Source organism: Apodemus sylvaticus, chromosome X, assembly GCF_947179515.1.
Source record: "Apodemus sylvaticus chromosome X, mApoSyl1.1, whole genome shotgun sequence".
NCBI lineage: Eukaryota > Metazoa > Chordata > Mammalia > Rodentia > Muridae > Apodemus > Apodemus sylvaticus.
Genome location: NC_067495.1, coordinates 116,508,017 through 116,796,374, shown reverse-complemented (window position 1 = coordinate 116,796,374; position 288,358 = coordinate 116,508,017). Strand labels below are relative to the sequence as shown.

The window sequence follows — 288,358 nt, the reverse complement described above, 5'->3', positions numbered from 1 at the left end:
ATCCATTTCAGTCAGCTGCTGGGTGGAGCCTCTCAGAGGACAGTTATGCTCGGCTCCTGTCTGCAAGCATAACAGAGTATCATTAATACTGCCAGGGACTGGTGCTTGCCCATGGGATGGGTCTCAAGTTGGTTCAGTCACTGGTTAGCCATTCCCACAGTCTCTGCTCAGTCTCTGCCCCCTGCACATCTTGTAGGCAGGGCACATTTTGGGTCAAAGGCTTTGTGGGTGGGTGACTGTCTTAATCCCTGCACTAGGAGTCCTGCCAAGCTTCAGAAAGTGTCCACTTCAGGATCTCTAGCCTCCCTACCCACTGCTAGGAGTTTCCCACAGTGTCCAAGCCAGGTATTTATAAAACAAATAAATGTTGATAAATGTTGTCTCATGCCAGGCGGTAGTGGCACACCTTTATTTTAGTTCCAGGACTCCGGAGGCAGATGCAGGCTAATCTCTTGGAAGTTCTAGGCCAGCCTGTTCTCCAGAGTGAGTTCCAGGACAGAGAAGCTACACAGAGAAATCCTGTCTCCCTGTCTCGAAAAAACAAACAAACAGATGTCTCTTGGAGGAGGAGAACAATGAAATTTTAGTTTGCTGCCCAGAATAGTGTCTCAGGGATCTTGTGGTAGAGAAGCTGGAAGCAGCTATGACTACAGTACAGGGATCTGCCACTACATTCAGCTAATTCTGCCTACCTGACACAGAAATATGCTGGTTTCCTGTCCCCCCCCTCCCCCCGCACCCTACACACAAAAATACAGGACTACGAGAAAGACCAAAGTTTCAGGATCTGGCCAACTTCAGATAAAGGTCATCCTTTGTAGCAGCAAAGTTTTAGTTCTTAGGTTAGTGCTGAATATACATGAGGGAAGTTTGCTTGCCAGATCCCACCTTTTTTAAAAGATTTATTTATTTATTTTATGTATATGAATACACCATTGCTATCTTCAGACACTCTAGAAGAGGGCATCGGTTCCCTTTACAGATGGTTGTGAGTCACCATGTGGTTGCTGGGATTTGAACTCAGGACCTGTCTTCTTTGGGCACTGCAAACTCCACTGGATACTCCCATCCCCTTCAGACGGACACACCAACACAATGCTTTATTCTTCTCTTCCTTTCTTCATTCCCTCCCTCCTTCCTTCTATAGAAAACATCTTGTTGGGGATCTCAATCTGATGCCTGACTCAGCTTTCCCAAGACAGGGACTTCAGGAACACACTGCCACACCTGGTTAATAGTTCATTTTATTGCTCAAATTTATGGCAAGTACTGACTGGTCACTACTATAGATGGCATAGTACTTCATTCTGTGGATGTATCCCATCTTGCTTGTCCATTCAACTGTTAATGGGTATTTGACCCTTTTTCAAAGTGAAGAAAATGAACAAAATCATGTTGGATATTTTCCTTTCCCTTTCTTGTTGAATACCAATGTTGGGAGAGAATTCTTTTATTAGAAAAGGAAAGAAAGGTGGTGAAAACAAATCTCATACATTTGGTTATAATTCATTGAAATTAGTATCTTGTGGGTTTCTTGAGTATCTGTAAATCCTCATGCCTCTGAAAGTGTACGTCAGTTTTAAAAAGCTTTTACTTATGTTGCTTGTTTGGTTGATACAGGGTTCCACTATCTAGCACTAATTTGCCTGAAACTTGCTATTTAGACCACACTTTGAATTTGTAGTGATCCTCCTCTTACAAGTTCCCCAGTGCTGCGATTACAGGCTCGATCTAAGTCACACAGCATAAAACCTTGTGGGAATTTTTATATGAGTACACTGCTGTTGTTGGTACAGTGATCTCTCTTTTTTAAGATTTATTTATTATATGTGAGTACACTGTAGCTGTCTTCAGACACACCAGAAGAGGGCATCGGATCCCATTACAGATGGTTGTGAGCCACCATGTGGTTGCGGGGATTTGAACTCAGGACCTTCAGAAGAGCAATCAGTGCTCTTAACCACTGAGCCATCTCTCCAGCCCAGGGTGTCTTTTATCTGAAAAAGAAAATCATTAAACATTTAAGATTAGGGGATCCACTCTGGGAGGCAGAGGCAGAGGCAGATGGATTTCTGAGTTCAAGAAGTGTGGTCTACAGAGTGAGTTCCAGGACAGCCAGGGCTATACAGAGAAACTATGTCTCGAAAAAAAACAAATCAAAAAAAAAAATTAGGGAATTATATATACTTTAAATCTTTATGGAATTTTTTAATTTGAAAAAAATCACTAAACTTTTAAGATTAAATGATTACATATACTTAAACTCTTTTTTGAGATAAAATCTTTATAAAACATCTGGATGATTCCCACATTTCTAATCCTAAACGGGTAGCTGCTTTGCATGCTGGGAGTTGTAGTCCAGGAACGAGTAATTTCTATACAAGATGGCGGAGTTGCTAATGACGCGCTAAGGGGCGGGTCCCGAGGGAATCTAGGCCGCTAGGGGATTGGGCAGCACCGGGACAGGCAGGCGAAAGGTCAGATGTTAAAACCTTAACCCCGAGTGAAACCGGTGCCTTGAACTCTCGCGAGATCTCGGGGAGCCCAATGGAACGCAGGGCTCTGCTTATCACTAGGGCTATTTGTTGGGGGCGGAGCTTCTGAGGGCTCAACCGGAGTCGTAGGTGCCCGGCGTAACCGCTTAGCAGCTGTGCCACCGCGCTAAAGAGCGTAACCGTGGCCATGAAGGAAGAAAAAGATCATAGGCCTAAAGAGAAACGAGTGACCCTGTTAACGCCTCAGGGCGCCACAGGCGGCTGTATTGCAGTTACTGCTGAAGGCGCCAAAGGGGACGATAGGCAAGATCGCAACAGGGACAAGAAAGAAGCTTTGAGCAAGGTGCTTATCGGGTGGTGGCACAAGAGGGCGGGACGTGTACACGGACTGGGGAGCATGGCTGGGAATGGGGCTGCTCTCTTCTCTTCCTCTCCCGGGTAGCTCTTCTGTTTCTAACTGAATGGAAATCGTTTCGCTCTGTCTCACGCACTGGTGGGAATGGGATTAGCAGGTTCTGCTAAAGCCCCCGAAGTTGGGGGTGAGGGAAAAGGAGGGTTCCTAGATGAGAAGGGTTTGGGTTAGAGCTGCGACTGTGGGGTGCTTATGGGAGAGGGGAGCAGCAGTAAAGATAGGGGAACTTTCCTTGGCTTGAATTGCTAAATAGACCTTGCGACACCGGGGTTAGGGGTGGGAGTATTTGTGCTGTAAGTGTTAATGGAGGCGAGTTGGGGGAGCACGTTAAAGGGGATTGATGACCTGAAGGAGCAGACAGATGGAGGGCGATGGGTAAATGTTGTACGTGTTAAGCAGAATGGGGAAAGGAGTTCATTTCGCGCATGTTAAACGTGAGAGATACAATTTCCTGACACCCACAAAAGATCTGGATTCGTCTACCTTTTTACCAATAGATCCGTTCAAGATGGCTTATAAACTCCATTTAAGAACAGAACCTGGGATTTTCCTTGCCTCACACAGGTGTCATTTCCAGAAGTTTGTATAAACCCGTGTTATCCATACCTTTGAACAATTCGTAGCATTAGGCTGCAGAAGGATATTTTCGGTGTTTTTGTTAAAAGTGCTTCTGTATTTTAAAGCCAATCATCAGAAGCCACGATTCTGGTGTGCCTGCAAGTTGGTTGCTATGTACTGAGTTTCCTTTCCTCCCTTCGTGTCCTAAGGTGGTAATTCGAAGATTACCTCCCACTTTGACCAAGGAACAGCTTCAGGAACATCTTCAACCTATGCCTGAGCATGATTATTTTGAGTTTTTTTCTAACGATACCAGGTAAAAACAAATAAAATTAAATTAAACGGGGGTGGGGGTGGGGTGGGGGATGGGTGGGTGGGGGGTGGGATGGATGGTGGAAAACAGCCTTCCTTTCTTTTTACCTTTTGCTCTTTGAGCGAGTGTCTTTAATGTATTTATGTTTGCAATGCAGCCACACATCTGCAACCATAGTCACGAAATTGTTTTCCCCTTTATAGTCTCTATCCTCATATGTATGCCAGAGCATATATCAACTTTAAAAACCAAGAAGACATTCTTTTATTCAGGGACCGCTTTGACGGCTATGTATTCCTTGACAATAAAGGTGAGTATAAGATTTAGGAAGAGTTTGTCATGGTTATATTTAAGAGAATTTGTGCAGCCACTTGAGATGCATGCCTGTAATCAGAGTGCTGGCGGCAGAGGCAGGAGGGAAGATGACTGCAAGTTTGAGGCCCATCTGGGCTACATGGAGAGAGAGAGAGGTGGGGGAGAGAGGGAGAGAGGAAGGAAGAGAGAGCGGGTTGAGGAAGGGGAGGGGACAGCGGTATACAGTGTTCTCCGTACCTATGCAGGTTCAACTTAAAGTCCTTTAAGATAAAATGTGCAGCACCAAAAGAATTTTTACAACCCTGAGATAGTTTTATTAACCTATTATATCTTTACTTTGATCCAGTGAATACAGTTGTCACTGATTTGTCCTGATGCGATACTTTAAACTTGTTTTAAATGTTGACATTCGGTTTCAAAGATGCTAATTAATATCCTTTCTGTTGCTAGTTAGTTCTCAGTTCCAATGCTGTTTACGTTTTCTCACAAAGTTGCATATAACTAAAGTATCAAATTCGATCTCCCAGTGTGGTGATTGACATGTGAGACCTTGGGTTCAATCCCTAGCATCAGCCAAAAACAGGAACACACACAAATTCTTGGGATCCAAAGATACACAGTTTGTAACAGTGACAGATTTCTGACTGACCTCCTGACTCACTTTTTATTTGCTGTCTGGTGTTTGCAATGTTTAGCTAGAATGCATCCAAGTTGCCATTTGCCATCCTTCATTTGGTTTTATAATCATGGACAAGTGATGTGGGGTTTCCTGTCTGTTTTTATTTCCTCAGTTACTTCAAGTTTGCAAATATTAAATCCTTGTTATGGAATATGCCGATACAAGTCAAAGGCTTGACAACTGTGTTTGTCCAACTTGTGTGCACTTAGGATCAATAAGCGTCTCTCACTTATTGCTAAAGCCCCTCTTTGCTATGTTGTCACTCATGCCTAACACCCTTGTCTAATTATCAAATTTCCCAAACTGGCTATTTTTTCCTGACAAGTATTTTTATTCTAGTAGATAACAATGATTTCTCATTTAGCCCCAGGGATCCAAGATGTATAATATTTTCATTTCTTTATCCCTTATATCTAAGTGATAAGCTAAGTGATAAGTCTATTGACTTTTTTTGTTGTTGTTGCTGTTTTCGAGACAGGGTTTCTCTGTGTAGTCCTGGCTGTCCTGGAATTCACTCTGCAGACCAGGCTGGCTTCGAACTCAGAAATCCATCTGCCTCTGCCTCTGCCTCTGCCTCTGCCTCTGCCTCTGCCTCCTGAGTGCTGGGATTTAAGGCATGCACCACCACTGCCCGGCGGCTTATTATTTTTTTAATCAATTTTATTAAATGTATTTGTCTATTTTGTGTGTCTTTAGGCTATGGAACACATGGTCTCCCTTCCACCATGAGGGTCTTGGGAATTGAACTCAGATCATCAACTTTGGTGGCAAGTGCCCTTACACACTGAGCCGTCTCACCAGCCTGCTGTGGATTTTTTTTTTTTTTACAGTTTCATTTATTGTGCTTGTTTTTGAAAAGTATTTGATGTGTATGGGTGTTGCCTGTATGTATGTCTTGCACCACATTCATGCCTAGTGCCCACAGAGGCCAGACAAGAGCATCAGATAACTTGGACTGCAGAGTTACAGATGGTTGTAAGCTGCCATGTGGGTGGGTGCTGGGAATTGAACCCAGATCTAAGAGGAGGAGGTACTCTTAATCATTGAGCCATCACTCCAGCACCTAAAAGGTAGTTTTTTCCTAAGGCTTGTAGGGTTTTGTTTTTGTTTTTGTTTTTTGTTTTTTTTGAGACTCATCTATACTTTACATTGTGTCCTTATCAGCCAATATGCAGACATCCCGTGCCTTTTGCGGGAGTTTCTGCTTTTCTATTTCTGTATACTTCAGTTTAACTGCCATAAAATCCGTGCATTTGTATGTGTGTACATGTGCATGCACACACTTGCACACACCCACTATACTGAGGATTAGACATGGGGACTCTCATTGGCCATGTCTCTACCAGTGAGCTATATCTCAAACTTGAAATTTTGAAAAGACGGTTTCAATTGATAGTTATGAACCGAACATTCCAAGCTCACCCTGGTAGTCATAGGCCTCCATTGCCTTGTGCCTCGGTTCTGGTTTTCTTTGTTCGTTTCCCCAATCTGTCTCCCACTGTTTCACAGTCCTTTCTTCTGGGTTTATCTATTCTACTCCTCAAATATGTAGTAGTTTCTCATCTGATTCTGCATTCATTAGGATTTTCATAACCTTGTTTCTTTCGTGATTTGGGTTTGTAGCCTAGGCCAGTTTTGAATTTCTCATCATCTTGCCTTCATCTCCTGAGGCTTGCAAGTGTATGCCACCCAACCCTACTCCACTTCTTACTTTATTCTAGTTAATGTCCACATGCAACTGAAGACAAGAAGGTATTTTGTACCTCATATGACATTGTTTGGTGGGAATGATAGATTATATCTTTTTTTAGCAGTCAGTTTTTCATTGAAATATGATTCGTACATCATAGAATTGAGCATCTGTAAGTGCAGACTTGATGGGGTTAGTATATTCACAAACTTTTACAACCATCACTACTAATTCTGGAGCATTTCATCATCCCCAGAGAAACCTGTATCTGTTAGCAATTTTCTCCTCCTCCCACTTCAGCCCTGGCTGCCACACTGATCTACTTTATGTCTATGGATTTCCATACTCTGGGCATTTCATATCAACAGAATCATATAATATATGCAATCTGTAGTCCTTTTGGGGTTTTGTTTTCCTTTGTTTTGACTTTTTGAGACAATTTCTCTGTGTAGTCCAGGCTGGCCCTGAACTTGTCTCACTCTTCCTGTCTCTGTTTTCTGAGTGCTGTGCAATGTGATAATTTGATTATGCATATTCTGTGAAATGATTGATATAGTGACGTTAATTACATCTATCAAACTCACATTGGTGCCTCATTCACAATAAAAGCTTTATGAAGATGTAATTTACACATTATAAAACCCACTTTTTTTTTTTTAAGATAGGGTTTCTTCTGTCATCCTGGTGGTCCTGGATTTCGCTCTGCCTGCTTCTGCCTCCTGAGTGCTGGGACCAAAAAAGGAATTCTCAACCACTGTGCAGGAAAATCTATCCCTTTAAAGCATACAGTTCATTGTTTTTTTCATATAGTCACATGAAATATGATTATGGTTAATTTTCATATATTTCACATGAAATATGGTTATGCTTATATAACCATCACCACAATCTAGTTTTAGACTGGATTGTCATCCCAATGAAGAATCTTCTTCATTAGTACTGAGATGACCGGCATGTGCCCCTACACAGAGCTTCTGTCTCTAGATTTACTTCTACTTGGGAATTATATGCTTGTAACCCCAGAGTTTGGAAGGTATGGACAGGAGGATCAGGAGTGTCAGACAGTTTAGCTACCTAGCAAGTTTGAGGCTGGCTGTGACTAGTTACATGAAGTGTCCTACTTCCCAATATAGTTTTTCTTAAAGTTTGCTTATTTAAGAGATCTCTAATGTTTGCTAGATTATTCAGGATTTTTGAGACAAAAGCTTGCTAGGTAGCCCAGGCTGGCCTTGAACTCATGGCCCTCTTGCTTTCACCTTAGCAGTGCCAGCATTATCAACAAGAAGCCACTATTCTAAGTTCTAATATATAAATTAAATTGGCCAGGTGATGGTGGCGCACACCTGTAATCCCAGCACTTGGGAGGCAGAGGCAGGCAGACTTCTGAGTTTGAGGCCAGCCTGGTCTACAGAGTGAGTTCCAGGACAGCCAGGGCTATACAGAGAAACCCTGTCTCGAACAACCAAAAAAAAAAAAAAATTAAATTGAAGAATGTCTTTTTGCATATCAAATATGACACTTTAGAAGTTGAATTTCAGGGAACATTGACTTCTCTGCTGTATCTTTTATTTATCTGTTGCTGCTGTTGATTGAGATAGGATCTTTGTGTGCTTGCTTGAAATTCTTGGGCTTAAGCAATGTTCCTGCCTCAGTTTTCCAGGTAGTTGAGACTGTAGGTACACACTTGCCCCTCCCCCAAGTCTGCTGTCATGTGTTTGATTATGCTATCAGTGTTAATGCTATAATTATATTAGTCTAGTAAGGGTGTTGGCCTTTGGGAGACTATTGAAATAACTGTAGGTCTACAAAACAGTACATTGATTTACTTATACATCTCTTTTGACATCTTAATTGTTAAAGGCAAGAATGACTTTTTTTTTTCTTAAACAGGTCAGGAATATCATGCTATAGTAGAATTTGCACCATTTCAAAAAGCTGCAAAAAAGAAGATTAAGAAAAGAGATTCAAAAGTTGGGACTATCGAGGATGGTATAGTACTGCTGTTGGCTTGTAGCTATTTACTTTAGTTTTTAGTTCTTTTGCATGGTGCTCTTGTGAGTTAGACTCCAGTATGTTAAATTAGAAAACGTACAAATAAAGTTAGTGAGAAATGTTATGACTATGGAAGCTGTGCTGAATTGTTAGGAGTGGGTGTGGGTTTTCTACTGTTTCTGTTCTCTTTGTCTAGTGGTATTTCATTCCTCCACCACTGAGCAGTAAATCGTTTTGAGTCTGCTGATTAGAAAATGGTAAGAAAGGGCTACAGAGATGGCACAGTGGGTAAGAACACTGGCTGCTCTTCCTAAGGTCCTGAGTTCAAATCCCAGCAACCACATGGTGGCTCACAACCATCTGTAATGGGATCTGATGCCCTCTACTGGCATGTAGGTGTACATGCAGACAGCACTTCTACATTTAAAAAAATACATAAATAAATTGTTTTGAAACGAAAAATCAGTTTTTAAAGACTAACAAGTGCTCTTTGCAGCCTCCTACGGTTGCTATGATTTGATTTTCAGTTTTCTAAAACAGTTTGACCTGTGGCAGAAAACTCTGTACAATTTTTTTTGAGATTTGTTTTTATTTTATGTATATGAGTAATTTGCCTGCATGTATGGCTGGATACCACTTGTGTGCCTAGTGACAGGAGAGACCAGAAGAGGGCATTAGGTCCCCTAGAACTAGAATTATAGACAATCAGGAGCCACTGTGTAGGTGCTAAGTAGTAAACCCAGGTCCAAAAGCAGTCAGTACTCTTTAACTAATGAGCCATTTCTCTGTCCCCCAAAAGCTTAAAAGATGTGATATATATAGTGGGGTGGGGAGGCATAGAGTTCAGAGGGCAGCATGTAGGTCTTGGTTATTGCCTTACACAGTTTGGGTCCTGGGGATGGAACCCAGGCTGTCAGTCAGGTTTGGCAGTAAATGTCCGTGCCATCTAAGCTATCTTGAAACATTCCCCCACCCCAAGAAAAATACCTTATCTCCAAGGAACTTCATGTAAAGCAACTAAAATTGCCAGTCTGATGTCCTAGGCTTTGAATGTGTAGTTAACAATACATGCAATTCTTAGGCTAAACAGAAATATTAGAAGGGAAAATTGAAATAATTTTCATCTAAAACAGGCAAAACTAATTCCAGATTTTGTGATTTTTGTTAACATTGTATTGAATCACTGTTGTATGACTCCTGTCTTAGACAAGGATTTAGCACTAGTATTTTTAAATATTATTTCTTATGTGTGTGGGTGTTTGCCTGCCTGTATATCTATGTACCACATGCATGGGTAGTGCCCTAGAAGGGGGTACTTAGTCCCTTAGAATTGAAGAGACAGAATATTGTGCGGCACCATTGAGTTCTGGGACGTGAACCTGGGTCCTCTGAGAGTTCAGCTACTGTTCTTACCCGCTCAGCCATCTGTCCAGCCAATATTTTTATGTCAGATTGAACTTTTAGAAACACCTTGTTGAATTTCTGTCATTTGTTACTATATCAGGTACTTTATAAAACAATGAGGACTCAATAGCACAGTTCTTTTTTGATGATATTAAGATTTTCAATGTGGAAGACCAAACAAAATAATAACTCAGGTGTATTTATTTCCCTTTCTTAGGACAGAGGTATCTAGGAATGAACTCCAGGAATCACCATACTCTCCAAAGAGAAACTTGTCCTCCAGTTTCTCTTTTTTGGAACACCTATGTTGACTTTTCCTACAGTGGGTTATGCCCGTGCACATATTGCTTACACACTGTTAATTAAGACTCTATAATTCCCATTTCTCCTACAAGTGTGGCTCTTGATTCATAGAAGCCTTAGTTTTTATCTCCTGAGACTCTGGGGGCTCAAGACTAACACCTCGCCCATGCCAAGGACGTGCCCTCTCTCCCCTGAGCGGCCAGCCCAGGCCTGGGGCCGCGCTCCACCTCTTGTCAGTGTGCTCAATTTTTAATCTTTAATCCATATAGTAGGAAAAAATGCCATACTTGTAAGATACATATCTATCCTAGCTAACATTTCCTTTTTATTGTTTAAAGTCTCTATTTTCTGGTTCCTTAAATGATTATTCAGATCCAGAATACAGAAAATTTTTGGAGAGTTATGCCACAGACAATGAGAAAATGACATCTACTCCAGAGACATTGCTGGAGGAAATTGAAGCCAAAAATCGAGAATTACTAGGTAAGTAGGAAAAGGATTTTGCCAATGACTTTTTAGTCTTGTCTCCTCTGGCATGATTTGACAGCTGTGTGATCTTGAAATCATTCCCTTCCCTGAGACTGCTTCTACTTGAATGCATACAGTAAACACCTGCCTCACAGGATGGGGACACTGCATCCATGAGACAAGATTCTTTTTTTTTTCTTTTTTTTTTTTTTTTGGTTCATATTTTTTGGTTTTTTGAGACAGGGTTTCTCTGTGTAGCCCTGACTGTTCTGGAACTCACTCTGTAGACCAGGCTAGCCTCGAACTCAGAAATCCGCCTGCCTCTGCCTCCCAAGTACTGGGATTAAAGGCGTGCGCCACCACTGTCCTGGCATGAGACAAGATTCTAATGGCTTCCTTAGTGTTATACAGCTGTGGTAATAAGTATGCCCAGTTAAAAGCTAGTTACAGAATTCCTAGCCAATGCTAAGTCTTTGAAGAACAATTGGTGTCTCCTAGCAGTAAGTTTATATTCCTAAAACTTGACCTGGTAATCTTACAGCTGAAGTTCACTACTATAAAATTGAAAATCTGAGAAATTTCAGCTCAGATGTTTGTTCTAAGCAATCAATTCTTTTTTTGTTTTGTTTTTTTGTTTTTGTTTTTGTTTTTTTTTTCCTGAGACAAGGTTTCTCTGTGTAGCCCTGGCTGTCCTGGAACTCACTCTGTAGACCAGGCTGGCCTCGAACTCAGAAAGCCACCTGCCTCTGCCTTTGCTTCTGCCTCTGCCTCTGCCTCTGCCTCTGCCTCTGCCTCTGCCTCTGCCTCCCAGAGTGCTGGGATTACAGGCATGTGCCACCACCACCCGGCTCTAAGCAATCAATTCTAACTACTGACAGAGAGTTTGACCCAGGATTTCCACCCCTAGGAATTTATCCCATAAATTTGTTCCATAATTCTAGCTATTCAGGAGGACAGAAAGTTAAGGCCTGCCTGGGCTATAGTTTGCTCATGGCCAGTTGGGCAATTTAGTGAGTACAAAACCAAACCAAACTAAAAGATTGTAATGGTAGCATATCCTTGTAATTCCAGCACTTGGGGGATAGAAAGATCAGAGGTTAAGACCATCTTCAGTTACATAGACCAGAGCAGCCTGAGCTATATTAGACCCTGTTTCTAAAGAAATAAATAAAAAGTTTTTAAAAAGTTGTGTTTAGCCAGGCGGTGGTGGCTCATGCTTGTAATCCCAGCACTTGGGAGGCAGAGGCAGGCAGATTTCTGAGTTCGAGGCCAGCCTGGTCTACAGAGTGAGTTCCAGGACAGCCAGGGCTACACAGAGAAACCCCGTCTTGAAAAAAAAAAAAGTGTTCAAAAAGATGCCATCAAGGTTAATATCATTGTTCAGCATGTTGAAAAATGAACTTAAATACATTTCTTTTTTAAAACTCATTTTTATTTTGTTTGTTTGTTTATTGTTTTGAGATAGGTTTTATTGGTGTAGCCTTGGCTATCCTAAAACTCAGTATGTAGACCAGGCTGGCCTCGAACTCACAGAGAGATGTGCCTGCCTCTCCCTAGGTGCCACCATGTCTGACCCATTTTTACTGTTTGAATGATGTTTAGTGTGCAGGAGGAAGGTGTATGCCCGTGAGTGCTGATGCTGCCTGTGGAGAACAGAGACTTCAGAGTGTTTAGAGCTCGAGTTACTGTGAACTGTGAGGCTGTGAGCTATGTAATGTAGATACTGAGAATTGAACTCAGGCCCTCTGCTCTTAACCACTGAGCTCTTAGCCTCCTTAAATAAATTTCTAAAACTTGATTTCTATTAATGAATATTCAGAATAAGCTCATTTCTGATTGCTTCCTTAGAATAAATTCCCAGAATTAGAATTAGAGCATCAGAATGATTGGATGTTTGGAGCACAAACCCATCCCCTCAGGTTCTACCCAGTTGAGCTTACTTCTGTCTTACCAATAAGAAAAGACTCATAAAAACTTTCAGTATTTCACTGAGAACTAATTCTCTATTTTTCTCTTTTTTCCTTTTCCCTTCCTCTTCCTTCTTTTTTGAGAGGGTCTCATGTATCTTAGGCTGGGCACAGACTATATAGTCATATAGCCAAGGATGGCCTCAACTCCTGAGCTTCTTGTCTCCACAGGCATGTGCTAACATACCCAGTTTTATCCACATTTAAAAAAAATATATTTTAAGCCTGCATTTTGAAGTAGAATACTATAAAACTTGTTTGAGTTAATACAATTGTCGATTTTGTAAAGGATTTCCCCGTCCTGAGTGGGTAAGGGAGGGGTGATGAAAAGCAGGCTTCTTTCCAGGTTTGATTACTAACCTGCTGATGCTTTACAGCTAAGAGGACAACCCCACTTCTGTGCTTCCTGAAGAACAAGCAGGTAAGTGTTCATTTTGGTAGTTGTCTTGGCTCTTTCTTGGTTCACTGTGAATAAACATTCGAGAGCTTTGGAATCCTACAGGAAAAAGAGCTTCCCAAGATAGCCCTTAAAGCTTCTTTGGCCTTCTTATTCATGGTGGTCGTGGGCCTAGGGGTTTACCCTGCAGAGCTGGAGAGAGCTTTGCTGTCCCACAGACATTTTGTAGTACCCTGACAGCCTCAGGGGATGTACAAGGGAAATGTAGGAGCAGATTCTGGTCTTGATTCTTGAGGGAATGTATAGTAAGGACTTTGTAGAAAGAAGGAGAGAAATCAGATAGGTTAGCAGGTACCTGAAATGCCTTTGGGGTTAGCTGGGGTTTGGGTATGTTTGTAATCGGAAGGGTGTTGTTGTGGTTATTTCTAGAGAATGAGAGAAGAAAAAAGAGAAGAAAGGAGGAGACGGGAAATAGAGCGGAAAAGACTAAGAGAAGAAGAGAGAAGAAAATGGAAAGAAGAAGAGAAACGAAAAAGGAAAGATATAGAAAAACTGAAGAAGATAGAAAGAATTCCGGAAAGGGAGAAAGTAAGGGAAGAACCAAAGATTAAGGTATGAAAACAGCAGAGGCCGGCGCATGGCTCTAAAACTGCATGTGCCTGTTTATGCATGGGCCTGGTGGTGTGGCAAGTTTTGTTTGGATTTTGCACTTTGCGGGGGTGGGGGTGGGGAAGGGCGGAAATTGATTTCCTGTCATGCTAATAGCATTAAGTTTTAAGCTTAAGATGACTTAGGAAGATTTAGTACTTTACCCAACGCTAGCTATCATCCTTCATTGCAGACCTGTTTTGCCTAAATCACTAGTACTGTTTGGTGTGTGGGTCACTAGTGTCTCAGTTCTGGTAAATGAGGACTTTGGTGTGGCTTGCATGAACTTGGGGGTTTGTTCAGCTTTTCTTTCATGAATGATACATGAAGTTGCCTCATCTGTTTGTTTTCCACTGTCTTCAGGTACACAGGTTTCTGTTACAAGCTGTGAATCAGAAAAATGTAAGGATCAAGTACATGATACAGAGCACCTAGTATCATGTCATACACTCAGGTCTTAGCTAATAAGAACTTTTGGTGGTGGTGGTGGTAGTGTTACATGGTAAAGGCCCTACCGATTGACTCGGGGCTTTGTAAAAGCTCAGCTTTCTGACATCTCTCTTTAAAATGAAACTCAAAACCAGGCAGAGTGACTCATCACAGCACAAGGGCTTTGGAGCCAGCCAGGCCTCCAGTTCCAGAACCTATCTGAATACAATCAGATCGAATAAAATAGAGGGAGCCTCGATGTTCTGCTGGTACCCAGAAGCCCCAGCAATATAGATTCAGAGGAAAGTCAGGATGTGTAGCACCTTCTCGTCTTTTTTTAGGCCTCTCCTAATTGACCGCCATGGGAGAAGCGTATGGACAGATAGCTTGCCTTAAGCGCTTTCCTCTCTCTCACGTGATTCATGAGTGACTTTCTTGCATCTAGAAATCTATGAGCAGCAGATGCTTATTGCTACATTGCATATAGGAAGAGGAAATCTTGTAGACAAAGCTCAGCCTTGCTGCTTCCTTTCCAAGGCCTGGCTTAGGCAGTGAACATCCCAGAGAAGTACTTGGCAGCTAGATCTTCAGAAAGTCTGAAAGCATCTCACAGATATAATGGCATGGTCGCCTTCTTCTACTTTCTGGAAGCAACAGTTTAAGAGGCTGGGGTCTCCTGAGTCTCTTTTGGGCTCATCATTGCTGATACAGGGTAACCTTCCACCTCAGTTCCTTCGAGTCTCTGTCCGCCATGCCACAAGTGATTTGACTTGCTAGTCCTCGTGATGAACACGACAGAAAGTGGAGTCAGCCATACTAGCGAGCTTCTCTAATGCTCTTATTAGAGTGATGAACATCTTGGCATCTAATACAGGTAGATGGTCATTAGAGAAATAACAACACTTCAGCCGGGCGGTGGTGGCACATGCCTGTAATCCCAGCACTCTGGGAGGCAGAGGCAGGCGGATTTCTGAGTTGGAGGCCAGCCTGGTCTACAGAGTGAGTTCCAGGACAGCCAGGGCTACACAGAGAAACCCTGTCTCAGGAAAAGAAAGAAAGAAAGAAAGAAAGAAAGAAAGAAAGAAAGAAAAGAACACTTTAAATGAAACCTGCACATCTGCCCTCATTTTGCCTTGGGACCTTCATTGTGTCAATTTTGGATTCCCATTTGTAGTTGCTGTGTGTGCTGAAGTAGTCCCTGCTTAAGTGTGATGCCTTTGCATTAAGTTTTCAGCTTTTGCTTTGTGACTTGCATGATGCCTTCTCCCTGAGATGAACCTCTTATGATGCATTTACTATGATATTTTGTTTTGCCTAAGAAACTCTTGCCTATTCAACACCTAGCAGGGGTAACCATGATACCTCTTTGTAGCAATGATGTCAGAAAGGGTGTCATATATGGCACCGAATAGAGATGAAACTTAACATTCTATTATTGTATAAGGCTTTTGGATTTTAAAAACCCAGTGCCAAGTAATTGTTGCTATTTATCTCTAATGATAATGTGATTATACCATCATAAATATGTTATTCTCAGGCTTAAGGCAGAATCATTCCTGCAGTGGATCTCTCCTTTGGTAATTCAGGTATTTGGCATTCCAAGAATATACACATAAGAAAAACAAAGTAACAAAAAATACAGAGTCACTTAAAAGTTTAACCTGTAGCCAGGTATAATAGTACACACTTTTTACTAGCACTAGGGAGATAGATGTAGACAGATTGTAATTTCCTGGCTAGCCTGGGCTACATATTAAGAACCTGTCTCAAAGCCCCTTCAAGGTTAACTTAAAACCAAAGGAGTCTTGATACCATTGCCACAGGATGATGAAAGTACTTCCTGTGTAGGGAATGACACTATCACATTAGTAGCTTCCTTTTAATCACTACTGTGCTCACTGAAAGTTTGAGACTAATGGCAGAGATAAGGGGTCTTCTGTAATCTAAATTTAAAATGTTTAGTATTTGGGTTTTTTGTTGTTGTTGTTGTTGTTGTTGTTTTTTGATAGAATCAGAAGGCAGTGCCCCATGTACCAGAATGAAAAATAAACATTTTTTCTTTAAAAGCTGCTCAGGAAACCAGAAAAAGGAGATGAAAAAGAACTTGATAAAAGAGACAAAACCAAGAGACTGGACAAAGAAAATCTGACTGAAGAAAGAGCCAGTGGGCACAGTTACGCTCTGACCAGGCGTTCTGATGTCGAGCTGAAGGATGAAAAGCCGAAGAGGTCAGTCGGCAGTGAGAGCTGCCTCTTAGCCCTCTTTCGTCAGTAGCTACTAATGCAGACGCCATGTCCCGGGCTTGGATGGAATTAAGTTATTTGCTGGTTTTCTTGGCATATACAACCTGTCATAACACTCAGGAGGCTGACATAGGAAGATGGCTAGCTTCAAGGTCAGCCTAGACTACGGTAGTAAGACCTTGTCAAAAAAATGAACTGCTTGCTGGGCGGTGGTGGCGGACGCCCATAATCCCAGCACTCTGGGAGGCAGAGGCAGGTGGATTTCTGAGTTCGAGGCCAGCCTGGTCTACAGAGTGAGTTCCAGGACAGCCAGGGGTACACACAGAGACCCTGTCTCGAAAAATCAAAAAACAAAACAAAACAAAAAAATCCCCCTGCTCTATATGGCATGGAGGGAGGAGGAGCAAAGGTTCAAATATTCCAGTGTCTCCAGCTAGGTGAATGACCTTTGGCTTTTCCTTTTTAAAGATTTATTTCTATTATTTCAAATTTGTGTGTGTGTGTGTCTGTCTGTGTGTGTGTGCCCTTGTACACATGACTGCATGTGCCCACGGAGGCCAACAGTGTCAGATCCTCCTGTACCTGGGTCAGGTGGTAGAGAACCATCTAATATGGGTGCTGAGATCCAAATCAGGGTTTCTGCAAAAGCAATAGGCTCTTGTGAGCCTGCTCTCCAGCCCTGACTTCTGTTTTTCTTATTTTCTAAAGCAATTTCTACTTTTTCCTCAGCTGTAAAAGTGCACCCTCAATAAGATGACCAACTTAGAACCACAGTGTTTCTGCATTTGCAGTCGTAAGATGCTTGAAGGTTTGGTCTCACCTTCTCTGTTCTGTTCTAGTCTGTCTTGTCTTGGTTTTCAGACAGCCTCTCCAGCGTGTAGTGCTAGGACTTGAGCCCTGGGCACTTTATGCATCATTAGCAAAGCACTGGATGAGCCGCACTGCGTCTCCAGCACTCTTCTCTCTTTTTCACCCAGGCCTGATGACGAGGGTGTCAGTGTCAGAGATTACAGAGAGAGGGACCGGGACTATGAAAGAGATCAGGAGCGCATGATGCGAGAAAGAGAGAGGCTGAAGCGCCAAGAGGAAGAGCGCCGGAGGCTGCAGCAGAAGGAGCGCTATGAGAAAGAGAAGGCTTTTAAGCGGAAGGAAGAAGAAATGAAGAGAGAGAAAGAGGCACTTCGAGATAAAGGAAAGAAGAGTGAGAATACAGAATCAATATGCTCGTTAGAAAAAATTGAAAAAAAAGAGGAAGTGGTTAAGAGAGACCGCATAAGGAACAAGGTGCTGCTGGTTTTTTTTATTAAACTTGGTTGTTTTTATGAGGATTTTTTTCCCTGTTCTTACAAGTATAAATTTAAAGGAATGTGTCCTCTCCCCACCCCACACTAGGTATTGAATCATTGCAAGTTTTCTGCCAGTGAACTTCAGCCCCAGCCCCTATTGTGGAATTTTCATTTTCTTTTTTTTTTCTAATTGATTTGTTTATTTTTTGCATGTGTGCACATGAGTGCACACAAGTGCACACATGTCCAGTGCATGAGTGATGGTCAGAGGACAGTTTGTGGGAGCCATTCTCTCCTTGCACCAGGTGGGTTCTAGGGATTGAACCCAGGTTGTCAAGCTTGGCAGCAAGTCCTCTTCCCCAATGAACCATCTCATCCGCCCAATGGTAATTTCTTTCTTTGTTTCTTTCTTTTCTTTTTTGTTTTTCTTTTTTTGTTCTCCCTCACCCTCTCTCTCGCTTTGATTTTTCAAGACAGGGTTTCTCTGTGTAGCCCTGGCTGTCCTGGAACTCATTTTGTACACTAGGCTGGCCTTGAACTCACAGAGATCTGCCTGCCTCTGCCTCCTGAGTGCTGAGATTAAAGGCATGCCCAACCATGCCCAGCTTCAAAGGTAATTTCTTAATATCCTAATTATTCATAGTCAGAGTTTCCCAGTTGCACCGTTAATGTCTTTTTAAATAAGGACTATGAACAATGTTCATAGAGTGTAGTTGAATTTTGTTTTGATCTAAGCAATCTCCTTTTCTCCCCTGTCATTTAATTGTTTGTTGTAGAAACCAGTTTGTCCTAGGAATCGTCTGAGATTGTAGATTGGCAAATTATAACTTTTTGATCTCATTGAACATATATATTCTGTTTCTTTTACAGTTAGTAATTAAGTGCTGGTACTGTGATAGACAACAGCATAAATGGAACCATATGTTCAAAACAGAGCATTGAAAATTTATAATTAAACAATTTTAAAATGAAAATAATAGTCAAATCTAGGCTAAAAATCAGCAAAATTTTTTTTCCTGGAAAAAAAAGCAGCTGCTAAATTATTTAGTCTGTATGTATGAGCCATACAGCCTCTGTCACAACAGCTAAACTCTGTAAGAAAATAGACATGGGTGGTATATAAAAATGAGCTTCAGATAGAGAGTGTTTCTGAGTACTTAAAAGTGCTTGCCTAGCTTGCATGAGGCCCTAAGTTCAAAAATTAAAATTAACAAAAATAAGCTGGGCATGGTGGTCCACAGCTTTTATTTCTCCTAGCACTTGGGAGGCAGATGTAGAAGGGTCTCTGTTCAAGGACAACCTGGTCTATTTAGTTGAATCCAAGGACAGCCAGGGCTATGTAGAGAGACCCTGTACCAATAACAACAAAAACACTTGGGGCTGGAGAGATGGCTTGGCACTTAAGGGGTGAATATTATTTTTTCAGAGTACTGGAGTTCAATTGCTAGTACCCATGTCAGGCAGCTCACAAACATATATAACTCCAGCCACTGTGGGCAACTACATGTCCTTAGAGATCTACACATGCACACTTCCATCCCCACACACAGTTAAAAATAATAATAAGGATACATAAAATCTTTTTTCAAAAGGCTAGTCACGGTGCACCCCCCTGTAATCCCAGAACAGAGGAGGCAAAAGCAGGTGGGTTTCTGTAAGGCAGACAAATCTTTTATTTTTTCCGCTTTGCTAGGGATCAAACCCAAGACCTAGTTAGGAAAGAATTCGACCACTGAGCTAAATCCTCAGCCAAGCTTAAACATATTTTTGTGTAGTTTTGGATCTTTACAGTGAATTTATTGCATGGGACATGGTGGCTTGTGTCTGAAGGAGGATTTCAAGTCAAAGGTCAGCCTGGGCTACCTTAGACCCTGTTCTTCCTTTCCCACCAAGTTTACTGGTAGAGAATCACAGGGATGTATGTAGTTGTAGTCTCTCCAGTGATTCCCCCACCCCAGGGCCAGTAGTCTAACCCCTGGCTTTGAATGTATTAGACACTTTGTTACTGAGCTACAGCTTGGCCCTTGGTTCTTGTTTCTAAAGTTTAAAAAAATTAGAGGTAATTAATTTTTATTTAGCTAATACCTACATAATTAGGTTATCTTGAGATAGTTTTAAAATTAGGCAAATACATTATATGCATGTACAAAGTTCTCAAAGAACTAATAAAATATTATTTTAAAAATTAGGCAGTAGGGGCTGGAGAGATGGCTCAGTGGTTAAGAGCACTGACTGCTTTTCCAAAGGTCCTGAGTTCACTTCCCAGCAACTACATGGTGGCTCACAAACATCCGTACACCCTCTTCTGGAGTGTCTGAAGACAGCTACAGTGTACTTACATATAATAAATAAATAAATCTTTAAAAAAAATTAGGCAGTAGACTTCTCAAAACATCACCCAAGCCATGTGAAGTCATTCTTACGTGACTACAGGTTGGGTATAGTGTTGAACACCTTTAATCCCAGCATTCAAGAGGCAGAGACAGATGGGTCTCTGTGAACTGGAGGCCAGCCTGGTCTATATAGGAAGTTCCAGGACTACTAGACTACATCGAGAGATCCCGTCTCAAATAAAAAAGTGGCAGCAGCTAGAGCTGGTGATGACAGCTTGTAACCCCAGGAAGGTGAGGTAAGGAGATATTAAGGTCAAGGACACCTGGGCAACTTAGTGGTCCTTGTCTTGGGATAAAAGGGGCTGAGAATATTGCTCAGTAGAGTACTAATCTACCATGCACTAAGCTCTTGTTCAATCCCTCCTGCCAAAAAAGTTTGCTTTTTTTTTTTTTTTTTTTTTTTTTTGGAGAAGGAGGAAAGGAAAAGGGAAATTATTCTGTAGCACATAGCCAGGGCTTTGGTCTGATAGGATTTGGTCTATTCAGGATATATGAATGCGTGATTTAGGGCTGCAGAAGCGCCCCTCATGTTAAAACAGAATAACACTGTTATAACATGAATGTTTTGTTTGTTTCAGGATCGCCCAGCAATGCAGCTCTACCAACCAGGGGCGCGAAGCCGAAGTCGACTCTGTCCCGCCGATGACAGCATCAAGCCTGGAGATTCCCCTGTGGACAAAAAGCAGGAAAGTGGTATTAGCCATAGAAAAGAAGGAGGAGAAGAGTGAGAAGTCCAAATGGCCATAGGTGTCCTGACTGTCCAGGCAGCCAAAGAGCACGTATTATGCTATCCAGAAGTGCCTTCAGGGCAAAGGAACAGAGCACAAGAAAAGGGGTCGCTGTGCTGGTGGGATGTACTACAGAGGAGTGTGTCTAAGCAGAATAAGATTGCAGGCTCAGAATCGAAGGACAATTTCATTGTTTTCTGCAGTTTCCACAAGTTAATTTTAATGTCTCAGAAAAAGATGGTAGCAAGGACATTGCAAGTGAAAAATGTCAAATAAGGGTTTAACTTTGTCTGACAGCTAAAAAGAGCAGATTCGAGAATCAACAGGTGTTCTTAATCCTGGCTTGGAGCTGAGTGGGACGGAAGCACACCAAGTCTTGCTGGGATCTGACTACTTTGCATTGGTGTTGACTGTTGACTCTGTAGTGTAGAAGCAAAGAGCATGTAACTAGCGCGAGTAGAGCAGAGCATAGAGCAAACTGTGGCTGATGGAAAAGATTTCAATAGTCACGTTCCATCTATATCCTGTGTCTGAACTTTTCATAATTACAGCTTGTTTTACTTCTGTGAATGTAGCATCCAAAAATACTTGTAAACATCTCGTTTTTTGCCTTTAGCATTTTTTCCTATTTCTAGGTAAAATGTAGTCCTTGGTTAGTTACTGACGATCTAGTCTCTGTTTCATCTTAGGTCTGATGATTTGAGTGCATACCTCTCCAGGAAGGAAACGACACCAATATCTGTTCCTGTTATGGCAGCTTTCAGTCTTAGCTTGTTTTGTAATGCTGTCAATAAATTTCCATTTCATTCAAGTATGAAGGTGCATTTATTTATTCAAGTACTGACTTATATGTGGTGCTGGGGATGGAACCAAGGGCCTCAAGCATGCTACGTGTGTTTTCTACCACCTCTCTAGCCCCACGCCAAGGGTGATTGTCAACTTTATTAAATAGCTGTTGGTTCTAGGAAATTAAACATTTCATTGTGATTTAAGTTCTTGGGACTTTTGAAAGGGGATAAATGATATTAATTTTTGCCTTTAGTAGGTAAGGAGAAGCTTTGACCAAGTAGAGGGTCAGATCATGGTTCCCTATTCTTTTACTGTAAGAACCAAAATGAAGATGGGTGCAGTACTTTACACCTGCAGTGCCAGCACTCAGAGGGTCACAGGCCAAGGTGGGAATATTGATCTATTGATCTGAGTTCGAAGTCATCCTAGGCTATATAGTAGACTCTAGGCTAGCCTGAACTACAATGTGAGACTCTGTCCCAAACAACAAAATGTCTGCCCAGCACTCTTGAGCTTGGCTTCCTTCCTGCCAGCCCCACCTGATGGGCATCAGCTGCCCATCACTAATAGCTTAGCTTATAGCTTTGTATTTCTTCAGCTTTATTAAGAAATAGTTTTATTCTTTGGCCATGTCATACATGGATGCAATGTACCTTTTAAAATTCCTTTCATTCATTTCCTGTGTCTGCGCATTTGTCTGCATGTGTTTATGTACACCACATGGGTGCCTAGCGCTAGCAGGAGTCCCAGCTTGTGAAACTGGAATCACAGACAGTTGTGAACTGCTATGTAGGTGCTGGGAACTGACATGGGATCTCTGCAGGAGCAGCAAGTGCTCTGAACCACTAATGTCTCTCCCCCCCCCCCCCACCCGTGCAATGCCAGTATAGCTTGCTCCCATCCACTGTCCTCAGCTTTTAGAAGCCAGGTCCTCAAAGTAGGTAGAAGAGCCAGTGGGGGGAAAAAAAAACGATTGAAAGAGACTCATCTGAAACGGAGAAAGTGCCTCCAAGGAAGGGAGAGGCTCAGTGCGCCCCTGCTTGAGAGAGGTTAAGGGACACAGAGGGATGGAACTGGCCCTGGATTTGGCAGGGTTTAGGCAGACGGAAGCTGTGTTGTAGTGTAGAGTGAACAGCACATGTAGACATGGGGCAAACAGAAGACATTTGAACTCAAGAAATATCTAGAAACTCATCTGATTTTAGATGGCTGTTGAGCCACTGCTAAAAAGAATTAAGTAGGGACAGAAATAGAGCTAGAGCCTAGTGTGAATGTATTCTAACATTCCTACACACACACACACACACACACACACACACACACACACACACACACGGAATAGCCATAGAGTGGAAGTAAAACCTACTATTCTGGTGCTACTTAATCTAAACGAATGTTTCAAGAAGTAATGGCCCTGGGTCAGGTGACACAAACCTAGAATCACAGCACCTGGCAGAAAGAAACGAGGATCAAGAGTTCAAGGCTACTCTTGGCTACAGACTAAGTTTGAGGCCAGCCTGGGCTATAATGAGACTCTACATCAACACTTAAACAGTAGTAGTGGACTAGGCTGTGGATAAGCCTGGACGGCAGAGCAAGAAGCCTTGGAGTCACACTGCAGTATTTCCAGTGGGTCAGCATTGGAAAGAAAGGGGCATGGCCAGTGGGGTTGGATGCTAGAGAACATGCAACTATAATGCTTGAAGAGACTCACAGGCATGGTGACTTCGAGACCATTAATGACCTGGGATTGCGGGAAGTCATTAGGTTGACAATAGATTCAGTTAACATTTATAACTTTAAAGAAGTCTGGCCTTGAAATGAAACAGATAAGTGGTCTTGGAAAATGACCATTTCTTTCTTTCTTTCTTTCTTTCTTTCTTTCTTTCTTCTCTCTCTCTCTCTCTCTCTCTCTCTCTCTCTCTCTCTCTCTCTCTCTCTCTCTCTCTCTTTTGTTTTTTTGCATTTGGTTTTCTTGAGACAGGGTTTCTCTGTATAGCCCTGGCTGTCCTGGAACTCACTCTGTAGACCAGGCTGGCCTCGAACTCAGAAATCTGCCTCCCTCTGCCTCCCAGAGTGCTGGAATTACAGGTTTGCGCCACCACTGCCCGGCAAAAATAACCATTTCTAAGAAGTAATGAAGTATATTTAGGGGCTGGAGAGATGGCTCAGCAGTTAAGAGCACCCACCGACTGTTCTTTCAGAAGTCCTGAGTTCAATTCCCAACAACTACATGGAGGCTCACAACCATCTGGATTAGAATCTGATGCCCTCTTCTGGGGTGTCTGAAGACAGCTACAGTGTACTCACATACATAAAATAAATAAATCTTTTTTTAAAGAAGTATATTTAGAAGACATTCAAGAGAATGGATACCTGAGGGAATAAGTGTTGGCTTCTTGCAAAGGTGGCTAAAATACAAGTTGAGTTAGAGGTCAAGGGCTCTGGCCTTAGGGAAAAGGCTACTCTGGAACCATCAGTAATGAGCTAGCACTGTCTGCCTCCCTTCTGGCCTGTTAGCAGCTGAGTAAATGGGGCAGTTTTCCTGTCAGCACCTTCCTCTGGTCCTGTCCTGCTCGGGCACTTCCTCACCCCTTCAGATTTCTTCTATTCCTTCATTCGATTAGCAAGTGTCTACTATTCGCTGTGTGTGTTTGTCAGTCCCTAGGGACAAGGATGAAAAAGAAGACAATTCCTTGTCCTTGAATAACTCAGGATACATCGGTGACCACCAGAACTACCAGTGGGATTAATCTGAACTCTGTGCAATGTGAGAAGGGTGGTGGGTAGAGAAAATGGTTTGGGAGTCTCCGCCTGTGAGCTGCCTAATGGTGCTGAGGAAAATCCCTAAACTCCATCTATGGATGGAGACTACACGAGGACCCTCCCTCCTGCTAAGCGGTTGTTCAGTCTGTTGGGAACTGTTACCTTTTTCACAAAAGCTACCTTTTCTTTCTTTTACTTTCTTTTATCTTTGCTTTCTTGTAACTTTGTAAAGAGCTTTTGATTGTTGTTATCTTGTATCTGTGTGTGGCTCTGGAGGCTAGAGAGACATGCTCAGTCCTCTGGAGCAGGTGTTACAAGTGGCTATGAGCCACTCACTGTGGATGTCGGGAGTGGAACTTGGGGACCAGTTTAAGCCAGGCAGGCATCTTTAACCCCAGCACTCAGGAGGCAGAAGCAGGCAGATCTCTGTGAGTTCAAGGCCAACCCCTATTCTAAGACATCCAGAAGGTTGTAGAGAGACCCTGTCTTAACCACCCCCCAACCTTCTCCCAAATAGTAGAACCAATTTAGAAGCTCTGAGCCATTTCTCTAGACCTAATTTTATTTTTATTATATTTATTTAATGGAGCTGTGTGTGCATGATATAGTGTGTGGAGGTTTTAGGGATTGGTTTTCCAGTGTCAGGTTTAGTCAATGAGTCATCTCGCCCATCCCCCTTGTAAACCTCATTTTCCTTGCTCTTCTGTATTCTGTATCACCTTTATATATATATATATATATATATATATATATATATATATATATAGAGAGAGAGAGAGAGAGAGAGAGAGAGAGAGAGAGATCTTCTCTCTATGTAGCCCTGGCTGTCCTGGAACTCACTGTGTAGACCAGGCTGGCCTCACTCACATAGATCTGCCGCCTGAGTACTAAGAGTAAAGGCGTGTGTACCATGTTCCACCTCTGCTGCTATAAATCATAACTTCATGTTGTTTATAATAAACCTATAGGAGTCAAGCATGGTGGAATATTGTCTATAATGCTTGATACTCAAGAGACTGATGCAGAAGGATAACTAAGTTTTAGGCCAACTTGGGCTATATAGTGAGTTTGAAAGAAATCTTAAGAAAAAGATTTTTTTTTTAAGATTTATTTATTTTATATATGTGAGTACACTCACTGCCGCTGTTGCTGTTTTCACACACCAGAAGAGGGCATCAGAACTCATTACAGATGGTGGTGAGCCACCATGTGGTTGCTGGGATTTGATCTCAGGACGTCGTTCTCAGGTTGCTGGGAAGAGCAGTCAGTGCTCATTGCAGCTGAGCCATCTCTCTAGCTCCCCCTCCCTTTTAATTAAGTATTTTTAGGTACTTTTGCTTATGTATCCGTGTGTGTTTACATGGGGATGTGTACCTGCAAATCATCAGTGTAGGTGCTCCTGGAAGCCAGAGCTGGAGGGTTGTAAGCTGCCTGATCCGGGTGCTGTGAAGGGAACTTGGGTTCCCTACAAAAGTGCAGTTAGCCATTAAACAATGTCTGCAGCAGCTCCGCCTTCCTCCCTTCCAGCCGGCCTGAGAGTGCCTTTCCAGCCCTAAGGCCCGCCCCTCTCAAAGACGGGGCGGAAGTTGCAGCTCTCGGAAGTGACTGAGGCTTTTTCCCCGCCCTCCTCAGTGTTGGTCACGCCTACTTGTGTCCCGGGGTTTGCTAAGGGCTTTTACTTGGTTTCTTCTCAAAGGCCGCCCACCATGGACACAAAGACTGTACCCCGCAGGACTCGGATGATCACCTGAAGGAACATACATGGAAGCGGAGGCCTCGGAAACTCGTTTCCCATAAACCGGTGAGGGTTCCCACGGCGCCATGGGAAGGCAGGGGTGGAGCTAGGGCAGACATGGCGAGTCAGCCCCCTAAGCTCCGCCTCTAGCAGCGTCTTCTAATCGCGTTCTTCCGGCCTGGCCTTTCTCTTCGCCTTTCCTCCGCCATCGTGCGCGCTACCCCTGGTTCGGCTTCTCGCCATGGTAAGACTATCGGCCACCATCTGGTCCTGGGCGGCTCTCCTGAGGCCGGAGACCGCTGTGCCTTTGTGGTGGACGTGCGCAGCATGGAGGGCTGGGTGCATTTTTCAGGGTTTTAGTGCTTTGGGAGCTAGGTCACCACATATCAGACCCCAAGCGCGACATGAAATTATCAAGTCCTTTTACCCTTGCAGGATCAGGCATCACTCCTTGGAACTGTCTGCTAACAGCGCATCAGTCATTGCTTACTGACAGATTATGCTTATTGGCGTCTATGTACAAAGCGGGATTAGTATCTGAATTTGTTAAAACCTACAACTGGTCGGGGGGGGGGGGACGAGTGCACTTTGCTCTCGTTGTCTCTATCTTTTTATGTAGTGATGTTTGCCTAATGAGTGTCAAGGGCTTCATAGTCGTAAGTTACCCAGCAATGTCACTTAAAGGTAGATATGACTTTTAAAAAGTACAGTAAAAAACGGATCGTCCAAGATTTGACCTAAAGCCATCCTCGTTTCAGTAAGTCAGTTTCTTCTACTCTAGCTATTCCGTGTTTGATCACCTGGAGCACAGCAGACAGCCAATTTGTAGGTCAAACAGGACATGGACTTAAAAACCTGGCATTGTAATTATCTGAGACATGTTTAAGCCATGAACGCTCTTCCAGAGAAATGATGGGGTTAAAAGGACTTCGTGATTCGAGGTTGGGGAGCTTTTCCTGGGTGTATGTTCTCTGGGCCTGATGTTGGTGGGAATTTGTGACTGAATCAAAAGAATAGGTTCTGGTGTCACTAAACTGGTTGCATCCTCTTCGTAGTCTTCTCACAAGACTTTCAGAATCAAGCGATTCCTGGCCAAGAAACAAAAGCAAAACCGTCCTATTCCTCAATGGATCAGGATGAAAACTGGTAACAAAATCAGGTAAGGCTTCCATTGTCCTGCTTGGAAATCGTTAACGTTTTACATGACTTTGGGTATGTGGATACACAGTTGCAAAGTCTGATACATCCAAGTCAACCTCTGCTTATTGTGCCGTGGAGTCCGTTTCGTTTTTCTTTTTGTGTGAATGGGTGCAGGTAGTTGGGGACAGTTTGAGGAGTTGCTAATCTCCACTCACGAAGTGGGTCCTGAGGATTCGGGTCATGGGGCTTCTTGGTAGTGGCATTAGCTTGCTTAGCCCCTAAAATCCCCCCACAAACCTTTTGTGAATGTTTCATAGGGTTCTATGTGGTCTCAGGTAGGCTCCGAGGCAGACCTTTCTCACTTCCTAATTTCCCTAGGAAGGCTTAAGGAGATTTGCCTGGCAAGCAGGAGATTGTTCTGCTTCAGAACTTTGTGAGGATTGATAGGGATTGAACCCAGGGTCTCCCCCACACAAGGGAAATGCCTTCCTGAGTTTTTTCTGTTGTGTGGGGTCAGAGGACAGTTGGTGGGATTTGTTTTTCCCAAAGTGCTGGGATTAAAGATAAGCACTGCCTGGTTTTGGGATTAATAAAAATCTGGGTGTGGATCTGCTCCTGCAGGGTAGTGGTGGCGCACGCCTTTAATCCCAGCACTAGGGAGGCAGAGGCAGGCGGATTTCTGAGTTCCAGGACAGCCAGGGCTACACAGGGAAACCCTTTCTCAAAAAAACAAAAGTAATGATGAGGAGGAGGCTCCTTGTTCTTAATTTAGTCACTTAAAACTTGATAAGCAATAACCCACTCTGGCCTTACATTCAAGTTAATTGCTACCTCCTGTCTCCTGGTATGGTAGATGGTATGTGCTGCCCATTTAATTAATTTATTTATATACACACATTTATTTAGAAACTTTAATTGCAGTCAGAACTAGACTTTCAAACTTGGGTCTTGCCCCCATACAATGCTAAGTAAGGAGCGCTTTGAAGTAGTAGGCAACGGACTTTTATATATGCTTGGTTGCATAGTCTTGCATTTTGAAACAGTCTTGTTCAGCCCAGGCTGGTTAATCTGCTCCTACCTCCCAATTGCTGAGATACCGGTGTGTGTGTGTGCCAACATTTTAAGTTCACTTTACATAGGACTATATCTAACAAGAGTGGGGACTGGTTAATATCTGGATTATGGGGGATTATATCCTGTAACCCATAAAATTGCCTGTTTTCTGGCTTGTTGATGGGGGCTAGGGTTTGAGTCAGGGCCTCCTGCCTAACTAAGCAAGTGCTGTGTCACCACCCAACTTACTCTTCCAACTTTGAAAACTGAATGTAAAAGCAGGTAGCAATTACAGTGCTTCATTTGTGGGAGTACTGCCATTATCCTGCTGAAAGAAAAGCCATGTTGATTGTTTCTGGTTTTTACCTTTCTTGGTAAAAATCATGACACTTTAACATGGACAGTTCAGGGACTAGCTCTGTGATCTGGAGTTGCTTTCTCCTACCTTAATGTGAATTCTAGTTTGTTCCCACTTGTAATTCCCAGCCATGGTGTGTGTGTTGTTTTAAGCTAAGTTGTCCCAGCTCGGACATCCCTGAAATGGACGACTAAACCCAGGGCCCTGCACATGTGTGTAACATTTATTTATTTTGGAGATAGTCTTGCTGTGTAGTCTGGCTGCCTGGAACTGAAGACCCAGCCTGCAAATGATCTTGCAAGTCCTTTAAATATCCTGTTCCTCTGAAAGACTGAGTCTGCTATAGGAGCAGGGTTATTGTGACCAACTCACCTTGTAACTGGTGACTTCTCTTTGTACAGGTACAACTCTAAGAGAAGACACTGGAGGAGAACGAAGCTGGGTCTGTAAGGATTCACGCAATGGCAAGACTGAGGGTTGATACTGAATTGTGGCCATCGATCAATCCTACCAGATGGAGTTCAACATTTTTAACCTGGAGATTTGCTTGTGTCTTAAATTAGGGTGTTTGTCCAGTAATAAAACTTAGAACCTTCCAAACTGCTGTTCTGGTTTATTAAGTACTTAATTTCCCCTTCCCCTATAAGACCTAATAAGGCTTCTTCTGTGGGGTAAAGTATTGTCTAGGAGCTAGAGATTACTCAGAAATTAAGAGTGCTTAGTGTTCTTACAGAAGTCCTGGTTTGGGATCCTAATGCTCATAAGCTTACAACAGTTTGTTTTTGTTTTAAACCTGTAAACACCCCAAGGGATCCAAGGCCTCTGGTTTCTCAAGTTATATACACACAGGCACAAATAATTTTAAGATAAGCATTTATAGCCAGGTATGTGATGGCACATACCTTTTATCCCAGCATTCCAGGGGCAGGGACATATAGATCTGTGAGTTTAAGGCTAGCCTGATTTCTAGGACAGCCAGGGCTGCATAAAATTTAAAGAGGAAGATGGGACAGCATCTGAACCTGAGAGGTTAAATGACAGGGCCAAATGACAAAGGTTTAGCAGCTTTCTCTAGGGACCTTGAATGGATGACAGAAATGAAAGGTGTGGCATGAGATCCTTTGGCCTGGAGAAGGCCACCGCAGAAGGGTGGTTGAGAGTTACCTGGAATTGAAGTCAGCTGGAAGCTTCTGGGGGAAGAGGCACACGCATGCTCTTAAATGGTTTATAAAATAGTAACTGGCCTGGAACTGTAGGCCAGGGTAGCCTGGAGCTCATAAAGACCTGCCTCTGCTTTCTGAGGCTGGAAGTGTGTGTCACTTCACCCAACCTGCTGTAGGGCGTGGGCAGAATAAAAAATTTGGGGGTTTAGTTCTCTACCCCCAGCATTATGGAACATGTTGAATAAGGTACAGCCACCAAGGATAGTAGGGAGAAGGCTGATCCAAGCCAACTCAAAAAGATGAGAAGATACTGCCGCCTTCCCATTCCAGGGTTCTAACAAGAGTTAATTGCCTTACAAAGGAAGCAGGAGAAAAATCCTTGGGTGTTTGTAGTCAGGACAGAGTTGCATTCCAGCTCTATCTCTGAAACAGTTGTTGCAATTTGCTGTAAGGGAATAAATTAAAATCCCCTGGGTGTGATGCTTCACACCGGCAACCCTAACTCAGAGGCTTGAGGTAAAACTGCCAGCAGCTCAAGGCCAGCCTAGACTAAAAAGTGAGGTCCATTTCAGAGTAAGATATGCTCAGTTGGTAGCTAGCCCTGCATAATGCCAGGACCTGTGGTGCAGTACCTGCGCTTGGGAGGCCAGAGGAGGATAACCAGAAGTACAAGGCCAGCCTGGGCTACATCATAAACAAGACTTTTACAAGTCTATATGAAGGACCCATTCTTTTAAAAAATTTAAATGGTTCTTTCATATGTCTGTGCATGCGTGTGTACTATGTGCAATGGCCAGGCGCACTCAGCATCAGAGCCCCTGGAACTGGTGAGAGTGGGTGTGAGCTGCCTGGTGTGGGTCCTGGGGGACTGAATCCAGATCTCTGTAAACGTACCAAGGGCCGTTACCACTCAGTCACTCCAGCCCCTCTATTTTTAATTAGGTATATGCATGTGTCTGAGTGGATATGTGAATATGCCCGAGGGAAGCAGAAGACACTATTGGATCCTCCATTGCTGGAGTTAAAGGTGTTTGTGGGCTACTGGCCACTGCTGGGAGCTGAACTAGTCCTCTGCAGGTACAGAATGCATGCAGTCTAACTGCTGAGCGGTCTTCTCGCCAGTCCCTGCGCAAGGCCAATGCTAACAGACAATTCTCGCACTTTACAGACGAGAATGAACCCTTATTCTTGTTCATGGCAGTTGTTTTATTGAGACAGTTTCATGTCTCCAGGGTGGCATAGAACTCATTGTATAGCTAAAAGCGGCCTTGAACTCCGTCCTGCCTTCAGCTTCCAAGTGCTGGGCCACAGGTGTGTGGCACCATGCCCAGTTTCTAACCACCCACTTTTAAAGTAACTGGATCATGCTAGGTAGCTGTTAGCAGGGTTTAAAATAAGAACCCTGTTGAATAGGGAGTACATTTTGTAAACTCTTGGAGATACTGGGTGGAGTTTTACTTCTTTATACTCTTTTTTTTTTCTGTTTTTTTTTTTTTTTTTTTTGGATTTGGTTTTTTTTTTTCGAGACATGGTTTCTCTGTATATCCCTGGCTGTCCTGGAACTCACTCTGTAGACCAGGCTGGCCTCGAACTCAGAAATCTACCTGCCTCTGCCTCCCAGAGTGCTGGGATTACAGGCGTGCGCCACCACCGCTCGGCATTTATACTTTGATGACATTCTCTTCAAGATTAGTTCTCTAAGAAACATCAACCCCCTAGCTACACAAAGCGTTAGTGAGTGAGCAGAGAGCCAGCCCCAAATGTGGTCTGCAAGGGCACCCCAGTCAATCCAGACTGTGCTGGCTCTGTGTTTGGATAAAGGGAGATAAAGGGATTAACCAAGAAAACTATTCTAACAAAGGCTGCAGTCCCGGCTGTTAGCTCTGGAGGGGTAATCCTTTCCCTGGGGATATTTGACATTGTCTGGAGACAGTTGTGGTTGGAAGGGGGGGGGTGCCTTTAACTGCAGGGGGGGTGCCTTTAACTGCAGATACCTTTTTTTGTTTGTTTGTATTTTGTTTTGTTTTTGTTTTTTGGATTTGGTTTTTTTGAGACAGGGTTTCTCTGTATAGCTCTGGCTGTCCTGGAACTCACTCTGTAGACCAGGCTGGGCTCGAACTCAGAAATCCGCCTGCCTCTGCCTCCCAAGTGCTGGGATTAAAGGCGTGTGCCACCAACGCCCGGCTAAGCAGATGGCTTTTAAACACGCTACGTCTTACCTGGGTTGGTCCTCAACAGTTATCCTGCCCCAAACGAATCCCATCCATGTCTGGGCTGAGAAAGCCTGGTCCCATAGCACTACCTGCCAACCGCCCGCCAGGCACGACTCTCAGCACCCTGCTTCTTTGATAGTACTCTGGGCTAGCTCACTCCTTGAAATGACTCAAAGCAAGCAGGACATGCCTCCAATGCCCTGTTTGCGAAGTTGGCTTCAACTGCATGGGTCTGCCCCTCACATTATCCGATGCTGTCCCCTCAAGTGGAAGTGCTCTTCCTCTTCACTTCTGACTCCAGACTGTTCGAGTGGCAGCTTACTTTATATACCCACAGAGAGTCTGTCCCTGAAGTTCCCGTCTCCCTCCCAGTCCAGTTTGGCTTACCTCTTCAACCAGCCCCTGGCTTTACATCACAGTTGTATTTGTAACCTTCCATGTGTGTTTGTTTCATTTTCACCAGATTATGAACTCAGCAGGGTAGACACACTGGGATGGCCTGCATACTGCTGTTTGTTCTCATATAGCGGCAACTAGTAGAAGCTGTGAGTTAGCCTCCCCGGTAACACAACGCAAGACCACCGTGCATGGTTGGAGTCTTTATGAGTAGTGTAGCTATGAACATTATTGGACATATCTTTTGCTCGACAAGTATACATATTTCATTATATGTGACCCCATATATTTCCTCATTTTTATATTTCCTAGGCTAAATAGATATGATATTGTGTTTTGTCACAAGGGAACAAATTAAATTTTGATGAGCAGTCATTTTTACTTTTAAAATATGGGTTTGTGTGTGTGTGTGTGTGTGTGTGTGGTATATGACAGGGTGCTGGTGCCCACAGAGGCCAGAAGAGAGTGTCAGATCCCATCTGACTGAGAGAGATGCTGAGAAACAAACTTGGGTCCCCTGGAGAAGCCACAAACATTCTTTTTATTTTTATTTAGTTTTTGAGGCAGGATCTCTACATAGCCATGGCTATCTCAGGAACAAACAAACAAACAAACAAAAAACAGGATTGAAATGGAAACTTCTAGTTTCTTTGGAAAGTTAGTTATGTCAAATGATGTTTTGCTTGGACACATAGGTGAAAAGATGTTTTGCTATGGAAACACGTGAAAAGATGTTTTGCTATGGAAACACGTGAAAAGATGCGTGATGTTTAGAAGGAATATAAATATGACCGCACAGACAGTGGGAGTTTGAGCATTGGTTTGCCTTGCTCCGCCTCACTGGTCTTCACTGAGAACTGAGGACATGCACGTATTGGCTCACCTTACATTGTGTTGTTGAACTTCACTTGTGATTTCATAGAGAGAAACTCGCCAAAGAACTTCTTGTGAGGTTCCCGCGGCTTCTTGCTGACTCTGATGACCAGGCCAGTTGTCGAGCCTCGCGGTTTGTTCTCGATGAAACTGCCCTTGCTGATTAGTGTGTGGTGTCTGCCGAGCAGGCTGGACTGAGAACTACAAAGATTGAAGTCGCCCCCAAAGAACTATTTCTAAAGAGATCTATTTCCCCCGTACCCCAGGACTCTTTCTTTTTGAGCCCTTATTAAAGTATGCTGACAAAAATATATACCAACACAGTATATTGAAGGTAACTTTCAGAGATAGAAGGCAGTCACTTATAAGACATGCAATGCACTCCTTTAGTTACAGCACTCAGGAGGCAGAGGTAGGCAGATCTCTGAGTTTAAGGAGAGTAAATTTCAGGCCAGCCAAGGCTGTACATAGAGAGACCTTATGTTGTAACTTCTTAAACCTTTACTCATTTGATAAAGATAAAATGATTAAAGATAAAGATGGAATAAGAGGGATGGGTGAGATATTGTAGATGTCTTTGAGGCATGGCGTGGCTATTGTACTCGTTAGTTTCTGATTTTAGACAAGGTCTCTCTATAGGGTCCTGTTGTCCTAGAGCTTGATATATAGACTAGGTTGACCTTGAACTCACAAAGATTCTCCAGGCTTTGCCCCCTGAAGTGCTAGAATTAAAGACTTGGATGACTACGCCCTGCTCATTTGTACATGGAAGTAGCTGTGATAGCTTCCTAAGATAAGACCAGCACAAGTTTGGGCTTATCAACATTCCATCACAGAATGGGAGGAGCTTATGAGGGCCAGCCACTCCCTGAAGATCGATTCATAGTTAAAGTTTGCTAGAAGGAGAGTTTTTCTTCTGTGATCCTGTAAGGAACACTAATTAAACTCATTGGGTCATCAATCTAAAAAAAAAGTAGCCGGGCGGGCAGTGGTGGCACACACCTGTAATCCCAGCACTCTGGGAGGGAAAGGCAGGCGGATTTCTGAGTTCGAGGCCAGCCTGGTCTACAGCTAGGGCTACACAGAGAAACCTTATCTGGGGGGGGGGGGGAACAAATCAAAATAAAAAGTAACGAAAAGACGTGTAGAAGAGGAAAGCATGAGCTAGAAAGGAATGAGAGGGTAATGAGGGTATGATAAAAAATACATTATATACACATATAAAAATGTCACAACGAGGGCTGGGTGGTGGTGGCGCACGCCTTTAATCCCAGCGCTTGGGAGGCAGAGGCAGGTGGATTTCTGAGTTCGAGGCCAGCCTGATCTACAGAGTGAGTTCCAGGACAGTCAGGGCTACACAGAGACACCCTGTTTCGCAAAACTAAACAAAACAAAACGAAAAGAAAATGCCAGAACAATATCCATCACTATGTATAATTAATACGTACTGCTAAAATGGTGTCGAAGAGATGGCTTATGGTTTGGAGGACAGGACGTACTGCTCTTTCAGAGGACCTAAGTTCAGTTCCCGGGCCCCACTTCAGTTGGCTCATGACTATCTGTAACTCCAGGGCTAGTGGATCTTCCATTACCTTCTAGCTTCAGCGGGTGCCCATGCCTGTGTGATGGCTGTAAACTCAAGCAGACACGCGCATGCGCAAAAGTAAAAATAAAATAAACCTTTCAGGAAAAAGTTGTTTTAGGGGAAAAAAAGGGAAAGATTCAGCTAGGCTTCCAGAAGAAGCCTAACCAGGTCTTCAAAGCCACTGAAAAAAATCAAGCAGGACGCCCCCTCTCTCTCTAGGCTTGATTCTTTCTGCATGGAGGATGCACTTCCTCCACTTTCCCCAAGACAAAACCAAACATGAAATCCTTTCTAGCTCTGGGTCATGTGAGAAGCAGAAATGGACTGAAACCACTAAGTCCCAAAAGCCAGATTTTGAGAGGAAAAAACTCCATTGGCCCAAGTTGGGTTTCATCTCAAGTTGGGTGAAGGAGCAGGCCTGTATGTATGATCTTGCCTCTAAATAGGCTGGCTGGCTTGGGCTCAGCAGGCCTGGGCAAGGGCCTCTGTTCCAAGACACTTGTGTGCTGGCCATGCATCTTCCCTCTCTGGTCCTTTGTCACTGGCTGTTTGCTTTAGTTCTCTTTCTGCTTCCTTCCTTCCTTTCTTTTTTATTTTTATTTTGTTGTTTTTTTTTCGAGACAGGGTTTCTCTGTGTAGCCCAGGCTGTCCTGGAACTCACTCTGTAGACCAGGCTGGCCTCAAACTGAGAAATCCGCCTGCCTCTGCCTCCCAAGTGCTGGGATTACAGGCGTATGCCACCACCGCCCGGCCTCTTTCTGCTTTCTACAGTCATTTATGTTGACATTTACTTTAAGTCTGGGTATTTCAGAGACCCTGAGGATACTGACATATGGGGAAAATGCTGTATAGAATAAAAATGGAATCAATTCTAATACAAGTTCGTTTATAGATTATGAGATTTAAAGAAAACATGCCCTCTAAGAATTTATATTACATTTATTTATTTCATGGTGTATGTGTCTCTGTCTCAGTCTGTCTCTGTCTCTGTCTCTGTCTCTCTGTCTCTCTCTCTGTCTCTGTCTCTCTCTCTCTCTCTCTCTCTCTCTCTCTCTCTCTGTGTGTGTGTGTGTGTGTGTGTGTGTGTGTATGTATGTAATATGTGATATGCCAGGACGCACATATGGAGGAGAGGAAACCTGCAGGAATGTGTTCTCTAGCATACGGACTCCAGTGATGGAAACATTGCCGGGCTTGGCAGCAAGTGCCTAAAGCTCTCGTGCCATCTTTGATTTGGACTAGTGAGGAGTCAAAACTGACCCTGACATGGAGACACATGCCTGCAATTTCAGCACTTGGGAGGTAGAGGCTGGAGGAAGAGGGTGAAGAGTTCAAGGCCAGCCCTAGCTGCATTAAAAAAAAATCCATAAAAACAGAAAACCAAAAATGAAAAAGGGTGAACACTGGAATTAAATGTTACCTCTCTTCAGAGGCTCAGAATGAGTCTCAAGTTGTCATCTGAGCTGCTGCCTCAAGAGGGAGCCTTTGTAACGCTTTTCTGCAATGGCCTGATCTCTGTTTCTCTTGAGTTCTCCGAGTCTAAATAGCACAGTGTGTGTGTGTTTGTGTGTGTGTGTGTGTGTGTGTGTGTGTGTGTGAAAGAGAGAGAGATATACATGCAGAAAAGTACCTGTATCTATATAAATATATAAATAAATCTTTAAAATATTGAATACAATTTTAAAAAATAAAGGAGAGAACAATTAAGAAAGACACAGGACACAGCCTCTGGCCTCCCCACTCTAAGGCACACACACACATGTGAACTTCATATGTACACATCCACCCTACACATACACAGACAAAAAGAATAAAGCAGTCTTAGGATCATAGAGGAATATGGATGTAGGGTAGATGGGCATTCCATCTGCCTCTTCTTCCTCCTCCTCTTCCTTCTTTTGATGCTGGGGATGGAATCCAGAACCACTGTGTGTACAAGCACTCTAACTGAGCCCCTCTTCCTACTGTCTGTATCTCCTGCTTTCAGGTGTCACCGTAAGTGAAGCCAACCTCTCTGGCTCCGATCTTCCCCCCTCTTTCTCTCTCATCCTTTTTTCTCTGCCTCCTTCACTCTCCAAACCGTGTGTGTGTGTGTGTGTGTGTGTGTGTGTGTGTGTGTGTGTGCGCCTGGCCTTGAACACCTAGTCTTCCTGCCTTCACCTCCAAGTGCTAGGATTTCAAGTAGCCACTATTCCTAGCTAAAACCGAGTTCTTTTGATCAGTTTTACAATAAGTAAAACACATTGAGAGTGGGAGTGTAGCTCTGCTGGTAAAGTGCTTGCCTAGCATGCATGCGGTGGTGGGATCCATTTTCAGCGCTACAGAAACTGGGCATGGTGATATACATCTCTAATGCCAACACTTACTTACTTTCTTTCTTTCTTTCTTTCTTTCTTTCTTTCCTCCTTCCTTCCTTCCTTCCTTCCTTTCTTTCTTTTTTTCTTTTTTGGTTTTCTGAGACAGGGTTTCTCTGTGTAGCCCTCATTGTCTTGGAACTCACTCTATAGACCAGGCTGGCCTCGAACTCAGAAATCTACCTGCCTATGCCTCCCAAATGCTGGGATTACAGGCGTGTGCTATCACTAGGCCAACACTTTCGAGGCAAACACAGAGGGATCAGGAATTCAAGGCTACCCTTGGCTAGGTAGGAAGTTCAAAGCTAATTTGAATTACATGAGACCTTAACCACAAAACAATGCATACATACATACATGTATGTATACACACACACACACACACACACACACACACACGCACATTGGAGTGGTGGTTGTAGTGGTACACACCTTTAATCTCAGGATTTGAGAGACAGAGACAGGCAGATCTCTGTGATTTTGAGGCTAGCCTGGTCTACACAGTGAGTTCCAGGCTAGCCAGAGACATACAGTGAGACTGTCTAATATGTGTGTGTGTTTAATAGAAATAGATCTATTAAAACTGGGCATGGCTGTGTCCACAGGACACAGCCTTAGGAGATGGAAGCGGAAGGATCAGGAGATGGAAGCGGAAGGATCAGGAGTTCAAAGCCAAACTCAGATACATATTGAGACCAGCCTGGGCCACAGGAGCTCCTGACTCAAAATAATAAACCAATGGCTGGTCAATCGATAAATGTTAGTGATTGGTCTTTAGAAGTTCCTACAAGGTGGTAAACAATCATTTTCTGATTGAACTTGGGGCTGGCTCCACAGAGGGAATTGATGGCAAATAGTGTAAAAAGCCCATAGATGCTCAAGCCATTGGCTTTAGCAAGGAACCTAACTCCTATTGCATTGCTAAATGGGCATTGTATCAAATACATAAACATTTATGTATCTATCCATATCCAATGCTGCTGTCATCCTCGGTCAGATAATACAGAGACTCAACTGATCAAAGTAACCGAGTGCTCCATCCTAAATATATTAAGGTTCTGGGAATGTTGTGGGGAAAGGCAAGAAAGACCATCAGAGAGTGCTGTGAAATGCTGCCTTCTGACCATGGCATAACTGTCACACCCATGAACTCACAGCAGCAATAGGCCTCTGCACAAAATCTATACCCGAGGGGGCCCGTCATGGGTGGGGGTTGTAGGATCCCACCCGTCCCTGAGGCATTTGGGCAGTTAACAGCTGCTGCATAAGTAGGAGTCAGAGTCCTCTAGTGGTGGAGCTACTGATAAATTACCCTGCTTGAGTAAATAATCCACTCGTGCTATGCCAGCAAGAAAGTGTAATGAAATGCAGTGACACACACACACACACACACACACACACAGTAGTTGTGAAAGTAAGAGGGAAATTCTGGGGAAGACTAGATTCAGTGGGAGAGGGGAGGGCATGGAGGAGATAGTTGTATAAAATTTTAAATAAACAAATGACTCTTTTTTTGTTGTTTGTTCTTTCACAAAACAGGGTTTCTCTGTGTAGCCCTGGCTGTCCTGGAACTCACTCTGTAGACCAGGCTGGCCTCGAACTCACAGAAATCCACCTGCCTCTGCTTCCCAAGTGCTGGGATTAAAAGGCGTGCAGCACCACTGCCCAGCAACAAATGCATCCATCTTTAAAAAGACTTCCCACATTGTTCGTTTTCTTCTTTCTTTTTCCATTTCTTCCCTTGCTGTGAATGGGCTTTCCTGGAAAGAAGCTGTGATTGGTTAGAGGTGGTGTGGAGAGGTTGGAGTGTTGCCGGTCCAGACCCTAATTATATTCTATCTTGGGCCAGCTTTAGCCGCCTAAATAGACTTTCCTTTCCCACCTCTGGATCAGACCTAACAGAGAAAGAAAGACCTTTTGGGATGTAGGAACACAGCAGGTTTCCCGCATCCCCAAAGCTCACAGTGCCATCAAATAGCATCAGAGGCTTGTAGCAGAGGGTGTGTTCCAGCACCCTAACCACTGCAGTTTGTTCCATAATAAACTATTATTTTCATTCCTTCTTCTTTTGACAATATTCTTTTTTTTTTTGGATTTATTTTTTTGAGACAGAGTTTCTCTGTGTAGCCCTGGCTGTCCTGGAGCTCACTCTGTAGATCAGGCTGGCCTCAAACTCAGAAATCCACCTGCCTCTGCCTCCCAGAGTGCTGGGATTACAGGTATGTGCCACCACCACCCGGCTCGACAATATTCTTTTCCTTCATTTTCTCCCTTCCTTTAATGTTTTCGAGTTTTGTTTGTTTCTCTGTTTTGTTTTGTTTTGTTTTGTTGGGAATAGTTTCATTATGTACCCTGGCTGGCCTTGAACTCACAAAGATCTGTCTGCCTCTGCTTCCCGAGTGCTGGAATTAAAGGCATGCACCACCATACTTAGCCTTAATACTTTCTTAGGGAATTCTACTGTTTTTATGTGTTTTTGTGTGTGTGATGCATGTGAATGCAGGAGCATGTGATGTATGTGTGCACGAAGGAGCATGTTGTGTGTCTTACTTGATCACTGTATGTCGTATTCCCCTAAGACAGTCTCTCGCTGAAGGCTGAAGCTAGGCTGATGGCCAGTACCCCAGCTACCCTCCTGTCCCTGTCTTTGCCTTTCTCAGTGCCAGAGTCACAGTTACATCTATGAATACCCATGCTTCTCCTTTTTACTTGGGTGTTGGGAATCTGAACTCAGGTCTTCTTGATTGACTATCAAGAGCTCTTACTAATAGGTTATCTCTGCAGCTCTGGTAACACTGCAGCTTCTCCTTATATCTCTATTTAATACTTTTGTGTAATACATCATATTTCCATTTCATTGAAAAGAATGTATATTGTGCCCCACTAAGTTAATTCTGCAGCTTGAAAAGCATAGACATGCATGTGTTAGCATCTATGCCTATAAGTCTACCATCAGGGCAATGGTGGCGGGGGGATCAGGAATTCAAGGGGATCGGAAATTCAAGGCCATTCTTGACTGTACACTTAATTCAAGGACACTCTGAGCTCCATGAGCCCTTGTCTCAGAAACCAAACCAAACCAAACCCAAAACCAAAAGCAAAATAGGAAGAAAAAAAAAAAGGAAAACACAGATCTGCTTAAGGAGATTAGTTCATAAATATTTATGGTATTTTAAGTACCATGATAGAGAATACAGGGGCCAAGGGGACGGTCTGGAATGGATATACTATCATCATCATCACCATCACCATCACCATCACCATCACCATCACCACCACCACCACCACCACCATCACCATCAACCAAACAGGTCTCTCTTTACAGCACAGACCGGATAAAATTCAATATGTAGTCCAGGCTGGCCTGGAACTCAGCAATTTGCCTTCCTCTATGCTGGGATTACAGATCTGAGTCAGCTAAACTTCACATATTTTAAATTTTATAGTGTGGGGGCGATAGCTTGGCAGACTCTGAAACAGTTTATGTCCCTAGTATGTAGCTACAGAGTTTAACTTTCAGAGTGACATTCGTGCATGTTTGCAATATTTATATATCTGTATAGTTCAAATTTAATTTAGAACTCTCAGACTGGAAATGCTTTATACAAACAAACCCTTTGTGTGTGGAGAGAGAGCAGTTTGCTTGTAGCTTGAAGGCTGCTAGAGACAGGGTCTGCTGCTGCTGCTATCTATCTACTACTGCCTTGTGCTGCTCAAGGAAGAAAATATGCTGTTTATCTACCTCTGTGCAACAAACTGTTGCACAGCTCAAACCACAACAGCTCAGAATGAAGTTTTTTGTTTTGTTTTGTTTTTTGGTTTTTGGGGTTTTGTTTTTTCGAGACAGGGTTTCTCTGTATAGCCCTGGCTGTCCTGGAACTCACTCTGTACACCAGGCTGGCCTTGAACTCAGAAATCCACCTTCCTCTGCCTCCCAGAGTGCTGGGATTACAGGCATATGCCACCACCGCCTGGCTGAAGATTTTTTTTTGGGGGGGGGAGTCAGTGTGTGTGTGTGTGCGCGCACACACACAAAGAACTCAGGTTGACCTTGACTGTGTGCTTTTTTGGTTTGGGACAGTGAGGCTACCCAGCCTGCAGGATTCACTTCCACATATACAGTGGGCTGGATTTTTCTAGCCTTTTGTTTGTTTGCTTGCTTGCTTGTTTCTTTACAAGGCCTCTGATCCTCCTAGATTTCTCTCTGTGGCTTCGGTTTCCTGTCCCCTTGTGACCCTTGTGACTTTGCTGTTCAGGTGGCAACTGACTTGATTAAGTGTCCCAATAGGCAGGGACCAAAAGTAACCTGTTTTGGGAGACTTGGGCCTTGAGTCTAGAACTAGTGTCCTGGCTAGTCTTATGACAACTTAACATGTTTTCTGAAAGGAGCAAAGGAGCAAACCTTAATTGAGAAAATGTCACCATAAGACCTGGCTGTAAGGAATGATAGGGGAAGGCCCAGCCCATTGTGGGCGGTGCCATCCCTGGGCTGGTGGTCCTGAGTTGAGTAAGAAAGCAAGTCGTGGAGAACAAGCCAGTAACCAACACGTCCCCATGGCCTGTGCCTCAGCTCCTGCATCCCATTTCCTGCCATGTTGGAGTTCCTGGCCTGACTTCCTTCAATGATAAACAGCAATATGGAAGTGTAAGCCTAATGAACCCTTTCCTCCCCAACTTGCCTTTTGATTATGGTGTTTTGTTGCAGCAATAGAGACCCCAAGTAAGACAACTTGTCACTGTTTTATGGGCCTGGGAACCACAGAACACACAAGGCCCTGGGTTGAACTTGATTTAGAGCACTAGGAAATTATTTTTTGACAGGAAGAAACTATGAGGCAGGGTCCAGCCTTGGACTCAGTATATAGACAAGGATGACCATAAGCGTGTGATTCTCCAGCCCCACCTCCCAAGTTCTGGAATTACAGGTATGCACCACATCATAAAATAAACTGGGGATGCAGTTTGGGACATAGACCATTTGCTTAGCATGCACACAGCCCTGAGTTCCACCCCCAGCATCACAGACGCTGGCTCTGGTGGCACACATCTGTAACCCCAACACTCTGGAAGTGGAGGCACAAGGATCAGAAGTTCAAGGCTATTCTCAGATACATCATGAATTTGAGGCTAACCTGGGATATCTGAGATTCTGCCTCAAAAAAAAAAAAAAAGTAAAACCAGAAAATCACCAAAGAAGGAAGGAAGAGACACAAGGAGAGGGGGAGAGAGAAAAGAAAGGACATTGAAAAGAAAAATTGAGACCGAGTCTAGCTTAGCCTGCCACAAACAATCTGCCAACAACCTTGGGACTTTCAAGTTCTTCATTTGGTATGTTTTTTTTGAAAGGGTCTCACTATATGCTCTCAGTGGCCTCTAACCTGTAGTCCTCCTACCTTTGCCTCCAATGCCCTTGGATTACAGTTCCACACCACTGTGCCTGGCTAGTTTTCTTCTGTTCGAAGTGAGAAAATTGTCATTGATGCCTAAGCTCTAAGAATCATGAACCTGGAGACCACCTTTGTGACTCTGAGTACACACTTAATATTGTGTTTCTTAGAAACAGGCATGGTATAATCTCAGCACTCTGGAGGCTAAAACAGGTGAATCCTAAACATGGGACTGGTCTGGGTTACAGGCTGAAGGACAGGAGGGGACGAAAGGAGAGGAAAGAGAAAGCATCCTTCTATGGGATTTTTCAGAGGACTCAGACATGAGAAAAGAAGGCCAATAACTCACCACAAAACAGCTATGTAATTGAACTAGACAGCCGGTGGATCTAGAGTTAAAATCACCCACCCCCTGCTCCTATTTTCTCTTTCCAAACCTACCACAGATGACAAAGCTCATCTGGACTAGCACAGACAGACCATATTTTCATAGGCTCCTCATCTGGAAGATCAGAGGAGGTTGAAGACAGAACACAGTCTACCTCCTGTTGGGGCAGAGGAAACAGGCCGTGAGAAGGACCAGATAAAGGAAGGTTAGGAGACTTTGGGGAACCGAAAGTCACTCAGGGAATCAGGACTGCAGAAAAGGGATGACTTGGGGGGACGCTAGAGGAAGTAATAAAGAGGGGTGAGAGTCTGGGGAAATATCCAGGGCTAGGAAACGGGAGACTTCAGGTCTGGGGGAGCTTAGATTCTATCTATAGCCAAGAACAATATTTAAGGGTATGAAATCCTGCAGTGGCCTATAGTTCTTGGCTTTCAGAAATCCTTGAGGGGAGAGAGGTTAGCTAGATAGTGGTACCTTACTACCCCAATTTGACTGTGACCTGGTATCACGTTGTATACCTGTGTCACAGCCTGACACTCTGAACAGCCAGGTGAGGAGCTGTATGTATCATCCCAGCACTCAGGAGACTGCTGCTAGCCTGGGATACATAGGAAGATTCTATCTTAAAAGGAGATAATAATACACCCTACAAATAGGCACAATTATTGTGTGTGCGTGTCTCTTAAATTTTGGGGGTTTGGGGGGAGACAGCCAGATGGCTCAGCAGGCAGAGTGCTGTGCATGGCTGATGACCTGGAATCCACAGAAAGGTACAAGGAAAGAACTGGTTCCAGGAAGTTGTCCCCTGACCCCACACTCAAGTCATAGCACACGTGGCACTCGTAACACACGGAGCACACATAGCACACATCATCACATATCATGTACACATACACATAGGCACAGACACTAATACTAATACTAATACTAATACTCATTTAAGCATTTTTTCATTTGTTTGCTTGGGGTGGGGCCGGGTGGAGAGTACGTGCGGCATGCCCCTGAATGTCCCAGGAGAATTTGCAGACGCTGCTTCTCTTCCTCCACGGTGGGTCCTGAAGATGAAACTCAGCTTCTCTCTGCCCCCCTTCTCTCTTTCTCCTTTCTCACACAACTCTGCATTTATTTATCTATTTATGTCATAATAGTATATTTTGACCTTATTCTTTCCCCTCCCTCAACTCCTTCTAGATCGTACCCACTCAACATTCAATCAAAAACAAAAAAATGAAAATCAAAACAAAGGCCCAATAGACAAACAAAAAACAAAACAAAAAGCACACTTGAACACACACACACACACACACACACACACACACACACACACACACACACACACCATTGAGTTTGTTTTGTGTTGGGCAACTACACCTGAGCCTGAATGTAGGGGCCTGCCCAGGAGTGTTGGATGGATAGACCCAGTGGCTCTCAGTGGGAGAAAACTGATTTCCTCTCCCAGCAGGTATCCATTGCAAATAGCTCCTTGGTTGGGGATGAGAACTTTCTGTCTACTTCCCCTCCTCTCAGTGCTGGGATTTTGTCTGATTTGAACCTGTACGGGTCTTGTGTTTGGGGTCACAGTCTCTGTGAATTCATATGTGTATCAGCCCTGGGGAAAGGGAGGAGGAGGGAGGGAGAGAGGAATGAGGGAGAGGGAGGAGGGAGGGAGAGGAATGAGGGAGAGAGAGAGGAGGGAGGGAAGAAGGAGAGAGAGAGAGAGAGAGAGAGAGAGAGAGAGAGAGAGAGAGAGAGAGAGAGAGAGAAAGAGAAATGTGTTTTTGAGTGAAGGCCCTGAGACTTAGAATAATCTTCCTTAATCTTCCCACATCTACCTCCTGAGTGCTGTGATTACAGGTATTAGCAACCATGATTGACTAAAAGCAAAACAATTGAAACAATAAATAAATGTAGGAGAGGGAGACAAAGAGGAAACTGTGAACCATGGAGGTCACTGTGTGACCCACTGAGAACGTCATGACTGGGGCTGAGGCCGGCAGGCGTGGAGTAGTGAGTCACCAGAGACTGTGGTTCAGACGCTACTGGTGACGGTTTTGGGGCAGAGGTAGTGGAGATGGCTGAGATGGACAGACTTGTGACTGACTGCAGGGGAGGAGGAGAGGAAGGTGACAAAGACGAAGTTCACGTATCTGGTTTTCACAACAGAGTAAAGGTTTGTGTCACGTCCTAAGGTAAAGAATTATAGTGTTGAAAGAACAGGCCAGAAGATCAGTTTTTGTTACCAAGTTTGTAACCAAGTTAGATATGGTTGCAAGACACGCAAGAGACAGACTGAGACAGACAGGCTGTGGACTTGGGGAAGGGGATTATTTTAACCTAGAACTCATTTGCATATTAGCTTGAGAAGGAGAAGCTGGAAGACACGGGAGTCAGTGGTCTGAGGTCCAATGGGATGGAGGGCATGAGTCAGACGCTGGACAAAGGGCTCCATGCACCGAGGAGGAAAGCTAGAAGTCCGCCTAGCTGGTTAAAACCCGGTTCTCTCCCTGTCTGCTTCAGTCTCGGTGTCCTCGACTGAAGAATAGTGAAATTAGGAGGGTCTGCCTCATAAATTGTTCTGCTGATTAGAGGCAAGAATGCACAAACAATACTCATGTTTTCCCAGGGAGGTGGATATATGTTTTACCAGGCATGTTCTTTTTCTTTTTCTTTCTTTCTTTTTTTTTTTTTTTAGCATTGATTAAAAGTCAGGACATTTATTACCAGCAGAAGTTCAACTAATGGCTGCTCTTAAACCAGTGAGATTTATATGTTGTTGTTGTTGATGTTGTTGGTTGTTGTTTTGGTTTGGTTTTTGGTTTTTTGAGACAAGTTGTCACTGCCCTTGTCTGCCCTTGTCATGTGGCCCTTGCTGTTCTGGAGCTCCAGACCAGGCTGGCCTTGAACTAGAACCACCCACCGCTGCCTCCTAAATGTTGGGATTAGAGGGATGCACCACCAATGGCCAGTTCCAAGATTTGTATCCTAATTAAAGTCAAAATAAAATCATCAGAATAGCTCCTATTTCTGAAGGTTTTTTTTTTTTTTTTTTTTTTTTTTTTTTTTTTTTTTTTTTTTTTTTTTGTCCGAGACAGGGTTTCTCTGTGTAGCCCTGGCTGTCCTGGAACTCACTCTGTAGACCAGGCTGGCCTCGAACTCAGAAATCCGCCTGCCTCTGCCTCCCAAGTGCTGGGATTACAGGCGTGCGCCACCACCGCCCGGCTTTATTTCTGCAGTTCAATACTGAACTTTGTATAACATTTTTGAGCTTTAGTTTTTAAGTGGATGCTATTTTAAAAATCTTTTTATTTGTATTATTTTGAATTATGTATAGGTGTGTGTGTGTGTGCACGCGTGTGCACGTGCGCATTTAAGTAGATGTGTGTGAGTTCAGGTACTCTTAGAGGCCAGAATAATTGGAGCTCCTTTAGCTGAAGCTACAGACCATTGTGAGCCACCAATAATAGTGTGTGTGCTAAGCCCTAAAGTCAGGTCCATAGGAAGAGCCACAAGCACTCTTAAATCACAGACACATCGCTTCAGTCTCTATTTTTAGAACAGATTTACTTTAAAAAAGTGAGAAGATCCCACAGGAAAAGTCGTGGTTTATTCCAATTTCCTGGTGTGTGTGTGTGTGTGTATTTGGTTTTTCAAGACAGGGTTTCTCTGTGTAACAGTCTTGGCTGTCCTGGAACTCACTTTGCAGACCAAGTTGGCCTCAAACTCACAGAGATCTGCCTGCCTCTGTCTCCTGAGTGCTTGGATAAAATGTGTATGTTACCACTGCCCAGCTCCTGGATTTTTTTTAAAAATGAGGTTTTACAATGTACCTCCAGCTGGACTAGAACTCACCATGTCGTTCAGGGTGGCCTCAAACTTGTGTCAGTCCTCCTGTGTCATCCTTTTAGATGCTGGAATCACAGATGGGGGCCACTCTATACTCTAGTTTTGCATAAAGACTTTTTCACTTTGGCATTTCAGGATCCATGGGTCATGATGGATTCAGCCATCACATTGCCTTACGGTCCTCTCATGTGTGAGAGTCTCCCACTCCCCTTGTCTTTGCTGACCTGGAAAATTACTTAGGTCAAACATCTGTACAATGTACCTCCATTGGAATTCCTTAGCTATTTTCCGCACAATTAGAACAGGCTTGCGAGTCTAGGTAAGGAAGGTCACAGAGGTAGAGGACATTTTTCTTGAATCCAGGCTAGGGAACATACCATCAACATGACAAATCACTGTCTGTGTTGACCTAGATCACCTGGCTGAGGTGGGCTGTCAAGTTTCTCCAGTGTAGAGTTCCTTCTCCTTTCCGCTTGGACTCTGGAAAACGAATCTGTTAGATGTAGTCTTCATTTAAGGAGTAGGGAAGGGTGTGGCGGTGAATGCCTATAATCCTAGTGCTAGAAAGGCTGAGGCAGGAGGATGGACAGCTTGAAGCCAGCCAGAGCTCTGAGTGAGCCTCTGTTAAGAGAGAGAAATACATACATACATACATATATATATACACACACACACACATACATACATACAGACACACTCACAGAGAGAGACAGAGAGAGTGAGAGAGTGGGGGAGAGGGAGAATGAGACAGTAAGACAGGAAGGCAGAGAGACAGAAAGAGGAGCAGGGAGCTACAATCTTGAACAAGTATGTATACAGTATTTACTGTTTTCCTGCACAAAAAGTTTCTCTCTTCTTTCCCACACATTTAAGTATTCATTAATGTCCTCTACAACTTAGAAGGGGAAACAGGGAGACCAGAAGTCCAAGAATAGCTTCAGCCTGGACTTCAGGAGATGTCACCTCCCAGAAACCAAACAAACACAATAGTAATTTCTTCATAACAGAATTTTCATGCATCGTGGAATAATCAATTATGGATTTTTTTTAAAAGAAAAGGTTTCTCTATGTATCCATGGCTATCCCAGAACACATGCTGCAGACTAGGCAGGCCGTGAACTCAGATATCCACATGCACTACTGAATGCCGGAATTAAAGGCATGCACCACCACTACCCAGCAATTGAATATGCTTTTTAAATTGGAAAATCGTTGCAGAAGCTATGACCTGATGTCAGGTACGATCCCTGAAATGAAATCTGTGTGTGTTTGTGTGTGTGTGTCTGTGTTTGTGTCTGTGTCAGTCTCTGTGTTTGTGATACTGAAAATCGGTCAGACCTTGTGACCTGAACAAATTGAAATATGTACACTGACCTTGAGTGTTGGAGTGTATCATGTTCACATTTATGTTCCAGATGAAGCCTTCTTCATGGCCCCGACTGGCCTAGAATTGATCATGCTCTAGCCTCAGCCTCTGAATAAGCTACAGGACCGATCATACTTCACATTATTTTTAAAATACTTATTTTCTTTTCTCTAATATGTACGAATTTTGTCTGTATGTATGTGTGTGAACTATGTTCCTGCCCTGGTCCCTCAGAGGTCATGAGAGGACACTGGATTACAGAAATTGCCATTTCAGAAGGGTGTAAGTGGCCCTGTGGTGCTAGCCACTGAACTTGGGTCCCCTATAAGAGCAGGAATGCTCTTCAGCACGGAGCCAGCTAGCTCTCCAGCCCTACTTTCCTGTATTTATGCAGCCAGAGTTCAAGCAGAGAAGCACAAGTCAGAGGTGAGGAATAGGAAGAGGTTGACTTCCAGCCACTGGCTTCAGCACTGCCAAGCCTTCCCAAGGCTTTTGGTAAGCAGCAGGACTGGTCCTCAAGACAGGCAGACTGAGCCCCCAGCCCTCGCCAGGTGTGTGCTGGACTTGGCCAGGGCTGCCTTCTGCAGACCAAAATCCTTGCACCAGAGACACCTCCATCCTACTCTTAAAGCTGCCCCACTGATTAAATCAGTCCATGAGGTCACCTCAGAGACTCTTCCTTGTACAGAGTGAGGTCACCATAGAACAGCCCTCAGTGAAGCAGGAGTAGGTGAGTGTTGAACACTGGGCCCTAGGACCCAGGCACATCCACATTCCAAAAGGACAGTTGTGTTGACTTTTAGGCATGTTCTAAACTCAGGGCTCCTTATTGGGTATCTAGGGTTCATTAATGTGTGGTTTATAGATGGCTTGAGGGTCCTGTTGTAAAGCCAAGTTTGTACTTTTTGAATGATCTTGTGTGTTCCCTTATTCTGCAGCACAAATTCAAAACTTTGAACACTGCATCTCAGCCTACCATGTCTCTTGAGCAAGGAGGACATGAAATGTGTGAATAGATCTATACATTAATAACAAGCAAACAAACTCTTTCTTGTGTGTGGTGGTGGAGTCCAGAGCCGGCTGAATGGCAGTCAAGAGCACCAGGACAGACCCACATCTCCAGGCATGGGCTGCTAGCTCTTTAGGATGCAAGATGAATTACTCTGTCTTTCTGACAGGTCATACAGAGCACACTAATCCATTTGCCCCGCCTCAAATCCCCCTTTGATTATCCTCAGCAGACTGACTTGAGCAATGGGAAATAGTCCTTCAGAGGTCTAGAAAACTCTTTGTGTCAAGGACCCTCACTCCTCTTGCCCTACCGTTCCCCTCTCTGCACATGGCCCTCTTCTCCTCTCCTCTCTGAAGGGCCCCTCTCTGCTGTCAGCCGGACCCTTCCACCCACTGCCTGCCACCAGCTAGGTCAGCAGAGGTGCAGGAGGTGAGGATGCAGAGCGCTGGGGAGACAGCTCCCTCACCAAGTCTCTGCCTCTCTTGAACAAAGTATCAAATAGGGACTGGATTGACTGGGACGCATTCCGGGATGGATACTTTCTGTGCCGGATGCTGGGAGGACAAGGGCAGACGTGGCTTGCTACTTTTCTTTCAGTAATGAACTCTGATTGCCCTGGGCTCCTTCCTTAGCTGCTGTCCAGGCTCGATGCTCTGATTTAAAGTTAGGGCTTTCTCCCATTGCTCTGTGTTTCTTTTGTAGTTATAGTACTTTTAAAATTTTGTTTTATTTTTCAAAGCTCTCATTCATTTTAAATTACTTTAGTTTTTGTGTTTATTGTCTTTTTCTGCAAGTATGTCTGTGGACACAATGCATGAAGTACCTGAGGAGGTCACCACACAGAACTGCACACTGGAAGTGCAGTTCCACCTGGCTGTTAGCAGTCATGTGTGTTCTGAGACTCATATTTGCTTCCTCTGGAAGAGGAATCAGTGCTCTTAACTGTTGACCCATCTCTACATCCCAAGTTAATTTTATCCTTAGTGGTTGTCTCAGTGTGAGTATGTGCAGCAGAGTGCAGATGTCCTGGAGGTCACAGTCACAGGGTCACTTAGATGCTATGCGACTACAGGCTGCTGTGTTGTGGCTCATCTGACATAAGTCCTGGCAACTGAACTTGGGTCTTCTGGAACAGAAGAAAGTGCTCCTAACTACTGAGCAATTTCTCCAAGGTCTATGATTTTATATTTAGGATTTTTATTTTGTTGTTTTTTTGAGACAGGGTTTCTCTGTGTAGCCCTCACCGTCCTGGAACTCACTCTGTATACCTGGCTGGCCTGGAACTCAGAAATCTGCCTACCTCTCCCTCCCAAGTGCTGGGATGAAAGGCATTTGCCACTACCACCTAGCTTTATGTTTAAAATATTGGTGTTGTTTTCAGTTTTAATGGTGGAGGTGGTGTGTGAGTGTGTTTGTGTGTGTGTGTGTTTGTTTGTGTGTATGTGTGTGTTTATGTGTGTGTGTGTGTGTGTTTGTATGTACACACATGCACATGAGTGCATATACCCATATATCTAAGTTCCTGGAGATAGAGTCACAGGTGGTTGTGGACTGTTCAGTATGGAAGCTGCGAACTGAACTTGGGTCCTTGGTAAAAGCCCTAAGTAGTCTTGGCCATTGAAGCATCCTCCCACAGCAAACATTTCCAAAGTGTGTACGCTCCATCCTTAAGGGCTAGGATTATAAGGGCTGGAATTACAGGCATCAACCACAATGCTGTGTCTAGCAGTGCTGGCATGGAATGAACTCAGGGTTTTCTACAGGGCAGAGAAACCTAAAACTGGGCTATGTTTCCAAATTTCTCCTTGTACTTCTGATTTCCATTTCCCCAGTGGGCTAGTAAGAATGAGCACCTATTTTAAAAAAAAAGATTTATTTATTATTATATGTAAGTAGACTGTAGCTGTCTTCAGACACCTCAGAAGAGGGCATCAGATCTTGTTACAGATGGTTGTAAGCCACCATGTGGTTGCTGGGAATTGACCTCAGGACTTTTGAAAGAGCAGTCAGTGCCCTTAACCGCTGAGCCATCTCTCCAGCCCGAATGAGCACCTTTTTTTTGGCTCTTAGTCATATGTTTCTCCTCCTTGTAGCAAGTGTATAGTAAAGGTGAGGCTGTGAGGGCTCCTGTCTTTAATGGAAGTACTCAGGAGGTGGGTCAGTGAGTTGAGGCTAGCCTTGTGTAGAGAGTTCCAGGACACTCAGGGCTACACAATGAATCTGTGACTCAATCTCACACACACATACACACACACACAGAAAAACAAATGTATACAAACACACACACAGGCTCAAGCACACAGGTATGCACAGAGGCATACAAATAAATAAACATAAACAAGAAAAAGAGATATGTAGTATGTTCTTAAGTTCAAATTCATGTTGTTTATTTTGTTTTTAAATTATTTGGGCTTATATATAATTAGTAGCAGATCTATCCTACTTTTAGAAATGGTGTCTCCTTATGTAGCCTGGGTGCCTGAAAGCTAACATTCCAACTCTCTTCATCTCCTGAGTGTGGGGAAAACAGGCTGTCCTCCTGAGGCTTGCCCAGATATATAATTGATTGTATATACCTTTACAAATGCTGTTCATTATTCCGTGGGTGTTTTTTACCCCATGAGATCCTGTTTGTGTTTTGTATTTGTGTGTGAGTGTGTGTGTGTGTGTTTCTGTGTGTGTATGTGTGTGAGAGAGAGTTTCTCATATTCAAAGACAGAGGCTTGTGACCAGAGCAAATTCAAATGAGATCACTGACCTGCAGTGATGGAAGGTATTACCTTTACATGTGTGTTTCAGAGGCACCCGTGTGTGGCCCAGGCTAGCCTGGAATTGAGCATACTCTAGCCTCAGCCTCTGGCTAGGCTACAGGACCCAGCATACTTCACATTATTTTTACAATACTTATTTTCTTTTCTCTAATATGTACAAATTTTGTCTGCATGTATGTGTGTGAACTATGTTCCTGCCCTGGTCCCTCAGAGGTCATGAGAGGACACTGGATTACAGAAATTGCCATTTCAGAAGGGTGTAAGTGGCCCTGTGGTGCTAGCCACTGAACTTGGGTCCCCTGTAAGAGTAGTAATGCTCTTCAGCACGGAGCCAGCTAGCTCTCCAGCCCTACTTTCCTGTATTTATGCAGCCAGAGTTCAAGCAGAGAAGCACAAGTCAGAGGTGAGGAATAGGAAGAGGTTGACTTCCAGCCACTGGCTTCAGCACTGCCAAGCCTTCCCAAGGCTTTTGGTAAGCAGCAGGACTGGTCCTCAAGACAGGCAGACTGAGCCCCCAGCCCTCCCCAGGTGTGTGCTGGACTTGGCCAGGGCTGCCTTCTGCAGACCAAAATCCTTGCACCAGAGACACCTCCATCCTACTCTTAAAGCTGCCCCACTGATTAAATCAGTCCCTGAGGTCGCCTCAGAGACACTTCCTTGTACAGAGTGAGGTCACCATAGAATAGCCCTCAGTGAAGCAGGAGTAGATGAGTGTTGAACACTGGGCCCTAGAACCCAGGCACATCCACATTCCAAAAGGACAGTTGTGTTGTCTTCTAGGCATGTTCTAAACTCAAGGCTCCGTATTGGGTATCTAGGGTTCATTAATGGGTGGTTTATAGATGGCTTGAGGGTCCTGTTGTAAAGCCAAGTTTGTACTTTTTGAATGATCTTGTGTGTTCCCCTATTGTGCAGCACAAATTCAAAAATTTGAACACTGCATCTCAGCCTACCATGTCTCTTGAGCAGGAGGACATGAAATGTGTGAATAGATCTATACATTAATAACAAGCAAACAAACTCTTTCTTGTGTGTGGTGGTGGAGCCCAGAGCCGGCTGAATGGCAGTCAAGAGCACCAGGACAGACCCACATCTCCAGGCATGGGCTGCTAGCTCTTTAGGATGCAAGATGAATTACTCTGTCTTTCTGACAGGTCATACAGAGCACACTAATCCATTTGCCCCGCCTCAAATCCCCCTTTGATTATCCTCAGCAGACTGACTTGAGCAATGGGAAATAGTCCTTCAGAGGTCTAGAAAACTCTTTGTGTCAAGGACCCTCACTCCTCTTGCGCTACCGTTCCCCTCTCTGCACATGGCCCTCCTCTCCTCTCCTCTCTGAAGGGCCCCTCTCTGCTGTCAGCCGGACCCTTCCACCCACTGCCTGCCACCAGCTAGGTCAGCAGAGGTGCAGGAGGTGAGGAGGCAGAAGCTGGGGAGACAGCTCCCTCACCAAGTCTCTGCCTCTCTTGAACAAAGTATCAAATAGGGACTGGATTGACTGGGATGCACTCCGGGATGGATACTTTCTGTGCCGGATGCTGGGAGGACAAGGGCAGACGTGACTTGCTACTTTTCTTTCAGTAATGAACTCTGAATGCCCTGGGCTCCTTCCTTAGCTGCTGTCCAGGCTCCATGCTCTGATTTAAAGTTAGGGCTTTCTCCCATTGCTCTGTGTTTCTTTTGTAGTTATAGTACTTTTAAAATTTTGTTTTATTTTTCAAAGCTCCCATTCATTTTAAATTACTTTAGTTTTTGTGCTTATTGTCTTTTTCTGCAAGTATGTCTGTGGACACAATGCATGAAGTACCTGAGGAGGTCACAACACAGAAGTGAATCCCCTTCAACTGCAGTTCCACCTGGCTGTTAGCAGTCATGTGGGTTCTGAGACACATATTGGGTTCCCGTGGATGAAGAGTCAGTGCTCTTAACTGTTGACCCATCTCTACATCCCAAGTTAATTTTACCCTTAGTGGTTGTCTCAGTGTGAGTATGTGCAGCAGAGTGCAGATGTCCTGGAGGTCAGAGTCACAGGGTCACTTAGATGCTATGCGACTACAGGCTGCTGTGTTGTGGCTCATCTGACATAAGTCCTGGCAACTGAACTTGGGTCTTCTGGAACAGAAGAAAGTGCTCCTAACTACTGAGCAATTTCTCCAAGGTCTATGATTTTATATTTAGGATTTTTATTTTGTTGTTTTTTTGAGACAGGGTTTCTCTGTGTAGCCCTCACCGTCCTGGAACTCACTCTGTATACCTGGCTGGCCTGGAACTCAGAAATCTGCCTACCTCTCCCTCCCAAGTGCTGGGATGAAAGGCATTTGCCACTACCACCTAGCTTTATGTTTAAAATATTGGTGTTGTTTTCAGTTTTAATGGTGGAGGTGGTGTGTGAGTGTGTTTGTGTGTGTGTGTGTTTGTTTGTGTGTATGTGTGTGTTTATGTGTGTGTGTGTGTGTGTGTTTGTATGTACACACATGCACATGAGTGCATATACCCATATATCTAAGTTCCTGGAGATAGAGTCACAGGTGGTTGTGGACTGTTCAGTATGGAAGCTGCGAACTGAACTTGGGTCCTTGGTAAAAGCCCTAAGTAGTCTTGGCCATTGAAGCATCGTCCCACAGCAAACATTTCCAAAGTGTGTACGCTCCATCCTTAAGGGCTAGGATTATAAGGGCTGGAATTACAGGCATCAACCACAATGCTGTGTCTAGCAGTGCTGGCATGGAATGAACTCAGGGTTTTCTACAGGGCAGAAAAACCTAAAACTGGGCTATGTTTCCAAATTTCTCCTTGTACTTCTGATTTTCATTTCCCCAGTGGGCTAGTAAGAATGAGCACCTATTTTAAAAAAAAGATTTATTTATTATTATATGTAAGTAGACTGTAGCTGTCTTCAGACACCTCAGAAGAGGGCATCAGATCTTGTTACAGATGGTTGTAAGCCACCATGTGGTTGCTGGGAATTGACCTCAGGACTTTTGAAAGAGCAGTCAGTGCCCTTAACCGCTGAGCCATCTCTCCAGCCCGAATGAGCACCTTTTTTTTGGCTCTTAGTCATATGTTTCTCCTCCTTGTAGCAAGTGTATAGTAAAGGTGAGGCTGTGAGGGCTCCTGTCTTTAATCGAAGTACTCAGGAGGTGGGTCAGTGAGTTGAGGCTAGCCTTGTGTAGAGAGTTCCAGGACACTCAGGGCTACACAATGAATCTGTGACTCAATCTCACACACACATACACACACACACACACACAGAAAAACAAATGTATACAAACACACACACAGGCTCAAGCACACAGGTATGCACAGAGGCATACAAATAAATAAACATAAACAAGAAAAAGAGATATGTAGTATATTCTTAAGTTCAAATTCATGTTGTTTATTTTGTTTTTAAATTATTTGGGCTTATATATAATTAGTAGCAGATCTATCCTACTTTTAGAAATGGTGTCTCCTTATGTAGCCTGGGTGCCTGAAAGCTAACATTCCAACTCTCTTCATCTCCTGAGTGTGGGGAAAACAGGCTGTCCTCCTGAGGCTTGCCCAGATATATAATTGATTGTATATACCTTTACAAATGCTGTTCATTATTCCGTGGGTGTTTTTTACCCCATGAGATCGTGTTTGTGTTTTGTATTTGTGTGTGAGTGTGTGTGTGTGTGTGTTTCTGTGTGTGTATGTGTGTGAGAGAGAGTTTCTCATATTCAAAGACAGAGGCTTGTGACCAGAGCAAATTCAAATGAGATCACTGACCTGCAGTGATGGAGGGTATTACCTTTACATGTGTGTTTCAGAGGCACCCGTGTGTGGCCCAGGCTAGCCTGGAATTGAGCATACTCTAGCCTCAGCCTCTGGCTAGGCTACAGGACCCAGCATACTTCACATTATTTTTACAATACTTATTTTCTTTTCTCTAATATGTACGAATTTTGTCTGTATGTATGTGTGTGAACTATGTTCCTGCCCTGGTCCCTCAGAGGTCATGAGAGGACACTGGATTACAGAAATTGCCATTTCAGAAGGGTGTAAGTGGCCCTGTGGTGCTAGCCACTGAACTTGGGTCCCCTGTAAAAGTAGTAATGCTCTTCAGCACGGAGCCAGCTAGCTCTCCAGCCCTACTTTCCTGTATTTATGCAGCCAGAGTTCAAGCAGAGAAGCACAAGTCAGAGGTGAGGAATAGGAAGAGGTTGACTTCCAGCCACTGGCTTCAGCACTGCCAAGCCTTCCCAAGGCTTTTGGTAAGGAGCAGGACTGGTCCTCAAGACAGGCAGACTGAGCCCCCAGCCCTCCCCAGCTGTGTGCTGGACTTGGCCAGGGCTGCCTTCTGCAGACCAAAATCCTTGCACCAGAGACACCTCCATCCTACTCTTAAAGCTGCCCCACTGATTAAATCAGTCCCTGAGGTCGCCTCAGAGACACTTCCTTGTACAGAGTGAGGTCACCATAGAATAGCCCTCAGTGAAGCAGGAGTAGATGAGTGTTGAACACTGGGCCCTAGAACCCAGGCACATCCACATTCCAAAAGGACAGTTGTGTTGTCTTCTAGGCATGTTCTAAACTCAAGGCTCCTTATTGGGTATCTAGGGTTCATTAATGTGTGGTTTATAGATGGCTTGAGGGTCCTGTTGTAAAGCCAAGTTTGTACTTTTTGAATGATCTTCTGTGTTCCCTTATTCTGCAGCACAAATTCAAAAATTTGAACACTGCATCTAAGCCTACCATGTCTCTTGAGCAAGGAGGACATAAAATGTGTGAATAGATCTATACATTAATAACAAGCAAACAAACTCTTTCTTGTGTGTGGTGGTGGAGCCCAGAGCCGGCTGAATGGCAGTCAAGAGCACCAGGACAGACCCACATCTCCAGGCATGGGCTGCTAGCTCTTTAGGATGCAAGATGAATTACTCTGTCTTTCTGACAGGTCATACAGAGCACACTAATCCATTTGCCCCGCCTCAAATCCCCCTTTGATTATCCTCAGCAGACTGACTTGAGCAATGGGAAATAGTCCTTCAGAGGTCTAGAAAACTCTTTGTGTCAAGACCCTCACTCCTCTTGCCCTACCGTTCCCCTCTCTGCACATGGCCCTCCTCTCCTCTCCTCTCTGAAGGGCCCCTCTCTGCTGTCAGCCGGACCCTTCCACCCACTGCCTGCCACCAGCTAGGTCAGCAGAGGTGCAGGAGGTGAGGATGCAGAGCGCTGGGGAGACAGCTCCCTCACCAAGTCTCTGCCTCTCTTGAACAAAGTATCAAATATTGACTGGATTGACTGGGACGCACTCCGGGATGGATACTTTCTGTGCCGGATGCTGGGAGGACAAGGGCAGAGGTGGCTTGCTACTTTTCTTTCAGTAATGAACTCTGATTGCCCTGGGCTCCTTCCTTAGCTGCTGTCCAGGCTCCATGCTCTGATTTAAAGTTAGGGCTTTCTCCCATTGCTCTGTGTTTCTTTTGTAGTTATAGTACTTTTAAAATTTTGTTTTATTTTTCAAAGCTCCCATTCATTTTAAATTACTTTAGTTTTTGTGCTTATTGTCTTTTTCTGCAAGTATGTCTGTGGACACAATGCATGAAGTACCTGAGGAGGTCACAACACAGAAGTGAATCCCCTTCAACTGCAGTTCCACCTGGCTGTTAGCAGTCATGTGGGTTCTGAGACACATATTGGGTTCCCGTGGATGAAGAGTCAGTGCTCTTAACTGTTGACCCATCTCTACATCCCAAGTTAATTTTACCCTTAGTGGTTGTCTCAGTGTGAGTATGTGCAGCAGAGTGCAGATGTCCTGGAGGTCAGAGTCACAGGGTCACTTAGATGCTATGCGACTACAGGCTGCTGTGTTGTGGCTCATCTGACATAAGTCCTGGCAACTGAACTTGGGTCTTCTGGAACAGAAGAAAGTGCTCCTAACTACTGAGCAATTTCTCCAAGGTCTATGATTTTATATTTAGGATTTTTATTTTGTTGTTTTTTTGAGACAGGGTTTCTCTGTGTAGCCCTCACCGTCCTGGAACTCACTCTGTATACCTGGCTGGCCTGGAACTCAGAAATCTGCCTACCTCTCCCTCCCAAGTGCTGGGATGAAAGGCATTTGCCACTACCACCTAGCTTTATGTTTAAAATATTGGTGTTGTTTTCAGTTTTAATGGTGGAGGTGGTGTGTGAGTGTGTTTGTGTGTGTGTGTGTGTATGTGTGTGTGTTTGTGTGTGTGTGTTTATGTGTGTGTCTGTGTTTGTATGTCCACACATGCACATGAGTGCACATACCCATATATTTAAGTCCCTGGAGATGGAGTCACAGGTGGTTGTGGACTGTTCAGTATGGAAGCTGAGAACTGAACTTGGGTCCTTGGTAAAAGCCCTAAGTAGTCTTGGCCATTGAAGCATCGTCCCACAGCAAACATTTCCAAAGTGTGTACTCTCCATCCTTAAGGGCTAGGATTGTGAGGGCTGAATTACAGGCATCAACCACAATGCTGTGTCTAGCAGTGCTGGCATGGAATGAACTCAGGGTTTTCTACAGGGCAGAAAAACCTAAAACTGGGCTATGTTTCCAAATTTCTCCTTGTACTTCTGATTTCCATTTCCCCAGTGGACTAGTAAGAATGAGCACCTATTTTAAAAAAAGATTTATTTATTATTATATGTAAGTAGACTGTAGCTGTCTTCAGACACCTCAGAAGAGGGCATCAGATCTTGTTACAGATGGTTGTAAGCCACCATGTGGTTGCTGGGAATTGACCTCAGGACTTTTGAAAGAGCAGTCAGTGCCCTTAACCGCTGAGCCATCTCTCCAGCCCGAATGAGCACCTTTTTTTTGGCTCTTAGTCATATGTTTCTCCTCCTTGTAGCAAGTGTATAGTAAAGGTGAGGCTGTGAGGGCTCCTGTCTTTAATCGAAGTACTCAGGAGGTGGGTCAATGAGTTGAGGCTAGCCTTGTGTAGAGAGTTCCAGGACACTCAGGGCTACACAATGAATCTGTGACTCAATCTCACACACACATACACACACACACACACACACACACACACAGAAAAACAAATGTATATACACACACACACACGCTCAAGCACACAGGTATGCACAGAGGCATACAAATAAATAAACATAAACAAGAAAAAAGAGATATGTAGTATGTTCTTAATTTCAAATTCATGTTGTTTATTTTGTTCTTAAATTATTTGGGCTTATATATAATTAGTAGCAGATCTATCCTACTTTTAGAAATGGTGTCTCCTTATGTAGCCTGGGTGCCTGAAAGCTAACATTCCAACTCTCTTCATCTCCTGAGTGTGGGGAAAACAGACTGTCCTCCTGAAGCTTGCCCAGATATATAATTGATTGTATATACCTTTACAAATGCTGTTCATTATTCCGTGGGTGTTTTTTACCCCATGAGATCGTGTTTGTGTTTTGTATTTGTGTGTGAGTGTGTGTGTGTGTGTTTCTGTGTGTGTATGTGTGTGAGAGAGAGTTACTCATATTCAAAGACTGAGACTTGTGACCAGAACAAGTTAAAATGAGATCACTGACCTGCAGTGATGGAGGGTATCACCTTTACATGTGTGTTTCAGAGGCACCCGTGTGTGGCCCAGGCTAGCCTGGAATTGAGCATACTCTAGCCTCAGCCTCTGGCTAGGCTACAGGACCCAGCATACTTCACATTATTTTTACAATACTTATTTTCTTTTCTCTAATATGTACGAATTTTGTCTGTATGTATGTGTGTGAACTATGTTCCTGCCCTGGTCCCTCAGAGGTCATGAGAGGACACTGGATTACAGAAATTGCCATTTCAGAAGGGTGTAAGTGGCCCTGTGGTGCTAGCCACTGAACTTGGGTCCCCTGTAAGAGTAGTAATGCTCTTCAGCACGGAGCCAGCTAGCTCTCCAGCCCTACTTTCCTGTATTTATGCAGCCAGAGTTCAAGCAGAGAAGCACAAGTCAGAGGTGAGGAATAGGAAGAGGTTGACTTCCAGCCACTGGCTTCAGCACTGCCAAGCCTTCCCAAGGCTTTTGGTAAGCAGCAGGACTGGTCCTCAAGACAGGCAGACTGAGCCCCCAGCCCTCCCCAGCTGTGTGCTGGACTTGGCCAGGGCTGCCTTCTGCAGACCAAAATCCTTGCACCAGAGACACCTCCATCCTACTCTTAAAGCTGCCCCACTGATTAAATCAGTCCCTGAGGTCGCCTCAGAGACACTTCCTTGTACAGAGTGAGGTCACCATAGAACAGCCCTCAGTGAAGCAGGAGTAGATGAGTGTTGAACACTGGGCCCTAGAACCCAGGCACGTTCACATTCCAAAAGGACAGTTGTGTTGTCTTCTAGGCATGTTCTAAACTCAAGGCTCCTTATTGGGTATCTAGGGTTCATTAATGTGTGGTTTATAGATGGCTTGAGGGTCCTGTTGTAAAGCCAAGTTTGTACTTTTTGAATGATCTTGTGTGTTCCCTTATTCTGCAGCACAAATTCAAAAATTTGAACACTGCATCTAAGCTTACCATGTCTCTTGAGCAGGAGGACATGAAATGTGTGAATAGATCTATACATTAATAACAAGCAAACAAACTCTTTCTTGTGTGTGGTGGTGGAGTCCAGAGCCGGCTGAATGGCAGTCAAGAGCACCAGGACAGACCCACATCTCCAGGCATGGGCTGCTAGCTCTTTAGGATGCAAGATGAATTACTCTGTCTTTCTGACAGGTCATACAGAGCACACTAATCCATTTGCCCCGCCTCAAATCCCCCTTTGATTATCCTCAGCAGACTGACTTGAGCAATGGGAAATAGTCCTTCAGAGGTCTAGAAAACTCTTTGTGTCAAGACCCTCACTCCTCTTGCCCTACCGTTCCCCTCTCTGCACATGGCCCTCCTCTCCTCTCCTCTCTGAAGGGCCCCTCTCTGCTGTCAGCCGGACCCTTCCACCCACTGCCTGCCACCAGCTAGGTCAGCAGAGGTGCAGGAGGTGAGGATGCAGAAGCTGGGGAGACAGCTCCCTCACCAAGTCTCTGCCTCTCTTGAACAAAGTATCAAATATGAACTGGATTGACTGGGATGCACTCCGGGATGGATACTTTCTGTGCCGGATGCTGGGAGGACAAGGGCAGAGGTGGCTTGCTACTTTTCTTTCAGTAATGAACTCTGATTGCCCTGGGCTCCTTCCTTAGCTGCTGTCCAGGCTCCATGCTCTGATTTAAAGTAAGGGCTTTCTCCCATTGCTCTGTGTTTCTTTTGTACTTACAGCACTTTTAAAATTTTGTTTTATTTTTCAAAGCTCTCATTCATTTTAAATTACTTTAGTTTTTGTGTTTATTGTCTTTTTCTGCAAGTATGTCTGTGAACACAATGCATGAAGTACCTGAGGAGGTCACAACACAGAAGTGAATCCCCTTCAACTGCAGTTCCACCTGGTTGTTAGCAGTCATGTGGTTTCTGAGACTCATATTTGATTCCTGTGGATGAAGAGTCAGTGCTCTTAACTTTTGACCCATGTCTACATCCCAAATTAATTTTACCCTTAGTGGTTGTCTCAGTGTGAGTATGTGCAGCAGAGTGCAGATATCCTGGAGGTCAGAGTCACAGGGTCACTTAGATGCTATGGGACTACAGGCTGCCGTGTTGTGGCTCATCTGACATAAGTCCTGGCAACTGAACTTGGGTCTTCTGGAACAGAAGCAAGTGCTCCTAACTACTGAGCAATTTCTCCAAGGACTATGATTTTATTTTTAGCATTTTTTTTATTTTGTTGTTTTTTTTGAGACAGGGTTTCTCTGTGTAGCCCTCACCGTCCTGGAACTCACTCTGTATACCTGGCTGGCCTGGAACTCAGAAATCTGCCTACCTCTCCCTCCCAAGTGCTGGGATGAAAGGTATTTGCCACTACCACCTAGCTTTATGTTTAAAATATTGGTGTTGTTTTCAATTTTAATGGTGGAGGTGGTGTGTGAGTGTGTTTGTGTGTGTGTGTGTGTGTGTCTGTGTTTGTATGTATACACATGCACATGAGTGCACATACCCATATATCTAAGTCCCTGGAGATGGAGTCACAGGTGGTTGTGGACTGTTCAGTATGGAAGCTGAGAACTGAACTTGGGTCCTTGGTAAAAGCCCTAAGTAGTCTTGGCCATTGAAGCATCGTCCCACAGCAAACATTTCCAAAGTGTGTACGCTCCATCCTTAAGGGCTAGGATTGTGAGGGCTGGAATTACAGGCATCAACCACAATGCTGTGTCTAGCAGTGCTGGCATGGAATGAACTCAGGGTTTTCTACAGGGCAGAGAAACCTAAAACTGGGCTATGTTTCCAAATTTCTCCTTGTACTTCTGATTTCCATTTCCCCAGTGGGCTAGTAAGAATGAGCACCTATTTTAAAAAAAAAAGATTTATTTATTATTATATGTAAGTAGACTGTAGCTGTCTTCAGACACCTCAGAAGAGGGCACCAGATCTTGTTACGGATGGTTGTAAGCCACCATGTGGTTGCTGGGAATTGACCTTAGGACTTTTGAAAGAGCAGTCAGTGCCCTTAACCGCTGAGCCATCTCTCCAGCCCGAATGAGCACCTTTTTTTTGGCTCTTAGTCATATGTTTCTCTTCCTTGTAGCAAGTGTATAGTAAAGGCCAGGCTGTGAGGGCTCCTGTTTTTAATCGAAGTACTCAGGAGGTGGGTCAGTGAGTTGAGGCTAGCCTTGTGTAGAGAGTTCCAGGACAGTCAGGGCTACACAATGAATCTGTGATTCAATCTCACACACACATACACACACACTCACACACACACACACACACACATACACACACATGGGCTCAAGCACACAGGCATGCACAGAGGCATACAAATAAATAAACATAAACAAGAAAAAGAGATATGTAATATATTCTTAAGTTCAAATTCATGTTGTTTATTTTGTTTTTAAATTATTTGGGCTTATATATGATTAGTATCAGATCTATCTTACTTTTAGAAATGGTGTCTCCTTATGTAGCCTCGGTGCCTGAAAACTGACATTCCAACTCTCTTCATCTCTTGAGTGTGGGGAAAACAGGCTGTCTTCCCGAGGCTTGCCCAGATATATAATTGATTGTATATACCTTTACAAATGCTGTTCATTATTCCGTGGGTGTTTTTTACCCCATGAGATCGTGTTTGTGTTTTGTATTTGTGTGTGAGTGTGTGTGTTTCTGTGTGTGTATGTGTGTGAGAGAGAGTTACTCATATTCAAAGACTGACACTTGTGACCAGAGCAAATTCAAATGAGATCACTGGCCTGCAGTGATGGAGGGTATCACCTTTACATGTGTGTTTCAGAGGCACCCGTGTGTGGCCCAGGCTAGCCTGGAATTGATCATGCTCTAGCCTCAGCCTCTGGCTAGGCTACAGGACCCAGCATACTTCACATTATTTTTACAATACTTATTTTCTTTTCTCTAATATGCACGAATTTTGTCTGTATGTATGTGTGTGAACTATGTTCATCCCTGGTCCCTCAGAGGTCATGAGAGGACACTGGATTACAGAAATTGCCATTTCAGAAGGGTGTAAGTGGCCCTGTGGTGCTAGCCACTGAACGTGGGTCCCCTGTAAGAGCAGGAATGCTCTTCAGCACGGAGCCAGCTAGCTCTCCAGCCCTACTTTCCTGTATTTATCTAGCCAGAGTTCAAGCAGAGAAACACAAGTCAGAGGTGAGGAATAGGAAGAGGTTGACTTCCAGCCACTGGCTTCAGCACTGCCAAGCCTTCCCAAGGCTTTTGGTAAGCAGCAGGACTGGTCCTCAAGACAGGCAGACTGAGCCCCCAGCCCTCCCCAGGTGTGTGCTGGACTTGGCCAGGGCTGCCTTCTGCAGTCCAAAATCCTTTCACCAGAGACACCTCCATCCTACTCTTAAAGCTGCCCCACTGATTAAATCAGTCCCTGAGGTCGCCTCAGAGACTCTTCCTTGTACAGAGTGAGGTCACCATAGAACAGCCCTCAGTGAAGCAGGAGTAGATGAGTGTTGAACACTGGGCCCTAGAACCCAGGCACATCCACATTCCAAAAGGACAGTTGTGTTGTCTTCTAGGCATGTTCTAAACTCAGGGCTCCATATTGGGTATCTAGGGTTCATTAATGTGTGGTTTATAGATGGCTTGAGGGTCCTGTTGTAAAGCCAAGTTTGTACTTTTTGAATGATCTTCTGTGTTCCCTTATTCTGCAGCACAAATTCAAAAATTTGAACACTGCATCTAAGCCTACCATGTCTCTTGAGCAGGAGGACATAAAATGTGTGAATAGATCTATACATTAATAACAAGCAAACAAACTCTTTCTTGTGTGTGGTGGTGGAGTCCAGAGCTGGCTGAATGGCAGTCAAGAGCACCAGGACAGACCCACATCTCCAGGCATGGCCTGCTAGCTCTTTAGGATGCAAGATGAATTACTCTGTCTTTCTGACAGGTCATACAGAGCACACTAATCCATTTGCCCCGCCTCAAATCCCCCTTTGATTATCCTCAGCAGACTGACTTGAGCAATGGGAAATAGTCCTTCAGAGGTCTAGAAAACTCTTTGTGTCAAGACCCTCACTCCTCTTGCCCTACCGTTCCCCTCTCTGCACATGGCCCTCCTCTCCTCTCCTCTCTGAAGGGCCCCTCTGTGCTGTCAGCCGGACCCTTCCACCCACTGCCTGCCACCAGCTAGGTCAGCAGAGGTGCAAGAGGTGAGGATGCAGAAGCTGGGGAGACAGCTCCCTCACCAAGTCTCTGCCTCTCTTGAACAAAGTATCAAATATTGACTGGATTGACTGGGACGCACTCCGGGATGGATACTTTCTGTGCCGGATGCTGGGAGGACAAGGGCAGAGGTGGCTTGCTACTTTTCTTTCAGTAATGAACTCTGATTGCCCTGGGCTCCTTCCTTAGCTGCTGCCCAGGCTCCATGCTCTGATTTAAAGTTAGGGCTTTCTCCGATTGCTCTGTGTTTCTTTTGTAGTTATAGTACTTTTAAAATTTTGTTTTATTTTTCAAAGCTCTCATTCATTTTAAATTACTTTAGTTTTTGTGTTTATTGTCTTTTTCTGCAAGTATGTCTGTGAACGCAATGCATGAAGTACCTGAGAAGATCACAACACAGAAGTGAATCCCCTTCAAATGCAGTTCCACCTGGTTGTTAGCAGTCATGTGGGTTCTGAGACTCATATTGGGTTCCTGTGGATGAAGAGTCAGTGCTCTTAACTGTTGACCCATCTCTACATCCCAAATTAATTTTATCCTTAGTGGTTGTCTCAGTGTGAGTATGTGCAGCAGAGTGCACATGTCCTGGAGGTCAGAGTCATAGGGTCACTTAGATAGATCAGTTAGATGATTTATTTTAAAATTATTTAAAATTATTTATTTTGTTTTCAGTTGTAATGCTGTCTGTATTTCTTTCTGCTTTTGAGTATTGTATCTCTCTGTGTCTCCTCTCTGTCTCTGTCTCTGTCTCTGTGTCTCTGTCTCTGTCTCTATCTCTTTCTGCACTGGAGTCCACATTCCAACAAAGCCCAAGTTCCTGGACCTGGATTCACCAGTGCTTTTGTTCTATTCAGTATGGAAGCTGTGAACTGAACGTGGGTCCTTGGTAAAACCTGTCAGTGGTCTTAGTCACAGAGACATTTTCCCACAGCAAACATTTACTAATTGTGTCGTCTCCATCTTTAAGCACTGGGATTATAGGTTTGCACCACTATGCCAGATCTATGCAGTGCTGGTATGGAATGAACTCAGGGTTTTCTACAGGGCACGAAAACTTTCTAGAACTGGACTATGTTGCCAAATCTCTCCTTGTAGTTGTGATTTCCATTTCCCCATGTGCTAGTGACTATGAGCACCTTTTTCTTGGTTCTCAGTAACATGTTTCTCTCCCTTGTAGGAATGTGTAGTAAAGGCCAGGCTGTGAGGGCTCCTGCCTTTATTCTTAGTACTCAGGAAGTAGGTCAATGAGTGTGAGGCTAGCCTTGTGTACAGAGTTCCAGGGCAGTCGGGGCTACACGGAGAAACCATGTCTCAAACAACACACACACACACACACACACACACACTCATATATATATATATATATATATGAATTGTATAGCAAAGTCCTTTATTCATTTCAAAATCATGTCATTTGTAATTTTGTTGTTGAACTAGAGGGGATTATATCTGATATACATTATATCTGCCCCACCTTTTAGTTTGTGATTGGGTGTCTCATTATTTAGACCAGGGTGTTTGGAAGTTGAGATCCCATTGTCTTAGTATCCTGCATGTTAGGTCTACACACTGTCTACCCAAGGCTTGGCCCCCATCTATAACTTATTAAATATGTGTTTACAAATTCCTCACATTACCCCCATCAGACTGTGTTTGTGTGTGTGTGTGTGTGTGTGTGTGTGTGTGTGTGTGATTGTGTGCTTGCATGTATGGAGCCAAAGGTACATGTTGTGTATCTTCTGCTATTGTTCTCCATTTGCCTGTTTGTTTGCTTTATTTGGAAGTGAGATTAATACATGAATCTGCTGCTTACTGATTCTAGGTTGGCAGGCCAGCATACTGTAGAAATCCCCCTGCCTCTGTTTCCCCAGGGGCTTCAGAGGTGTCGTTGGAATGCTGCCCTTTTATATGTGTGCCGAAGATCCAAGTGCAGGCTTTCTTTGCTACTGGACAAGCAGTGCACTGATCTGGCATCTTTCCAGGGCTCCCTTTCTTCTTTGAGACAGGCTGTCTTCCAGTGCACAGGGGGCCTCCTGCTGTGGCCCGAGATAAAGAATGTCATTACTCGTGCCTGATTTTCTTCATTTTCGTGCCTGATTTTCTTCATTTTCTATTGTTTTCAAAGATCTTCAACTCCCGTGAGCTGGTGAGGGGGCTCAGCGAGCACAATGCTTGCTGCCAAGCTTGATGACTGGAGGTTGATCCTCAGGAGCTAGTGGACAGAGAAAACCAACTTCTAAATGTTCTTTGATCCCCACAAAATACGCAGCATAGCATGCATGCATGCCCCAACACTGAATAAATAAATGTCATTTTACTTTCTATCTATCTATCTATCTATCCATCCATTTATATATTTATGTATTTATGTATTTATTTATGTATTTATGTATTTATTTATTTATTTATTTATTTGAGACAGGGTTTTCTCCGTATAGCCCTAGCTGTTCTGGAACTCACTCTGCAGATCAGGCTGGCGTCAATCTCAGAGACTCACCTCCTTCTACCCGCTGTGTGCTGAGTGTGAACTACCAAACCCAGCTCTACATAAGTAGATGTAATAGTTTATAAACATTTTAAATTTTGCTGAACTTCATTTTATTTCTTTTTTTCTTTGCTAACGTGCTTTTATGTGAGACTTAAGATTTCCATTGGCGATCGGTGACTGCTTTTGGTTTTTAGATTTTTGTTTTAATTTTTTAAATTATCTGAGTGTATCTCTGAGTATGGGTAATATGTACACAAGCGTGGATGCTCTCAGAGGCCAGAAGGTGTTAGATACCCTGGAGCCTAATATATTTGTGATTGTGAGCTAGCTGTCCACTGCAGGTTCTGGGAACTGGTCTCAGATATTCTGCAAGAGCAGGCCAAGCTCTTAACTGCTGATCCCTCTCTCCAAATGAATAATTATTTATTGAGTACTTCCACGTGCCAGAATCTGGAGAGTCCGTGTCTAATACAACAGACTTGGTCCCTTTTGGCAACTGAGTCTAGCCAAAGCAGCAGGGATGATTGTGGTAACTGCATAAATAACTTCCCCACCCTGATGAAGACTGTAAGAAGAGACCCTGGGGCTAGGGCTATATGTCAGTTATGTCAGTTGATTAAGTCTTTGCCTGCCATGCAGGAGGCCATGGTTGACATCCTGACTCCAGCATGGTATTAAGCCAGGGGCGGTGGTTCATGCCTCTAAGCCTAGGGTGGGTAAGAGAATCAGGAGTTCAAACTCAAACAGAAAGTGAGTTTGGGGTGAGCCAGTCTGGTGTGTGTGTGTGTGTGTGTGTGCGTGTGTGTTTATATATATATGTGTGTGTGTCTGTGTGTGTGTATACACACACATATAAAGGGAGGCAGCAGCATGTATATATGTATACATGTATACACATGTATGTATATACATAAAGGGAGGTGGCGGCACCTGTCACTGCTGCTGCCCAGGATTTTGTGAAGGAATAGAACATAGAATGTGTGAAGCCCTGGTTGTCCTGGAATTTGCTCTGTAGACCAGGCTGGCTTCAAACTCACAGAGATCCACCTGCCTCTGCCTCATGTGTCCTGGGATTAAAGGTGTAAGGCACCACCACTTGGCACGAGAGAAGCTTTTTATAGTATTTTTTAAAAGAGCAAACAAGAGGGCATCATTATAGCATTTTGAACAGCATGCTTTCGTAGATAGATTCTCCTTCCTCCTCCATGGTAACCTCCCCCTAGTCTCTTTTTCCCATTTTCAGGCATCCTTTTGCCTACCTGTCATACTTCCTTGTCCACTATTGTTGCTTCTTTTGGCAACCTTAAGAGCTAGAAGCCAGAATGTGTAAGGAAACAGGAGGAGGACTGGGAAGGGCTGGTGAGGAGGCTGAATGAGCAAGCGAGGCCAGTGTTTCCCAGCCTGGTGTACATATTAAGTTCCAGGACAGCCTGTTTCAAACAGGAGACCCTGTTTCAAACAAACAAACAAACAAACAAACAAACAAAACCCAAAAAAACAAAAAACGCAGCCCCACAAAAGGAGCATGATTCTTGAAGAAGTATGTGGCTGGAACAGAGAGGTGTGTTGGGCCCAAGTAGGGAAGGAATGAGAGGACCTGGGGGAGAATTCAGGTGAAGAGGCACTTTTTCTGGGCTTTATCCTAGTAAATAGAAACAGCCATAGAACACTGTGTGAGACCAGAGAGAAGTCCAAGGAAGAGGAAACTGCCAAAGACAAAAATTAAGACAAAGCGTTGCATTTGGCAGTTGGGAGGCATAATGTGTGTGTCACTTCAAAATTCATATGTCAAAACCTAACCCAACAAATCTCCAATATACTGTAATAACACAAGGGTGCTGGCATTAGGTGGTAGGTAGGTAGGTCTCTTAGCGGAGACAATCAAGTTATGAGGGGGTCAGTGTCCATGAATAGGATTAATATCCCGCAAAAACAAGCTTCAGCCAGAAACTGACCCCTCTGTCTTCACATGTGAAATCGCACAGAAGGCATCGTAAATGAGGAGTGGCGGCCCTCAACAGACACCAAAGCAGGCCTGTAGCCTGGCCTTCGACTGCTCAGCATCTGGGAGTGTGAGCCAGACATTTCAGGTTTTTGTTTGTTTTATTTTATTTGTTATTATTTTTGATTGATGGACTTTTTGATTTTCTGAGATATGGTTTCTCTATAGAGCCTTGGCTGGCCTGGAACTCCATATAGAAACCAGACTGACCTTGGATTTGTAGCTAGCCTCCTATGTCTGTCTCCTGAGTGCTGAGATTACAGGCATGAGCCACCATGCTTAGCCTTGCTGTGTGTGTGTGGGGGGGGGGGGGGCAGATCTCATAGTCCAGGCTGATCTGATCCTCCTGCCTCTGACTCCCAAGTGCTGGGGTTACTGACATGTACCACCATGGGCAATTTATGTGGCACTGGGGATGGAACCTAGGGCTTTTTACACACTAGGCAAACATTCTACCAACTTTGCTATGCCTGTCCCCCATGCCACCCACCCCCCTTTATTGTTCAGTTAGGAGGAAAGACAGTGAGACTGGAAGCATTGGACATGGTGTGTTAGCTGAAGTAAAGGCGTTTGCATAGATAAATAGGGTTAAGAAATGAAACGCATGTATAGCTTTCTTCTCTTCAGCGGATTTTAGACTCAGACTCCCACTTATGGCTTCACTGGAAACAATATTTGACCTATCTAATATTTGTCAGACATTTAATAAAAGCTCCTTTTGCAAGACTTGAACCTATGTCCTTGTGCATACTAACCAAGAACTCTACCACCCGAGTTATTTACCTAGTGTGTTTTAAAAGCTGGACACGGTAGCTCCCATCTATAATCCAGGGACTCGGAAGGCTGGATACAATTCCTTGAATTAGAAGCCACGGTTGGCTGACAAAGTGAGTTCCAAGTCATTTTGTGCTAAGAGAGGGAGAGAGAGACTCTGCCTCAAAACAAAACAAGATCCGAATAAATTTTAAAAAGAGAGAGAGAGATGTGGTGTGTGTATCTGTAATTATAACACTTGTGGGTGGAGGCAGGAAGATCAGTTTAAGGCTAGCCTTGGCTATACAAGACCTTCTTTCAAAATAAACAACTCCCCGAGGACTGTCACAGCACTAAAGGTGACTCAAGAGTGGGACATGTGCTTCATGCAAGAGACCCCAGCACCAGACAAAAATAATAATAATAAATACATAAAGTCAAGGTCCATAGGTTATGGAGACCAGCAGAGCCACCAATGTCCCCTTTGAGGAGCAGATATTTCTCTGGTACAGATATTCTCTTGTTACATGACCAGTAATAAACATGAAGCCTGTTTCTGTTCTATCTGCCTTTTGCAGCGTGGGCTTGTGCAGGATAGTCCAGCATTGAAGGCATACTGCAGTCAAGGACGGCCTTGAACCTGTACCCACCCTACCCCCACTTGTCCACTGCTAGGATTGCAGGCATGTACGACTACATAGGTCTGCAGCAGGAATCAACCCAGAGCCTCATGCGTGCTGAGTACTCTCCCAACTGAGTTATATTTTCAACCCTAAGGTGAACCCATTTTAAAACTGAGACAATGTGTTTCAGCCACAAGATTCCTCGTGAGCTATCCTGGCCTATCATAAGATGTCACCACATGTCCCGCTGAGCCCTTTTCACTGGCTTCCTATAGCATGTTTTCTACTCCCCGGGTGTTTCTAGTGTGCTCCGGATTGTTGGCAGAGGCTTTGGGATCTCAACAGCTCTCTCGGAGAATGTATTGGTCCTGTTTTACCGATGAGGAAACTGCACCTCAGAGAGGTGGGCATTCTCTCTGCTCAAAGTCACTGAGAGTTAGGATTTGAACTCAGTGTAGGCTGGGCCCTTTCTCCTCCATCAGTGGGACTGAGTTTTCCTCCACATGTCTGTCCATCTAGGAAAATGGGGAGGGGTAGGAAGTGGAAAACCTCTGAGGAGGTCCAGGTTGCCAGTTCTGTGTATGGGGTTTCTCTGTGTAGCCCTGGCTGTCCTGGAACTCACACTGTAGACCAGGATGGCCTCAAACTCAGAAATCCATCTGCCTCTGCCTCTGCCAAGTGCTGGGATTACAGGCGTGCACCACTACTACCTGGCTCGTGTAAGGGGCTTCTAAGTAAGCCTCATTGGAGTGGGAGTGCAAGAATAGAGAACAGCAGTTCTCAACCTGTGGGTCGCCACCTCTTTTAGAGTCAAAAAGACCCTTTCACCGGGGTTGCGTATCAGATATCCTGCATATCAGATATTAACATTACCATTCATAACAGTAGCAAAGCTACAGTATACAGTAGCAATGAAAATAAATTTATGGTTGGGGGGGTCACCACCTTAAAAAGGTTGACAGCCACTGGTGTAGAGAGGGAAAGAGAAGACTCAAGGCACTGCCTCGCGGGAGCCTTCCTGACCCCGAAGCATGACTTTCCTTGAAGCATTGCTCTGGGGACACTTGGCTTGAGAGTCCTTTGCTCTCTCCTTTCTCCCCAGCACGGCCATCCAACCTCCCGGTGACCCCAGAGTGATTTCCTTAAATCTTATCCGCTTAGAGACCTTCGCATGACTCCCTAGTATCTCTTGGCTAAATTCATCAATATGCCTCTTTTAGCACAGCCTGGGAGGCCCGTTATGATCTGGAGTCCCATCTGCTTTTCCAGCCTTATCGTTAACCACTCCCCAGCTCCCATCCTGCCAAACTGACTGGCAGTTCCTGGCACTTGCTATATCCACTGGCCAACTCCCACTCATCACCCCCACACACACCCACACCAGCCTCCCAAGCCTTCCCACCTTCCTCCTCAGAAAGCCCTTGCTACTCTCATCCCTGTCCCTGCGGTCCTCCTCCGCCCCTTGCTTCGTCTGCACCCATTTCACAACTCTCTCTCAAGTACCTGACCCATTCTTGGTTTTAAAGGTCTGCCTTGTCCAGCACTTGAGTTTAATTTTGTATTCTAACTCTGTTTCTCAGAGAATTTACTCTTACTCTTGGTGTGAGCATACCAGTGGTGCTTCCACGAGCATACCAGAAATGCCAATGGCTTGATGCTAGGCACAGAGCATTTTCAGCATGGGACTGCGTCTTTTGCAGCCAATCCTCAATTTTACATGGAGGAGACAGGCTAGGCCATGTCACAGTGATGAGAAAAATTCTGTGGGAAAGAATAGCTAACTATAGGATCAGCCATGGGAAGCCACTCTGAAATCTCCCAGCTGCCTTCAGTGTCTTTTTGGAAAGAGCAGCGTATTTGTCTGCTAATCATTAAGGTGAATTAGCTTCTTACTTTAGACAGCTAGCATAGGAGTCTAAAGTGAGACTCAGTACATGCCAACCTTACCTTACAAGCCAGTAGACACGTGGCAGGAAGGCTCGGGGAGCCAGCCCTCACACAGCCCAACTCACACTGGCAACTGGAAATGAGGAGGCATGGAGCGGGGACCACAGTCCAATATAAATTAGCCAGTTTACATCTAACTATGGGTACAGGGATAGAGGGACTAAGGCTACGTGCTAGTGGCCCTTGATGGGATCTGGGAATTGTTCCCCTTCCCCCTTTAACCATTCCTGAACAGTTTATTTATAAGCAAAAGGAGATGACAGGTTACATTGTGCCAATATATCTAAGGTGTAGTTCCTAGAGACACTTGGGTAGGCTAAAACAGCAGTAGGAGGGGGTTGGGTCAGGTCGTCCTGTGGATAAGAAGAAACTGCAGGGTCACGACAGGCAAGTCGGGCAGCTCCCAGCACACGAGGGACAAACGGTCTCATGAGGCAGGGGTGGGGAGGCCTAGATGTATGGGCTCAGGGGAAAGGTTTATGGGCTGTTCTGTAATGACTTGCTTTGCCCCTGGTGTTCAAAGACTGGGCTGAGGGGCTTGGGGTACAACAGTCTATTGAAATGCTGTGAAAGCATCCAGGGATCCTATAATTTTTTAAAGCGCTGTTCTGTAGAGCAGCATGACTCTCTGGTCACCAGCTATCTGCCCCACCCCCCACCTTCCCTCCCCCACCCACACTTCAGCTGAATCAACTCTCCTGTGCTTTGCTTCATTGATGCTGCTTCTGAAACGGGAGCAGTTTTCCAAAACTGCAAATTTCTTATTACACTTAACTCAAAAAAAAAAAAATATGGATGAGAGCCAGGGTAGTGTGGATGGGGGAAAGGCCTGACTCCACTGAGTAGGCGTGTCTAGTTGGAGGCCACAAGGAGACTCGATCACTGATTTACAATGAACTATCGAAAACACACATTGGATGGCTTTCCCTTTTCATTACCCTGAGGCTCCCTCCAGCACACGTCTTCTAGGATGAGACACGTGCTTAAAGCCAGATGTGGATGCCCGGGCCGAGAAAGCAGGGGAACTGTGTGTTTCTACTCAGAGCCAAGGTGAATGACATTTCTTTGGTGTCTCTTTGCTCAGAGAATGAAGGCAGCCCAGAGCCTGCCACAGATCGCTAGCATCAAGGGATCCACTGGTACTCTCATCCCAGAAAACATCAATAGGTCTCCTTACCCCATGATTAATAAGAAGAAAAACCAAAAGACACTCAAAGACAGCTTTATTATGTGGGGGAGAAATCCCCCTTCATGTACTTAAGAACTCATCCATGATATATTAGAATCTATGAGACTGGTCAGGCCTGGCCAGTCTCGGGAGCAGGTTGCCAGAGGCTAACTCTACCAGCACATGGAGAGATTTAGCAGCAGACCCAGGCCAGCAGGTGTTAGGCATTTGCTCTGCATCAGTAGTTTACAGTCTTAAATTATTTGTCTAATGTTTTCAATCTACCCAGAAAAGGCCACTAGAAGCGTATCTTCCCCCTTCTCTTCCAAGGAGGACCACCATCCTCGTTCCAAATGTCCAAAGTCCCACAGTATTGGGGCTGAGTACCAGGGCCAGCCTGGTTCTTTGGTTTCTTTCTCTGTTGATCGTTCTGACAGTTAGCTAGCTGCAGGAGACCTGGGACAGAACTAGAGGCCCAGATGTGACCGGTCTACCCGTTGCAGGACCGAGCTGCATCAGAGGAGCATCTACTTGGGTGGGGTCAGAAACAACCTAAGAATGAGCTCTCTAGTCCATGTCACCTTCAACGATCCTGGGTGAAGGGGAACAGATGGCGCAGAAAGCCATTGCCTTGTGCCCCCTGGTTGCCCGATGCCTTCTTCTCTTTGGCTGCCTGAGACGCCTCTTTGTAGTGTATTCCCATGGACTTGATGCGAGATGCACTTGGGGTGCGTCTCAGCCACCGGGTGGTGGTGGTGGTGGTCGTCGTCGTAGTGCTGCTGCTGTTGTTGTTGGCGTTTTCGCGTTCTCTATCTCTTTCGCGTTCTATCTCCCATTCTTCTGCACCGGACAGCTCCCGGAGGCTCAGAGAAGCATCGGGCCGCAGGTAGTGACAAGGTCGGTTGCCACTATGATCTCGACGTGAGGGGTCAGCACCCAGGGCTCCCACCAGCACCTTGATGACCATATCATGGCCTTGCAGAGCCGCCAGGTGGAGTGGCGTGAGGCCACCGCTGCCAGGGGCGCTCACATCAAAGGGCAGTCCCTGGCGCCTGGCAAAATCGTGCAATAGAATGAGCTCCTCGTGGCGCCCGTGCTTTGCCAGCCAGTGCAGCACGCTGTAGCCAGTGATCGGGTCTTCCCGCATCAGCAAGCTGGGCTCAGCCTCCAGCATCTCCAGCAGCACTTCAAAACGGCACTCGGCAGCCGCCAGAATCCACGCGTGCTCCCGCGGCTCGAGGCACACCCGGCTGTTGCCCTGTCCGCTTGAGCGGCGGGACACAGGCGCAGCGGGCTCCAAGTGCTCCTCCGACAGCCACCCGGCGGGAGCCGCCCCCTGCAACCCCAGCAGCTCCCGCAGCGCCCCGCGCCGGCGTGCTCCGCTCGCCCCGCTCACCGTCAGGGCGTTGTGGAGGAGTCGCTCCCGGGACAGGTTGGCACCATCCGCGACGGCTTGGCCCTTGTACCTGCCAAGGCTGCGGTTGTCCCTTCTGTGGGAGCGGATCTGCGGAGCGCTGGGCGCGCTCGACTCGGCCTGCCCGTCCGAGGCTTCCGGCAGCGGGTTCCCATCTTCTAGGGCCTGGGCCATGATCTTCCAGCTGCCGACCGGGTGGCTCCGGAGTCTGGTGTTCGTTGGTCTTCCAAGGGCCCCACAGGGAGAGGAACTGGAGCTGGCAGTGGGGAAGGAAGCGTCTTGAGCAACTGGACTCCGAGGGAGGGAGCGAAGAAGGGGAGGAGAAGGACCGGTGGGAGGGAACAAGCCAGGAGAGGTTGCCTTTGTGGGCGGTGGGGGGCGTGGAGGGGTGGGCCGTCCAGTTGCGTCCCCTGCATCGGCCAGGCGTCTACATTCTGGGTATCACTTCACCGGGAGCGCGGCGACCTCAGGACGCGACCCGATCCACTCTAAGAGACCAGGTGAGCGATAGCTGGGCCTCCCGCACCTGGCTGGCAAACTAGGGAGAGTGTGGGGCGGGTCTGGGGTGCTCTGGTTACCCCGGTTCTCAGCATCCCTGCAAGCGGTTGGGTGAAGAGGCTCCCAGGTCGTCTGTGGACTGAGCTGGGCTTCCAGTCACAGTCTTCTGGAGCGCGATCTTGGAGCATCAGGGGCGATCGCACCCCACCCTCTCTTCTTTTCGCTGTTTTTCGCGTCTGGAATCTTTCTGCACTTTGTCCCTGTGCTCCTTCCCCCTAAGGCTTCAGGGAGGCAGCCTAGCCGCTCTGACTCAGGCTAGTCTACCCTGCTCTTTCTGTGTAACCTTGACCTTCTGCGCAGCAGCAGCAGCAGCAGCAGCAGCAGCAGCAGCAGCAGCAGCAGCAGGAGTGCTGTCGGGGATTCCTGCTGAGAAACTTGAGACCAGGGATTTGGTTGGAAAGGTATTCCCCAGAGCACAACCGCAGATCTCTGCCTGACTTTGCCTTCTTCCTCCATTACTTCTCTGAGTGGGTTTGATAAGGCATCTATCTGCAGGTGAGTCTGACCCAGCGCCGCAGACACACAGCTGTCCTTCCAGCTTTGTTCATCTCTGATATTTCCTTAAGAAACTTGCTCATGTTAGTAAACACATAGTTTCTAGGTTTTAGAAAAGGTGGATAGTTTATCTTTTTTTATTCCAACATTAAACTACTCTTAGTCTTTCCATTTACCAAAGTATGATTTTGCTGTTTGCTTGTTTGTGTTTTTATTTTGAGACAGTATCTTTGAGACAGGCTAGCCTGGAACTACAGGTGAACCTCCCTGCCTCTGGTCCCAACAGACAACAGTTCTTATATTTTGGAGACAGTGTCTTATGTGGCCAAGGCTGGCCTGGAACTCAATATGTAGCCAACAATAATGTTGGATTTCTGATCTTTCTTTGTCTTCGTCTCAAGTGTTGAGAATATAGGGGTGCTCGTCCCTTGAGACAGTCGTTCTTAACACACACACACACACACACACACCCCGCGCAGTGTTAAGGAATTCTGCTTGCAAGCTAGAAGGAGCTACAGAAGGTATTTGAACCTGGGAGGGACACATGGGAGGGACACAGCCATGATTCAGGATGTGTTTGGAATATGATGTTGGGAGAAGTAGAGGCAGAAGCCAGAGTATTCAAGCAGTCCAGATCAGGATGGGTGGCGACTGGGACTTACAGTGGCACCAGCCATGGACAGCTTCAGACAGTGACTTTTCCTCCTTGCTGTTCAAATATTTAGGGCCAGCTCTAAATGTCTTGAGCGTTCTTTTGTGACGGTATGTGAATTTAGCCTACTTTTAACAATATCTACTCTCCCCTAGACACTGCGAGGTGCCTGATAGGTACTACCTCTTGCTTCTCCCCCATGGTCTTGGGGGCGAAGAATGATTCCTACTTTCAGTTTGCAGAGAACTTAGCCCACTTGCCCAAGGTCACCCAGCAGGAAGCAGCAGAGTAAGTGTGTGTGACAGGGTAGCCTTTGTTCTGGCACAGAGTGCCTTTCAAGCCAGGTTTATCTGCTGCAAGGCACTCACACAAGCACCAAATCGCAGCCAAATGGCTGAGCCAGACCTGGCTAAGCTTCCCTTATCTCTCACTTGTCCTTCTCTGCCTAAGCCACCTCTTTCTTAAGTTAAAGTTGATTTGGGGCACTTTTGATATTAGGGTTTTATTTAAGCTGGGTTGACTTTGATCTCCTGATCCTCCTGCCTCCGCTTTCTAAGTGGTGGAATCACATGCCTCTGTCACCAGGCCTGGCTGGGTTTTGGTTTTGGTATAGGTTTGTTTCATGTAGTTCCGGCTACCCTGGAACTCGCTGTATAGTCCTAATGGGTCTGGAACTCTCAGCAATCCCCCTGCCCCAGCCTCCCCCTTCCTTCATACTGCGTCTGGTGAAATTCTTCAAGTTTTAAGGTCAGCCCCAGTATCCATGTTATCCAACCAGCCTCCTCTGCCCCAGCCCAGAATAATCCTCTTATTTCCCAGCGCCTGTTTCTATGACCCCACTGTCACCCAGAGTCGAGGGTATTGCTTATTATATTTTCCTCCTTTCACAGACAGGTCAATTGAACTCTGATTTTTTTTTTTTTGAGGCAGGGTTTCTCTGTATAGCCCTGGCTGTCCTGGAACTCACTTTGTAGACCAGGCTGGCCTCGAACTCAGAAATCCACCTGCCTCTGCCTCCCAGAGTGCTGGGATTAAAGGTGTGCGCTGGCCAATTGAACTCGGCTGGTCAATTGAACTCGGAACTGTTTGATGACTGTACCAAACTATCTTTGTGCATCCTCTGTATTTGCAGAAGAAATAAATAAGTGCTACTTTGCTCTGGTTTGGCCGCCTATGAAGCTGTGGTTTTGTGTGTAGGAGCGTGTGAGTTTGTGTTGGAAGGGTCCGTGCCAACTCGTATTGTATTGCTGCATCACATCAAATGTGCAGGACTTAGCAACTCATTGATTTGCTCAATTGATAAAAATAAAGAAAATTACTGATTAAATTGGTTTTTCCTTGAACCAAATGGCCAAAGCTACCCCTTTGCTTCTGTAGACTACTTAAAGACCAGGCCCTGACCCAGGCCTGGGCCCAAAGTGGACTTCTAAGCTTTTAGGTTTTCCTTTTTAAAATGAACTCCGATTGACAAGCAGCTATTCTGTTGCTTTGGAAACTCCCCTCCATAACCCCAGATCTGTAAACACCAAACCACATGCACGCACACACACATATTCCCAGAAGATGTGAACAGCTGCAGCAATATTTTCTTTAAATCAAAAATGCCAGCATGGAGAATGCTAGATGGAAGAACGCTGGAACTATTAATTGTCCTTGTCACTAGGCAAACAGCTCCCTTCCTATCAGCATTAATGATATCGCTAGTTCTAGCTCAAAGACTGCAAAGGCAGGCACCTGCCCAGCAGAACACAGCCATGCCACACATACTCTTGTTGAATTCTATTTCCAGAGACAGAAGCCATGTTGCCTCTCTAGTAACGTGTTTCATCTTTTCTTAGAGAGCTCTCTCTTCCCTAGATCACCAGCTGCACACCCTGATTGATCCCCACAACCACAGACTCCATCCCTATTTTAGCATCAAGGGAGCGGGGTAGAAGGAGTGAGAAACAGAAGGGGTGCTATCAACTTGCTTATGATCGAGATGCGAACCCAGGCCTCATTCAAGTTAGACAAGGGCTCTACCACTAAGCCACATCCCTAGTGCTCATCTGTTCAAACCCTGAGAAATGACTGGCCCAGAGTTAGAAAGGAGTGGCTGTGTGTACCACCATACCACCAATACCACACCAAAAGATGACTGTGAGACGGGTAATCTGTGTTGCTGCTGCTGGAATAGTCTATTCGTCAGGGTTCTCTAGAGTCACAGAACTTCTGGAATGTCTCTCTATATAAGGGAATTTGTTGTAATGATTTACAGCCTGAAGTCCAACGAACCCAACAATGGGCAGCTAGCTCTGAATGAGAAGTCCAAAAATCTAGTAGTTTCTCAGTCCCATGAAGCTAAGTGTTTCAGCTGGTCTTCTCTATAAGCTGGAACCCTGAAGAGTCAGGCTCCAACAGATGTGCTGGCAAGTAAGTGCAAGTAGAAGGTGTGGCCCAGGTCAAAGCTATGCACCATCGCACCTGGACTTGAAACTTGCTCTGTCCCACGCTGGCATTAAATTCAGAGATCACCTTGCCTCTCTCTCTCCTGGGATTGACAATGTGTACTACCTGGCCTGGGCCTAAGCTTTTCATGGCCACTACATCTCAAGATTTAGATCAACAGTGCCATTCCATGTCAAAATCTGGATCAAACGCCTGTCTCTTCCAGCCTCAAGATCTGGACCACGGGTTCCTCCATTTCTGGATTGCAATTCATTCCAGATGTAGCTAAGTTGGCAATCAGGAATAGCCATCACACATACCTTTAATGCCTTCGTGGCTTTAACTATGAATTCTGTGCTATAAGAGGAGTTATTTAGAGAGACTCTAGCTGTGCTGTCTAGGCTGGCTTTGACTTTAAGATCCTTCTGCTTTACCCCACTGAGTTTTGAGATTATGGTGTGGGCCACAATACCTTGCCTAAAAGAAGTCTGTTTGTTGTTTTGAGAAAGAGCCTTACTATGTAGCCCAGGTTGTCTTCAAACTTGATTCTTTGTGAATCAGCCTCTGAAGTACTGAGATTAGGAGGTGTGGCTTTGTTGGAGGAGGTGTGTCACGGGGCGGGGGGCATTGAGGTTTTCATGCCATTCCCCCTCCCAGCTCTGTATTTCAAGATGGACACGCTCAGATGTTCCCACTGTCACACCTTTGCTTCAGCACCATGGACTCGTATGGAACCCCAATTAAACCCTTTCTTTTATAAGTTACATTGGCCATGGTGTTTTGTCACAGCAATAGAAAGGTAGCTAAGGTAGTGTGTGTGTGTGTGTGTGTGTGTGTGTGTGTGTACACAATGTCAGTTGTTGATCTCTGGTTGTTATTTCCCCTTCTGGAAGCTTTTATCTTAGGAGGAATCATTAAAATTTTAATTTTTGTTTTATTTATTGTGTGTATGATTTGTGTGTGTACATGTGTGCATGCACGCACATGCACGTGCTCAAGTACATGAGAGAGTATGCATGCTGATCATAGAGTATGTATGGAGATCAAAGATCTTTGCGGAGCTGGTTCTATCCTTCCACCTTTCTGTGGTTCTGGAATTGAACTCAGCTCCTCCGCTTTGTATCCTCTAGGGCATCTTTGCCCACTGAACCATTTACCCAACCAGCGATCTCATTTCCATTATTTTTCCTTCTAGACTATGAACAAGCCATACTTTGTACTTTCCCAGGCCTTTGAGATTATCTTCCTCTATTCTCTCCTGCACACATACAAAAGTTAAGTCGTATTTGTGAGCTGGGGCTACTCAGAGGAGAAGGTGATATAATCAAGTTGAAGTGGACTGAAATCACATGTTCACACTGCTCAAAATGACCTATGAGTAGAAAAGAAGCCTTTTGGCCTCAGTAGAAACTCAGAAGGAAAAAAAACATTCCACATTGCATTGAAATTGTGACAACCAACTTGCCTCCTGCAGGCAAACGCTGGAAGTATTACCATGTGTGGACACACGGGGGCGCTCTAACATACCGATGGCTGAGAATACCAGAAAGGCAGGGCTTTAGCCCGGGTAAGGAAGGGGCTTTGTAGGTGGAGGGAAATCAGGCTCCTGGCACGTGCAGGGCTGTTCACCCCTGGCTTTTAAGTAGCAGCAAGGAAGGAGGTCCTGATGCTACATCTTGTGGTAATACCTATAGATGTCATCCTGAAGAAGAGAACCATCTGGAGAGAGGGGTAGGATAATGGGTGGCTTGTCATTTTACTCAAGAGCTAGTAGTTAACTCAGTGGTAGAACACTTGTCTGGCATATGTAAGGCCTTGTGTTACAACCCTATCACTGAAAAATGACTTCTGTAATATTTAAGGGTTGGAATTGTACTGTCTTAGAATTTTTTAAAACACAGTTTCCTTTTTTCCCTTTCTTTTGCATGTGTGTGTGTGTGTATTTTCACGGCTGGAGATTGAACTCAGGTGCTTAAAGCTGCTAGGCAAGCATGTTCTACTACTGAGCTATGCTCTTGGCCCTTTCTGCTCAATTTTAGACAAGGAATTGTTATGGTATTTAGGCTGGTTTTGAACTCCAGGACTCAAGAGATTCTCCCACCTCAGGCCCCACTCTCAATTAAGATCCTGAATATATATATATATATATATATATATATATATATATATATATATGTGTGTGTGTGTGTGTGTGTGTGTGTGTGTGTGTGTGTGTGTGTAATTTTTTTCCAAGACAAGAGTTTAACAGACTTTAACTGTGTGGCCTTGGTTGTTCTAGAAATTGCTCTGTAGACCAGGCTGGCCTCGAACTCTGAGATTCACTTGCCTCTGCCTCCCAAATGCTGGGATCAAAGGCATGCGCCACCACCTGGTAAAAAATAATTATTATGTGCAGGTAATCTTTATGTGCAAATGTGTTTTGCCTGTATGCATGTATGTGTAGCACATGCATTCAATGCTCACAGAGTCCTGGAGAAGGCATCAGACTCCCTGGAACTAAAGTTGCAGGCAAATGTGAACCTCCCAATGTGGGTGCTGGGAACTGAACCCAGGTCCTCTGCAAAAGCAGCAGGTGCCTTTCTTAATCGCTGAGTCATCTCTTCATTGTGCATCCTAGCTCTTTGTATTTTTAATGATCTCTTTAACTTAGGCAATAAGCCAATGGTGTTTGCATAGAAGACAAGGACTGAGGAAGGAGGCCAAGTAATCTTGCCCAAAGCTAACTGGCTTCAAAGCCACAGAACAAGTATTCTGGATGTGCTGGTGTAGGCCTCTGATTACAGCACTTAGGAGGTAGAGGAGCCTTGCTTTCAAAAGCCCACTCCAGGCCTAGTGTCTCCGCCTACCCATCAGGATGTAGCTCTCAGCACTGCTCCCAGCAAGATGATAATGGACTAAAGCTTTGAAACTGTAGTCAGGCCCCAATTAAATGCTGTATGAGAGCTGTTGTGGTCATAGTGTCTCTTTACAACAATAGAGCAGTGGTTTTAGCCCTGAGTTTGATTATTTCCTGCCTTCTACTCTTCCTGGGTATATTTGCTTCTTTTTGTTCTAGAACTTTCAGGTATGCTTTCAAGCTGCTGATATGAGATCTCTCCAATTTCTTTGTGAAGGCACTTAGTACTATGAATTTTCTTCTTAGCACTGCTTTCATTATGTCCCATAAATTTGGATATGTTGTGGCTTCATTTTCATTGAATTCTAGGAAATCTTTGATTTCGTTCTTTCTTTCCTTGTTCAACTTCCATGAGTGTGTCGGCTGTCTCAGTCAGGGTTTCTATTCCTGCACAAACATCGTGACCAAGAAGCAAGTTGGGGAGGAAAAGGTTTATTCAGCTTAAACTTCTGTGTTGCAGTTCATCACTAAAGGAAGTCAGGAGTGGAACTCAAGCAGGTTAGGAAGCAGGAGCTGATGCAGAGGCCATGGAGAGATGTTACTTACTGGCTTGCTTCCCCTGGCTTGCTCAGCCTGCTCTCTTATAGAACCCAAGATCACCAGCCCAGAGATGGCACCACCCACAAGGGGCCTCCCCCTTGATCACTAATTGAGAAAATGCCCGACAGCTGAATCTCATGGAGGCACTTCCCCAACTGAAACTCCTTTCTCTGTAATAACTCCAGCCTGTGTCAAGTTGACACATAAATCCAGCCAGTACAAAAGCTTTCAGTTGTTTCTGTTGTTACAACCCAGGGTTAGTCTGTGGTGGTCTGATAGGATGCAGGCGGTTATTTCAATGTTCTTGTATCTGTTGAGACATGATTTGTGTTTGAGTATATCGTAAATTTTGGAGAAGGTTGCATCAGGTGCTGAGAAGAAATATTATTTCATGTCTGTTAGGTCCATTTGATTCATAATGTCTGTTAGTTTCATTATTTCTCTGTTTAGTTTTTGTCTGAATGACCTGCCAGTTGGTGAGAGTGGGTTGCTGAAGTCCACCACTATTAATGTGTGGGCTCTATGTACAATTTAAACTTTAGCAATGTTTCTTTTACAAATGAGGGCGCCCTTGTGTTTGGAGCATAAATATAAAGAATTGAAACATTGTCTTGGTGGATTTTTCCCTTGAGGATGAAGTGTCCTTCCTGTCTCTTTTGATTAATTTTGGTTTGAAGTCTATTTTATTAGATATTACAATGACTACTATTACTGTATTAGTCAGGGTTCGCTAGAGTCACAGAATGTATGGACAGTCTCTATATAGTTAGGGAATTTGTAGATGACTTACAGCCTATAGTCCAACTCCCCAAACATGGTCAGCAGCAGCTGTGGATGGAAGTCCAAGGATCTAGCAGTCACTCAGTCCCATGAGGCAAGCAGGTGAAGAAGAGAGAGTGAATCTTCCTTCTTCCAATGCCCCTATGTAGGTCTCCAGCAGAGGGTGTGGCCCAGATTAAAGGCGAGTGCCACCACGCCTTTAATTGCAGATGACCTTGAACTCAAAGATCTCCTTGTTTAATCTTCTGGAATTCATAGCCACTATGCTTCAAGATCCCCATGCCAAGATCCAGGTCAGAAGCTTGTATCTCTCAGCCTCCAGATTAGGATCATAGTTGAGCCTTCCAATTCTAGATTGTAGTTCATTCCAGATATAGTCAAGTTGACAACCAGGAATAGCCACTACAATCCACCCCTTGTCAACTTGATACAAATAATATCTCATGTCCACATGAAACAATAACAAGGTCGTGAATATACCTAACATGATATAACTATTCCTCATACAATTACAAATGCATTTGTAAATTTACAATTGGGCAATGTCCCTTGGGATCATTCTTTTAGTGTCTCAACTTAAATACCAATTGATGTTAAAGAAATTGGAAGAAAGACAAATGCATCCTTAACAAAATAAGACAGAAGTATTCATATTACTTATAATCCTCGTTTCTGCAACTGGTTATGTGGCCTTAGCTAGTATTTATAACTAACTACCTTTCTCTGCTACCCATTCTGTATTTCCTTCACCCTCGGCAAGCACCTCAGCAGGTCTTGGCTCTTTTCCTGGAGGACTGACCCATACCTTCATTCCTAGTGAGTCTACATCCTTTGCCATCCTGCTTGGATTAGGCTGTTGTAGTTTCCCATTGACTTTAATCACAGGACATGGTAGTACTAAGAGACACCCTAGGGGATCTCCTGCACTCCAGACATAATCCTGCTTACCTCCATTGTGGAGAGGCAATCCAATTTCCCCATGGTAATCTGGATCTATCACTACTCCTAACACTGTTATTCCTTTGTTAACCTGTTGGTTTAAGGGCATTAGAAGCCCAAAATGGCCAGGGGGAAGTCTGAGCTTCCAATTCAATAGAATGTTTGTTGTGGCTCCTGGTAGGAGCACTACCGCCTCTGGAACCAAAACTCTAGGCCAAGTATAACCTAAAGTTGTGGGGACAGGAAGCAAAAATTTTCCTAGAGGGTCACTAGGAGTGATAGTGAGTGGAACTATTCCCTTTTCCACCCCTTGATTCCTGGACCCATGGATCATGGCTATGGGGGAAACTGTACCATATATTGAACGCTGATTCAAAGCATATACTGCCTTCTGAAGAACTCTGCTCCAGCCCTCCACACTGTTGCCACCTAATTGGCACCGTAACTGTGTCTTCAAAAGGCCATTCCATCATTCTATCAGACCAGCTGTTTCAGGATGATGGGGAAAATGGTAAGACCAGTGAATTCCATAATTGTGGACCCACTGTCACACTTCTCTGGCTGTGAAATGAGTTCCTTGGTCAGAAGCAATACTGTGTGGAATACCATGACAATAGATAAGGCGTTCTGTGAGTCCACGGATGGTGGTTTTGGCAGAAGCATTACGTGCAGGAAAGGCAAATCCATAACCAGAATAAGTATCTACTCCAGTAAGAACAAAACACTGTCCTTTCCACAGGGGAAGTGGTCCAATGTGGTCAACCTGCCACCAGGTTGCTGGCTGGTCACCTCGAGGAATGGTGCCATATCTGGGCTCAGGGTTGGTCTCTGCTGTTGGCAGATCTGGCATTCAGCAGCAGCTGTAGCCAGGTCAGCCTTGGTGAGTGGAAGTCCGTGTTGCTGAGGCCAAGCATAACCTCCATCTCGGCCACCATGGCCACTTTGTTCATGTGCCCACTGGGCAATAACTGGGATGGCTGGGGAAAGAGGCTGACTGTCCACAGAGTGGGTCATCTTATCCACTTGATTATTGAACTCCTCCTCAGCTGAAGTCACCTTTTGGTGAACATTTACATGGGACACAAATATCTTTACATCCTTTGCCCATTTGGAGAGATCTATCCACATACTTCTTTCCCGGATGTCTTTTTCATCAATTTTCCAATTGTGATCTTTCCATTTCCCTGACCATCCAGTCAATCCATTGGCTATAGCCCAGGAGTCAGTGAACAATCGTACATCTGGCCATTTCTTCTTCCAAACAAACTGTAATACCATGTATACTGCCCGAAGTTCTGCCCACTGTGAAGATTTTTCCTTCACCTGTATCTTTCAGGCTTGTCCCAGAAAGGGGTTGTAATGCTGCAGCTGTCCACTTCTGGGTGGTACCTACATAACGTGCAGAGCCATCAGTAAACCAGGTCCTAGTCTTCTCTTCTTCAGTCAGCTGGTCATAGGGAACACCCCATGAGGCTATAGGCGCATGCTTGGCAGCAGATGGCATTGTAACAGGAGTAGAAACCATAGGCATCTGAGCAACTTCATGTAACTTGCTTGTGCCTTGAGGACCTGCTCTGGCCTGATCATGTATATACCACTTCCATTTGATAATAGACTGCTGTTGTGCACACCCTACTTTATGACTTGGAGGGTCTGATAACACCCAGCTCATGATGGGCAGTTCAGGTCGCATAGAAACTTGGTGTCCTATTTTCAGACGTTCAGTTTCCACTAAGGCCCAATAGCAGGCCAAGAGCTATTTTTCAAAGGAAGAGTAGTTGTCTGCAGATGATGGTAGAGCTTTGCTCCAAAATCCCAAAGGTCTCTTCTGTGATTCACCTACAGGGGCCTGCCAGAGGCTCCAAACAGCATCTCTATCTGCCACTGACACCTCAAGTACCATTGGGTCTGCTGGATCATATGGTCCAAGTGGTAGTGCAGCCTGCACAGCAGCCTGGACCTGCTGAAGAGCCTTCTCCTGTTCTGGGCCCCACACAAAGCTAGCAGCTTTCCGAGTCACTCGGTAAATAGGCCTGAGTAACACACCTAAGTGAGGAAAGTGCTGTCTCCAGAATCCAAATGGACCCACTAAACGTTGTGCTTCTTTCTTGGTCGTGGGAGGGGCCAGGTGCAATAACTTATCTTTCACCTTAGAAGGAATATCTCTGCATGCCCCACACCACAGTACTCCTAAGAATTTCACTGAAGTAGATGGTCCTTGAATCTTGGTTGGATTTATTTCCCATCCTCTGATACACATATGTGTTACCAATGAATCCAAAGTGGTTGCTACTTCCTGCTCACTTGGTCCAATCAGCATAATATCATCAATATAGTGCACCAATGTGATATTTTGTGGAAGAGACAAACGATCAAGGTCCCTTCTAACTAAGTTATGACACATGGCAGGAGAATTAATATATCCTTGAGGCAAAACTATAAAGTTATACTGCTGGCCTTGCCAACTGAAAGCAAATTGCTTCTGTTGGTCCTTATGTACAGGTACTGAGAAGAAGGCATTTGCCAGGTCAATAGCTGCATACCAGGTTCCAGGAGATGTGTTAATTTGCTCAAGTAACGAAACTACATCTGGTACAGCAGCTGCAATTGGAGTTACTACCTGATTTAATTTTCGATAGTCAACTGTCATCCTCCATGATCCATCTGTCTTCTGCACTGGCCAGATGGGAGAGTTAAGGGGAGATGTGGTGGGAACACCACCCCTGCATCTTTCAAATCCTTGATCGTGGCAGTAATTTCTGCAATTCCTCCAGGAATACAATACTGTTTTTGATTCACTATTTTCTTTGGCAGAGGCAACTCTAAAGGCTTCCATTTGGCCTTTCCAACCATAATAGCCCTCACTCCACAGGTCAGAGAACCAATGTGAGAATTCTGCCAATTTCTGAGTATATCTGTCCAAATTACACATTCTGGAACTGGGGAAATGACCACACGTTGTGTTCAGGGACCCACTGGACCTACCGTGAATCAGACATCAGTCAAAACTCCATTAATCACCTGTCCTCCATAAGCCCCTACTCTAACTGGAGGGCCATAGTGTTTCTTGGGATCTCCTGGAATCAGTGTCAATTCAGAACCAGTATCCAATAGCCCCTGGAAAGTCTGATTATTTCCTTTCCCCCAGTGTACAGCTACCCTTGTAAAAGGCTGTAGGTCCCTCTGGGGAAGAATTGGAGAAAGACTAACAGCAAAACTATTAGGTGTCTTCAAGAGCCTTCCTCAGGGGAACCTGGCCACCCCTTCATTCAAGGGGTTCTGGATCTGCAAACTGGCTCAAGTCTGGAAATTGATTCACTGGCCGAGATTGCCTTTTGCCACGATCCAATGCAGTCTTTCTATCATTTGTTTGAGGATTTTTCTGCTTATACAGATCAAACACATATGCAGTAGGCTTCCTATCTATTTCATGCCTAGAAACACCATGATTGATTAGCCAGTACCAAATGAGTCATGCCATTATAAATTTCATCTCTCCTGTGCTGACCATTATGCACATTATAATGTCATTATAAACATTGTTTTGTCTATGCTGTCCATTATAATAACTATAATCCTAGGTGAGCCTTCCAGTTCTGGATTGTAGTCCATACCAGATGTAGTCAAGTTGACTGCCAGGAATAGCTACTCCAGTTACTCCAGCTACTCCAGCTTGTTTCTTAGGTAAATTTGCTTGGAAAAAATTTCCAGCCTTTTATACTGGGGTAATGAATATCTTTATTGCTGAGGTGTGTTTCTTGTATGCAGCAGAATGATGGATCCTGTTTTCTCATCCATTCTGTTAGCCTGTGTCTTTTTACTGGGGAACTGGAGTTCATTGATGTTGAGAGATATTAATGACCAGTGATTGCTATTTCCTGTTATTTTGGTGTCCATGGTGTGTGTGTATGTGTGTGTGTGTGTGTGTGGTGTGCTTTCCTTGCTTTTCCTGGTATGGAACTAATTATTTTCTGTGTATTCTTGGATGTAGTTACCCTCCTTGGTTGGAGTTTTCCTCTAATATCTTATGTAGGGCTGGATTTATGGATAAATATTGTGTAAATTTGGTTTTATCATGGAATATCTTGGTTTCTCCATCTATGGTGATTGAACGTTTTGCTGGATAAGTAGTACAGGTTTGCATCTGTGATCTCTTATGGTCTGCAGGCCATCTGCCCAGGCCCTTCTGGCATTTAGAGTCTCTGTTGAGAAGTCAGGTGTAATTCTGATAAGCCTGCCTTCATATGTTACTTGGTCTTTCCCCTTGAAGCTTTTAATATTCTTTTTGTTCTGTATGTTTAATACTTTGATTATTATTACATGGTGGGAGGAACTTTCTTTTCTGGTCAAGTCTCTTTGATGTTCCGTGTGTTTCTTGTATGATTATACACATCTCCTTCTTTAGGTTAAGACATGTTTCTTCTATGATTTTGTTGACAGTATTTTCAGTCTTTAAGCTGTGGTTCTTTTTCTTCTATTCCTATTATTCTTAGGTTTGGTTTTTTCATAGTGTCCCAGATTCCCTGAGTGTTTTGAATCCAAAAGATTTTGTTTTTTAAAAAGATTTATTTATTATATGTAAGTACACTGTAGCTGTCTTTAGACACACCAGAAGAGGGCATCCTATCTCACTATAGATGGTTGTGAGCCACCATGTGGTTGCTGGGACTTGAACTCAGGACCTCTGGAAGAGCAGTTGGTATTCTTAACCACTGGGCCATCTCTCCAGTCCGGAGTCCAGAATTTTTTAGATTTAACATTTTCTTTGACTGCTGTATCAATTTCTTCTACTGTATCTTCTACACCTAAGATTCTCTCCTCCATCTCACATACTCTGTTGGTGATGCGTGCATCTGTAGTTCCTGTTCTCTTCCCTAGGTTTTCCATCTCTAGGATGCTCTCAGTTTGTGCTTTCTTTATTGCTTCTACTTCCAGTTTTAGGTCCTGAACACTTTTATAAATTTCTTTCAACTATTTGTCTTTTCTTTGCTTTCATTAAGGGATAGTATTCACTCCCTCTTTAAGGATCTCTATGATCCCCATAAAGTTGGTTTTAAGGTTGTTTTCTTGTGCTTCAGCTGTGATGGAATATTCAGGACCTGCTGTGATAGGATAGCTGGGCCCTAGTGGTGTCATATTGCCCTTGCTGTTGTTGATTGTGTTCATATACTGGCTTCTAGGTATCTGGGTTTGGGGTGATTACAGGCATACTTAGTGACTTCTGGGCTTGTCTTATTGGGTGGGTATCTTGTTCATTGGTTTTTGTTTTCTCTCTGGTCTTCTGGTCTCTGTGGCCTGTGGTTAAGCAGGGGTTCTCTGCCTGAATCAGACCATTTTACTGTCCCCAAAACCTTCGTTGCAATGACCTTCTTGTCCCCACTGGTGGGCACCGCTGAGCAGAGGGCAGAGGGTGACTGTTGGATCTCAGCCTCACTGCTCATGGTTGCAGTGATGGTGACTGGGGCCTGGCAGCAGCAGCGATGACTGCAGCTCCTCCAGGGTGTGATGGTGACTAGGCCGCAGCTGGCAGTGGGGCACTCAGGGCTCTCCCACATTTTGGTTTCTTGGGTGGGTGGGAAATCCTGGTAGAGCAGCACTCATCTGAATAAAAAATTCTATATTTTGAGGTTTAGTGTTATAAATTTGTATTACATTCATTTGTGTGTGTGTGTTCATTTTACTAGTCATAGAAACTTCCTGCTTGGTATTTTTATATGTAAAACAACCATTTTTGACCATGATATATCTGCTCCTTTATGTTGAGTGAAATATTAAAAAAAAGTAGAACCGGCTTGTTCCCTCACTTGTGCCTCTGCCCCAGTGGCCTGACCAGCCTGGCGGGCAATGGCTGACCTGCTTTTATCTTGTGGAGATTCTGATTCTGAACTCCACAATCTCTCCACCCAGCATGCTAGGTTCCTACTAGCAAGTTGCTACCACGCCAGCTCTGTGCTTCATATCCCCCATATCCCTTGTGGTGCATATCTGGCAAATCCATGCTTTGCCACCATCTTGAACCCACATAAGTCGCTGCATGAAGGAAAATGCAACACAAACTTAGTTCAGAAACAATGGTAGCTCAATCTCTGGGCACAACAACTAAAACCTAATCTTGTAAGCCTTATTAAAATCTGATCCCTCTGGTGGCAGATTGTTGTGGATTCACCATAATACTAGGAAACTCTAGTGACTACATCTTAACCCTCTGCTGTCAATGTTCCAAAGAGAACTCACTCTCTTCTGCTTCCTCTCTCCTTCCGTCCAACCCAGAAGTCCCGCCTACTTGACCAGTGATTGGCTCCTTTTTTCATTAGGGGGATTGGTTCAGAAGAACAGCACCAGGCCCATCCACAACACCTTTATGTTTCCCTTAGTCCAGAGAAGTGGTATAGACCTGAAAAGTGGTGCTCTGGGAATTTCATCAATTGTTAGTGTCTAGTGAATAAAAAAGAATAAGCATCTGGAATTTTAGAGACATTTCTCTTAGCTGCAGATAACACTTCCCATGCTGTCTTTTAGTATAATACTGATTGTTTGAGTCATCACCAACGATTTTAGATGCCTCCCAGTAGTGTTTTCTTACAAAGGCATGCATTTCAGTTGTCACCAGTGTTTTGTGGACATTATTTTGACTATTTGAACAAGGATAAGCAAAATATATGTATCCCCAAAGGACTGGATGAATGTTTGTCTTTTGGTTTCTGAGATAAAAGCTTCAGAGCTCAGTAGGGGCTGCTTAATGGTAGAGCACATACCTCCAGGCCTGGGTTCCACCTTTTAACACTGGGGAAAATAAGAGGCATTTAAACAAGTATCTTTATTGGAATAAAAAATCACAATTTTCTTTTTTCTTGGCTTTTATTTTTTTGAGACAGAGTCTCTTATGTAGCCCAAGGTATTCTCCAAATCATTATATAGCTGAAGATGGCCTTAAACTCTTTTTGTAAATTATTTTTAACAGGCATCACCATCATGCTTGTCTCCCATTTAATTATACCCATTTAATCCACGAAAAATGGAAGCTGAGTAGCCAGAAGAAACTCTCCCCACTACTGAAAGCAATGGTGAATTTGGTAAAGACCCTGAAGAAGAAATGGCAGAGGAGTAAGCTCTAGAAACACTGATGGAGATGATGGAATTGTATATCTTGCTTCAGTGTAAGAATACTGAGAGAAGTGAGTGGAAAAGGAGGCAAGAATCTTAAGGCTCTGAGTCTCCCACCAAAGGATATGCACAATGATGTTTGATGACCACTGTAGATAGTCCATAGCATTTCCCATGCAGGAAAGAGGTGTTTTTGATAGAATGCTTCCTGGCTGAGGTGGCTTTCCCATGTTTCCTTCAAGAAGAGATTATATATATTATATGCAGACCTCATCCTCCCTGGTTGAGGTATCTGGGGCAGGAACAGAGCTTGGAATCCTTTTCTTCTTTCATTACCACCACCAGATGAGTTTAATGGCTATGGCCAAAGAGAAAGGCCTTGAGACTATTATGACAGCACGTTTGGGTTGAGTGCTGATGAAAGTTAGGACTGCAATAGATACACGGAGCCCATCAGAATGGCAGATGGCTTATATGCCACAGGGTGGGTCTCAATATGTTTATTCCCATGCAAGGGTTTGGTTTGTGGCTCATATGGTGGTCTCAGTGGACCTATTATTATTACACAAGTAACTACTCCCAAAGATTTGGCCAAATCTATTATTGCCAAAGGTGGTCAGTGGCTTTAACAAATGTGTCATGAGTCAGGAGCTTCAATCAAAATTAATGAGCCTTGATCCAAAAATTGGATCATTACCATTACTGGAACATAGGAACACATACAGAACACATACTGTTGTAGTTTGAATGAAAATGGCCCACATGGGCTTATAAAATATTTGAATGTTTAGTCCCCAGTTGATGAACTGTTTAGGAAATTAGGTATATCCTTGTTGAATAGGTGTGTCCTTGTTGGAGGGGATGTGTCCTTCTTAGAGGAGGTGTGTCCTTGTTGGATGGGGTATGTCCTTCTTAGAGGAGGTGTGTCCTTGTTGGAGGGGGTATGTCCTTCTTAGAGGAGGTGTGTCCTTGTTGGAGGGGGTATGTCCTTCTTAGAGGAGGTGTGTCCTTGTTGGAGGGGATGTGTCCTTCTTAGAGGAGGTGTGTCCTTGTTGGAGGGGATGTGTCCTTCTTAGAGGAGGTGTGTCCTTGTTGGAGGGGGTATGTCCTTAGAGGAGGTGTGTCCTTAGAGGAGGTGTGTCCTTGTTGGAGGGGGTATGTCCTTCTTAGAGGAGGTGTGTCCTTGTTGGAGGGGGTATGTCCTTCTTAGAGGAGGTGTGTCCTTGTTGGAGGGGGTATGTCCTTAGAGGAGGTGTGTCCTTAGAGGAGGTGTGTCCTTAGAGGAGGTATGTCCTTGTTGGAGGGGGTATGTCCTTCTTAGAGGAGGTGTGTCCTTGTTGGAGGGGGTATGTCCTTCTTAGAGGAGGTGTGTCCTTAGAGGAGGTGTGTCCTTAGAGGAGGTATGTCCTTGTTGGAGGGGGTATGTCCTTCTTAGAGGAGGTGTGTCCTTGTTGGAGGGGGTGTGTCCTTCTTAGAGGAGGTGTGTCCTTAGAGGAGGTGTGTCCTTGTTGGAGGGGGTATGTCCTTCTTAGAGGAGGTGTGTTCTTAGAGGAGGTGTGTCCTTGTTGGATGGGGTATGTCCTTCTTAGAGGAGGTGTGTCCTTGTTGGAGGGGGTATGTCCTTCTTAGAGGAGTTGTGTCCTTGTTGGAGGGGGTGTGTCCTTCTTAGAGGAGGTGTGTCCTTGTTGGAGGGGGTATGTCTTTCTTAGAGGAGGTGTGTCCTTGTTGGAGGGGGTATGTCCTTCTTAGAGGAGGTGTGTCCTGGTTGGAGGAAGTGTGTCTCTGAGGGTAAGTAGGCATTGAAATTTCAAAAGCCCAAGCCAGACCCGGTGTCTCTCTGCCTGCTGCCTGTGGATCCAGATGTAGCACATGTCCAGCATTTTGGTTGCCTGCATGTTGCCATGCCCCCTACCATAATGGACTAAATCTCTGAAACTTTTAGCAAGCCTCCAATTAATGCTTGCCTTTTAAAGAGTTACCTTGCTCATGGTTTTTCTTCACAGCAATGGAACAATGACTAAGACACACAGTATTTCCTGCAGACCAGCATGATGCAGTACACAGATGTTGAGAGATCCTAATTCAAGATAGTTTTAATACAGTGTGAAGTAGCATTCTGGAAAACTTTTCTAAGATTAGTGGAAAACTGAAGGAGTCCTGAGTCTTTACTTCTATCTGTTTCTGTTTAGAAAGCCAACATCCCTGTGTTCATAGGAGTTCTGCATCTGACGTGTAGTGAAACTGGTGCTGTTCACACAGAGGTGGGGGAACGTCATTGAAAGTTTGGAACAGCAACAAAATGAGTATATTTTAATTTTTGTTTATTCTTGGTGGCTTAAAAATCCACTCTTGTAATTATTGTGAACACCTTGCTTTTCACTGTAACACTGGGGGCAGGACATGGAGGAAAGAAATAGTCCCCATGTCCCTGGCATGTGCTTAGAGTGATGTGAGAATGTAGAGAATGTAATGATCTATTTTTCTTTCTTTCTTTCTTTCTTTCTTTCTTTCTTTCTTTCTTTCTTTCTTTCTTTCTTTCTTTCTTTTTTTTTTTGATTTGGTTTTTCGAGACAGGGTTTCTCTGTGTAGCCCTGACTGTCCTAGAACTCATTCTGTAGACCAGGCTGGCCCCAAACTCAGAAATCTGCCTGCCTCTGCCTCCCAGAGTGGTAATGTTCTATTTTTAAAGGTTGATTTATTTATGTTATGTATTCATTTATATATTTATTTATTTTATGCTCTACCTGCATATACACCTGCATGCCACAGGATGCTATCAGATGCCCCTTACAGATGATTGTGAGCTACCATTGTTGTTGCTGGGAATTGAACTCAGGACCTCTGGAAGTGTAGTCAGTGCTCTTAACTGCTGAGCCATCTTTCCAGCCCTGTAATGTTCTTTTGTAAGAAGCAATTTTATGATTTTTAAAATAAAATAGAAAATAGAAAAATTTTTATATTGCTATTGTGTGTGCATGCACACACATGAACATATGTATATGCTGTGGCATAAAAATCGGCATGCAGCCAGATAGTGGTGGTACATGCCTTTAATCCCAACACTCAGCAGGCAGAGGCAGAACTCTGGGATTTCTCGGACTGCCTGGTCTACAGAGCAAGTTCCAGGACAGCTGGGGCCACACAGTGAAACCCTATCTTGGAAAAAACTCGGTAAGCTTAATGGCACCCTCTCTTTATCTGCTGAGCCATTGTCCCTGGCCCCTGGCTCCAAACGTTTGGTCCTCCTGCTTCCCCCTGAAGAGCTGGATCATAGCTGTGTGCCACCATAGCCAGCGACTTCTTATCAGAGCCAGTTTGTTCATTACTTTTGCTTTGTAATGGGACCAGTGAAGAGCTAAGACAGGCATGGGAACCATGCCCTTTCTGCCATTTTCCTCTTGCCCACTTTCAACTACTATGTTCTTCATAGCATCTCATGTAGGCTGTGCTTTCCTGGTAGGAATCTTTGCAAGACACGTCTTTTGTGGGAAGACTGGCTGAGGTAAAACCAGATTAGGTAAAACCAAAATAAAAATTGTGAATTCAGAGACCCAATACAGAAATTACATAACCTTTGGGATATGCTAAAAATAAAATGGAAGAGAATGGGCTTCTAACTTTGATGAAGTCACTACTTCTGGTCTCCCTTCACTCTGTTTAGCAATGACCATCTTACAAAGGGATTGAATGAGGGAACCTTTGGCAACCCAGGTTTTGGGTACATTTAATTTATATTTAATTAATTATATAATATATTATATAATTTTAATTTAATTTATATATGTGTGTGTATAAATGATTTATTTCATTTATGTATGTATATGCATCTATCTGTGATAGAGTGTGTGCATATGTGTGTGCAGGTGCCCATGGAGGTCAGAGGAGGGTACTGGATCTCTCGGAGCTGCAGTTACAGACAGTTGTAAACCACCCAACGTGGATGCTGGGAACCAAACTCAGGTCCTCTGGAAGAGTAGCAAGTACTCTTAACTGCTAAGCCACCTCTCTAGCCTTTATTTATTAAGTTATTTATTTAGGCTACCAAACACATTTAAGTAGATTTTCTAATATTTTCTTCCCATGCCTCAATTAATCTTTTCTTGTATAGTTCATTTTGGAGACAATTGTTGGCTATTGGAGACATTGAAGACATTTTTTTCCACATAATATGAATAGACATGGGGGCATATGCCTGTAATCGCAGTAATTGGAACCACGCATGAGGATCTTGAGTTCTAACCAACCTGAACTACATATTGAGTTCCAGACTTGCCTGGGGTATACAGCCATACTCTTATGTCAAGTAGCAAAACAAGAACAGATAAGGCAACTGGCTACCAGTGAAGAAAGGAAGTCAGGAGCTTGTATTAGGGTGTGACGGGGCCATGTTCACAGTGTCTGTTTGACCTCAGTGCTTCGGCTCCTTCTGGTTAATTCAGCCACATATTTCTGGTTTTTAACAGTAGAGTGGAGAAACATCTTTTTCTTTTTCTTTTGTTTTCTTTTTCTTTTTGAGACAGGGTTTCTCTTTGTAGCCCTGGCTGTCCTGGAACTCACTCTGTAGACCAGGCTGGCCTCAAACTCGAACCTCGAACCAGGCTTGCCTGCTTCTGCCTCCCAAGTGCTGGGTTTAAAGGCGTGCGCCACCACTGCCCAGCTTGAGAAACAATTCTTAATTGTATTGTCTCATCAGGAGGTGCTTTCCCTCTGGGTAGAGTATGACAGAGTAGGGGTTAGGATTAGAGCAAGGTTGGGCAATGCTATGTGAGTGACCCAGCACTAAGCACTCAGTCCCCTAGTGTGTTCAGGAGACAGCTACTAGTAGAGCCTCTGGGAAGTGGCCTACCCAAAAGACAGACCCAAAACGCATTATCTCCAAAATAACCAACAGTACAGCCTGCCGTCTCTGCCCTACAGCAGCATCGCTAGTGTAAGTTAGCTGTGTGCCAGGCACGGTGTTGCCCTCCATCTTTCTATGTCACTGGATCCCCAGAGCAGCTTCATAAGAACAGTGCTGTCAGGCTTGGAGAGAGGATGGTTCGGCTGTTAAGAGAAATGTACTACTCTTGCAGACAATTCAAATTCTGTTCCCAGCACCCTCATTGGGTGGTGTACTACTTCCTGTAACTCCAGCTCCAGGGAATACAATATCTTCTTCTGGCTTCCTAGGCACACATACAGGCACACACACACACACACACACACACACACACACACACAAGTACAAATAAAATTAATCTCAAAAAGGACAATTTTGTATATTACTCTCATATAATAGATGCAGAACTGAGTATTAGAGAGTAAGCAACTTGTCCAAGGCCACTGATAACAAGAGGCAGGCCATCTCCTAACAGATCTGGGAGCCTTCAATCATTGCCTGACACAGAGATTACACAGACTCGCCTTTCTTAGGGAAATGGACTCCAGACACATCAAAAATGGTGCAGACTATGGATTAGTGTTTGACTAATGAGATAAGACAGAAAACTAGTAAGCCTGTATCTGTTTGTGATGATCTGAGAACCCATGTCTCCCTCCACGACTATTCCATGTGTCTGAAGTACCTGGAAACCAAATTAAGATGGCCAAGGAGTCAGGGATAAGGAGTGTGGCATCACAAGTGTGACAGAGCTAGTCTGGGCCAGCCTTTGGTGTCTGTAGTCTGGGCCAGCCTTTGGTGTCTGTAGTCTGGGCCAGCCTTTGGTAAATGACTTGTAGCTTTTCCCAAGTTTTATGCTAAGTGACAATGAATTGCTGTGTGACTACAATAGCCATAGTTTGAAATCTCTTACCAAATTTTAAGAATTTGATATCTTTTTTTAAGTGCTTACTTTCCTAAAAAAAAAAAGATTAAAATATAAAAACAGAAGAAAGGAAACTAGGGTTGGTGGGATTGCTCAGGGGGTAAAAGTTCAATCCTTGCAACGTACACGGTAAAAGGAGAAAACCAGATCCCACAAGTTGTCCTCTGACCTCCATACACACACACACACACACACACACACACACACACACACACACACTGGGACTGCCCCTTTACAAATGCCATATTTTAAAGGAAACTAGAATGTTGGGTATTATATGACATATTTTTAAAGAAAAGAAATGTATAATATAGTGAGTGTGTGTGTGTGTGTGTGTGCACCCGTGCACACGAGTGCGTTGAGTTCTAGCTCCCTACAGGAAATAACATGCCCTAGCCCCAGGTTCCAAGTTAGTCTTATCTGCCAACAACTCCCAACTGGAGCATGAAGTCCAACCTACCTACAGTATTTCCTGGCTTTTGTTTGGTCCTTTTGGTGAATTGTGTTGCTGTTTCTGAGATTCTCTCTCTCTCTCTCTCTCTCTCTCTCTCTCTCTCTCTCTCTCTCTCTCTCTCCTCTCTCCTCTCTCCTCTCTCCTCTCTCCTCTCTCCTCTCTCTCTCTCTCATTCTAGTCAAGGATAGCCTGGAACTCACTATGTAGGCCTCAAACTCATGGCAATCCTCCTGCCTCAGCTGACATCACAAATGTGAGCTGCTACTTGTGGCTTGTGACTTTCTAAAAACATATTTATTTATTCACTTTATATCCCAATATCAGGGCCCCCTCTCCTTCCAGTACCCTGTCAAACCGTTCCCCCAACCTGGCTTGTGGCTTTTAAAATTATTTTCAATAAGTATCTGTTGCTGACAGTGGAACTTTACAAGATGTAGCAAAAGCTTTGCACCCAGTGAGCCAAGCACTGCCCTCAAGTGTGGCCCTGGTCTGGCACTTGGAGAACAAGAGTGGTCAGCGCCGTGTAGGGGAAGAAGCCAGCTGCCTGAGAGTGTTTCTCCAACGAGCTTGAGAGGAAGCTGATCTCCCATAAGTCGAACTTGAAGAGGGTTTGTGAAAAGCAGGGAGGTCTGACCTTATTCCTCTTGAAAGATTTCTAAGAACAGAGTGCTGGACTTGCAATGACAAAAGACTGAAGAGCCAGTCTAGCCTGCACTTGAAGAGCTTCTCCTTCTGACTGCCATTAATGGACAGCATCCGTGTACTGCTCTCTAGGGCCGTGCCCTCAGTGCGGGGTGGGCATCACCATCCCAATGTTTACCCACAATGCAGCTGATGGCGACATGACAGGTCAGACAGCACCTTTCTAGAACGTGGAATTTGAGCTTCAGGGAGCTAAGGCTCTGCGCAGGTACCCAGACTCCAGCGTCTCCCTCCCACCTTCTGCCACACACATGCGGGCACTGCAGCCCCGTTTCTCCCCACAGCGCTGCGTGACCAATCTTAACCTAACCTCATTTCTCCTCACAGTACCCCAGAGTCAGAATGCCCAGCCTCACGCTCTATCATTTCCTAATCTTGATTGGGTCTCAAATGACGTTATGTCTCAATATCACATGTAGGTTAGTGTCCCCAGATCAGCACAGGGGGAAAAGGCAAAGGTTGAGCAACCAGGAGTGGAATAGATGGGGACTAGGACTTAGAGACCATGGGGACTGCCATTCCCGAGTCGTGGACAGTCCAGAGTAGGCAAAGCGGAGTGCCAGAGGGCTGGCTTGGAGCTGCAGATCTCTCTCCGGACTAGATCCTGGCTCAGGGCAGAAGTGCCAACTAAGGGTTATTTGATTAGCAAACATAGCTCCAGAATAGAATTCAGAGGAGAAGATGTCTTCTTTCTTAGGCTCCTATTCCAAGCCCCTTAAAGCTTGCCTTTATTAGATGGATAAAAGCTAATGCCAGGGCTGCCAAGCTGGCTCAGTGGGGAAAGGTGCTGGCCACCAAGCCCGGGGACCTCAGTATAATCCCCAAGTCTACATGATTGAAGGAGAGAGCCAGCTGGCACTAGCCGTCCTCTGATTGCCACGTGTGCACCATGATGGGCAGGAGTACACCTATGCATAAACACAAAATAAATAAATTTGCCTAAGAAGAGCAACTTTTAAAAGTTTGCTCCTGGTGAGCTCTTCCAACCTGCCAGCTGCTGCTCCAACTTTAAATCTTCGAACAGCCTGCCAGTTGCTTCCCTTGTCACCCCCATTTCCCTCCCTTAATTGAGGCACAGAGTAGTTAAGGGATTTGCCTGAGACTGTATAGCTAGTATATAGCGAGGCAGTGTGAGAGGCTCAGCTCAGAGCTTAGACTCTGAAATAGTTGCCTTGTGCTAGGAGCCTTCAGGGCATTGAGTCAACGGAGTGGTTCTGATCATGGGCATCCGGATGCACAGGGTATTCTGGTTACCAACATCTTTCCTGGCGGCACAGGTGCTATCCAGGCCTTGGGATTCTGGGTGATCATCTGGGGATCAGACCTCCCTCATGTGGCACAAACCATGGGAGATGGATCTCTAACTGCCCTGAGGCTGCCAGCTGGTGCTTTTTGGTGATTTATTTGAAAAATAGTCTTTCATGTAGCTATCAAGAAATAGGGCCCTCATTGTTATTGGCATTGAGTCCACAATTGTCATCTGTGCCTTACTGTGGTCTTAGGGGTCTGATTCCAGGGGCTGGAGAGACGACTCAGTGGTTAAGAGCACTTCCTGTTCTTCCAGAGGATTCCAGTTCTGCTCCAAGCACCCACAGCAGGTGACTCTCAACCTCCTCGAACTCCAGCTCCAGGGTTGTCTCTTTTTATAGCCTGCAGAGGCATGCATGCACGCACGTACAGTAGAATAGAGTAAAATAAAATAAAATAAAATAAAATAAAATAAAATAATAAAGGTTGAAGAGATGGCTCAGTAGTTAAGAACATACAGTTCTCTCCCTGAGGACCAGAGTTTAATTCCCAACACCTATGTCAGGCAGTTCACAACCGCATGTAACTGCAATTCCAGGGAAACCAGCACCCGCTTTGGCTTTCTCAGGTACCCACACAAATGTGACCATACCCACACTCTCACACAGGCTTATAAAATAATTTTATTTTATTTTAAAAAAATCATTTTTTTTTAAAAGAAAAGAAATGCAAAGCTAGCAGCAGCACCTGGCCTCGCTGGCTGTGAGTGAGTGGGTGGGGCCAACAGCCCGCTGTGTGCTATGAGACCTAGAGGCCTGCAGTTTGTCCCCACCTGTTATGAGGTGGTTCCAGCTCTTTTGCAAGTTCAGCTCCTCCCCAAGGACTCTCGCCCAGCTCGGACACACATTCTGGGTGCCAGCTGGCATCATCAGGACTTCTGTTCCTAGGGCCCCCGGCAGCCAGTTTGGCAAAAAGCAGTCTGGGAAGAATAGTCACTTGATTTGTTTCCTGTCTGCCAGACGCTTGGAGCTGCTGCAAATGTGTGCAGATGCAACAACCAGACATGGTTTCACTCACCCAGATCCAGTGGTGGGAGGGAGCTGCACTCCTTCCGGAACAGACAGGGCCTGTGTGCCTGATCTAGAGAGCTGGGTGGGTTTCACATTTGTCTGCACATTTCAAAGTCTAATTAAATAAATGCATTCCTGTTCCCCCCTAAGCTCACATAACCCTTGTTTCCCAGGGCTCCTAGAAGATTGTTGCAAAAGAACAAGACAGATCCAAACATACATGCAAGTTATTCATATGCATGAGTGAAAAATGATTAAGCCCACAGATGGATGAGACACTGATGCCCAAGCTGTAGGAATGCTAGTGTCTGGGGTGGAGACTTGGGAGACCTGTGCTCCGTTGACTTCTTCCGAAGGAGTCCTGGGCTCAAGGATTGGAGTTTATCTGTAGGCGGGACAAGGAAGGAAAGGGCTTCGTGGTAAGACATGACAGGGAGCACTGGGAAAGTTTAACTGAAGGAGAAGATATGTCACAAGCTTGACAGCTGCCTTTACGAAACAGAAGGGCTAGCCCATGGAAAGATGGCCAGGGAGGACAGGTGGGGCAGAGTGGGAGGACTGTCGTGACCCTGGGCTTTGGACTCAGGGCTCTGGCTGATTTCATGGCTCTGACACTTACTCGACCTCCTCCCTTTGCTTAATCACCCTGTTTTCCCAGGCCTCAGTTCCCCCACTGGCATGGTAGGTAAGAATGGTTTCTTCACTGTGCTGTTGTGAGGATCCCGTGAAAGGATGCCTGTAAAAGAATGCTTGAAATCTGCAAAACAAAACCAAACAAAACACAGTTAGCAATTGGTATTACTTAAGCCTGCTCCAGTAGGTGATGCTGATAAAGAGGTAGATTTGGACTTCTGCCATTAAGAAGAGCGACCTAACCTGATAGGGGTCATATCAATCAGTTTTTGAACTCTGTGACAAAATGCCTATCATAGAAAACTTACAGGAGAAAATATGTACTTGGGCTTCCAGATTCAGATGCTATCAGTAGTCGGGGTACAGGCTGGGTGTTTCCAGGTTGGTGTTCTGGTTTGCTTTCTATTGCTTTGATAAAACACTGACCGAAAAACTTTGGGAGGAAAGGGTTGATCGCTTCTTACAAGTCTCAGGTCACAATCCATCACTAAAGGAAGTCAGGTCTGGGACCTAGAGGCAAGAACTGAAGCAGAGACCATAGAAGTCTCGCCTTTCTGCCTTGGCTTGCATTCCGTGGCTTGCTCACACTACTTTCTTATATACCCCAGGACCATCTGCCCAATCCAGGGGCCAAGTGTTGTTGAACACAATGAAGGTGGGTGTTCCCATCTCATCTAACCTAATCTAGGCTCTCCCTTATAACATACCCAGAGAGGCTTGCCTCCTAGGGCATTCTAGACTCTGTCAAGTTGATAAGCAATATGAACCATCACAGAGGGTCACTTCTAGTGGCTCCTGCAACCCTTAGGGTTGAAGATTCTACATTATGTTTCTGCAAAGTCTTCAAATGAATTGTTCATCCTCTATTTCTGTCTTTGATTCCAGTAATTTTGACCTACACAGACCTTTTTTTTTTAAAAAAAATCTTACTTTTTAAAAGAAATTATTTACGTGTATGTGTGCATCTGTGTAAGCGCATGCCACATGTGTGTGGACGCCTGTGGAGGCCAGAAGAGGACAGCAAACCCCCTAGATCTGGAATTATATGAAGTCGTGAGCCATCGGAAATGGGTGCTGGGAACTGATCTCAGATCTTCTAGAAGAGCAATCCTGTGCTCTTAACCACCGAGCCATCTCCCCAGCCTCAAAGCTGTTCTTTCATGGTTTGAGAATGTCATACATGCACTTCTGTCTTTGTTTGGGTTTTACTGCTGTGAACAGACACCATGACCAAGGCAACTCTTATAAGGACAACATTTAATTGGGGCTGGCTTACAGGTTCAGAGCTTCAGTCCATTGTCATCAAGGTGGGAACACAGCAGCATGCAGAAAGGTGTGGTGCAGGAGAAGCTGAGAGTTCTACACCTCCATCTGAAGGTTGCTAGCCTAATGCTCACTTCCAGGCAGCTAGGATGAGGGTCTTATGGACCACACTCGCACAGTGACACACCTACTCCAACAGGGTCACACCTCCTAATAGTGCCACTCCCTGGGCCGAGCACATACAACCATCACAACATATGTTTTAAGCACATCTATTTTCCTAATCCCATCCCCCAATTCTTTCCTCTCACCCAATGTTTTTTAAAGGACATCTCTACAATCAGCTTCTGCTCATAGAATTGGAGTTTCTTTAGATCTTAGCTTGCTCTCCTACCTGATCCTGTCACTTAGCCCAGCTAGTCTACAACCAGAAACTTCAAGTGCCACCCTGACACAGGTTCAAGCAGACAGCTGCTGAGCTTGGCCGTGCCCCCCTCCCACCTTGTCTACTCTGCCAGCCCCTGGACAGAAAGTCCTAATTCTTTTCAGGACAGCCCTTGCCAGTGGATGCTGTTTCTCCCAGCACCCCTGCTTTCAGAATTTTCTCCCGGTAGGGAGTGGGAAACCACTAGGCAAGTCCTACCTCTTTCCTCTTTCCTTCTAAGATTCCAATGGGAAACTAAAATTCCATTCCACAAAAGTTGTCCATAGGAACCGATGGGTCTCTTTGGCTCATTCATAGAACATGGGTGAGGGGTCGTGGACAAGAGCATGGGGGTGATTGTAAAACAGCCTGGCTGTAAGGTCTGCACCCAGCAGGGATGATGACTCCCCCACGGCTGCTTACCTGAAGCTTCCAGCCTACATCCTCTGGCACCCACCTGAGACTGCCCCCACCCCACCCCCCAAGGCCACATGCATACAGCTGGTTGGATACTCACGTGAGGGGCCCATGCCATCAAGTCCAAGCTGTGATGTTCTTTTGCAACCACATATAGCTGGTCTTCTGAAGATGGCGGCTGTTTGGCTCTGAGGATGATGAGGAGATAACCTCTGCTCTCTGGGGCAGAAGCAGGCAGCTTGTCTGCCCCAGTGTCCTGTGGAACCCCTCATGGAATACTTGGCTCCAAGCGGGGCCTCTCCAAGAGCATAGCTGGCTGCCAGCTGGCCAGCTCTGCAGCCACTATGGAAGGGACCTGCCAAGGGCAGGCCTTGACCGCTCGCACTGGAGCACAGCCCCTGCTCCCCAGGGGAGCCCCCGATTTCCACACTTGTAAGTGATCTCCCCTGGGGAATTTGTAACTCCTCTCCTTGGGTGTTAAAAGCTGGCTGGAATGGGTGGCTGGGGTGGATTGGGGCCAAATCTTGTGTGTGGAGTCCAGGGTCAGACATTCATCACTGTGGGACCTGAGGCAATGATTTCATCTTTCGGAGCGTCCATTTTCCTGTCTGAAAACTAGACAATGACGATGACACCTCTCTTGCTTCAGAAGCTTCTTGAGAGCATCTGTTGGGCTAGGTGGACAGCAGCTGCTCAGAGGTACAGGGTGGTGGCATTTCAGCTAAGTCCCAAACTGCAGATTTAATTTTGTGGGAGCAGACCATATTCCCTAGTCATTCTCTGAAGTGTTCAAGTTCACACGAAGGAATGCCTCTTCTTCCCTGGCTTCTGCCTTCCCTCCTACCCACAGAGCACTGCTGTTCTTCCTTTTCTCTCTCTATTGGGAATCGAAGCCGGGCTCTCCCTCATGCTAGGCAAGTGCACTATCACTGACATAGAGCTGTAACCCTGTTTCCCCTCTTTAAAAACCAAGACGCAGCTAGGCCTGCACGTGACTATGATCCCAGCAGTCAGGAGGCTGCAGCAGGAGGCCTCAACGGTCTCAGGGCCTTTGTACCTGCAGTTTCCCTTTCATGGTATTCTCCACTCTTTTGTGTGGCCCACTTCCTCACTTTGTTCTGTCCTGGTCAAAAGCTACCTGGTCAGGAGGACCCTGCAGAAAATAATACGTCTGGCGCCCATCCATTCCCATCACCAGCTTTATTTGTACCCTCAGATGTCACCCTTACCACCTAACATGACACATAATATATCTGTGTGACACAAAATAATGGAATTTAGGGGACACTTTTTCTGGAGGAAAATATAACAAGAAAGATTTTTGGTGTTGTTCTTCAATGAATGGGAACCTAGAGGCAGGTTTGTGGTTTGGCCATAAGGGGGCAGCAAAACTCCCTACTCAGAGGAAATCTAAGCGGCCTCGGGTTCAACACTAGTGAGAATGGCGTCTTAACCATTGCAGCAAATAGGGATCAAGCAGCAGATCTTTAAATAATTGGTTATCACCCATGTCAGGGTCAACATTTGGAAACAGGAGTATAGTTTAAACCTCAGCTCAGCTATTTACTATATGTTCTTGGTTCAGTTATGACCTCTTTGACCCCTAATTCTTTCATCCATGAACTGGGAATACTTGCTTCCCTAGAAAGCACCTTCCTTTGTATAGCTGTCTTGACAATGAATCTGAATGATTAAAATAATAGGTGAGGCTGGCAAGATGGTTCAGTAGATAAGGGCACTCGCCACCAAGCCTGGCGGTGTGTCTTCAATTCCCATGATGCTCATGGTGGAAAGAGAAAATGACTCCTGCAAACTGTTCTACGATCTCCACACTTGCACCATGGCATACACACACACACACACACACACACACACACACACAATCAATCAATCAATCAAAATGTAATAAGGATAAAATAATAGGTAAATTCTCATATTCATAAGCAAATGTTATTATCATGCTGAGTCAAAGGAATGTGTGTTAAGTTCCAGAGACCTTGAGTTATAAGAGTGATCAAGCAAAGAACGAGTAAAGGTTAAATGAGAGGTGAAATGACGGGTGAGAATGTGGGTGGCATTGTAGGCTTAGATTGGTTAAAACCTACTTTATTAAGGGTTCTTAAACACTTCAACCTCCATTTTAGCCCACCAACCAAAGGTAATGGAGAAAGATGGTTAATAGGACAAGGGGGTATGGGCCTGTTTAGAAGTAGTTCTTTGGGGGCAATTCCAATCTTCAATGTCAGGCTATCAGCAGTCTGCTCTAATAGCAAACACAAACATCAATCAGTCGTGGTGACACGATCCAGCAGAATGCGCAAGGATCCGCCAAATCTGCACCAGTCAGTGGAAGCAGCTAGACTCAGCCGGGATGCCAGGAGAGGGTCTTTGGTGTGTTTCTGTCTACAAAGTGAAGACCAGCAAAGACCAGCGAAGCATTACATGGATATCGAAGCCCGGCCAAGTGTTGCATAGCAACGCAAGAGCATCCTCTTGATGTCTGGGGGGCTTATATTTATATTCTTTCTAAACATCACACACCCTCTCAAGTGTCTGCTTTAGCAAAACATCCTCTCACAAGACAGCTGCCAGAAAAACATCACGTGACATAACCAGAAATTTCCCTTCATGCCTTACCAAAGACCACAGTTTTTTTTTCAACAACAGCATCCAAGACCCAGCACGCACTTACTGTGCGCCAGGCACTTACTGCTGGAAGCACTGTGTATGGCCGATCTCCCTTCCTACAATGATCCTATCCTGTAGGTACTCCTGGTACACCCATCTGACAGAACGAAAAGCCATGGGGCAAGGATATGGTTAAATGAGAGCTGAGGCAGGGGTGGGGCTATGCTAGGTGAGAGGGCATGTGCTCAGCAAGGCCCTGAGCTCTAACTCCAGCAGGAAAAAAAAAAGGAGAAAGAGAAAGAAAAGGAAGAAGGGGCAAAAGACAAGGAAAAGGAAAAGTTGAGGCAGAGTCAGGTCTGATGATACATCCCAGAAATCCCAGCAGTCAGGACTCAGAGGCAGGAGGATGAGGAAGGAGTTCAGCACAAGTCTGGGCTACAATAGTGAATTTGAGGTCAGCCCAGAGTGCATGATCCCCCATCTCAAAAGCAAACCAAGAAAAGCTATAGCAGTCAAGTCTGTGAGTTTTAAGTGCCCTGTCATCTAGCAGAGATTGGATTTCAATTGAGCTCCAGCTAACCTGTATGGTGCAGAAATCCCAGCGCTTGGGAGGCAGAGGCAGGTGGATCTCTGGGTTCGAGGCCAGCCTGGTCTACAGAGCGAGTTTCAGGACAGCCAGGGCTACACAGAGAAACCCTGTCTCAAAGGATTAGAAAAAACAAAACAAAACAAAACCAAAACGAAAAATTGAGCTCTAGGTGAGGAAAAGCCGAAGCTTTCCAGGCCAGCTGACTTTGTATCCTATGGGAACTCTCATGCAAAGAACCACCCCAACCCCCGGAGCTCACAGCAGCCTGTTCCAGCCATGTCTCCAGTCTCCCCTGGGACTCCTCTGTGGCGGTCTCCTGGGCTTACTGCCTCCATCATTTCCCGCTCACCTCCGCCTCCACCTGATCCAGCCTGGCTAGAATTAACAACCAACAGGGAATGAATGGCCCCCAGCGTACCAAACTCCAGAGTTATTTTTCAGTCCGCTTCTGAAAATTGAGTCGTCCCCTTGCTCCCCCGCGTCCCCCCTCCCCCGCCATCTTTCTCTCTCTGGCAGAATCTCACTCAGACTGGCCTTAGATTCATGGGAATCCTTCTGTCTCAGTTTCCCCTTTTTTTTTAATTCAAATTTATCTTTAATTGATGCATACAGACATTAAAATCACAGAACCAGGTGTGGTAGTACACACTTCTCATCCCAGCACTCGGGAGGCAGAGTCTGAAGCTAACCTGGTTTACAAAGCAAGTTTCAGAACAGCTGGAGCCACGTTGTCTGTATATGAACGGTATGCCACGTGCTTTTCTTAACCCATTCAGATTTTATTAGCATGTATTCATTACACATAATAATTTCATTATGACGTTTTGTACTTTTATGTGATACTGGGTCTATATATCCTGTGGAGGGTCAAATGACCTTTCACAGGGGTCCCATATCAGATATCTTGCATTTCAGATATTTACATTATGAGTCATACCAGTAGCAAAATTACAGTTATGAAGGAGCAATGAAAATCATTTTATGATGGAGGGAGGTCACTGCAACATGAAGTAGCAATGAAAATAATTCTATGGTTGGGGGGGGGGTTCACCACAACATAAGGAACTGCATTAAAGGATTGCAGCACTAGGAAGTTTGAAAACCACTGCTCTGCACAGCCCTGGCCATGCAGAAGCTCACTGTATAGTGAGACTCTGCATCCCAAGTGCTGGGATTAAAGGTGTATGCTACATGCTGGGCTCATTAGGACAGGTTCATACATACATGTAAATTATTATTACTATTACTATTACTGTTACTATTATTATCCTATCTTGTCCCACTTCCAGTCTTATTTGTCCCCTTCCTCTTATCAACCAGTCCCCCTTCTACCTTGCTGTCTTGTGTGTACCTAGTGAGTTTGATCAGGGTTGTTTACCTGAGCATGTGGGAGGGGTTACTGACCAGCTGCTTAATAGTAGCTGCACCGCTGAAGAAATCCTCTCCTCCAGCAACTAGTAATTGCCCATAGATCCTCGTGGAAAAGGTGAAATATCATGATCCCCTCTCCCCATGTGATGTGCTGAAATATATATTTACACACTGATTTGTGTAAATATTTTTTTTACATTTACTTATGTGTGTGCGCATGCGCCTCTGCAGGTGTGCCCTCGGACACACCATGATGCGTGTGTGGAGGTCAGAGGGTAAACTTTCAGTAGTCAGTTCTTTCCTTCTACCTTGCAGGCTACAGGAATGAAATTCAGCTCCTCAAGCCCGGCAGCAATACCCCTTACCTGCTGAGCCATTTTGCCCTGAAAACATTGTGCAGTTTTGTTTTGTTTTGTTCTTTTTGAAACGAGGTTGTAGCCCTGGGTGGCCTGGAACTTACTAAGCCAACCAGTCTGACCTCAAAGTCCCAAAGATCTGCCCACTGCTTCCTCTTGAGTGTTAGACCAGGCTGGCCTCAAACTCATAGATCCACCTTTCTCTGCTTCCCAAGTGCTGGGCTTAAAGGCATGCGCCACCACTGCCTGCCTGTCTGTGCAATTTTTTTTGAGTCATCACTTTTCAAATTTATGATAGCTAGTGAACCTAAGTACTGAAATAAACTGAAAAGAACATCTATAAATAGTGTTAACCCAGAATTTTATTTTGTGTTATTTTTTTAAGATTTCTTTATGTTGCGAATGAGTGTTTTGCCTGCATCATGTCTGTGCCTGGCACTGTCAGAGGTCAGAAGAGGGTGCTCGGATCCCCAAGAACTGGACTCATGGATGGTTGTGAATTGTCCTTAGGTTGATCCAGGCTCTCTGTAAACACAGCAAGTGCTCTTGAGCATGGAGTCATCTCTCTAGCCCGCGTTTTGTGTTTTTGAGGCACAGTTTAGCCACGCAGCCCAGGCGGGCTTGAACTTACTCTCCTGTCTCATCCTCCCCAGTGCTGGGATTAAAGGCATGTGCTACCACACCCACCTTGTGTAATGTTTAAATCAGTCTAGACAAACCCATATCAGATGTCTACGGTTTATTTATGATAAAAATATTTAACATTCCCTCTAACATTTTAAAACATTTATCTATCTATCTATCTATCTATCTATCTATCTATCTATCTATCTATCTATCTATCTATCTGTTTATCTATTTAACTTACAAGTGTTCTGCTGCATGTACACCTGCCTGCCAGTAGAGGGCATCAAATCCCCTTCTAGATGATTGTGAGCCACCACGTGGTGGTTGAGAATTGAATTCAGGACCTTGGAAGAGCAGCCAGTGCTCTTAACCACTGAGCCATCGTACCTTTTTCTCACTGTTTTTTTTTTTTTTTTTTTTTTTTTTTTTTTTGTTTTGTTTTGTTTTGTTTTGTTTTGTATTTTTTTTGTTTTTTGGATTTAGTTTTTTTGAGACAGGGTTTCTCTGTGTGCCCGGAACTCACTCTGTAGACCACGACGGCCTTGAACTCAGAAATCCGCCTGCCTCTGCCTCCCAGAGTGCTGGGATTACAGGCGTGCGCCGCCACCGCCCGGCATCACTTTTAAAAACTGTACCATATATTGTTGTCGTGTACAGTTGCCCTACTGTGTAATAGCTCTCCAGAAGGTCTTCTCCTCTCTATAACTTGTTCCCTTTTGAACAGTCTCATACCTCAGGTTGACCTGTAACTTACTATAAAGCTCAGACTGGCTTCCTGCTTCTTCATTGAACCCTAGGTGCTAGGATTGACATCTGCCACCATGGTAGCCAGTCACCTGCTGTTTAGTATCCATTGGCCAACCCTTCTTTGCCCTCATTGTAGTCGATACCATTGCCATCTTCTTTTTGAGGCAGGGCATCTCTTCCTAGGCCAGGCTGGCCTGCAACTTCTGCTAATCTTGCCGCAGCCCCCAAGTGCAGGGATTGCGGGCCTGAGCCACCACAGCTGACTTATTGATCAGTTGTCGCCTGCCCTTTCTCCTTCCCCTCACTGGCTTCCGGTGAGCACCATTCACCTTTCAACTTCTGTGAGCTCACCTGTTACATGTGATGAGTGAGATGACCCACAGTTAACATAATGATCTCCAGTGCTTATTTTGTGTTGTGTCACGTGGCAGGCTTTCTTTCTTCCGGTCAACTAGGGTTCTGTCGTGCATATGCGCCATGTCTTCTTTACCAGATCATCGGTTGGTGGTCATAGGTGCGTTCTGTTTCTTGCTTCCTGCAGTCAGTGCTGAGATGAACATGCAAGTGCGGATGCCTCCCAAACACACTGATCTCTTTTCCTCTTGGGACGCGCCCACCCGCGAGCTTGCCGAATCCTCTGCTAATGCCACTTTTATGTTTGTGAGGAACTCCACACTGTCTTCCATAACAGCGATCTTAATGTGCATTCCCAGCAGCGTGTGAGGCTTTCCCCTTGCATCCCGATCCTGATTACAGTTGTGACTTCGTGGGTCTGCGTGACTGCATTAGCAACTGCTAATCTGCAGGTTCTCTGAGGCCAAGATTGTGTCAGTACCTCCCACAGCTGTGTCCCCAGAGCTGAGCACAATGCTGGCTATATTTCACCTTCTCACCAAGTACCTGTGAGATAAGGGGATTGAAAAAGGACACTGTTCTCATGATTATTGTTACTATTGTAATCATTAGCATCAGTATATTTTATGCATATAGGTGTTTTGATTATATGTTTGCCTGTGTATCACATTCATGCTCGTGGAGTCCCGAAGTTTGGTTTTGGAAATCAAACCTGGGCTCTCTGGAAGAGCAGCAAGCGCCCTTAACCCCTGCGCCGCCTTTCCAGCTCTGGAAATTGTTTCTTTTGGTCACACTTCTACCATTGGCCATGCCACCTTATATCCAGGAAATCGGCTCCTCTGGCCTACTTGTGTCAGGAGGAGGAATGGGGTTGAAAGATGGAGTTGTATACAAGGGGCCAAGGAGTAGTGCAAGTTACGTATGTTAGCACTTCCAATTTTGTCTGTATTTGTAAAATGAAAACAGCAAGATGTGGTGTTGCAGGTCTTTATTCTAAGTACCTGGCAGGAGGAGTTTGAGGTTGAGTCAGGTCTGAGGTACATGGACAGTTGCAAGCCAAGCTGAAATATATAATGAGTTCTGTGTCTCTAAAAACAATATGAGCGAGAGAGAGAAGATGGAAAGGAAGGAGAGAGAGTTGGGAGAGAAACGGGGAGAGGGATTGTTACACTTCGGACATGTTGGCCAATGGGAAGCACTTTGGCACAGCGTGTTCTTAGATTTCCTATATAGTCCAGGCTGGCCAAGAATTCTTAATTCTCCTGTTTTAGCTTCCTGAACATCTGGAATAGCAGGAGTGAGTCACTATGTCCCCTGAACCCAGTCGAGCCCAACCTGGTCATTGATGGAGGGGACTGTGAAAGGTGTGTTTTCAAAGGAACTTGAGCTAAGCACTCTGCCAGGAAACCAAATGAGTGTGGAGCCCCTAAGGTTGTCTCCACTCTGATGGGCAAGGTTAGCCTCATCAGGATGGGAGGCTGCAGGGCCGAGGCATGGCCCTGTCACTCAGGCACTTGGTCCGACCCTTTAACAGAGGCAATGGAGAGGGCTTAGTGCACAGGTATTCACAGGCAGGGGGTGACTTTGTGGTTTGGCAAGGTCCTACCTGTGCTGTATTGAGGATAGTATGGGGGCAAGATCCACACAGAGATGAGCATCTTAGTCAAGCACTAGGGGTGGAGATAGTTCAGAGGGTAGGTGCTTCCGGGGAGCAGTTGCATAGGAGATGTTTCCTTAGCAACAAACCATTGTCAGAGGTTCGCAGCAAAGACTACATTGATTAGCGGGTGAGTACCCACATAACACACAGATCACCCAGTGACAGCCAAGAAAATGGGTGTCTCGTGTGCCCAAGGAGCACCTCCCCAACCCATCTGTCACACAGAAGCCACACAGAAGGGAAGTGACTAGAAAAAAGGCGGTTATAGAAATTATCAGTTTGGGTTTTTTTTTAATTATTATTTCTAGTTTATAGGAAAGATGGAAGATCTCTGGAAGAGGTCTCACAAAGCCTCTGTTCTCCTTGGAGGGTGTAACTAGCCTTTCCTGACTGGGCGTGTACCGCTGCCTACCTCTCAGCTGCCATGGAAGTCGAGAACTCAAGATTACACACTAGGTGAAGCGGTGAACAGCCAAGCCTAGATCATCTGGAGGGCAGCACAAAGCTGTGGAGTTTGAGGGTGCTGCTCAGTTGCAGGGTGCTACCATGGCTGAAAGGTCAGGGGTCTCACCCTTACTGAGAGCGGCAGTGACTTACCCGATCTACATGGCTACCATCTTGCTGTTTCATTTTGATTTTGTGTGTGTGTGTGGATTTGTTTTTTGTTTGCTTGTTTTTTCCTTTTTCTTTTCTTTCTCTTTCTTTCTTTCTTTCTTTCTTTCTTTCTTTCTTTCTTTCTTTCTTTCTTTTTTTTTTGACATAGTTCAGCTGACCTCAAACTCACTATGATTTTCCTTTAAGGATTTGTGTATTTATGTTTATGGATATTTCGTCTGCACATGTGTTTGCCCATCAGAAGAAAGCATCAACTCCCATGGGACTGCAGGCTGTGAGCCACCATGTGGCCGCTGGAAATTCAACTGTGAAAGAGCAGACAATAAACACTCTTAACAGCTGAGCTATCTCTCCTGACCCTACTATGACGTTTTTGTTTGTCTGTTTGTTTTAAATTTTCTTTAAGTCCACCTTCTAAGTACTGGGATTTCAGTGAGCATCACCATGCCTAGTTTATGGGGTGCTAGGGGTGAAAGCCAGACGTGGGCTTTCTCTCTAGCTTGTGTTTGTGTCTCAAGATATCAGCTCCTAACTATTCAACACCATGCCTGCCTGCTTGCTGCCATGCTCGCGACCATGATGGTTATGAACTCTAATCCCTTGAAACTGCTTCAGCCTCCTGAATACTCGCACTGTAGGAATACATAGCCAGATCCTGCTGTTCCCGGGATGTAATGGATACATTTAGCTCAGCAGGGAGTCAAGCCAGAGCCTCTTTATGATGAAAGAAAGGTAGACTACTCGGTGGTACCCTTGTCTGTTAGAGGCTTTGAAACAGACTCCCTTTAGGCCCAGGACAGATAATGGGTGCAATTCTTATCCCCTAATGGTAGTTAGGAAAATTTGATGGTGGGGTTTCTGCTACAAAATGAACATCTAGGACCTGGTGAACACCAGGTGAACACAATCATTGAGGTCCATCCCCTAGGCCAATAGAAAGGTCTTTTAATGTGATTAATATTGAGAAATTTCATTTTTCATTGTGGCCAATACACACACACACACACACACACAGAGAGAGAGAGAGAGAGAGAGAGAGAGAGAGAGAGAGACTTAAATATACACCTGACACTATCATAAAACTTTCAAAACAATACTCTTACTATATTTGATACACTTAGATATTTTATTTTCTATTTTACGGAACAGAAAGTGCTTGGTTTCAAAGACATATGAATAGCTTACAGTCTGCAATGCACCAAATCAATTCCTTCAGATTGCAGGTAAGAAACTTACAAGAGCCTGTAGTGGTGGTAGACAGCAAATAAAAATAACACTTTTTAGGAAATAATGAATGGTGACATCAGGGGACCAGGAATGTCCAGCTGTTGCAAGTATTGTACATATATGCAGATATGTGTCAAGTATGTAAAAATGCATGGGTCTGCACACTTCAGAGGAATAGACTCCTATTCTCGTGTTATAGGGATGGCTGTTGCTCAAGGGCAAGAACGTTTCTGCACTTCTGCATAGGACCAGAAGCAGGGGCAGCAATCTAGGAAGCACACTGGGGCCACAGAGAGGTGAAGTCAGATCGATTTGAAGCCTGGCGCTGCCATTTCCCAGCTGTGTGACCGTAGGGAAGACATGAACCCTTGTGCGTTCTGCATTCCACTCTCTCCCGTGGGGGTCATGTGTGTTTAGATGATGCGGTGGATGATAAGCAGATATGGTGGCTCGGCTCCCTACACCCTGTAGATGTTGGAAGCCAAGGACTTCAGAGCCTGTGAGGCCCCTTCATCCCTCCCCTGTGCCTCTGTTTCGGTGTTCCTTTTGTGGGATGTCTTTCTCTGCTCTTCTTACCCATAGACTTGGAGAACAGCAGCCCTCAGCTCACAGTGCACCTAGGACAACTTCAGCCGCACCAGGACACCACGCTTGTTAGTGCTGACCCAAATTTCCAGCGTTGAACACTTGACTGATTCACTCTGGGTTCGTCCGGGTGTTTACCTGTTATCCAAGGAGCGCTGGTAGAAAGAGGTCTACTGGGTGAGATGGAGCCTTAGGGTCAAATTATGATTGCCTGGGACTGTCTAAGGGTTAAATTGTGCCCACCCTCAGAAGATATGTCAAAGCTCCAACCTTCATTGCTGCAGAGTGTAATCTTATTTGGAAATAGGGGTCTTTAGAGACGTAGAATTCAAATGAAGCCCTAGGATGACTGGCATCGTCATCAAAAAGGGGAACTTTGGATCCAGAGACAGACATGCGTAAAGGGACAGTGATGTGAAGACATACAGGAAGGAGATGGCCACGTGGAGATGCATCTATTGAGACAAGGAGCCCCAAGGATGCCAGCCAAGCATCTCAAGTCTGGGAGAGGCAAGGACAGATTTTTGAGGGAGCAAGGCCATGCTACAACCTTTATTTTGAATTTAAGGCCTTCCAGAATGGTAAGGCAACAAGCTTCCATTATTTTCTGTTATTTAAATGAGTTGGTAGTACTTTGCTACTGCAGCCCAAGCAAGCGGATGCAGGGAATGCTTCCCAGGAAACGGACTCCAGAGCAGGCAGGTGTCAAAACCAGGGACCATTCTGCTCAGCCCCTTTGCTGTCAGTCACTCTCCATTTGGAACGAACCTATAATTCTTAGTGACACAGTGTCCCTCTGCAAGTGGTCCTCGAGGGGACTCGATAGAAGATGGCTGTTTCCAGAACGCCACAGCCACTTGAAATCTAGTGCCAAGTGTTTATTTAGTGTTTCCAGCTCCTTGATTCAGCACTAGGCTCAGCAGTTTGAGACAGTGGATTGTGGCTCACAGGTGAAAGCACTTGCTAATGATCCACGTTCGGTTTCCAGAACCTAAACTAGACAGAATTGATACCTCTGCTCCACACTCACACTGAGGCACACATATGCTGCTACTCACACACATGCATGCATGCACAAAACAACTATTTTTTTTTAAAGCCAAGGAGATCTGGTTATAGTAGCACATGCTTTTATTTCCAGAAATTAGGCAGCAGAGGCAGGAGGATATCTGAGTTCAGGGCCAGCCTGGCCTGGTTTACATAGTGAGTTCCGTGACAACCAGAGCTATATAGTGAGAGCCTGTCTCTCTACCTCCAGATCCCTTGGAACTGGAGATACGGAGTGTTTTCAGCTGCCACGTGGGTGCTGAGAATTGAACCAGTTTCTCTGCCAGAGCAGCCAGTGCTCTAAACTGCTGGGCCATCTCTCCAGCCGGCTCATTGTTTATTATTGCACATTTACTATATACAGAGCCTTGTGTTAGAAGTGGTGACGAATTTAAATATGGTTTGCTTATATGGATATTTGTGGCTCACTCTCATAATCTTGGGAGGACTGGGATGCTGAGGCAGGAGAATCACAAGTTCAAAGCTAGCCTGTACTACAGAGTGTAACTTTTGCCTCACCAAAAAAAAAAAAAAAAATATGGTTCGGATTCAGCTGATTACTAGCTTTATGTCTGTGTAGGAGAACTATAAGGTACCCTTCTCTCAAAATAACAAAATTAGCACACATTGGACCTGATCTGACATTTAAGAAAAATGCTTTAGGAGCAAAATATTGTCCAAGCCTAAAGCAGAAATAAGAAACTGATTGTAGATGAACTCTTGGCACCAGAGTGAGTTCAAAGCTAGTCTGGACAACTTCAACTCTGTCCTAAAGAGTCAAAGAGAGGGCTAGGGATAGAGCTCAGTGGTAGGTAGGGCACATGCCAACCCCAAGTATCACACACAGAAAACAACGGTCCTAAGCTATGGCAAGAAGGCATCTGACCGGAGATGCACAGTCATCATGACAGTCAGAGAAAAGGGAAATTGAAAGAGTTAGTAGAGTCCACCCAATGTGGTGCAGTTCAAGGTCCCACCCAGCCCATGGAAATGTCAGTTATCCCCATTAGGATTATGTCTGGGTCCCCACACCTTGTCTCCACCGTGGGAGATGGGCAGGGGGAGTTAGGGGCTGGGGTACTACAGCTAGAGAAAATTAAGGAGACGAGTTAATTGGTTAGAGAGAGGCTATAAAGTCTCAGGGACCTCAAGGGCAGACACTGAAATAGAGGTTCAGAAAACAGGTTCCAAATAGCTGTAAAGCATCACTGTGAAGGCAAGGGCTTGTAGTTAGTTAGCTAGAGATGATAATGGCTGGCTGAAGGCAAATTACATAAAGCAAGGAGATCCCAGGGCAATACATCAAACACACTTGGGTGGATTCCTGGGGGCATTGGATGGTGAGGATCTTAAAGGCTGTGTTTGAGCTGGCAATGTAGCTCAATGGTGGAGAACTTGCAGAGCACACCTGAAGCCCTGGGTTGCACAAATAGCACCCTGATGATAACAAGAGTGGGTGATAATGAAGGAAGGAAAACAAAGGCTGAGTTCAAAGCGGGAGGCTTGTCGGTCCAGCAGAGATGATGGATTCCTTTTTCCTTGCTTGCTGTCTGCAGACTTTGGAACTATGCAGCTAAGCTCTGGTTCTGTGGTCACTAGGCAACCTCCTGATTAGCTGTGCTCCCCACCCCACTGTGGGTCTCCTCAAGAATAATGAGTTGAGTTCGTCTTCTCTCTTGACCTTTATTTCTCCACATGTTTTTTCCCCAAAGTGGAATATATTTGATCATTCTCCTATTACAACATCAATATATGCAAATTATAGAAGAAATAGACATGAAAAAGAAAGCATAAAGATAACAAACAATCCTTCAGCTCAGACCAGATACTGTCGAGAGTTTCATGTGAGCCTAGGGCCTCTTCATGTGCCTATGTGGCTACAACACATATGTATGGTTCTATGCATACTTATTTACCTTTGATATTTGGGACTTATTTTTCTGTTTTTTAAGGTAATTTATTTAATTACATAAATTATATGAGTTCATTTTCATTTGTTTTAAATGGTACTGGGAAATGAACCTCATTTACTTATTTATTTTGTTAGATTTAGTATTGCTACCTTGGTTGTCTTTGAATTCACTAGTAACCCAGATTGGCCTAAAAGTCATGATAATCTTCCTATCTTAGCCTCTTGGGTGCTAGGATTATAGGTGTGTGTCACTGTGCAAAAATTTTCTTGTTGTTTCTAATCATTGAGATAGTAAGGGTTGCTGAGATGGCTCGGGGGTAAAGGTGCTCATTGCCAAGTCTGATGACGACCTGAGTTCCATCCCTAAAACCCCCAGGTAAGAAGGAGAAAACCAACTCCCCTAAGTTGTCCTCTGACCTCCACATATTTGCTGTGGCAAATGCAACTCCCAGCCCCACATACAAAAATGAATAAACAAAAAGACAATCGTATTACATACTATTAAAATAGAGAATGTAGGGTTCTTTCATCATCTTTTGGTAATTATTTTCTCATAATTTTATCACAAGTATATAATGATAATGATTAATTCAATGTAGTTGTTATTTATATATTTATTGTTTGTTGTTATTGCTACTATTGATTGGGGGAGGCATGTGTGTGCCATGACATATATGTGTTGGAGAGGAGCAGACCTTGGTGCCAATCCTCACCATCTTACCAAAGGAACACTGACATTACAGGCACATACTCCTTGTCACTGTGCCCAGATTTCTGTGGATTCTAGAGGCTTCGGTTAGGTCCTCATGCTTTCAAGGTAAGTGCCGTATTCAGTGAGCCACCTCTCCGGCCCTTCATGACCATGTTTAATGACCATGCAATATTCTGTTCCATGAACTTGCTGGGACTTATTTAAGTAGGGTCTTATTGCGCAGCATGGCTGTTGTTTCCTGTGTTTTCCTATTGCAAATAGTGCCTCAGTCAGCATCCACTGATAAATGCTCACGGGCAGAAGAGTGAGATCCAACAGTGTGAGCATCTGAAGGGCCGATTGGCCTCTATGCAGGAGATGTCAATCTGCGCCCCAGCACCTGGAGGAGGAGCGTGCTCATTGGCTTCAGCGCCTGCCCGTGGTAGATATTTTCAGGCTTTTTAGTCTTTGCCAATCCGTGGGCGCAATGATAGGTTATTGTTGCTTTAATTAGCATTTAAAATTGTTCCTGAGGTTTATTCATTTATTTAACAAATATAATTCAGAACCTGTTGTGTGTCAAGCACTGGGTTAGGCTTCAGAAATACAATGGGGAAGATAAATGGCCACAGATGTTGATTTCCACAAAGGTTTAATCTAATGAAAGAGATAGACAGTAATGAAATAAACCCACAACATGGGTCAGACCAAACATACACACACACACACACACACACACAGAGAGAGAGAGAGAGAGAGAGAGAGAGAGAGGAGAGAGAGAGCAATGCACAGAATACAAGTATAAAGAGCTCTCTAAGCTTGGAAGGCTTAGGCTTTATGGGACGGCTTCCCTGAGGAAATGATTCCGTTGGTAAACAAAGGAGACTAGGCATTATCAGGTAAGCATTCTGTGGGTGAGCAACATGCACAAAGGCCCCAGGATAGGAGGGAATATGGTGTGCTCAGCACAGTGACTGGTTAGTTCAGACAGATGTGTAGCACCAGAATATCTAGACTAAGGGCCTGGTCAATTGTGCAAGAATTTTCATGTTTATTCCAAATGTCAAAGAAAGCAGGATAATATCACAATCAGCCTTATAGTATGAAACGGTCACTGCGACTGAAGCCGATGAGGCGCAAGGGGTATCCAAGTGGGAGGGAGATGAGGTTAACTGATGAAGCCTGAACCAGGGTTGTGGTCTCGCAGATGGAAACAATGCACAGATACAGACCCTGGCAGTATTAGGACAGATAAAATGGAAGCAAGGAGCAGTGTCAAACGTCTTCCCTAAGGAGCCAATTAAAGGTAGTTAATGGTTGCTGGAGAGGGGAAATGGCTTTCTTTGGTGGTGTACACATCAGCGGGTTACCAATGCTCTAGGAAATAACCCTTATCCATGTTCCTGCCAGCAACATAATTAAACTCAGTGAGTAGCTGTGTGTGGTGGCACACACCTCTAATTCCAGCACTAGGGAAGCAAAGGCAAGTGGATCTCTGTGAGTTGGAGACCAGCCTAGTCTACAGAGTGAGTTCTAGGACATAGATTAGATATAGATACAGATATAGATATAGATATAGATATAGATATAGATATAGATATAGATATAGATATAGATAGAGATAGAGACAGAGACAGAGACAGAGATAGAGATAGAGATAGAAATAGAGATAGAGATAGAAATAGAGATTATAGATAGATAGATAGATAGATAGATAGATAGATAGATAGTGAGATGTTGCTTTTAAACAGACAGATGGCAGAAAAAAAGCAAAAGCAAAATAAATGCAGTGAGTTACCAACCCAAACAAACAGACATGAATGCATGAGGAAGACAATAGAAGAAGAAAAACCCGGGTATGAGAAAGGATTAGCCAGATGGTGGTGGTGGCGCACGACTGTAATCCCAGTACTTGGGAGGCAAAGGCAGGTGGATTTCTGAGTTCGAGGCCAGCCTGGTCTACAGAGTGAGTTCTAGGAAAATGATGCACATATGCACATTTGCACACACAGATTTCTCAAAGAATAAAAATTACATTCGGGGCCAGTAAGATGACTCAGTGGGTCACTGTGTTTGCTGTGCAATCCTGGTGACCTGAGTTCAAGTCTTAGAATCTATGTAAAAGACAGAAGGAATGACCTAACGCCATAGAGCTATCCTCTGACCGCCATTCCCACAGCCCTGTCACACATACTTGCTTATATATTGTCATCAATATACTTTAATAAAAAGACAAAAATTAGATTATTCTTTTGAGATTTAAAAATTTTATCTGTGAATCTGTGCACCACCTATATGAGGTGCCCTCAGAGGCCAGAAGGGAATGTTATAGTCCCTACACCTGGAGTGACAGATGGTTGTGAACCCTGACATAGGTAGTGGTAATTAAACCTGGGTCCTCTGTAATCTCTCCAGCCCCAGGTAAATTAAACTTTTAAATGCAAAACAAAACAAAAAAAAAGAAGCCCAATTAATTTTCAGTCAGATGTAGTGGCATGTACCCATACTCCCGGTATTTGGGAGGCTGAAGAAGGAAGATCATAAGTTCAAGGCCAGACAGGATTAATATAGTAAGGCACTCTCTCACCATAAACCCTACCCACTCACCCCCACTGCCAAAAATAATTTTCAGTGAGTCTTGACATCTCTCTATTCTGTTTTTCTAGCTAGTGGTCCTGTCCCAGGTTTGTAGCCGCCAGCAGCTACATGTAAACTGGGTTACCTGTTGAGAGAATTTTGGGGTCATAGGGAAGAGCGGCGAAAAGAAGGTACGGCTAGGTCAATGTTCACTGATCGAAGCCGTAAACTTTAATGGCGCCGGACCTTTTAACAGTTTGGGCAAACCCTCCCCCCAGACTCCAGGCTGAGTTCCGGTGGAAGTTGTCTAGCTTCTCTTGGAGGTCTTCGTCTTGACTGCTCCGGCAGCTGGGTGGGTCACCTGTTTAATTCAGGAATTCCTATACCAGGAAGAACAATGAACTTAACCTTTACTACGTGCACTCCACCCTAGGTGGAGCAGAATCCTGGCTAACTGGGAGAAGTTAACCTTGACCAAAGTCAAACTCTGACCAAGTGCAAGACTGCCCCAATATGGCTCTGTACATGTCCTCCCTTTTTTTATTAATTTGAACACGAGGAGGTAGAAAACAAGTGGATAAATATCCTTCATAAGAAGGCGGGCCTTAACCAGGAGGGGAAGCATTGACCGTAATTCCTCTTAAATATTGTATAACGTCTTTTTCAGAGGAGGGGTAATAGGCTCCCTTATTATTTTAAGGACAGCCTCTCGACGTTAACCCCTATGCAATTAGGTGTACTTCCTGGGGACTCAGAAGCAGAAATTCACCTCCCCATGCAGTGCTTTGCCTCGCACGTCTCGCTGGTACCCATGTTTGTTCATAAACAAACACACATAGATCTGAGTTCTATGTGGCTCCCTCTTTGGAGATCCACTTGTGTAAGTTTTGAAGCCAGGGGGGTCTGCAAGTGTCTTTAACAGACATGTAATCTCTCCATCCAGGTGAGCCTGGGTGGAGACAGCCAGTCTGCTTAACAGACAAGGTCAAGAGTTAAAGGTGGAATAGGATTAACTTGTCCCAGAAGTATCCAATTCAGTTGTAAATTAACAACTTTAAGGATCCAAAGCTTGGCCTCTGAGGTGGGAGAGGTAGCCTTGTGAATCAAGAATTAAGCTGTTACTTCTCAGGAAAAGTGGAGACTATATGTTAAATTAACACAGCTGGCTGAAGATTGTTAGCCATCTTCAAAATTGGAATCTTCAAAATTGGAATTATTTCTAGACCAGTCTATGGTTGAGTCAGCTGAGCACAATAAGGAGAAGAGTCATTTTAACTCTTCTTAATTAATTTTTCCTAAGCTAGCATAACAGTCTCCATGTTCTGCCCCACAAAGTCTAAAAGCTTGAAGCTAGGCAATTTATCTAACCTGGGACATTTAACAATTGAGGTAAGTCAAGAACATATATCCACTATAGCTCTTATGTTACCATGGTCTGGGCATTCAGCAAGCACACTCAGCATATCTTCTGCAGCATTCTGTGGAAAAAACAGAGGACATGCCTTCTCCCCCAATATTAAATCAGGATCATGGCATATGTTAATAAGTGAATTTCTTCATTTCACCTAGACATCAATATGTCTAATTACAAGATGTCATATACATTTAGCAAGGAGTTTCTTGGCATCTAAATTTTAAAAATTTTTTTTTTTTTTTTTTAAACATGCAAGCATAATTTAAATTATATGCACAGGGACACAATTTCCCCTCTCTTCTTTCTTCCAAGAAGATATTGTTTTATTAATTTAAGTTGGAACACAAAGTATAACCCATAACATAGGCAATAACTATGTAATTATATAAAATATAGTTGCTTTTTCTGTTAGAGCAGTTGCAACTAGACAGCCTAAAAATGAATCATTAGTCACATGTACATATTTTTTAATCTTCTAAATTAGAAATATGAATATCATTTATCTGTAATAACTAAGTCCTCTAGGATTAACACCATTACGTGGTAGAGGTAGAAATTGAGGACATCAAGAACAAATCATTATAATTTGATGTGCACAAAATATAAAATTATTTCAAATACCTAAAGGACAGTCATTTAGAGAATATATCCTTTGTTCTTAGAAATTTGAATCACATTTGTACAAACTGTAGAAATTAAGAATTAGCAGTATTAAAAATGGACCAATTTTAAGCAATTATAAACCATGAGCTATGTATATCTACTATTATTAAAAGCTTGACCTTTAACATCTTAAAAATAGCTGCTATAGCACCCAATTCAGGTATCTGTGTTGAAGCAGGGAGAAACTTAAAGGAATAAACATGTGATCTGATAGTACAAATTATCTTTTGGATAACAATTATTAATTTTGCCTAAAAATGCTTACCATGTAATAGACCAACCATTAATAATAAATTTGATTGTTGCTTGAAGCAAGGAACAAATGTTTCCTACCTTGAAAACAGAGGTTTAAGACCTTCTGTGGCAAGCTTAAAATGAGGTAAATATAAGATAAAGCCAATTAATATATCCTAACAACCTTTGAAAGCCATTTACCTAAAAATTCTAAAAGTCTATAGGAGCAAGGGCCTGTAACAAACATTCTATGAACATTATACACTGAAAATTTTAAGATCTTAACTTCTAGTATTGAAACAGAGACAAAACACTTTTTCTCACAAGACATAAGGCTGTTAGCCATTCCTTGAGGCAAAACTTTCTAATGAAATTGTTTTGTTGTCTCTTTAAAATTAGAAGCAAATGCTTTTATAATTATCAGAATGTAAAGCAAAAAACCAACCCTTTAAATTTACAATAATTTTATAGGGAGTAGACAGGCCAAATGTTAATGCTTTTATAGCCTCCTTGACCTTTCATAGATTTGAACTGCATTTTAACCCACACCTGGATAAGTCAAAAACCTTTTTTTTTTTTTTTTTTTTTTTAAGCCAAACACTCCCTAGGTGGGGCCTGTAAGGCGGAAACAATTTCTCAAAACTTCCTCACTAGCTTCCCCTGAGGCAGCTCTAAGCTTTGCATTAACTCAAATGTAAATTTTTTTTTTTTTTTTTTTTTTTTTTTTTTATCTGCCCTAGGATCCACCTTGAGTCCTTGGCAAGGACATTGTATGAGATTCCTCAAATGTAAATATCTTCTAATCTGAGCCTTTTATCTAAGACCAGACCCAAACTATCTGTCCTGCAAGGACATTTTGAGGATTAAACAAAAGAAACCTGTAATTTCATGGTCAAAGGAACCTACTTGATATCAAATACATTTCCACTGAGATCTCCTTTTTAATCTTGGAGACAGCTGTATCACTCTTAAAATTATCTTAATTACAAGATGTTAAGAATTATGAGCCTGCAAACTGAAAACTGCAGCCAATGACACACTGATTTTTATTGTAACTCAATGTTTTCTTGCAATATTAGAGCACAATTGTAATTTTGGAAGCAAATCTCAATTTTAAACAATCTATTTTCTTTAAAATCAATGGCAAACACATTTTTACAGCACAAGGTTTGTCTGCCAGTGTAACTTATTAAAGAGACATTATTTTAAATCTTAATCTTCATTAAGTCTAATCTCTAGGCCAAGATTCACATGAAACACCATGCCAATTTAGGAGCGTCCCAAAGGCCTGTATTTCCTGGATTGCGTCATGCCATGTGGTGTTCAAAATGGCGACTACCCTAAACTACCAGCCTTAACCATCATGCCACGTGTTCAAAATGGCGACTACCCTAAACTACCAGCCTTAACCTGACTTTTGTTAATAACATTATACCTTTTAAATCATGTGCAGTGACTTAAGCCAATACTCTATAGTCAAGACATGCAAAATATACCTTTAAATCCAATTATAAACAAGAACAAAGCATGAGTGGCGTTAGGCCACGTGTAGTTAGTTAAGATAGCTCTAACACTGAATCACCAGTTTTAAACTAACCTTTTCTTAATAACACTATACCTTTTACATAATAACCAATTAATTTATAACTCTTTAGTCAAGAAATGTAAAGCCTTATATCATTAAAACCAATTAGAAACATGTATAAAGCGACTACATGAATTTCACAAGCCAAACCAAGGTCTTCCCAAATCTCGAGGTTTCTGGGCTTTTAAGAGCGGCTTTTTCCCCAGCCATGTTTCTGTCTTGGGTGAGTGAGCTACGCTGCCGCAGCGTGGCTTTGAATCAATCCCCACACAAACTGTGGCTAGCTCAAGAGGTTACCAGCAGATGTAATCTTTACCAATTTTTTCTTTTTAACATGAAACAGTCATTCACACAAAGACACAGAGAAGACATAAACATACACATAGACAGTCGGTGCACCGGGACAAACACGGAAAGATACACAGAAAGTTAAGCGTGCTTGTTAAGCAATTGCATCCATTTTCCTCTTTAAACAGCTCTTAGAAGCTGTGGACATATGCCTATTTTTAAAAACCCCTTTCTATTCGCCGAAATCAGCTCTTACGAGCTTTGGGCAAATGCCTACCAAATTCCTTCCCCATATTTCCCTATCTTATCAACCCAAGCAGTCCTGCGCTGGGTCCACGCAGTATGCTTGAAAAACTGTATCCATTCCTGCACTCACAACCATAGACACGAATTCACTAGCGCTAGTTTTGCCCTCTATGTTGCTTACCGTGCGGACACCATTAATTTTCACCTTTTTTCTGCGAAGCTTCGCTGGATAGGGCTACCTCAAGAAATTCTCTCGTGCCAGGTCTTCCCACGTTCAGGCGCCACTATGTAGCCGCCAGCAGCTACATGTAAACTGGGTTACCTGTTGAGAGAATTTTGGGGTCATAGGGAAGAGCGGCGAAAAGAAGGTACGGCTAGGTCAATGTTCACTGATCGAAGCCGTAAACTTTAATGGCGCCGGACCTTTTAACAGTTTGGGCAAACCCTCCCCCCAGACTCCAGGCTGAGTTCCGGTGGAAGTTGTCTAGCTTCTCTTGGAGGTCTTCGTCTTGACTGCTCCGGCAGCTGGGTGGGTCACCTGTTTAATTCAGGAATTCCTATACCAGGAAGAACAATGAACTTAACCTTTACTACGTGCACTCCACCCTAGGTGGAGCAGAATCCTGGCTAACTGGGAGAAGTTAACCTTGACCAAAGTCAAACTCTGACCAAGTGCAAGACTGCCCCAATATGGCTCTGTACACAGGTTAGACTCCGTTCTCTTGCTTAGGCCAATAATGTTCCCTTCTGTTTTCCCTCCATGGAGGTTTTATAAAATAACAAGCTGATAAGATACAATTCCCATGCCACACAATTGGCTCTTTTAAAATGTACAACTCTGGGCTGGAGAGATGGCTCAGCAGTCAAAAGCACTGGTGGCTCTTGTAGGGACCCAGGTTCAACTTCAGTCCCCACATGGTGGCTCACAATCTTCTGTAACACCAGTCCCAGGGGATCTGATGCCCTACTCTGGCCTTTGTGAGCACCAGGGACACACGTGATGCAGAAATATACACAGGCAAAACATTCACACACATAAAGTAAAATGAAAGTTAAAATGCACAACTCAGCGGCTTTTAGTATTTAGCTATGTGTGTGTGGCTTTCACAATAACCTATTTTTAGAACATATTCATCACTTCCAAAAGAAACCCCGCACCCACCAACAGTCACTCCTCATTCCCTTCCTGCCCTCCAGCTCCTGGCAATAATTACTAATTATTACTACTAATTTGTAATTGCTGGTTACTAATCTACTGTCTATCTCTGTAGAATGCTCTATTCTAGGCATTTCACAAAATTAGAATCATGCAGTATGTGGGTTCCTTTTTATTACTTTTTCAGTTTCTTCATTTAGTGTGTGTTCAAGGTTCACTTGTGTTGTGGTGTATATTAGAACTTCAGGCATGGATTGTTGCATAACATAGCATACCATGTGGGCATACTACATTTTATTAAAACCGCCCATCCATTGATGGGATGCGTTTATCTCCATCTTGGCTATTATGGCTCTTGCTGCCACGAGCACTCATGTACAACACTTTTGCATAGATGCTATTCTGAAGAGTGTATATGTGTTGTACGTACCAATGGGCTATATTTTCACACATATATGTCATGTACTTTGTATCTAGTCCCTCACTACCATTTCTTGTCCCCATCTTTCCTGCTGGTCACCTTCTTCTTCTTCTTCTTCTTCTTCTTCTTCTTCTTCTTCTTCTTCTTCTTCTTCTTCTTCTTCTTCTTCTTCTTCTTCTCCTCCTCCTCCTCCTCCTCCTCCTCCTCCTCCTCCTCCTCCTCCTTCTTCTTCAGTACTCACATTATTTTCATGGTGTGGTGTGGTGTGTGTGTGTGTGTGTGTGCGTGCGTGATAGCTAATGATATTGGGTATCTTTTCCTAGTGCCTGTATTCCTATCATCTTGTCTACGCACATCATTTGCTTTAAAATCAGTTATTTGGTTTATGTATTTGTGGCAATTCTAAGTGTCATCAGATATATACTTTGCAAAAAGCTCCATGCTTCAAGTTGTCTCTTCAGTTTCTTACTTGGGATCCATTGGAGCCTGAAATTTTTAAAAATTGATGAAATTAAACCTATCTATATGTTAACACTATTAAACATTATTTTGTTGATAAAAATGAAGAGAGTGGGTTTGGAGACATAGCTCAGTTGCTAGAATGCTTCTCTGGCATGAATAAAGCCAGGGTTGTTCCCTAGCATTACACAGTGTAGTCATGGAGAACTGGGTGTACCTGAAAGGGATGCTGGAAATGAAAAGGGACAGAGGGGGGCGAGAAGGATAAAGGCAAGATAAAGGTTTCTGATCAAGGCTCAAAGTTTAATAGTCAGCACTGCATTTATATAGGGAGAGCTCACAGACTCTAGTTTGTTTCAGCTGGATTGAGTTGCAAAGCAAGCTCAATGGGCAGCTCCACCTGGGCCTTTAAGGTCCAACTGTGGCAAACCTTAAGATCTATTTAGCCTGCCCAAGGCTAGGGGAAGGGCACAACATAGCGCAGCTGTAGTGTGCACAATTGCAAAGTCAGCACTCCAGAATTTGAGTCTTGAGGATCAAGAGTTCAAGGCTATCCTCTGAGTTCCAGAATAGCCTGAGACACATGAAACCCTGTCTCAAATAGGAAAATAAAAAGGGAAAGATCATTGTGGAGGATTATGCTGGATTAGTAAATAGTAGTCATAAATTTTTCTCCAGTGTCCCATGACTTCACTAGCACTGATTAGTTAGCTAGTTTGCCAGTATCACAAATGGTATCCCTGTTGTTGAAAGGGTCTTAAGTCCAATTAGAGAGCAATTGGTTAACACCAAAGTATGTGGGCCAATAATTTACCCCTTAGGGGTTATCATTACATGCTGGTCATTGAAGTGGTTCATGGACATCATAACAATCTATGAATATTTGTCTTTAGAGTCCTCATCAAGGAAACTTTTCTTTGCAACAGAGACCAGTACAGAAAACCACAACCAATCCAAACGCAGAGTCCTGATAGATACATTTACAAAACACCCCCACACCTAATGTTTGGCAACATTGTAGATGAAGACACCAGAATGACCCTCAGAACCAGAGAATCTGGGAGTTTTGGGGGAGTTTGCTGTAATAGTGTATTCTTCTGGTAACAATAGAAGATAAGCCTGCACAGTCTTATCAACAAGACCAAGTGGGAGCTAAACAGGGATAGCACCAAAGAACACGTCAAACAAGCAGTCCACAAGCCCCAAACACTACACAAACAAGCAGGAGGGGTGGTCTTCCTTGGGGAAGAGCAGCCAATTGATCATGTGGTGCCAAACAGCAAGCCCTGAAAACATACACACAAGTAACATATGGGCTGAGCAGGTTATATTTATGAATATATATACATGTATATACATATATATACATATATATGTATATATATAAACAATGAAGAAAGAGATCATGGGTTTGAAGGAGAGTGGGGAGGGGTATGTGAGAGGCTTTGGAGGGAAGAAAGGAAAGAGAAATGTTACAATTATAAACTCAAAATTAAAAATATTTAAATGTGCATAGAGAATTGGTGAAAAGGTTAAAAACAAAACAAAAACAAAACAAAACCCCCTCAGGTATAGCAGCACTCACATTTGATGGAAATAGAGACATAGTAAGAAGGTGCCCTCTGTGAGCCAGAGAGACCCTGTCTCACCTTGACTTCAGCTTTCCCAGCCTCTTGAACTAAGAAAAATAAATTTCTGTTGTTTATAAGCTGCCTGGTGTATGATATTTTGTCAATAGCAACCTGAATGTACAAGACAACACTCTGGCTGAAAATCAATTGGCTATAAACCAGAGGGTTATTTCTGTACTCAAATCTATTCAATTGATCTTTATGTCTATTTTAAAGCTAGGACCTTTCTGTATTTTTCCCATTTTTTTGGTGTCTGGTGTGTGTGTGTGTGTGTGATAGCATCTATGCAGTTCAAGCTACCACAAACTCACAATCTTCTTACTTTGGGCATGATAGAATTTTCTTCTTTTGAATTGTTTGAGACTGTTTTTTTTCTATCTATCCCTGGTTGGCTTGATATTCACTATATAACTATGTATCCCAGACTGCCTTCAGATTTACAGCAGTCCCCACCCCTCCGCTAGCCTTTCTCCACCTCCCGAGTGCTAGAATGACAGGCATGTTAACCACACTTGCTTTTGAATGTTTTCCACTTCTGGGAATCAAATCTAGGGTCCCACATATGTTTGCCAAGTGCTCCTCCACTGTTCTGCTGCTTTGGTCCCCCTTTCCAAACTGTTTGGACTATTCTGGGTCCCTTAAATTGCCATATGAATCTTAAGACCAGCTTTCCAACTTCTAGAAATAAAGGAAGCTTTGATTTTGATATAGATTGTTTTAAATCTACAGATGGGCCTGGATATTGTTGACTTTTAAACAACTTTAAGCCTCAATACAAAGATCATGAAAGATGCATTTAACAAAAGAAATGTAACAGGTTAGGGGGATGGCTCAGTCGGTGGAGCGCCCTGCCACACAATAAGAAGGTCCTGGATTCTCATGCCCAGCGCCCACATAAAAACCTGGGATGGTGGTGGTATTGTGCATTTGTAGCTCCAGCACTCAGGGAGGTGGAGTTAGTGAGAGGCAGAGACAAGCAGATCCCCAGAGCTCATGCAACGAACAGCTTACCCAAAGTGATGAGTTTCAAATCCATCGCGAGACCCTGCCTAAATAATAATAGAGATGAAGAATAATTGAAGGAAGGCATCCAACAGTGATCTCGGGCTTCCATACTCACCGCACTCGCATGGACACACTTACACAGCACATACACACCGAAATTCAAGATCTGTACACCAAACATCAAGGCCTAGGGTGGGGTTCTCTTAGCAGAGTGCTTGCCTGCTGTGAGGCAGGCCCTTTATTTGATCCCCAGCACAGAGTAAAACTCGTTCCATTTAGGAAAACCTTACCCTCGTGAACTGGGAACGGTGGCCCAAGCTTGTAATCCCAGCTATGGGGAGGTAAAGGCAGGAAGGACAGAAGTTCAAGGTTTGGGGGCCGTCCTGGGCTACTTGAAACATGTCTCAAAAAAAAAAAAAGCAACTCACTAAACGTTATCGAATGAATGAATAATGGTTCATTATGACTGACTGAAAAGCTTTGTCTGATACCCGTCTCTTTCAGCTCCCTATTTCTTCCTAAAGTAAATTCCTTCTATTTAGTCATTTATAGGGATGTTTTTTATTGTTATTTCATCAGGGCTGTCTAATCGTTAGCGTTCCATTGTTTATATATAGTTATTTATGACATTTCCCTATAATCCTTTTCATTTCTGTGAAACTTGGTCAGACTGACTTCTTTTTCACTGATGGTTTTGGTAATTTGAGCGCCTTTTCTTTTCCTTTCTCAGCTTAAAGAAATCGTTGTCAACTTGAATTTTTCCAAAGAACCAACTTTTGGCTTGGTCCATTCTCTGTTGCTTTTCTGCTTCTTCCTTGTGCTCTAGTCCATACCTCTTTTCCTTTGGTGTTGTGGGGCTTTCAAAATTATTATTTTATCCTTTTAAAAATATTTATTCTCTTGCATATCTGAAAGTTGTGACCCTGCGCATGTTTGTACACTGTGTGTGTACATGGTACCCGAGGAGGGCAGAACAGTGTGCGGGCTCTGAGAACAAGAGTTCCAGGTGGTTGTGGGTCACTCTGTGGCTGCTGGGAATTGAACTCTGGTCTTCTGTGTGTTTGTGTGTGTGTGTGTGTGTGTGTTTTGTTTTTTGTTCGAGACAGGGTTTCTCTGTCCTGGAGCTCACTCTGTAGACCATGTTGTCCTCAAACTCAGAAATCTGCCTGCCTCTGCCTCCCAAGTGCTGGGAGTGCTGGGATTAAAGGCATGCGCCACCACCGCCTGGCCTTTTTATTTTATTTTTCTTAAGATTTATTTATTATACGTAAGTACACCGTAGTTGTTTTCAGACACTCCAGGTGAGGGAGTCAGATCTCATTAAGGATGGATGTGAGCCACCATGTGGTTTCTGAGAATTGAACCTAGGACCTCTGGAAGAGCAGTCAGTGCTCTTAACCACTGAGCCATCTCTCCAGCTCGAACTCACGTCTTCCATAAGAGCAGCCAGTGCTCTTCACTGAGGAACTATCTTTCCAACCTCCCATTATGTCGTTCTTGATGGAGTGTATTGTGTGTGTTTGGGTGGGGCTGTGTACACTTGAGCCTGGTGTCCAGGGATGAGGCCAGGAAGAGGTTGTGGGACACCCTGGAGCCTGTGAGTCACATGACATGGACCCTCAACTAAAGCAGTACCTACTCTGAACCGCAGAACCGTCCCTCCAGCCCCTTCTGTGGCCTTTATTTGACCTTGCTTTTGTTTCTGGCGTGTAAGTTTAGGCTATCGATTTGAGAGCTTTCTTCCCGGTTTTTTTAATGTGGGTATTTCTAGCTACACAGTTCCCTCTGTGCATTTACCTAGAGGTATAGTGTGCATCGTTTTCATTCATCATAAGAATTTTCCTCTTTAACTTGTCACCTCTTCTTTGGCCCACTGCTACTACACACATTGAAATTGTGTTATCGATCTCTTTCCTGGTTGCAGATCTCAGGATTCAGTTTTCTTCTTGCAAAGACACTAGTCCCCTTGAGGAAGGCCCCACCCACATGAACTAATTACCTCCCAAACATCCCAACGCCAAATACTGGCACATTAAGAATTGAGGTTCAGCCGGGTGGTGGTGGCGCTCGTCTGTAATCCGAGCACTCTGGGAGGCAGAGGCAGGCAGATTTCTGAGTTTGAGGCCAGCCTGGTCTACAAAATGAGTTCCAGGACAGCCGGGGCTATACAGAGAAACCCTGTCTCAAAAAACAAAACAAACAAAAACAAAAAAAACAAAAAACAAAAAAAATGAGGCTCAGTATATTAACTTAATAGAGATATAAACAGGTAATGCAGATTAGTAATTCACTAGTTCACCTAATAAATATACAGATGAGGCAGGGAAATAGCTCAGCTGGTTAAGTTTTTGCCTAGCATATATGAAGCCCTGTGTTTGATTCCCGACACCACACAACCTGGACGTGACAGTACAAGCCTGTAATCTCAGCATTCGGAGCTAGAAGCAGGGGAGTGATAAAGTTCAAGCTCACTTTTGGCTACAAATTTGGGATACTTGAAAAGCAGAAAAACAGAAAGTGATTGATTTTACATAAAGCTTTTACTATATGACAGTACTGTTCTGAGCATCCTGCAGATTTGGAGGTATTTAATTTTCATATAACCCTGTACTGTGTATAGGTTTTCTTCTTATCATTTTTTTGTTGGTGAGTCACTTTTATTATAGCCCCCAGTGTCCACAACAGGGAGGGAATTTAAAACCCTTTTTCAGAGCCTAAAGAATTTCCACATCCCTGAACACTGAAATAGACTGTGACAGATCTTCAGAGCAGTGTTCCAGGGGGAGGGAAGATGGTGTTCCCAGGAAGCTCTGCCCCTCCCCTTGGGCTCGTGAGGCTGAAAGAGTCAGATTCTTTTTCCTTAGCATTTCTACACAGGTTTTTCAGAGCTCTGCTCCTGACCCCGCCTCTACCCAACTGTCCTCCAGCTACCTTAGAACGCTCTTCAGTGTTCTTGTGATCTAGCCTGTTAAGGGCCCAGATACTAGTAATTCTGGAATCACCGGTCAGCCTAGAACATTGGACAAAGTGTATCCAAGGTCTTCCTCTGGCCTGGAGAGGCAGGTGTGGAAGTGGCACAGGGTCCCCAGGCCAGCGTGGTCTCCTCTAAAGTCACCAGCAGCATCTTGGAGCCCCCTTTTCCTGTCTGCTCATTTTGCCTCCCTGGAAAGACAATGTTGATATGCTATGACTGTGGCCTGGAGGGCTGTCACAAATACATCTTCATGGCTCTGTGTGTTGTAGGGCAATAGTGGGCATGGAGCTGGGCCAGCAGAGCCCTGGACGTTGCCTCTAGGTGTGTACCCTGACTTTTCTTGTTCTACACGTGAACAGCGTAGGTGGCATTGAGGAACTGGGTCAGCTCCTCGGGGGTGATGTCTTCAAAGTATTTCTTCCAGTTCTGCCAGGAGATGGGGTAGAAGGCCTGGGGGGGGCAGGGTAGTGACCCCACGCCAGGCATGGCCCTCTTTCAGGCTGTGGATGGAACACCACTCCTTGACAACTCTGGCAAGCGGTTGGGGGCCCTGGGGCCCCCAAATCCAACCATTGTAGTGGGCCACAAAGTCACATGTATACATTGCAAGAACTCATGCTTGTGCTCAAAGGCTAGGAGGGCGCCATTGAGGACATAGCGGGATTGGATGCCCAGCATGTTGGTCAGGTTGTGCAGGTTCTTGAGGACAATGAAGTCTGTGTCCAGGTAGATGCCACCAAACTTCCAGAGGAGCGCGATCAGGAAGCCTCAGACAGTACTGGCAACAGGTAGGGCTCCCACCTGTGCTGTGCCTCCAAGTACCAGGCTGCCAGTGGCGTGCCCTCAAACAGCTCTTGGAGGTCCAGAGGTCGTATCCAGACATTGGAAAAGCAGCTCAGAAGAGAGATGCCAAGGTTCCGGGGTCGGGCTGTCATGTCTCTAGGCAGCCCTTTCATGAGCACCACCACCTGGGACTCAGGGTGTGCCCTGGCCGCCGATTCCACAGAACACATAAACAGAAAGCTGGAACTGGTCCTGTCTGATGTCTCTAGGAAGAAGACTCTAGAAAAGGCCAGCTGGGGCCAGGGGAAGTCCACTGGCAGGCTATACTGTCATCTTTGGTCCTTGGATGCACCCACAGTGTGCCAGTAGATAAGGATGGACACCAAGAACGTGAACTTGAAGCTGATAATGAAGAGGGTGAAGAACCGCTGTCTGGAGTGCCCCCCCGAGCATCCGAGGCAGGCAGTCGGCGGGCTTGGACATGGTCTCCTCCAGATCAGAGCAGGAGATGCTCATGTCTGTAGAACATGAGCATCAGCAGCGGGGCCAGACGTAGGCACCTGTGACCCTCAAGAAACATGTTTCCTGCTGATGCCAGGGAAAGATAATAGTCCAAAGTTTAGGGTCTCTGGGACCCAAGAGGCATGAGTTGCACCCTGACAGGCTGGCTGCTCATCTGTGAAATGGGAGCTGTAGGCAGGGTCTGGGCAAGGTCCTTTTTGCCCCATGTGTAATAAACCTGTGAATGCCTAGGGACCAGAAGCCATGTGTCTCACAGTGTACAGCCAGAGTCTAGTACATGTAATGATGGTCAGAAGCAACAACTTTGCCACATAACACCCTCTGTCTGACAGAGTCTGCCTCTTTTGGATATTGGGGTGGCAGCTTGTCCTTTGACCCTTCTGCCTTTCTGCTTACTCAAAGACCACACATTTGGCATAAAGACCTGGGCTTAGGATTGCAGAGATATCTCAGTGGGTAAAATGCCCATGTATGAGTTACCTGAGTTCAGATCCAGGAAACCCATGGAAAAGACAGAAACAGCAGTGCATGCATAGAACTCTGTCTTAGTCAGGGTTTCTATTCTTGCACAAACATCATGACCAAGAATCAAGGTGGGGAGCAAAGGGTTTATTTTTTTTAATTCAGTATATTCTTTATTTACATTTCAAATGATTTCCCCTTTTCTGGCTCCCCACTCCCTGAAAGTCCCATAAGCTCTCTTCCTTCCTCCTGTTCCCCCATCTACTACTTCCCACTTCCCTGTTCTGGTATTCCCCTATACTGCTGCACTGAGTCTTTCCAGAACCAGGGGCCACTCCTCTGTTCTTCTTGGACATCATTTAATATGTGGATTATGTCTTGCATATTCAAAGTTTCTAGACTAATATCCACTTATCAGTGAGTGCATACTATGATTGATCTTTTGAGTCTGGGTTACCTCACTTAGTATGATGTTCTCCAGCTCCATCCATTTATCTAAGAATTCCATGAATTCATTGTTTCTAATGGCTGAATAGTACTCCATTGTGTAAATATACTACATTTTTTGTATCCATTCCTCCATTGAGGGACACCTGAGTTCTTTCCAGCTTCTGGCTACTACAAATAGGGCTGCTAGAGGAAAGGGTTTATTGAGCTTACACTTCCATGTTGCTGTTCATCACTAAAGGAAGTCAGGACTGGAACTCAAGCAGGTCAGGAAGCAGGAGCTGATGCAGAGGCCATGGAGGGATGTTTCTTACTGGCTTGCTTCCCCTGGCTTGCTCAGCCTGCTCTCTTACAGAACCGAAGACTACCAGCCCAGAGATGGCACCACCCACAAGGGGCCCTCCCCACTTGATCACTAATTGAGAAAATGCCCCACAGCTGGATCTCATGGAGCCATTTCCCCAACTGAAGCTCCTTTCTCTGTGATAACTCCAGCCTGTGTCAAGTTGACACACAAAACCAGCCAGTACAAACCCCAACCCTGCAGTATGTTCTGGGCTGCAGTCACACCCTTCAGGCCCTTGGCCACTCCAGAGGACAATTGCATCTGTTTTGTAGGATTTTATGTTTGTGGTTGTGTTTTGTTTGTTTTGTTTTTGGAGACAGGATTTCTCTGTGTAGCCCTGGATGCGATGTTCTGGGACTCGCTCAGCCTGGGCAGTGCACGACAAGGAGACGGGGAGGTCCTAGCAGCCCGCCGGCATCCTGGACATGTGTACTGGGTCAGGAGCTGATCTGTGCTCAGAGATGGACTTGGTGGCATCTGTCGCTGGATCTTTTGTTTTGGTCTTTCCCAGTGTGACCACAATGAGAAGTGCCCCCTCTGTCATTTGCCACTACTGGGAGGGGAGGCCCAGGCTTTTGCCTCCAGTTTCCCTCGGCAGAGGGGAACAGCTACTGTGGCCCTGAAGGGCGGGGACTTGAGCCCAGCAGACAGGAGCGCCACCCCTCCATCCCTCTTCTTCTTATATTTATCTCAATGATATGAGAAAACAAACTATGGCACAAAGAGGTTTAGGATATTGCTTAAGGCCACATAAATAGCAAGGGGCTCTGTGAGGCTTAACCCTAAGAGGTCTGGCTTCAAATTCCTTTTTTTAAATGCCAAGCCACATGTAGAGATGAATGGATAAATAGGTTCTATCAGCTCAAAGAGAAGCCATTAAAATGTGTAGCGTTCACTTGATATTAGTGGGGTGTATGCATCAAAAGGCGAGCAAGATTTAAACACTGTATGTAAGCCAAGAGAAACTGGGTGAATCTAGCCGTCATTGCCTCATACCATAAACTTTGCAAGTCCGATTTACCACAGATGTGACTGAGGAAGCAGCAAAGAGCATAAAATTTCTCAAGCCTTAGCCATGACTAGCTTCCGGGCTGCTTAAAAGATACTAGATCTGGAGATGTGCCAAAGTGCTTCCACTAACCAAGGGCTTTGGGGGAATGAGTCCTCAGATCCAACTTGGTAGACCTCCAGTGCTTGACAAGATTGTGATTTCTTGTGGAAATGGCAATACATCTGAACACGCTGAACTTGAAACCACAGGAGACAAACAAAAGCTCTGTTGATTGGTTCAAGGAAATGCAGACTCCAACTGGCCCTGTGGATTAGGCAGATGGCGACTGGGAGCCTCTCCTCTCCTATTGTAGAGCTGACTTGTGCCCAGTGCATTCGTAGATTTTGAAGAATGCTGTGCCATATTTGGTGGAAAAGAAGTCATGATCGTGTGAGGATTCATGAGGATTCCCTTCCCCGAGTGCAGGGGTGGGGAGTGGGAAGGGTTCAGAAGGGGGTTCAGATCCCAGGGCCCTGAGAGCTCAGGCCCGGAGGGAAAACATCTCACCCACCTTTTAGGCTACATGTACAGAGCCAAGAACTCACAAGATCTAAAGACCGGAACCATCACAGCAGGGACAGAGCCAGTCTAAGGATGTGCCATGCCTAGCAGAGGTCTGGCACATTTGATTGTTCTGCCTTTCTTACGGTAGCCATGGTAGGGTAAGACAGTGAAGACACAGGCAGATAAGGCTCAGAGACATTTTAAAAATATTTATTTATTTTTAGTCTTTATGTCTATGATTGTTTTGCTTTGGCATATGTTTTTGCACCATGTGCAAACAGGTTTCGAGGAGACCAAGAAGAATGTGTCCAATCGCCCGGAATTGAAGGTCATGAGCCACCCAACGTGGATGCTGGGAACCAAACCTGGGTCTTCTGGAAGAACAGCGAGTGCTCTTAACTACTGTGTCATCTCTGCAGCCCAGATATTTTTAGAAGTGTAACGTAACTACTTATTGTGATAGAATTTATATTCTACATATGTAACCTTGTTCACGGCTTTTGTTTGTTGGTCAGTGTTATGGTGCTGGGGATCAAATGCAGGTCCTCAGGAATTTGAGGCAAGACTCTAACACCAAGCTGGATCCCTAGTCTTTGGCCTTTTGAGACAAGTTCCTGCTTTATATAGCTCAGCCTCTGTCTCTCAAGTGCTGGACTTTAGGGCATGGATTAATTCACATGTTTTGATAAATATAAGCAGCTCTTTAACAAATGAGCAAAATATACATTTAAAGGCATTTTTATGACTGCTTTAGGACTTACAGACATTTTATGTGCATCCTGCCTTACTAAATTATCAAAAGCTATGTCAGGATTTTACAGATGAAGTCATGCGTGACAGAACATTCCAACACTTGGAAGATAGAGGTTGGAGGATCAAGAGTTCAACGCCAGCCTCAACTATACAGCAAGTTGAAGGCCAGCCTGTGCTACCTAAGACCCTGTCCTGATTACCCTCAGCAAAGAATTTTACAAGTGTCTATGCTTCTTAAGATGAATGGATAAGTTTGTGTGTGTGTGTGTGTGTGTAATTTTTAGATTTTTATTTCATGTGCATTGGTGATTTGCCTGCATGTATGTCTGTTTGAGGTTTTTTATCCACTGGAACTGGAGTTGCAGACAGTTGTGAGCTGCAATGTGGGTTCTGGGAATAGAACCCTAGTCCTCTGGAAGAACAGCCAGTGTTCTTAAGTGCTGAGTCATTTCTCCAGCCCTCTTGGCCAAGTTCTAACCAAAGTTGAGGGTCATCCTAATGTTCCTGAATTAGATCTTCCTTCCCCTCCCTTTCTTCTTTTCCCCTTCTCTTCACCCTCCTTTCTGGTTTTATTAATATAGGGTCTTGCTATGTAGCCTAGCTGGCTTACAACTCACTATATAGAGCAGCACGGCTTCATACTTGTAATAATCCTCCTGCTTCTGCTGCCCAAATGCTGGGATTATGAGCATATAGCGCTAACTTCAGCTTCAAATTAAAAGTCAACGCTTATGCATTGGTGGCATGGTAGGGTGCTGGGGCTGGAACCTAAGTCTTGTGCTTCTAAGGCTAGCTCTCTGCTACTTAACTTTGTCACTACTCTTCTTTCTTTCTTTTTTTTTTAAAGTTCTTTGATGTGGATGGGTGTTTTGCCTGTGTGTATTTCTGTGCAACACACGTATGCAGTGGCCACAGAGTCCAGAAAGGGAGTTGTAGCCCCTGGAACTGCAGTTACAAATAGTTGGGAGAGCCCACGTGGGTCCTCTGTAAGAACAGCAAGTGCTCTGAAGTGCTTAACCATCTCTACAGCACCCCGCCTTTTTGTTTGTTTGTTTTTGTTGAGATAGTATTTCTCTGTGTAACACCCCTGGCTGTCCTGGAACTCTATCTTAGACCAGCTGGCTTGGAACGCACAGAGATCAGCCTGCCTCTGCCTCCTGAGTGCTGGGATTAAAGGTGTGTGCCATGCCCAGCAGTACCCCCATTTTGTTAAAATTGTCAAAACCGAAGCCCCCATCACAAATAGGTCAGTGGAATCATCATGAGATAGGGCTAGACTGAATAGCTCCTACTGGACTAGTTCATTTTGTTAAATACCAGTGTTCTATTCATATCATTGGGTCAATCAATACTGATCAATGGCCAGCAGGAAGCTTGGAAATGTGCCCTTTGAGTTCATACAATTGATTAAACTCTTGGGGAATGCTTTTGCATTATTGTTCTTACAACACACATTATTGAATAGATAATAAATAGATAAAAAGCCATCTTTTATCAACACTTCATTCCGTATGTATTTATCTGTACTTTTTTTATTAGATGACCTGCAATAGCAAAAATGTAAGTAATCTGTGTGAACAAATTTTCCTAAAACTTCAGGAATCTTGTTTGGATTTGTGATCAGATCCATGGTGTGTATATATATATATATATATATATATATATATATATATATATATATATATTTCATTAGTTCTTTGGAAATTTCATACAGTGTATTTTAGTAATACTTATCCGTCTTTCACCAATTTTCTCACAGATCTACCCTCACCTTTCTTACCCTTTATACCATGGCAGTTTCTTTAAATCCATACTTTCTGACACTAGATTTGAGAACTAATATTTTTATTGCTATCACTGCTGAAGGCTGATGCATTCCCTTAGGAAAACTGGAGTGGAGATGGTTTGTAAGCATCCCTATTATGAACGTTGACAAGCTTGCCTTCTGCTCTCACTTGAACAAACTGGAACAGGGCCTCCATTGAGGTAGGCTGGGAAGCCATTTGTAGCAAAGCCCATACTCGAGCCCAGGAGGAAACTTTGGCTCTCTGCCAATTCATCACAAAGTCACTACTTCAAATCCCCAAGTGCCGATAATAAGAAGTGTATTCTCAGGTAACTTGCACGTGTGGTAGATGAACCTCTATGTCATTCAGCATAGCAAAGGCTACATGAGGACCCTGTGCATGGAGGTAGACTGCTATATACAGTACAAAAATTTGGATGGTATTTATCCTTATCTGATGTGCTGGCCAGCTTCAGGCCAACTTGATGTGTGCTAGAGCCTTCTGAGAAGGGAGAAGCTCAACTGAGAAAATGTCTTCCTGTGGTTGGACTGTAGGCATGCCTGTAGAGCATTTTTTAAATAGATGATTGATATGCAAGATGTCATTCCACTGTGGGTGGGGCCACCCCTGGGCAGCTGGCCCTGGGTTCCACAAGAAAGCAGGCTGAGCAAGCCATGAGGAACAAGCCAGTAAGCAGCATCCCTCTGTGACCTCTGTGTCAGCTCCTGCCTCCAAGTTCCTGCCCTGCTTGAGTTCCTGTCCTGACCGCCTTCATTGATGCACAGCACAGTGCTGTGGAAGTGTATGCCAAATAAACACTTTCTCCCCAACTTGCTTTTTGGTCATGGTGTTCTATCATAGCAGTAGAAACCCTAACTAAGACAACTGACAAGAGTCTGTCTATACTTGAGGCAAGGTATTTTGGATCTGCATACTTTAGAGATCTGTTCAAAGATATCTCCCCAGCCCATGAGAACTAATGATTCTAAGTTTGGAAACCTACCCCCTCCGTGTCCTACACACACACACACACACACACACACAGACACACAGACACACAGACACACACACATTTATGCTCTCTCTCGGGGTTGGATGCCAGCTCATATCCACCTCTGTAACTGTTTTTTTTTTTTTTTAATTTGGCATTTCCCTACCTATTTCTGGTTACTGGTGCTTCTGTTATTGAAGTCTAAACTTAGCTATCATCACATCAGTAAAGACTCATTGGGTTGCCTGAGTCTGATTTAAGGTACCCATTCCTGAGGGTCCAAGGGCGTGGTCTCTTTATACTTCTCTGTACTGTAATAGCCAGACTATCTTTCCATGCCCCTTCCCCTGTCTGTGTTTGGATTCATCATGTAAGATGCTCAGCACACAGAAAGGGCTCTGTAAATCCTGATGAAATAAAGAGGTCTAAATAAATTAATTCTACTAGCTCTCTCTCTCTCTCTCTCTCTCTCTCTCTCTCTCTCTCTCTCTTTCTCTCTCAATCCTGGCTGTATCTCTGAAGTCAGCTAGAGCTTGACATTACAGCTCATTTAAAGAGGGATGGCTTCCTTAAGCAGCTTCACCAATTAGCTACAAGTCACTACGCCCCCAGGTGATGGGACATACCAGGTGATGGGACACACTTTACAAAGTACGTGTGACTTGAGTATGCCAAAGTCAATGGTTACAATTTGTAATTCTTTCCAACAAAAACAACACACCATGACTAGTTACTCTGAGGTTCTTCCTGGCCAGGTAACTAGAAGGCCATGTGTTCCGGTTTGCTTTTCTGTCGCTATGATAAACACCATGACTAAAACCAACTGAGGGAGAAAAAGGTTTCTTTCAGTTTGCACTTTCAGGTCATACAATGCATCGCTGAGGGAAGTTAGGACAGCAACTCTAGACAGATCTGAAGCAGAAAGCACGGAGAAATGCTATTCCCTGGCTTCTGGCCAGCTGGTCGTCTTCTTCTTCTTCTTCTTCTTCTTCTTCTTCTTCTTCTTCTTCTTCTTCTTCTTCTTCTTCTTCTTCTTCTTCTCCTCCTCCTCCTCCTCCTCCTCCTCCTTCTTTAAAAAAATTTATTTATTATTATATTTAGATATACACTTTAGATGTACATTGTCACTGTCTTCAGACACACCAGAAGAAGGCATCAGATCTCATTACGGATGGTTGTAATCCACCATGTGGTTGCTGGGATTTGAACTCAGGACCTTCAGAAGAGCAATCAGTGCTCTTAACTACTGAGCCATCTCTCCAGCCCAGCTGATCTTATATGGCTCAGGACCAAGGGCAGTAAGTACTACCCACAGAGGGCTGGACCTCCTACATCAGGTAACAACCATGACAAATGCATCACAGGTAATTCTTCAGTTGAGAGTCCCTTTTTCCCAGGTCTCTCTAGGTTATGCCAAGTTGACCATAAAGACAAACCAGGCCACCAGTCACCAAGTTACCCAAGGTACTTCAGCTCTGTCTGCTAGGGTAGATAGAATACCTGATCAGGTCATTGAAATGTAGATTCAACTTTGAAAGGAAGGAAGGAAGCTGGCTACTTAGAAATGCCACCTGCATATTTGAAATACTTAGCAGAGGAACTAGGGATGTAGGTCATTTGATTTTAGTACTTGCCTAGTTTGCTTGAGTTCAATCTCAGAACATTATAAATGGGGTCTTTTGGCACACACCTGTGTGGTCTCAGCATTCGGGAGGTAGAGGCTGGAAGAGTAAAAGTGCAAGGTTATCCTCAGCTACATAGGGAGTTCTGAGCCAGCTGGGAATCCATGAGATTCTGGTGTGGGGGTGAGGAGGATAGTCTGAAATATTTAGTTGCAAGGATGAGGTCAAGGGAATTAGCTGGCCAACATGAGACCTCATAAAATAATATCCTGGTGAGTTTTAGTAAGACCTACCACCAGTTCCTCAACTTTGCAATTTAAATGCCCCAGTCTCCAAAAGTTTACTTATGCTAGCCAAATACACACCAATTGAAGTAGAGTACAAATTGAATAGTTTTCCAAAAACATGCCCAACGCCAAGGGCAAAAATCTTTGAGCGCAATGGTGATAGATTTGGGCATACAAACATTTCAATCTCTTTACACAGAATTAACTATAAACAAAATTAATGACTTCGGATGAATATCCACATGAAAAGGCCTCATAGGAGGAAACAAGAGAAAGACAAGGATCTCACTGTGAAATCAGGTGAAAGGCATGTATGTGGAATTCAGGAAAGGAAGCGTCACAGCAGGCCAGTGACTGAACCTCTCAGTCCTCCTTCCTGCTGCCAGCTGTGTGCGGGTAAGCATTCACCTGCTTGCCAAGCTCTAGCTATCATATTGATAACTAGAAATCAGTCATGGTGAGAGTATTTACACCACAGAAATCAGCAAGTGATCGGAGCAGGCTTGTTGTTTGTTTCTTGGAAAGCTAGCTATTAAATATTTACTGGCTCACTACTGCGTGCAATCACTGCCTGTCACCTGGACCTTTCCCAAGTACACTGAATGGACTCACGTCTTCTGTCCTTTTGGTGTTGTTAAAGGAGCTCTGGCCCCTGCATCCTTCTGCTTTCCTTCCCAGCCAACTGCATCTACTGAATCCCTTTTATTCATTTCCTAGTCATTCTTCAAGACACTGAAGTAGTGTGGGGCCTGCCAACCATCTCTGAAAGAGCTGTTGCTGATCTGAAGGACCTCCAAGAAGCTGGGAGCTTGTTTTATAGATATTTTTATCTTTATTGACTCCACTCTCATCCCCCATGTGTGTGTGTGTGTGTGTGTGTGTGTTTCTGAGTGTGGCACCCAAGGACTCTCATGCTAGGCAAGCACTAAGCCACACCCAGTGCTCCCTCTACTCCAGGCTTTTCACAGCAATCCATTCTGTTCATTATTACTTTCTTCTTGAAATGCTCTCCTCCTTGAGTTCCAATGACATATGACCTTGGCTGTCTTCCAGCTTCTGTCTTTTCACGTTCTCCCACTTTTAACTTTGGTTTTGCTTACTTTCTATGTGGTGCTGGACGTAGAACCCAAGGCCTCATACAGGCAATGCATTCTCTCATCTCGCCTTTACCTTTGGCCCCTGCTTCCACTTCTAAGTATTTCAACTTTCTCTATTCTTCCCCTAGGTAATTTCATCCATTTGCATGGACTTAAATACCGTGTATACGCCAATTATATGTGTGTGTGTGTGTGTGTGTGTGTGTGTGTATCCCATGTAAGCTATAATTTCCTACTTGTTCTCCCCTCAAGTGTCACAAAAGTCCCTAGGTTGACATCTTTGTCTCCCTTACTCTCCTCATCACCAAATCTAGGTTGATTTTACTTTCTTTTTGTTTGTTTGTTTTGTGATTTTACTTTCTTTTGTTTTGTTTTTTGAGACAAGGTTTCTTTATGTGAGTGTATCCCTGGCCATCCTAGAACTGGCTCTGTAGACCAGGCTGGCCTTGAACTCAAATATCCTGCTTCTGCATCCTATATGTGCTGTGATTGATTAAAGGCACAAGGCACCACCACCTAATTTACTTTCTAAATATCTCGCCAATGTGTTCTCTCACCTGCATGTCCATCATTCTGTCTGAGCTACCATGATCACTCAGCTAGATTGTCCCAATAGCCTTCCTGTTTGTCCTCTTCTCCCTTGAGTCCACCCAATCCTGAAGCCAAGGATGTTCAAAACATGGCTGGTGTCGTAAGCCTTCCTCCTGCGAATAAGCTTCCTGTTGTTTTCAGAAAAGGTTTGTTTTTTGTTTTTCCAGTTCTGGGGATTAGACCCAGTATTGTTCCCCCCGCACAGTTGGCAAGCATTCTTATCACTGACTATGTCCTTAGTTCTGTTTCAGAGTTTCAAGATTAAAACAATGCAATGCCCTTGAGCCCTGCCCCACTCTCCACTCCAGGCCTGAGAATTGCACCCACATCAGCTTTCAACCACTGGGCCTCCACTGCAGCCCCTACCTTTCTGTTTTCTTGAACGAAGGCTTCACACATCCTCTTGTTTTACCTGGAATGTTCTTGCCGCTCTTCTTGCAGGCTCCTATGTAATTTTCAGATCTCAATTCAAACATCACTTCTTCCATGGAGATTTATAGACCAAGGTCCATCCGTCTTTAACATCTTTCTCTCCCACTACCTCTACTCTTGAGGTACCCAACGCATTCATCCCCCTTTTTGTTTGTTCATTCATTCATTTACTTTTGTTAAATATGTATTTACTTATTCTAGGGGGAAGGGGACATGAACATGCCACGGTGCCCTATGTGGAGCCTTTAACATATTGGCCTTTTGGGGATAGTTAAGATCTACCTATAGTAATGGGGCATTACAATGTTTTCATAATATATGCATTGTTTAAGTTCAGATAAACACACACACATTTTGAATGATAAATATCAACTGTTTATCATTCTATTATGGTGAGGACATCCACAGTCATTTCTTTTATCTTTGTGAAATGTACAGTACATTATTATCTATAGTAACACTACTGAATAATAACACATCAAAACTTTTGGGGGGCACTGCTGTGGATTTAATCCAGAGCCTAATACATGTTAAAGAAAAACTCTGTTACTTAATTGCATTCCTAGCTCTAGAAGTTTTTCTTTTTAGAATGTTGTACTTTGTTATTTTTTTTTTTTAGACAAGCTCTCAAGTAGCTGAGGCTGACCTCCAATTTACTGTGTAGGTGAGGATGACCTTGAATGTCTGATTTTCTTTCCTTCACTCCCTAGTACTGAGATTGCAGGTATGCACCCATGCCTATCTTTAGAGCATCTTGCTTCTTCTACCTGTAACTTAGTACCCAGTTTATCGGCCTTTCCACATCCTCTCTTGCCCTTCTTATGCACATTAAAAATCACCCAATAAGAAACATGGCTATAGCGGCATGCTGGCTCTTGCCATTAATCCCAGCACTCAAGTAGTGACAGGAAGGTCACCACTTCATGATCAGCATGGAGAGATGGCTTATCTGTAAGGAGTATTTGTTGCTCTTTCAGGGGGCCTGAGTTTTGTCCTCTTGTTTAAGTTTAACAGCCTGTAACTCTACTCCCAAGAGATCCAACACTCTCCTGGCCTCTGAGGACCTCTGCACCGTATGGAATACACTCACACACATACATGCATGCCGATACATAAAAATAAGTATTTTAAAAATTCAATGTTATGTTACATTCTAAAAAAAATAGTTCCTGGTCATAGGGCTTCACACTGATGACGTCATCTAATCCTAATCACTTCTGCCAGGTCTCACCTGCTGTGCTGTGCTGGGGTTCCATTTACACCTGCTCAGTAGCTCACAAAGAGGGTTACATTTCAACACAAGTTTTTGAATGGGACAACCACAGCAAATAGCATCCTGAGACCTGTCACTGTAAATGGGAGGGCTAACTGCTTCAATCATTCTCTGCTCCAAATTCCTTTTTCGTAGCTGAAGGCAGAGTGACCTTTTCAAATTGCAAATGGGCTCCTGTCACTTCCTCATTCCAAACTCAACAGCTCCTCACCATCCAAGAGACTGTTTCTCCAGCAGGTTCGGGTAACACAGCATTTGGGTATCATGGTGTCCTCTCTAGAATGCCATGAAATAATTGATATATTAAATTACACCATATCAAATAAAATGATTTTTTTCTATAGAACACTTCTATGGACAAAAATACGTCCGCATTATGTGTGCACAATATAAAAATCATAGCCACAAGCACAGATGTAAATGAAAAGATAAACTGTTGAATTAAGCATAATCAGCACTGGGGTTATCTGTTTATTATTCATATACTAGTCATGCATTCATTTTGTTGCTTGCGAGCTGATAAGTAGGAGCATCTCTCAAATATTTAGGAAAGATTTGCATTAAAAAGTTTTTAAAATAGAGAAAATTCTACCCATTATCTTTACTTTTCCACTTCTCTCTAGGAGCATCTCATTGGTGCCAGGCACACATTGAGACACTGGGTGGGCACTCTTCCTTAGACAGCACATCCTGAGCACCTCTATGCTGGAGCAAAAGGCCCAAGCAATTTGCTACCATTAACACAGCTCTTCAGATATGCTCCCATCTTACCTTGCAGTATCTAAAGCCACTGGCTCCTTCCCCCACCCCTTCTAGATCTGGAATTTCTTAAATATTCTCTTCCTCTCTTTTATTTATTTTTCTTTGTTGCACTGAAAATCAAACCCAGGGCCTCTTGCACCCTGACACTGAACTATACCCACAGCCTGGGCTCCTTCCTTCCTTCCTTCCTTCCTTCCTTCCTTTCTTTCCTCCCTTACTTTCTTTTTATTCTCCCAAATTTTATTTATTTATTTGTGTGTGTGTGTGTGTGTGTGTATGTGTGTGTGTGTGCAGGTGCACTTGTGCCATGGCACACCTGTGAAGATTAGAGGACAACTCTCAGGAGTCAGTTCTCTCTTATGACCTCATAGAATTAATTAAAGTTATTAGTGCCTCAACTTGTTCACCCATCCAGTTAACTTCCTTATTTATATCCTTCTTTAAAAGGTGTGTCTGTGTGTGTGTGTGTGTGTGTGTGTAGTGTGTAGTGTGTAAATGCCATGGTGTGCTTGTGGTGATGAGAAGACCAAATGTAACACTCTGTTCTCTCCTTCTACTATGTAGATCCTAGGAATGAACTCAGGGTTAGAGACGCCTTCCTGTATCTGCTGAGCCAGCTCTGTGCTCCCTCCTATTCTTAAGCATACTTTTAGTATGATCTAAGATAGGGTGTCCTGTAACCTAGGTTGACCTTGAATTCACTATGTAGTTGATGATACCGTGGACTTCTGATCCTCCTCCCTCACCTTCCAAGTGTTGGGATTTACAGGCAAATGCTATCATGGCTGCTTTTTGCAACACTGGGGTCACTAGAAGCCAAAGCTTTGTGCATGTTATGCAAGCAGTTTACCAACTGAGCTATATCCTCAGTTTCAAACTGCCTTCCTTATTACCTATCAGATAACACGTGGCGTGTGCCACCATGCCCAGCTTTTTTGTTTCCTTTTGTTTGTTTTTGGTTTTCAAGACAGGGTTTCTCTGTGTACCTTAGGCTGTCCTGGAACTAGTAGCTCCATAGACCAGGCTGGTCTTGAACTCAGAGATCCACCTGCCTCTGCCTCCTGAGCACTGGGATCAAAAGTGTGCGCCACCCCCATCTGGCTTCCTGTTTTGACCTCGTGCTGTTGATGCTTTCTTGATCACTTTGGTTTTGCTTTCTTCTCTAACTTCCTGATCTTAGATCATTCTAAAGGCTTCTCTACTCATGTGAGACCAGTTCCACTGGCCTTCATTTTGTCCTTTCATAAGGCCTCCATTTCAGGATAATTTCAGGATAAGATTTTTTTCCCCTGAGCTTTTGACTGCACGTCACTATTGTGCCCCTGCCCCCATCCTATCCAGTATTAGCAACCCACCTCAGCCATCACTGTGACCTGTGTAAAGCTTGCCTGTGAATGTCAGATCCAATTAGGACTCAATTCCTATCTCGCTAGAGAGCCATCTCCCCTCCCGGGAGGAAGAGAAGTTGTGGATTGCTCCGGATTCCCTAAGAAAATAGGAATATAAAAATAGTTGATTTACGTGGCTCTGTTAACTTCTTGACTCAGCAGCCTTTGACTGAGGACCTGTCCGACACTGCACTGTGCGGGATCCCTGGTACCCCGGGTGCCCCAAGGATACCACAACATACATGCACATACGTTCATGATAGTGCCTCTGAGTCCAAAAAGTCATCTTTACAAAAACACCTACCCCCTCCTTCTTCTTAAAAAAACAATAATGGAGACAGCATCTCACTTAGCTCAGGCTTACCTTTAATGTGACTTGCACCTGGAATAACCTTGCGCTTGTAATTCTCCTGCTTTCTCCTTCCGGAATACTGATTTATGTGGTGCTGGAAATGAGATCCAGGGCTTCCTGTATGCTGGGAAGGTGCTCCACCACCTCAAGTCACTGCCCAGGCTCTCCCAGTAAGCTCTGCTCTTGTTTTTGTTTTTAATTTCCTGAAGGTTTTTTCCCTCTCATGAAAGAAAAGAAGGAACAAAACTTACCAACTGACCATTTTTTGTAATCTCTTCTCTCCTCAGTCTCCGATGTGTCTGAGAGGATAACCCAGACCGAAGCCTGAGAAGCAGACTCAAGCCCTTTCCAAAACTTCTGGAGAACTGAACGTTCTTTGTAGCAGCAGACAGCAAGTAAGGAAGGAAGGAACAAAGGCCTTGGGGGAGACTTGAATTACACACTCTAGCTCCGGCCCGGAGGTCCTGCATTGTAAAGAGATCCCCCTTGTTCAGGTTCTCATCCCGTCTAGGGACAGGCAGCTGAGTGTGCCACTTCCATAGGGCACCAAGGTATTTGTGCCAAAGTATCCCCAGTGCTGTGAGGTCTTATGTGGTTTGTGTGTGTGTGTGGGGGGGGGGTGGCTGGATAGAGGCAGGCAGGCCTCCTCACAGGGTCCCCACAACCCCATTACGGCTTCCATCCAGTTCAAACCCTCCTGGTAGCAGCTCTCAACTGTTTTCAACCAAATCCCATGCCAGTATCAGAGCTCGGCCCACATCCTTTGTCATCTACCGGGCCTTTGTCAGGAGAGACTCAAAGGCTACCTTCTGGAGGCCTAGTCTGGAAGCAGCCAGAGCCTCTGATTCCCCACCCTCATCCGGTTGAGGCCCAAACCTTAAAGCAGTTCCTCAATTTTAGGCTTGGCTTTAGGTGTTCATACTATGTCAGTCCAGGGCCTAGGCCTTCCCCAGGTGTTCCTGAGGGTCTCGGAAATGACAGCTGCCTCTCTTCCTGTATACTACCACCCACCCTGTGGCCTCTGATCTTACCAGGCTCTTCTCTTTTAGCCCACTTTCTTGAGGCTATAGAACAGTGATGGAACAGGGATCACTTAATGGGATCCCGCTTTAGGCCCTGGGGACATATTTCAGAGAGTCCTGGTACTTAGAGTGTATAAGTTACTTGAAGACCTCCCTGAGACAGCATGGGGAACATTCGCTGCCGGATGCAATGCAGGGCCAGGGCAGTTCTTTTATGGACACTGCTTCTGCTCTCCCCATACTCTCTACGCCTGGTCTTTCTTTCTCCCCTACCACCCCTGTCCTCTCCTCAGGAGAGGGACCTAAGATCCTAGCATTCTGAGTGGGGGGGCTCTTGGGCCTTTGACAAACCATATCACGCCAAGTTCATCAATCACATGGAGCCAACAGAGAGCCAATCCCAACACAGAGAGAGGAGGAGAGGGGTGGACTTCAGGGCTAGGGAGGTGGGAAATATGCTAGGGAGAGGACGACCGATAGCAGTTGGCTGGGAGGAAAAGGAGAGCAGGCGGGCATGGTTTCAGCCTTTGGATGTTATGAGCTGTCCCTAGGCAGCCATATAGTCCTGGGCTGAATCAGTATGGAAGCACAGTTGGAATTGGTAATCATTCTCGGTTACCCCTCCTGTATCTGCATCTGCCTCAACAGAGCTAGAGACCTTCAGTTCCCATTCTTAGACTCCCTTCTGGCTCCCTAACCTAAAAGGTGGAATGCTCTGCATCCATTGTCCTGGTCGTCCTGTTCATCCTGAGCTCAGGGACCAGAGAGCTCAGTTTCTATTAGGTACAGTAGTGGGGAGCTGGGCTCCATAAGAAATACAGTCTACTGAGAAGGAGGCTTGGACACCTCGGGACAGGAGAGATGTCCTCCACAAGTCACGGCTCAGTGGTGGGGCTGCAGTGCAGCTCCCCCATTAATGCTCCAATTCGAAGCTGTAATGTGGTGGCGCTGCAGGTGCTGCAACCCTTGCCCTGTCACCGCCCCTCCCCAACCCAAGGAGATAACATTGATTAGTTAGGGTAGACTACAGGGAAACCCTGACACTCCAGAGGCCAGTGCTCCCACACAGGCACCCAGGGTTCTCAGTTGGGAGCACGAGGGGTTATGGGGGCTGGGAAAAGAAAGAGGACTGCAGATCTCAGCCTAGGAGCAGAGAGTAGGAGGGGGAGGGGCCGGGACACCCTTCCAGCCTCAGGTCTAGGGGCTCAGGGATGTAGAGGAAAACAGGGGTGTGTGTGTGTGTGTGTGACAATTCAGCAGAGGTCGGGACGTACCACGGAGCCCAGTAGCTGCAGGGAGGGGGGGCGGAGGACGTGGTCACCGAGGGGAGCCCCCGCCCCCTTCACAGAGGCCGAGACTCGGGTTGCACCGAGAACTGGAACTGGGCTCTCCCTAGGGGAAGGCAGCGCGGCCAATCCGTCCCCTCCCCACACCTACTCTGAGGGGGTGGGTGATAGAGGAGAGGTTGGGGTTGGAGCAGCGGTGAGGGGGCCCCTCCCTGGCACCTCCCTCCACCAGACTTGGTCGCGCCCGAAGTGTAACACTTTCTCTTTGTCGGAGGAGCTCTTCTGTTTCCTGTGCAGCAGCTCCCGTTGCGGAGGCACCCGTAGCAGCCCTGGCGGACCAAGGAGCGATGGCAGCAGCGGCCGATATAGCTCGCCAGGTGGTGAGTGGAGGGCTTGGGTAACAGTCCCCGGGCTAGGGGTTGAGGGTGTGGGGCTGGGGACGGCCGAGCAGACTTGGTTGCGGCTCGACTACCACCGCTACCACGAGGAGGGCAATGGGGTAGCATCCAGGAGCAGAGAGGCAAGGCGGGACTTTGTGCTCCTGGGGTCAGCGGCTCAGTCTACTCTCCCCCTCCAGCGTGTCCTGGAGACCTGTGGTGGTAGGAGGGTGGGGGGCGGTTGGAGAAGCATACTGGCGGGCAGCTGAACTTGCATCGCGGGAGAGCTGCAGTGAGCGCCTCAGCCTCCCTCGCTGCAGCTGCGGCCGGCCCCACCGCTGGGGCGTTGTCTAATGAATGGCAGTATGGGTCCGGAGCCCTCCGGGGCCCTTGTCCCCTTAGCTTGGGAGCGCCCCTTCCACAGCTGCCTGCTGGGACTCCAGCTTGCTCAGAAAGAAGGGCGCAGAGCTGGGGGTAGCCCGGGACCTAAGGCAGAGTGTGGTGAGGGGGGCGGGGAGGTGACTGGCTGGAGTAGGGTTTCTCCATATGCATTACATACGTGACTGCGTCTGTATGTGTATCGGCGTGTGCGCATATATGTGCATGCGCGTCCTCCTGCCTTCCCTGTAGCGGGGTTATGTGACCCTGAATGAGTCAGCCTGTTTCGGTGTGCTCACCTCTACAGAGTGTGTCCCTGTGTTCCAATGCTGTGTCCACTTGTGCTGTGTCCCACGGGGTCCCATTTGTGTATCTGTGGAGGGGTGCAGTTCATTCTGGCCTGTAGGTGGCTGGTTGCATATTTTGGCACGTTTCTGAGCGGTTCACTGAGCGTCTGTCTTGGGTTCAGTGTACATGGGCTTATATGTACACAGGCTAAAACCTGTGGCGCTAACATCTTTCTGTAGAGACCAACAAATACAGTGTGAGACTTGCCGAAGCAGCGTCCTCTCTTTCGGTAGAGATCAACTCTGGAGGGGAAAAAATCATTTTAAAAACTAAAGTTTTCCAGCCTGGCATGTGCAGAGAAATCATAGCCAGGATTCCGAGGTTCCATGTTTGTTTTAGGTCTGAAGTTTGTTTACCGAGATGAAAAGTGGTGACGATTCCACCAGCACACCAGCATGATAAGCTGAGGCTGAATGAGGGAGGAGGCAGCCAGGCATATAGCCCACTACCCCAGATACTTCTGGATGAAAAAGGATAAGCCTGTAACCTCCCGTTTATTTAGCCTGTGCAATGAGACTCCCGTGCAAAAGGAGGGAGAGGGAAGCAACCTCTGGGGCGGCGGGGTAATTGCAATTGATTTGTTTTCTAAATCTGAATCTAGAATCTGATAGCATTTTCTCTCCAGATAAAGAAGTTTATTCCATTTCCTGTCTGGCTTTGGAAGGACAGGGTCGTTTATTCGAAACCTAATCTACCCTGTGTACCTCCCAGCCCAGAGCTCCTTCCGCAGGCACGGTGTAGAAGGTAGAGGCAGCCGTGAGACACTGCTTGACGAGGATGGAATTGGAGGGATTTCTCAAGATCGACACTGGGATATGTGTTGCTTCTTCTAGTGTTTTGAAGACAACCAGGGTGATTTTTTTTCATCTGCATTCTAAAAAGGCTATAGTTTTAAGAAGATGAATCCATTTCCTAGATTATACTTGCTCTATCCTTCGTGACAAAACAAAAAAACAAACAAAAAAAAACCACTAATGAATTTTTTTCTTGCTCTAATGAATTTGCATTGACCTACCTCACGAGTCTCCCTTGCCTGAAATAGGATTGCAAGGTTGATGTTGGTGAGGGAGAAGATTGCAGAACTCAAACCATCCAGAGACCACCTTTGTTCTGCAGATGGGGAGGGGAGCAAGGGGTGATTTGGGGGTCCCTTGATTTGCTTTGGGGTAGCTCCAGTTTGCTCTGGCTGGCCTCACCACATTGTAAACTGAAAAACATAATTGTATGGCAAATTCTGGAGCAGCCCAAGCATTTGAGACTTTGTTATCATGACAAATGGGTTTCTGGGAAAACTGACGTCACTCTCCATGCTTCCCTCCCTCAAGCCAGTGAAGCTCTTATTTATGTGTCATTTGTCTCTCTGCTTTCCTTTGTGTCTGCAAAAAGTTGTAATTCACCAGGGGAAGCTGGAATTAACTCAAGAGACTTTGGGTGGCTCGTTGCTTCTGGTTTCTTCAAAGGAGTCTAGGGCTTGGGAAGAGAGGAGACCAGAGAGCCAGGCTATGTGTGGCAAGCCTAGAAGTTCTTCTTAGTAAATTCTGAGGCATGATGAGTGTCTTGGTATGTGTATCTCAGTGTCTTCACGGATTCACTGGAGGGTCACTGCCACCAAACATTGTTAGTGGTAAAACTGGCGTGGCAGTTGTTGAGCAGGGCCTACTTGGAAATTTATAATTCAGTTGCATCCCATCTGAATGAACCCTGGAAGGGGTTCTGCATGACAACACTACTATGTATGTGCGCTTGTTTGACTGCTGTGGATAGTGCTATACAGGCAGCCCTTGTCCGCCATACCAAAATAAAAGGAGCACACATGACTTTTTAAGGCTCTAGCCTAGTTGGAGACACAAATTGTGGATACTGAGATAAAGTAAAGAAGCAATAAAAGATCCCTGTGGTGTGTCCCACCTATGAGGTGACTTGCACTGCCACTGCTCTGTATTTAGAGAGGTTACGTGATTGACTCGTCCAGGGTGACCCTGGAGCGTACAGTGCAGTCACCAAAAGCTCTCTATCTCTTAGCTCAATGTTGCATTTTTAGTTCAGATTGTAAGTACTGTGTTTCAGAACCCACTAGCCTGAAGAACTCAGCCCCACAATGGGAACAGTGTTGCCTTTTCCAGTTACATTCTATCAAGTCACTGCCCCTTGTGAGCCATCTTGCAAGGACAATAGCCAGGGTTGGCCTGGAGCAGCTGGCCTCAAGCTGCCACCTGCCATTGAGAAGAAGACTGCTTCTGCATTCTGGTCTTACAATTAGTGACAATTATCTACTACATCTTTTGTTTGTTTGTTTGAGTTGAGACAGACTTTCACCTGTCAGCCATGGTTACCCCGGAGCCCCTGCTTCGGGTGCTCTGGACAGCAATTAACTCATGATTTCCCTCTTGAAGCTCCTCCTTCATTCTTAATCACTAAAAGTAATAATTGTATCCCCCCCCCCCAAAAAAAAAAGAAAAAGGAAAAGGAAAAACTAAACCCCATAGATCTACCCAAGGATACAGTGCTGAAGAAAGTTTACATGGCCCCAAATAATGAAAAAGTGTTGAATCAGAGTCAAGGGGATATGGGTAGTCATACAGTTTCCCATCTGTCGAAAAGGTTAGAGGAACTGGATGTGGTAGTGCATGCCTTAGAGATCTCTGTGAATTTGAGGCTAGCCTGCTCTACAAAGCAAGTTTTAGGGCAGCAAGGACTACACAGAGAAACTCTGAAGGGAGGAAAGAGGGAGAGAGGGAGGGAAGGAGGGAGGGAGGGACAGGAAGGGAGATTGGAGGAATATTACAGTGCTAACCTCTGTGTATGATTTCTTTCTTCAAAGGAGTTTTCAGTTTAATGGATGGTGGAGGCAGACACAAATCTTTATGTAGGGCTGATAAGAGGGCTCAGTGGGTAAAAAACATTTGCCATGAAAATCTGAAATCTGAGTTTGATCCCTAGAATATACAGAATCAACAAAACCCTCTGACCTCTGCACAAATGCACCCTTTGTACAAATTGCCCCCTATGTGCATAAACATTTGCACAATAATAATGTGTTTACAAATCCATATTTAGTTATCATTATCCTAAGTGGTAAAGAGAAGAGCTACTGCCTGCCGTGAGAAGTCATTACAGGGGACCTAATTCGGCCATGGATGAAGGCTGTGAGTGATAGGAGAGGCTTCCTGAGGGCTTCTGGATAGGAAAAGGGTAGGTGTGAAGATGGGTGAGATCACACTTCTGCCACTTGCTTGGGGGAACAGTTCATTTGTCAATTCATCCACTGCTGTTTTCATTCATTCTGCAACATTTATTTATCGGGCACGGACTCTGCCAGGTCCTGTGCCAAGTGCCGGGAATGTAGTGGTGGCCAAGCCTGGAAGAACTCTGCCCCCTCTCAGAGCTGCCAGATGAGGCAGGAATGAGCCCTGTTTCCTCTTGACATTTTAAATCCAGGAAATGTGAGTGTTAGTGGTGTATTTATTACAAATGTTCATTACAGTAGACTAATAGGGCTGTGTAATAAAATGAGACTTTGATCTGCAATCATATGCATACCATTTATTTTGTGGCGTGTCTGATATAAAATTTCTATTAATTGCTGGCTTTGTGATCAATATGGCCCCCACACCTTGTGTCTCTGTAAGGGAACAGCACCGTTGCTTTAACTTGAGCAAAATTAATTTGCAAAGTTAGTCTGCTGGAGGAAAATAAAAGCACTACTACAAATTAAATAGCACTGACTTCCAGGCATGCTGGGGCTTTTGGGTTGTCAATGCCATGGCTTCATATTAACATGAACAAGTGAGAAAGCCTTTATTTGAAGGTGTGTGGAGACTACACACAAGACACTTGGAGAGAAGAAAGGGGGATGGGGAAGGGTGGGAGGAAGAAGGAGAGGATGGAAAAAGGACACCATGCATAGATGTAAGATGCTTAGCTTTCTTGAAATGCTCCCATCTGTATGATTTCATTTTCCCCCAACAACTCCCTGGACAGGTAGGTATTCCTGGCCTCTTCATTTTCTGCCTGCAGCAAGCAAGAGGCTTAAGTCCAAAGCGTTATTGCTGGTCAGTGGATGAAACAGTGAGACACCTACCAGAACACACAGATTCCCTGTTTAAAAGCACTAGTCTTTCCAAGGTGTTTCTAAGAAATTAAAATTCTGCCATGTCCTCATTTCCCCCTGTTTTCCTTGCATCTGCCAACATCCCCCAAAGTGGTCAGAGAAAAGCAAGCTTGGGAGCTGTGGAGACTCTCTGATAGGAAAAAAAAAAGATTTTTCAGCTTAAATCCAAGATAGCACAGTCACGGGTTGTGTGGGTTTTCTTTTTCTCTCTCTCCATATTGCTTTAAATAAAACTCTTGGAGCCACCAGCCATGTAATGATGGATTATTTTAAGTAACAACTGGAGGGGTACAGAATAAATTAGAAACACAGACCCTTCCTCCTCAGTTTGGCAGGAGGCGGCTTCTGCTGTGGGGATTTGAAACCGTGGGCTTCTCGGCTGCCTGCACAGAGGAAGGAGGCCACATGCTCGGGAGGGTGAGAAACAATGTTACCCTCTTCTCCACTGTCTTCCCACTAGAGACAGCCATCTGCTGAATTATGCAGCAGGCTCTCAGCTGGCCCTGGAGTTGGGTCATTCCTGTGACCAGGGAAAGATTTCCAGGCCTTCTCAGGGACAAACCTCTGGGTTCCGGTTCCCCCTGCTAACGCAGGCCCTGGGGTAACAGGAGCAGAGCTCTGCTCTCACAGTCATGATGAGGTGCGAGGTGGTGTTTGGTTTCCTTCACCACAGAGGCCCCCAGCTCTGAACACTGGCGCAGAGGCAAGAACTGGTTTTTTTTCAGATCCCCGTTAAACGAGACCAGATGGAGGCAGAGGCAAATTCAGGCTCCCCAGAGGGCAGTTGGGCATTCACTCAGAGGCCTATGGGTAAACTTTTTCTTTCCTTTCTTTTTTTCTTAAAAAAAAAAAAAAGATTGGAGGTAACATGGCCAGAAGACCTAGAAAACTGTTCAAACTGCCTGACTTGGAGGAAATGTGTGTGGCTTTTGTGGGTAAGTTGACCCACCCAGAGCAGGGGTCACCCCCAGCCTGCAGTGGAGGTATTTTACATAGACAATGGCTTGTTGAGTTAGATAGACTCATTAGCTCTGGTGCTCTTGAGTAGGACTGGGCAGCTGGCCAAGCCTAGGATCAGGCTGGAGTCAGGAGAGACCTAGAGAAGGAGAGAAAAGAAAGGGAGAGAGCCGAGAGTTGGAGCACAGGCCTGGGTACCATCTCTTGTCTCCGTTGCCTTCTGCTGGCCAGAGCTCTCGTGGTGAGCACGAGTTTCCAGGTCATCTCCCTTGTCCTTTCTCACGTCTACCTGCCTGGAGCCAGGAGCCTGCTGGCCTGGAATTATAGCAGCAGGAAGAACTACATCTGGTATTTAAGTCAACTTTTCCATCTGAGAGAACAGTCTCCCTGATGCTAGCGCTGCTCACTGCCACTAAATCATCACTAGAGGACTCGGGACAAGTCCCTTCCCCCCACTCCGAGTCTCCATTTCCCCCTTTGCAAAAAAAGCCCTTGGGTTAGGTGCTCTTTAAGGGCGTCTCCAGCTCTCAAGCGCTTGTGTTTTCTTGTTCTCCAGACAGACTCTTAGGTCCTTGCCTGCTTCTGCTTCTGCTTCTGCTTCTGCATGAAGTAGCAGAACGGAGCCCCGCCCCTTCCCTCCCTCAGCCTTGAGCTGAGTGAGGAGAGAGTTTTAGAGAAGGAACTTAGGCTTTTAGCTCAGCAGGGTTTCTGTAAGAAACAAGCATTTGAACATTGCCTGTTTGGATAGGTATATATATATAGCTATTGACATTTTATAAAGATATGTGACAACTGAATGTTTGTCTGTGGAACCTCACTTTAAATGCACTAGGAGAGCTGGCTAGTTAATGGAGTCCTTGCTGGGAATCCTTTTATAAATGAGAAGCCAGTTTGGAATTTATCTTTGGTATTATTAAAATCAGTTGCATCTATAGGCTTTGCCAAAGAGATGCCTTCACCCTTGTTTAGTAAAGATGGTTTCTCCTTTGTGTTTCCTTGAGGGCCCCTAAACTGCTTCCCCACTGAAGCTTTGGAAAACCTTGTATCTCCTTAGAATGGTCCCTAAATTTCTGTCCTAGCCCAAGATTTTATATCTATAGTTTTTTCTTACCCCAAGTTGATCAGCCCATGAAAACTCCTGGCATTTGACATGTTGGGTACATTGGTTTTTACCTTCATGTTGTTAAATTTTTGGATCTTATTGGTTTCTTAAGGCTGATAGTAATATAGTCCTTCTCATTCCTTTCATGACATTGGTGGCTGCAGGTGGAGTTTTATCAGGACTTTTGACATGTTTCAGGACATAAGGTTTGTCTTCTGGTTTACAGGACTATAATTATGTGGTAGTGTTTAATAGTGAGTTATATATTAAATGTGACAATAATTTACAATAGAGGAAGATAAGAATTTATTGTATTGTTGGTAAAAACAAATGTCTTTCATATAATAAAATCGCTAAACTTGCTGATCATCTGTGTGTGCAGCATTTTCTGGTTGAAGTTGAGGATTTTTTCCCTAAAATAGCTGAGACCACTTTCCTGCCTAGGAATGTACCATCAATCTTTATTCAAAACAAAACATTTTTCCAGATTATAAAACTAAAGTATGCCTATTATAGAAAAATTGGAAAACAGAATGTCTACCCCCAAAGCAACCTGATACACTAATTTCCTCTCCTCACTGGTTTGTGTATGCAAGGTTGTTGTTGTTGTTGTTGTTGTTGTTGTTGTTGGTTTCCTTTGCTTTACACAACAGCTTTGGGCAAGTATTTCATGCCATTATGCACTCTTAGAAAAATATTTTCATTACTTGCTTAATATTCCATCCTTTGTCATTGGATGGATGGATTGGTTTCAAAAGTCTAGGAGATTTTTCAGTTTCTCTGTTCCAGAATGCTGGTGGAGTGGGGAAAGTCGGGAAGGATTGGACCACTAAGCAGTCAATGAGGCTGCGGCCGAGAACCAATGTCAGCATTTGTCTCCCTTGCTAACATTTGAGTGCAAAAGACCAGAGAGGAAAGTTAAGGGAAAGTCGAGTCTTAGGTCCAAATGCTTCCCCCCATTCCTTCAGGATGGTTACGGCTAACTTAGATACCTTGGGTTTGAACAGAGACAGGAAATTCTCTCTATATACAGGTGGACCCTGAGTTCCCAGAGGCCTCACTCAACAATGTGCTTTCTCTGTCGGGGCTGTCAGAGGAGCGGTAGAAGGCAGTGGAGGACAGCAGTTGCTTATCGGGTGTTTCTGGGACACTTTGCTTTCCAAAAACAAAACCAAACACAAACAAACAAACAAAAGGCAATGGGAGAAAGATACAGCTCGTCGTTCTTAACATGAACCATACGAATATTCAAAAATATTTAAAAAGCTGAAATCAGTGTGTCTTAAGGTAGATGCAGAAGATTGTTTCTGCCTCTGATACAAAATGTGGTTATAACGTATTTCAAAACCACAGGTGACTGCAGATGAAGAGCAAACAGGAAATGGAATTGGGCGGAGGGAGGTGGGCGCTCTCTCAGTTCCCAGGAGCGCCTTTCATTTTGTCTTCCTTTAGCTGCTCTCAGGCTCCAGCCTAACTAATCACCCGGGCTGCAAAGCTGAGTGAGCAAGAACTTTCCTTATCTTTTAAAAATGTCTGCCAATTATACAGGCAACAATGTGAGTTCATTTGTGTTATAAAAGAATCAAACACTACAGAACCCGATGGCACCTCTGATTAGGCCCCTGTTTCCATTTCCTGTCCTCTGAGGTAACTACCGGTATCTTTTGGTTTGGTGTCTTTTCATGCGTCTGTCCTAGGTATTGGCATAGATTTATGTGCATATTCATATATATTAGGCTTTTTGTACATACATGTTCTCATTATACATGTCGTTCTACAATTTCTGTTTTCTGTTTTATACTATGTCTTGAAGGTATTCACACCATTACATATGGACCTGTTGCATTCTAGTGACAACACTGTTCCACAATATTCATGTTCATAATTTATTTTTCTGTTGTCTAGCATTTAAGGAGTGTCTAGCATTTCATTGCTATCATCAAGGCTTTAATGTATTTCCTGGTACATGAATCTTTGTACAGCTGTGTGAGGCTCCACAGAACAGATTGTAAGGGTGGGTGCAGGGCTATGGTAGATTAACAATTTTGCTCATTTGCTGCCCTGAACGTGGCTTCACTTGCTAGGTAAAGTTTCAGTGTCAGAGGTGCTGGTCTGGGCTTCTAGTCGCATCTCCTCTTCTGCCCCTTGTAATCAAGTGAACATTCAATTAACCACAATCAGAGTAATTAGGATCTCAATTAATTATACCACCTTAAGAAGGACTAAGGAGATAAGGCACTAGAGGTGCTGTGCTATAAGAGAGCAAGAAAGACACGTCCTGGGGTTATCCTGGGGTTAGTGTACATCTAGCCCAGTATTCTGTCCATAATTTGCATGCATATATTCCACTCTGAACAATTATGATCTTGGTGTAATATTCATTAGAGCAAGACAGGTGCTCTCTAGACAGACTTTTCTAAATCAAGAACTGTACAAATATGTTTGGATGCTTTCTTAACCACAGAGATTGAGACCAAGTCTTGGCTTCTTCAAACAATTAAAAAGAAAAAAAAATCCCACATCAACCAGGCCCCATGTCTCAAGTTCTCTAGTTAATTTAGGTACAGTGGATACTGAGTAAAAGACACAAAAGAAATAGAGATTCCAAGTCACGGGCAATGCCACTAAATGCAAATATGTAATTCATTTTTGCCTCAGCTGGCAGGAAACTATTGGGTCATCTTTTACTTTTTTATTGTTTCCCCCTCTTGGTAAAACCCCCTTCATCTCCCCCACTATTCATGGGTATTTCCTATACTCATTCTCACCCTATAGCTCCCTCACCCTTACTACCTCCCAGAGAGCACATCCAATTTTATATCTCTCACTCCCCAAATTTGTATCTTAGCCTTAAATGCTCTCTGCACCTAAAATCTCACATTGCTAACTACTTATTGACTTTCTTCTCTTAGCTATCTCACCTTGAAATCAATTCTTATTTTCTTACAAATCAAAGAGAAAAGACAAACATATATGTTATTAAGCTAGCAAAATCATGACTAGATAATTTACATACACAATACCCATACACAGTGTTCACTATCACTAATAAAATTCAAATTAAAGAATGTAATACCATTTTCCGACAAGTCAGTTCACAGTAGATAAAAGCCCATGAAACTTCATGGATACACATAAATAAATACATTTATAAATGTATGTATGTAAAGGAATATGTGAACTCTTTGGTCCAATAGTCTTCAATTTTAGGAAGCAGAGACATTTGCAATCCTGCAAGAAGACTGTATGTTTATGCAGAAAACTTGGAGATACTAAATATTCGCCAACTAGGAAGAAGTGGCATATTCCTGCATGGGTACACTATATGGCCAGGAAACATAATGATTTGGGGCCTAGAGAGATGGCTCAGTGGCTAAGAGCTTGTACCACTCTCTGCCGAGGATCTGCAGTTGATTCTCACTACCCACCTTGGGTGGCTGACAACTGCTGTTGTTTCAGTCCCAAGGCATTCAATGACTTCTCTTGTCATTGCAGGCACCTGCTCTCAATGCACATGCCTACACTCAGATGATACGAGTGCACATCTTCGAAAATAAAATAGACCTTTAAAAAGACACTGTTCTAAAGAAATGACTTAGAAGTATACTTAATTACTCAGAAAAACATTGGTATTAAGTGTCAGGGTATTAAGTCAGAGTGTGGAAAGGAACAGATTACAGTATCCCTATTTGTTAAATAAAGGTATACTGAATGGCAGGAAACATATAGACACGTTAATCATCTTGGGAGAATTAAAATAGAATTTCCGTTGTCTGTCATTACTGCTGGGTGTGATAGATAGCACAGGCCTCATCTGGGCACTGTGAAGTAGAGGCAGAAGGACCAACAGTCTAAGGGCATTCTTTGCAATATCTTAGGTTTGAGACAAGTGAGCTACTTAAGACTCTTTCTCAAAATGAAGATTTACCAATCACCTCTCACGTGCCCATTGTTATCCTACAGCAGCACAACGAGCCCCAAACAGCAGAAGGAATCGTACAGGCTTTACTCCACAGCAGTGGGCTTGGGGGATTTGGGGTGTTTTGAGTAGGAGTATTTTAAAATACTTATTTTTAGATTTGTTTTATATGGTGAGTGTCTTGCTTGCATGTATGTATACATACAATACTCATGTCTAATGCCTCCAGAGGCCAGAAGAAGGTGACAGTTCCCTAGAACTGGAATTAGGAGTAATAGCAAGCCACCACATTCAGTGCTGGGTAAACCTCTGTAAGAACAGCAAGTCCTCTTAACCACGGAGCCATCTCTCCAACCCCACATGCAGGAGTTGAAAAGCTCCTTCTACCTACACAGTACTTGACCAGATGAAACAACAAGAAAGTAGGGGCAGGATATGTCTCCAGTGATATTGAAGTGACAAGGTGACAGACAAGTACACACTTTGAGAAAAAATTGCTGGTTAAAGTCACCTAACCCAACTTGAGACTCAAAAGGGGGAGAGCCGGGGTTGGGAGCATAGCTTAGCCATAGAACTTAGTAGTGGTGTGAGGATGGGAGCTGTGCACGGCTATGCCCCAGTTCTGTGGTGCTGGGGATTGAACCTCGGGCGTTGTGCATGTTAGGCAAGCATTCTCCCAACAGAGTTACATCCTAGGTGCTGTATTTGGTAAGACTTTCACAGTGGCATGAGTTTTTAAGGTAAGGAGCTCTTCCTACTGCCTGCTATCTTTAGTTTGAAGATTTCTTGGACTCGGGAGCACTTGAAGTTTCATAGTGCTGAATTTGGAGGCAGGAAGAGATGATAAAATATGGCTCAGGAAACCTCAACTCTGAGTCTGTCCCAATTTCAAAGCCTGCTACGTAGGAGGCTCCGTGGAGAGAGCATATCGGCTCTGAAGTCTCTTTGGTGCTCTGCCGAAGGCTGAGAACCAACAGTGCTAAACTTCCAGCTCACTGTTTGCTTTAAGCAAGCAAGCAAGAAAAGATGGGAAATGGGGAAAGGGAAATGGAAGGGAGTGAAGTGAGTATAGGACAAGGTGATGTGGATGCCTGTCTTTGGGCGAGCAAGGAAGTCATTGTCAACCTAAGTCAGGGACAGCGTAAGGCAGTGTGTCACGTGCGCTCTGTTGGGAGTTTATGCGGAGAGAAGTCAGAGGGAAATGAATGTGCCAGATGGTAGCCACCAGCACAAGCTCTTGGAGGATCCAGTGGCACTGATGGGGGCAGGGACACCCCCATACACACACACACACACACATGCACGCACACACACAAACTAGGTGAAGAGGTCGAGTGGTTACTCCACCATCACATCACATCCCTTTTGGTGTGACACCTAAACTAACAGACCAGCAGGCCCAGTGGGCATAGGAGCTGCCTGCTGGCACAGCCTGGGATGCTGCTATGGTCCCTCTTGGCCCAAACCATGGCCTTTGGGGTTGCTCTTGGCATCTTGGTGGTTACGGAAATTTTCATGCAGCCTCACCCCACAGAATCTCTGCCTATTTCCATAGCCCATCATTCCTGTGAAGCTTGTCCTGCCTCCAGCTTCCATTCCCCGCCCTTCTCCTGACACCCCGCCCTCGGCCCTGAGCACTGGCAGTAAGCGTAGTTTATGAGTACATGCAGGCCCTCTGCATCCTTTCCCTTGCTTCCTTGGAAGCCTGCCTGAGTTTGAGACTCTCCTCATTTTATAAAACCATTAACTCTAAGACGCTTTGGCCCTGTGCTTTCCAGGGCTGGGAGTGGCTTGGCTGACCCCTGTGGAGTCAAGGGAACCAGAGGAAGGCTAGAGACTGCTTCTTCCAAGCTAGAGGGAACTACAAGTGTGTTTGCTGCGTGGCGGGCCAGTTGTTAGGGTTCAAGGATAACCTCACAGTGCAGTGATAAGAGCAGCTACTGTTTGAATGCTTTCCCCATGCCAGGCAATAATATGCTGTGTGTGTGAGGAGTATTGTCCTGTGGAGTCTGCGCATCCTCTGCTTATTCCTGCTTTTAGCATGGGAGACTGGGAACTTGTTAAAGCTTGAACTGCAGAAGTTGACCTCTGACTCAGACCTGCCTGAAGTCTGTACTTTAAAATCATTTTTACATGTAGTTGTTTGTTTGGTTGGTTGGTTGGTTGGTTAGTGGGGGTGGGGAGAGCTGGTGCCTCATGAGTGTCGAGATGAGAGGACAACTCAGGAATTGCTTCTGTCCTTTCACCAAGTGAGTCCCAGGTTTTGAACTAAGGTCACCGGGCTTGACAGCAGAGGCACTTTTACCCTCTGAGCCATCTTGCCGGCACAGACCTATAAGCTTAACCTCTCTGCTGTGCCACCTTTGTAGGTCTCCGCAGTGTCCTAGAGAGAAGGTTCGCTGCCTTCTAAGGACTTTGGAACATTTATTGAATGTGTGTTCACATATATATATATATGTTCACACCATATATATATGTGTGTGTGTGTGTGTGTGTTTGTATATGTATATGTATAGGTATATGTATATGGCATTATTGTAAGTATTAATAAACATTACAGTCCCCTTGTCACCTCTAATACATACTGTTGTGTCCTTGTGACAGATGTGGAAGGGAACTGAGTCTCAGAGAGGCTCCCTACCCTGAGGGATTGAATTGAGATCTCATCTAAGTTTGGATGAATGGGATCAGCTGCCCACGTAGTTTATTCTGTCTAGAACCACAGTGGCATTTATTACTGAACCTTTTGAATGCTGGACCCAAGCATCCATGATTTCCAAGCCGATGGGCCATTTTGCTTTTAGGTGTATGTGTTGCAGGTTGGGGAGAGGTGGCTGAGGAAAGAGATAACATATTGGGCCTTTGTGGTTGTTACTTCCTGGCACAGGATAGAGCGCGTGTGGCTATAGAATGGAAATCCAAATGGCTCTTAAGCACGTTTTCATTTTCTCCCTTCCCTCCCTCCCTCCCTCTCTGAATTAGGGCGAAGATTGTCGAACTGTCCCCCTGGCTGGACATGTGGGCTTTGACAGCTTGCCTGACCAGCTGGTGAATAAGTCAGTCAGCCAGGGCTTCTGCTTCAACATCCTGTGCGTGGGTGAGTATTTCCATGGCAGGAAATTCTATTACAGGATATAGATCCTTAATGGCGAGATGGAGCTTTGCAGGTAATTAGGTTAAATAATGTGTCATCCCCATCTAGTTACAGGCTTGCACCCACAACCCCTCTTCTCTTATCCCTTTGTTTATTTTTGTAAGCATCCAGCTGCAATTACTTTCCCCCCCCCTCGACCCAGACCAGAATCTGGGGCCATACCTTGGGGGGGGGGGTGAAACAGAGCTTTGTGTTTGTGAGACTCGATGGAAAATTTTGTTAAAGGGGGCTGGCGGGCTCAGTCGCTGCTCTCAGCTTCTTTTTGAGTGCAGAAGATAAGAACTGGACAGAACCGGGAGTTCCGGGGAGCTGGCTGAGTCTTTCCAGTTTATCTAAGCTTGCTTGGTACAGTTTGGGTTTAAGTGCAGGAATCACAGAGCTGTGTGCAAAAATCTTTTATTCTCCAGCCTGTTTCTGTGCCTGGGCTTTCTTTTGTTTTAAGACAAGAGTCTCATTATACGGCCTAGGCTGGCATGGAGCTCAACAAGTCGCTCAGGCTAGCCTCTAATTCTCAGTCCTTTTACCTTAGCCTCCCAAGCACTGGGATTTTGCTCATGGACCACACCATACATAGTGATTTGAGCCCACTTGGTGTGCTAATCATAGCACAAGAAGAATTCAATAATATTTCTGAAGCAAATGAATGAGTTAAGTTCGCAGGAGGCCCCCACTATGCCTCTCAACAGTTTCTCACATAAGTGGTTTTGGCCCCCAGTCTGAAAAGTGAACCTTAGAAATAGTAATCTTAGCTTCAAGGACATAGGGATTTTACCTGAGGTGACATGGAAAAATGGCAGAGCCAAAATACACTAGAGATGAAGGCCTGACTGACCTGTTGTTCTTCTCTTTGTCTCCAACCACTGCCAGAAGTGTCCCTTGAGACCATGAAAGCACTTTAGGAACTATTGAGTACCATCAAACAAACATGGACAATGGTACCTTGTCATTCTTTAAGAATGTGTTTTGAAACCTTAAAAAAAAAAATCCCAAATTTACAAACATAGTGGTAACTTATCATTTTCACCCCACAGTGCAAAAACATATACTTGTGTATTTTCAGTGACCTGCTTCCAAACCTTAATGCTTGCATAAATGCCATAATAAAGCCAATTTCACACTGGCTGGAACACTTACACACTGTTGATAATTTTCTGTTCTTATGCTTGTATAGAGCATATGGAGAACTCATTCACATCATAGATTCAAACTACCACGGAAATAGGTACTTTAGTGGTTTAATGTATTGAAAAAAATCTTTTTTTTTGTTGGATGTGGTGATATAGGTCTGTAATCCCAGCACTTAGAAGGTTGAGACAGGAGGATTGTGAATTTGAGTGTAGTCTGGGTTGCATGATGAGACCTTGTCTCAACTAAATGACTAAATGACTAAATAAATAAATAAATAAATAAATAAATAAATAAATAAATAAATAAATACTAGTCTTCGAAATTTTTTGAAGTCAGTCATTTTCCTCTGATTTTTTTCTTCTTCTCCATTTCCAGCACTCTTTATCAGGTCATTTTCTGTAGGGAATTCACTGTGCTTGTAAGGACAAACAGAGCAATAAGGTCACTTCTAAATATGGACGGCAGGCAGGGAGCTAGGCTCACTCACTAGCAAAAGTGACTCATTGCCATGTAACAGCCTCAGAGTCTATGAGATAAAAATATGCGCTTCATGGAATTACACATCAGAGGCCTTAGAGTCTGCATAGAGGTTGCCAAGTCTTTGAATGCTGACAGTCAAAGTCACAGTCACATTTCAGTGCTAATTGGGACGGGCATACAGAATAAATGCAAGGCAGGGCAATCAGCCTCAAGAACAAATGTCATCACGTCTAATATTGGCACTACCAAGTTTTCTGTTTAACTAACAAGATCAATCTTTGGCTAATGGCCAACTTATTTCACACAATATTTGATGACTGAAATATCCCAGTGCACACAAATACCAGCTTCCCTTGGCATCCCTCCCAGAGTGCCGTATGACCTGTGTTGAAGTTGAGATGAAAGCAAACTGACAGCCCCCCCACCCCACCCCTGTGAGCAACCTTTCAACCTCCAGCAAAAGACTGACCTGGTAAAGCCCTTTTCTGGTAAACTGAGAATGGGACCTGATGTCAAAGTATAGGGAAATTTGTAATTTGAGTCTTAAGATTCCCAGGGCCCCCAAGATGAGGCAGCCAACATCAAGACAAGGTGAATGGGGTAAACAGTCAATCCTGTTCCCACCAGGGTATTGTTCATCTACAGTGTTTCAGCACATACCTGATGACATGAAGTTGCAGAAGCGCCTGGGGCAGGCTCTCATCCCTAAGAAGTCATACATCTTTTCTTTCTCTTTCTACTTGTCAAGTTTCAGGAAATGGCTCTCCTCCTATACTGTCCCCAGATAGGACGATTAGATAAACCAATCCCTGTACTGGATCCAAAGATGCTTATAGCACATGCGTGCTACTCTCTTACTGTACTCATGACCTTGCCAGTGCTCAGAAAACCCTCAGCTTGCATCAAGGTCACAAGTGACTGCCATCTCAATCAGCCATAATGCTAGGAACTGGCACTGCCTTGGCAGAGAGTCCACAGTGAAGTTGCTGAAGGTGATCTTTGCTCCTCCAGGAATCTTAGTGATATACTTATACCTCGTACCTGTGTGTGACTATTAACCTCTTTGATAACCTATAAAATGGTTCTGTTCGGTCACAGAAATTGTTCACCCAAAGTATTTTTAGTGTCAAACTATGGTAGCGCTAACCTTGATTATTAACAGTGAGCTAGGCTAGGTTTTTTCCACACTATTGCTTACTTAATGTTGCCCTGCTTCTGTTGTGCCCATACCTAGCAGAATAAGTATTATTCATTTATGTGTGCCTGTGTGCACTTGTGTTTGTTGAGATTGAGAGGAGGGAAAGAGAATGTTTATGAATCAAGAGCCTAATTTATAGTGCAATAAATTGACTGTACCAATAATTGCTCTCCATGATTATTATGATTTTTAGCTAAGCATATTATGACTTCAGTCTGATATGACCTCTAGGGTTGACAGTAATGACCTAGTAAGCTGAGCTTCCCCCTTTCTTTCTTCCTTCCTTCCTTTCTTCCTTCCTTCCTTCCTTCCTTCCTTCCTTCCTTTCTTTCTTTCTTTCTTTCTTTCTTTCTTTCTTTCTTTCTTTCTTTCTTTCTTTCTTTCTTTCTTTCTTTCTTTCTTTCTTTTGTTCTTTCTTCCTTTCTTTCTTTCTTTCTTTCTTTTTTGTTTGTTTGGGGGGGTTGGGGTTTTTTTTTTTATTGTTTTTTTCGAGACAGGGTTTCTCTGTGTAGCCCTGGCTGTCCTGGAACTCACTCTGTAGACCAGGCTGGCCTCGAACTCAGAAATCCACCTGCCTCTGCCTCCCAAATGCTGGGATTAAAGGCATGTGCCACCACTGCCCAGCGAGATTCCCCTTTTCTTTACCCCATCAAAAAATCATATCCCAATTACTTAGCTTTGGAAATTTGAGGACCCCATGACCGTAAATATCCATGTAGGAGGCCTCAAAAGAACAACTTGAGCCAGCAATACCAATGTTCTGAGGCCCAGAGCTTTGTAGTGCTGGGAAAGAGCCCCGAAGAGACTTGCCCATCCAAATGTGCTGGCAGCGCTAATGACCACGAGGAGCACAAAGGCTCATAATGATAATATTTACTTTGAAGCTGCTCAGGATTCCAGGCTCAACTGGGCTCTGTTGAACTTGGAAAACACACACAGGACAAGCAGGATTGAAGCTTTATTGCAGGAGGTGTGCAAAGGGCAGCTAGTGTTCTATGAAGGTCAGGGGCTAACCTTTCTATCCCTGTGCTTCTGGGAAACGCAGTTGTTAGCATAAAGCAGCCACAGTGGTTGGTCACTGGCTAGCAAGGCATCATGGGAGAAAACAGGTTTGTAGCATCCACTGATTTCCATGGTGTCATTCCTTCCATCACATAGGCTTGGGAAGAGGTGCAGGAAGCTGCCTGTGCTGGCTGAAACACCACAGTGTGCCTCACCCCTGCAAGAACAGGAAAGAGAAAGGACAAGGTCGCACAGCCAGGCATGGCCTTGTCTCTCTCCGTAGACTCTCATGGCCAACTCAAGTTCCTGGAGAGTTTCCTTTCAGAGAGTTTCCTTCCGACCTCCCTGTTGAACTCAGCGGAATTTTCTCTTGGCTTATTCCATCATTTACAGTTGAGGGGGACTTCTTTCCAAATGACCAGGGACTGTGGCTAGCTCACTCTTTGCTGTATCTTTTGCCCCTGTATAACACCTAGATCTGGTGATTAGCAGAGGCTTTGTAAATACCTGTTGAGTGACTAAATAAATGAATCTGCCATGCTTGTGAACCTCACCAAAATGTATTGGTTCAAAGCAGGGACTACAGAGGTAGCCCGCCTTGGTGAAAATACTGGCTCTGCTACCTATTAGTTTGTGGCCTTGGACTGTCATCTCCTATGCAGTATATGGAGGAAGAAAATCAGGTACATAGAAGAGGAGGAACTTGCAAACTCGTGAAGCTAATGGCTGACTTGGTTAACCTAACTATAAGTTAAGGACAAATTGTATTATCTATCTCTGGGTACCACCTTGCCTAACCAGGGTAGAGCTCTTGCTTTACCTGATTGACTTGAGTCCTTGGGCTCCATTACCAGCACTGAAAAAATTGTAGCGCCTATATACCTTATAAGCTTCCAGTGAGGAGCAAATAAAATCTATGGAAGCTGAGGGTGTGGCTCAGAGTTGAGAGCTTGCTTCATAGTTGTGGGGTGATTGGTTCCATCCCTAGCACCACATGAAAGAAAAGGGAAATATGCATTTGTTTACAGCAATGCCTGGCACAGAGCACATAAATCTGCTACAGGAAAATACTATTGGTGTAGCAGGCCTTGAAGTTCTAGAACTCGGGAGGCTGAGGCAGGAGTCTTAGGATTCAAGTCCTTGTCTGAAAATCAAACCAAACCAAGCAGAAAACAAACAAACAGCAAACAAAAGCCCTGCTGCTACTGCTTCTACTTTCCCATTTTGCAGGAAAAGAAGGTGTAGGACTCAGACCAGGGACAGGGCTCAGGTTTTTGTCACATGACAATGTAATGGTAGCATATCTACGACTTGTATTTTTTTCTTTTTCTTTGTTGTTTGTTTTTATTTTCAAGACAGGGTTTTTCTGTGTAGCCTTGGCTATCCTAGAACTCGCTCTGTAGACAAGACTAGTCCTGAACCCAGAGATGAATTCATCTTTCTCATCTTGCAAGGACTTAATTGTCCAAAGCACCAGAGATTGCAGACATTGACAGCCACTGAGGAGATGGGCTAAACTTTTATTGTAGTTGCTTTTAACTCAAGGTGGGGAGGTCACCTGGACCTTTAGTTTGATTCACAAAATGGGTTTTAAAATTAAATTATTTTCCAAAGAGATTTATTTAGTTTATGTGTATGCATGTTTACCTGCATGTATGCATGAGTAGCGCATGCATGCCTGGTGAACAGTTTTGGGTCCCCTGGAACTGAAATTACAGTTACAGCTATTTGCTGGCATGTGGATGCTGGACACTAAACTCAGGTCTTCTGCAAGAGCAGATAGGGCTCTTAACCACTGAGCCATCTCTCCAGCCCCTATGTTGTTTTTTAGAAATTATTGTTTCTAGCCCAGTGTCAACAATAAGCAAAGTGAGAGCTAGAACACGAGTTCAGGGGGTTAAGAAACCCTGCTGTCTGTTGTGACTCTGCTCCAGGAGGGCTGGGGAGGAGGAGAGGGAAATTGAGCCCTAGGGACTCATTGAGTTTCCTGCTAGAAGCCAGTTGCCAAGTTCCTACCTTCTTGCTGAGGCATGGTGGAATCTGCTGATCTGATCCTGTTAGGTCACGTGTCATATCCCCATACGCATTTACTATTGGACCCAAGACAACTATAGGAGGAGATCTCATTCTAGTCTCAGGCTGGGCTTGTGCTGGCCATTGAGAGAGGGCTTCCTTCCAGCTCCCAGTCCCACCATGGTGACAACTGGGAACAGAAGCATTCAAAAGCCACCGAAGGAGCTGGCTCCATTTTCTGCCTTCTTCTAATGTTGCAATTTTATTGCAATTCCCTAGACACAGCAAGTTCTTCTCTTCCAGACCTTTGTTATTTAACAGCTAGTTGCAGCAACCCTTGTGCACCAGCAGGTGTCTGGGTGGTCACTTTCCTTGCTGCTCCTCCCTGCTCCTTGCCCCACCTCACCCAGCCCCCATTGCTCCAGCTGTGCAAACAGGGTGGGTCTCTGGCTCAGCACAGCTGCTCTTGAGACCTTCTATGAGAGACTTTCTTCAGGCACTTTGAAGTATACAGAGGAGTCTCTGAGAATTCTTAGGATGTGGAGGCAGGGAGCCTGAATTGAATCTGTGGAGATGGAGCCCACCACTGTCTAGGAGCAGCAGGCATATTCAGTAATGATCTCAAAGGACAAAGAGGGATGAGGTTGAGGAAAATCCATTAGATGTACCAAAAAGGGGGGCGGGTGTTAAAATGTACCTGGAACATGGGTGCCCAGAGAGAAGTCGAGTTAAAGCGTGGTGCCCATTCTCACCTCAGAGATCGTGAGGATGACTGTGGCTCTGGCTGCAAGTCAGCGGCACCATGTTCTCTGATGGTGGTAATGGGTGGTGTGTTCTGTTGCATGCCTAAACCTGTCACCTCCCATGACAAAGACTCCACTGCACCAGATTTTTCTTGGGACCTGAATACCTTCTTCAGGGGAGGACCAACAAACAACAACAAAAAAGAATCTCTTCTTACACAATCGTTGTCTCTGATAAACACAGCAGATCCTAGCTGGAAACAATCTGTGTGAGGAACTCTTTCTGTATATCCTGACAATTCAGCTCATCAGTCATGCCTGGCTATGGAACAGGGCTGGGGACCTTGGTAACCAGACTACATTGAATGTCCTTTTCTTTCTTTGCACACAGAAACTCTTCATCACGGGTCATTTCTTTAATGTCAGTGTTTAGGTTTAATTTATACCCCCCGAGAGAGTGGGAAAGAGGAGGCATTTTTGGTTCTACATCATGCAGTTCTATACACTGCCTTGCAAATGTATACTGTTGGTCCCAAGGGAAGATTTGCCAGGCCAGGAACTACCTGGAGTAAATCTAACCTCAACTATGAGGGTAAAGCAAAGGTCACATAGTCCCTCCTTGGTTGGGGAGGGGTAGGAAGAAGAGGGACGAAGCTAGTGAAGGACTACTGTTGCCAAAGGTGCTCAAAGAATAGTCCAGGGTCATTAACTTTGTTTGTGACAGGGTTTCTCTACATAGCCCTGGCTGTCCTGGAACTCACTATGTAGGTCAGGCTGGCCTCAAACTCACGAATATCCACCTTCCTCTGCCTCCCAAGTCCTAGGATTAAGAGTGTGCACCACCATGCCCAGCCTGTCATTAACTACTGACTTAAAGACCAGTTTCCTCAGCACTGGGGATCAGATAGGGCTTCAGCTATAAACAATCTACTGGCTGAGCTACATCTCCTGCTTAGCTATTGAGTTTTGGTTCCTAGTGTTTCTTATTATCTTGGGGTGGGATGGGAGCCAAATACAATCTGAATCTACAGAGATTAAAAGTGGTTTTAGAGCCCGTCTGTGGCTTCCTAAGTCCATGTCACCAGCATCTCTCCATTTCGTAATTATGATGCTTCATTCTCCAAAGATGCCTTAGTTCGAGGCAGTGGTTTGATAGCCTCTAGTGTTCCAGGAATAACCTCCCCAAACCTTTACTGCTCCACCATAACCCTTCCCCCATTTATCGGCCAAGTGTAAGATTCTAGTGGTTGGATTTATTAGTGTCACACAGCCAACATGTTAGTTATGCAAACAAATGCCTGCGTTGTTTGAAATTTAAGAAGAATAATTTGCAGCTCAAGTTCATTCCTCAGTAGACAAAAATAAAAAATTAAAAAAAAAAATAGTTTCCCTGAAAGGTCATCTAGGCTGGGAAAAGCCAAAAGTAAGTACAGTCTCTCTCCACTGCGAGACAAAAAAGTAACATCTGTGGGTGGAGCACTGTTTGGGCAGAACCTGGGGTCAGGGGATGAGAGGAGAGGGTATTTATTTGACAATTGGTATTTATTTACATGTTCTACTTAGAAAACACAGAAAAATTAAAGGAAAAACTGAAAACTATATATAAACAGCCATCAATCAGAGAAAGTATTAATAAGAGCATATTATACTTCTGTACCGTCTACTTCTAGGAATAATTATTCCCCTCTATCGGTGTGGATAGCATTTCTTTCTCTGCCTCTAAAAGCAGTATATCCTCAAGATGAAGATTCAACTAACAGAAAACACTGTGAAGACAAAAACGGAACTGAGCCCAGTTCCCTAGCACTGTGAGCTCTCTGCTGCTGGCAGGGCTCTGCGCCCCTTTTGCACACCACTGATACTATATATTCTATGGACTTCTGTGCAGTTGTTCACTAATGTACAACATGATGCACAATGGCTTCTTAGTCATTGCTTGATATCTTTTGCTTTTCAGGGGAGACAGGTTTGGGCAAGTCCACCCTCATGGATACCCTGTTCAACACCAAGTTTGAAGGGGAGCCAACGACCCACACACAACCAGGTGTCCAGCTCCGATCCAATACCTACGACCTCCGGGAGAGCAACGTGGGCTTGAAGCTCACAATTGTGAGCACTGTAGGCTTTGGGGACCAAATCAACAAGGAGGACAGGTAACAAAAGAAGTGGACTGGGAAAGTGGGTGGAGGAACCATGAAAAGTAGCTTACCATGGGAGTCTTGGAGAGAGTACAGATTCTGGGGCCCACTAGAGTGATGTGGGCAGGCAACTTGTAAGTAGGGCATCATTGTGGGGTCCTTATCTACAACTATACCACTCCATATACTGTGCCAAAAGAAGGGTGTCTTTCTAATACACATGAGTGGATCCTTGATTCCATTCAGCCTTGTGCCAGGTCCTCCTGTAGTCTAACGACCTACAAAGGATTGGCTTAATCTTTGTTCTGGACACATTCATGGGAAAGGCTTTTCTTCTCTCTCTCTCTCTCTCTCTCTCTCTCTCTCTCTCTCTCTCTCTCTCTCGTTATTTTTATATTCTTTGTTTACATTCCAAATGATTTTCCCTTTCCCAGTTCCCCCCTCCCCATATGTCCCATAAGCCCTCTTCTCTCCGCCCATTCCCCAATCACCCCCCTCCCACTTCTCTGTCCTGGTACTCCCCTCCAATGCTGCATCAAGCCTGAGAAAAGCTTTTCTTAAGGAAATAATTTCCACAGACATGAGTATGTTCTGTGAAGGACTGGGGCACAAAGAGGTGAAGGGCAATTGCAGTGAGACCACAAGGGTGAGAACAGTCAATTCCATGCAGAGAAGAAGGCGGAGAAGACTTCGCAGGAGAGACTATGATAACTCCTGAAGAGCTGGCCAGACAGGCAGGTGATGAGAAAGAAAGGCAACCCAGGAGCTGCCCACTTCTTCAAAGGCAAAATGATGCAGAGAACTCAGGTGTCGTCTAGGGAACTGCAGCTTAGTGTGCTTAGGTAGAGAGGCAGAGTTCTTCTGTCTTTTCTTTTCTTTTTGAAATTTTTCATTAGATATTTTCTTTTTAAAAAAAATGATTTATATATTTATTATATGTAAGTACACTGTAGCTGTCTGTCTTCAGACACTCCAGAAGAGTGAGTCAGATCTCGTTACGGATGGTTGTGAGACACCATGTGGTTGCTGGGATTTGAACTCAGGACTTTCGGAAGAGTAGTCAATGCTTTTAACCACTGAGTCATCTCTCTAGCCCCATAGATATTTTCTTTATTTAGATTTCAAATGTTATCCATTTTCTTGGTTTGCCCTCTAGAAACCCTCTATCCCATCCTCCTCCCCCTTGTTTCTATGAAGGTCTACCCCCCACCCACCCACTCCAGCTACCCTGTCCTGGCATTCCCTTACATTGGGGCATTGAGCCTTCACAGGACCAAGGGCCTCTCCTCAAATTGATGTCCTACAAAGCTATCTTCTGCTACATATACAGTTGGAGCCATGGGTCCCTCCATGTGTACTCTTTGGTTGGTGGTTTAGTCCCTGGGAGCTCTGGGGGTACTGGGTGGTTCATATTGTTGTTCCTCTTATGGGGCTGAAAACCCCTTCAGCTCCTTCGGTCCTTTCTCTAGCTCCTCCATTGGGGACCCTGTGCTCAGTCCAATGGTTGGCTGTGAGCATCTGTGTCTGTATTTGTCAGGCTCTGGCAGAGCCTCTCAGGAGACAGCTGTATCAGGCTCCTGTCAGCAAGCACTTGTTAGCATCCACAATAGTGTCTGGGTTTGGTAACTATATATGGGATGGATCTCCAGGTGGGGCAGTCTCTGGGTGGTCTTTCCTTCAGTCTCTGCTCTATATTTTATCTGTATCTCCTCCCATGGGTATTTTGTTCCCCCTTCTAAGAAGGAGCGAAACATCCACATTTTGTCTTCCTTCTTGAGCTTCCTGTGGTCTGTGAATTGTGTCTTGGGTATTCTGAGCTTTGGGGCTAATGTCCACTTATCAGTGAGTACATACCATGTGTGTTGTTTTAAAATTGGGTTACCTCACTCAGGATAATATTTTCTAGTTCCATCCATTTGCCTGCAAATTTAATGAATTCATTGTTTTTAATAGCTGAGTAGTATTCCATTGTGTATATATACCACATTTTCTGTATCCATTCCTCTGTTGAGGGACATCTGGGTTCTTTCCAGCTTCTGGCTATTATAAATAAGGCTGCTATGAACATAATGGAGTATATGTCCTTGTTATATGTTGGAGCATCTTCTGGGTATATGCCCAGGAGTGGTATAGCTGGGTCCTCAGGTAGTACTATTTCCAATTTTTTTCCAATTTTCTTTCTTTCTTTCTTTCTTTCTTTCTTTCTTTCTTTCTTTCTTTCTTTCTTTCTTTCTTTCTTTCTTTTTTCTTTTTTTTTTCTTTTTTTTTTTCTTTTTTTGGGTTTTTTGAGATAGGGTTTCTCTGTGTAGTCCTGGCTGTCCTGGAATTCACTCTGTAGACCAGTTCACTGACCTCAAACTCAGAAATCTGCCTCCCTCTGCCTCCCAAGTGCTGAGATTAAAGGCATGCAGCACCACTGCCCAGCCTATTTCCAATTTTCTAAGGAACCTCCAAACTGATTTCCAAAGTGGTTATACCAGCTTGCAATCCCAACAACAATGGAGGAGTGTTCCTCTTTCTCCACATCCTTACCAGCAGCTGCTATCACCTGAGTTTTTAATCTTAGCGATTCTGACTGGTGTGAGGTGTTGTTTTGATTTGCATTTCCTTGATGACTAAGGATGTTGAACATTTCTTTAGATGCTTCTTGGCCATTTGATATTCCTCGGTTGAGAATTCTTTATTTAGCTTTGTACCCCATTTTTATTTAAACTTATTTATTTATTTTTGTACACTCTATATCTGACTGTTCCACATCTCATACCTCCTCCCCACCCCCTGTCTCCATGAAGACATCCCCTCCCCCCACCCCCCACCCCCCACTCTCCACCCCACCTGACCTCTAAACTCCCTAGGGCCTCCAAGTCTCTTGAGGGTTAGGTGCATCATCTCTGAATGAACACAGACCCGGCAGTCCTCTGCTGTGTGTGTGTTGGGGGCCTCATATCAGCTGGTGTGTGCTGCCTGTTTGGTGGCCCAGTGTTAGAGAGATCTGGGGGGGGGGGGTCCAGGTTAGTTGCGACTGCTGGTCCTCCTACAGGATTGCCCTCCTCCTCAGCTTCTTCCACCCTTCCCTAATTCAACTACAAGGGTCAGCAGCTTCTGTCCATTGGTTGGGTGCAAATATCTGCATCTGACTCTTTCAGATGCTTGTTGGGTCTTCTGAAGTACAGTCATGCTTGGCCCCTTTTTGTGAGCGCTCCATAGCCTCAGTAACAGTGTCAGGCCCTGGGGCCTCCCCTTGAGCTGGATCCCACTTTGGGCCTGTCACTGGACCTTCTTTTCCTCAGGCTCCTCTCCATTCCCATCCCTGTAATTCTTTCAGACAGGAACAATAATGGGTCAGAGTTGTGACTGTGGAATGCCCCCCTCTCTCTTATTTGAAGCCCTGTCTTCAGGCATTTATTTCATCTAAGGCTCTTTGAGTCCTGAGAGTCTCTCACCTCCCAGGTCTCTGGTGCATTCTGGAGGTTCCCCCAACCTCCTATCTCCTGAAGTTGCCTGTTTCCATTCTTTCTGCTGGCCCTCAGGGCTTCAGTCCTTTTCCCCTCCCCCAATACCAGATCAGGTTCCCCTCTCTCCACAGACTCCCCTCCCCCCACCATCCACTTTCCCTCCCAGATCCCTCCCTCCTTCTCTCCCCACTTGTGATTGCTTTCTTCTCTCTCCCAAGACTCAAGTGTCCTCACTTGGGCCCTCCAGCTTGTTGACCTTTTTGAGTTCTGTGGACTCTCTCTTGGGTACTCTGTACTTTCTTTTTGGCTAATATCCACTTATTAGTGAGTACACACCATGCATGCACTTTTTGGTCTGAGTTACCTCACTCAGGATGATATTTTCTAGTTCTATCCATTTGCCTGTAAAACTCAAGATAGGGTTATTTGGTTCTCTGGAGTTTAACTTCTTGAGTTCTTTGTATATATTGGACATTAGCCTTCTATCAGATGTAGGATTGGTACCAATCTCTTCTGTTGGTTGCCATTTTGTCCTATTGACAGTGTCCTTTGCCTTACAGAAGCTTTGCAATGTTATGAGGTCCCATTGGTCTATTGTTGATCTTAGCGCATAAGCTATTGGTGTTCTGTTGAGGAACTTTTCCCCTGTGCACATGTGTTCGAGGCTCTTCCCCAGTTTCTCTTCTATTAGTCTCAGTGTGTCTGGTTTTATGTGGAGGTCCTTGATCCACTTGGACTTGAGCTTTGTACAAGGAGACAAGGATGGATCTATTTACATTCTGCATGCTGACCTCCAGTTGAACCAACACCATTTGTTGAAAACGCTGTTTTTACCCCCACTGGATGGAAAAAGGCGCCTTTTTAGCTCCTTTGTCAAAGATCAAGTGACCATTGGATTCATTTCTGGGTCTTTAATTCTATTCATTGATCTACCTGCCTGTATTTGTTTGTTTGTTTGTTTGTTTATGGTTTTTCAAGACAGGGTTTCTCTGTGTAGCCCTGGCTGTCCTGGAACTCACTCTGTAGCCCAGGCTGGTCTCGAACTCAGAAATCCACCTGCCTCTGCCTCTCAAGTGCTGGAATTAAAGGCATGTGCCACCATTGCCCAGCTCTGGCTGTATTTAAGTACCATGCAGTTTTTATCACTTTTGATCTGTAGTATTGCTTGAAGCCAGGGATGATGATTCTCCCAGAAGTTCTTTTATTGTTGAGAATAGTTTTAGCTATCCTGGGTTTTTTGTTATTCCAGATGAATTTGCAAATTGCTCTTTCTAACTCTATGAAGAACTGAGTTGGGATTTTGATGGGGATTGCATTGAATCTGCAGATTGCTTTGGGCAAGATGGCCATTTTTACTATATTAATCCTGCCAATCCACGAACATGGGAGATCTTTCCATCTTCTGAGATCTTCAGTTTCTTTCTTCAGAGACTTGAAGTTCTTGTCATACAGATCTTTCACTTGTTTGGTGTTAGTCACACCGAGATACTTTATATTGTTTGTGACTATTGTAAAGGGTCTTTTCCCCCTAATTTCTTTCTCAGCCGGTTTATCCTTTGAGTTTAGGAAGGCTACTGATTTGCTTGAGTTGATTTTGTAACCAGCCACTTTGCTGAAGTTGTTTATCAGCTTTAGGAGTTCTCTGGTGGAATTTTTGGATCGCTTAAGTATACTATCATATAATCTGCAAATAGTGATAGCTTGACTTCTTCCTTTCCAATTCGTATCCCTTTGACCTCGTTTTGTTGTCTAATTGGTCTGGCTAGGACTTCAAGTACCATATTGAATAGGTAGGGAGAGAGTGGGCAGTCTTACCTATTCAATATAGTACTCAAGAGGCAGATTTTCTTAGGAAACCAGTGAACTTTAATCTTTGGGGTTCCCATGTGCAGCCACTTTTAGTTATAACATAGTCGTTTTCTTGGGTTGTCCTGTGAATTTTATAAGCATAAGGCCCCATTAAACCTAGAACATATCCTGGGCTAGTAGTTGAAGTGAGCTAGGGAAAAATAAAGGGAGGGGGCAAATGGAGGTCAACTCCTGGTGGGATTATAAAATGTGCAAATATGGATCCATTCAGAAGTTCTAAGAAGCAGAATGTAGTCTGATTAGCCTTTGAGGCAAATCCTTTGGGCTAGTATGGAGATACACTGGGCAAGCAAGACCAATCAAGAAACTATTAGACCAATAAAATTGATGGGCTGGAGAGATGGCTCAGTGGTTAAGAGCACTCACTGTGTGTATGTGTTCGTGTATACAAGTACAAATGCATGTACCAGAACATATGTGCCATGCTGCATCTATGGAGGTCAGAGGACACCTCTTGGTTGTCACCTTCAAAGCAGTTTGTTTCCTTGAAGCACTAGAGACTGATTCTAGGACCTTTTGCATGTTAGACAAGCACTGAGCTATGCACCCAGCCATTTTCTTTCTTTCTTTCTTTCTTTTCTTTCTTTCTTTCTTTCTTTCTTTCTTTCTTTCTTTCTTTCTTTCTTTCTTTCTTTTCTTTCTTTCTTTCTTTCTTTCTTTCTTTCTTTCTTTTTTTTTTTTTTTTGAGACATGGTCTCAGTAAGTTGTCTAGGCTAACTTCTAACTCTATCTGTAGCACAAACAATTTTGTTTGACTTTGTGATCCCTGTCCTTGTAATCCTCCCTCAGCCTACAGCAGGACTACAGACCAGTGTCAGCAGCCTTATAAAACCAGTACTTTCTATATGCTATCAAGGATGTTTCACCACAGATATGTCGGTGCAACTGCATTGAAACAGGTCTTCAGAAGACCCTGTACTTTCCACGGTATCTGTTTAAACAAGGACGAAACAACCCACACTGGTGGAAGTCATATTAGATACTACATCCTGGCACTTCCTGTTCTTGGTAATCCAAGCATGCAGGAGGCTGAGGCAGAAAGACCAAGAATTTGGGGGCTATCTTGGGCTGAAACCCTGTCCTAAAAATATTGAACTAAGAGCTGTTGTTGGAGATCAGTTGGTAGAGCACTTGCCTAGCATGCACAAAACCCTGGGTCTGATCATCAGCATGCACCCAGGCATGGTGGCACACACCTGGAGTCCTAGCATCAGAAAGGTAGAAGCAGGAGACTCTGACGTTCAATGTCATCCTCACTGGATAGTGAATATTTAGCTAGCCTGGGATACTTGAGACCTTGTCAACAAACAAACAAGCAAACAAATGGTTTGGGATGTTTTGCTGTTCGTAGGAATATATGCCTAGAATCCCAGTAACATCTTAAGGCATGTATCCCTAAGACATAGAGGCAGGAAGATCAGGAATTCAGGGCCAGCTTCAGCTGCAGAATGAGTTTGAGGCCAGCTTGTTTACAGCATGGGACATTGTCTAAAATTACACACACACACACACACACACACACACACACACACACATACACACACACACACGACTTGCAGCCAGGTCTAGTTATTAAGTTCAAGGCCAGCTAGGATTACATAATGAGACTTTGTCTCAAAATAAATACCACCAAAACAATCAACCACACATAACTCCCCCCAACACTACTAAGAAATGAAACAAGAAAAAGAATAAGGAATGCTAGAGAAAAGAGAATTCAAGGGTAAGACTTTTCCTTTTTATTCTTTTTTATTGGATATTTTCTTTATTTACATTCCAAATGTTATCCCTTTTCCAGGTTCCCCTCCCCCCAAGCTCCCACCCCCTCCCCCTGCCCCCTGCTTCTATGAGGGTGACTTTTCAAGACAGGCTAGAGAAAAGAGTGGCTAGGAATTTAAGCTTTTGTCTCAGGCAGTCCTGGGTTCTGATCTCCTATTGCTATTTGCTGGACAAGGAACCTTTTGCAAGATAATTCAATTGTCTATGCGTCATTTTTTAAATCGCCTGTAAAATGGGTACATAATAATCTTTATACTATCATGCTTTGGTATAACATACTTGACATGGATGCCAAAAAATGCTAAAACGATGCCTGGCACAGAGTAACTACCTAATAAATAGAATGTGTTATCATGAGTATGATTTTACTGTTAAGAATCAAAGGAGAATAGCATTATATAGCATTTAGGAAAAAACAATAAATAGTGTGTGAGAAAAAGAGAATTTGGAAAAATTCACTGGGTTGGCAGCATGAAAAATTTCAATATATTTAGGACTGATCATTTTCAGGAGATTGTAGGTAGAAATTAGATTGTTATTCTTGTGAATGGGACAGAGAGGCATCAGAACTGGGGTGGGGGGGAGAGAAGCGATAAACCAGAACCATGAGGACGAGGTCAGATTTACATTGGCATGGAAATTTCATATCGATAAGTCAGCAGAGATAGAATGGACCGTTGAAGGAATGGTGCTTGGAAAAATAGGCCATCCGTTTAGAAAATCATAAAATGAGACCCTCTCAGACAAACACTGCTTATAAAAATAGATTCCTGTTGGACTAAAAACAAATTCTAAAAATATAAAGAGAAAATGTCGGAGAATATTTTTATAACTTTGGGGGTAGAGAAAGCTTTTTGAATTGGGAAACAGTCTAAAATTCACAGAAGGAAAGCGTGTTGGGTCTAAGGTAGTTGCGAGCTGGAGAAACGGTTCCACGGGTAAGAGCGTATACTGCTCTTCCAGAGGACCAGAGTTTGAGCCTTGAATCCACATCAGTTGGCTCACAACTACCTGTAACTCTAGCTCCAAGGGACCTGATGCCTCTGTGGCAGACACTTACCTTCGCATGCACACACCCAAGCACATACATATAAATAAAAATGATAAAATTAAAAAAAATTAAGCCAGGCAGTGGTGGCGCACGCCTGTAATCCCAGCACCTGGGAGGCAGAGGCAGGCGGATTTCTGAGTTCAAGGCCAGCCTGGTCTACAGAGTGAGTTCCAGGACAGCCAGGGCTACACAGAAAAACCCTGTCTTGGAAAAAAAAATCCCAAAAACCAATAAATAAATAAATAAATAAATAAATAAATAAATAAATAAATAAATAAATGTATCTTATGTTTCAAAATGTAAAGTACCATAAAGCAAAAGTAAAAACAAGCCTACAAATGGGGCAAATATATTTGTAACCTATGTAATAAAAAAGGATTTTAAATGAAAGAAGGGTGTCTGTAATTCCAGAAGAGATAAACAGATAGTTGACGAGGAAGCGAAATACAAATGGAACAATGAACATTATGAAATGATGCTCAGTCAGCTTCCTCAGCAAAGAGAGGAAAAAAAACATGATTTTTTTCCCCTCTCGGGTTTTCAAAAATAAAAGATGATATAATAACCACTGCCACCAGGGAATTTCATTCATGTGGGTGTGTGAATTGATCAGATGTTTTGGAGGGCAAATCTGGCAGCATCGATTAAATTTTTGAATGTGAATAATTCATGGCCCAGCAAGTCTCCTTTCCTTTACGTTGTGCAGAAAACACATGCATGTGCTTATAGGAAGCAGTAGTGTCTGCTGCATCATTGGCTATCAAATGAAAAACCTTTAACCTGCCTACCTGTCCACAAGTAGATCAGCTACATTAGCTGTGATGTGACCATACCATGGGATCACATTTGCACTTTACATCCACTCGGATATAACATCAGATCATGCTGTTACAAAAATGAGTTGTTATTTCACTGTGCCATTTATGAGAATTCTCCCTCCCACAAAACCAAATAATCTTCTCTACATCTACATAAAAATATATAGGAAATCTCTGGAACAATATTCAATAGTCAGAGAGTTGTGATTACTGATAAAGCAGGAAGCATGCATACATAGATTGTTTGTATAGCTGAAAGGAAATTTAAAAGGATGGTGTTTTAAAAGAGGAAATAGATAAAGTAGGTGTAGACAGTGGATTTAAAAAGCTGGGGAATGAGATAAGGCAGTGTGCAAAGGGAGATAAGGAAGGCAGGGGCAGTTCTTTAGGATAGGAGAAATTATGAAGGCTTAAACAGGAACTGAAAGTTATAGGATAGAGAAGAGGGGGTAGACTTGACTTGAGAGAGAATCCACCAAATTTAGGATCCAAGTGGGTGTGAAGGATCTTGTTCAGTTTATCAACTGCTTAATGTTTACAGTGTGCCAGGAACAGTGTGAGAGTCTAGAAACATTGCATTTATTTATTTACTGTGTGCATGGGAGGACGGTGTTGTGTAACAAGACTTTTCCTGGGGAGACATAGCACACATGTCTACTTACCCCAGATAAGAAGCCCATGACAAAGTATGGATACCACCGAAGTCCAACATTGTGAAACAATGAGTTTTACTGGGGTTGCTAGCAGGAATATGGGTGAAGAGTTCCTTACAGGGGCAGAAGTGACTCGAGGACAGTTGCCTCCCCAAAGCCCACCCCAACATGGGTGACACCTTACAAAAACGGGGAACTTGGAGTACACTACACAGTCTTCAGGCAGTTCAACAGGTTGGGGAGTGTCTTTTCCAAATGACTGGGTTGGTTTAACCCTCTTCCATGCTGCTTGGCCTATTTCTGCTTCCAGGGAGCTGGTGTGGTCTGAAAGTATTCTTTGCAGCTTGGCTTATCTGACGGTTGGTGAGACGGAGAGTGACTCTTGGTCATCTTTATTGCTTACTTGGAAGGGAGGAGCCTAAGTGAGTCTCAGTCAGTTTCAGGAACTTCCTGAAGATATTTTGAGATGTTTAGCCTTCTGGCTTAAGGGAATTTCCTTTCAGTATAGAAATGTTTCTGTTTCTGAGGAAATCGCTACACAATCACAGCTGTGTTAGGCAGCTGGTGCCATGGTGTGTGCCTGGACGTCAGAGACAACCTGTAGGAGTTGGCTCTCTCCTTCCACCATGTGGGACCAGAGCATCAAACTCAGGTGGTCAGGGTCAGCAGCGAATGACTCTCTCCTCTGACGCATCCTGCTAGAATATAAAGCACAGTGGGTAAGGAGCATTCATCTTGGTGGAGGGGAAGAATGTGAACGCATAAATGAGGTTAAGTCAGTATCATATAGGAGGGGTTCAGAGCGTAGAAACAAGAAGGAATAACAACTGGCCAAACCTTGCTGTGAGAGTCCAGAATGCAGATTGATAAGCAGGGTGAGCAGGCAGTCAGAAAAGGCTGGGCTTAGGCTTGAAGTTGTCAAGGATAAGTACAAGTTAGCCACCCTGAACGTAGCTAGTATTCGGTATGTATTTGATGAATGAATGCTTGAGCTATATACATTAGTAGGGAAAAATAAGAGAATATCCAAAGGGTCTCATCACTTGAGAACAAAAGTATCCATTAGATGTATTAACTAGGATGCTGCTGACATGGAGTAGAAAATAGTCTACAGTGAGTTGGAGAATCAATTAGAACTTTTTTTTAAAAAAAGCTAAAAAAGGTTGTTCTTTTCAAGAAACTTCTATTTGAATCTGAGTACGGTGGTACATGGCAGTAATCCCAGCACTTGGTAGATAGAAGTAGACAGATCAAAAGTTCAGGGCCCTAGGGCTAGAAATATGGTTCAGTAGTTAGTGTACATGCTGCTTTTCCAGAGGACAGAGTTAAAATTCCCAGCACATATGTCAGGTAGGCCATAAGCACCTGTAATGATGAGTCCAAGGAACCTGATACCTCTAGCCTCCTCAGACATTCATATTCATGTGCACATATCAACCCCACATATACATGTGATTAAAAAGTGAATATATGATTAAAGCTCAGGGGATGAGGATGTATAAGCTTTGTGGCCTCCTGTCTATTGGTAAAGTAAGCTGCCAAACTATCATCTGACTGATGGGGTCAAGAATCATAGCCTGAGCTATCAAATGAAAAATGAATATTGAGGTTGGAGAGATGGCCCAGCAGTTAAGAGCACCGAGGTTCAATTGTTAGCACCCACAGAGCATCCCATAACCATCTGTAATTCCAGTACTAGAGAATGTGATGGCCAGGCAGTGGTGGCGCACGCCTTTAATTCCAGCACTTGGGAGGCAGAGGCAGGTAGATTTCTGAGTTTGAGGCCAGCCGGGTCTACAGAGTGAGTTCCAGGACAGCCAGGGCTACACAAAGAGACCCTGTCTCGAAAAAAACCGAGAGAGAGAGAGAGAGAGAGAGAGAGAGAGAGAGAGAGAGAGAGAGAGAGTATGATGCCCTGTTCTGGCCCTCTGAGGGCACTGCATCCAAATGATACACACATGTGAATGCAGCTCAAACACCCATATACATAAAAACCATACATATATTACATTTTTGTCATATTCTTTTCCCTACCCCAAGTCTTCCCAGAATCTACCCACCTCCTTACTCACTCAAATACAAGTTCTTTCTCTCAAAATAGAGAAAAAACAACACAAACAAGAAAACAAACCTCAAATCAGAGACAAAATAAATCACTGAATCATAACAACAACAACAACAAAACACATGAAGTCTGTTTTGTGTTCATCGATGCCTCCTGAGCATAGGGCCTACCTGGGAATATGGGTGATATAGCCGGTGATATAGCCACTGGCAATCTATTGGAGAACACTGATTTTCCCCTCGCAGCAGGTATCAACTGCAAATAGCTTCTTGGTTGGGGGTGGGACTTTGCATTCCCCCTTCTTGGTGTTGGAATTTTGTCTAGCTTGAACTTGTACACGTCTTTTGTGTGCTGTCACAGTCTCTGTGAGTTCCTATGTGCATCGGCACTGTTGTGTCCAGAAGATGCTGTTTCCTTGGAGTCACCCATCACCTCTGGCTCCTACGGTCTTTCCATCTCTTCTTTTACACAGATCCCTAAGCCTAGAAGGGAAGGGTTTGGTAAAGACATCCCACTTAGGGCTGAGTGCTCCAAGGTCCCTCACTGTTTATGTTGTCCAGTTGTGGGTCCCTGTATTAATAACCATCTACTGCAAAAAATAAAATAAAATAAAAATTCAAGGTCATTCTCTGCTATATAGTGGTCTGGAATGATCAATGAGAGAATAGTGGCGAATGAGCCAACCAAGGCCAAGCAGGGGGTATTAAATTACTCTGAAGATTTGGATGAAGTTAGAGGGCTTTGTATGGAGCAGAGGAAAGCCCAAGAGAGGTCCTGTATGAATGTATATTTTGACATGGGCATGGCCAGGTCAAAGATATCCCAAGGTCTTTGGACCTGTAGGATACTTGGAAAAAGCTTTTACCCATATGATTCAGACTCGAGAGAAACGACAAATCTCCTTTTATGGTTTATCAGTGTGTACAAAGACTAGTAACTACAGACCCCTCCTCCCAAATATTTATAGCCGGAGACTGCTCAGCTCCAGAGACCTCCTGTAGAGACTAGCTAGCCCTTGCTCCTGTGCTGTACCTAATAAATACACTGAGGTTCCAGTTGGTGGGGATACAGGTAGCAGAGCCCAACATGATCTCAGGTTCACTGTATGTGTGTGTCCTTTCTTTATTCCCTTGCCAGGATTCTGGGACCCAGCACACATGGGAGTTGTCAAGCCATGAATTTATGAAAGTGTCAAGAACCACAGTTTCGTATTTGCATTCAACCAACATTAACAGCAATGAAGTAGTCAGAACTGCAATGTATTCAGTTTTTACTTTACTAGGCCAGTAGGGTGGAAGGACAAGGCAGGAATGGAGCTGAAGATGTTGATAAGAATGTTTCATGATGGGCGTAGTACTGTACTCATCTGGAGTCCCAGCTATTAGAAAGGCTGAAGCAGGGAAATTGCTTGAACCAAAGTTCAAGACCAGTCTGGCTAACATAGAAAGACCCTGTCTCATAAAACGAAAATGTAGTTCAGTTGACCAGTCATATGATTCTGCTTTGGCAGAGAAGGAGCTGAGACCACGAAGACCTTGGTATCCTGTGAAATGAGGAAAGGAACCAGACTGCTGAGCATTCTGAGGAGACAACTCATGCTTAGGAATATCAAAGACATAAGGCAGCTAGTAGACACCAGATTGTGGTCAGAGAGTTGCGTGTTACAGGAGGAATTCTTGGGAGGGAGCCAAAGTTATGAAGTCAAAGCAGTCACAGCATTTGGAGACTGGAAAATTGATGAGTTGTTAGCAGATACATTGGAATTGGCTAGAGTGGGGAGAAAGATTGAGCCAGGTACCACTGAAGGAAGACAGTAGGTCTCCAAAGAAAAGAGGCTTTGCATTGGCAAGAAGGAAGGGCTATCCAGAGCGATTGTCTGGAAGAGCTTCATGTTGGCCTACTTTATCTCACCTCAATGTGTGTGGGTTGTTGGGAAAAGCAACATATCCTGGAGATGGCTGCTGGGTGATAGTGTCTCCAGGGGAGAATTAGGTTTCAGTCAGGTGAACAGGTTAATGACAGATGCCAGTACTTCTCAGACTTTAGTATGTACCCAAACCACTGAGGCTCTTGACCAAGCTCATTAAGAGGAATGATCCAGTGGCATCTAATACAGCGACAAACACTGCCACCTCTGTCTGTCGTTCAGCCATCACCTCTGCACAGTTCCCACACATTTGCTTCATCCCCTTACTTACTGGGCAAGTAAGTCTCCGTTCCCTGCTCACCTCAGCTTCCGGGTAACACTATTATTTTATGGCTCTGTAAATTTCACTGGTCCAGGTGCCACATATAAATGAAATCCCATAGACTTTGTCTGTACACGAGTGTCTTCCTCCCCTCCAGCCCTCCCTCTCTTTTCAGTGTTGGGGATGGATCCCAGAGCCTCACCTGTGTTAGGAAGGTTGCATTAGAATTTATCACTGAAGCTCTTTCTTGTCTGGCTAGTCCACAGTCTCTGTACCCAGGCATCAGTTGATAGACATGTGAGCTGCTTCTGTTGTGTAGCTGTGCTTAATAGTTTCTTCTCTCCCCATACATTTTACCTCCCCAGCTTTCTTGGTTTTGGTTTGTTTTTTGAGACAGAGTTTCTCTGTGTAGCCCTGGCTGTCATGAAATTCACTATATAGATAGATGAGGCTGACCTCGAACTCAGAGAGATCCTCCTTCCTCTGCTTCCTGAGTGCTGGGATTAAAGGGGTGCCCCACCACTGCCCGGCCAGCTCCTCACCTTTCTTCCTTGCTTAAACTTGTCAGGCTGGCTTCTGCCTTAAGAGCATCAGTACAGACTGTTGCTTGGACTGGCCACTCCTGGATCTCACCGTGGCTTGCTGGTGATGCGCCTCCTTGCAGCTCTGATGCTGAACCTGCAGAGAAGCCATCCTTGGTAATGGTATCAAAGTAGCTGAACTCCTAGTACTTTGTATTCAGTACTCCATTGTAATGTCTCCATAGTGCATCTTACTACCAGAAACGAAGGAGTATTTAGACCATTGTGCCATCTAGACCATTTAGTACTGTGCTGTAGACCATGGCCTCATTCTCAAAATAACTTCTGAATCCCTAAAATGTATCAACTGTATGAAAAATATAGTTATGAAAATATTTTTAAATTATGATTTAGTAACCCATATGCTTCTCTGTTAAGTTCCAAAATAATGATATCTATTTGCAGGCTTAATAATTACTAGAATAAGCCAGGCAGTGGTGGCGCATGCGTTTAATCCCAGCACTTGGGAGGCAGAGGCAGGCAGATTTCTGAGTTCGAGGCCAGCCTGGTCTACAGAGTGAGTTCCAGGACAGCCAGGGCTACACAAAGAAACCCTATCTTAAAAAAACAAAAACAAAAACAAAAACAAAAAAAAACAAAAAAATTACCAGTATACAGAAACTATGATGGTTGTAGATGCTATTTTGACATATGTACAACCACTGAAATAGGAAAGAAAAATATGAGTGATCTTTACTGCACAGAAAAATCACAAGTGCCACAGCTAATACTATTGATTATTGTCTCATTTTATAATTGAAGAAACTGGAACATTTCAGTTAGAGATGTATTTTGCTCCTGTGTAAGTTTGTGGAGTCACTAAATTCTATCCATAGGTTCCTTGGAGGTCTGTAGGCTCCATGATTAGAACAGTATGGATAAAGTTGAAGAGATGGCTCAGTGATAAAGAGCACTGGCTATTCTTCCAGAGGACTCAGGTTCAATTCCCAGCACCCACCTCAGGCCTTATAACTTCAGCTCCAGGGGATCTATCACCGTCTTCTGGCCTCCATAGGTACCAGACAAGCATGTGGTGCATGGACATACATGCAGGCGAAACACCTTTACATGTTAGAAAAGAATTGCGTGAATGGTCTGTAAAAGTCTCAAGCATATTGCCTTAAAGGGGAAAAGATTAATTGCAGTGATGAGGAAGAGTAGAATCTGCCAAAGAAGCAAGTGCTAGAAGAAAGCTGTCTTCTGCAGCCCTCCATGGAACTAGTGGGTGGGTCATACAGGAACATCCTCTTGGGAGGGGCATGAGAAAAGTCGTGCCTTAAAGAACGAAACAGATGGTTTCTTTGCCCCAGAATGGAGTTCAGTAAGGATAGGAACATGTGGTGACTAGATAGCCACTGAGGGCAGATCCGCCATGGGGGCAAGGGGGGGGGGGAGACTCAGAGAGCATGTGGGAACCTTTTTGTATGCCAGACAGCAGGCCAGACACTGGCAATACAAAGCTGACTGAGACAAGGATGAGTCACCCATCTTTCAGATCTCATTAAACCCAATCCTGGTGGCAATTTGGCTGCTCTGTGCACTTCTTCAGAGACTCTGAGGGCCAGAGGCAGCGGGAATAAGATGAACATGGGGTTTTAGGTATTCAAGAGGAAGGAAGCTGAGGGGGAAAAAAAATCTGCTCTTCTGTTTCCCCTGCCCCTTCGTGTGGAGCAAAAACTGAAGTAAAAGAGAAGTTATGTAATAGAAGACAGAAAAGCCATGTCCTGATCCTATCATTCAAGCCAGCTACCCATCTAAAAATTAGCCACGTCTGTGGGATGCATCCGCTACTCTCACGATGAATTCTTCAGGAGCCTTCTAAGACTCTGTGCTACCTGAGGGATCATTTGTGCTTCAACACGGTCTCAGCTGGGGAGGGGGGGAATCAAAGAAAGAAAGAATGAATGATATATTTAGATTTTTTTTTCCTTTGGGGTACCAGAGAAACCCTGCACCTGGGCCTCTTCCTGTCCTCTGTTGTCAGGATAAAGGATGCTGTGTTCTTTTTTTAAATGCTGTGTCTTCCTCGCTCCTTGGGGGCTCTTTCACAAAGGCTCACACGTAGGGAGCTGCTGCAGGTGGGAGGTGTTGGCTGGGCTCATGGTTCCCTTTGATCATTCTCTTCTCTGAAACCTCCCTGCCCTGCGCCGACAGAATGAATCTCTTCCTCCCTGAAGGAAGAAGCAGCATCTCCAGTGGAGAGGCCACATGCAAACTGAGGCGATGAGAAGCGAATAGGGCTGAGCCTGAAATGACCTACTTAGAGCAAAAAGATGATGTTGGGGTCATGGGTGAAGCAGAGGCCTGCTGGCAAGATGGCTCAGTGGGTGAAGATGTTTGCCACTAAGCCTGTGTCCTGAGGCCCATCCCTGGCTCTCTCCCGTGACTTGTCCTCTGATTGCCACACTTATGCTGTGGCACACACACCTACACACATACTCAGTAAATAAGTATATTTAAGAAGGAAGGAAGGAAGGAAGGAAGGAAGGAAGGAAGGAAGGAAGGAAGGAAGGAAGGAAGGGAGGAAGGGACTGCCAGGGCAATTGGGGTAGCTTCAGTAAAGACGGGGCAAGGAAGAAAGGTATTTCCAGGAAGATCCAGCACAGAAAGGAAGAGTGAGCTGGCTCTTCTTTTTTTCTTTAAGTTTTAAAAAATTAGCATATATTAATCATCTACGATAATGGGTTTTATTATGACACTTTTGTGCATAATACAAAATACAGTATATTTTTTATTAGATCCACTCCCCATTACCCTCTCTGGTCCCCTTCCTATCAATCTCCTCCTCTCCCCGAGTAACCCCTCTTTTACTTTTATTTATATAAATAGAGGTATTTCTTTGTGTGTCCATATGTGCATGTGTGCATGTGTATGCATACCGTGTTGCATGTGCAAAGGTCAGAGGGCAACTTGGAGAGAAAAACTGGAGAGAAGCCCTCTAGTTTTCTGTTTCCATCATGTAGGCTCTGAGAATCAAACTCAGGCCCTCAGGCTTGATGGCAGATGCCCTCACCCACGGGGGTGGGGGGGGGGTGAGGGGGGGATGGGGGTGAGGGGGGTAGGGATGGGGGGGCGCAGCTCCCTCTTCTGCTTCCATGCCTTTGTATATGTGCACAGGCAAATAAGTGTAATTAAGGTTACTTATAGGAGCATGGTGTAAGGGATTAGTTATACAAGCATGGGCAACTCACCAGTGGGTACACTACTGAAGAAAATTCTTTCACTCCCTTAGCAATACTAACTGCCTATAGAGTCACTATAAACAGTGGACTCACTATGGTTTAGGAGGCCTTGGTGAATCAGATGTGGTGGTACACATATTTAATTCTGGTGTTCAGGAAGTTGAGGCAGGAGGTTCATGAGTTTGAGACCAACCTAAGCTACATAATGAGTTCCACACCAGCTTTGGTGATGTAGCAAGACATTGTCTCAAAAATAAATAGATTAAGTTGTGTGCATGGTGGTGGGTGCCTTTCTTCCTGGCACAGGGGAGGTAGAGACAGACAGATCTCTGTGAGTTTGGGACCAGCCTGGTGTAGATAGCAAGTTCCAGGACTGCTAAGGCTATAATGAGACCCTGTATCAAAAATGAATGAATGAATGAATGAACAAATGAATGAATGAATGAATGAATATGTCTTGTTGAGTCATGGAGGCTGCCTAGGGAAGCTTTGCATGGACACTCACTGAGCTGGGGTTCCTCTGTAGATGATATGGGGGAAGTATCTTTATCAAATTTTGTCTGGGTGCTTAGATGAGAAAAACATGTGTCTGTGGAGGTTGCTAATCGGGTGTTCTACTCATTGCTGCAAGAATGAGCAAAGACCCCACAGCACTGTGACATAATATCCCCCAGTGGATCACAGAGAGGTCTTGTGTACACAGCTCTGGTCCAAAAGCATGGTGTGAGGAGATGCAGGAAGCCTCCAATGAGCTTAGACCGAGGGCCTAATACGGGTGAATGTCGTCCCAACTACAGATCCTACCAGTGGCTTCCACATTGCCTCGGGGCCCATGGATCTGAGGGAACAGCAACTCCTGGGAAGCAGCAGTGAGCGAGCAATGCCGTGTATATGTGCATTTACACTGCTGGGTCACAGGAGGGATTTAGGGCATACATAGAGAAGGCTTAGGAAGGAGGTAGGCGTTAAACCGAGCCCCAGGGCATGCAAATGCAGAATTAAAACCAAGAAAGAAAAATGGTCATTCCAAGCTGAAAAAATAAGTTGGGCTCATGTGTGCACCAAGAAGTCAACCAAAGCTGACAGCAGCAGGAGAGATGGAGAAGCCACAGTAGATGAGGAAGGGTTCGGTTACACGGGACACTTTGCATTTCTAACTAGGACTGACTGTCAAAACCCAAGCATCTGAAGCCATTTCTCTTCTCTCTGCTCTAGCTACAAGCCCATCGTGGAATTCATTGATGCTCAGTTTGAGGCCTACCTGCAGGAGGAGCTGAAGATCCGGAGAGTACTGCACTCCTACCATGACTCCCGAATCCATGTCTGCTTGTATTTCATTGCCCCGACAGGACATTCGCTTAAGTCTCTGGACCTAGTAACCATGAAGAAGCTGGATAGTAAGGTATGAGGCAGGAGCTGGGGCTCCGCAAGATGGACTCGTACTCATCCAATACACAGTGCCTCCTGGATTCCAGTAGAGGTTTTATGGAATCCTAGTCCAATCCTTTGTTACTTTCCTCTATATTACAAATCCTGTGTTTGGGTCATTGGATTCCTAGTATTAGGGATGGATTTGTCCTGAGTGCTCTCCCACACTATCTGGAAATACAGATGGATACAAGCAAGATGGCTATTCAAGGCTAAGGCTGTTGACTTTGGCAATGGATGGTTCTCTTTCCTTAAAAACGTAGATTTCTTTTATTTTGTGCTTTCAAGTATTTTACCTGTATGTATGCACACTTGGTGCTGAAGGAGTTCAGAAGATGTCGAATTCCCTAGAACTGGTGTTAGAGATGGTTGTGAGCCAGCAAGGAACTGCTGGAAACCAAACCTGGGTCTTCTGCAAGAGCAACGAATGCTCTGAACTGCTAAACCTAAATTCACCGCCATAACAACAAAGCAAATCGAACATTGAATTCTTTTATTTATTTATTTATTTATTTATTTATTTATTTATTTATTCACTCATTCATTCATTCATTGTAATGTATTTACATTTCAAGTGTTATCACCTTACCAAGTTTCCCCCTCTCCTGGAAACTCCCATCCCATCCCCCCTCCCCTGCTTCTATGTGGATGTTCCTCCACCCACCCACCCCCACCTCCCCACCCTCAATTCCCCTACACTGAGGCATCTATCGGGCCTTCATAGGACCAAGGGCCTCTCCTCCCATTGATGCCTGACAAGGCCATCCTCTGCTACATATGCGGCTGGAGCCATGAGTCCCTCCATGTGTACTCCTTGGTTGGAGGCTTAGTCCCTGGGAGCTCTGGGGGTCTGGTTGGTTGATATTATTGTTCTTCCTATGAAGTTTCAAACCCCTTCAGCTCCTTCAATCCTTTAACTCCTCCATTGGGAACTCCACACTCAGTCCAGTGGTTGGCTGCAATCATCCGACTCTGTATTTGTAAGGCTCTGGCAGGGCCTCTCAGGAGACAGCTATATCAGAAACATTGAATTCTTTAAAAAGCCTAATTACTATGGTTTTTCTTTCCAAACATTTGGCATGCATCAGGCACATGTTACTTCATATTTCTTGTCCACTTGTATATGGATTATATATTGTTCATATGTACGTATGCATGTTTGCACGCATGCGAGTACATGTGTATAGGTGCATATGCGTGTGACTGCTTGTACATGTGGAGACTGAAGATTGGCATCAGAATCCTTCCATCATCTCCCTTTCACCTTGTTCATTGAGGCAGAGTCTCAGCCACGCCAGAATTCAGCCATATGGCTACTCTTGCTAAGCTAGCTTGCTCTGGGACTCCTCTGTCTCTGCCTTCTGAGGCTGAATTATAGGCAGACTGTCACGCCCACCTGATGTGTTTGTGGGTTCTCAGGATCCTAATGCACAAAAGCTTAGTCAGGTGGAACATGTTCCTTTTTGTTTGTTTAACAAAAAACGGTTTTATTCTATTTTTGTAATTTTTAAATTTTTATTTGTTTGTTTGTTTATTTATTTGGGTTTTTTTTTTTCCGAGACAGGGCTTCTCTGTGTAGCCCTGGCTGTCCTGGAACTCACTGTGTAGACCAGGCTGGCCTTGAACTCAGAAATCTTCCTGCCTCTGTCTCCCAAGTGCTGGGATTAAAGGCGTGCGCCATCACGGCCGCTGAGCATTCAGTCCTAAATGAGATGTCTTCATCAGACTAGTTCTCCCAGGACTTAGAGATCTATGTGTAAGAGGAGGTAGAAAGACTGAATGCTCCAAATCTCACTTTCTACAAATTTTCCAGTTGTGGGTCTCTGTGTTAGTTCTCATCTACTCTAAGAAGAAGCCTCTCTGATGAATGTTGAACAAGGCACTGATCTATGAGTATAGCAGAATGTTGTCAGGAGTCATTTTATGCAATATTCTTTGAGCAGACCTGTAATATTTGGGTTTCCCCCGGGCCCACGCCCTATCCAGTCTCTCTAGATGGCACTTGGTTACTTCCACAATGGTTGTGCCACTCTTACACTAGCATCTCACTCAGGCTGGTGACCACCGTAGGTTGCAGGGTTTGTAGCTGGCTGCGTGATTGTCCTTCTCCTTTGGTAGTGTACAAAGTATATTCCAGTACCGTGAGCACTAGTCAGTGGGGGTGAAAGCTCTCATTAGGCATGCGCAGCTTCTCAGTGTTCGATGGAAATGTGGAAGTGTTGTCTCTTAGCAATAGGGACTGGGCCCTGTTTTTGTTCTTCTGATAATCTAGTGAAGCCAGGTACTCTTAGTCACATTTTACGCCTGAGCTCACTCAGGCGTGGAGAGGCAAATTGCTTGTTCAAGGTCAGACAACTTGTAAGGAAGCTGAGATTTGGCTTCAGCTCTCCAACTGCAACTTATTTCAGTATACAAAAGCCTCATTTACATGGAGTCATTTGGTAGCATAGCCATTATAAAAACTGAATGTCAGCTATAATCAGAATAAGAGTAGTTTCTCCATTTTTGCAGCAATGAGCTCACTGCTCATGAATAATAAGCTACTCCTGAAATGTCCTCATGCCCAGCATGCCACAGTATAGGGCAGCAGTGAGCCATATGGTGGGCAGTCTGGCGGGTGGGCTGCATTAAGTAAGCAGTTTTTGGCTTATGTTTATTGTGTACCAACGAGGACTTGGATGAAAAGATGACAAGGAGATTTAGATTTGTCTGTGGTTATGCCTTGGCAAAGATTCTGATCTCTTTACACACACACACACACACACACACACACACACACACAAAGACTTCAAAGAAGATAACTGCAAGACCTAGTCTTGGACCAGCAGCCTAAGCTATGTGCTATGAACCTTTGGGGGACTTGGAAAGTTCAAAAGAGACAGGACCTCCTCGGCTCCAGAGCTTCCCATGCTCTCCTTTCAGAGCCCCAGGCCTGAGTAGCATTTATGCCTCCCAATAGGGTCTCCGAGCAAGAATGACTCCATTCTAGGCAGGAATATGAGATTTAGTGTGCTCTGTCCCCACAAGCCATGCCCATGACAGATTCCTTTACCTTTGGCAATAAACGCTTTCTCCCATCCTAGAGGGATTTCACGGATCATGGATCAGACAGGTTGAACTTTGACCTTGCACTGGGCCTTTCTCATGCTATCTGAAATCAGGCATTCACACCTGCTTTCTTTACCCAGAAACAAATCCTCCAACTCAAACATTAGTAACTTGTGTGGTGTGGGGTGGGCTAGGGGGTACGGGGTGGTGAGACAGGATCTTGTAAAACTTTAAAGCTACCTTCAACCCACTATATAATTGAAGATGACACTGCATTGATCGTCCTGCCTCCACCTCTCCAGTGCTGGGATTATAGATGGAGCTGAGGCTGGAACTAAGCTAGCATCCTACCAACTGAGCTCTTTGCCCAGCCCCAGTCTACCATTTCTGCATAAGTTTCATGTCAGATTGGTAACACTGCTTCTTCTGTGCTTAATTAGCTGTTCCAAGTGAGAGAGCTACATGTCCATTGTCACCAAGTTCTGTCCCTGCTTCTTTTTTCTGATACCCCCCATGTGGATCCATGTTATATGTGGCTGGGGGAAGCCTAGGTTTAATGGTTTGGGACAACTTACTGTTACCAACAAATGTTACTGACAAATCCACCCGTCACCTTGTCAACCACAAATTCCCTGTCGTCTTTTTTCTTTGAATCACTCTAGGGGTAACCTTGATTCCAAGGTAGATAGCTCATAGTTGTTCCTAGCTTTGGGATAAAGCTGATTTGGGTTTGAATGTTAGTTCAGCTATCATTTGCCCTGTGGCCTTAGAGAAGTTACTTAACCTCTGTGTGGTTCAATTTCACATTGGTAAAACACTAGTAAAACCCCTCTGGGAAAGTTATTGTTAAGATTAATTACAGTAGCCGGGTGGTGGTGGCGGCGGCGCACGCCTTTAATCCCAGCACTTGGGAGGCAGAGGCTGGCGGATTTCTGAGTTCAAGGCCAGCCTGATCTACAGAGTGAGTTCCAGGACAGCCAGGGCTACACAGAGTAACCCTGTCTCGAATAAAAACCAAAAAAAAAAAAAAAAAAAAAAAGATTAATTACAGTAGCCATAGCCAGTGGCCAACACATAGTAGGTACTCATTATTTTTTATCATATTGTTTGGCCAAAGGTGGAGAGTACAGTTTGCTGAGTTTTCCCTCTGGGAACTAATGGGAGGAGCCCTAGGTTATGCAGTTGTCAGTTGCTAGTCAACAGTTACCCACTTTGTTCCTCTTTCTCCTAGGTGAACATCATTCCCATCATTGCCAAATCAGATGCCATTTCTAAGAGTGAGCTGGCAAAGTTCAAGATCAAAATCACCAGTGAACTTGTGAGCAATGGAGTCCAGATCTATCAGTTCCCCACAGACGATGAGTCGGTGGCTGAGATCAATGGGACCATGAACGTGAGTGGGAGCACGGGGTTCACCTTTCTAGTCCTGTGTTCTTATGATCAGTCTTTGACGGGAAGCCGTGAAGTATGTTCATCACCCATCTTCGTGTGGTAACTCTTCATTACCCCAGTCTCAGGCATTGAGGGCAGAGGATCCAGAGCCTAAATAGCTTCTGTTTCTTCTGATGGCTGCTGCAAAGCCGCAACACAGATCAGTAACCAGGGAAAGGGAAAAGGCTGACTCTAGGCTGAGTGACAAACTGGGGATTCATACCTCTCCTGCTCCCCTCCTCTTCCTCCTTTGTGGCTCATGTATGTGTTCAGGTATATGTTCATGTGTGTGGAGATGTGTGGAAACATGAGGCTGATGTTGAGGGTCTTTCTCAGTCACTCTCCATCCATTGTATTTATTGTGGTAGAGTCTCATGCTGAGACCAGAGCTCAACAATACCTCATAGTCTCTGCTGGCCATCAGGCCCTTGGGCCCCCCTGCCTCTGCCTTGTAAGCACTACGATTATAGGTAGGTGTTGTACTTGGCCAACTTTTGTGTGAGTGCTGAGGATCTGAACTCAGGTCCTTGAGATTAGCAGGCAAGTGCTTTATCCACTGTGCTATCCCCCCAACCCTCTAACCACCTTTTCAACAGCCTTCATATCTAAGCTAGATATGTGGGGAAAAGACATACATTGTTGCTGATCCCAATGATGCTATAACGGTGGGTCCAGCAAAAGACATAAAGGCTGAAAAAGTTGGTTGGCCTCAGAGAATGGGCTGTTGTCCAAGAATTAATCCCTGTTGTCAAGGAGGGACAATGAAAAATAGCCTCCAATTTTGCTGGCAACCACAAGTGATTTGGAAAGAAAAGATTTTATTTATTTTTATTTTATGTGTATGTGTGTTTTGCCTGTGTGTAAGTAGACCGTGTGTGTGTGTGTGTGTGTGTGTGTGTGTGTGTGTGTGTGTGTGTGTGCAGTCTGCAGGGAGGCCAGAACCCCTGTGACTAGAGTTACAGATGGTTGTGAGCTGCCTTATGGGTGCTGAGAAACTGGGTCCTCTGCAAGGGCAGCAAGTGTTCTGAAAAACTGAGCCCCAGTGGTGTTGTTTTTAAGCATCAAGGTTCTGCTTTACCGTATTAAGTATGAATGAATTTATAAAACGAGTCTTCTTTCACCCCCACCCCCAGAGGAATGAGTAAGAAAGAAGGCAGAGTCACTCTGAACACTTCCCCTGCTTCTTTACAATGTGTCGCTGCTGTTGCTGTGAAAGCTTCAATGTTGTGATTTCCAGGAGACAGCTAATAGCTTTCAGCAAGCCTCTGCTCCGGGAACAGATTTCTTTTTTCTCTATTGAGAGGCATCAGTTTTTCCTAATGACATAATGTCAGGGGACAGCCAAACTCAGGAAAGTCTTGTAATAAAAGCCATTTTTAGCAAACTTTTCCTGCTGGTGGTGCCCTCTAAGTTATCATTACAGCATCAGCTGCCACCTCCTATGAATTGGCCAACGAATTAGCATAGCCAGGCAGCAAGTCACTGTCTAGTCTGATGCCCTGCCCATCAGCACAGCCCACCCAAGACAGGTTTATTAGCAGAAGCCCTTCATCTGCCTTGACAAATCTGACTTCAGTGACTCAAGTCTTCATGCCTTGTGGTAGGTGGAGTTGTGTTCCCCGTGGCCTGCAGTGGGTATGGATAAAAATTACAAAACACAAGATAGTGCCGTCTTCTGTAGGAGTCAGGGCATCTGGATGGAAATGAGAGACAGTTAGGACAAGAAAATCGGAAAAGGTGCCCAGCCTGCAGAGAAACCGGAAGTGCTTTCTGGGTGTGGCTTGCAGTGATGTCTGGAAGCATCTACTCGCCTCAGGACCTTAGTCCCTGTAGACAGCTTCTGAACCCAATTTTCCCTGAGTCACCAAGCAGTGTCCATACTCGTAGATTGGTTTGCTAGGAACAAATAGGCCTGGTAAGTTCTCAGCAATATGAAGGTGTCTCATTTTTGTCACTACATTATGGGTTAAGAGTGACAATCACCCTTGCTCTGTTCTCCTCTCAAATCTGGCTTCCTGTTCAGCCCAGGGCTGCTCCAGCCTCAGCGTTGGAAGCTTGCCAGTGCTGTGAAACAACAGTTCTCAAGCACGCTGCGGTGGCAGAGGAGAGCGTGTGAGTCCCACGATACATAACGGTCCGTAGCTCATCACTGTTTCACTTTGAACAACTAAATTAAAAGCTAGATGTGGCAGTGCATGCCTGTGATCTCAGTACTGAGGCAGGAGGATTACATGTTTGAGTGTGGACTAGGCTACATTTAACAAGACCTTGCCTTCAAAAGAAAAGTAAGCTAAATCACATGGGTTCAGGGTCGAGTAGTATCGCTCGGTATTCATTCCCTTGCATTCCATCACGCTCTTTTGAATAGGAAGGGAAGAGAAGGGGTGCCTTACAGCTAAGATGCCTGGACTTGGGCATATCTGTGGTGGGAAGCCTTTGTGTTCTGTATGCTGATTGGGAAACAGGAAGGAGGAGTCACTGCGATAAGAAACACAGGAGTGCTTTGCCCACCTGCCACCACTCCAACTGTATCAAAGTCTGTAGAGAAACCATACATGGGCACCACCCCAGATGGGGAGGGGGTTTTGGGTGCTGTGAAGACTAGGTACCTGCCTTTCGATTCTAAATATGGTTCCGGATCCCCAGTCCTGCCTGCTGCACAGCCAGTTGTCATGGGAAATTGAAGAGGCAGAAGGTTTGTTTGTTTGTTTGTTTGTTTGTTTGTTTGTTTGTTTTAGATAATTTGAGAAGACTATGCATCTGCCTTGTCATTCCCAAATAAAAGATACTTGTGGGGGACATGGCTGTCCTTGCCCCTGGCTTTTGGGTGGCTCTAGAAAACCTTATTTCAGATTGTGGTGGTGCACACCTTTAATCCCAGAACTTGGGAGGCAGAAGCAGGCAGATTTCTGAGTTCAAGGCCAGCCTGGTCTACTGAGTTCCAGGATAGCCAAGGCTACGCAGAGAAACCCTGTCTTGAAAAAACAAAAGAAAGAAAAAGAAAAGAAAAAATAACGTTATCTTCAACAATAGAGAGCTGGAGGACAGCCTGAACTACATAAGACCCTGTTTCAAAAAATAAATAAATAGGGGACTGGAGAGATGGCTCAGCGGTTAAGAACACTGACTACTCTTCTGAAGGTCCTGAGTTCAAATCCCAGCAACCACAAGGTGGATCACAACCATCTATCACGAGAGCTGATGCCCTCTTCTGGGATGTCTGAAGACAGCTACAGTGAACTTACATATAATAATAAATAAATAAATCTTTAAAAAATATGAAAGTAAATAAATAATAACAAAATTGTAATGCTATTCTTAGAATAACTCAAACTGTAGCTAGGGGTTAAAGAATAGGCCCAGAACTGTATTAAGCCTAGTTAATTGGCCATTTGTTGGGCACTGGGTTTGATTCCCACAGTAAGGGCACATGGTTGGCAAACTGGATCACAGGGAGGCTATAGGCTTAAACCTGTCTTCTCCCTTGACTCAGCAATGGTACCCCCATTGTTTCCATGTACTTTTGTTGGGATGACCAATGAAATTTGAGGGAATTAGGTGACAGTCTTCTTTAGCCACTAGCCTGAAATGGGGGCAAGTAGAACCAGCCTCATAACCAGGAAACTCTGTGAACCCTGGGAAGAAACCAAGGCCAGTCAGTATACATCACCAGAAAAGATCCTGGTGGAATTTTATAGCCCAAAAGGGAAACAAACAAACAAACTAGAAAACCACCCTTCCGATCTTCAAAGCATAATCCATTTGGTTGTACAAGGATAGCAAGTGGAGCAAGGGGAGTCCAAGGTAGACATGAGGCCAGGAAGGTAATGCTTTGATTTCAAAGTGTTGCCCATGTGATAGGGTTAGGAGATAGAGCCTTGCAGGGCCTGATGGTGCAGCCCTGTAATCTCAGCCACCCTGCAGGCTGAGGCAAGAGGATCACAGCACAAGCTGAAGATGTGCTTAGACTCCAGAGTGGGTTCCCAGCCTGGGCAGCTTAGCGAGACCCTGTCTCAAAACAAAAACTAAAATATAAGGCTGGGGATATATAACTCAGTGGTAGAGCATGTGCCTGACATGTGCAAAGCCCTGAGTTCAGTTCCCAGGATTGATGACTTTTAAGATGAAGGGGGCTAGAGAAATGACTCGGAGGCTATGAGCACATATACTCTTCCAGAGGATCTTCTTTTGGTTTTGGTTTTGTTTGTGTGTGTGTGTGGTGTGGTTTTTTTTTGTTTTTTATTTTTGTTTTTTTTTTGTTTGTTTTTGTTTTTGTTTGGTTTTTTGGATTTGGCTTTTTTGAGACAGGGTTTCTCTGTATAACCCTGGCTGTCCTGGAACTCACTCTGTAGACCAGGCTGGCCTCAGACTCAGAAATCCGCCTGCCTCTGCCTCCCGAGTGCTGGGATTACAGGCGTGCGCCACCACTGCCCGGCTCTTCCAGGATCTTAGTCCTGTTCCCAATAGCCACATAGGGTGGGTGACTCACAAGCTCCTGTAACTCCAGCTCCAGGGGATTTCACCCTTTCTTCTGGCCTCTGTACACCTGCCCTCACATGCACACACCAACATACAGATGTACACAATTAAAAATAAATCTCTTTTCAAAAGAAGAGAGATTGGGGGTGGGGATCCAGGTAGTGGTGGCACAGCATGCCTTTAATTCCCAGCACTCAGGAGGCAGAGGCAGAGGCAGAGACACATGGATCTCGGTGAGTTCAAGACCAGTCTGTTCCACAAAGTGAGTTCCAGGACAGCCAGGGCTACACAGAGGAACCATGTCTCAAAACAAACAAACAAAATCAAAAAAACAAAAATGAAGGAGTCAGCGTCAGGGAGGGGGAGATTGGGCTTTTATGGTTAGATAAGCCATAAGGGCTGCTCCCTCGCTAATAGGATTGAGGGTCTTTATAAAAGAGGCTTCGTGCAGAATTTAGCTAGCTTGATTGTCCGCCTTCTGCAATGGGAAGATGTAACAAGAAAACTCTCCTCAGACACCCAAATGTGCTACTGCTTTGAGCTCAGATGTTCAGCCCCTGGAACTGTGGAAAGAAACTCCACTTACGTTCTTTACAAATTACTTAGCCTCAGGTGTCTTTGTAGTTGTACAAAATGGACTAATCAGTGAATCTGGGGCTAGACTCCCAAGACAAGCCCCAGACTGTGTGTTGTAATAGCACTCTGCACCTGGAAGATCTCGTATCTGCGGTCCCTCATCTGACGTTTAGGTAGAATTACACAAGGTCGCTGGAAGAGCTCGTATCTTGGTGTCCCTCATTAGACACTTAGGTACAATTGCACAAGGTCCCTTTATCAATCTGCTCATCTTGTGTCAGCAGGGGCCTTGTCTGGCAACAATTAAGAGTCTCTTCCCTGGAGCCACATAGATGAAATGCCACTTGACAGCTTCCTGCAGGAACCTAAAATAGGGAGGGTGGAGGAGAAATCTGATCTCCATTTTGAGACGTATCATGGATAGGACCTGGTAGTGTGATTGAAAGTTAAAACTCTTCTCCATCTTGCCTGATTCTATTCTGGTTGTCATAGCCATGTGTCTTTCAAGAACAGCTGACTTGCAGTGACCCCGGAGCCTGCTGTGCTTAGTTGACTTCTAGCAGATGCTGTTTATTTAGTCAGGACACAGAATATAGACCGCCCTAGGTGGCTTGGGAAGGCTGGTGGCTTCCCTGCTTCCTGCAAAGACCTAGCCTAGGAGTTCAGTACAGGCATGACTCCTTTAAGCACCCTGTCCTAGCTCCCTCCGATAACATATAAGGCCCTTGGAAATGATGTTTGCCTGTACTTTCCAGAAACATTTTTGATGCCAGTTACAGAGAAGTGTGCTGTGGGAGGTTCTGGGAGGCCTCAAAATTCAGTTTGGTGTGGGCTGTGCATTCAGGAATAGTCACAGAGCTAGAGGAATCAAATGACAGGACTTTGCGGGAGAGAGGAAGCGAGTGACCCTATCATTCTGACGGTGTCCCTTGATGATAAAATAACAGGTCTAAGGGAAGACTGGCATTTCCTATGCCTTTATTTTCTTGGTATTTTCTTTCTTTTCTTCTTGAGCCTAGAGAAGTGCCTCCCACTTCACACACGGTCCCTCCCCCATCACTTTAGAACTGAGAGCCCAGCATGCAAGCGGATGATGATACGACATGGTTTTCCGTCTCACCTCCTCCCTCAGTCTAGCCCTGTGAAGTCACTGCCCCTCATTTCTCCTTCGAACACCAAGCTCACGCATCTTCCATCCTGTACCCTAGGCTATTCAAGGAGTATTATGAAGCACCGACTATTTGCCCTTGGTCACATACTGCCTAACAGGATATCGAGTATGTAATTTAGGCTTCCTCAACAAGAGTACAAGATTCCAAAGTGCAAGGGAATGGATCTTCTACTTCTTTACGTCCCTTATAGTGCTCCATCAGAACTTGCGGGTGGAGACGTGGTGACTCGCCCTCCAGGTTCATGGGGTCAGTGAGCTCTTGCCTCTGCAAGAATAACAACAGTCCATCTTAGTGGTTTTAGACTGTGCTATCATACTCTAGGAAAACAGTAGTGATGCCAGCAGCTGTACACAACCCCTTCTGATGCTTACCTACCCTCAGCCCTCAGTCACCGGAACTGTGGCTATAGGATGCTAGACCATATATCTGCTCATGTTCCTGCTCTGTTCCCTATGCGTTAGACCATGCCATTGTTATCTGTTATGGTAAATTCCAGAGCAGGGAGGCAAGAACGGGGCCCCTTATCCCTGCACAGCTGTGGAGCTCTGGAGCTTAATGGATGCGTCTCGATGCTGACACAGTGAGTGAGGTTGCAGAGGGAGCACCCAAAGGCCTGGAGATGAGCAGCACTTGCATTGTGGGGTACTTGATGACTTTCTTCTGGAGTCCTGAGTGCTCGCTCGCCTCTGTTCCAGGCCCACCTGCCGTTTGCTGTTGTTGGCAGCACAGAAGAAGTGAAGATAGGCAACAAGATGATGCGGGCGCGGCAGTATCCTTGGGGGACCGTGCAGGGTGAGTCTCCCGCAGACAGGCTGTGCTCAGAGAGCCCCTCCTCTGTGTTTCTGCTGGTCCCTGCCATGCCTGATATGGCAAGTCCCTAGCTTGTCCCCAGCCTCTACTACTTAGTTTAGGTTTCCAACAGCCATAGGGGGTCACTAGCAGCAAGCTCTGGCCCCATGCCTGGATTCTATGATGTGAGCAGACTTCCTTTGTCTCTGATGAAGAAAGTACTCCCTTGTAACTACTTCCAAACACAACAAAAGACACATGGATTTGGCACAGCATAAAAAGGACTATGCAAGTGAGTGTGTCCCTAGGAGAGGCACAATAATGTTCAAAATGGATAACGATTATGATAAATTATGACAAACAATGAGGTGCCCATAAAAATAGAGTGGATAATTTGTTAAATGGTCATATCATGGGATCTTAGACAGAGGTGAAAATGAATGAATTATAGCTACATCTGCGTGACTGGATCTTAGAAACATAACACTGAGCTAAATAAAATCACACAAGCCTGCGTATGATATGAATTCCAGAACTAAGCTAAAATAACATGATATATATTTTTATGAATTCATGCGCAAGGAATGAATGATAAAACAGTTTTAAAACACACACATACACACACACACACCGAGAGCTGGAACAATGGCTCAGGTAATAAGCACCTGTTATTCTTGCAGAGGACCTGAACTCCATTCCAAGTACCCACTTCACAGGGGTCACTTCCGCTTTTATCTCCAGCTCTATGGAATCAGAACCTTCTTGTGGCTTCTGCAGGCATCCCACGTAAACACACACACACACACACACACACAACTCAATATATAAATTTTAAAAAGTCTTTAAAAACAGGACTAGTGTGATGGCTTGTCAGGGAGGGAGGGGTAAAGGCATTTTCCTCCAAGCCTGCTGGCCTGAGTTTGATCCCCACAGGCCACACAGTGGAAGGAAAGAGCGGACATCTGAAGGTTGTCCTCTGACCTTTACACGAATTCACACATACACACCCACACCCTGTCACACTTAAAATAAATTAAAATTAAAAAATACACATATCAGTGATAAACCCAAAGGCAGGATAGTGCTGCTGGTTCATTGCCAGAGGAGAAAGGGACTCAATAGAGAGAGGGGTGTGATACCAAAAAGAGGCCAGCAGGGCCTTCCAAGATACTGGCAGCATTACCTTCAGTTTTGGATGTATTTAAAAATTTAAAACTTCTTTAAATTGCACGTAACTATTTCATGGATGTATATATTTATATATTCATATCCAAACATATATGCTTATTTCATAATTTTAAAGAATCAGAAATATATTTACATCCATTCATTACAGGGTTTTTGGTAGTGTGCCTAAGACATATTATGCTATGCTGTGCTGTGCTATGCTGTGCTATGCTATGCTACGCTATGCTATGCTATCCCATGCTATGGTATGCAGTTCAGTAGATCGTACAAGCTCTAGGACACTGCAGTGGGCAGAAGTTTAGGGACCTGCGTTTGTAGCTATAAACTGCTATAGCTGGCAGTTCCTCTGTAAAGTCATCCCAACCCTTGGGCAAATAATAGAGAGTGGGCACCCAAGAAGAATGGCATATATCCGTAAGTCCAGCACTAGGAGGAGTGGAGGGGGACACTGGGATGAGAGGGTCGTGGGTTCAAAGGCAGCCCTGGACAGTGTTTCAGAAAAGCAAAGGTGAGAGCTGTCCACCTCACTCACAAAGGCCAGAATGATTCAAGGCACAGCAAAGGCCCGCTGACAGTAGCCGGATTTCATTCCTCTTTCTTTTGTGGTGCTGAGGACGGACCTGAGGGCCTCATGCATGCTAGATGAATGCTCTATCGTTGAGTTCCATTCCCATAGGTAAGAGAAGATGGTCAGAGCTGCACTAAGTTTTGTGCTTCCCTGTCATTTGGACCTGGGGGTGTTACAGCTGGGGCACTGGCAAGTGTCTTCTAGCCCAAGAGTCACACCTTTGGAGTCTGAGGCCTGACAGACAGGAACCTGAGACGGAAGGAGACAAACCAGCAGACAGAGTTCCAATGACGTCCATGCCCAACTTAGACTGCCCTGCTCTTAACCCAAACTGTTCTTTTGGAGGTGTGGTAGTGGTTTGGGGGGGGGTTGTTTTGTTTTGTTTTCACTCCTGAGTTGACTATTCTTTTTGAGTGAAGAAGCAGTTGAATGCTGCTTGGGACCCTTAAAGAAGACTTAGAATTATTCCTTCTTTCACCACCCCCTCACTTGTTAAATAGGACTTCATGTAGCCCAAGTTGGTCTTGTATTCACTATGTAGCTGAGGCTAGCCTTGGATTCCTGACTCTCCTGAGTCAACGTCCTAAGTGCCGAAAGTACAGGAATACACTCTCATGCCTGGTTCTGGAATGATTCCTGCTGACCAGAGATCATGGTCCAGAGTTGAAGAAGCAGAGACATATAGCTTGGTCCTGACAGGTTACTTTGCTGATGCAGCTTTTATTACTAGTTTATGTTCTGTGGTAACAGTTCTCAACCTGTGGGTCGCAACCCTCTGGGGGATCAAATGACCTTTTCACAGAGATCACATCTCAGATATCCTACATATCAGATATTTACATTACAATTCATAACAGTAGCAAAATTACAATTATGAAATATCAATGAAATAATTTCATGGTTGGGGGGGGTCACCACAACATGAGGGACTGTGTTAAAGACAGCATTAAGAAGGTTAGGGACTGCCAGGTGGTGGTGGCGCATGCCTATAATCCCAGCACTCTAGGAGGCAGAGGCAGGCGGATTTCTGAGTTCGAGGCCAGCCTGGTCTACAGAGTGAGTTCCAGGACAGCCAGGGCTATACAGAGAAACCCTGTCTCTAAAAAAAAAATTTTTTTAAAAATTCAAAAAGAAGGAGGAGGAGGAGGTGGCTAGGGACCACTGTTCTAAGGCAATAGGTAGGGTTCATGTAAGGACTTAAGCAGAAGGAGTACACAGACCACCCTGGACTTTGGACAAATACTTCTGATGACCATATCTGACCATCTGTGATGCTACAACTGTGCTCGACCCTGTCATTCCAGAACCCCTCCTCTCTGCTCCTACTGTCCTCTTCCAGACCCTTAGAGGATCTTGGCTAACTTCTCTGTTCATCATCTCAAACACCACCACCCTCCTGGACGTGGGCAAACACTACCATCCAACAGGGTGGAGACAGACCTGGAGCCATCCTGACAGAGCTCTGCTTGTGGCATTGCTCTAGCCAGAAGTCCACGTTGCTGTGACTTAGTCCACATCCCAAACATTCTTGCTCACCATCCGAAAGGAACACCTTTGTCCTCAAGGCAAAGAAATGGCACACACTTTCTCCAGTTTAGGATTACAGTGTTCATGCCATTATCCACCCTTGGCAAAACACCTCTTTGGAAGCGTCTATTTCTTACATGGACCACACTGGAGGTCTGCCCCTCCTTGTCCCCACCACCGATTGCTACCCTGGTTCTTTTCCCTTGCTCTTTGGAGACTCTGTCTATGGTCTTTCCCCTGCACTATCTGGTTCTGAAGCCTGACTCTGCAACCTGCCCTCCATATGACCTTACCTAGCCTTCTGGAGGTCTGGTAGGGATTAGGTTCTATTATCTACCTGATAAATTCTGTTCTTCCTTCCAGAGTCATCCAAGAGGTTGTGTCCATGGGGATGCCTACAGTCTCCTGGGAGTTTGTAGGTCTCCCTCTTCTGGGCTTTTACTGCACTGCAACCATACCTTCACGTTTGTAACTTTGGCTTTGTGTTGTATTGTTTTGTTTACATGTGCTTTCCCACTAAACTGTGGGTTCCTGACAGCATAGGCCCAAGACTTCATTTCTTAATTCTTAGGGCCACACATAATACTGGGAACTGAGATTCCACAAATACTTATTGGGTGGCTGGATAGACAGATGTGTGTCTGTCTGCGAAGCAGTGCAAAGCACATGTTCCTGTGGAAGTCCGCTCGGTGAACTGGTGTTGAGGCATTAATGCAAGTTCTTAGATAGTTTCACAGTAGTAAAGTTTTTACTGTTGCCTTTTCATAATTTTTCATTCCCAGTGTTCACAGGAAATAGAATTGGGAGGTTAAATTTGTAGGCACCATATAAACAGGCTGCAAAGCAATGCCACCCTTAGACATTTTACTTCTCACTTCATCCATTTCTTCCTCTGCCCACCTTCCTTTCAATATGCATCCAATGCCCCAATGCCCTCTCTGCAGTTGAAAATGAGGCCCACTGTGACTTTGTGAAGCTGCGAGAAATGCTGATTCGGGTCAACATGGAGGATCTGAGGGAGCAGACCCACGCCCGGCACTATGAATTGTACCGCCGCTGTAAGCTGGAGGAGATGGGCTTCAAGGACACCGACCCTGACAGCAAACCATTCAGGTACCTCTTCTGCCAGGTCAGGTCAGCCTGCTCTAGCTCCGGAAGCCTTTCCCTGAAGAATCAGTAGGGGAAGCGAGGCGTGGAGGTTAGCTAGAGAGAGAGCCCAAAGTAACTCCTAGATCACTGGTGCTGCTTGAGTGTTCTCTCGCTATATATCTATCTGCACAGCTGCCAGAACAGCTGCCGCCCTCCTTAGAAACACAGACGAGATGGGGGCCAGGAGAAACCACTGCGCTGATTGGTCACTCACTGCTTCAGCCCCTTCCTCCCTCCCTCCCATGTATAGCTGCTGACCTGAGCCCTGCTTACATAGTAAACTCAGTGCTGGGTCTTTGTTCTACTGGGTGGCAGTTAGGAGCTGCCCTCTGTTCCCACTTTCTTCATGTGGTTCTAGCATTGCTTAAGAGAGCTTCCCAATACGCTCTTCCCCCATCTTCCCCGTTCTTAAAAGCAGATAGGAAAAAGTCAAGGCCTAATGGTGTGTGCCTGGAATCCCAGCACTGGAGAGGCAGAAGCAGAAAAATGGCCATGAGTTTGTGGACAGCCTGGGGTACCTAGCAAGTACAACACCATAACTACATAGCAAGAACATTCGTTTTAAAAAGAAGAAGAAGAAGAAAAGGGGAGAGCTGGGTATGTGATTTGATAGGAGACTGTTTGCCTAGCATGCACAAGCTATGAGTTCGTCCCTAACACCAAATAAATAGATAGGAAAATACAAAAAAACAACAAAGATGCAGTCACTTGGCTTGGATAGGTGACCAGCAAAATGCTCTCTCCCTTCCCCCACTGCCTTAGCATTTCAGCGTGAGTTTTGTTTTGACCACTGACGATGAATAATCACTGGTGTCTTCCTCAAATCAGAATCTAAAGTGCTTTTCATTATGCAGGTGGGAGCCATAGACCAGCGAAAGCATCTGCTCTGTATATATAATATGCGTCATTATCCCTGCATTTTTTGAATTACCATGTGTTGCCCTTTACTGGGGCTCTATCTCCTTTCAGGAAATGTCAGACATCCATGAGCAAGCCCTGGCGGGGGTGGGGGCGGGGGTGGAGGGGTGCATATCTGTGGGAGGAAAATGCTTTCAAATGGCCCCTGGGATCCCACAGAACCCGTTTATAGCAGAAGGGGCTCAGGACACGTATAAGCAGGCCGTTGGTGGCATGGCTGCTTTGGGAATGGCAGCTTTCCTGCCGCCGTGGACTGGCAGGTTAGGGCTCCTGCTGTGGAAGGGGCGGAGTTTGTCTCTGATGAAAGCTGCTGTTTCTCTCCTTCACCTCGGCAGCTGCATTCCGAAGGACGCGTGCCTCTACCTGGCCTCTTAGACCTGGCCTTTCCTCTCCTCCCCCCTTAATATCTGTTCCTGCCTCTTCACCCTCTTCACGCTCTTCCACCAACCCCTGTCCACCTTGCTTGTAAATGCTCCCCACTAACAAAGCACTTTTTTTTTTTAGCCCCACTCTTTCTTGCCAGTTCCTCACCTGTCAAGAGGTTTGTGTCTGACAGGAAGGAAACATTTCTGTAGCTCCTGTTCCTCTTCCTCCTCTCTCACTTCCTCAACCCACTACAATCTGGCTTCTGCCTGCCTCCTGCTCTCTACAACATTCTCTCCAAGGCCTGCAGTTGTGGGTTGGTGGCCGATTTCCCTTGTGGCTTGATTTTTAGCTTTGATTTTAATGTGAAACATTGACTTGGCTTGAGACACCCCCTGCCTTCAGCTCTCGAAGTATTGGCCTGGCCATCTCTCTCTCTCTCTCTCTCTCTCTCTCTCTCTCTCTCTCTCTCTCTCTCTCTCTCTCTCTCTCTCTCCCTTTCTGTCTTGCTTTCAAGCTCATTTTCTTCAGCTTCCTCCTCTGGTTGGTGCTCCCTCAGGATTCCTCCCACAAGCCTCTGCTCTTTCACGCTCCCATGTCTTTGTTCTGGTTCTTTCTATTCTCACAGCCCTAATTAGCACCAAGATATCTGATGAATCCAAAGCTAAAACTTTACCATTGCGCTCTGAACCTATTGATGCAACTGCACCCTGGACATTTCACTCAGACATTTTATGGTTGCCTGGTCTGGAAGCTCTAGCAGTCTGCCATCTCATCCTTCTTCCTCCTCCTACTTTTCCAACATTTCTTGTCGCTATTTAAGTTCTACCATCTATCTAGTGGCCCAAGGCAGAAACTTGAATCAGATTCCTTTAGGGATATATAAGAGTTTTTGGTAGGGTGGCTGGAGAGGTGGTTCAGCAGTTAGGAGCACTGACTGCTCTTTCAGAGGTCCTGAGTTCAAATCCCCAGCAATCACATGGTAGCTCACAACCATCTGTAGTGGGATTTGGTGCCCTCTTCTGGTGTGTCTGAAGACAGCTACAGTGTACTAACATAAATAAAATAAATACATCTTTTAAAAAAAAACAGCCATTCTTGTTTTTTAAAAAAGCGAGTTTATTGTATATCTTAAGCACTAAGATTCAAAGAAAGATGCTCTCTAGCGAAGAAAGACACACTTAAGAAAGTAGGTAAGTCTGAGCAGAGACAGCTGCCCAGAATCAGCCTTGATTTCCCATCCCCAAGTCCTGAGAATTCTGCAGCCCTACTGTTGGGCCAGAGCTCTCCGATTGCTACCAGCCTTTCACATGAAGAGCCTTCTGTTTCATGCTTGAATTGCTGGAAAATTTCATTTCTAAAATAGCCAAGTGGACTTTCTCACGTTCTGACTGATGGATACATATCCACTTTTTAAATATGCCACCCAAAGCCTGTCTTCTTTTTCCAGACTCAGGAACCTTCCCTCTCACTCTTTCATAGTTCACATGATGTCCCCAGGCCTGTTCAAGTATGGCCACATCCCCAGGAACACCAGTCTTCACTTGTGTCTTTCTTCTGTCTTCGGAGCAATGGCCTTCACCATGCTGACTCCTACTTTAAAAAAAAAAAAATAAGTGCGGGTCAGGAGCAGTGGTCTTGTCCTGGGCATCTCCCATTACACCCTAAGTTCCTTTACGACAGGCATGGTGGCTCTGGGTTCTAGATGCTGAGTAGCTAACATCATGCCTATTCACACTGGTCACATAGGTGGCAGGGAAAATCTCAGTAAGTATTCAATGAAGTTGTAAATCAGTGTGGTCAGTCTCAGAGCCAGGGCCTGGCAGTGCAGGGCAACGGGAGGGAGGGAGGGAGGAAGGGAGGCCTTAAATGAAGAGACAGGAGACCCAGCTTCTGTTGTCAGCTACGCCTCTAACTAGGTGTGTAATCTTCAGACTTCTCCTCTGTGAGCCACAGTTTCCTCATCAGAGAGAGAGAGAGAGAGAGAGAGAGACCGACAGAAAGACAGACAGAGAGAGAGAGAGATTGTTAGTTCCTCTGGCCCCTCCAGTAGCTCTGTAATATTGCTGTTGCATACCAAAACAGCTGTCCTGCCCCACCCCACCCCACCCCTTTGTGTTTCTCTCTTTACATTTCTCTGTCAGAATTAAGGAAGCGAGAATGGGGGAACTCAGGGAGGGTGGTTGGGGCCCATCTTCTTGACCAGGGGCTGCCCCAGAGGCAGTGGACTTGACTTGATCATATCTACAGTTTACAGGAAACATATGAGGCGAAGAGAAATGAGTTCCTAGGGGAGCTCCAGAAGAAGGAAGAGGAGATGAGGCAGATGTTTGTCCAGAGAGTCAAAGAGAAAGAAGCTGAGCTCAAGGAGGCCGAAAAAGAGGTAAGTGTAACTATGGAGACCAGGCAGAAAGGGAGGAACGCGGCAAGAAGGGCCACAGCCTTGACAGAACTGCCAGAAGGTAGAGGGGCTTGTAAGCTCTGGGCAGGACTCGAGTACACTTCGGACAGACAGTGAATCTGATGACATCTGTGTCATCTTGACATTTGTTTCCTAAGGATGGGACATTTTCTCATACTGTTCATTATTTAGAGCCCCTTGCCATCCAACATGGTAGCCACTAGCTGTAGGTGGGCATTTCTTTCAATTTGAATTAATTCATTTATTTAGGTTTTGAAGGACGGTTTCTATATGTAGCCTAGGTGGACTGGAACTCACTGTGTACCCCAGGCTGGCCTCAAATTTTAGATACTCCTGCTTGAGCCCCATGAGTCCTAGGATTGCAGGTATGTATTACAGTGCCCCAAAATATTTTTTATTAAGTGGCAAATAATAATTGCATATATTTATGGAATATGACCTGTAACTTTAGTAAGCATTTATAATGTAGAATTATTAAATCAGACAAATAAATCAGTCAGTCGCTTCATATGTTTATCTTTTTAGTTCTGTTGGAAGCGTTTAAAATCTAAGCCTAGTCTGGTTACCAAGCCTATAATCTCAGTATGGAAGAGCAGAGCAGGAACACAAATTCAAGGCCTGCCTAGGCAACTTAGTGAGATGCTGTCTCCAAATAAAAAACATTGTAAGGGTGGGGGGTAAGAATGTAGCCCAGTGGTAGAGCTCTTGTATAGCATATTGAGGCCCTAAGTTCAAAATCCCCAGTACTGCTAGGAGTTAGGGCATTTAAAAATCTATTCTCAAAAAAAACAATCTATTCTTAGCCATTTTTAAGTACACAATAAATGTAAAGCTTAACTCCTCTCATTAGCTCATTTCTTTCTTTTCTTTTTTTTTAAGTCAGGGTTGGGGCATAAGATTTATTTGTTTGTTTGTTTGTCTGTTTTTTGAGACAGGGTTTCTCTGTGTAGCCCTGGCTCTCCTGCAACTCACTCTGTAGACTAGGTTGGCCTTGAACTCAGAAATCCACCTGCCTCTGCCCCCTAAGTGCTGGGATTAAAGGCATGTGCCACCACTGCCTAGTTCATAAGCTCATTTCAAATGTTCAGTCCTTGTGCAAGTGGTTCAATACAGCTCTTAGTGTTGACTAGCACGGTGACAGAGCCTCTCCAGCATCACACAAAGTTCTCTTGGGCAATGGAGGACTTGTAGTCACAGAAGGGTTGATCCTTTTCCCACTTCCTGGACATTTGGAGTTCTGTAGAGACAATCATTTTCATGGTTGGCCTGCCCTGTCCTACCCTCTCTAGGAACTGTAGGGAAAGGAAGTCCTGGGCCTTCTTAGAGAAAATGGTGAACTCTAAAATGGTGATAATGGAAGCATTTTCTGTTCACTTAGATTTCCTACTCTGTTCTCTTGATTTTTGTTTGTTTGTTTGTTTGTTTGGATGTCTATTTATTTGTTTTGGGGCTAGGGATGGAACTCAGGCATTCTGCATGCTAGATAAGTGTTCTACCATTGATTGCCACACCTATCACCTCCATCTTGGTTTACAGTAGAAAAAAAAAAAGTCACTGCAGTTCTAGCTGGTTTTGAAACGAAGGTCTGATGGTCCTTGAAGCACAGGCATTTTGAGCTGGCCAGATGTCTCAGTGGGTAAAAGTGTTTGCCAGTCAAACCTGACAAACTGAACTCAATTCCTGGAATTGGCATAAAAGCTGGATGCCAGTGGTGCCCATCTGTAATCCTAGCACAGTAATGGTGAAATGGAAGGCCAAGACAATAGAATCATCTGGAAGTTCAGCAGCAGCTAGTGTAGAGCATGCTGTATGGCCGAGACAAGATTGACACAGGGTGGAAGGAGAGAACCAACTTCCCAAAGTTGTCCTCCGATTTCCATATGCATGGTATGACACATGGACATACCACCACCACAACCACCACCACCACCATCACCATCAATTTTTATCTTATTTTATGTGCATGGGTGTATGTCTTGTGTATCTGGTGCTCAAGGAGGCCATAAGAGGGCATTGAATTGATCCTCTGGAACTGGAGTTCCAGATGATTGTAAACTGCCAAGTGGGTGCTGGAGATCAAAACCAAATCTTCTAGAAGAGCAGAAGTGCTTTTAACCATTGAGCTACCCCCTCTAGCCCATAATAGTAATAAGTTATTTTTGTAAAAAATATAAACATATGCAATTATTCCTTTAAGCAATGGCTTCCAAGGCTCCTATACCAGTTCATCTCTGGACGCCAGAGTAATTGGCCTAAGGTACAGTTTTGAAATATCAGCCAGTGTTTTCCCTTCTGGGCCCTGGTTGCGTCTTTGATCTTGTGATAAAGATCTACCTGAGAAAAACAACTTAAGGACGTTGGCTTTGGCTCACAGTTCTGGAGGTACAATTCATCCTGGTAAGAAAGCCTGGTAACGCAAGCATAATGCAGCTGTGATCACTTTGTGTGAGAGGAGGGCAGGGACTGTTGGTACTCAAATCAGTTTCTCCTTTTAATTCAGTTCAAGACCCCAGCCCATAGAAGGGTACCATCAACTTTCAAACTGGGTCTTCCCACCTCAGTTATCCCAATCTAGATACTCTTTTGTAGACACACCAGAGGCTAGTTTCCATGGTGATTATAAATCACCCATCAAGTTGACTGTCAAGATTAGTCATCGCTCCCCTCAAAAACATAAACAGGGGACATAATTAAGCTCCAAATCTCTTAACCTTTGAGTTCCTTTGACTCTCCAAGGTTATCCCCAAAGCTTGTGACAAAGGTATTGGTTTTATTTTAGTTTCACTTTAAGAAGAATAATGTTACCCACTACCTTTAGGAAGAGCGGTATGGGCACCTTAAAGAGAAATGAATAAAAGTTACAATGAAGTAAAGCTCGGTTAAAGCAACTGATGCTTCCCTCGAGTGACTAGAAGCTGGTTTAGAGAGCAAGCTGGTCCATTGCCATACCTTACTAGGCACCAGTCCCAAGTGCCCACAGCACCTAGACAACTGACCTGTAGTCTGCCCCGCACATGCTACAGAGGGAAACATTTCCCCCTGAATCCCCAGGAGAAAGAAGAATTATGCTCGGTATATTTATTAAGGTTATTTTCTGCATCCTAGTAGTGTGACTGCTTGTGCTTCAAGCTCTCTGATCCACTTGTCATGGTGGCCTTGTCTCTGGTTAAGACTGAGGTCTCAGGTCTGTAGAGATGGCTTAGCAGTTAAGAGCACTTGTTGCTGTTGCAGATGACCAGGGTTTCGTTCCCAGCTCCACGTACGGTGACTCACAACTTAACATATCCTCAATTCTGGTTCCTTTTTTGTCTCTGTGTTCAAGGGCAAGTATCCCTTTGGCCAGCTTTGCTATGGCTCACGTATTGACCATGACCCATGGGGAGATGCCTCAGTGAACAAGAGTACTTGCCCTGCAAGCATGAAAACCTGAGTTCAGATTCTCCAACACCCACATAAAGAGCCAGGCATGGTTGCGCATGCCTGTAACTCAGCCTTGAGAGGCAGCTATAGGTGAATCCTAAGTTATGTTTATCCAGGTGGTCTTTACATATGGGAGATCCCATTATATAGTCCTCTAAAGACTGGGTGGACCTGGAACAAATGCCTTTATTGATGAGACTTTTGGTTTTCTCATAAAATGGACATAAAAGCAGAACCCACTTCAATAGTGTTGTAATCTAGGCAGGGTAGCATATACCTGTAATCTCATCACTCAAATGGCAGAGACTCTGATCTTAGCTGGGCTGGGGACAACTCGCTGCTGCAGAGGGACTCTCTGTAACCTCCTGTGGCCCTCTGGCAGCTGCATGAGAAGTTTGACCGTCTGAAGAAACTGCACCAGGAAGAGAAGAAGAAGCTGGAGGATAAGAAGAAATGTCTGGATGAAGAAATGAACGCCTTCAAGCAGAGAAAGGCGGCGGCTGAGCTGCTTCAGTCTCAGGGCTCTCAGGCTGGGGGCTCACAGACTCTGAAAAGGGACAAAGAGAAGAAGAAGTAAGTAGCAGACTGCTCTGTGTGTGTGTGTGTGTGTGTGGTGTGTGTGTGTGTGTGTGTGTGATCTTTCTTTTCCTGCTCATCCCTACCCCTTCCATCCACTCCATGGCACCGCCGAGGGGATTGGCGGGCAGGTATGAACTGCAGGCTGCCAATTACACTCGGATAGTGTCCATTGCCCCTGTAGCGCCCACGTTGGAGTTGCTAAGAGAAGGAGGGTAGTGGTCCCAAAAGTGTAGCTTTTCTGTTTGACCCAGCTGGGAAAGCTCTGCAGGAAACAGACCAGAAGAGATGTCGAAGGAGAAGACGTCGAAGTAGAGCAACAGAAAGAATAGGCAGACCAGGATCGTCCCCAGACCCTAGAGCAGTGGTTCTCAGCCCGAGGGCTGAGACCCCAACCAGTCCTTACACAGGGATCACGTGTCAGATATCCTGCATTCCCAAGATTTCTCCATTATGATTTGTAACAGCAAAATTCCAGTTCTGAATTAACAACCAATGTTATGGTCACCACAACATGAGGAACTTTATTTAAGGGTTGAAGCAGTAAGAAGGTTGAAAACACTGCCATACATGTTCAATATCATGTGGCTTACAGGTCTGCTTGCTCCCCCCAAATCTGAGGGGATGGGGGCCTACAATCCAACCCTTACTCGGCTTCAGTTCTCAAAACCTGTGGGAGGTAAATGCTACCACTGAAGGCTGCACCTTGTGTCCCATCTCCCATTCCTCTGCTATACCTCTTCGTGCTGGCTGCTTAGTTAGGCCCAGCCTGGGGTACTAAGAACCTAGAGGGGAGTCTTCAGATGCCAGGATCCATTTTCAAGCTCCGGGAATGGTCCTGAAAGCATTTGTCTCTGTAAATGTTTGGTGAGTTAATAGTTCTGCCCAGTCTCTCCTTGCATAAATTACCATTCCTCATTTTCAGAGCCAGAGAAGAAGGAAATGTTTCTGGCAAGAAAATACCCAGAGGTTCCCTTGTGCACTACGGTTGTTTGTGCAGTAGGTTCCAGGGAACTCCAAGACAGAGTGTTAACAATAGCCTCTATAAAGGATTCTTAAGGTCCCAGGATACCCATGGTCATGACCTTCTATTTTGGGCCACTAGTTTGAGTCAGTCACTGAATGCTTCCCAGAAGAAAGAACAATCTTTTTGCCTCGGTCCTGGGATTCTCACTGAGGAATCACACCATGAATACAAACTATTTACTAATTCAAGGCACCAGGTTTTGCCATCTTATTATCCAGTTTGACTACCTAATATGTAATTTGAACATTTTCACCAACTTGGTCCAGAGAATTGTTTTTTCCCAGAAGAGAATATTAAAACTACCAGCCAGTACACCACTACAGTGGTGGTGCACGCCTGTAATCCCAGCACTCTGGAAGGCAGAGGCAGGCGGATTTCTGAGTTTGAGGCCAGCCTGGTCTACAGAGTGAGTTCCAGGACAGCCAGGGCTACACAGAGAAACCCTGTCTCGAAAAAAAAACAAACAAAAAAAAAAACCCAGAAAGAAAGAAAGAAAGAAAGAAAGAAAGAAAGAAAGAAAGAAAGAAAGAAAGAAAGAAAGATAGATAGATAGATAGATAGATAGATAGATAGATAGATGGTGGATGGTGGTGTCCAGCATGGTTTACAAAGTGAGTTCCAGAACAGCCAGGACTGTTATACAGAGAAACTGTCTCAAAAACTAAAACCCAACCAACCAACCAAACAAACAAACAAACAAAATCCCTACATATCAATAACTTGGGTTTTGTTGTTGTTTTTTTTGGGGGGGGTGTTTTTTGGTTTTTGGTTTTTTTTCCTAGTAATGTTCAGCTAGTAACATGGAAAACCTCTTTGGATCCACCATCTATTAACTTACCAGTAATAGTATATTAGTTATACTAGCAGAAAATAATTCATACATACCTTTCTGGAGTGGTATGGGTGGAGCCCTGAGCTCTACACATTCTATGCAAGAGCTCTACCACTTGATCGGCACCCATAGCCCTGGATTCTTCTTTAAAAGATCAGAAATGTCTGGGGTTGGTGACAGTGCCCTTTTCCAGTTCTGAGGTGAGAGAAAATCATGATGGAACACGGCGCCTTACTAGCAATCAGAGCTAGCACAATAGCCTGTCTCCATCCATACTCTAATGACCACAGGTCTGGGCATCTTATGCATCTCTATAAGCAATTTGTTACCTTCTGGAAGATGTCACTAAATTTATGCTACCCTGCTCCCATAGTACATTTGCTGGTGATGATTTGGGGAGGGTAGAGATTGTGGTAGAAATGTTTTTTTTTTTCCTAAGACAGATTGTGGTTGGATCTGATCAAGTTCCAGATTCAGTATTTCCTCTGGATGCCCTCAAGGAGACTAAGAAACAATACCACTGTTTCAGGGGTGTCTACCAAGCCACCCACACCTGTTCCCTTTTCTGTTTCTCCTAATCGCCTTAGACTGCTAACATTTCATTATTGGTATTAATTCATAATATTGGATTTCTCCTCATGCTCAGTCCATCTTCACCAGTTCTTACTGTTTTACAGTTAACTCTGCTGTTTGCTGCATGCTGCATGACACCCAGGGTCCTGGTAAGCTTATTAACTCTAAATAATACTGGCAGTGGCTTCTCCAACATACCTCCCCAAGTACTTGTAGCACTCATAGCTAACCATAAAAGAACTGGCTTCATTGGACCTGCTCATTTCTTCCTGAGACTTAACAGTATGAAGATGTAATCTGACTCTGGTTTTAAGTGGAATGCCTGCCTGCCTACCTGATTGGAAGTGTGTGTGTGTGTGTGTGTGTGTGTGTGTGTGTGTGTGTGTGTTCAAGAGCATTTGCAGAGCTTTGCTGCTGGAACAACTGTGTAGCATAGGTAAGTAGGCAGATCATGTGACCAACATGTAAGGTTTCAGTTCAGATTGTTTCCATGAAGAGTCATAATCATGACTTTCAAAATGAATTGGGATGAAGTGGGAAACTGCTGGGTTCACAGTCCCTACCTACAATGTCACAGTCACTATTGACCCCACATCACACCCCAAATTTAGGAATGTGCCATGAGAAATTGCTTTTATGTCTTCCTCTAGTAACTGGTTCTTATCTGAGGGGTTCAACTCTGGTTTCTTTTGATTATATGCCCTACCGTCAAACTATAAGCAAAGTAGAAAACAAGGAAGGGACCTCAGATATACAGGGAAGTCATTACATTTGGTTCCGTGAGGGCTAGCGAGATGGATCAGCAGGCTTTGGTGGTGGTGCTTACCTTTCACAGAAATCCACTTAAGCTTAGCAGCCTTAGCTCAATCCCTAGACCACATATAATAGTGGAAGGATAGAACCAACGGCTAAAAGTTGTCCTCTGATCACACTACACCATGGCATGTGTGCCTACAAACAACAATAATAAGTTAATTTATAAAAATTTAATTCTGGCTCTGGAGAAGTGGTTCTCGGTGGCGAGGAACACTTACAGTTCTGCCAAACGAGCTGAGTTTTATTCCCAGCACACATACATTAGGCAGACCACAATGGCCTGTAACTTTAGCTCCAGGATATCTGACAACTTCTTTTGGCCTTTGTGGGCACCAACACACACACACACACACACACACACACACACACACACACACTACGTTTAAAATGTAGTTCTGTAAGAAAGTACGAGCATCTTGAAAATCTCTGCTAAAGAGGTAAGCAAGTAACTCTTAGTAAGGATCCCTGAAGGCTAGTGCTTGTGTCTACAGAAGTACATAGAATTGGTCCGTGCCATCACAGCTTTTACAGAGAGTGAAAACAGTTGTCATAGGATAGAGGAAAGCAATGGTTAAGCACCTTTTCTCTACTCTACCAAAATCGGATAGTGAAGGGAAATTGAATGTAAATGCTTTTCACAACACACTTAGATTGATTTATTTTTAAAACTCTACTATGGAAACTTTCAAATGCAGAAGAGAAAGGATAATAGTCCAACTCAGCCCCATATCCCTGGAGCTCAGTCATCAAAGAACCATTGGCATACAGCTAAGCTAGATTCTGCAATTACCTCAGACATGCTGGATTATTGCAAGGCAAAAGCTGTATCGATTCATGTGTAAAATACATAGTACATATTTCTAAGAGAGAAAGATGCTTAAAAACAAACACAGTCACCATTGTCGCACCTACAAAATCAACAATAATTTGCTAACATAAAATGTCTAGTTGGTGTCGGGCTTACTCCAGTGGTCTCATGAATTGCCTTACTTTGTGTGTGTGTTCGTTTGTTTGGGTTGGGAACTACAGCATTGAGAAGATGTCCCCTGGCTAGACCATACAGTGATTTACATGGAGAGCCTGCTAATAGTCCCACAGCCAATGGCTGCAACTGTTGTACTAGAGACTTCAGGCAGTTGGCAAAGGTATCCTCCTTCCAAGCAAACCCTGGCAAGGAAGTCCATCCAGGCTTCTGAAACAGAAAGCCCAGGAAACTGAGCCAAACAAATGCATCCTAAAAGAACAATTAAATGATTTGCTGCCTGCTTCAAAAGCAAGTCCTGGAGCCCCTACTAAGGCCCTGGCATCACATAACAGCTTCCTATTTAGGAAGACTAAATTACTGAAGTCTCTGCTCCCCACCATAGTGCAGGTGCCTAGCTATGGTCTGACATATAATAGGAGGTCAGATCATGTGGAGTTTCTTTGTTCCACCATTTTCAATGAGAGAAGGACAGGTATATTCTGGTGAATTCAATGTTGGCAAATTCAAATTTTGCTGTACACTGATTGACACAATTTCATTGAGATTTCCTTGAATACATCTTTATTAGTGGCCATCCCTAAAATGAACCCTGGAGAACTATAATCAAAACTTCCCAGTTGGCAAGGAAGACTTCAATATATGAGTCTTTGAACAAAATATATGAGTCTTTATAGCACACATCATATCTAAACCACTAAAAAAAAAAAAACTTTCTTCGGGTCATAAACAAGGATTTAGATACATAGCCAAGAAGTTCTCTGAGACAAGACTCTCCCAGGGATAGGAAAGTCTTGAGTAGGTATCTCTTATCCTGGATGTAATGATACTTTCTTTACAACCACAGGCACGTCAGTCTCTTCTTATGAGACATAAGGACCATTATAGCTTGACCTTGTCCCACAAGGAGACAGGTCAAAATGTTACATGGACAAAAGCCACTGATGGGCTTCTGTAGTTCAGGTTTACAGGTCACTGCTTGAAACCCAACCCTGTCACACACTTGACAAGCAGGTATTGGCTTAGGGTAGCAGTTAGACAGCTAAACTTGCTCTGAAAAGACTGCCAAAGTTGAAACCTCAGCTTCTTTTTCTGTAGGTCAAAGGGCCTGTGAACCTGATGCTGTATCTGATGGCCTAAGGTCACCAGAGACTTGGTATTCATAGACAAGGTTGTCTGGATGTGTGTGTGTGTGTGTGTGTGTGTGTGTGTGTGTGTGTGTGTTAGAGAGAGAGAGAGAGAGAGAGAGAGAGAGAGAGAGAGAGAGAGAGAGAGAGAGAGAGAGAGTTGGCAGGCTGTTTGTCAAGAACAGATTTTAAAAACTGTGTGGGTTTTGACCTTTATTTTGCTTTTTAATACCACTACTATTTAATAGTATTTAATAATACTACTGCCATCCATGTTAGAAAGCATTTTCCCAGGAGCCAGCGCACAAGACTTTAAGACCATCTAACATAGCTATTCTACTTTATCTATTAGTTATGACTTAATTTCCTTCTGACATTTTTGGTCCATCCATCCATCCATTCATTAACCCCCCCTTCTCTTTTCATTTTCAGTTTGGGCTTCCTGTAGACGCGCCCTTTCCTGTGCAACAGAGCTGGGCCTCCCTCTCTTTATTTCCCCCTTAACATGCTTAGGGGGCACACACCCTATGCCTTCCCCTTTTCTTCCTTCAAATGTTTATAGAAGCCTGAGAGTCAAATGGTGATGTCTGGCCCCTGACCAAGAAGCCAGCAATCGCGTGGCTTGGAGATACATTCCATACCTCAGTCCCTCTCCTAGTCCCCTCAGCCGTCTGCGCCCCCACTTCCCCCATCCGTCTTTGCCAGACTCACGTGTTTACAGGTCACTGTTTGCCACATTTTACGTGCCAGCTTCCACATTAGCATTCGACCAATACTTGTTTCCCTGAAGTATTTCCATCCCCCGGTCAGGGGTCAGAACTGTCCCCTCAGACTCCTGCATCCTAGTCACTGGGAATGTTCTCCCACTCCTCTAATGCCAGGAGCCATAGCCCCTTATCATAGGATCTAAAAGAATGGCCGGTGATGCCTATTTCTTCTCTCATCTTAGTCCAGCCCTTCCTGGATTCCCTTTACTCGGAGTCAGTTTACACAAGCAGTGTTAAGTTAGCCACACATTTACCCACACCAAGCCCTTCCTATACAAAACTCAATTGCTGGGGCAGATAGTGTGTACTCCCCCTCTCTAATTCTGGGTACCCCTACAGACACAGAAGGGAAAATAAACCGGAATGTTATCACCAGCCTAGAGTCTTGATTGATAGAGTTCAAGAATAGTAATCCCAGTTTGTAAACTGGTGAGCTGATCACAGAATCTAGGCTTGGGGTTGTCTAGCTCAGTATTCTACTCTCCCCGGTGAATGAAACGGAAGGTTGAATCTGCATTTGCACACGGGCCACTTAAAAGAGGAGAGGCTAACGCTGGACGGAAGAAAAGTGGCATTGTCACTTGAAAGGTCATTTACTTTGGTCTAAGGATTTGACATTTTAAAAATATGGTGGTCTTAAGTTTTATAATGGGTCCCACCTGATTATGGCTTTTGGAAACCCTTTGAAGTACAGAGCCTTCCACCTTCAGGGCCAGGAGGCAGAGTATGGCTTTTGGTGTTTGGCTAGTGACAGAGCAACAGCTAGAGGCGACCTGGCAATGATCTGTGGCTAATATGGCGTCTCTCTGCCCTTCCTTTGCAGTAATCCATGGCTGTGTACTGAATAGTATGCCCCGCTACAGCTGGACTGGACTCCACTTAGCCTTTTAATCGAAGGTTCTTATTTTAACTGACAACTTTTTTTTTTTTTAAATGGTGCCAGACAGCTGGGCCCTCCACCCGTGCTCTGGTACTTCAAGAATTTTGTCTTTTTTAGGTTTTTTTGGTTTTGTTTTTGGTTTTTTTTTTCTTTTGGTTTTTGTTCTTCTGTGTTTTTGCTTTTTTGTTTTGTTTTTGAGTTCTGCAACTTGCTTCTGCCTTCCAGTCCCACTGACAGGGCCCATGACCTTCTTCTTTTTTCTTGTTATAAAGGTGGCTGTATGATCACTACCTCTAAAAAAATGCAAGGTGATAATAAATTTGCAGGCCTTCTGAACTGTTACAGAAGGGCAGGGGCCACTGTCTCCAATCATAGTTAATAACTTGAACTAAACCCAAAGCAAGCAATGTGCACACCTTCTCTTTTCTTGTTGGCAAAGGGAGAAGGGGGTTTTGCCACGAACTGGCCCGTGGCCAGAGGCAAGCACCAGGTGACAAGTGAGCTAGTCCTTCAGGGAAAACCGACTGGAAGTGGAGAATTTCAGGAAACCCTATGCCCTAGAGGCAAAACAAACCAAACCTCGCTACCACCTAGAACAGAAAGCCCTGAAGCAGAATCTCCAAGTTGCTCAGATACAATCAGTAGTCCGGAGAGTCTGGCTACGAGTTGAGGCTTCTGGGTCTCCTTGAGAAAGGCCCCTTATTCGTAGCCATCAAGTTCTGTTTGTTTTTAAAACAGGTTCTTACTGTGTAGCCCTGGCTGGCCTTGAAATCACAAAGTAGACCAGGCTGGCCTGAAATTCACAGAGATTTGCCTGCCTGTATTTCCGGACTGCTAAGGTTGAAGGCAAAAGCCACCACACCCAGCTGCCTTAGGGCTTTTAATCCACCTTCCCAGATTGCCTGCGGGCCAGAAAGGGTCACATCCTTAAGAAGGTCTTTCTTTTGTGTTTGTATATAAACTCCCTCTTTGAGGCTGGAGACCTCAAAATACTTTTCAAGTATTTGAGCTACACAGCCTTCTAAAAGCAAGCAGAAATTGTATATAAAGTGAGGAGGTTTTTGATCAGCATGGCTGATATACCCCACCCCACGCTGTAGGAGGATTTTGACACTTAGAGAAATGAAGGGACTCATCTAAGGTCCCACCGCTATTCCTTGGCAAAGCCTAAGCAAAATTTCCAATTTCCTGTCTCTGGGTTCCCAATCCTTTTTACCAAGGCATCCAAGTATTTATGTATCTTCCTGGAGGCAAGATTTTTTTGTTGTTGTTTGATGTTCGGAGAAACCAGTGTTAGATGATCCCGAGGGTTCTCAGAGAGAAAAATAGGATGGGGTGGGGTGGGTAGGCACGGGTGAAGAGAAGGCTCCAGGCCAGCTGCCATGATGCTGGATGATCAGGTAGCTGTAAGTCTGGAACAGGACCAGCTTAGTGTACAATTCACTGGTGCACTGTGTAATCAGGGAACTCAGGTAGATATAAAAAGCAATCGAACCTATTAAACGACGATGCTGAATTTCATTGAGAAGTTCTTCTCAATGGAAATGGGAAAAAATTTTGTCTTCATTTGAAAGTCTTTAATTAGTACAATTGTTACTATTAAAAAAGAAAAAGAAAAAAACCCTCTAAGTTCCCTGTTTACTTCTAGTGAAACAAGAACCACTCATTAGAAATGGTCTATGATTTTCCAGACTGGAATGGAATGGCTTCCTGAAACACACACACACACACACACACACACACACACCTTCCATTTCTCTTAAACCAAGACATCTGCTTTTTCCACCTGGTTTGGATTTTTTTTTTTTTAATCATTTGGCATTCACGTTTGGCTGTTAATATGTGCTTATTTTTAAATTAAAGCAAGATGCAATTAAACTGGTGTGTGGTGTTCTTCAAACCTTCTCTACAGATTTTCCCACGGCGGTAGCCCTTCGGGACCTGCTCCTGCCTTCTCAGAAGTTACTCTGTTCTGCCTTCCACTGTCCGCTCCCCTTGCATGTCACTGTCAATGTCCTTTCTCCTTAGCTAATTTCATGTTTTCTCTCTCTTTCTCTCTCCCTCTCCAGCTTTTTTTAACCTTGTCTTCAGCAGCTGTACTAAGTCTAAAGGAGAAGACTGCCATTGTAGAAGAGTTAGTTAGGGCTCCATACTGTCTCAAGCAAGAAACCAACCAGTCCCCCTCCCCTACAACTGCGCACATATACACCACACTCAACAAGTGTACGTGTGTGTCCCTGTGTCCAGGCAAGAAGCTCTCCTCTGACTTACATGGTGTTTCACATGGAATTGTCTTGTCCTAAACTCACAAGGCAGGAAAAGAATCATCAGAGCTGGAAATGGACCAAATGTAACCTCAGAGAAACAACAACAGGATCACTCACCCAGGTGTTAAGTGACTGTGGCAGACCTCAGCTATGGTGGTGGAAGCGCCGTTCACGAGGTTTTGAGTGTTATGTTGGTTTTACTAATACAACAGAAACGATTTTCTGGTTCAATGGGTTGACTGTCTTCAGACATTATTAAGCTGATTCTGAAGATGAAAGAGAAAGTTGAGTGACATTTGCATCTTCAGCATTCACAGACTTTCTGCAGACCCCAGCAAGGTGGGGGAGAAATGGAACAATTATCATTCAGCTGGAGAGAGACGTCAGGCGGGGCTTAAGCTTAGTTCAGAACAAAGTTTCTCCACACAAACTTCCAAGGGGCTATGCAGGTTTCACAAGAGGTTTCTGCTCAGCTTGGTATCTTGAAGGAGAGCTTTGATGGCGGTAAATCTGCCTTGGAATCATTGGCTTCACTTATTCTCTGAATACCATGTGAATGTGCCCATTCCTATCTGTCCATACCACAAACACCAACGTTCTGCTGTCTCGTCTCTTGAGAGAGCCTTTTTGCATGTTTTCCGGAATCTCTGTTTGTTTTTCCTTTCTTCTCTGTGGTTCTTTTTTGCTCAAATGTGGGCTCAGTCACTGCCCCTCTGGGGCTTTCGTTCTCCAGAAGATACATCCTGGAACCAGCACTGTTTAGCTCATCGTCTTTCTAATGTCCATGTCAATTTTCAATAAAATTCAAAGAAATGCCCAGTAGTTCCATGATCTTCTCCCATCAGTTGGGGGCGTGGGTCACTACAATTTGCTTTAGGAATGGGTGGCCACCTCCCAAGCGGATAGATTGGGAGGTTCAGAGAGATGACCGGAGCCCACTAAAGCTTCCTTAGTGGACTGTCATGCCCCTCCTCCTGTCTTTCTTCCCCCCTGAAATTCCCATGGGACAGGGTGATATTAGCAGGCAGTCCTAGACTTTCCCTTTAATTAGTGCTGGTTGTTTGACAGGAGAGGAAGGATGAAGACAGAAAAATGGCATTCCACAGAACAAGAACAAAAACAGCTCCGAGCTACTTCTCTTATTTACTACATGTGATGTGAACATTTTCCCAATTTCATGAGGTGAAAGACATTCTGTAGATACTAAGCCTTGGGTCTCTTAGGGACGCCTCGCATCCTCCCAGGCATTACGGTAGGCAAAGGGAAGAGTGGTTCGTTTTCAGAAATCTGATTGTGAGTGAATTGGGGCTTGCTTCCCCCAGCTTCATTTGCCTAATGAGCAAATGATGAAGAAAGGACCAAGGAGTCTTCTCTCCGGAAAACCTGGAAGCCTCTGCTTGGATATTAGAGCAAATAAAATTGACCAGCCTCTACGCAGCTCACACACTAGAGGGCAGCAGAGTAAGAATATGTTTGCTTATGACGTCACTGAACACTGATACTCTGAAAGTGTGGGAAAATACAGGATCCTTAACCTGTTGGAATAGTGGGAAAGTTGTGTTAAGAAAACCACAGGCGGCCTGGTAATACAGTAAGGCATCTGTTGCCAAGCCCAACTATTTGAGTTCGATCCCCAGGACCCACAGGGGGAAAGGAGAAAACTGATTCCTTGCAAGTTGTTCTTTGATCTCCCCACACGTGCCCTGGCACTTCACCCTACACACACTTTGCCTCTAACTCCCACCCCCCACCCCCCCAAAAAAAGAGAAAAGAAAAAAGAAAACCAAATACTGAGTTTGAAGCACTAGGGTTCCGTTTCCAGTGGGTAAAAGCAATAAAATCCAAAACAAGGGATGGTGTCAAATTCTTATAATCTCAGCATTCAGAAAGCATCTGGAAGAGGATGTCTTGTTTGACCAAACAGGTAAGTCCAATACCAACCTGGGTTACATATCCAGATCTTGTCTCAGTAAACCTGGCAGGTTGGGGGTTGGGCTCCTTGAGAAAAGAAGAATACTGGTAAATCCTTCACAGAACTAACTGAAAACAACAAACAAAAAGTATTGGGGCATAAGGGCCAGCAAGATGGTTCAGCAGGAAAAAGCACCTGCGGCCAAGCCTAATGACCTGGGTTTGATCCCTGGAACTTGCATAGTGGAAAGAGAGAACTGACTCACACAAGATGTCCTCTGAATTTAAGTCATATGCATCATGGGGGCAAATGTGGATGCAAACTCGATAAATAAATGATTTTTAAAACAACAACAACAAAAAAGATCCGTGGGTAGAACTGGAGAGGTGATCTATAGGTTAAGCGCACTTGCTGTTCTTTGCCGAGGATAGGGTTTCTAGCCTCGCTAAACAAAGCGTGTGTAAAGAAGTGTGTGTAAAGAAGTTTGTGTGTGTGTGTGTGTGTGTGTGTGTGTGTGTAAAAGACAGGTTCTGAATATGTTTATCCTAAAGTAAATATTTTTTAAAAACCCTGTCCATTCACTAAATGGGGTGCCCGGTTTTGGATACCTCCCATTGAGAACCAGTTTGCACTACGGCTTGCCTTGTTTGGACTTTAGAATGTCCTTGCCCTAATGGGGTTGGGAGGTAGTTCAGTTGGTAGAACTCTTGCCTGGCACTTTCGGCCCTGGGTTCAACCCTCTGCACAAAATAGAACCGGATGTGGTGGCAAATTCCTGTTATACAACACTGAGGAGATGGAGATAAAAGGCTCCTCGGGAGTTCAAGGCTAGCCTTGGCCATTGTGTAATGTTCCACGCCAACTTACATTATGGGTAATAAGGACATTCTCTTCTCTAACCACAAACGTAAACTCTGGCAACTGACTCATTCCATCGTTACACCATTTTAATCTACCAAGTAATTTTTTTACATAATTTCCCTTAAATGCAGTATTAGTCTAAAGTCATACATTTTGCTTTGTCTTTAAAATCTTTAATTTGTAACAGAATTTCTTTCCCTTTTATGACATTGATATTTTTTCTAGTATTTTATTTTAAAATTCTCTCTCTCTTTCTCTCTCTCCCCCGCCCCCACCCCCGTTGTGTGTGTGTGTGTGCCCATGGAGGTCAAAAGAGAGTGTCTGAGCCCTTGGAGCTGGAGTTGGAGTAGGTTTAAGTGTGCTGGGAATTGAACTCTGGTCCTTTGGAGAATGGTGTGCATTACTTAACCTCTGTGCCATCTTCCCACCCCCAACACTGATGTTTTTAAGGTCCTGGTTTTTTTGTTTGTTTGTTTGTTTGTTTTAAGATCCAGGATGTGGGCTGTCAAGAGAGCTCATCCGTCAGAAGTGCTTTGTACATCATCCTAACAACCTGAGTTCAGTTCTCAGATCTGAAGGTAGCAGGAGCAAAGCCAGTGCCGAAAGGTCGTCTGACTCTCAGAAACGCACCCTGGCACACAAGCACCCACACGTGGGATTCATTTCATTTGGGGTCAAGGCGCTGCCACATACCTCCACTGCATAATTACTAGGCCTGTTCACCCTCTCTTCCACCAACAACCTTGCCACTAAAACCTTATGTGGAGAAACTGTAAATCCCCAAACACACTTTGCTCCTTTTCAAAAACCCTTCTAGATTTATCATGTTCATAGCTTTTGCCTGTATGAATCTGCAAACCGATTTTCACTTTCACCTCTCCATCCACTGCACAAGAAGCACAAGACTTGTCTTCAGTCTCACTTACCTACCTAGCATCACTGGGCAGTTGTGGCTTTCTATAATGAATGTGCTTGTCAGGCAGTTGGTTTGGGATTTAATTATTAACTTTCAAACTCAGCACACCGAGTGATGGGCTCCATTATGGCATTTCCATGAACCCAAGTCATTACACTTTGTTATTATTTGTCCCCCACCCGAAACCATCCACACACACACACACACACACACTCACATACTTTTCTCCTGTTGGTTCCCTTCCTCCCCAAGTACTCTTCCTTTGCCTTTCAAGTCATACTTACTCCATTTCTCATTCTTTTTCCTTTGCTCCTCTCTTGAGAATTTTTCCCTTCCCTCCCCATGTTCCTCTTTGGATTTTTATCTCTCTCTCTCTCTCTCTCTCTCTCTCTCTCTCTCTCTCTCTCTCTCCCTAATGTTTTTTAGTTCGTTACTGTTCCTAATTACGTTGTGCTCAGGTTACCCAGCTGTAGCCTAATTGTAGGTTTCGGATTATTGCTTTGAATCCATTAGTAAACATTCCTCAAGTGACTTTGTGGTAGGGAACACTGCGGTCAAGAACCCTGTGGGATGAAAGGCGAAGTGGAATTATCTAGGAGAAGGAAGTGGACTATATCGGTAGGGGAGGGAGGACAAAGGCAAGGGGGTGTTCAGTGCACACTGTTCGCTCATGGAAAGCTAAGAACTAATACATACATGTTTTTTTTTTTTTTAAAAATCTGGGCGGTGGTGGTGCACGCCTGTAATCCCAGCACTCTGGGAGGCAGAGGCAGGTGGATTTCTGAGTTCAAGGCCAGCCTGGTCTACAGAGTGAGTTCCAGGACAGCCAGGGCTACACAGAGAAACCCTGTCTCAAAAAAACCAAATCCAAAAAACCAAAAAACAAAACAACAACAACAACAACAACAAAAAAACAGAATTTCGGAGCTGGAGAGGTACACATGGTTCCAGCCGCAATTTTGGTGGAGGAATGCCTTGTCGGGCGTTGGTGGGAGGAGAGGTCTTTGGTCCTATGAAGGCTGGAGAGATGCTCCTGAGTGGGGGAAATGGAGAGGAGGTAGATGGGAGTGGGTTGGGTGGATGGGGCATCTTCTTGGAGGCAGGGGGAGGGAGGATGGATTAAGGGTTTTCTGGGAGGTGAGGAAACCAGGATAGGGTATAACATTTGAAATGTAAATGAAGAATATATCCAAAAAAAAAAAAACAACAGGTTAGCTGTAGCATTTATTAAAGGGACTCCTGGGGAAGAGGTCACAGATCATGCAAATTTTCTTCTGTTTTCTTATCTAGAGATGATACAGTTCATAATCTATCATGGGAATCATAAACATAATGGCATTATGATTGTTCCAGACAAATGAGCTCTTTTTCTTGTCTCTCCGGGAATACAGGGGACTGAACCCAGACCTTAGGCAAGCTAGGCAGGCACTCTACCACTGAGCTAACATCCACAGTCCACTAGATGGCCTCTTAGACCACTTTCACTGCTCTGCATTTTGTAATTCAAAAGTCAAATTGTAGGCATTTGTTTGTTGCTTGTTTTGACCCCCACCTTCCCCTCAGCTACTGCTCTCTGGAAACATCCCTATGGATACACAAAACGTTGTGTCTCGTTAATGCCCTAGGCAATGTTTTTCATCATTTTTTTTTAAACAAAAACACATCATTTCCTCCTTTCCCTTGCATGCTCTGCTCTGAACCCCCTTGCTCTCTCAAATTCATGGACTCTGGTTCTCTCTCTCTCTCTCTCTCTCTCTCTCTCTCTCTCTCTCTCTCTTTCTCCTTAATATACAATCTGCTCAGTCTGTATAATGTTATTTGTATGATTTAGTTTGACAAGCAAAATTACTCATCACAGGTGCTAAGATCCTATAGCAATTTTATATTTTGAAAATAATACATAAGAAAGATAGGTGTTGGGCTGGAGAGATGGCTCAGCGGTTAAAAGTGCTGACTGCTCTTCTGAAGGTCGTGAATTCAAATCCCACCAACCACATGGTGGCTCACAGCCATCTGTAATGGGATTTGATGTCCTCTTCTGGGGTGTCTGAAGACAGCTACAGTGTACTTACATACATAAAATAAATAAATTTTTAAAAAAGATAGATATTTACTCAAGCTTATCCAGAAATTCAGTGATAAGTTTGTGAGACACACATCGACTTAAACATCTAAGCTAAGGCCACAATGTTCTATACAAAATGAGTTTTGTATGAACCTTCTATATAAGCCAACTTAGGAAATGGATTACACACCTGTTATTCAGGACTCTATAGGAAGTTGCCCAGTATAATTATAATTCCTTAAGTAAGAATGGTTTGTATGGAATATAATCATCTCTCAAAACCAGCCATATTTGAAGTTTATACCAAGAGGAAAAATGGAAAATATGGGTGTTAGAAACAACTGTAACTGGTCCACAGAAATAATGTAATTTCAGAATTAATTCAGCTTTCTGAATTAATGCTAATATGGAAGTCTTAAACTTAAATGCAAATCTGATCAAGATTTGTTCTGAAGGAAGAGGAAGGAGTTTTCCTTTTTCTCAGAGTTAAAGAAAGATGTCTTATACCTGCAATACTGACTTTGATGAGGGTTGTTAGCATAGAACATGTCTTTGCTCTTTAGTGCTGCTATAAATGAGGCTGGATAGCTCAAGAGCTGAAATCTATTTCTTAGAGTTCTAGAGGCTGGGAAATCCAAGACAGCAGATTGCTGGGGCAGTGGTGGTGCACACCTTTAATCCCAGCACTCTGGGAGGCAGAGGCAGGCGGATTTCTGAGTTCAAGGCCAGCCTGGTCTACAGAGTGAATTCCAGGACAGCCAGGGCTATACAGAGAAACTCTGTCTCGAAAAGCCAGAAGAAGGAGGAGAAAGGAGGAGGAGGAGGAGGAGGAGGAGGAGGAGGAGGAGGAGAGAGTAGCCCACAAGTCCTGTGTCCTTTTCTGTCTTTGGTGTGTGTGATTTTTTAAGATGGGGGTCTCACTTAGCCCAAGTTGGATTTACAGTTACTTTGTAGCAGCAACTAGCTCTCAAATGCAGAGCTCACACTTGTCCCCTACACCTAGATTAAGAATCCCCCCTTTAAGATTTATTTTATGTGTATTAGTGTTTTGCCTCCATGTATGTATGTATAACACATGCATGCCTAGGACCCACAGAGATCAGATGATGGCACCAGATTCCTCTAGAACTGGAGATATAAATGGTTGTGAACCACCATGTGGGTGTTAGGAACACAACTCGGGTCCTCTGTAAGAGGAACAAGTGTTCTTAACCACGGACCCATCTCTTCAATGCCTTCACAGTGGCCATTAAATTTCAGCAATTTTGAATTTTGAAGGGGACATAGCCATAGAAGCCTGAAATGAATCAAATTATTAAAACACAATCACCTTATGATGTAGATTCTAAGAAACTAGAATGGTGCAAAGAGAGACATCCATTCATCTGACTAACCTACGGAGTGCCCACAGGAGCCAGAGCAGGCATTAAGAGCCAAAGAGGAACTCCCTGTTTTCTTAGAGTGGATATTTAACCAAGGGAAAAGGGAGTCTGTTGTTTTAACATTTTTCTTTCTCAATTTTTTTATTGGAAGATTTAAAAGACACAATGCTAACTTATGAAAGATATCAAGACCTAAATTAAAATATCACCATTGAGTGGAAATAGTGACATGTGTAGAAATGTGCAAAAGCAGAATACAATATAGTCTACAACATTCATCAGAAGTGGAGCTACATCTAAAAGGAAATTTGAACAGCAGTTCTTAACAAAACATAATTAAGAATTTATGGTTTTTTCATAATAATTAGGTGTGGATCCATTCAATAATAGGTTTTAGCATTTTTAATAAAACATAGATGGTGTTATTGAGATTTAATTGTAGGACATTTTTTTTAGTGAAAGTAATTCTCTCCCTCGCAGGCATCCCTTCCTGTCTTCCTAGTGTCTGTCTGCCATCACTCCCACAGACACACATAAGCACAAATTAGAAGCTAAATTTGTTGTTCATGTCAATCTGAAAGTTGGGCAAAGATCAGTATCTGTATTCCAAGTATCCAAGAGGCTAGAGAAGTGTCATTTCAAAGCTAGCCTCCTTTTTTCGTTAAAGTTGAGGGGAATGTGTCAAAAGACACCTTATCCAGTAATCCTAATGCTAGTACAAGTCTTAAATCTACGCGGGGTTCATTTTCATTACCACGGTTGCAATCTATATAATGATTTGGCCATTCTGCTGGCCAGCGGCTTTTCCCTAGTTATTTCGTTCTTTTGTAACCTGAAATATAAAGACATGATGACACTCTTTGTAATCTCAACACTTGGGAGGTTCAGGCAGGAATACAGAAGAAGTTCAAGGTCACCCTTGGTTGCAAAGTGAGTTGGAAGGTAGCGTGGGCTACAGTTGAAAAACAAAACCGTGTGCTGTGTGTGTGTGTGTGTGTGTGTGTGTGTGTGTTGACACGACACAGAATTGTCTGTAACCATGACCAGAAAACTGAAAAAGGGTCAGCTGGAGAAGTGATTTTTCTTTGCAAATGTTTCCTTTTTCACCCATACTTTCACAAGCAGCTCCAAAGCTGATGATGAAAAGACGCATTGGTTTTTTTCAAGCTATTCTCGTTAGAGGCATTTCAGAGAACCAACAGAAAAAAAAATCCATGCCCAATCTCTTTCAAAGGACACTGCTAGAGCATAATGCCAGGCACCCCAGCCAACGAGTTACCTGAGGGCACCTTCCAGGGACTTGAGGGAAACATCAAATTCTGGAACTTTACTGAACCCCTAATAATCTCCTACCCGGAGTCTCCGCCCTCTGCCAGTCACCAGAGTGAGTCAATGGGGAGTGACGTCAGAGGAAGGGAAAATGCCCATCGCGCGAGATTTCGCGCGGGACTTTGAAGTTGGAAACCGGTTGCGGCTCATGCGCTGTGGCCTCACAACCTCAGGGTGGCACGCGGGGAGGTAGGGTGAGAACCCTGAGCCGGGGAATCCTAGCGTGCTGGTGCTTCTTCTTTTTCTTCTTCTTTTTTTTTCCCCTTCCCGCTACTCTCTGTGTGTGGGTCTGAGGGTCCGCAGAGGTGCTGTGTCGCAGGGCCCAACCCCGCTGCCTAGTGTGCCCCATATAGAAGGAAGCCCTCACGTCCCCACATTAGTCGGAGCGGTGCGGCCGGCGTGGCGACAGCGACCACTGACCGCCACCCCTGTGTCCCTGGAAGCGGAGCAGCCCCCCCACCCCAGGCACACACTCCCGTCCCCTGAGTCTCAGCCTCGAGCGTCCCTCACACACAGACACACACACACACACACGTCTCCCCTACAAACCACTGCCGCCTCGCTTGCTCGCTTGCATCGCGGCATAGTCCCTGGGGGCCGTCCCCACTCTAAAGCAGAGAAGATGGCTGGAGGACGTCTGTTGCTGGGGGGCGACTTCCTGTCGCCGCCGCCGCTGCCCCCCCTCCCGCCGCCGCCGCTGCCCCCCCTCCCGCCGCCCCCGCCTGAGCCAGTGCTGGAGCAGTGGCGCTATAGCCACGAAAGTGACTGGCAGTGGGCTCTGCGGCGGAGCTTCATCTGCCGGCACCTGCACAGCTATCCCGGGGCCGCGCTGGACCAGCTCCTCGCGCTCTCTGCCGCCTGGACCAACCACGTTTTCCTGGGCTGCAGGTGAGGATGGTGTTGGGAGGTCGAATTAGGGACAGGGTGGGAGATGGGTGGTGGTGGTGGGGTCGGCTTAGGGATGAAGGTGCGCAACGGATGATGGACTTTGGGTTATGGACAAGACCAAGGGAAGGAGAGAGTCAGGAAAGGTGGTCCAGACGAGTACTGGGGCAGGATGCGGATGATGGTGTGGAGACTCGAAGATTTGCTAGAGGACACGGAGAAGCTTTTTCTTCACTAGTGGTTGCGGGGTGGGGTGGGCGATCGCGGTTGCAGGCAATGACATGACAGCCTATGAGGGCACGGAGATGCCCCTCCAGGACCAGAGATGGAGATAGGGTAGATCCTGGAAGAGGGTAATTGGGAGGTAGTCGTTGCGATTGGTAATAAATAGGAGAACCTCAGACCCGCAAAGGGGCTTCCAAGGATGCGGCATTTGCACAGGCTATTTGATGGGGCTTCCGAGGGGAAGACAAGGAATTCCACAGTTGTAATCCTAGTCTCCTGACCACTCTCTTCTTCTACCTCCATGAAATAAAGCAACCCCCTCCCCTCGCAACGCCCCCCCACCCCCAGCCAGGTCTTATCTTCTTCTCCTGGGGAGGCGGTATGTGTCAGGTCTTTGAGCCGCAGTGGCAGGCTTGCTTGTAGATTTGCGCATAATGTACTCAAACAAAGAAATGGATCTATCTGCTGTAAAGATGGATTGCTGTCTTTTCACCTTAAGTGGAATAGGAGGAATGAACATTTGGCCTCTGTATGAGGTTTTAGGGCGGTGTGTTTCTCTCTCTGTTTCCTCCTTTCCTAGAACCTGGTGGCTTCTGAACAGGCCTCTTGGAAAGCACTTTGCGTTCTATGGAGACTGCAGTATGGTTCCAACGCAGTTTTTTTTTTTTTTTTAAGCAGGATGTTTGGGTCCTCTGTCCTTCAGAACCTCAAATTTGGCCTTATCCTAGACTAATTACGTCAGTAGACTGGAGAGATTCTTCTTTATATTCCTGCCTAACAGTCAGACTGTTTTTATTAGGAAGAATGAGAAATTCTGGAAAATGATCAGATTTGGTTCAACCAGATCAGTTCTAGGAAGGCTGTAAACAATGCAGAAGAAAATGTGTACTCCTTCCTTAATTGTTGAACAACATGGCAGCCAGTGTGAAACTTTGCTTTGCCCTATCACAGAATTTTATATTTTCCTATCTTCTCTAAGTTAACATCATTTCTACTTTTAGAGATAATGGTTATTTGCTACTGGGAAAGTCTCAGCAATTAGTCCTCACATAAATCTAATTTACATAGCAATTTACATAGAATAACAATGTTATTCTTGCAGTAAAAAGGTATCTTTATGAAACAATCCTTGATCTTAATAGCACAAAAAGCTACAGAGTATCAAAATCTTAAAACATCTTTAATAGGGGAAAAGAATGGATTTTACTGTTATTCATATTCACACCTTTGTCTTCAGGGCCTAGAAGAAATCTTGTGCAGTATTCTACTTTAGCATAATAGCTGCTCAGTAAATGTCTGGGGAGTGATAGATGTATATACCTTTGTAATATGCAGCATTTTTTCAACACTCTCTACCTTGTAACAACCACCCTAGGGGTTAGGAGGCTTCTCCCTTTTACAGCGAAATCAATGGAGGCCAAGAAGTTAAGTTACTATGCAAGGTCTCACAATTGTTTCCAGTCTGAGTCTCTTTCCACTGAGATACAGTTGCTGTGTTTGGAAATGATGGACCAGAAACAAAAGCAAGTAGCTGACATAAGTCAAATCTCTAAATGCAAGCTTACATCCCGAGAACAGCAGCTTCATGCATAACCAGGGTATGAACACAAACCAAGCCAATGGCACTTGGCCCTACAGCTCCAGCACCCAGGATGTGTAATGGCAAATCCTTTGTTTAGAATAGTCATTGTGTTGCAGTATACCTATATCACTACAACAATTACTATAAGATTATGAAATAGATGAACTGAAAAACAATCTTTTATATTATATTTGATCATTAGACATAGGAGATTGGGAAGATCCTGAGAGAACTTTGGCAGTTTGTAACCCTGTGTGGTTTTCACATTAGATATCCTTTGTTAGCTCACTCTTTGGGTGCATAAAATCTACATTCTCAAAGTTGGCAGAGTTCTTGTTTTGTGTGACAGGCTGTTCTCAAGTAAATTGCGGAAACATGGTTATACAGCCCTTTGTAACCTCAAATTGTTAACTTGTTGTTCAAGAGGTTCCATTTGAGTAGAAACTGAGATAAGAGATAATCTGAAATTGAGATTCAGAGCATGTTTTGTTCCTTTTGGTGGTACTGACCGTTTCCATGGAACAAATTAGAGTTTGTGCATGTGGGTGGGTGTGCATTGATACATCTCTGTCTCTCTCTCTCTGTCTCTCTGTCTCTCTGTCTCTGTCTCTCTCTCTCTCTCTCTCTCTCTCTCTCTCTCTCTCTCTCTCTCTGTGTGTGTGTGTGTGTAATGTTTATATGGGTGAGTTCCTTGACTATAAGGCCAGAGGTCTGTGTTGGGTGTCACCTCTATCACCCTCTACCTATTATTTAAGACAACTTCACAGAATCTAAAGCTTACCAGTTAGGTCAGACTGTCTGGCCTCTGAGCCCCAGGGATCTGCCCGTATCCCCTCTACCAGCAATTGGGTTACAGACTGTGACTGTGTAGTGTGTCACCATGCTTTGGTCTTACATGTGTGTCAGGGATTAAAACTTAGGTCCTCTTCTGTAGCAAGCACTGAACCACCACCCCAGCCTTGAATATCTCCTTGACTCTATAATTGTGGTTTTTACACATACACATGCATTAAATCACCTGCTTTGGATACTGCATATGGTAGCACAAGACTTTCATCCTAGCACTCAGGACTTGAGACTGCAGCAAGGATATGGTGAGTTTAGAGCTCACCTGAACTATATAAGGACAACCTGTCTAAAATATAGTAACAACAATAGTAATCACCTGTTAGGTTTACTAAGCGACAGGTTCCTGGGCCTCTGCTCTAAGTCTTCCAAATTAGAGGATGTAAGAAAGAGCCTCAAAACTTTTATTTCTGTTAGCTTACCAGATACTGATATCGCTAATTTGAGAACTAGTAAGATAAATTGATAGGTTTTTTTTTTAAAGATTTATTATTGGGCTGGCAAAATGGCTCAGTGATTAAGAGCACTGGCTGCTTTTCCAGAGGTCGTGAGTTCAATTCCTAGCAATCACATGGTGCCTCACAACCATCTATAGTGGGATCCGATGCCCTCTTCTGGTGTGTACTCATATACATAAAATAAATAAATAAATTAAAGATTTACTTATTGTGCATACAGTGTTCTGCCTACATGTATGCCTAAAGGCACCAGATCTCTCCTGCCTCCGTCTCCTGAGTGCTGAGGTCATGGGATGCACTACCATGTCCATTTTTAACTGATGTTGAGGATCAAACCTAGGGTTCATGAGTGCTAGACTAGCACTCTTATCAATTGAGCTATGTGCCCAGCCCTCTCGTCTACTTTAAAATAATCTTTCCTCATTGTCCTAGCAACAAAGAAGCTCAGAAAACTTTCCCTTCACTTTTTTTTCTGTTTTATAAATATAAGCAGCCTGTCAAGAAGTTTTGTTGGCTATGATGGGTCAGGCCCAGAATCCCATCCCTTAGGAGTCTGGAACAGGAAGGATTTTTTGAGAAATTTCTAAAACAGATTAAAAACATTAGTCTTGTGGCTAATGAAAACTTACAGTCTTTTGATCAGCTACATATATGACAATTAATTTTATGCATATGAATGCCTAGGGTGTCAGTGCAGTTTTTACTTACAGATTGTAGCTAGCGTGTTTACTACTGTATTTGTTTTGCAGGACTTGAGTGTAGAAGCTAGAATCTCAGGCGTGGTAGCCAAAAACTATACCACCAAGATCCATACACAACCATTTAAGAATGCAGTGTCTAGATTACCTGGCTTATTTATCTTTGTTAGCATATTAATAAAGAAAGTAACATAAAACCAACATAGCTAATTTGACTCCTTTTCCTCAATATAATTAAGAGTTTTGAAGCCAGATTTATTTTTGCGTGTGTGTGTGTGTGTGTGTGTGTGTGTGTGTGTGTGTGTGTGCGCGCGCACACGTGCGTGTGTGTAACATAACTTTGCACATAGGCTAAAGAAGTGGCAGACTTATGAAATATTCACCTCCAATCTGTATGTATATTATTACCTTGGACCATTATGTGTCTTGTAGGTGATTTTGAATAGATCATTTTGTATTTTGAAGCCCTAACTTTTGTTTAAGTTTCTTTTTCTCTCTACCTCTGCCTCTGCCTCTGTCTCTTGACATGTGGGATTAGCTTGAGAGTTGCCTCAGTGGTCAAGAGCACATGTTGTTACAAAGGATCAGGGTTTTATTCCCAGCATCCACATGGAGGCTCACCACCTCCTTGCATACCAGATATGAATGTACACAGATATAACACACAGGCAAAACACTCATATATGTAAAATAATAACTTTAAAAAGGCGTGTGCCACCGGGCAGTGGTGGCGCACGCCTGTAATCCCAGCACTCTGGGAGGCCGAGGCAGGCGGATTTCTGAGTTCAAGGCCAGCCTGGTCTATAGAGTGAGTTCCAGGACAGCCAGGGCTACACAGAGAAACCCTGTCTCGAAAAAACCAAAAAAAAAAAAAAAAAAAAAAGGCATGTGCCTGCTGGGCAGTGGTGGCACACGCCTGTAATCCCAGTACTCTGGGAGGCAGTGGCAGGTGGATTTCTGAGTTCAAGGCCAGCCTGGTCTATAGAGTCAGTTCCAGTACAGCCAGGGCTATACAGAGAAACCCTGTCTCGAAAAAACCAAATCCAAAAGACCTAAATGAATGAATGAATGAATGAATGAATGAATGAATAAATAAATAAATAGGTGGCATGTGCCACTATGTCTGGCTTTTAAGGTTTTTTTTTTTTTTTTTTTTTTTTTTTTTTTTTGAGACAAAGTTTCTCTGTATAGCCCTGGCTGTCCTGGAACTCACTCTGTAGACCAGGCTGGCCTTGAACTCAGAAATCCACCTGCCTCTGCCTCCCAGAGTGCTGGGATTACAGGCATGCGCCACCACCGCCCGGCAGATTTTAAGTTTTTAATCTCAGCATTTTAATTTAAATTTAGTAAAGCTGTTTAATATATTTATGAACTTATAATCACCTATTACTGAATACTTATTAACTTTCATGTACCATTGTATATAATGATCTATGTTTCTCTTGTAGCCATGCACATAGATGTAACTGTCTTGTGACCAAGACTATGATATCTATGAAGAAAAATATGTTGCCCATTATAAGCCATCTTTTAATAATATGCTAGACATGGTAGATGAGTTGAGGACCATCTTGCTTTCCAAAAGCTTGGTGCATTATATAAAGAACTTTAAGGCCTGTTATAGTTCTCTGGTTTTGCCTTAAGTATTTACAGCCAAATGTGTGATCTAATGGATACATACATATGTAATATGCCATGCATTTAAAATTATAGTAGATTTGCCTTAGTGATATTTCACATTGTATTCTATAATACAGAACTGTGTGACCATTAAAACCCATATGGTAGTGGGCTGTGGAATATAGCTCAGTGGTAGAAACTGCCTGTGAATGCTTGAGTCTCTGAGTTCAGTTTTCAGCATGGCAAAACCAAAATAGAATAGATGTGATAGTAACATGAGGAAAACTCTTATAATAGATAACAGATCAAAACGGGTGATCAGTCAGTAATGGGAGGGCATAGAAAACAAACAAAAAATATAAAGTAACACTTTAGTTGATGCTGAAGTTATCATAGTTGAGATGTGAACTTTTTCTTGATCAGTTTTCTTTGGAGTTAAAGGCATTTTTTGATGTATTATGAAAAATCACTATGGAAGATAGCAATAACTTGAACTTTATCCTTGAGTGGGTTGGTATTCAGGTAATTTTAGCAATAGAAATAGAATTCTAGTGATCTTATTAAAGACTCTAAAAGTCTTGCATTGTACTTTGACTAGTCAAACATTAGATAATATGATGGTCTTTCCATTCTTACGTAAGCTTGCTGGGCTCCTTTTGTATTATGACTTCCTAATAAAGGCCAAAATCTGACTGTGTTGGCAACCTACGCAAGGGTTTATTTTTATAGCCTCTGGAAGATGGCAAATTCTGTAGCAATTGTAATGAATAGGGAGCAATAAATAGGTACAATAATTACTGGTGTTGGAAGAAACTTGTGAGACAAGTGAATGTGAATGGTGGGAGCCTAGGTATTCCCTCCATGGGCATCATTATGGCCTTTGTACCATTTTCACTTATATTGCACATTCAGAATCAGGTTCTAATTGAGGGTCTAGAGAATTTTAACTGGACCCAAGGTGAATGACTTGGTTGTACCAACAATATTTGCAAATGTGAGATCAGTGGTTTTAAAAGTTGTGGACTTTAGACTGGAGATGTGGCTCAGTCCTTAAGAACACTGTCTGCTCTTTCAGAGGACCTGGGTTCAGTTCCCATGACCCATATGGCAGCCCACAAACTAACTCCAGTTCCAGGGGATCAGACATCCTCTCTGGCTTTTATGAACACCAGGCACATACATGGTACACAAATAATATATATGTAGGCAAAACACCCATATACATAAACTAATTTTTATAGTAATGAATAAAAAATGTTTTTAAGCTGTGAACATCACCTGATTTTCATAGTCTTTGTTTTTATCCTGTACTTTGGAAATTGGACTCCCCACATCCAAGAAGAAGTGATATGTGCAATGTATGATACTTTAGATACCTTTTCTGATGACCACATAAGAGTAAATGAAAATAGAATTACTCTTGGTATTCGAGTACTGATGCTAGCTGTAATAGCAGTTGTCTGTAAGAAGCGAAGGTTATAGCTAGCTTCCCATAATCAGTCAGCAAGGACTTCTAGGTTTTGAGTTATGCTTTACAAGGAAATCTGATGAGTATGGAACCTACTGTACTGAAGGGGAAGATGTTAATCTTTAACTTCACAACTAGTCATGAAAAGCCATTCTTGTTACTTAGTTTCAGACTTTCTTCCCAAATGCTACCAGTGAGGCCAAAAAAAAAAAAAAAAAGGCTCTGAAAATAGGAAGAGTTAGCAAGTACTCATGATAATAAAACTTCACTTGAGGTCATTTTTTTGGTTTGTTTTTTGGATTTTTTTTTTCCCCGAGACAGGGTCTTTCTGTATAGCCCAGGCTGTCCTAGAACTCAGAAATCCACCTGCCTCTGCCTCCCAGAGTCAGGTGGGAGGGATTACAGGCGTGCGCCACCACCACTACCCAGCTATTGAGGTCATTTTTTAATTGTCATGCAGCAAAATTATGTTATCAAAAAGTCAATCTAGCCTGTTATGGTGGTGCATACCTGTAATCCCAGCACTCAGGAGGCTGAGATGGGAGACGAGCCTGAGATACATATGACTTGTATATTGAGACCCTGTCTCCAAACAGAAAGATGGGGTAGATAGAAGAAAACAATGAAAAGAAACCCACAAAACATATAAGGCTGGTAAGATGCTTCAGGCATTTGCCACTAAGCCTCATCCCCAGGACTCACATGGTGGAAGGAGAGAGCCAATTCCCATAATCTGACCTCCATATGCACAATGTGGCACATGTGCAATCTCCTCCAGGCGCAATAAATAAATGCAATAAAGCAAGCTCTTGATGATTATAAAATACTAGTTAGGATAATGGCATTGTTATCATCAACAGATCCTACTCAGAGTCCTCTAACTTTGCTGTTTGTACTTCATTCTATATAGTTCATCATGTATAGTGGTTGGGAGGGCAGCTGAAATGGATCAATGGGTAAAGAGTATTTGCCACGCAAGACTGATGACCTAACTTCAATAATCTGGAACCCACATTAAGATGGAGAGAGAACTGACTCCCAGAGTTGTTCTCTGACCACCACATGAGGCAGGCACCATGGTGTTTACATTTTACAATTGCAGTATGTTTCTACAGAAGACTTTTAATATTCCCAATACCACATAGATCCTACCCATTGTTCTTTTAAAATAACTAACCTAGCACCCTGTACTCTCTGTGACCTGTATCACTGCTTTGTTCCTTTTGTTGTTTTTTGTTTTGTTTTGTTTTGTTTTGTTTTTTGCTATATAGTTCTCTGTTGTCTATTTATACCAGAGTTTTAACCATTCACCTTTTGAAAGATACATATCTGGGCTAATTATAGTTAGGCCTATAAGGCTGTTGTGAGGGCTCATATACAAGTTTTTGTATGAACATAAGTTTTCATTTCTTTAGTATAAATGCCCAAGAGTACAGTTCCTGGGTCCTATGGTAATTGATGTTTAGTTTAATTAGAAAATGCCAAACTGTTTTCTAGAATAACTACATCATTTTACAGTTCTGCCTGCGGCACCTCAGGGATTAGCTTCTCTGTATTCTTGCCAGCATTTGATGTCATCACTGCTGTATATTGTGGCCATCTTGATATGCTGATGTCTTTCAATCATATTTTCCTGTTGACTGACAGTGTTGAACATCTTATGTTCATTTGCAATCTGTACTCTCCAGTGATGATGGACTTTGTTAATGGCCTTTGTGGTGTGTGTGTGTGTGTGTACACATGTACATGACATGCATGTATGTAGGTGAAGGAACCCACAGAAGCCAGAGTAGAATGCCAAATATCTTCCTTACTTGTTTTTTTTTTTTTTTTTTTGAAACAGGGTCTGTCACTGAACCCAAAGCTCACCATTTTGGCTACATTGGCTGGTCAACACGCTGTGGCATCCACCTCTCTCTGCCCCTCAGTTCAGGGCTTACTTACATATACGGCCATGCCCTGCTCTTACATGGGTGCTGGGAATTTGAATCTGAGGGCCTCCTGTTTATACAGCAAGTGCTGCGTTACCCACTGAGCCATTTCCCAGCTCCTCTTGTTAATTTGAAAGCTTGATTTTTGTTCCTCTTGGGTTTTGAGCTAACAAGTTCTTGTGAAGTACTTGGCTCACAAATATTTTTTCCCAGTCTGTAGTGTATGTTCTTTGTAGAGTCTTATAAGAGGACAACATTTTAATTCTGATTAGGTCCTTTTTCCACTTATCTATCTATCTATCTATCTATCTTTCTTTCTTTCTTTCTTTCTTTCTTTCTTTCTTTCTTGTTTTTTTGTTTTGTTTTTGTTTTGTTTAGGATTTGGTTTTTTTTTCGAGACAGGGTTTCTCTGTATAGGGTTTCCCTGGCTGTCCTGGAACTCACTCTGTAGACCAGGCTGGCCTGGGACTTAGAAATCTGCCTGCCTCTGCCTCCCAGGATTACAGACGTGCGCCACCACCGCCCAGCTCTTTTTTCATTTTTAAAATTTTATTTATGTGTATATATGTTTAGCTCATACATATGTCTGTATCATGTGCATCCTGGAAGTTCTGAAGTTACAGATGGTTGTGGACTGGTTCTGAAGTTATTGATGGTTGTTAGCTGCTCTGTGGGCACTAGGAACTGAACCTGGGTCTTCTACAAGAACAAGTGCTCTTAACTGCTGAGCCATCTCTCCATCCTACACTATTTCCTTTATAGATCATGCTTTAAGAGATGCTGGTGTAGCTTAGATCTTGAAGGGTTTCTCCCACTATTTTTAAATGAAAGTTTTATAGTTTTACACTTTTATGTTATATATATATATATATATATATATATATATAAAATATGTATGCTATATATATTGCACTGTATGCTTTTGTAAAGTGAGGGTTAGGTTTACCTGTCTGGTTTTTACATATAGGTGCTCTTTTGTTACAGAGGTTCCTCTTTGGGATTATATTTTGTGAACTACCAGGCTTTTATTGTTTACATGAGTCCATTTCTGAGTTCTCAGTAAACTTCTTGGGCCTTGCAGAGTGATAGTAGGCTATCATTTCTTCCATAATTACCTGTAATGCTTTGGTAAAAGACTTTCCTAGGGCTGAAGAGATGATGTTCTTACTGTTGGCGAAGAAGAGTAGAGTTTTGTTCCCAGAACCCACATGAGTCAGCTCACATGTCTAATTCTAGTTCTGAGTCCGATGCCTTTGGCCTCCTGTGGGCACCTGCACATATGCACACACTTCCCGCATGACTACACATAACTAAAATGAAGTCTTTAAAAGAGATTTTCCTTGACAACACTTTGGTGGTTTTGAGATACAGTTTGTACAGGAAAATGCAGCATAAATGCTTGTATTCTTCCTTTAATACTTGTTTATACAATAATGATACCTTTCATCCTCCAAAAGTTACCAATAATTGGTTTGTACGTATTATGAACTAATAGATTTTAAATATATTTAAAAAGTCACAGCTCCTGTGACCTTTGAGAGTTTCTTTGTTGTAGGTCCAAGATCTACCGGGCTCTTCTTAGACATTTCCTGCCCCAGACTTGGAAGCATGCATTTCTCTGTGGAACATGGTTCCCTTTCATGAGAAATGATAGCCGTTACAATTTGGATGTTAGCTACACAGCTCTCCTTAACATTTTTAGTATTTTTATAAATGTATAAATTTAATTGTTTATATGCAATACTTTTTTGAAAGAGAAAAATCATGAACATATAGGTATATTTTCAATTTTATGTGCATGGCTGGTTTTTTTCCTGCATATATGTCTGTATACAACACACATGCCTATTGCCCACAGTCCAGGAAAGAATGTTGTATGCTGGGCCAGGAATTATAGACAGCTAGAAGCAGCCATGTGGGTACTAGGAATCAAACCTGTGTCCTGGCAGAGCCTTCAGTGCTCTTAACTGCTGAGCCATCTCCCAGCCCCTGTGTTTTATGCAGAAATCTTGATCTTAATACCTAATGAGCAAAACTACTCGTTCTATAGCTAAATATTTTAGGTCTAATTCTTTGTTTTCATAACAAAATTACCCTGCTGATAAAGTTCTTTGGAAACAATGATGATTGTCTTACTTAGAAGCATTTTAAAAAGGATATCCATAACTATTTTAATTGTATTAATTTATAGGTATAGCCCACGCTTGATGGAAAAAATTCTTCATATGGCCGAAGGTATTGATATTGGGGAGATGCCTTCATATGATCTGATGCCCAAACCGTCCAAAGGCCAAAAACGCTGCCTTTCAACCTACGATGGTAAGTATGCCTTATTTCTATAAAGTGGGATGCTAAAAAGTCTGGCTTCTTAAAATGTGTCACATGGCTTCAAATAACACTGGTAGCATTGAATTCTATGCAAAGAAAAATGATTTTGTGTTGGTATCTTTTATTATTTTGATTTTGAGACAGAGTCTGTCTGTGTAGCCCTGGCTGTCCTTGAACCCACATGATACACTTGAGTGGCCTTGCATTCACAGATATATACCTGTTTCTGCCTCCTGAGTGCTGGGATTAATGGTGTGTGCCTCCATGCCCAGATCCAGCCCAGGTAAATGGTTTCTAACTTAAACATACGGCTTTTGATGATGCTAGAAAGAACCAAAAGTACAGAATTCCCAGTATAATGCTGTCCTTGACGTCTATGCCATAGAACCTGCCTCTAAATAGAAGAGCCTCATTCTGAGATCATATGAGCATCTGAGTAATTAAATATTCCTGGATAGGTCGAGATGGACTAGCTTTCTATAGCACTGAGGAGTGCTATAGGGAAGAAGCCCTAGTCTCTGGTATAGCCTTAGTAGTATGTTTCCATGGCTTCAAATGTGCTATCCCCTATTAATCATCAGTTCCAGGTTTTGTCTGTTCTAAAAATACAGGTAACAGCATTTTGTGTAGGACAAGTCAGAACTAAGGTTTTGGTTGAAAACTGTTTGTTTTTGATACTGTAGTTACAATGATATAAAGGTGAGTGATAGAGTCACTCACCTCTGATACAGAAGAGAGAGGTTTAGGAAGTGCATCTGGTTATCTATCATTTCTGTTTCAGTAAGAGTCATCTGTAGTTCTGGAGAGTTTTTAGCACAGGTGGTAAGAGACTGTCTTAGCGCATCTTTCCAGGATAGATGAAGAGTACATTTCACTGTGCTTTCACTCTCCTGTTGAAAAATCCTCTTCTTTTCAACAGCCTACATACTTGTTTGATTCAATGAATTGTTTCCTGTTGAGAGTTTTTCTTTATGCATGGAGGGAGGGGGGCATCACCCCTTATGGTAGAGTCTTACATTGCTCTGAATCCCTTTGTCCCGGTGACTGGAACAGACCTTGTACCAACAGTACAGCTTTCGGATTATATGGTTGGTGCTATTTTCCTGCTTGGTTCTTTTGAAATATTCCCATTTTAATGAATTGTAAATTTCACTCATTCTATAGGTCAAAATCCTCCTAAAAAGCAAGCTGGTTCCAAATTCCATGTGAGACCTCGTTTTGAGCCTGTACATTTTGTAGCTAGTAGTTCAAAATCTGAAAGACAGGAAGATCCGTATGGCCCTCAAAAAAAAGAGGTAAATGGACGAACGCATTTTGCCAACATGCCAAGAAACTTCTACCAAGATTATACTCAAGACTCTTTCAGTCTACAGGATGGGAGTTCTCAGTATTGTAGTTCATCAGGATTTATTTTCACAAAAGACCAGCCTGTAGCAACCAACATGTATGTTGACAGTGGGAACCCTGCCCCAAGCAGCACATCGCAGCAGGCAAACTGTCAGCCAGCTCCCGAGCCCCCTCCTTCACAGATGTACCCCGAGTCAGTGGTTGCCGAGAAACAGTATTTTATTGAAAAGTTAACAGCAACTATCTGGAAAAACCTTTCTAATCCAGAGATGACTTCTGGATCTGATAAAATTAATTATACCTACATGCTAACTCGTTGTATTCAGGCATGTAAGACAAATCCTGAGTATATATATGCTCCTTTAAAAGAAATTCCTCCTGCTGACATCCCAAAAAATAAAAAACTTCTCACAGATGGTTATGCTTGTGAAGTTAGATGCCAAAATATCTATCTAACTACAGGCTATGCAGGTAGCAAGAATGGGTCCAGAGATCGAGCTACTGAGCTAGCTGTAAAACTCTTGCAGAAGCGGATTGAGGTTAGAGTTGTCCGTCGGAAATTCAAGCACATAATTGGAGAGGACCTTGTGGTGTGTCAGATTGGTATGCTTTCATATGAATTTCCCCCTGCCCTGAAACCACCAGAAGACCTGGTAGTACTGGGAAAGGATGCTTCTGGGCAGCCTATTTTTAATAGTTCTGCCAAGCACTGGACCAATTTTGTCATTACAGAAAATGCAAATGATGCAATTGGCATCCTTAACAATTCTGCCTCATTCAACAAAATGTCGATTGAGTACAAATACGACATGATGCCAAATCGCACATGGCGGTGTCGAGTATTCCTGCAAGATCACTGCTTAGCTGAAGGTTATGGCACCAAGAAAACAAGCAAGCATGCAGCTGCTGATGAGGCTTTGAAAGTTCTTCAAAAAACACAACCCACGTATCCATCCGTCAAAAGTACCCAGTGCCATTCAGGCCCTTCACCCAAAGGATCTGGAAAGAAGAAAGATATCAAAGATCTTGTAGTTTATGAGAATTCTTCCAATCCTGTGTGCACATTGAATGATACGGCTCAATTTAACCGAATGACGGTAGAATATGTCTATGAGAGGATGACAGGTCTCCGCTGGAAATGCAAGGTAATTCTAGAAAGTGAAGTCATTGCAGAAGCAGTTGGAGTGAAGAAAAGTGTCAAATATGAAGCTGCTGGGGAAGCTGTAAAGACTCTCAAAAAGACACAGCCAACTGTCATCAACAACTTGAAGAAAGGGGCTGTTGAAGATGTGATTTCAAGAAATGAAATTCAGGGCCGCTCAGCAGAAGAAGCTTACAAACAGCAAATCAAAGAAGATAACATAGGGAATCAACTGCTGAGAAAGATGGGTTGGACGGGTGGCGGCTTAGGTAAATCTGGTGAGGGCATCCGGGAGCCTATCTCAGTTAAAGAGCAGCATAAGCGAGAAGGGCTTGGTCTAGATGTAGAGAGGGTCAATAAGATTGCTAAGAGGGATATAGAACAGATCATCAGAAACTATGCCCGCTCTGAAAGCCACTCAGATTTGACCTTCTCCACAGAGCTGACCAATGATGAACGGAAGCAAATACATCAGATTGCTCAGAGGTATGGCCTGAAGAGTAAGTCTCATGGGGTGGGCCATGATAGGTACCTGGTGGTAGGTAGAAAACGGCGGAAGGAAGACCTACTAGATCAACTCAAACAGGAGGGCCAAGTGGGACATTATGAGCTTGTTATGCCCCAATCAAACTAAGATTTTACTAAGTTATCTTATAAAGGCCTCATGAGGCAGATATACAAATAACAACAAAAAAAAAAGCTACATGTTCTGGTTTAGGAGTATTCATTAAGATGTTTCACCTTGTTCATTTCATATAGTGCTTTATTAGGTATTGGAACCTAGAGAATTCTGTCCACTTGTATTATTAGCTTAATCCAGCAGATGATATTGTGCAGCTACTGTTTGTGTCTTTGATATTGCTCTGTTCCCTCAGATTTTAGTAGTTTGTACAAGCAAAAACACCCATCTAAGTGCAATTTCACCCCAAGGAAAGTAATTCATATTATAAAGGGCATAGCACAGCAATCTGCAACAATATGTAAAGTCAATGCTGACTCTATCTACGCTAATTCCAGAGTTACTTAACATGTCGGGTCATTTTGTATCATTGATTTTCTCACAAAGATGAATTGTAGAGCATTTAACAATAAATTGTGCTGTATGTGTAAATGTCTTTGTCAACTAAATGATGTAAAACTTTCTTTAAAGTAATTTTAGTGTGTGTTTATTTATAACTTCTACCATGTGATTTCCAGGATATTGGAAGTGATTTACTGTATCTTGTGACATATGACTTTTAACAAATTCTAGTCTTCATGCTGAGAGAGCACTACTGAGAGATATCAAAAAGTTTCCAAAAAGCCTTGATTCAATCAGAAGAAAGGAAGCTTAACTGTTCTTGGTGCCTTGCGGAGACTCAGAGCAGCTCTCCAGTGTAACTCTCACGTGGCTTGAGCCCCACACCCAAGGCAGCCATAGCTATGGTAGAGCTTGGTAAAAGACTGAAGATACATTGGTGCTTTGATGGATAAAAAAGGTCAGTTGGCTGGTTCCCTCTCAAAAAGCTTATTACTCCTAAAGCCAACTTTGTAACATACTTAAAACTGCTATTTTCGCTTATTTCTGGAATGTAAAAATTTATAAAAATAAGAATTAGTGTATGCTTCCTGAATAAAAAGGAGCCAAAGTTGATCAAAATGGTGGTGTAATTATTTCTGGAGAGCAGCCTACTAGCAACACTTTGGGTTTTTAAAAGTGATGGTTGCATAAAATGTTTCAGTTAGAGCACACATGGATAATGTAATGATTTAGCAAATGGGAGCAGAATCTGTCACTCATAACATTTTTGTTTGTTTCATTTTTTTCCTTGAATGCCAGTATTCTGGCTTATCAAATCTTTGGGTGTTTACTTTTGTGTGGTTTTATTGTATCTTAGATGAGTCAACTAAAATCCAGCAATACAGCAAATGAATATTATTTAGTTAACTCCAGAGAAATGATGCTAAGGACTCTTAGGTTGTTTGCAGTATCTTTTTAAAAAAGATTTATTTTTTTATAATGTGTGTATGTCTGGGGGGTTATATGCATGTGAGTGCATATGCCCATGGAGGCCAGAGGGGCCAGTTGGAGCTGGCAATACAGGCAGTAGTGAGCCTCCTGACACCGGTGCTGGAAACTGAACCCTGGTTCTCTGGAAGAGCAGTGTATGTTCTTAACTACTGATCCAGCTCTTGAGCGCCCATTTGCAGTGTCCATGTTTGGCATATAAGTGGCTCACAATACATGGTAAATTCCTTTCTGCCCTCCCCTTTTCTATTTAATGCTAAAAAACTAGAGTAAAATGAGTATTTAAAAATATCAATTAGCTTTTATACCTGGATCTCTTAACATGCACCTACATTGGTTAGCACAGTATGGCATCAGACTTGCGCTTGTTTTCCATACCATAGTCTACATACTTCATTAGTTTTAGTAGAAGAGATGTGCATTTTATTTTGGTGCTTAATACTTTAGCAAAAACAGAGAACTATGATAGAATTTTGTGATTATAATTATTTTTTTACCTGCAAAATTCACTCCCATTTTGGAAAGTTGTGGTTCAGGTACTTAGAACACTGTGTCCTTAGTTGTCTGAGTGACAAAAGGTGGTTTTAGAGATTACAAGATGTGGAAACTTGGTTTGCATTCTCTCTTTACATGTCTTTCTCCCAGAATGTTTTGTTGTTTAGTTTTGGTAGAAAAATGGCAGAAATCCAAAGTCAGGTTTATTTATAAAAGTGTAATGAAACAGATGAATTACACTTAAGGCTTTGTGATAATTGGGTAAGGTATATAAAAGTTGGGTTCGTTTTAGGGGGCCAGATAACTTGATAGAGCAGCTTTAGTATCAATGTGGAATTAGAACAAAGTCACCAACTGTCTGAGAATAAAATAATGTGGAGACATGAGGCTAAGGAATGAGCTGCTGGTGTTCCGGCTGTTCCAGTTTGCAGTTGCCCCTTTTGTTGGTCCTGGCATTTTCCTTCCCTAAGAGATAGCAGTCATTTTCAGCTGAGGAACTTTGCTGTAAAACCTGACAGTATATGAGCACTTCCAAGTTTTATTTGTATTAAATATAAGCTAAAATCTGTATATGTGCTTGTGCTCACAGCGTCACTTTTGAATCCCTCCTCCCACCTTGATTGCAAAAGTGAATAGAAGTACACATTCCATTGGAGCCATTTCTTTACTTTCTTAAAAATAGTATTCAGTGTGTTCACTTTGCTACGAGTAACCCTTGAAATGGTTCCTAAATACTCTAATTACAGCTTTGGTTCTTCAGCATACCCCCTTCCTCACATAAGCAGGTGCAGAATTGAAGACAAGATTGTATCTCAAAAAAGGTACCTTGCAAATCTGCTTTAACTTTCTTGTAATTACATGAAGACAAGGCAGCCTGTGATAAAAATTATAAAGGAGAGAAAAAGGTAATTTGTATTAAATGTTCCAATGAGTGTTTAGTGGTAGCTCTGACTGTGTCTATGTCAGCTTCATTATTAAGGTTGTAAAAGGATTATCTCGTGAGAAATTGGAGATGGTGTTTCTCAGAAGGTGTACAAAATAAAATGTTACTACATCAGTCTGTTCCTGGTCTCATCTTAAATTTTTCAAATATTAACAGTATCAATATTTAAGGTGCCCAACCAAAACAGGGTGAAAAAGTTAGTTCAAGTATCAAACAAAAAATTTAACGGGGTTCTACTTTAAAACAGATATGGACTTGATGGGAAATACTAAGTATATTTGAGGAGATCACTCCTAAGTGGAACAATACAATTAATGTGGTATTTAGTGGTGTAGAAAGAACTGTCCCACAATGGGGTTTAAGTACCCTTCAAGGATGACTGGGGTGCACACACCTTTTCCTTCTATTAATAAAACAACATGCCACTATCGGTTTCTTTGAAATGAGATGGGTTGCCCCTCAGAAAGCCTACTTACATTCTAACATTCTGTCAGAGGATACTTGTCCTAATATATAGAATTTAAACATTTTATATAAAATTTTGCACTGTTAAGTTTATTCATACTGGGTGGTGGTGGCGCACGCCTGTAATCCCAGCACTCTAGGAGGCAGAGGCAGGTGGATTTCTGAGTTTGAGGCCAGCCTGGTCTGCGGAGTGAGTTCCAGGCCAGCCAGGGCTACACAGAGAAACCCTGTCTCGAAAAAAACCAAATCCAAAAAACCCCCCAAAAAAAGTTTATTCATTTTATGCATGTGTTGTATGTGCCTGAGTGGATGTTTGTGTACCATCTGCAGTACCCATTAAGGCCAGAAGGTGGCATCAGATCCCCTTACAACTGGAGTCAGTAGTGTGAGCAACCCAGTGAGTCTTCCTAACCTGAACAGGGTCCTCTGGAAAAACAGCAAGCAAGTGTTCTTAACCACTGAGCTGTCTCTCCAATTGTCCCCCACCTCCCCATTATTTTCCTTTGATACAAGGTCTCATTATGTAACTGGCCTCAAACATAAGAGGCCAAATGTGGGAATTAGAGACATACACAAAGACCCCACTAAGCTAGAGGTTGGTTTTTAACAGGTAGACTGTCAAGATCAACAAGTTAGAGCTTGGTCTGTGAGGATACTAGTAAAATAACTATTGTCATATCATGCTTTCTCTTGCCTACAATATATCCCAAGTTAATTTATGTCAAAATGAAAAGCATTAATTCTATGGCTGAAAAGTTGAAAAAAAGGTTTTCTAACAGGTTTATAGCTGTCTAGTCCCATAAAGCATCTTTTTTTTGGCTTTTGTACTGATTTTTAAAAGGGAAGATAAATAGATAGGAAATCCCTTAAAAAGTTCATAAAAGTGTAAACTAAATTTTAAGGTTCTTTTTTATTTACAACTTTTGAAAATGTACAGTTTTTACATGGGTTACTTGTGCAAAGTTAGAAGTGCTATAAATGCATAATAGATTAACAATTAAAATATATTAGACAAAACATTTACAAGCCTTGCCCCATACTGTATATTTAAAAGTGTAAATATCCAAAAGAAAAATTGCAGATATGGGCATTAGAAGATTCTCAAAACACTAAAAGCATGCAGCATTAACTCAGGATTTGAATGGGAAAAGCTTGCAAGATATGCTCCCTTCCTTGAATCATAGAAAGGAAAGTTTATTTAGGGCAACACTTCTCCTTTAAAAGAATGAGGATCTTCAGTTTTTCCTAACTTAAAAAAAAAAACAAGAGTCTAGTCCTGTTCTCACACCTCTATAAAAAAACTAAGAACTCTGAAGACCAGGATTCTGAAACAGTTTACACTATGAATACCTTGCAAAAAGTGGACTGTGTCAGTTACTAAAATTGTTTCAATTTGTTAGCTGGGTCCTGGTCCTTTAGCAGTCTCCTTGCTACCAGTAAGTGCCATCTTGTAGTTCATATTTCTTACAAATGAGTATAGGGTTTTTCGGCTTTCCTTCCCCTTTCAAATATTGTTTATATGAATGTATTCCTGTTTTCTTTAGGTCATATTCTAAATACATTCTTTGCCAAATCAAACACAAGGGAAGGACTGGCCAGGATGAAACACAGCAGCAACCATTTTGTTACAAATACCATCCTGGTCACCAGACTTTACATAGCATTTTATCTTAAAAGCATAGTATAAAAGGTACAGTAAGCTGATAACTGCTTTGAGGCTGGAGATGAGATACAACCAAGGGACATATGCAGTTGTAATGTTTGCAGGTAACCCAGGTACAGTACATTGGATTTCAAATAGTATCTCTGATGCTCCACAGGAGGACAGAAAGGGGAAGAAAAACTTGCCAAGGGAAGACAGAAACAGCACAACAGCTATTTTGTTTTTAATAAAGTAAATGTAATGGATTAGGAATAAGGTGATAAATGCATCAATATACATTTTTTTATGGCCAGCCTCTTCTGCTCTACCCTGAGTCAACAGTCACGCCAGCTTTGTTCTACTATGGCAGAAACACGCTTTTCATATTCCCGCTTGTTCTCCTGGTACAGCTGGGCAGCCTGGCTGTTTGCTGGACTATTGGGATTAGGTTCATCCAATAGAGACTACAGAGAAAAGATACAAATGTGAGTTCCTCAATGCAACAAGAACAAAAAATTGCTGAGAACAAATGGTTATTTTATCAGTTGGTAATAGCACACCTGTCCCAAATAGTTAATTTTTCCATCCTCTACATACTAACCTTACCTGCCAGTAGCTCAGGCAACGATACATACATGCATTTCCTGGTGACTTGAAATTTAATGGTCTACTCCCTTTTACTTACACAGTAAGCTTGGCCCCAAAATTCAAAACAATCACTAATGTAAAAACATCAAAGATCATAATCACATTAAAGAAATTTTTAAAAATCACCTGTATGGATGTTAAAATGGAAGACACATCATAGGTTGGACTCCAACGGTTCTGAAGTATATCCAGACATATACTACCATCTGCGTAGACTAAGAACACAGAAGTTGGTATGCTAAACATAAGACTACTAAAGTTAGTATTATTACTTACTATTCAAGACAAAAATACTCAAGAATACTTTGCTTTTGAAGTTTAAAGATTCCTAGTTAACTGTCTAAAAAGGTATCAGTCATTACTAGGGAAATAAAGTGATCAGGAAATAACAAATGGTAAATAACTAGAAGCTTATTCTGAAGAACCAGCCCTTCTGTTCAGGACATGTTTTCCAGTGGTTATCCTAACCATACAATCATGGCACATTCAGCCCACCAAATCTGAAAACTATATATCCTATTTGTAATAGTAACATTTTAGCATTCACAAAGTTTTATTTTGGCATAAGTATAGAAGTATTAATACCATAAAAAAATTATAAAAATTTTAAAAAAGTAAAAGACAGAATCCTGTAGACTGCTAGCCCTTTTCCAACAAACTGGACCAGGTCCTTCAACAGAATCTGGTGTTTGATGGGTCTGGGGTGGGATCACAGAATCTGTGTATTCAAAATGTTTCATGGTAATTCTATTTTGTGCCTTAAGTTGAAAAATATCTTTCTGAATGCTAATGAAGATAATTACAATACACAATTATCCTTTGAATTTTCATTAAACAGAACCTCCAATATTTTTGTTTAATAACTAAGTAACAAAGATCACAAAGCCAGCAGACTGTTAAGACTCCGAGCAAAGGCTGGTATCATTGTCTTGCACTTCTAGGATGAATATCAAGTCTGCCAGGCAGTGGTGGCGCATGCCTTTAATCCCAGCACTTGGGAGTCAGAGGCAGGCAGGTGGTCTACAGAGTGAGTTCCAAGACAGCCAGGGCTGCACCAAGAAACCCTGTCTCAAAAAAACAAAAAAAGATAGTGAAAGACCATGAACAAATTTGTTTCCAGAGACAGGAAAATACCTAAGCACTACACAAAAGCAACAACAGTATTTGGAATACCACTATAATAAGCATTTATAGGACCTTACAACATGTTTAAAATACTTGCCATTAGGATGGAACATCTTAGAGACAAATCTAACAGTAGGTGGTTTATTTGGATATTCTTCAGTGAATTCAATTGTAAGTTTAAATGTTCCTGTAATAAAAAAGGGGAAGGAAATTTTTATCACCTTTTTCATATGTACTTTGTTTTTAATGCTACCTGAGGTTTTTTAATTATTAAATGAGATAACATAAAACGGAGATAGTATAGACAGAGACTAGTTAGGAAACACATCTCTAGGAACTATTCTAAGAACCACTCCTAAAAGTGATTTAGTTATTTTTCCATTATTCTCCAAACTTAAAGATAGTCACCATAGATAAGATTGCTGTCTGCTGTATATTAGTCACTATGCACTTTGAAAATATCTTTCAAAATGACAAGGAACATATAAACATTTGGGTTGGTTTTTTTTTGTTTGTTTGTTTGTTTTTTGTTTGTTTTTTGGATTTGGTTTTTTGAAGACAGGGTTTCTCCTTCTGGCTGTCCTGGAACTCACTCTGTAGACCAGGCTAGCCTCGAACTCAGAAATCCACCTGCCTCTGCCTCCCAAGTGCTGGGATTACAGGTGTGCACCACCTTGTTATATTGAAATTATTATAATGAAAATGTCATTATTATAATGAAAACTTAATTGAACTTAAGCCAGAACTTTGCAGTATTTCTTAAAACCCTTAGGTTTCTACTTGGGAGGCAGAGGCAGATGGATTTCTGAGTTCAAGGCCAGCCTGTTCTACAGAATGAGTTACAGGACAGCTAGGGCTATACAGAGAAACCCTGTCTCAAAAACCCAACCAGCCAAACAAACAAAAACAAAAAACCTTAAGTTTGACCAAAATACTTCACTAAAATGCCAGTACAATCATTCATACTAATGAAGGGAATAACAAAAATGATTTTAAAATTACATTTGGTTTATATTGCATTAATGGCTCCTACAAATTAATCTTTAATATTTCTTAAAATATGCCAACCTAAGGTTAGCTGGAGGCCCTAAACCATACTAGGTTAGAGATATTCTGGGTATCATTCAAGGATTGTAGGGTGTTGTAAAGTGGGGAGTGTGTATGCATCCTGTAAAGTGTTATTTTTAATTGTAGTTTTTTAGGTTTAGGTAAGCAATTAGGGCTTTTTTTTTTCTGACTAAAATCTCTTCAAGTAAACGCAAGAATCAGTTACAGGTCCTGATGAGGTGGCTAAGTGCTTGCCAAGCATCTCTGAAACCCAAATAAATAAAATGCCTGTACAATCTGTACAGGTAAACAGAACATATTCGCTGAACTTGGCTTGAGACCTCCACAAGCACACCCTGGCATGCACAGAAACACATCATATACAATACAGAATAACATAAAAGAAACAGGCCAGGTGGGAGTTGTACGCACCTTTAATCCCTGCACTTAGGAGGCAGAGGCAGTCAGATCTGCGTTCAAGGCCAGCCTGGTCTACAGAGTGAGTTCCAGGACAGCCAGGGCTACACAGAGAAAGTACCTTGAAAAAACTGTGGATGTGTGTGCATATATATGAATCAGAAATTATCTGGTTAGCCGGGCGGTGGTGGCGCAAGCCTTTAATCCCAGCACTTGGGAGGCAGAGACAGGTGGATTTCTGAGTTCGAGGCCAGCCTGGTCTACAGAGTGAGTTCCAGGATAGCCAGGGCTATACAGAGAAACCCTGTCTCAAAAAAACAAAACAAAAAACAAAAAACAAAAAAAGAGGAAATTATCTGGTTAGTATGCATATGTATTACTATGGCTCATTTAATAAATTACTGCTATGAAGAATCCTATAATTTAGGTAGAGTATAACTTATTACTAGTTCCTTTAAAGCTAGCAAATTATCTCCTGTTGGCTTTCATTAATAGGTTTATTTCTACTTAAGAAAGAATACACTGGGCAGTGGTGGTGCATGCCTTTAATCCCAGCACTCAGGAGGCAGAGGCAGGCGGATGTCTGAGTTCGAAGCCAGCCTGGTCTACTGAGAGGGGAGAGAGGAGAGAGGAGAGGGGGGGGGGGAGGAGAGAGAGAGAGGAGAGAAAGAGAGAGAGAATATAATCTTTATACTGCTGCATCTGATACATAACAGTATCAAAAGTTTGGCTTTGCTATGAATGTCACAAAATTCCAGAATAATTTAAAATATAATATGGGGGCTATCAAGATGACTAAGTAGGTAAAGGCACTAAGCCTGAGAAAACACACACACACACACACACACACACACACACACACACACACACACACACACACACACACACACGGAGGGAGGGAGGGAGGGAGGGAGGGAGGGAGCGAGGGAGGGAGGAGAAATAATTGCTTTTTAAAAAAGGCAACAAGGGCCTGGGATTATAGCTCAATAAGAGCATTTTGTTTAGCTTGTTCCAGGCCCTGGGTTACATGCACAGAACCACAGAGAAGTAAACAAAATGTAAAACACTGGAATAGTACATTCCCCAACTACTGTTACTTTAAAACCTGTTTTATTTTGGAGGCCATGTGTAGATACTGTATAAAGAAGGAAAGAAACAAAATAATAAGGAATGGACATATTACAGGGCATCTGAGCAGATTTATGCTCATCCCTTTCTGCTTAAAGTTTTCCTTTTTGTTGTTTGAGACAGGGTCTCTCTATGGAGCCCTGGCTACCCTGGAACTCCCTACATAGACCAGGCTGGTCTTGAACTCATACTCATCTGCCTCTGCCCCTGAGCGCTGGGAGTAAAGGTATATGCTGACACTCTCAACAGTCTTCCTCTTCCTGAGAAGCACAGTCCTTCTTTTTCAGCATTGACTAAAATGCAAGAAAAGTAGAAATGGTAGACCATATTCAATACTTAGAATTCTCTTATGTATAAACAGATTAGTGATAAAATCTCACTAAATTATAGGTAATGGATTTATGACAAGGATGCTGCTCTAAAACTGGGCAAGTTTAACAGCGCAGAGACCCCAGCTACTCTTAACTAAACCTTCAGTGAATGTGATACCCAAAGAGAGTAAAGCAATACACAAGGCAAGCAAGTTCAAAAAACATCCCAATGGGTTTCAGAGTACACACTCAGGGCTGGGTTCCCAGCACATCATGGAGGCTCAGGAGATCCCATGTCCTCTTCCAGCCTCCATAGGTAACAAGCATGCACACGGTGCACAGACATGATAAAAAATACATATCTCACCAACTGTGCATTTGACTAAACCTCAACTTTTTTCACATTTTTAAAAGATTTATTATTATGTGTAAGTTCACTGTAGCTGTCTTCAGACACTCCAGAAGAGGGCATCAGATCCCACTACAGATGGTTGTGAGCCACCATGTGGTTGCTGGGATTTGAACTTAGTACCTTCGGAAGAGCAGTCAGAGCTCTTAACCACTGAGCCATCTCTCTAGCCCCAAAAACCTCAACTTTTGCATGTGCAAAAAGAAGGCTAATAAGTATTCACTGTGACACTGCTGTAAGGCTTAAATGTGGCAGATATGTATAGTCCTATAATGTTCCCTATAAATGAACAATTACCTTAGCTATAATTCTGCCTCATATACCTAGAGCTGGCTGAACGAGAGAAAAATTCAAACTCTGAACTTTACCACCAACCAGTCAAAAGTACACAAATAAATTCAGATATTAAGCAGCACTCATTTCTTGTCAGAGCAAACACATATATTCATATATGCAGCCAGTTCAAATTCCTTGGCTGAAGCCCTCTGCCTAACTGTGACCTGGAAAAGCAACAAGAGTCTTACCCTAGCTACAAAGTAGTGAATCCAGTCTTTGTAAAAGTTTTAGCTATCTTCAAAAGTAAAACATGTTTTTGTACACTTGATTTATACATTAAGACTTACCCAAATCTTATTCAATATATACATTTAAAAGACATTTCTTTCAGTTACATTAAATAAGTGGAGCCTCTTCAGCAGAACTCTCAATGCAATTTATGAAACCTATACAAATGTTAAGGCAATTTAAAAATCATAGGCTAATAAACAATTTCAAACTAGATCTCACCTTCAGAGGGCTACGCTCCAAAATAATGAAAGGTTAACACTTATCATTGTTGTGTACAATCTTTGTTTTTACTGGGTTGTTTTTTTTTTTTTTGGATTTGGTTTTTTTGAGACAGGGTTTCTCTGTGTAGCCCTGGCTGTCCTGGAACTCACTCTGTAGACCAGGCTAGCCTCGAACTCAGAAATCCCCCTGCCTCTGCCTCCCAAGTGCTGGGATTACAGGCGTGTGCCACCACTGCCTGGTTTTTACTGATTTACTGATTTTTTTAATCTTCCTGAGGAGGTCAGGATGTTTAAGTACCAACACAAATAAACATGGAGGTCAGAAAAAATATAAATGTGTTAAAATGTCTAGTATATGGCAATAAAGACTGATATGGTTAAATCGATGAGTATATGTTCTGGCTAAAGACAAAACATTGATTCAGTGTTTTTGAATATTAAGTTAAGAGACCTGACCAACTGGGCAGTAGTGGTGGCGCACACCTTTAATCCCAGCACTTGGGAGGCAGAGGCAGGGGGATTTCTGAGTTCGAGGCTAGCCTGATCTACAGAGTGAGTTCCAGGACAGCCAGGGCTACACAGAGAATCCCTGTCTCGAAAAAACCAAATCCAAAAAACCAAACAAACAAAAAACCAAACCAAACAAACAAACAAATGGAAAATAGTTAGACCTGATGGCCCATGTGGCACAAGCACCTCTTTAATCCTAGCATTTGGGACTGGGAGGCAAGAGGATCAGGAATTCAAGGTCATCCTTAGCCATGTATTTAATTTGAAGCCAGCCTGGATTACAGGAGACCCTGTCTACACATAAACACAGACAGACAGACAGACAGAAACAAGTTGCCATTAGTCAAACCCTTTAGGTTAGGAAAGGATTAGGAAACCCTTTCTGCTCATATTTCTTGTCATTTGACTAAATTAGCCTGGAAGGAAAAGCAAAATTATATGTACTTAAGATTTTTTAATGACTGAAAATTCATCATCACTCTTAGTGGACTTTAGGAGACACGGTTTTAAAAAGAAAAGATATATACACTCCAATCTTAAGGTCACATATATCATTAAAAATGACTACAATTATCTCACTCAATAATTTGGAATATGATGAATATATCCCATAACTTTTATATTTAGCTTATATACAAAGATCTTTCAACAAAATATTTCCTTAACAATGCTCTGGTAGTAAACATTTTCTAGAACATATTTTCTCTCATTTTAAATAATTCAGAGCTAAATCAAACTGCCCTTTTCTGTGGTGCACAAATGCCTTTAATCCCAGCACTCAGGAGATAGAGGCAGGCAGATCTGTGAATTCCAGGCCAGCCAAAGCTACAAAGAAATTCTGTCTCAAAAAAAATTTTTTTTCCTTTGCTCCAAATTTCCTCTTTTTAACTAGGACCTGGTTTAGAAACATCCTCCAAGAAATAAAGAAAAGTTGTGTGAGGGCTTTTAATTTGGAAACACGTTTGAGATAGCAAAATCAGCTGTCATTTATTTCTACCAAATCTCTTCCCTAAGTATAAATTCTCCAAAAGTAATTAGAAGTAATGAAAAAAAGGCCAGTATTTGGTTTTGCTGGTCAGAGCTCTAAACATGTATACCAGACTGCTTTACAGAATCAGAGACAGGTACTGTCATCATTTAGCTTAACTCCTTTCAGCAATGCCACGTTAGAGATAGATATACACCATCAAAAAAAAAAAAAAAAAAAAAAAGCCAGTAATGTCAAAGGCAACAATCCAGGAAGATAATGGATTCCACAAGTACCTTTTCAAATGGTACTACTTTAAGTATCAGGAGCACTCTTGAAATCTTAAGTAGCCGGCCTTTAGCAAAATGATGTGCTATTAATAAGCCGTGCCTAAGATAAAACAGTCTGAGCACAAAGGGGATGGGGCATTGAAAATAAAGCCCATTACTGCTGAAACAGTTTACACCAGTGGTTCTCAACCTGTGGTGTGAGAACCTCCTCCTCCTTGCGGGGGAGGGCGGTGCTGAATGGCCCTTTCACATGGTGTCACCAAAGACCACTGGAAAACACATTTATGTACATTATAATTCACAACAGTAGCAAAATTAGTTATGAAGTAGTAACGAAAATAATTTTATGGTTTGGATTCACAACATAAGGGATGCAGCATCAGGAAGGCTGAGAGCCACTGGGTTACACATAAAACTTATCTATAAAGACTCAGCTAGCCGGGCAGTGGTGGCGCACACCTGTAATCCCAGCACTCTGGGAGGCAGAGGCAGGCAGATTTCTGAGTTCGAGGCCAGCCTGGTCTACAGAGTGAGCTCCAGGACAGCCAGGGCTATACAGAGAAACCCTTTCTCGGGAAAAAAACATAACCAAATCCAAAAAAAAAAAAAAAAAAAAAAAAAGACTCAGCTAACACCAGCCAGGTGGTAGTGGCACATTTGATTCTAGCATTTGAGAGACAAAGGCAGGCGGATCTCTAAAGTTGAGTTCCAGGACAGCCAAGGCTACATAGCAAAACCCTGACTCAAAAACCAAAACAAAAAAACTCCCAAATAAATAATAAAAGTAACAGCACCCATCTAGTAGAGAAAAGTCTGACTAGCTCTTACACTAAATTCACCAAAGTTGTGTGCCCTAGAATCACTCAGTCCTGTGATATTTCTTTTTACTGCAGCATGAAAACAACAGCAACATATACCTAGTCCATGAGGTAGAGAAAAAGCTAACAGTATTCTAGTGACTCAATGATTTCTGAAAGATGTCTTGAGTGTTTGAGACAAATTACAGAATAAGTTGACTTTGATTTACCTCACAGCATTTGGCTACTAGCAGGAACAAAATCCAGTCTGACTCAGCTACATATATAGGAAGAAGTTTTAGAAATGTTTTTAAAAGCCGGGCAGTGGTGGCACACGCCTGTAATCCCAGCACTCTGGGAGACAGAGGCAGGGAGATTTTTGAGTTCGAGGGAAGCCTGGTCTACAGAGTGAGTTCCAGGATAGCCAGAGCTATACAGAGAAACCCTGGGGGGGGGGATCCAAACAACAACAACAAAACAAACAAACAAAACAAACAAAAAAAACCCAGAAATTTTTTAAACTGAAGGTATATGTATCTCTGTGTATGTGCACATTCGTACCTTACTAAAGATAAGTCATTGAGAAAAAAATTAGAGGGTTTAAGTACCCCAAATACTAGAGAATTCAAAAAGTTCTAATCATCCTTTAAATGAATTAAACCTTAAAAAGATCCAAAAAACCCAAACATACACAAACACAATTTAGTGTATGCATATAAAACTGTATCACAGTCAATTTTGATTCTGATAATGTAGTCATTCAAGCCATTACCAAATAGGTAATGGGATCTGGGTAAGAGTTTACAAGGACTTGTTATAGTATTTATTTCAACCGCAAAGGAATCTGTAATTATGTCAAATTAGAAGGGTTTTTTTCCTTTGTTTTATTTTTGAGACAAGGATTCACTATGTAACTCTGACTGGCCTGAAATTATAGTAGAGCAAGCTAGTCTCAAACTCATAGTCCGCTCTGCCTTCCAACTGCAGGAATTAAGGGCATGGGACACGAAGGCAGCGTTCAACATATCAAGTTTTGAAGAGCAGTTCATCTGTGTTTCAAAGTGAAGCCTAAATCGTTTATTATGCCCCTCTTGATACAAACTCAACACTCAAGTAGGCTGAATACTGGCCAAATGGGGTGCTACTGTGAGGCAGCTCTCAATTGTAAAGCTGCTTTGAGATTACCAATCAGAAGATCTAAACGAAAGCACACACTATAAATGAATTTAAAAATCAAGGAACAACATTAAACTGAAATGAGGCATGTAAGAACATCTTTAGAGAAGTGAGGCTGATGCTATTCTGAGTGAGGCTGTTGAAGCCAGGAGACTGTATGTCAGGGAATCTTGCATCCATTCAGCACTCAACAAACCACACACTAAGCACTGCTGAGCACACTCCTTGCCCTCAGGATGGAGCGCACTGTGGCCCATATGGTCTCTGGTGGACTGGTTTCATACTGACTTATCTCTGTGGGGGCTAAAGTGAGCAGGAGGGCTGCTCAGACCTCCACGACCCTGAATACCAGCGCTGTGGCACTTCTTTTACAAAGTGACTACTTCCACCCAGGATGTATCAAACGGAGGGGGAGAAAACAAAAACCGAAAAAAGTGCAGTGTTGGTTAAGCCTAGAACTATCCAGAACAAGCCGCCTCACACTGAATTTCCCTTGAGCCTTAGGTGGGCAGAGGAGGCAGGGCAAAGCCGCTTCTTTAAGCTGGGACGCTTGCTGATGCCTGGGATCCCCTTTTCCCCTGAAAGGTGGGCTAAGAAACTCTCTTACCATCCTCAAATGGGGTCCCTTCGGGCCTGCAACACAGAAAAACAGAAACAAGAGCCCGTTAGTGCCGGCTGAGGGGTCCCCGCCTTCCCGCTGCCTCGGGGCTCTCCCATCCCTGCCTCGGGTCCTGTCCCGCCGTCCCATGCTAGTGGAGCCACCCTAGCCCGGAGGCAGCGCGGGCCACCGCCCGGCCGCCTCCACTCCCACCCCGCCCCCCTAGAACCCCAAATGGTTCCCCTGGCAGCGAGAACGGAGCTAATCGAGGCAGAGGCTCCGGGGAGACGCCTAGGCCCAAACAAGCCCAACTATCTTCCCCTTTTCCCCCACCGCGGCTCGTCCGGGGCCGGCCCCGGTCCCCCCGTGTCCCCGGCGATGGCCCGGCCCGCCGACTCACCCAAAAATGACCGCGTTCCAAACCATTATGTTGTTCTCCGACGGAGCCCCGCTCACTCCGGCCGGAGGATCCTCTTGTAACCTTCAGAAACACACAGCGGCTCCCCTCAGCCCCGCGACTGGCGGTCGGTCCCCCCTCACCACCACACCCCGAGCCGCTCCGTCTCGGGATCCGCCCTGTGCCCCGGCGTGCAGCCCCCTCGAGCGCCTCTCCCAAACTAACGCGGGTTACCTCTTGAAGTCCCTCATGAGGCGGCGCCGGGCCGGGGTCGACATGGCTTTAGCGGGGTCAGAGGTAGGGCATAGACCAGGGTCCGCGGTCCCTGAGGAAGCCGAGGAAGCCTGAGAAGCCGACGGGGCGCCGAGAGGGACGGCGCTGCCGCTCCGAAGCCGAGGGTCGGTCTGGCGCCGGCTAAGCACCACCCCTGAGTAGACGGGGGCCGAACCAACCTGAGGAGAACGCACGGGGCGGGAGGGGGGAACGCCTTACGCCCGGGCGGACTGTACCAAGTCGGCCACGGGGCGGGGGGACCAAAGTTGGGCTGTCAATCACGCTCCTCCCGAGAACCGCGGTCCGGGACTGTGGGGAGGTGGCGGTCAAGTTCGAGGGGAAAGGCTAGGCGGGCAGCACAGGAAACCTTCAACTTCTGGGGATTTCACAGGGAGCCGCACGGGCTCTACTTACTGATTTGAAGAGGAACCCCTGCGAAGTTTTCTTTTTATAGTTACTTACTTTTTGGAGGAGGGGGGGGTACATTTTCCTTTTCTTTTTTTTCCCCCTCTTTTGAGACAAAGTCTCCTTTGGCCAGGGAACCTCGAACTCCCTGGGTAGTGGAGCATGACTTTGAAGTCCTGCTTCTCCTTTCAACTCCCAAATGTTGGGGTTACAAGAGTGCATGACCATGCCAGGCTTTTAATTACTTCTTATTTTGTTGTTGGCTGCCCCCTCTTTCTCAACTTATTTGTTTGTTAGTTCATTGATTGATTGATTGATTGACTGATTGATTGATTGATTGATTGCAGGGCTGGTCTCTTGTAGTTTCTAATGTAACACAGGCTAACTCAAACTGTGAATCCCAGAGGCTAGACCATGAGGTCACCTCAGCCTGCCAAGAATATGCCTTAACCTTTTTTCTGTTTTGACAAGGGATGATTTTTTAAACTGCCAACTATTGTTTAGGGTCGGGGAAAGAGAAGAGAAGAGTACTTGAAAGACAAGAGTGGAGCAAACACTTGGCACAGGCAAACCAGTTCTCAAAGGGCAAGGACGGTAGTTAGGGTCACAGGCCTGCAGACACAGAGGCTGGGGTGACTACTGAAAATCATACCGAAAGGAATGAATGAATGAATAAATAAATAAATAAATAAATAAAATGGCTCTTGAGTATGAAAATGGACTTTAGGCCGATCTTCTTTGAGATGAGGATGCACAAGTCCAACCCAACTTTTAAGCCTAGGACTGAAGAAAATGATGTTGGGGGCAGTAGCAGCAATAGGAGCTTCAGGCAGGGAAAATAGACTTTTTTACAATCGCTATGGGCACTCACAATTTGTCTCTGGAACCACATTTTCCCTTGGTAATTCAACAAGCCAAGCAGCTAGTTTAGAAGAGTCCAAGGTAGGAGGAGCTTATCCAGCTGAAGGGTATCAGAAGGCCGGAGATGGCCAGGAAAGGTAGGGCGCACAGGAGAAGCTGCAAGTCACAGGCAAGCCTCGCACGGAGGACAGGCACCTGCAAAAGCAACAACAGTTTGAAAGAAGCATTTTCCAAGACCAACCCAGAAATCACTTAGTAGGCAGACAAAATGCGAGCTTAAGGATGCTGGAAATTATGAGAAAGGCAGGTTTGAGTTAAATCGGGAGAGTTTTGAATGCCAAGCTAATGGAATCCTTGGAAAGTAGTGGAGCCAGGAAGCAACACCATTAGAGCTGGGTTAATCAGAATGTGCTCCCTAGAGAGCAAGGCAGTGTCTGCAAGGCTCCTGTGCTACTGTGGGGGAGAAACACTGTACCAGGCAACCTCACCTCCCCAGGCCAAGGCCAAGCGAACCCTTTTACCATGGGACGTACTACAGCCTCTAAGTCTTCAACAGATTTTCTTTTTCTGTCCCATGAAATCCTGCAGTCCTGCTCACATTTGAAAAGTCTCTCTCGCCGGGCAGTGGTGGCGCACGCCTGTATTCCCAGCACTCTGGGAGGTAGAGGCAGGTGAATTTCTGAGTTCAAGGCCAGCCTGGTCTACAGAGTGAATTCCAGGACAGCCAGGGCTATAGAGAAAAACCCTGTCTCTAAAAACAGAAACAAAAACAAAAACAAAAAAACAAAAAAAACAAAAAAAAAACAAAAAAGAAGTCTCTCTCTCTCTCTCTCTCTCTCTCTCTCTCTCTCTCTCTCTCTCTCCTTTCTCCCCCCTCTCTCTCCAGGAGAGCCTTCTATAGTCTTCTATAGTCATCAAAGAAAAGGAGAGGCTAAATAAAGAGCACTTGGCAATAGATTGAATGATGCTTTAAACCGGAGAGAAGTAGAGATTTGAAGTGGCCATTAATGGAACTAGGCATAAAGGGCGAAGGGACACATTTGGGAGAGGAAATTTTGAGTGTAACTTCCTGAGCTTCTGGGAGTGAAGAAAAAACAGCCATGTGAAACAGCGCAGACATCAGGTGCACATACCAACAGTAGTGATTTTCCTAGGTGCTTAATGCCAAGTACCTTCCTGGCTAACAACTGTTAGCCCCTTTAACCCCAACATATATACCCATTAAAGCAAGTTTCCCTGACAGTGTTGTGTTATGCCCCTCGTCTAGGAATATGAAGACTTCAATTTCACACATGAAATAGCAAAAGCAAGGCCTGCAAAAAGAGCATTTGCTCTCTATCACTGCTTAACTGATCACCACGAACTGCAGGTCGAGTCCGGTTCCTTGTGCTGGTAGGATGTGCGCCCTGTTTCATTATTACCTGCCAAACTCGGACCACCCCCAGTTCCCAGAGGCCACCTCCATTCTTTGCTATGTGACCTACTCCCTTTTTACTCACAAACAGAATAGTTCTCTCTTACTAGCTCCTTCTCATACTTTGAACATTTTTCTTCAAAGAGAATGCAACATACTTTCTCTAACTTATCTGATTACATCAGACCCGACCTTGATCATCTCTATATCTTAAAAATCCTCTAACTTCGGGTAGCAGTTCCTTTTTTCAGAGGACTGGACTATAGCTCAGTGCTTGCCTAGCAATGGGTAAGGTTCCATGTCTCATCCCCAGTACCTAAATAAACAAGCAAACAAATAAAACCTACTCAAGTTCTTCACTAGAAAATCTAGATTAAGCAATGGCTTAATAACTAGACAAAGCTATGTGGGTGCACCAAGGACCAAGAGTCTTTGTAAAGGCTGGCATCATTACAACCCTACCTTCCACAGCAAGAGTGAGCTCTATATTGAGTGTGTGGGAATCCCTCAGTGTTGAGAAACTGCACCACCAAAACACCATTGATCTAGTGTGGCCAAGACAAGCTTCCTGAAACAAGCCCATTTCAGTTTTGCTGTAAAAGAGACAAAAATCCAGTTTCTGAGCAAGTGCATGAAACTAAACCATACTCTGAGGGAGATGGGGAGCTGCCTTGGTTATGTGAGGAGTTCCTACGTTCGCTTTGTTGTTTGAAGCAGGAGGTGAGCCAAGGTCTTACTGGATAGCCTAAGTTGTCTTGGAAATCACTATGTTGTGTTGCCTTAGTTGGTCTCAGACTCATGGCAGTCTTTCTGTTTTAACCTCTTGAGTGCTGAGGTTGCCAGTGTGAACCATCAGACCAAGACTGGGCGAAGTAATTCCCAGGAAATCATGAAACATCAGCACGGAAAGTCAAGAGTGACAAAGTTGATTAAATGCCCTTAAATGCAAGGATGGTGGCAGGATTTAGGCTCCGTGGCCAGCTTTTCTGAGAGTTTGATATATATATATATATATATATATATATAGAGAGAGAGAGAGAGAGAGAGAGAGAGATCAAAGCCAGCCTGGGTTACACAGTGAGATTGGGAAGAAGAAAGGGTTAGGAGAAATGGGGAAGGAGAATTTATTGACCAGATCTAAGTGTCTGAAAGTAGTCACAAGATACAGTAGACATGTTTAAAATTTCCATAGGCTTGTCTATTTTTTTGAAAAGTTCTTTGTCTTCCTTTACAACTCGAGGGCCTGAACCAAAGTAATTTACAAGCCCCAGGGCACCTGTCTGGTAATAGTGTCCTCTGACAGAAGAATGGAATTGCATCCTGGGGACACCATGTGCCCCACACTCCTCATCAAAGCAAGGTTGTCATAGCAAGCTGTAACACAGAGCTGTTTCCCAGCACAGATCATTATCAGGCTAGCACATACTACCTATAGCACAGGGAGCCGAGCATTCGTTCACCCCCACCTCACCTTGACATCTTGAAGAAATGCCCTCTTCACAGCCAAGGCCTTCCCAATGCCTGAGAGCAAAGTATCATTCACCCACTCTCATGGAGGGAACCATTGTCAGTTTCCTGGTTTTATTTAAGACAGAAAACCAAGTGTTTCTGGTTCACCCTGCCAGTCAGAGCTGCTCAGCACTTGAAAGTTCTTAGAGCTCACGACTGAGACAGAACGTTTTCTGAATAAGAAGCACCACCCTCCACATCTGTTAAAGAGCACCCATTTTCTTGGAATTACCTTTTGCCACATACCTAATAAATGATTCTTTTTGTGATGTTTGTGTCTTCATTTTTGGTTTACATTTATCCAGTGTGTGTGTGTGTGTGTGTGTGTGTGTGTGACTGAAATGTGTTGGGAGGTGAGCTGGAGGGAATGAGGGATGAATATAATCAACATCCATTTGATATATGTACATAATTCTTAAAGCATAAATAAAAATATTATTTAAATGTTTTAAAAGGTTTGCCTTCATATATAAATTTGCAGCAAATGCATTTCCCAAGCTCAATCACAGTGGCAACAGCATTTTCCAAGTCATAATGAAAGTACAAAGACCTCTGTATTTCAGAAATCAATGTAACTGTACAATTAAGAAGCTTCTATTCAGCCGGGCAGTGGTGGCACACGCCTGTAATCCTAGCACTCTGGGAGGCAGAGGCAGGCGGATTTCTGAGTTTGAGGCCAGCCTGGTCTACAGAGTGAGTTCCAGGACAGCCAGGGCTACACAGAGAAACCCTGTCTTGAAAAAAACCAAATCCAAAAGACCAAAAAAAAAGAAAGAAAGAAAAAGAAAAAGAAAGAAAGAAAGAAAGAAAAGAAAAGAAAAGAAAAGAAAAGAAAAGAAAAGAAAAAGTTTGCTAACTCCAGCGCTAGACTAAGCCACTTAAGGAGTGTGACCTCTTGTAATTGATTACTATAGCACAAAACAGAGGATCAATAAATATTGAATCGTATGGAATGAAAAGGATGCTACTGCCAGGCGGTGGTGGCACACTCCTGTAATCCCAGCACTTGGGAGGCAGAGGCAGGCGGATTTCTGAGTTTGAGGCCAGCCTGGTCTACAGAGTGAGTTCCAGGACAGCCAGGGCTACACAGAGAAACCCTGTCTTGAAAAAACCAAAATCCAAAAAACAAGACAAAACAAAACAAAACAAAAAAAGGATGCTACTGGTTTAGGTTCTAAGGGTCAAAGATTGTGATTCTCTAAGACGCTCGTTAATAATTCTTTTCTATCTGGGCTAGGTGTTAAACAGTAGGGGGCACTTTCCTAACTTGCACAAGCCCTTACTTCAGTTCCTAGCAACCCAACAAAACAAGAGAAATGATCTTGCTAGGTGTGTGGTGTTTGTCTGGATTTCCAGCACTGTGGAGACTGAAGCAGAAGGATTTGTGAGTGCAAAACTAAATGAGCTCTATAGGAAGTCTGCTGTCAAGCCTGACAATCTGACTCATAGTCATGGGACCTATCTGGTAGACAATGTGTGTGTGTGTGCGTGCACATGCACACACACACACACACACACACACACACACACCATATACTAAATAAATATCTTTAAAATTTAAAACTGGAGACTGTAAAAGTAACTTTTATTCGCCTGTAATAATTGTTATCTCTGAGGCTTACAGTCTCTGTCTGCTAACCTAGTTCTGGAAGCTTCTAGCCTTCTCTAGGCCTAGAATGTTTTCAGCCTCTGAGACTTACTGCTGAATAAGCTCACACTTTCTTGTTCTTTCGGTACTCTAGCTGGCTGGTTGAACTCAGCTGATCTGACTCAAATTCCTCCCCAAACTCTTAGCTTCTCCCACCTTGTCCTGAATTGCTCTGCTTGGTCTCAAACTAACTCTGACAATCTGTTCTAATATCCTGGCTCCTTCTCATTCATTCTCTGGCTCCTTCTGTTTCCACCTGTGTCTAGCTTGTTCTCTCTCTTTCTCTCTCTCTCTCTCTCTCTCTCTCTCTCTCTCTCTCTCTCTCTCTCCTTGTCTCTCTATAACTGTCCTGGTAACACTGCTGTCTTCTTCCTTTCTTCTCTCTGCACTGCTCTCTTAAGAAGCTTCCTTTTCTTCTCTTCGTGAGAGTTGGGCAGATCCTATTCTGTCAAATCTTTCTCTGATTAGTCACTTGTCTGCCACTCAATTAGTTATCACTTTCAAACATGGGGTTTTCCTTCTACAAACTAACTTTAACTTCATTGTTTGGGATTAAAGATGTGGCCTTAGCATGTATCTGTATTCCAGTCAGATAATTAAAGGTGTGTGCTAAGAACTGAGCCACACAACTAGAAATAGGGTTTCTCAGTAAATCTCGGGGGTTCACAGTGTGATCAAATATCCTGCAAGAGGAGACTGGAGAGGTCATAGGTCTAAGGCACCTGTCTAATTTCTGTCTACATATTTATGCCCATATATTAGTGCCGCTCTCAAAAAGCTTCTTTTCACAGTGGGTAATGATTACTGCAGAAACTCATACCTGGCCGAAATGCTGAAGACAGAGTCTTTTTAAAAGATTTATTTATTATTATATGTGAGAACACTGTAGCTGTCTTCAGACACATCAAGAGAGGGCATCAGATCCCATTATGGATGGTTGTGAGCCACCATGTTGTTGCTGGGATTTGAACTCAGGACTTTTGGAAGAACAGTCAGTGCTCTTAACCTCTGAGCCATCTCTCCAGCCTCTCACCTCCAACAAGTTTGTAAAAAAGAAGACTTTTATATTTTAAATAATACATCTCCATTGAAGGTCTCATAAACTGCTTTAAATGCCAGTTGGGGTACATCTTGTGTTTCTCTAGTGGTTTTTCACTGACATCTTTAAAATAAAAGATTTCAATATTGATACTTAATTATTGAAGTTACTGAATGTGAATTGTCTTGATTTATTTGTTCTAAGTTTCCCCAGGCCCCTATCCTCCAGAAAGAGAATGTTGGGAGACTTTCTGGGTTGAAGTAGGAAGGATGGAATATGACTCTTCACACATAGGACAAACAAGATCAGCAAGATTCCTCTAAATACAAAGCATTTACATGATTAAGGCTTACTATCCAAAACATATCAGGAACTCTAGGACTCAATGATAGAATCCTTCATCCAAAATTCATGAGGACCCCTAGCACTGCAAAAACCCTTTCAAGTCAATAATAAATTGGCTAATTAAAAACTGGGCAAAACTGGGCGGTGGTGGCGCACACCTGTGATCCCAGCACTTGGGGGGCAGAGGCAGGTAGATTTCTGAGTTCGAGGCCAGCCTGGTCTACAGAGTGAGTTCCAGGACAGCCAGGGCTATACACAGAAACCCTGTCTCAGAAAACCAAAAACCAAAAAACAAACAAAAAAAAAATGGGCAAAGGATATGAGTTGACATTCACCCACACAAGACATATAAAGGACTAATAGGCATATAAAAATGCTCAACGTCATTAGTTCTTGGAGAAATACAAATCAAAACTACAATGAAATACCACTTCAATATCCACCAGGCTGGCTCTAACAAAAAAGACTAACAATGGGGGCTAGAGACATAGCTAAGCTGTTAAAAGCACTTATTACTCTTGCTGAGGGTCCCAGTTTGAGTTCCAACATCCATATCAGGTGTTTCACAACTGCTGATAACTCCAACTGTAGAACATGGCCACCAGTGCATTCTTCTGGCTTTCACAGGTACCCACATGGACACACACACACACACACACACCTATACACCTACACAAATAAATACATAAATTGTAGTGGCTATTCCTGGTTGTCAACTTGACTATATCTGGAATGAACTACAATCCAGATTGGAGGGCTCACCTGTGATCCAGATCTTGAGACTGGAAGACACAAGTTTCTGACCTGGATCTTGGCATGGAGATCTTAAGTCATGGTGGCTATGGAAAGCTTAGGCCCAGGCAAGTAGTACATGCCTTTAATCCCTGGAGACTAAGGCAAGGAGAGCAAAGAGTTCAAGGTCAGCCTGGGACAAAGGAAGTCACAGATTCAGAGTGGTGGCACACACCTTTAATATGGACCATACCTGCTGCTGGAGACATCCATAAGGACATTGGAAGAAGGAAGATTCATCTCTTCTTTGACTGCTTTCACTTATTTGCCAGCACATCTGTTGGAACCTACTTCTACAGAAGACCAGCTGAAACAACTAGCCTCATGGAACTGAGAGACTACTAGATTCTTGGACTTCTCATTAATAGCTGCCCATTGTTGGGGTAGTTGGACTACAGACTGTAATTCATCACAATAAATTCTCTCAATATAGAGAGACATCCCATAAGTTCTGTGACTCTAGAGTACCGTGACTAATACAAAGTGATAACCAGTAATGCTCAGATAAACAAAAACTAGTATACCCATACAATGAAATACTATTCAACCATAATTTACGTTAATAGGTATAAAATTCCCTTTTGAAATGATAAAATGTTCTGGAATTAGATAATGGTATTGGTTACACAACTGTGAGTAAACTATCACTAAATTGGTTTACTTTTTTTTTTCTGAGACAGGATCTCACTATGTAGACTTGGTTGGCCTGCAGCTCAACAAGGTCTGTCTGCCTTTGCCTTTTGAGTACTGAGATTGAAGGCCTGTAACCATGCCTGACTATCATTTCACGTTTAAAAAGTGAATTATATATAGCTTGAATTTAGTCTTCTAGATTAATTAATTAATTGATTAAATTAATTTTGTGGTGTTTCAGGCCCCACACACCACAAGTCAGAGGACGGACAATTGAGAGACTTAGACTGTACTTGCCATCCGTTGTGTGAGTCCTGCAGATGAACTTTTGGTTATCAGGCTTTTACCCGTTGACCTTCCTGGGTGCCCAAATTGAATTGCTTCTTTTTTTTTTTTTTTTAAATAAAGAAACATACTTGCAATCTCAGTGCACAGGAGGCAGAGGGAGGGGTATTAAGAGTTCATGCTACCCTGCACTAGATAATAAAATCTTGCACAAAAAGAAAACGAAACAAACAAAACCGGTGGAGAGATAGAGTGATTAGGAATGCTGGCTGCTAGCCAGGCGGTGGTGGCGCACACCTGTAATCCCAGCACTTGGGAGGCAGAGGCAGACAGAGTTCTGAGATTGAAGCCACCCTGGTCTACAGAGTGAGTTCCAGGACAGCCAGGGCTACACAGAGAAACCCTGTCTCGAAAAAAACCAAATCCAAAAAACCAAACAAACAAACAAAAGAGTGCTGGCTGCTGTTCCAGAGTACTTGGCTTCTGTTGTACTCTTTGGAGTCAGCGGCTTACAACCTTCTGGAATGCCAGATCCAGAGAATCCAAAGCCTTCTTCTGGCCTCTGCAGATACAAGGCACAAATGAGGCGCACAGACATATATTCAGGCAAAGCACTAGTACACATAAAGTAAAGATATATAAACCTTAAAATAAATAAACTAGAGGCGGTAAACTAGGGGCGGGAAGAGTGGCTCAATGCTTAAGAGCACTGGTTGCTTTTCCAGAGGACCCAGGCTCAATTCCCAGCTCAGGTTATGGTAGCTGGCAGTGATTTCGGATCCAAGTGATTTGGCACCCTCATCCAGATATATGTGCACGCAAAACACCAATGTGCATAAAAATAAAGCTTAAAAAACAAAATTTAAGAAATAAAGAAGCAATGGGACTGGAGGCCACGGCTCAGTGATAGAATGCTTGTCTAGTATGTACAACAGCCTATATTTAATCCCCACTACAGCAGAAAAAAAAAGCTTCTATTTCATTACGTACTCGTTCTGAATATAGCCAGTAAAATCAAAATATTTACCAGTATATTTAAAAATCTAGGTTATATTATAATGTATTGTCTTTTATTATGTCGAGTTTTACATATATTCATAAATATTCATGAACAAGAGAGCTGGCCCTTAGTGGGTAAAGGTGCTTGCTGCTAAGCCTGACTACCTGAGTTGCAAAGTTTGAGGTTCACGCACGCGCACTCACACGCACGTACGCACGCAGGCACACATACAAGCGCGGCCGGGGGGTGGGGTGGGGGGTGGGGCGGAGGATAAGGCGGGAGCGCGCGGTGTGGGAGTGGCGCGCCAGGGAGGGCGCGGGAGGGTGCGGGGAGGGGGAGCTCGGGAGAGCGCGCTGTGTGGTCGCGCGGGCGCGCTCGGGAGGGGGCGCGCAGGGTGGGCGCGGGCGCTAATAAATAAAAACAATATTGATGACTGTATAGAAATAAAAATGATTGAAATAATACTGAGAATGTCGATAACTAAAGGTGTCTCAGCTAACTGAGCGTCTGTCAACTGAGCACCCTCCCCCGCCTCCCCCTGCAATTTAGCGGGATGGAATGTTCCGGAAGTTAATCAAGCCGGTATCAACACGTGACCAGTGTGGAGAAACGGTCTCGAGCGAGTGTCTGTGACGCCATCTCGGCGCGACTCTTCATTTTCTTGGAGTTTTCTGGCTGCCCTGCCGGAGCTATGCCGAAAGTTGTGTCGCGGTCCGTGGTCTGCTCAGACACCCGGGACCGCGAGGAATATGATGATGGCGAGAAGCCCCTTCATGTCTACTACTGTTTATGCGGCCAGATGGTCCTGGTGCTGGGTGAGTAGTGGGAAGTGGGAGGCTGCAAGGAAGCATCGGGATTCTTTTTCTCTTTTCTTTCCTCTTCATTCTTTCTTTTTGCCTTTTTCTTTTTTGCTTTGAGACAAGTAGCTCAGGCCGACCTTGAACTCATTATGGTAACCTAGATTGTCCCCGAATTTGCTGGTGATCCTCCTGCATGTCACTGCATTCCAGTCGTGCACTACCACTCTAAGCTCAAGTTATTCTTTAGTGATTAAGCGAGGAAATCTTTCTCCATTCCTTCAGATTGCCAGTTAGAGAAATTGCCCATGAGGCCCCGGGACCGGTCTCGCGTGATTGATGCTGCCAAACATGCTCATAAGTTTTGTAACACAGAAGATGAGGAGACTACTTATCTTCGGAGGTAAGGGCTTAATGCTCTAGTTCACTATTGTGTTGAGGTCTGTTTCTGATGAATGTAAATTATTCTATGCTAGTGGGTTTTTTTTCTGGTTTTTTTGGTTTTTTTTTTTCTTTTTTTGGTTTTTTGAGACAGGGTTTCTCTGTGTAGCCCTGGCTGTCCTGGAACTCACTCTGTAGACCACGCTGGCCTCGAACTCAGAATCCGCCTGCTTCTGCCTCTGCCTCTGCCTCCCAAAGTGCTGGGATTACTGGTGGGCGCCACCACTGCCCGGCTTATCCTAACTTATCTTAATTTGAATTCTTTATTGTATTTTATTGTAATGACACTGAAATTTGCCTCTCTTGGCATTTGATAGCTATGATGTTCCAATTACAGGTTTGAATGAGTTAGTACAACCTGTAACTTCCGTTATTGTTATGAGTATTATTTGCAAGGCTGGGGATGGAACCAAGGGCCTTAGTCTTGCTTGGTGAGCACTCTCCTACAGAGTTACATCCCCAGCCTTATGAATGTCATGTGCCAGGTGCTGAGCTAGGTACCAAATCTGTGGATAAGGCACAGTCTTTATTAAAGAAATCAGTGAGGAAACAGGCTTCTTATTATGATAGAAAGAAATGCTGGTGCTGTGAATAAAGGCTATGGGAAAACAGGTGGGAGAAGGTTATTTATTTTACATGTCTTGTGGTCAGGAAAGGCTCTGAATGATAGTAGTATTTGTGCTTGGCTTGAACCACAGCTTCACTAGTTCTTTGAAGAGGATTCGGAACAGTCCGGGTAGAGGGAATCTGGAAGCATTAAGAGCATCAAATATAATGTCTATGGGAAATTTCAATAGTCTTTTGTGGCCAGAGCATGGCTTACTGTTTTATAGAAAAGGCTTCATGAGTACTGTGGTGAGGAGAGTGAGATGCATTATCTGAAGGCAGTGAAAAGCTATTTCCTTGTGTGTGTGTGTGTGTGTGTGTGTGTGTGTGTGTGTGTGTGTGTGGGCGGGTGTTGCTCATGTGTATGTGCATGCTTGTGGAGGTCCAAGGACAATCTTTGTAAACCTTCACTACATCTTTGAGTGCCTTCCACTTTCTTTCTTTTTTTAATTGTTGCCAGATGGTGGTGGCACACACCTCTAATCCCAGCACTCAGGAGACAGAAGTGGGTCTCTTGAGCTCGAGGCCAGCCTGGTCTACAGGGTGAGTTCTAGGACAGCGAGGGATACACAGAGAAACCCTGCTTCAAAAGACCAAAAAAAAGTGTCTCTCTTATTGGCCTAGAACTTACTGAGTAGTCCAGTTGACTGCGCGGCGAGCCCCAGAGAACTGCCTGACTCTGCTGGTGTTGCAAGGACACCACCCAATCCAACATTAAGCTATTAGGCTAGCTTCCAGGTGATCAGTCGATCAGTCTCAAATCCTCCTGCTTGCAGACTGTGATTGATCTCCTCCTCAGCCTGTGTGTGTGTGTGTGTGTGTGTGTGTGTGTGTGTGTGTGTGTGAGAGAGAGAGAGAGAGAGAGAGAGAGAGAGAGAGAGAGAGAGAGAGATGTGTTTTGGTATGTTCCTGTGAGTGCAGATGCCTGCAGAGGTAAAGAGAAGATGTTTGATTCCCTTGGAGCTGAAGTTCCTAGTGGTGCTTGTCAACTACCTAGTAAGGGCAGTGACAACCAAACTTGGGTCTTCTGAAAGAACAATGTACTCTTAGTCACTGAGCCATATCTCTCCAGCCCCTTAGCTCCATTTTCTAAGGAGGGAGTGATCTAGTCAGATGCATAAGCTTCTATGTTGAGGGATCCTTGATGTATATGGGTAATTTAAAGTTACATAGAGTGTGAAGCCAAGGATAAGGCCATAACTCAGTTGGTACAGTATTTGCAAGTCTTTTTTTTTTTTTTTTTTTTTTTTGAGACAGGGTTTCTCTGTGTAGCCCTGGCTGTCCTGGAACTCACTCTGTAGACCAGGCTGGCCTCGAACTCAGAAATCCACCTGTCTCTGCCTCCCAAGTGCTGGGATTACAGGCGTGTGCCACCACTGCCTGGCTAGTATTTGCAATTCTTGATACTGCATATAACTGGGATGGTAAAAATACCCTTGTACCCTTGTAATCCCAGCTGTAGGGAGATAGGAGCAGGAGGATTAAAAAGTTCAAGGTCACATATATATCAGAGGATATATATGGTTTATGTGAGACCCTTTTACATACATACAAAATAAAATAGATGTGAGAGAAGGAAGGGAGTGAAGATTTACAAAGTAGACAAAAAAAAATTGGACAGAACCAGGAGAACCTAATAATACAGAGAATAAGAAAGGAAAGAGGGGCTAGAGAGATGGCTCTGCACCAACAGCACTGGCTGCTCTTCCAGAGGACCTAGGTTCAATTTCCAGCATTTATGTGGTGGATGGTGGCTCACAACCATCTCTAACTCCAGGTCCAGGGGATCTGGTGCTATCCTCACACACACACACACACACACACACACACACACACACAGGTTTAAAAAAAAAAAAGAATCCCAAGGTGTGTATGAAAGATAAGAATGGTCATCCACAGGTGCCAATACCACAGGAGGTCCATTCTAAGGAATAAAGTCCACTCATTTATTTAGCAAATACCTCATTTTCTGAGCTCCCTTGTATGCTGAACACTGCCCTAGACACTTGAATACACTATGTATTAACGTGATAAAGCTGCTATAGTAAACTACCATAACCTGGGTAGCTTTAAGTAACAAAAAAATGAACAGGCTCAGATTTGCAGGCTGAAGTCTGAAAATTGTCAGCAGAACAATTTTCTGCTTTTGTTCTCTTGCTGCTTCCTACTACCTCATCCTGGGGGGGAGATGGGGGATATGGGGGGGGGGAGGGGGGCAGGGCGGGGGAGATGGGAGGTCGTCCTCTGTAGACCAGGCTGTCTGGAACTCATAGGAACTCATAGAGGTCTGCCTGCCTTTGCTTCCTAAATTCTGGGATTAGAACCATGTGCCATCAGGCCTGGCACTTTTTTGTTTTTTGGTTTTTTTTTTAATTTTCATGTATAATTTGTGGGGGTGGGGTAGGATGTGCATGGGGCTGCCTGTGGAGGTCGGAGGACAGCTTTTGGTAGTTTTCTTCCCGGGGATAGAACGTGGGTCACCGAGATTGGTGTTAGATACTTTGCTCTCTGAGTCATCTCTCTCTTTTCTGAAACTTCTTCTCCCCAACAGTCCTTAGTGATTTTGAGTTTTAACCCCCAGCTATCCTTCGTGTCCCATGGCTTATCCATGCATCCACACCTGTTACCATCATGTGGCTTTTTTTTCTGTGCCTTTTCATTTTTAGAACGTTGGTTTTCTGTATATGAATTTTTGCCTGTGTGTATGTTTGTACATCATTAGTGTGCCTTGTGCCCATAGAGGCCAGAACAGGAGTCCCTTGGACCTGGAGTTAAGACGGTTGTGGGTTGCCATGTGGTTGCTGGGAATTGAACTCAGGACCTCTGGAAGAGCAGCCAGTGTTCTTAACCTCTGAGCAGCCCCCTGTCCTCTTATTTTAAGTTTTTGTTGTTGTTTTGTTTAGTTTTGCTTTGACAGTCTATCATGTAGCACAGAGCCTTGAATTGGGATACTTAGTGGAAAGCTTCCCAACCCCCCTGCGTATACCTTCCAAGGGCTTAGATTACTCGTGTCATTTTTCCCTAGGTTTTATCTCTTCCCCCCATTATTTAGATTACTGGTTTTGAAAATTACCAACTATCTTTAGGATCACTGTAGTAAACACATATAATATTTTTTTAAGTTCTCTATTTTAATAGTATTTGTAATGGTTATTCCTGGTTGTCAACTTGACTATGTCTGGAATGTACTACAATCCAGAGTTGGAGGGTTCACCTGTGATCCAGATCTTGAGGCTGGAAGACACAGACTTCTCTGACTCCGATCTTAACATGGAGATCTTGAGGCACAGTGGCCATGAAAAGCTTTGGCCCAGGCAAGGTAGCACAGGCCTTTAATCCCAGGACACTGAGGCAAGGAGATCTCTGAGTTCAAAGTCAGCCTTGGACAAAGCAAGTCCCTGATCTAGGCTTGGTGGTACAAACCTTTAATCTGAGTCATACCTGCTGTTAGAGAGACCTACATAAGGACATAGGAAGAAGGAAAATTCACCTCTTCAACTGCTTGCAATTATTTGCCAGCACATCTGGTGGAATTTACTTCTGCAGAACACCAGCTGAAACAACTAGCCTCATTGGACCAAGAAACTCCTAGATTCTTGGACTTCCCACTCACAGCTGCCCGTTGTTGGGGTAGTTGAACTACAGACTATAATTCATCACAATTAATTCCCTCAATATAGAGAGACATCCCCTAAGTTCTGTGACTCTAGAGAACCCTGACTAATACAGTATTATATATTAACATACATTATTTTGTTAGTACAGAAAGTCATTTCATACAACTAGGCTTCAGTCTCCTGTATCATAAGGCTAGTTGAGACAACTACTGGCTAGCCCTAGATTGAAGTAGAATGAAAGAAACACTGAAATGTAATCAGCCTTACCTTTAGGGTAAATCAGCCTTAGGCCTAGCCTTACTTAGTGGCAAGTAGTACCTTATTTAATGGCAGGCCTAGGCCAGGAACTTGTGGCCAAGTCACTGTTAGGGTTCAGAGTTCTTAGCACTTACAAGCAAGTGCACTCTCCTTTGATATAGTTCATGTTTTAGTCATGGGCAGCTTTTCCAAGGATACACTATGCTGTTCTGTTAGCCAAAGTAGAGTTCTAGTCTGTTCTGTTCTTACTGTGCCTCTTTGTTGCCAACCTTACTGCTGAGCACACAGCCCCTGACCCATCTTTCCCATCTACTTCTTGAGTGAGCTTGGGCAATTTGTGTTGTTTTTTTTCTTGTGCTTTCACTTTGGTTCTTTGAGATAGGATTTCACCCTGCAGCCAAGGCTGGCCTTTAGCTGGATCCACCTGCATCTGCCTCTCTTGAGCTGGCCTGAGAAGCAAGTGCCACCACACCCATTCTTTTTCATTCTCTAACTTTTAAGTTATCTAGTTTGTTGGCATATAATAGTTCCTAGAATAACCTGGCAGGCCTTTTATGTCTCTACTATTGGTACAAAATCCTGGAGTTTTAAGTCCTAATGACATCAGACTAATTCTCTGCATAGTAATTCCATGAATACAGTATGCATATATGGAGTATTTCCTTTGAATGAAGTCCCATTTTCTATCAGGACTCTGGCAGGAGCATCACCTCTTCATGAAGTTTCTGTGAGTCCCTCAGATATGAGTACCACCTCCTCTGCTGCCATTACAAATTCCTCCATTTAAGAACTTGATATCATCAGCCAGATGTGATGGGTTAAGACTGTCGTCCTAATATATGGGATTCTGAAGCTGGAGGATTGCTTGAGTTTGTCAGCCTGGGCTACATAGGCAAACTCCAGATCATCCTAGGGGACTTCAATAAGATCTTATCTCAGAAAAAGCTTCCTTGAAATATAAGTTTAGTTTTCTCATTAAGGTAAATTCTTTCGAATTCATTCAGTATTTATTGTGCATCTTTTATATGTCCAGCACTTTTAATTTTATATCTATGGTATTTTGTCTGCATGTATATTGTTTACCACGTGTGTACCTTGTACCTGCAGAGACAAGAGGGCATTGGACCCCTGGAACTGGAGTTAGAGATGGTTGTTAACTACCCGGAACGGGGTTCCGGGAACTAAACCTAGATCCTTTGGAAGAGCAGCCATTGCTCTTAACTAACTGCTGAGCCTTCTATGTAGTGCTCTGCTCAGCTCTGGCGAGTGATAAGGCAGACTCTGTCTCTTCTCAGGGAATAGATGGAAATTTCGTAGAAAAATCAGGTACTTATGATTATTAGAAGCCGTATGAATGAAACAAAGGATTGGTAGGGAAAGTCACATGAGAACTTCTTAGTGGAAGTGTTCAAGGGAAGGCCTCTGACTAAGTTGCTTATGAAGTGGCATCAAAGTAGATGAAGAGAGCACCCCTAGCGACGTGATGAGCCGAACGTTCTAGGCAGAGAGAGGGGAATGTGTGGAAACAGTCACCTGTTGGAAAGCACATATTCTTTTCAAAGAACTAAAACAGAAGGAAGACTGGTTTGGCCAGTGTGTGAGAGAGGGAGACAATGGAGAAGGCGCTGCAGAACACAGGTATGTTCTTGAGTGGAGCCTGCTAGGCCATGGTAAGGAAGCTACAGTTTATTCTGTAAAGGGAAGCCATTCCTGCCTGTTTAATGGAGACAGTGATTTGGAGGAAGAAACTAACGGGAGCAGATTTCAGAATACGAGGTTGAAATTTTTTATTTCAGATAGGAATTCAGATTGAGAAAGTCCTCGCTATGTTACAACATACATGGAAGAGAGTGAGGGCAAGAGAGAGACAGCGACTCTGTATTGAATGTAGAAAAAAAAATCTCAAATTCCCACATGCTCAAAACAAAACAAAAATCAAAGACAGATCAGAAACTAAGAAATACTTGTGAAGTCCATTAATAGTACAAATCTCATTAATAATGCAAGTCTCCTTAATGTTACAGAAAAACATGACTGAGAAGATATGAGCTAATGGTTCACCAAAAAAAAAAAAAACAAAAAACAAAAAAAAACAACCTAATGGCTGTTCTATTGGAGCTAAGATATATAGCTTCAGTTTAAAAAAAAAAAAGAAACACAAGTTGGGAGGTTCTGTTTTCTTTGTTTCTGAGATGCATCTAGCTATGTTACTGAAAAATGTATTTTCACTACTAATATAACTTTGTTGTGTGTGTGTTTGGCATGCATGTGGATGCATGTTTGTATGTGCACACGTAGAGTCTAGAGCTGAATGCTGGGGTGTCTTCCTCTGTCACCCTGCAGTTTATTCCTTCGAGACAGTATCTCTTGCTGAGCTAGATTTGCCATTTCACCTAGGCTGGCTGGCCAGTGATGTCTCAGGATCAGCCTAACTTGATCCCCACAACCCCGGGGTTACAGGCATATATAGCCATGCCTGGCCTTTTATGTGGCTGCTGGGGATTTTTACCTTTGGTCCTTGTTCTGGCTGAGCAAGCATTCATTGAGTCCTCTCCCCAGCCTTTGGCACAGCCTTTGTCGGGTGTTTTTCTATCCCTAGTTGGCGGAATCTATAGATTTAGAAACCATGGATAGAAAGGGCTGACTGTATAATTGGTTGCTGTTTTATTGTAGTTAATATTGTTGATACTCTAAGTCAAGTCACTTTTGTGATGATTTTGCTACCCTTCTGTCTGCTCACTTAGCATGGTACCTGACCACTATTAGTTGCTCAGTACATGTTTGTGAAAGAAGAAATGCACGTTAGAGTCATATATTTAATACATGCTTAACTAGCCAGTAGATCTACACAATGAAGAGCTTCTGAACTTTTAGCGTGAATTATGTTAAGTGATGAATAAGCAGAAAAAATGAGCTAGGAAGTGAATCAGGTATGAGATACACTCTTAAGTTTTCCTTTTAACTTCCATTTCCTGTGCAGGCCTGAGGGCATTGAACGTCAGTACAGGAAGAAGTGTGCAAAGTAAGTAACTCCAGGGTGGGGTTTTCTGGTCTTAGGTAAGTAAAAGCATGATGTGTTAGAAAAATAAGTCTCTCTTTGGCATCTTCAAACCAAATGCTAATATGTTTCCCAAAGATGCTAGTTAAATTCCATCCCTGAGCAGCTGATTATAAAAGTGAGGAAAATGGGAGCCTTTTTTTTTCTTTTGGGGCAGTGTCTTGATATGCAGTTCAGGCTAGCTCGAGCTTTTGATCATTTTCCCGAGCCTCAGTACTACTGGGACTGTAGGCATGAGCCACCACATCGGGCACAAACTTGAGGTTGTTTGTTTTGTTTCTTTTGTTTCCAGACAGGGTTTCTTTGTATAGCCCTGGCAGTCCTGGAACTCACTCTCAGAATAAAAGCAAAAAAAAAAAACAAAAAAAAACCAAAAAACCAAAACCAAAAAACCCCTTAGTTTTTAACATAATACAACTTGAGAGAGTAAAATTAAATATGTCTGCAATACAATTTACCCATTTAAATATTCCATTTGATGGGTTTTGACAGAAAAACTACAGTTAAATAATGCCATCATCATCATGATAAAAGACATTTCAAGCAGTCCACATAACCTTTGCAGACAGTCTCCTCCGTTCACCCTTTCCTGGTAGTCACTGCTTTCTATCCCTGTGCTCCTGCCCTTCCTAACATTTTAGGAAAAATCCATAAGTTTTCTACTACATACAAATGCATGCCTTTTATACCTGGTCCATCTTTCTCTTTCCTCTCTATTCCTGTTTCCCTCTCCCCTTCTCCCACTCCTAGCCTGCCTGCCCTTGCTCCTTCCTTCCTTCCTTCCTTCCTTCCTTCCTTCCTTCCTTCCTTCCTTCTTTCCTTCCTTCCTTCCATACATCTGGGGATCTAAAGACAGCTTGCCGAAGGTTCTCACCTTTTCCATGTGGGTGTTGGGGATCACACTCAGATTGTCAGACTTGGCAATAGGCTCCTTTAACTGGTCAGCCTCTCACTGGCCTCTAGACCTAATTTTTCTGTTGGGTGTTTTAGAGATTGATCCAAATTACTATGAGGTCATTCGTTTCTTTTTATTGCTCGTATCCCATCCTATCAGTTCATTTACTTATTCACAGCACTCTTTATTTTTGAGGATTCCAGGGTATCAGTCTGTTTGCCCCATTCACAGTGAATTCGAGTTGCCTCTAGTTTTAGCTATTACCAGTAACGTTCTATTCTAGATAGGTCTTATTGTGGGAGATATCTATGTATGTGTGGAGTAGAATTGGCTGAGTCATAATGGAATATGTGACAATATAATTTAGTTCCAGGTTCATGGATACAATGTAGACTGTAAAGCTAAGAATTTTAAAGGGTGTTTTTTAAAACAAAATTTCCAGCTTTAGGCTATTAATAGTAAGACTATCAGTGATTTCTATTTTTGTTGTCGTTTTGAGTCAGGGTAGTTCTGGATGTCTTAGAACTTACTGTGTAGACACAGTAATCCTTGAACTCACAGAAATCCACCTGCCTGTGGCTCCTGAGTACTAGTATTAAAGGCCAGGCACTATGCCTGGCAGTTGAGTCTAATCTTGGTGTAAGGATAATTGTGTTGGCTCTCAGAAGATTCAGAGTAGGGACAATGAAGGAAGCAAAATAACTTGAGGACAAGAAGGCATTTGAGTAGCTAGTCATACTGGATGGATGAAGCTGGTTTTTAATCATATCTTATAGGTCTACATTTAGCTCAGAAAGCAAAATGGTCAGCTAGAGAAAGTGGCAGTTGTACAAGCCAATAGCAGCATTAGCTAGCATTTCCCAAACTTTGTTTAATGTTAATACATATGTGATGCAGATGAAAATAGCCAAGTCTTGGGCCTCACTCATCCCTACATTTACCAAACCAGTATATTCTGGTTGAGACCTAGGAATCTGATCAGAAATTTCAACATGTACCCTAATTAATTCTTATCAAGTTCTTTTGGGGAAAAGTGAACATTTTATGCCACAAACCAAACTATTCTTAGAGACTGAGTGTACTTTTGCAGGTGTTAAGGATGTAGAATTAGAGGCCTCCCAGAGATTCACTCTGCCATTTGCAGGTGTGGACTTCCGCTCTTCTACCAGTCCCAGCCGAAGAATGCTCCAGTGACCTTCATTGTGGATGGAGCAGTAGTGAAATTTGGCCAAGGCTTTGGGAAAACCAATATATATACTCAGAAACAAGAGCCTCCTAAGAAGGTAATTATCATCAAAGGACACAGACGGCTTAAGATAGCTACACATTTAGCCCCAAATTTAATTAGTGCTGGGGACCAAATCCAGGAGATTTCCATGTTAGGCAAGCATCATTGACGTGTAGCAATGCCCCTGCCCTTCATTTTTAAGATACGATATAATACCTGAGAAACTTGCCTTTGTTGATGAAATATTTATGAAGAAGTTGCCATTGTTGTATACTAGTAGATGTTACAGGACTATGATGTTTATTATTTGCTTTATAATGCAGTAGTTTCATAACCTTAGACATTGTATAATTTTTATTTTCCTTTTCAGTTTTTTTTCATTTTAGAGTGGGAACAACTAAATCCTCCATGAATTAGACTGATTTTTAAATATATGTTTTGAAACCCTTAATAGTGGGCTGCAGAGATGGCTCAGCCGTTAAAGGCCAGGCTCATAACCAATAATATATGAGTTTGGTGTCCAGCACCCATGGCTGTCTCTTCAGCCACCTTTTGCATGATGGTGGTCATAGTGGTGACTTTGGTGATGGTAGCGGTGGTGATGGTGGCAGCAGTGGCTCATACCTTTAATCCTAGCACTCCAGAGGGGCAGAGGCAGGCAGATCTTTGATTTCCACACCAGCCTGGTCTACAGAGTGAGTCCCAGGCTAGCCAGGGCTACACAGAGAAACTCTTGGAAAAACAAAAACAAAAGCCAAAAACCTCAATAGCAAATGCTTTCAAACATTAACAGTTAGTCAGCCTGACCCTAAGAGGCAGCTATTCCCACACCCCTTCTGTAGACAGACATGCACATAAATGCACGTGTGTACATGACTCATGGATCCTTCTGCGGTAAACTTAACCTTGATGCCTCTTCCTACTATTCTAGGTTATGATGACCAAAAGGACTAAAGATATGGGCAAATTCAGCTCTGTTACTGTGTCTACCATTGATGAAGAAGAAGAAGAGATAGAGGCTGTAAGTGTTTCTGCTTTCAGGAAAATTGGAATGGGGGAGGGGATCGAGAGGACTCCAGGGTTCTGTTCTGTGCAGAGCAGAACAGTTGGCAACCTAGCTTTCCCACTCTGCTCTGCTAATAAGCAGTTCTATGCTATTGGGCTAGTGCCTGTCTCCCTGAATGGGAGGGAGAGCTATAAAATGAGAACACGGAACTTGGATCCTCTCACTCTTTTTTAATTTTAAAGCTACTGAAGTGGATTCAGGCATATAATTCTAGTACTCTGGAGACTTAGACGGGAGGATCTCAAATTCCGGATCTACATGCACTCCATAGCAAGATCTATGTTCAAAACAAATAAACAAATGAGATAGTGTACTGAATAGTTTTCAGTCCTCCCAGCCTGGCTCTGATGGTTCGAGTATGTCCTTAGCAATACCAGCAGTTGCTTTTCTGGTATTTTAGTCAAGTGGTTTTTACTGAGGGGTCTTATCTAATGATTTCCATGGAAACCTGAACTCTCCTGGGTCATCGAGAAGATGAAGAGTTACAATCGTGGACTTGAGTAGTATAAATAACCTCTGAGGTCTTTGTTGTGGTCCCTGAGAAGTGCATCATCGGTCTAAAGGTCTGTTCTGTTTGCTCCAGAGGGAAGTCGCTGACTCCTATGCACAGAACGCCAAAGTGATTGAAAAGCAGCTGGAGCGTAAAGGCATGAGCAAGAGGCGGCTGCAGGAGTTGGTGAGTGGCATGAGGAGGGAGGGCCCGGGCATGCCTGGCTTGGATTTCTTACTTTGAATGATTTGCAGAGGCAGGGGGAGCCTTACGGAAGCCCTTGGGAGTTCCTAGTATAGCTGGCTGCCGGCATTCTCACCCGGGCTCTGACTGTGCTGGTAAACCCTGCTCTACAATAGTGGCTGGTGCCCAAAGCTGAAATTAGAAACCTTCTTTGAGAGACCTAGCTAGGGTAATGTTTTACTCTGCCGCTTGTGCTCTAAGGTCAGGAGGTAAGAGCCAGGTTTTTAGTGCTCTCCAGAGTGATGGTGTCCAGTAGCTAGCTACCTCAGTAGCTGCTATCATTACTTTTAAAACACTGCTAGTTTTCTGCCTTATCCATGGAGTTAACTTAAAGCACAGCACCTCTGTGTAGGTTGGGACCTCCATTTTTTTTTCTTTTTTAATTAATTAAATTTGTTCTCTGATAATTCCATGTATGTATGTATGTATGTATATGTATGCATGCATAGTCTACATTCTGATTGCCCTTACCAACATTCCCTTCCTATCTCTCCTACTCCTGTCCATTACTAATTTCTTTTTTTTGTATAACATTTTTTTAGATAATAATAATAATTGCTTATCTCATTAATCTCAGACATACTACATTGGTGCTTCATTAAAAACTATATAAATGTCTTTTTAATTTTTTAGGCTAGCATAGAAAGTAACGGGTTTCATTATGGCATTTTTATAATTATGTCTCATTATCTTCGTTCTCATTCTTTCCCTCCCCACCACCCTTCCCAGACTCCGTGCCCACCCTGGTTGGTCTCCTTTCTTCTTCCACATTGTCTCTTCTGCTTTTTTGTTTCCTCCTTTCCCCTCCCCCTCTCTCCCTCTCCCTCTCCCCCTCTTCCTCTCCCTCCCTCCCTCCCTCCTTCCCTCCCTTTCTTCTCCTCCTTCCTCTCTTTCTTCTGACTTCAAACTTGCCATGTTGCCAAGGCTGAACTCTTGATTGTCCTCTCTTGAGCTCCCTAGGTCTGTGATTACAGGACTTTAGTCCTCTTCTTCCTCTGCTTTCTTATCACATGTATTCCATTATTCCTTTTCCTCCTTCATAACCGTCTT

The 288,358-nt window shown here is 43.9% G+C and overlaps 7 protein-coding genes, 1 non-coding gene and 1 pseudogene across 20 annotated transcripts in view; 6 read left to right on the top strand and 3 right to left on the bottom strand.

Annotated features, from left to right (window-relative positions):
• Positions 1–2,574: 2,574 nt before the first annotated feature.
• Positions 2,575–21,531, top strand: Upf3b (UPF3B regulator of nonsense mediated mRNA decay). 6 transcript variants are annotated; one of them, XM_052170577.1, is made up of 12 exons: positions 2,575–2,838; positions 3,675–3,781; positions 3,982–4,088; positions 8,353–8,451; positions 10,076–10,180; positions 10,534–10,644; positions 12,974–13,017; positions 13,423–13,605; positions 14,005–14,043; positions 16,138–16,298; positions 17,291–17,514; positions 20,571–20,732. In XM_052170577.1, exons 1-12 carry the CDS (start codon positions 2,683–2,685, stop codon positions 20,636–20,638), a joined length of 1,404 nt encoding a protein of 467 aa, XP_052026537.1. In that variant the 5' UTR covers positions 2,575–2,682; the 3' UTR covers positions 20,639–20,732. The 6 variants fall into 6 exon arrangements, with proteins under 6 accessions (XP_052026537.1, XP_052026533.1, XP_052026534.1 ...); XM_052170573.1 differs by having other exon boundaries at positions 2,576–2,838; positions 17,291–17,597; positions 20,571–21,531; XM_052170574.1 differs by lacking the exon at positions 14,005–14,043 and having other exon boundaries at positions 2,576–2,838; positions 17,291–17,597; positions 20,571–21,531.
• Positions 21,532–26,137: 4,606 nt separating this feature from the next.
• Positions 26,138–29,161, top strand: Rpl39 (ribosomal protein L39). The gene is made up of 3 exons (XM_052171469.1): positions 26,138–26,254; positions 27,066–27,169; positions 28,963–29,161. Exons 1-3 carry the CDS (start codon positions 26,252–26,254, stop codon positions 29,009–29,011), a joined length of 156 nt encoding a protein of 51 aa, XP_052027429.1. The 5' UTR covers positions 26,138–26,251; the 3' UTR covers positions 29,012–29,161.
• On the top strand, positions 28,479–28,609 carry LOC127675890 (small nucleolar RNA SNORA69). The gene has a single exon (XR_007975571.1). It is a non-coding gene; the product is annotated as a small nucleolar RNA SNORA69 (small nucleolar RNA).
• Positions 29,162–73,888: 44,727 nt separating the features above from the next.
• On the bottom strand, positions 73,889–75,198 carry Sowahd (sosondowah ankyrin repeat domain family member D). The gene has a single exon (XM_052171440.1). The coding sequence runs from the start codon at positions 75,181–75,183 to the stop codon at positions 74,179–74,181; it is 1,005 nt and encodes a 334-aa protein (XP_052027400.1). The 5' UTR covers positions 75,184–75,198; the 3' UTR covers positions 73,889–74,178.
• Positions 75,199–132,711: 57,513 nt separating this feature from the next.
• Positions 132,712–133,776, bottom strand: LOC127675687 (lactosylceramide 4-alpha-galactosyltransferase-like; annotated as a pseudogene).
• A 16,582-nt stretch (positions 133,777–150,358) lies between these two features.
• On the top strand, positions 150,359–225,077 carry Septin6 (septin 6). Of its 7 annotated transcripts, none has more exons than XM_052171892.1 (11): positions 150,359–150,615; positions 164,410–164,524; positions 173,103–173,298; positions 192,141–192,327; positions 196,633–196,794; positions 203,755–203,851; positions 208,076–208,244; positions 211,812–211,944; positions 215,786–215,976; positions 218,499–218,560; positions 222,927–224,861. In XM_052171892.1, exons 1-11 carry the CDS (start codon positions 150,583–150,585, stop codon positions 222,992–222,994), a joined length of 1,413 nt encoding a protein of 470 aa, XP_052027852.1. In that variant the 5' UTR covers positions 150,359–150,582; the 3' UTR covers positions 222,995–224,861. The 7 variants fall into 7 exon arrangements, with proteins under 7 accessions (XP_052027852.1, XP_052027851.1, XP_052027853.1 ...); XM_052171891.1 differs by lacking the exon at positions 222,927–224,861 and adding an exon at positions 221,769–222,478; XM_052171897.1 differs by having other exon boundaries at positions 150,369–150,615; positions 218,516–218,560; positions 222,927–222,978.
• An 8,775-nt stretch (positions 225,078–233,852) lies between these two features.
• Nkrf (NFKB repressing factor) lies at positions 233,853–251,804 on the top strand. Of its 2 annotated transcripts, none has more exons than XM_052170994.1 (3): positions 233,853–234,603; positions 245,620–245,747; positions 246,921–251,804. In XM_052170994.1, the coding sequence occupies exons 1-3, from the start codon at positions 234,338–234,340 to the stop codon at positions 248,876–248,878; spliced, it is 2,352 nt and encodes a 783-aa protein (XP_052026954.1). In that variant the 5' UTR covers positions 233,853–234,337; the 3' UTR covers positions 248,879–251,804. The 2 variants fall into 2 exon arrangements, with proteins under 2 accessions (XP_052026954.1, XP_052026955.1); XM_052170995.1 differs by lacking the exon at positions 233,853–234,603 and adding an exon at positions 245,969–246,039 and having other exon boundaries at positions 245,666–245,747.
• A 2,215-nt stretch (positions 251,805–254,019) lies between these two features.
• On the bottom strand, positions 254,020–264,856 carry Ube2a (ubiquitin conjugating enzyme E2 A). Its single transcript, XM_052171151.1, has 6 exons — positions 264,640–264,856; positions 264,409–264,489; positions 264,018–264,043; positions 255,668–255,757; positions 254,572–254,660; positions 254,020–254,261 (listed from the first exon to the last, which is right to left on the bottom strand). The coding sequence occupies exons 1-6, from the start codon at positions 264,681–264,683 to the stop codon at positions 254,133–254,135; spliced, it is 459 nt and encodes a 152-aa protein (XP_052027111.1). The 5' UTR covers positions 264,684–264,856; the 3' UTR covers positions 254,020–254,132.
• Positions 264,857–275,171: 10,315 nt separating this feature from the next.
• Steep1 (STING1 ER exit protein 1) overlaps positions 275,172–288,358 on the top strand; it is a 15,912-nt gene continuing 2,725 nt past the window's right edge. Inside the window, exons 1-6 of the mRNA XM_052171124.1 lie at positions 275,172–275,424; positions 275,692–275,809; positions 283,309–283,350; positions 285,426–285,564; positions 286,441–286,530; positions 287,159–287,251. Of these exons, the coding sequence (XP_052027084.1) occupies positions 275,301–275,424; positions 275,692–275,809; positions 283,309–283,350; positions 285,426–285,564; positions 286,441–286,530; positions 287,159–287,251 (606 nt within the window). The 5' untranslated portion in view covers positions 275,172–275,300. The remainder of the gene's footprint in view (positions 275,425–275,691; positions 275,810–283,308; positions 283,351–285,425; positions 285,565–286,440; positions 286,531–287,158; positions 287,252–288,358) is intronic.

Coding starts and splice junctions, on each gene's coding strand:
- Sowahd (XM_052171440.1), bottom strand. CDS start 75,183: ATGGCCCAGGCCCTAGAAGATGGGAACCCGCTGCCGGAAGCCTCGGAC.
- Rpl39 (XM_052171469.1), top strand. Junction 27,170..28,962: donor AAAACTGGTAACAAAATCAG/GTAAGGCTTCCA, acceptor CTCTTTGTACAG/GTACAACTCTAAGAGAAGAC.
- Septin6 (XM_052171891.1), top strand. CDS start 150,583: ATGGCAGCAGCGGCCGATATAGCTCGCCAGGTG. Junction 150,616..164,409: donor CCGATATAGCTCGCCAGGTG/GTGAGTGGAGGG, acceptor TCTCTGAATTAG/GGCGAAGATTGTCGAACTGT. Junction 211,945..215,785: donor TCAAGGAGGCCGAAAAAGAG/GTAAGTGTAACT, acceptor GCCCTCTGGCAG/CTGCATGAGAAGTTTGACCG.
- Upf3b (XM_052170573.1), top strand. CDS start 2,683: ATGAAGGAAGAAAAAGATCATAGGCCTAAAGAGAAACGAGTGACCCTG. Junction 13,606..14,004: donor GGGAAGAACCAAAGATTAAG/GTATGAAAACAG, acceptor CACTGTCTTCAG/GTACACAGGTTTCTGTTACA. Junction 14,044..16,137: donor AAGCTGTGAATCAGAAAAAT/GTAAGGATCAAG, acceptor TTTCTTTAAAAG/CTGCTCAGGAAACCAGAAAA.
- Ube2a (XM_052171151.1), bottom strand. CDS start 264,683: ATGTCGACCCCGGCCCGGCGCCGCCTCATGAGGGACTTCAAGAG. Junction 255,758..264,017: donor AGGGACCCCATTTGAGGATG/GTAAGAGAGTTT, acceptor TTTTTATTACAG/GAACATTTAAACTTACAATT. Junction 254,661..255,667: donor TAAGATGTTCCATCCTAATG/GCAAGTATTTTA, acceptor CTGTGTTCTTAG/TCTACGCAGATGGTAGTATA.
- Nkrf (XM_052170994.1), top strand. CDS start 234,338: ATGGCTGGAGGACGTCTGTTGCTGGGGGGCGACTTCCTGTCGCCGCCG. Junction 234,604..245,619: donor CACGTTTTCCTGGGCTGCAG/GTGAGGATGGTG, acceptor ATTAATTTATAG/GTATAGCCCACGCTTGATGG. Junction 245,748..246,920: donor CTGCCTTTCAACCTACGATG/GTAAGTATGCCT, acceptor CTCATTCTATAG/GTCAAAATCCTCCTAAAAAG.